The 288358-nt window shown below is 35.9% G+C and overlaps 1 protein-coding gene and 1 long non-coding RNA gene across 2 annotated transcripts; both read left to right on the top strand.

The window, feature by feature from the left end:
- Positions 1-84809: 84809 nt before the first annotated feature.
- LOC122687421 lies at positions 84810-210259 on the top strand. The gene is made up of 3 exons (XR_006339140.1): positions 84810-84890; positions 197239-197334; positions 210178-210259. It is a non-coding gene; the product is annotated as an uncharacterized LOC122687421 (long non-coding RNA).
- A 39367-nt stretch (positions 210260-249626) lies between these two features.
- Positions 249627-250149, top strand: LOC122687436 (60S ribosomal protein L36-like). Its single transcript, XM_043892940.1, has one exon. The coding sequence runs from the start codon at positions 249784-249786 to the stop codon at positions 250099-250101; it is 318 nt and encodes a 105-aa protein (XP_043748875.1). The 5' UTR covers positions 249627-249783; the 3' UTR covers positions 250102-250149.
- The last annotated feature ends 38209 nt before the right edge of the window (positions 250150-288358 follow it).

Raw genomic sequence — 288358 nt, 5'->3', positions numbered from 1 at the left:
GTGTGTGTATCTATTGTAGATTTTTGGTTTGTGGTTCCCATGAGGTTCTGATATAGCACTATATGTATGTACAAGATTGTTTAACTTGCCAATCTCTTAATTTCAAATTCATTCACAATATCCTGTATTTTATTCTCTTCACAATTGCTAGTTTTCATACCATATTTTTGTGCATATAACTTCCGAACTTTATTTTGCTTGCCTGTACCAGTGAGCTTCCATTTCATAATTTCCTTGATTTTAATTGTAGCCGTTTCTTTTCCACATAGAGAAGTTCCTTTAGGAGTTGTTGTAATGCTGGTTTGGTGTTTCTTAAATCTCTTAGTTTTTGCTTATCTGTAAAACTTTTGATTTCTGTTGAGTCTGAATGTGATTCTTACTGGGTAAAGTATTCCTTTTTGTACATGTTTCCCTTTTATCACTTCACCCTTCTGTAAGTCATTCTTGTTTTAAGTAATATTTTCCTTATATGCAAGCCATTTTATAGTCACAAATAAATGCTTTGAACAAACACAGATGATACTAAATAATTTTTATAAGAAAGGAATCAAACCCTGATTCTCATTTTTCTAACTCTAGGGCTCCCACTATGGTCTTTTCTCTTTTATATTTGTCAATTCAAATAAAGGAATTAGTAAAACTTAAAAGAAATTCTATATTATACATCTTTCCTCCCATTGAACAATTTTAACTTGTAATTTGGCATCTTTGAAGTCTTTAAGAAGAAATTATAAAAGCATTAAGTTAAAATTATGTCATCTTTCAAAGCAGAAAGTAAGTCTTTTAATTTCTAGATTGCTTTTATCTCACAATATTATAATGTTTGGGAAAGAAATATTTGTAATTAGAAGAAATGCTAATGTCTTTCAAATATGACAGAATCTAAGTTACTCATAAGAATATAATATAATTGAATTTGGGTGTATTTAATTTATTTAAATTGTATTGTTAATATAATTAAACACAATTAAATCATTATTTCAGTGGACATAACCATTTCTACCTATAAATTTTTCACTGTTTTCTATATAAAACAATATTCTGAGTGAATTATGCCTTCAAGGTGTTCAATAATGCTTATTCCCTAAAATACAGTGTACTTAAATCACCTAATGACCAAAACCAGTTAAAGGTTTTTTAGAAAAATTTAGATGAACAAATTTAAATAAAATCAGAACCTAAGGGTCTCCTTTGGCTCTTTCTGATTCAAAACATGGTAATTTGAATTATCAACTACAACAGCATCAATTAACATACAGAACCATTTTTAATTCAGCATTTAAATGATTTAAATAGAACATGGAACACAAAGTAGAATGTCCTAAAAAGGTTCTAATCAGAGAGTCTCAGTTATACAAGTGATTTACTTTATAAGCACATTAAAATGTGCTTCTCCCTTATAGCACCTTTTTTTTTTTTCATGAGAATGCACATGATTTTACAACTTTCTAAACTGTTTTGGTATATCCCATTTATACACCTGCTTTTCCACATTTGACTCTAGTCTTGACTGTAGCTTCTCCACACTTTTGACTATAGCCTTGAGAACTGTGAGTCAATGGATGGATAATCTTTCTCCTTAAGGAACCAGCTCTGTCTGGTATGAAAAGTATCTGTGGAACTAAACTAAACAATAGCAGAGAAAGAGAGGTTGCTATGGTGGTAGGTGTCGTCATAGTTTCAAGAAAAGATAAATAAGGAAAGAGAGTGGTTTATTGTTACCCTCAAGAAAAAAAATCAAGAGAAAGTCCAAGTGGACTTTGTAAAGTCTTATACCAGTCATTTGAAAAAAATGGAAAAACGCTGAGGCTTTGAGAAAGATTTATCATGTTTATAACTTCCTCATATGTGTTGTTTTTTATCATCTATATGTTTCCCTGCAGTGATTAGGAAAACCCCAAACCTAAAAACCAAACAGGATTTGTGACCACTGAATAGAGGAAAGGAAGGGATTATGAAATTGAAGTTTAGAACAAGCCTCCCCCAAATGTGCCACTTTTGCACAGGGATTATTTTGAGATAAAGCCAATCAAGACCTTGTAGGCTCAAGAGAAACTATTGTCCCTCCCTTAACTAAATAAAGTTTAAATTGGGAGTCTTTCCCCCAATAAGAGTTATTTCCAGAGATAAATTTTATCTGAACGGCTTATAGGTATAGCAGTGCAAACATCTATTTACCTACCATCTGCTCCGTTTCTTACCATCTGGTGAATTAGCTTCCTGTCCTTAGAAGCCCCAGGCTCCTATCCCATTCTTTAGTTCAGGGTGACATATAGACCTGAATTTATCTTCCTGTCTTTGAATCTCTCATGTTTGCGGTGTTTTCATGCTTAGAAAATTGTTTTATTTTTTCCTATTAATCTCTCTCACGTCAATTTAATTCTTAGACCAGACAGAAGAATATCCAAGGGTAGAGAATTTTTTTTTTTCTCATCCTACACAGGACAAAGTTAGTGTGATTCACATCACCGGTTTTCAAATTTGTACCAGAGAATGCCCTTCAGGGTCCATTTAGGAAGTAACTAGGGGTCAAGTATTTTCAACTCTTAAGCTTTTCACCATAACCTGTTTATTATATTTATACTTACTGAACTTCAGAGTAACACTTCACCTGAAGAAGGTATTTCCTGGCTTCAAATTTTGAAAGCCATGAGTCTTAATGAAGACAAGTAATTTTATTTTCTCAGATAAAACAAAACAAAACAACCCTGTTCTTAGTTTGTTTTCTTTTTCTTTCCCTTAAATTATTTCTTCTCCACCAGAATGCAAATTGGGTGACTTATAAAAAAGAGAAAGAAAAAGATTTTAGGAAGTAATGATCTTCAATATGAGTTTCACCAAGGGAAAATTCTAAATTGTTGTAACCTAGTGAATATTTTCTCATAAAAAATGTCTTTGGTTACAAAGAGTGTCTACTAATGTTAAAGGTCACTTGATTCCCTCTTTGTCGAGTTTATGATGTATGTTGTTATTGTTATTATGCTAAAACCCAACTGTTTAACACCAAATTGCATATGCAGTCCCAGAGGTATTGTTTAATTATATTTTATAGGACTATTTTCCTCAGAATTGTCTTACATTGAAATAATGACTCATTTCAATAACACCAAATCACCTAACAACTGTCAAATGGAGCTGTCTTCATTTGTGTACTGCTGTGGGGTATTTAATCAAGGAAAATACACAATTAGACTATATAGATCTCTGTAGACTTTTCTGTACAAAAGTGGTTTTCCTCTTTTGGTAAATTTATATACTTAATCCAAGGGAACAATACAAATAAAATGGTGTATCATTATCAGTACTCTCAGAACCTCATATCAGTTTTTGAAAAACTTTTGCAAATTTGTGAGACTCTGCTAGAGTGATGAATAAATGTTTCTATTCTCCATGTGTACATATTCAATAAACTTATGTTAGAATTCAGAGATTAATATAACTAATTGAAAATTCAAATAGGAGATAAAGCCACTCTACCTAATATAGTATACACATGAAAGCCAATCTTGTCTTTTCCTGTAGTTTCTTATTGTATTAAAACTGAAATAGAAAGTACATTAAGGAATCATTGATCATGCTCTCTTCCTTTTTTTTTTTTAATAAGTTCCTCTCAGTATATTGACTTTTCAAGTTGGTTGTAAATATTAGACAACTACACTAAAGTTTAATAACATTTTATCAGTTTCACATAAATATTGATATTTTTATTAAGATTATTGGTTTGTCATATAACATTACAGCATTGCCAAATTACACAGTCAAACTGTATCCTTCTACAACATGTAACAGCTTTTTAGCAGTCATTTAACGGGCTTTGAAAATATACCTTAATTAAAACTGATACTTATCAGTCAATTTTCGATTAGCCAACACATAAAAGTCATTTTACTTTTTGACATCTTGATTTCTTCAAAGGAGAAATACCATACTTTTATTTTAAAGTAAGCTGAGAAAAATACACTTTAAGATCTTACTATAATCTTTAGTAGCAACCTAAGGGCATGAAATGTGTAGAGTGCAAATTAGATAAATTTATGAATAGTGAGTTACTTTATAACATTAAAATATGTTCTCTATTTGCTGTAATAGATATCTGTAAGAATTCAGTAAATGGATGATATGTGATAAAAAGAAATGCAATAGTTAATAAAGCATTTGCTCTTATATGTTGTCTATTGGGGTTCTTCCCAAAAGGTTTATAATTTATCAAGATTGTCCCCTGCTCCATGACACTTCGTCAGTATCTTCAAATAGATAGATGGCATCTACAAGCACTGATGGAAGATTAACAGATGAAAAAATATACCAAAGTCTTTTTCATTGTTCCTTCCTTTAAACTAAACCTTGAAGATTTTTTCGTATTACATGATCAGATTTTGTCTCAAGTTATTCTTTAAAAGTCAGAATAAAAAGGAGAATAATTGAGAATATAAACACATCATGTAAAAAATAATAGCTGATATATTTCTCAATTTCCTACCTTCCTTAATTTTTTTTACTGAAAATGTAAACATATTTTTAAAATATTTAAACATATTTAAAAAACCTAAAAGGGAGTAAATAAAACAAACCAAAATATGAAAACAAACAAACAAAAAAAAACACCCAGTGTTCCTAGACACACATATTAAATGGAAGCAACTCTTCTCATGTAACGAGTACTTTGGAAAAGACATTTCTGTGATGATGGGAAATTCCTATCTCTTCATGTTGGCTATGAACAGCTGAAACATAGCTGGTGCAATTGAGAAGCTGAGTTTTAGGTTTATTTAATTTTGTGTAATTTTAATTTAAATAGCCATATGTGGCTAATACCTACCATGTCAGACAGTTTGGTGTTCTCCTTGACAGCTAATATCTATCATCTATTTTTTTTTTTTTTTTTGAGGGCAATAAAATCCTGATGACCAAAAACACAAAATAGCTGTGTTTATAGAAATCATGCAAGATATTCCTTGCAACTCATTCCCTTTCCTCTTTTGCCTGGTTCATGGCTCTTAGCTTGTTTTCATGCCATCCATTGCAAGAATCATTTCTATCGAGGATGCGTTAGTGCTTTATAAGATTCAAGCTTGAAATTATCTCTCTGGTTCTCTTTAATTCCATCTAACTTAGACACCTCATGGCACATGATAGAAGCACAATAAATCTATGTTAAATACATGAAAGAATATGAAAGACTGGACATCTCTATTTAACTATTAAAATAGACTGTTTAACTCTATTTTTTTAATGTAAAATATTTTTTCTAAAATTGATTTTTTTTCTGTTTACATATACTATGCACTAAGGATATTACATATAAAGTATTAGACATTCAATGTCCTTATTTCCCAGGAAACAGAAATGTTCTTTCTCTCTCTCCAGTGCACAAACACACACACACACACACACGTTTATGTATGTATGTATATATGCTTATTTGTCTCTGTGAAGATGAGAATAGAACTCTTACAGTTTAAGAAACTCTCTAATATAATGTTTTAATATGCTCCAGAAGTGGAAACACGACACAATCCCATAATGAATAGTAAAGATCTTTCTAATTTCCCGACACACAGACATACAAACATGTAGAAAGTTTATAGTTTCAATTGTGCAACTTAAGCCATGTGTCAATGATACACAAAGAAGCATTAAAAATAAAAATAAGTCACATGTGCTGTTATCAAATAGCTGTTTTATTCCTGGTAGAAATGAAAGCCTTAAGTGATTTGAGCTCAAAAAAGAAAAATACACAAGCAAACAAAGAAGACTAACACCCTGGATTCACTGTGGTCTCTCACCCAACGGAAAATAGACATCTTAAAACAGAGCTCACCATGTGGTCAGACCATAAAACTAAATCTTCCATCATTGCTGCCACCAATGCAAAATAATACGTAAGTTATAAATGAACCAAAACAAGACACAAAATTAAAATTAGAAAAACAGAATCATCAGAATTCTCTTCCTTCTTTGGAAGTGAGGTTGGAAAGGTTTTTGTATCTAAGCTGTCCATGAGATACACAACCACAAACATGAACTTTATATAGTTTTATCAGATCAATGAAGTAGTCATCTTGATGGAACTTCCATAAATACTAAAAGATATATTTCCTGAAGAGAAAAAAAAATGAACAAGGGTCTTAATAGTGCATTATCATAAAACAAAGTATGTTTTAGTTGAAGCTCTAGTCCTAAAAAAGTATAATAGTCATTTTTTCTTTGATATTTCATTTTTTCATTTGTAAAGTAAGGACATTAATCTATGCTCTATGATAAGCACTGGATAAAACATTTAGAAGTTATTCTATCATCATTTGAAATCAGCACAGTTATTATGTGAGAAAGGCATAAACATAAACAGTAAGTAAAATAAAATGCTTACTCAATATACTATAAATGTGTCATGCCAATTTAATTTCATGTTTCTCAAAGCATTACATATAAGAATATTGATCTCTGAAAAACTTGAGCAAAGTTTTAAAAATCATGGCTACTAAGTGACAGAGCTGAAGCCTACAACAAATGTTAAGATTTTCACAAATTTACATTTTCTTCCTTCCTTTCAATATTTTAATATTTGTAAGTCATAAATGCCTACTGGAATCATATTTTTAAACATAAAAGTCAACCATAAGCTACAAAATTATAACACTTCATATTGAAAGTGACATTCTTAGGTAAATATATTTCCTTGAATAAGTACTTTTCTTTTTAACAGTAAATTATAAGTACAGTAATTAGAATTTTGAATTGCTCTGTGGTCATATCACACACTACATATTGAATTCTGAGTATTTGAAACTAATCACTGCATCTGCTTTATGAATTATATAAACTCACCTTATCTTTATTTCAAACCAAATATTTATAGAAATTTGAGTTTTACTGTCATTCTGTTCTTATAATTTCCAAACTTTCAAAATGAAATACTGCATCTTAGTGAACATTATTCATAATATCTACTCTTGCCCCAGTCAATAAAATTGTGGCAAATTCACAATAAAATGTACTTAAAAGCTTGATTAATATTATAACTTAAATATAAAAAGCTAGAGAATTATATAAGAGAAGTAATGAAAAAGGAAAATTTGCATGGAAAGATAAAATTAAGTATATTTTGCTTTATTCATTTTCTTTGTGTTGCCTAACAACTATGGCAAAGGAAATTTAATATATAGATGTTATTATCAATTTTAATGAGTACATTTATTTTTCAGAATAGACAAACATTTTTATTTTGATGCTGAACTCAAAGAGGAATATATTGTATTAATTTTACTCATGCTTTTAAATGATACAGTGAACAATGTGTTTAAACACATATTCATAAAATATTCATAAATATTCTATTAAAAATTTCATATAACTTCTGATAATATGAGAACACACTGAATAATAAATATTTTAAGACATTTTCCTAAGATTATATAGTGTATCTATGCAGCTTTGTTCATGGTACAACTTATTAGAAAGTTAGATTTAATTTAATGTAAGAATTGATGGTTGCCTTGACCACCTGACAATCCTTTTTTGGAATAATTTGTTTCTAGGCACCACTGCAATATGCTTCATGATTCAGGGGTATTTTTATTAATATATTATAGCAAAGATATTTGTTTTAATAGAAAATTACCATTGATTCATAAACATGTATTTCATTATTATTTAGTAAAAATAATATGATAAAAATGAAAAGTTGCCCCTCCACTGAGCCTACTCTGTTATCCCACCAGACAACTAATATTTCTATAGGAACATCTAATTATGTTCTTCCTTTCCTTAATCTGAACATCTAATTCTGTTCTTCCTTAATTATGTCTCAATCAATATAATTATCATTATGGGCCACTATAATGCCACTTATTTTATTATTTCATGATGTTGTCTATTTTTCTTCAATATTTTATTTTCTGACCTTTTCTGTTTATCAGTTCTTTCTTTATATCCATACCCTAGCTCTGCAAATGCTTAGACAAATGACTCTCAATTGCAGTTTTCCAAAAGACATTCTGGGCAAATGAGGTCCCCTTTGCTAGAGGTAAGCCAGAGTCAAAGTACCAACATCCGTTGGATTATAGAAAAAACGAGAGAATTCCAGAAAAAAATCTACTTATGCTTTATTGACTATGCCATAGACTTTGACTGTGCCATCATAGCAAACTGTGGGAAATTCTTAAGGGGATGGGAACACCAGACCACCTTACCCGTCTCCTGAGAAATCCGTATATAGGTCAAGAAGCCATGGTTAGAACTGGACATAGAACAACAAACTAGTTCCAAATTAGGAAAGGAGTACAACAAGGCTGTATACTGTCACCCTGTTTATTTAAAATATAAAATATATGCAGAGTGCTTCGTGTGAAATAATAGGATGGATGAAGCACAAGTTGGATTCAAAATTGCAGGGAGAAATATCAAAAACCTCAGATATGCAGATGACACCACCATTATGGCAGAAAGAAAAGAGCCACTTGAAGATGAAAGAGGAGGGTGAATGGCATCTGGTCCCATCACTTCATGGCAAATACATGGGGAAACACTGGAAACAACAGCAGACTTTATTTTCTTGGACTCCAAAGTGACTGAAGATGGTGACTGCAGCCATGAAATTAAAAAAGGCTTGCTCCCTGGAAGAAAAGCTATGACCAACGTAGACAAGGTATTAAAAAGCAGAGACATTACTTTGCTGACAAAGGTCTGTCTAGTCGAAGCCATGGTTTCTCTAGTGGTCATGGATGGATGTGAGAGTTGGACTATAAAGAAAGCTGACCACCCAAGAATTGATGCTTTTGAACTGTGGTGTTGGAGAAGACTCTTGAGAGTCCCTTGGACTGCAAGAAGATCAAACCAGTTAATCCTAAAGGAAATGAATCATGAATATTCATTGGAATACTGATGCTGAAGCTGAAACTTCAATACTTTGACCACCTGATGTGAAGAATTGACTCCTTGGAAAAGACATTGGGGTATGGAGGCAGGTGGGAGGGGGGGTTGAGGATGGAGAACACATGTACACCCATGGCTGATTCATGTTGATGTATGACAAAAACCACCACAATATAGCAAAATGATTAGCTTACAATTAAAATATTAAATTAAAACAAATAAAAAGACCCTGATGCTGGGAAAGATTGAAGGTGGGAGAAGGGAACGACAGAGTATGAGGTTGTTGGATGGCATCACCGACTCGATGGACATGAGTTTGAATAGGTCCTGGGAGTTGCTGACGGACAGGGAAGCCTGGGTGCTACATTCCGTGTGGTTGCAGAGTCAGAAATGACTGTGCGACTTTCAGTTCAGTCACTCAGCTGTGTCGGGCTCTTTGAGTAGGCTCCCAGAACCTACAGTCTAAGTCCTTGCAGTCTAAGGGACTCTCAAGAGTCTTCTCCAACACCACAGTCCAAAAGCATCAATTCTTGGGTGCTCAGTTTCGTTTATAGTCCAACTCTCATATCCATACATGACTACTGGAAAAACCATAGCTTTGACTAGATGAACCTTTGTTGGCAAAGTAATGTCTGCTTTTTAATATGCTATCTAAGTTGGTCATAACTTTTCCTCCAAGGAATAAGCATCTTAATTTCATGGAAGTTTGTCACTGTTTCCATTGGTTCCCCATCTATTTGCCATGAAGTGATGGGACCAGATGCCATGATCTTAGTTTTCTGAATGCTGAGTTTTAAGCCAACGTTTTCACTCTTCTTTTTCACTTTTTTCAAGAAGCTCTCTAGTTCTTTGTTGTCTGCCATAAGGTTGGTCTGATCTGCATATCAGGTTATTGATATTTCTCCTGGCAATCTTGATTCTAGTTTGTGCTTCATCCAGCCCAGTTTTTTCACGATGTACTCTGCATATAAGTTAAATAAGCAGGGTGACAATACACAGCCTTGATGTAATCCTTTCCTGATTTGGAACCTGTCTGTTGTTCCGTCTCCAGTTCTAACTGTTGCTTCCTGACCTGCATACAGATTTCTCAGGAGGCAGGTCAGGTGGCCTGATATTCTCATGCCTTAAAGAGTTTTCCACAGTTTGTTGTGATCCACACAAAGTCTTTGGCATAGTCAATAAGGCAGAAGTAGATGATTTTCTGGAATTCTCTTGCCTTTTCAGTGATTCAATGGATGTTGGCAATTTGATCTCTGGTTAATCTGCCTTTGAAAATCTCCAGCTTGAACATCTGGAAGTTCACGGTTCACGTACTGTTGAAGCCTGGCTTGGAGAATTTTGAGCATTGCTTTACTAGTGAGTGGGCTTCCCTGGTAGCTCAGACGGTAAAGCGTCTGCCTACAATGCAAGAGGCCCGGGTTCGATCCCTGGATCGGGAAGATACCCTGGAGAAGGAAATGGCAACCCACTCCAGTAGTCTTGCCTGGAAAACCCCATGGACTGATGTTTCTGGTAGGCTACAGTCCATGGGGTCGCAGAGTCGGACACAACTGGGCGACTTCACTTCACTTACTAGTGAGTGAGATGAATGCAACTGTGCAGTAGTTTGAGCATTCTTTGGCATTGCCTTTTGGGGGATTGAAATGAAAACTGACCTTTTCCTGTCCTGTGGCCAGTGCTGAGGTTTCCAAAATGCTGGCATATTGAGTGCAGCACTTTCACAGAATCATCTTTTCAGGCTGAACTTCCTACAGGTGCCTTTTTTTATACCAGCTCCCCTCCATTCCTGATGATCTGTGCTCAGTGACTTACTGGTGTATTGATTGACTGTGGTAAGGTCTACAAATCCTCATTCTATTATCTAAAGGTAGTAGAGACTCTGGGGCTCCCTGTGAATTAACAATAAAGCTGAATTTCACCTGAAATCTGGTACTTAGGGAATTCCTTCTTTTTCTTTATTCAGCTTCCCTACAATCTAACTGTCTCTCCTAAGAAAACTTGCTCAATAAATTCCAAACAATTCCCATTTTAGACTCTGAATATAATGAATCCATTCTAAGGAAATAATGCTCTGTGAGATTTGAGTATATTTCTCTGTTAACATTTTTATCTTATTATGATGCACTTTTTATATATCAGCTAATATTATCTTTCAAAAAATAAACCTTCTAACAGAGCAGTCATTTCTCTGAAAAAACAAAAATACATTACAATAAGAATAGTAGAAATAGTCCTTCCTGTGGTTTATAAACATTGATAAAACCTGGCTCCTAGTTAATTCTTTGCACTAATTTTCTACTTCTATGTTAAATAATAAAACCCTATCTACAAATATCACTGTCTTATTGTTTCTGAAAATTAGGAAGTGTGTTCCTGTCTTGAATCATTTGCATTATACATAGTAAAGTTTTTTCCAGGGTTTTTCCCCTTTACTTCTGAATGTTTATTTCCCAGTATGCCTTCTCATCTTTCCAATTTCTCCTTAGAAGTCACCACTTTACAATGGTGTCCTCAAGAATGGTGAGAAGTATCTAACTTATTGAGGACAGTATCTAACTTATTCCCTCATATCCAATGATATCTTTCTCATATTCCTGCAATTTTATTTCAGTCACCACTATTTAACAATCTAGTTTATATTTTTATTACATCTTTGTTCATTAGAATGTTGGGAATATTGCTTATTTTACATACACTATATTCCCAAATGGAGAAGGAAATTACAATCCACTCCAGTATTCTTGCCTAGAGAATCCAATGGACAGAGGAGCCTGGTGTGCTGCAGTCCATGGGGTCGCAAGAGTCAGACATGACATAGTGACTAAACCATCACCACCAACGTATTCCCAAATCCCAATTAGTGCTCTATGGAACATAAGCAATCAATGCACTTGTGGAATAAATGAATGATTTAGTATTAACTGAGTGACTCAAGTTGATTTTAAATGTTAAAAAAGTGTTCTAATTTAGAGACTTGAAACTGAATAAATTTTTTTGTCAGTATTTACTATCTTCTTTTTCATTATAACCTTCCTTCTTGCTTTTGTATTTACAACTTGTATATATGGGTACACATAGAGAACATAATTTATTCTACTTGTAAGAACAAATGTAATTATACTGGTGATGTAGGTAGTTATTTTTTTATCCATAGAATATATATAGGTAAATAAAGAATGTTAATAATAACTTGTAAAAAACATTTTTTGTTGTTAGATTCAATAATAACATTTTTCCCCTACTACTATATTAAAAATGTCTATTAACAATTCCCTAGTTTATTTAATTTTAAAATATTAGTAGGAGATAAAATCCAATTATTATATTGTCAATTTGTAATATCCCCATACTTGATGAAAAATACCTTTCTATAAGAATACCTGTTCCATTTTAATTCAGTTATTTTCTACATTAATATAGAAACTATCATCATGAGAGATTTATAATGTACCAATTCATTGTTTCTTAGGAATATCTTTTTTTCTTTTAAATTAATTTTTCTGATTTGCTGATTCAAGATGGCAAATTTATCCATATATATCATAATGAATCATTACAAAATTAGTAAAATAACAGAGGGCAAATGAATACTTGAAAATATATAATAATGTCATACACAGTCAAGAGCAATGGAAGAGAACTGACACTTTAGCATAGGATTTGTCTATAAAATTATCTCTTCAGGTTCAAGTAACCTTACCCACCTCATCAACATTTAATACTAGGAGTGGTAATGACTCCAAGATAATTTTTTCCTGGTGTACTATTCTATATTTGTTACTTCTCTTAAATCCTGCCTTCATTTTCATAACTAGTTTCTTTATTAAACTATGTCACAATAATATCATTTGAATGTGCCATTTGTTTTTGCCAGGATTCTGACTGCTATATTTTTATATTTATACTTTTTGAAATAATGGAGAATATATTTCTCATAGACATGCAGTAAAATTAGAACTTAATAACAAATTTATTGAAATGAAACTTTTTACACCTAAGAAAAAATATTTTGGAAAGTGTTTGAATCAAAGAAAAACTTAAAGTGTTAAAATTTAGGATAAGAATGTTAACTAATTGTTGGTTTACTCTATAAAGAAGAGATCCTTGAAGATTAGAAAAATAAGAAGAAATCTATTCAAAAATCTAAGAAGCTCAGGAAATCTCAAAGTCATTGAAAACTACACCAAGATATATTATAATTAAATTGTATCAAGTCATGGAAAAATATAAAATATTAAAAGCAGACTGAAAAATGGATATACTAGTTAGTCAGAAACAAAAATAATGATAATAAGACATTTCTCAAAAAAAATAAAATAAGCAAAGACTGTAGAGCAGCATATTTGAAAAACAAAAAATGAAACAAAGCAAAATAAAACCCTGCCAATTTGTTATTATCTATGCTGAGAAATTAAGTGAGATCATTTAAAATCAAAGAAAAATAAAAACTTTTTCACAAGCTAAATAATTCATGACCAGCAGGGTTACATTATAAGATAATGTAATGCAAATCCTTCAAGTAGAAAAAAACTGTGAATTAGAATCTGGACTTCCATAAAGGAATGAGAGTACCAGATATAGTAACTACATGGATCAACATAAAAACTCTTTTTTGTCATATTTAAATCTTACTAAAAGACAATCAGTGTTTAAGCAAAATAGTAACCACATGTTTCATGGTGTTATTAACTCAAGTAGAATAAAAAATTTATGACAACAGGATCAAGTTCATTTAAGAAGAAATAAACATGTCTCTATCAAAGAAATTAAATTATTAGAAAGACCATAACAAAGAAACAAAACTCTTAGGCTAATGGCTTCTCTGGTGAATTCTGCTACTTTTAAAAAATATATTTGCATTTTAATTAATGGTTTAGTTATAAATACAGGTCCGTGGTGTCTCAGGTCGTAAAGAATCAGCCTGCAATGCAGGAGACCCAGGTCGGATCCCTTGCTCGGGAAGATCCCCTGAAGAATGGATAGGCTATCCACTCCAGTATTCATGGGCTTCCCTGGTGGCTCAGCTGGTAAAGAATCTGCCTGCAATGGTTTGACCCCTGGGTTGGGAAGATTCCCTGGAGGAGGGCATGACAAACCACTCCAGTATTCTTGCCTGGAGAATTCCATGGACAGAAGAGCCAGGTGGATTCCAATCCATGGGGTCTTAAAGAGTCAGAAACAGCTGAGCGCCTGTCATGTTTACTTTCCATATGTGTCTATAGGCCCACCTTTTCTGTGTACTGGGAATTATGCCCTGAGTGTCTTTCACTGCTCTTTATTTTTTTTTTTTAAAGTAATACGCTTTGTTTTTAGAAGTTCTACATTAATAGAAAAGTTGAACAGGTATTAGAAAAAGCTCCCAATCTGTGCCCCTTCCCCTCTATAGTTTTTCCTATTACTACAACTTGCATTAGTGTGCTACCTTTGTCACAGCTGATAAATCAGTTCAGTTCAGTTACTCAGTCATGTCAACTTTGTGACCCCATGGACTGCAACTCGCCAGGCCTCTCTGTCCATCACCAACTCCCGGAGGTTACTCAAACTCATGCCCATTGAGTCGGTGATGCCATCCAACCATCTCATCCTCCGTCATCCCCTTCTCCTCCTGCCTTTATCTTTCCCAGCATCAGGGTCTTTTCAAATGAGTCAGCTCTTTGCATCAGATGGCCAAAGTATTGGCGTTTCAGCTTCAACATCAATCCTTCCAATGAACATTCAGGACTGAGTTCTTTTAGGATGGACTGGGTTGGATCTCCTTGCTGTCCAAGGGACTCTCAAGAGTCTTCTCCAACACCACAGTTCAAAAGCATAAATTCTTTGGCACTCAGCTTTCTTTATAGTCCAACCCTCACATCCATACATGACTACTGGAAAAGAACTGATAAATACTGATATATTATTATTAACTTAGATTCAAAGTCTATACTAAGTTCATTCTTTACATTTCTGTGGGCTTTGTCAAATGCATATTGCCATGTTTCTACCTTTAGAATATCAAATCAAAATAGTTCACTACTCCGATTACCCCCCGTGCTTCATTTCTTTTTATCACTGAATAAATAGTCCATTGATTAGATGTACCACAATTTGCTTATTTATTCATCTATTAAAAGCCATCTCATTTGCTTTCCATTTTTGGCAAATTTAAGTAAAGCTGCTATAAACATTTATGTGTGGGTCTCTGCCTGAACATACATTTTCAGTTCAGTTGAGTGGGTATGGTAAGATATGTTTAGCTTTTTAGGAAACTGCCAAGTTCTCTTCTGAAGTGTATGTATTATTAATACCATTTTGCATTCCCACCTGTGATAAATGAGACTTCTTTGCTCCACCTCCTCAATTGCACTTTGTATTGCCAGTGTTTTGGATTTTCACCACTCTAATACATGTATTGTGATATTTCCTTGATGTTAAATTTACGGTTTCCTAATGTCATAAACTCTTGAACACTTTCTCATATGCTTAATTGCAATCCGTATATCTTTAGTGAAGTGTCTGTTCAGATCTTTCCCCATTTTTATTTAGGATTTTGGTTCTTCATTGTTGAGTTCTAAGGTCTCTGCATCTTTTGAATAAAAGCCCTGTATCAGATATGTACTGTATTAGTCACTCAGTCGTGTCCGACTCTTTACAACCTCAGCCTGTAGCCCGCCAGGCTTCTCTGTCCTTGGGGATTCTTGAGGCAAGAATGCTGGAGAGGGTTGCCATGCCCTCCTCCAGGGGATCTTCCTGACCCAGGGGTTGAACCCATTCTCACACATTGCAAGCAGATTCTTTACCATGGAACCACCAGGGAAGCCCAAGTCAGATATGTTTTTTGCAAATATTTCTAAATATTTCCCTCAGTCAGTAACTGTGTTTTCACTCTCTTAGTAGTGTCAATCACATAGTAGAAGTTTTAATTTGTAGTAAAGTCCAATTTATCATTGTTTTCTTTGGTGTATCAAACAGTTTTTAACTTTCAAAATGGTCCACAATTAACCTCTTGCATTCATTAATTACCATTTAAAAGTTCCTACTGGTTACTGGTTCCATCAGCTTCTTCTCCCAGATCTTCTATCTGACCTTAAAACTATAAAATTTCCAGAAGACAAACCACAGATTGACAGAAACAATTTTCAAAATACACATCTGATGAAGGCCTATATCCAAAGTATATGAAAAACACTTAAATTTCAGACAAAAAAAATTAAAAATTGGGCTAAATAGCATAACAGACACCTCACTAAAGATGATATACAGATGGCAAATAAGCATATGAGATGTTTCAAATGTCATCGAGAAAATGAGGTTAAAAGAACTATGAAATACAACTACACATTTATTTGAATGGCAAAAAAACTGAGCACAGATAACAGGAAATGCTAACAAGGATGTGGAGTGAGAAAACCTCACATTCACTATTGGTGGAAAAGTAAAATGGTACAGACACTTTGGAAGACAGTCGGATGTTTTCTTAAAAAACTCAGGATATTTTTTTTCCCCAAACCAAAAATTGCTTTCCTTGGTATTTACCCAAAAGAATGGAAAACTGTATCCACAAACAAGCCACCAAAAAACCTACACATGGATGTTTCTAGCAGTTTTATTCAAAATGGCCAGAACTTGAAATCAATCATGGTATTTATTCTTCAGGAAGTGAATGGATAAACTGGGATATATTCAGACAATGGAATATTATTCAGTGGTAAAAAGAAGTGAGTGACCAAGCCATGGAAAGACTTGGAGGAAACTTAAATGCCTATTACTTAGTGAGAGAAGCCAATCTGAAAAGGCTGTATAAAAAATTATACAGTATTGTATAATTCCAACTCTATGACTGTTTGGAAAAGGCATAAATTTTGAAGACAATTAAAAAAAAAAATCAGTGGCTGCCAGGCTTAGTAGAGGCAAAGATGGGTTACTAGATAGAGCACAGATTTTTAGAACATTGAGAATATTCTGTATTACACCATACTGACAGATACATGCCATCATGATCTGTTCAAATCCATAAACTCTGCAATACTAAATGAAAAAAAATAAACTTTGGGTAATCATGATGTGTTCATGCAGGTTCAACAGTTGTAATAACTGTACTGCTCTGGTTTGGATTTGACAGTGGAGAAGACTATGCATATGTGGGGGCAGAATTTATAAGGAAAATGTCTATATCTTCCCCTATATTTTATGGTGAACCTAATACTGCTCTAAATGCATAAAATATTTATTAAAAAAATAAATAAATTATTCTCCTACTCTATTTCTCATCTTCAACTGGTAGGTATCTATCCAAGAGAAATGAAAGCATATATTTATAAAAAAAAAAAACAAAAACTGTACACCAAGGTTCATTGTGTCTTTATTTGAAATAGACCTAAAGTGGAAATATTCCAGTATGTTTATAAATTTTGGTGGAGCTATTCCATAGACTAGTACTCAGAAAGCATGGAAAGAAACATGGACATACACAGTAGCATGGATGAATTTCCAAATAATCAAGCCAAGTGAATAAAACCAACCAAAAAGGGGTACAACATCTATTATTCCATTTGTATGAATTTCTATAAGATACAAACTAATCTACGGTGTCATCAAGGGAATCAGTTGTTTTCTTGGGATGTGGGAGTAGGCATAATTGGAAGGATGAATTTTAAAAAGCCACAAGGATATGTTTTGGATTGTTGGCATGTTCATTATCTTGTTTGTGTGGATGTTTAAGTGGTAGATAAGTCAAAACATATGAAACTGTGTACTTTCAACATGTGCAATAAGTGTAGGTCAATTACAACTCTATAAAGAGGTTAAAAATGTGAAAATTTAGGTTTCATCTTGATTATGAAATACATTTATATAAGTATATCTTTTTGATATATATCTAAACTAGAACTTGTTTTGTAAGGCCTCCTTTTACTCCACAAATTAAAATGCAAGTATATTTGAGGGGAATAATGAGGAGTTCAGGCCCTGAGATATTGCTCTCTGAATATAATCCTGACTTTAGAATGAATAATAAATTAGGTTACTCTGGGATGATATGGAAAGCATATAATGGCAAAGACACAATATGAACATTAAGCAGGAAGTGAGTCTTAGTGTGAGAGAAAGAGACTCACAGATGCTGTCCTCACTGCTAGCACCACAGAGTGGATGACTCTGATTGGATGCAGGAAAAGAACCTATTCCAGAAGATTTGAGAGGAATGAGTCTTAAAAATAGAATGCTTCTTTATTTGCTTATTGCTAATATCCTACATACTAAAAGATAATTTGTATATATCAGGTATGTTCTGACAACTTCTTACATCAACATGAAGAACTAAAAATATTTGTGATTCAGATTACATATAACCTCTTAAAAAAAAAAGTGAAAACCCAGTGATGGAATATCACACTTGTACAATCAGAATCCGGAAAATTGGTACTATGTATTTCAATTTGTCACTTGTCAACAGTTATGTCTTTTGGCAAAATGAAATTTAAAAATTGACCTCATCTTTGTGAAAGATGAGTGAAGAGCTCCAAGTTTCGTAAATTTTAAAGCTTTTTGAAATTCTGTAATAAGATTGAGTTATTAAAGACAAATGCGTGCAGAACCACTTTAGTATTTAATATTATCAGATATATTAGTTTATTGAATACTTTAAATGTTTTTTGAGCATACCAAGTGGTTGACTGGAGTTTCCTTAAATTATACAATAGCTTTTTTATAAATTTAGAATTTTCATTCAAAACACATATCACTTATTTTAAAATGTTTTCTTTAAAATCTCTGACAGTCATTTTTTGGGAGAGGTGGGATTGAACTCTATCATCAAATGAAATCCCAGAGGTGGAGAAGTGACTGGCGCTGGGGATGAAAGGAGGAAAGGAGTAGAAGTCTGTAGAATATTAGGAAGGGAAATGTACAGGTTCCGTACTTTTATAAGGAAGAGACTAAAGGGGCTCAAAACAGACAAAATTCTCATCCTAGTTGTACTGGTTACAAGCACGGCTACCTTGGGAGGATGCTGTAGCCCCTCTAATGTTATCTACTACTCAGAGAGATGAGGAAAAGGATCATTGCCTCATGCACAAGTTTAAGTGTCCTTGTGATAGACCCGAAGCATTCTGCATATGCAAGAGATGCTAGCAAAGGCAACTCCTTTTTCAGTTCTAAGTTTTTAGTGTAGAGTTCTTGCTCTTTTAAATTGTTTCCGTTTTTATGTTTTTATAAATACAGTTTTTAAGTATTCCCTAATGTTGAAATGTATAAATTCATTTACTTTTTTTAATATTGATGCTCTGCCCTGTGACCTTGCTAAATTTACTTCATAATTCTGATAATTTGTTTTCCATATCACTTGGATTTTCCCATGTTTATAATCTTGCCATCCCAAAATGGATACTTTTGTTTTTCAATTCTGAACTTATGATTTTTTTTCTTGCCTTATTTTACATGATAAGAATTCTGTTATAAATAGTAGAATAAAATAAATGAGACTGGACATCTTTTCTTACTTTGCAAACTTAAGCAAAAGAGTTTGTTTCACTGTTAAATAGGATGTCGCCTATAGAATTTTCATGTCCAACTTTTTTTTCCCAAGGAAATTAATAAAATAATTTCATGACAGACTTAAAATTACTTTCATACAAACACTCAGAAAAGTTTTAGAGTTGTAAATATGTATGTCAATAATTTATGATTTATTGAAAACTAGAGTAAGGGAAAAATAATATCCTTGACTAATATGTGGTTCTTCTATGGGTGGGAAGTTTTTGTATTTCTTTGAATTTTAAGTTTTTCTAATACTTATTAATACTATTGCTTAATAACTTTATGTAAACATACCTAAAATATATATATTTGTAATGTTAACAAAATATCGACATAAATTATTATTTCTAAAAACTAAAGATAAAACTTCAAAATTTAGAGAATACTCTAGCAGATACCATCATTGCTCTCCCATATCCTCTTCAGTCACCAACCCTTGTGTTTAGACTGGCACACTTTCCTCAGGGTACTGGGGCCTATTTTTCCTATGGACAGCAAAAGTGGAAATTCCTGGACAGTAACACCCTTTGCATCTTTACTTTAGCTCTTAAATAATGACTGGAGGGTGAGGAAGAATTCATGTACTGTTGCTTTTACCCCCTGCTGGAGACCACCCTAAGTATGATCTCTATGGTCCCCAGAGTCCCTAGCTTCTTGCTTCCCTGAAATACTGAGCACAAGTTAACTTCATGGTACTATGGCTTCCTTCCATTTCTGAGGCCTCACTTTCTACCATTTACAAACGTAATTCTTAAATAAATCATTTTCACATGAATCATATCAGTGTCGACTTCTGGAGACTCAATGTGATAGTGTGGCCATTTTTACTTTTTAGCCAATAAGCAGACCATGGACAGAGGAGCCTGTGGGCTAATGTCCACAGAGTGTTGGACATGATTTAGTGCTTGAACAAGACAAAGCAAAGACATATGTACCAACAATAGACTGATGTTTTCCATCAGGGAATATTTTGCTAAGCTCATTGCTGGAATGCTCCATTTTGTGAGTTTGTTAAAAATATTAACTGAAGGTAGTGCTAGAAAAAAAATGATGATCTATTAACATGTATTGATTAGCTAGCCAACTGATGCTCCAATTGTTAATATTATCACAAAAATATTATGTTATTTACAATTCTCAGAATGAACATAGAGGTAAAGATCTCTGTGTTTCCAAATTGCTCTTCAGTAATTTTAAGTTGTTGGTTTATAAAATTGTTTCTTTATATTTCACTATTAAATACTAGGAAACAGGCATAATGTTTCATTTATTTAGAACTCAGTACATATTTTTAAAAAAATTATTATCAAATTTTTTTAATCAATGAAGATGTGAAGGATCAGCCAAGTCAGGATTTGTGACTTATGTAGCCTTGAGAGCCAACAGACAAAATTGAGTCTCAAAGTCATAAATCTAGAATCAAAACAATTCACAGCACTGGAGTGCTTGGTCAGCTCTATGCTTCTACTTCAAGTAGATACTACCAAAAACTACAATAAAACCAGAATAAATGAAACCCTTTTTTCTCTTATTTTAATAATAAGAGTAAACCTCATCTGGATGTATTTTGGCATTAGTGATTTATTTTCATACTTTGAGAGCTTAAAATTGAGATGTTGATTGATGACAAGAGGTTGACATTCCTTAGTTTTGACTAATGTCTATCTAGGAGGTAATAACAGTCAGTGTTCCCCTGGTGCATTTCTGGCTCCAGTGATATCTTCAAAGAATCCTGCTAACAGACTGACAGTAAGCTAATTTTAAGCCTTAAGATAATGTCATTTGAAAGCCAACAGAATGTCAAGCGTGTAGTATATCATGAAACTGAAGTGAGTCATGGGAAAAATTCTTTAAGTGAAAGAAATAGAAATAACTCTGAGAAGAGTATTTTAATTTGTACAAAATATTGGGATGTCTCAATAGTGGAATCAAATATTTCTGACTTTATCTTATAAAGGTTCATATATGTTCACATTATAAATTATATTTAAAGGTCAGTAAACCTCTTCTTTTACGCTGCAGTTACATAATATATTTTTCATACAGCACACCAAAATGCCCCATTATCCACCTCCCTATTTATATTGAAGTGTCACTTTTGTAATATGATTTTTTTCTTAATATGCTTCTTTACTACAGTATGAAATTTCCATAATTGTGTTACCAATTTAACTGTAATCTTTTTTTAATTGAAAGTATATGAACTATAAATAGCAAAATGGAATGTATCTTCAAGAAATTCTCTTTTATCTTTCTGCACATAAAAGAGCCCTCCAACAGTCTAATTAGTAATTGTGTTAACAGCTTTGGAAATGTATTAAAGCACTACAGTTTTTGGTAGGACTTACAAATAGTAGTAGTTATTTTATGAATATGTAGATTTACTGCTTGTTATTAGATTCTAGTGGGTAATTCTAGGTGAAGGAGTAGATAAATAGTACGTGTATATTAAAGAAGTTAAAATTACAGAATTATGCATACTCTCTAATATGTCCTTTAAACTGTTCTAGCTTTATACTTTTATATAAATAGAATACATATAGAAAAGAATAGTTCGCAAAATGTGGTCAACTCTGCAAGTTTTTACCTTCAAAATTTAAAACAATACGCTGCATGTAAGTTCAAATAGTTCAAAAAGCAATCAAATTTAGATATACATACAACCTTGTCCAAAGCAGTACTCAAAAGACCCAATCTTTAATGTACACAGCATGATCTAATTTTTCTCTCTGACTGCATGCCTCCCTTCTCTAGTTCTCTTGCTGGCTTCTGGCCTGCTTAACTGCCTTCCTTTTCTTTTCTAGAAGTTGTGGAACACTAATTTTACCTTAAGGACATTTTCACTAAACTTTCCCCCTGACTGGCAATCTATTTACTAAGTCAAAGCTACATCTCTGTCCTATCTAAATGAAAACTTTCTCAACCTTTACATTTAAAATTACAACCTGCTATTCCTCCTGACATTTCTAAATTATTTTGCCATTCTATTTTTCCATAGCATTTATCTTCCCTTTACATGATGAAAAATTTATGTACAAATTTTGTTCATTGCTTAGTCTGCCTCACTCACTAGAATATAGCTCCTTGAAATTAGGGTTCATTTTAAACAAATATTTCATGAAATGTGAATAAAGTACATAGAACATAGTAGACACGCAAATAAATGTCAAATGAATAACTGGATTGAACAAATAACCAAATAAAAAGAGCAAAGCTTAAATCAAATAATATAAACATGATTATATCTTAGGTTTTCTTATGCTAGGGACTTGATATTATATGAACTGCCTACTTCCATCAGGCTATTCATAAACTAAAGGTAAATAAATTTTCAGACTGAGATTATTCACTTATTTTCCTGCACATTCATTTCCAGTAGCTTCATGATTAATCAAACACGTACTCTTAGAGAATACTTTGAGGAACAAGGCTCCCATTTCATTGTGGTTTGACCTTTAAGTTGAAGAGCTGGAGAAACTATACGAGAGGGTCTCAAATACTTTAATCATGGACTTGCAAGCATTAAATTCTTTCCTGTGAATGTGTTGGTGCTTTCACCTTTTTCTAACTGAAAATATTCCACAGTACATTAGAGATCCCCAATCCTGGTTCAATTTTGTTTCTAGTTAATGAGTGTGTATGATTCACAAAGAGTGAGTTGCAAGGTGACACATAAGTAATTTTTGATATGGATGTGGAAAATAACTTTGAGATATGAGAAAATAGGTAGGCCAGTTGAAAGAAAGTTTTTGAAAAGGTCTGAAGAATTAAAAGAGCATGATGTGTTTAGGAAATGGTGAATACTCCAGAAGAATTCATTCTCAGGGTGTTTGCTAAGAGCAGTGGAAGATTAATCAGGAAGAGTAAAGTAAAAGGAGAATTTTATGCCAAGTTATACTTGTACTGGATTGATTTAAGTGCTCTTAAGCCCAAGAAGGTAAGGACTAATTGGGTAGAACTTGAAACAACTTATTTAATTTTTGACAAGCATGTTTTTATCACATCGCATTTATTTTGTATGAGAGTTTTACTTGTACATCCTTGTTTCATGTTTATGTTGGATATAAAAGTATAAATTAGAAAAAAATTGTAAGGCACATTTAAAGACAAAGTTTGAAAATCCAAAAAATTTGAGATTCATAAATGCAGAAATAAATTAGTAAACTTATTGTTAAAACAGAGACAGATAGTGAGACCTGTCTTCTTTGAATAGTATCACTCTCAAGATTCTTGAAAAATGCCATGAAAGAGGTCTTTAATAATTATTTATTCATTATAGTAACATTCATCAGGGAACACAGATTTGTTAATATTTTGCAGGTGCTTATAAAAATACTCAGTTAATTAAGAATAGAGAATATAATCAAATGTGGTACATGAATAGAGAGATGAAACATCTCTAAATGAAATATAGATAGATGCATAGATATATAACCAGGTAGGTAGGTAGATAGGAGATAGTAAAGAATAGGAGTTTGGAGTCAAACATCAAGTTCAGTACTTGGTTAAATCCTTCAAGAGCTATACATCCTTCTGTATTTCACAGTTTAAATCACTTAGTATCTGATGTGAGAATTCTTCACAGTTTCATTAAATCAGAGAATGTTGTAATAGTATAAATCACTACTATTTGATGACCAAATACTTAATTAAGTAGTCCTGCCAGGGAATTTTTAATAATTTTTACATAAGATGCATTATGTGATTTCAGCATTACTTCATATAAAGAAGGGATTTTTCTTCCTAGTGGGATCAGAATAAAATTATACCATCTAACCAAAATTACCAAAAAAGAACTAAACCAGAAAAGAGAATCAGAACTTTTTCAGTTTTGCTTGTGTTAGAGTGTCAAGGTATGTAAATAAACAAATAAATAAATAAACAAAACCACAGTAATCACAGAAAAAGATATTAATTTTGCAGAAAATATTACACATGTAAAATCATGCATAAGCATCAGCTAGTATAAATAGTATAAAAGAGATTACATTATTGATGAAAAAGACCAGGAAAATATAATATATATTAAATATCTTTAAAGAGAAGTCCTTACAGAGTTCAACATATAAGAGGAAAATATATAGCATCAAATATGATTTATTAGGCAAAATATAAAGCAAACAATATCTTGGGGGAAGTGATTTTAACATGGTCTGTTAGTCCCTCAATCATGTCCAACTCTTTGGGACCCCATGGACTGTAGCCCACCAGGCTCCTCTGTCCATGGAATTCTCCAGGCAAGAATACTGGAGTGGGTGGTCATCTCCTTTTCCAGGGGATCTTCCAAACCCAGGGATTGAACCTATATCTCTTATGTTTCCTGCACTGGCAGGAGGGTTATGTTTTTTCACTGCTAGAACCACCTGGGAGACCATAGGTGTGATCGAATAATGTTACACACATGCACACAGATTTTCCAGTGTGCTGAAAGGTACAGAAACTTATACTCTTCTGTTTTTCACTAGGGTGGAGTAACACATTTATTTCTATAATAAACAACTAAAAAGTTAACCGACTATACAAATAATTGTTCTCAGACATTGGAAAACAGTGATCATTGACAATGATCCCTAATAGAAAAAATTATATATACAAATTATAAGTGAGTCATACTATTTCCCCAGCTTACTGCCGAAAGTTGTCAGGTCAGAGTAAGTACATAGATACTCAAAGAGCCAAGCATTTTCTCTGAATTGAGGAGACAGAGTTGAGTACTCAGGAAGTCATAAATAGCTTGACTTTTTAGTCCAGGGTAGAGAGAATCCATCTGCCAATGCAGGAAACACAGGAGACACGGGTTCGATCCCTGAGTTGGGAAGGTCCCCTGGGGAGTAGGAAATAGCAACCCACTCCAATAATCTTGCCTGAAAAATTCCTTGGACAGAGGAGGAAAAGTCTGGAAGTCTAGAGTCCACCGTGTTGCAACGAATCAGACATGACTGAGCTACTGAGCATGTGAACACAGAGGTGTCTGCAATGCAGTAAGAAGTTTGCGAGAGGCAGAGCCCCAGATCTCTACAGTTTCTCTGCAAGTCTGTAACTGAATACTATAAATAAATGAAAAAAGCATAATCAATCTATGGGAAAAGTTCTGTGAATATAAAGGTAAATAGAGTTTATTTAGGAGGAGAGAGTGGAGATGATAGAAAATATTTCAAAAATAAAGACCGATTTTTTTTAAATTTGATCAACCCACAGACTTAAGATTAACAAACATTAAACACAATAAACATGAGGAAAGCTCCATGTCAGTATGTCATACACACAATGCATAGTGTGAGAAATAAAGAGATGCTCTCAACTGGAGAAAAGCAACTGGAGAAAAGCCACATTATATACAGAAGAAGAAAGACAACAAAGTCAGCAAATTTTTTATGAGAATTATTGCAAATAAGAAGACACTGGAGCAACAGCTTCAAATGTAAAAAGAAAAAGAAAATGTTAAATATAAAGGCATTTTTAAAAATATACATGAAAATAGCCCTTTCATACATAAAAAGAAGCTGAAGAAATTAAGCACCAAGGGATCTGTACTTTAAAAAATTAATAAATAAATGAAGATCTTTAGGTATAAAAAATGTACTAGATGCAATGCTACATCTACAAAAAGAAATCAAAAGCAAAAGAAATGCATGTGTTTACACAAGTGAATGATGATTTGGGAGCTATAGCTCAGAGGGCAAAGAGTCTTCCCGTAATACAGGAGGCCCAGGTTCAATCCTTGGGTGAGGAAGATCCCCTGGAGAAGGAAATGGCAACCCATTCCAGTATTCTTGCTTGGAAAATCCCATGGATTGAGGAGCCTGGTGGGTTACGGTCCATAGGGTGTCAAAGAGTCAGACATGACTGAGCGACTTCACATACAAGTATACAAAATGCCCTATTTTTCCTTAATTTTAAATCACTTCAAAGATGAGTAAAAGCAAATAAAAATGTATTTTGGAATTTATATTACATGTAAATATGTGTAAAATGGAAGTAGAATACAGACTTGGAAAGATGAGATAGAAGGAAGACTTAAATAGTAATTTTGATGAAATAATAGAGGTAATGTATGTATTAAGGTAGGAGTGAAAAACCTCTAGGGACTCCAATTTTAGAGGAGCTCCCCCACCCCAGTTATATCCAGGAATCCCACTAGGTCCTCACATTGAAGAGTCAGAGAAAATTCTTTAGTTTAGAGAGAAAACAACTACTTGGAATAAACCCAGAGTTCAGTTCAGTTCAGTCACCCATTCATGTCCGACTGTTTGTGACCCCATGGAATACAGCATGCCTGGCATCCCTGTCCATCACCAACTCCCAGAGTTTACTCAAAATCATGTCCACTGAGTCAGTGATGCCATCCAACCATCTCATCCTCTGTCATCCCCTTCTCCTCCTGCCTTCATTTTTCACAGCATCAGGGTCTCTTCAAATGAGTCAGCTCTACATGTCAGGTGGCCAAAGTATTGGAGTTTCAGCTTCAACATCAGTCCATCAAGTGAATATTCAGGACTGATTTCCTATAGGATGCACTGGTTGGACCTCCTGTAGTCCAAGGGACTCTCAAGAGTCTTCTCCAACACCACAGTGCAAAAGCACCAATTCTTTGGCGCTCAGCTTTCTTTATACTCCAACTCTCACATCCATACATGACTACTGGAAAACCATAGCCTTGACTAGATGGACCTTTGTTGGCAAAGTAATGTCTCTGCTTTTTAATATGTTATACGAATGCAAGGTAGGAAGTCAAGAAACACCTGAAGAAACAGGCAAATTTGGCCTTGAAATAGAATGAAGTAGGGCAAAGGCTAACAGAGTTCTGCCAAGAGAACGCACTGGTCATCACAAACGTCCTCTTCCAACAACATAAGAGAAGACTCTACACATGGACATCACCAGATGGTTGACAGCAAAATCAGATTTATTATATTCTTTGCAGCCAAAGATGGAGAAGCTCTATACAGTCAGCAAAAACAAGACTGGGAGCTGACTGTGGCTCAGATAATGAAATCCTTATTGCCAAATTCAGACTGAAATCGAAGAAAGTGGAGAAAACCACTAGATCATTCAGGTATGACCGAAATCAACTTCCTTATAACTATACAGTGGAAGTGAGAAATAGATTTAAGAGACTAGATCTGATAGACAGAGTGCCTGAAGAACTATGGATGGAGGATCACAACATTATACAGGAGACAGAAATCAAGACAGTCCTCAAGAAAAATAAATGCAAAAAAGCAAAATGGCTGTCTGAGGAGGCAGCTGAGAAAAGAAGGTAAGCAAAAAGCAAAGGACGAAAGGAAAGAATGCAGAGGTCCCAAGAATAGCAAGAGAGATAAGAAAGCCTTTCTCAGCAATCAAGGCAAAGAAAGAGAGGAACACAATAGAATGGGAAAGACTAGAGAGCTCTTCAAGAAAATTAGAGATACCAAGGGAACATTTCAAGTAAAGATGGGCTCAATAAAGGACAGACATGGTAGGGACCTAAAAGAAGCAGAAGATATTAAGAAGAGGTAGCAAGAATACACAGAAGAACTGTTCAAAAAAGATCTTGACAACCCAGATAATCACGATGGTCTGATCTCTCACCTAGAGCCAGACATCCTGGGATGTGAAGTCAAGTGGGCCTTAAGCAGCATCCCTACGAACAAAGCTAGTGGAGGTGATAGAATTCCAGTTGAGCTATTTCAAATCCTGAAAGATGATGCTGTGAAAGTGCTGCACTCAATATGCCAGCAAATTTGGAAAACTCAGCAGTGGCCACAGGACTGGAAAAGGTCAGCTTTCATGCCAATCCCAAAGAAAGGCAATGCCAAAGAAGGCTCAAAGTACCACACAATTGCAGTCATCTAACACACGCTAGTAAAGTAATGCTTAAAATTCTCCAAGTCAGGCTTTGCAATATGTGAACCATTAACTTCCAGATGTTCAAGCTGGTTTTAGAAAAGGCAGAGGAACCAGATATCCAACTGCCAACATCCGCTGGATCATCCAAAAAGCATGAGAGTTCCAGAGAAACATCTATTTCTGCTTTATTGACTATGCCAAAGCCTTTGACTGTGTGGATCACAATAAACTGTGGGAAATTCTGGAAGAGATGGGGATACCAGACCACCTGACCTGCCTCTTGGGAAACCTGTATGATGGTCAGGAAGCAACAGTTAGAACTGGACATGGAACAACAGACTGGTTCCAAATAGGAAAAGGAGTATGTCAAGGCTTTTTATTGTCACCCAGCTTATTTAACTTATATGCAGAGTACATGGTGAGAAACACTGGGCTGGAAGAAGCACAAGCTGGAATCAAGATTGCCAGGAGAAATATCAATAACTCAGATATGCAGATGGCACCACCCTTCTGGCAGAAAGTGAAGAAGAACTAAAGAGCCTTTTGATGAAAGTGAAAGAGGAGAGTGAAAAAGTTGGCTTAATGTTCAACATTCAGGATAAGAACGTTGTGGTACATATACACAATGGAATATTACTCAGCCTTAAAAAAATACATTTGAATCAGTTCTAATGAGATGGATAAAACTGGAGCCCATTATACAGAGTAAAGTAAGCCATAAAGATCAACAACAATACAGTATAGTAACACATATATATGGAATTTAGAAAGATGGTAATGATAACCCTATATGCAAGACAGAAAAAGAGACACAGATGTATAGAACAGACTTTTGGACTCTATGGGAGAATGCGAGGGTGGGATGATTTGAGAGAACAGCATTGAAGCATGTATACTATCAAGTGTGAAACAGATCGCCAGTCCAGGTTGGATGCATGAGACAAGAGCTCGGGGCTGGTGCGCTGGGATGACCCAGAGGGATGGGATGGGGAGGGAGGTGGGGGGGGGTTCAGGATGGGAAACACATGTAAATCCATGGCAGATTCATGTCAATGTATGGCAAAAACCACTACAATATTGTAAAGTAATTAGCCTCCAACAAATAAAAATAATTGGGAAAATAAAATAAAAATAAAGTTCAATATTCAGAAAACTAAGATCATGGCATCCACCCCATCACTTCATGGCAAATAGATGAGGAAACAGTGGAAACAGTGGAAACAGTGGCTGACTTTATTTTTCTGGGCTCCAAAGTCACTGCAGATGGTGATTGCAGCCATGAAATTAAAAGACGCTTACTCCTTGGAAGAAAAGTTATGACCAACCTAGACAGCATATTAAAAAGCAGAGACATTACTTTGCCAACAAAGGTGGGTCTAGTCAAAGCTATGGTTTTTCCAGTAGTCATGTATGGATGTGAGTTGGACTATAAAGAAAGTTAAGCTAGGAATAATTGATGCTTTTGAACTGTGGTGTTGGAGAAGACTCTTGAGAGTCCCTTGGACTGCAAGGAGAGCCAACCAGTCCATCCTAAAGGAGATCAGTTCTGGGTGTTCATTGGAAGGTCTGATGTTGAAGCTGAAACTCCAGTACTTTGGCTTCCTGATGAGAAGAGCTGACTCATTGGAAAAGACCCTGATGCTGGGAGGGATTGGGGGCAGGTTGAGAAGGGGATGACAGAGGATAAGATGGTTCGATGACATCATCGACTCAATGGACATGGTTTTGAGTGGACTCCGGGACTTGGTGATGGACAGGGAGGCCTGGCATGCTGCAGTTCATGGGGTCGCAAAGAGTCGGACATGACTTAACGAATGAACTGAGTTGAACTAGGTTGGTCATAACTTTTCTTCCAAGGAGTAAGCATCTTTTACTTTTGTGGCTGCAATCACCATCTGCAGTGATTTTGGAGCCCAGAAAAATAAAGTCAGCCACTGTTTCCACTGTTTCCCCATCTATTTGCCATAACGTGATGGGACCAGATGCCATGATCTTAGTTTTCTGAATGTTGAGCTTTAAGCCAACTTTTTCACTCTCCTCCTTCACTTTCATCAAAAGGCTCTTTAGTTCTTCTTTGTTTTCTGCCATAAGGGTGGTGTCATCTGCATATCTGAAGTTATTGATATTTCTCCCATCAATCTTGATTCCAGCTTGTGCTTCTTCCAGCCCAGTGTTTCTCACAATGTACTCTGCATATAAGTTAAATAAGCAGGGTGACAATAAAAAGCCTTGACATACTCCTTTTCCTATTTAGAAACAGTCTGTTGTTCCATGTCTAGTTCTAACTGTTGCTTCCTGACCATCGTACAGGTTTCCCAAGAGGCAGGTCAGGTTGTCCTGTATTCCCATCTCTTTCAGAGTTTTCTACAGTTTATTGTGATCCACACAGTCAAAGGCTTTGGCATAGTCAATAAAGCAGATAGATGTTTTTCTGGAACTCTCTTGCTTTTTGGATGGTCCAGTGGATGTTGGCAATTTGTTCTCAGGTTCCTCTGCTTTTTCTAAAACCAGCTTGAACGTCTGGAAGTTCATGGTTCACGTATTGCTGAAGCCTGGCTTGGAGAATTTTAAGCATTACTTTACCAGCGTGTGAGATGAGCATCTGCAATTGTGCAGTAGCTTAAGCATTCTTTGGCCTTGTCTTTCTTTGAGAATGGAATGAAAACTGACCTTTTCCAGTGCTGTGGCCACTGTTGAGTTCCACAAATTTGCTGACATGTTGAGTGACATATTGACTTTCACAGCATCATCTTTTACTATTTGAAACAACTCAACTGGAATTCCATCACCTGTACTACCTTTGTTCGTAGGGATGCTGTCTAAGGCCCACTTGACTTCACGTTCCAGGATGTCTGGCTCTAGATGAGTGATCACACCATCGTGATTATCTGGGTCATGAAGATCTTTTTTGTACAGTTCTTTTCTGTATTCTTGCCACTTCTTAATATCTTCTGCTTCTATTAGGTCCATACCGTTTCAGTCCTTTATTGAGCCCACCTTTGCATGAAATGTTCCCTTGGTATCTCTAATTTTTTGGAAGAGATCTCTAGTCTTTCCCACTCTATTGTTTTCCTCTATTTCTTTGCACTGATCACTGAGGAAGGCTTTCTTATCTCTTCTTTCTATTCTTTGGAACTCTGAATTCAAATGGGTATATCTTTCATTTTCTCCTTTTCTTTTCACTTCTCTTCATTTCTCAGCTATTTGTAAGGGCTCCTCAGACAGCCATTTTGCTTTTTTGCATCATTTTCTTGGGGATGGTCTTGATCCCTGTCTTGTGTAGAAAGTCAGGAACCTCCATCCATAGTTCATCAGGCACTCTGTCTATCAGATCTAGTCCCTTAAATTGAAGGCATAAGGAGCAGAAGATGTGCTTTGCTGGTGCAACCGTGAAGAGATACCCCACGTCCAATGTAAGAGAAACCCAAGGAAGATGGTAGACACTGAGAGAAGGCATCAGAGGACAGGCAGACTGAAACCATAATCACAGAAAACTAGCCAATCTGATCCCAGGACCACAGTCTTGTCTAACTCAATGAATCTAAGCCATGCCTTGTGGGGCCACCCAAGACAGACGGGTCATCATGGAGAGGTCTGACAGAATGTGGTCCACTGGAAAAGGGAATGTCAAACCACTTCAGTATTCTTGCCTTGAGAACCCCAGAAAAGGCAAAAATATAGGACACTGAAAGATGAACTACCAGGTCAGTAGATGCCCAATATGCTACTGGAGATCAGTGGAGAAATAACTCCAGAAAGAATGAAGGGATGAAGCCAAAGCAAAAACAACACTCAGTTGTGGATGAGACTGGTGATAGAAGCAATATCCGATGCTGTAAAGAGCAATATTGCATAGGAACCTGGAATGTTACATCCATGAATCAAGGCAAATTGGAAGTGGTCAAACAGGAAATGGCAAGAGTGAATGTCAACATTCTAGGAATCAGCAAACTAAGATGGACTGGAATGGGTGAATTTAACTCAGATGACCATTATACCTACTACTGTGGGCAGGAATCCCTTAGAAGAAATGGAGTAGCCATCATAGTCGACAAAAGAGTCTGAAATGCAGTACTTGGATGCAATCTCAAAAACGACAGAATGATCTCTATTTGTTTCCAAGGCAAATCATTCAATATTATGGTAATCCAAGCCTATGCCCTGACCCGTAATGCTGAAGAAGCTGAAGTTGAATGGTTCTATGAAGACCGACAAGACCTTCTAAAACTAACATCCCAAAAAGATGTCCTTTTCATTATAGGGGACTGGAATGCAAAAGTAGGAAGTCAAGAAACACCTGTAGTAACAGGCAAATTTGGCCTTGGATTACAGAATGAAGTATAAAATGAAGCAGGGCAAAGGCTAATAGAGTTTTGCTAAGAGAACACACTGGTCATAGCAAATGCCCTTTTCCAAGACACAAGAGAAGACTCTACACATGGACATCACCAGATGGTCAACACTTAAATCAGATTGATTATATTCTTTGCAGCCAAAGATGGAGAAGCTCTATACAGTCAGCAAATACAAGACTGATAGCTGACTGTGGCTCAAATCATGAGCTACTTATTGCCAAATTCAGACTTAAATTGAAGAAAGTGGGGAAAACCACTAGACCATTCAGGTATGACCTAATTCAAATCCCTTATGACCTGACTTATAAGAAATGTTAAAATAAGCTTTTCAAAAAGAAAATGATATGTCAGAAACTCAGACTGTATCTAAAAAAGCAAGACTGTTGGAATAGGAATAAAGATATAATAAGATTTTTTTTCTTATTCTTTACTGATATAATAGATTTCAGTTCAAAATAGTAATGGCAACAATGTATTTTGTGATTACATAATATGTTAAGTGAAATGAGTATAATGTTAAAACATTATTTTATAACGTACATGGATTATGCATGACGTAGCATAGGACTATTTGAAAGAGAATTCCATTACTACTAAATGTATTGTGAATACTCTAGGGCAACCACTAAACAAACTTTTTAATAAACAATTATAATTGATACTCTAAGAGAAGAGATAAAACGGAATTATATAAAATGTTCAATTAAAATCTGAAAAGGCAGAAAGTAATGGGAGGATAAAATGGGAACAATGAACAAGCTCAGTTCAGTTCAGTCGTTCAGTCGTGTCTGACTCTTTGCGACCCCAAGGACTGCAGGGGTCCTTGCACGGGACAGCATGCCAGGCTTCCCTGTCCATCACCAACTCCCAGAGCTTACTCAAACTCATGTCCACTGAGTCAGTGATGCCTTCTAACCATCTCGTCTTGTTTCATCCCCTTCTCCTCCCACTTTCAATCTTTCCCAATATCATGGTCTTTTCTGGTGAGTCAGGTCTTTACATCAGGTGGCCAAAGTATTAGAGTTTCAGCTTCAGCATCAGCCCTTCCAAAGAATATTCAGGTTTCATTTCTTTAGGATAGACTGGTTTGATCTCCTTGCAGCCCAAGGGACTCTCAAGAGTCTTCTTCAACACGACAGTTCAAAAGCATCAATGCTCCCGTGCTCAGCTATCATTACAGTCCAACTCTCACATCCATACATGACTACTGGAAAACCTATAGCTTTGATTAGGCCGATCTGTGTTGGCTAAGTAATGTCTCTGACTTTTATTATGCTCTCTCGGTTGGTCATAGCTTTTCTTCCAAGGAGCAAGTATGTTTGTTTGTTTGTTTGTTTTTAATTTCATGGCTGCAGCCACATTCTGCAGTGATTTAGGAGCCCACAAAATTAAAGTCTGTCACTGTTTCCATCGTTTCCCCATCTATTTGCCATGAATGATTGGACCAGATGCCATGAGCTTAGTTTTCTGAATGTTGAGTTTTAAGTCAACTTTTTCACTCTCCTATTTCACTTTTAAGAGGCTCTTTAGTTTTTAACTTTCTACCATAAGGGTGGTTGTATCTGCATATCTGAGATTATGGATATTTCTCCCAGCAATCTTGATTCCAGCTTGTGCTTCATCCAGTCCAGCATTTCTCATGATGTACTCTGCATATAAGTTAAATAAGCACAGTGACAATTGTAGCCTTGACACACTCCTTTCCCGATTTGGAACCAGTCTGTTGTTCCATGTCCAGTTCTAACTGTTACTTCTTGACCTGCATACAGACTTAGGAGGCAGGTCAGGTGGTCTGGTATTCTCATCTCTTTCAGAATTTTTCACAGTTTGTTGTGATCCCCACAGTCAAAGGCTTTGGCATAGTCAAAAAAGCAGAAGTAGATATATTTCTGAAACTTTCTTGTTTTTTTGATGATCCAATGGATGTTGGCCATTTGATCTCTGATTCCTCTGCCTTTCTAAATCCAGGTTGAATATCTGGAGTTCTTAGTTCATGTACTGTTGAAGCCTGGCTTGTAGAATTTGACCATTACTTTGTTAGCCCTTCAGATAAGTGCAGTTGTGTGGCAGTTTGAACATGGTTTGGCATTGCCTGTGTTTGGAATTGAAATGAAAACCGACCCTTTCCAGTCCTGTAGCCACTGCTGAGTTTTCCAAATTTGCTGGCATATTCAGTGCAGCACTTTAACAGCATCATGTTTTAGGATTTGAAATAGCTCAGCTGGAATTTCATCACCTCCACTAGCTTTGTTCAGAATAATGCTTCCTATGACCCACTTGACTTCATCTTCCAGGATGGCTGGCTCTAGGTGAGTGATCATACCATTGTGGTTATCTGGGTCGTGAAGATCTTTTTTGTATAGTTCTTCTGTGTATTTTTGCCACCTCTTCTAATATTGTCTTCTTCCCTTAAGTCCATACCATTTCTGTCCTTTATTGTGCCCATCTTTGCTTGAAATATTCCCTTGGTATCTCTAGTTTTCTTGAAGAGATCTCTAGTCTTTCCCATTCTATTCTTTTCTTCTATTTCTTTGTACTGATCACTGAGGAAGGCTTTCTTATCTCTACTTGGTATTCTTTGGAACTCTGCATTCAAATGGATATGTCTTTCCCATGCTCCTTTGCCTTTTGCATCTCCTCTTTTCTCAGCTGTTTGTAGGGCCTCCTCAGACAACCATTTTGCCTTTTGCCCTTTTGTTTTTTGGGGGGGTAGGGGGGGATAGTCTTGATCAGTTGTGAATAAGTAAAACATACTGAAAATAGAAGGTAGATATTAACCCAATTCTGTTAGTAATTACTATAAATGTGAATGTTTTAAACATACCAATTATAAACAGAGCCTTTCAGAGTGGAAAGAAATATATAATCCAGAAGTATCTTAGTTTATATATAAACTATTTAGTTTATATATAAAACACTCATAGATTAAATTTAAGAAAATAGGGAAAGACATTTTATGTAAACACTAAACAAAATAAATCTAGACTAGCTATATTAATTTCAACCAGCAGATCAGAACAAGGGGAACTTTCAGGAAAAAAAGAGCATATTATGTAATGATAGAAGTGTCAATTCTGTAGTAAGACATAACAATCACTCGGATATATACCCCAAAGACCAGCATACTAAAATATATGAGACAAAAACAAAGAGATTCACAAGGAGAAATAAACAAATCCAATATTAGAGTTGCAGGCTTCAACACTTCTCATAATATAACAGATAGATCCTGCACACAGAAAACCAGTGAGACTATATTTGAACTGAACAACACCATTAATCACCTGGACCTAATTGACATTTATAGACTGCTTTATCCAACAACAGGAGGATGCACAATCTTTTCAAGCTCACATGGAACATTTACCAAGATAGACCACAATCTGGGCCATAAAACACACCTAAATCAATTTAAAAGGATAGAAATCTTACAAAGTATGTTCTCAGAGCACAGTAGAATTAAACTAGAAATCAATAACAGAGAAATAGATGAAAAAATCACAAAATACTTGGAGTTAAACAGGATACTTTTAAATAAGCCATGGGCCAAACAAGTCTTAAGAGAAATTAATAACAGACCAAAATGAGTATAGAGCATATGGAAATTGTAATTATTCAGTAAATATGTAACTTAAAAAAATAAGGATATTCTATTAATTAAAATGACTCTAAATAGGGGAAAACAAATAGATTAGACAAATGTAAACCAAATAGATACTAGATTTAAACACAACCATATGAATAATCATATTAAATGTAAATGTTCTAAAGACAAAAGTTTAAAGGCAAAAATTATCAAGTTAGATTATAAAAGAGCGAGATTCAAGTATTTGCTACCTATAGTATCTGAAAGTGGTCCACTGGAGAAGGGAAAGGCAAACCACTTCATTATTCTTGCCTTGAGAACCCCATGAACAGTATGAAAAAGCAAAAATATAGCACACTGAAAGATGAACTACCAGGTCAGTAGATGCCCAATATGCTACTGGAGATCAGTGGAGAAATAACTCCAGAAAGAATGAAGGGATGGAGCCAAAGCAAAAACAACACTCAGTTGTGGATGAGACTGGTGATAGAAGCAATATCCGATGCTGTAAAGAGCAATATTGCATAGGAACCTGGAATGTTACATCCATGAATCAAGGCAAATTGGAAGTGGTCAAACAGGAAATGGCAAGAGTGAATGTCAACATTCTAGGAATCAGCAAACTAAGATGGACTGGAATGGGTGAATTTAACTCAGATGACCATTATACCTACTACTGTGGGCAGGAATCCCTTAGAAGAAATGGAGTAGCCATCATAGTCGACAAAAGAGTCTGAAATGCAGTACTTGGATGCAATCTCAAAAACGACAGAATGATCTCTGTTCATTTCCAAGGCAAATCATTCAATATTATGGTAATCCAAGTCTATGCCCTGACCAGTGATGCTGAAGAAGCTGAAATAGAACAGTTCTATGAAAACCTACACGACCTTCTAGAACTAACACCCCAAAAAGTTGTCCTTTTCATTATAGGGGACTGGAATGCAAAAGTAGGAAGTCAAGAAACACCTGTAGTAACAGGCAAATTTGGCCTTGGAGTACAGAATGAAGCAGGGCAATGGCTAATAGAGTTCTGCCAAGAGAAAGTACTGATCATAGCAATCACCCTCTTCCAGGAACACAAGAGAAGACTCTACACATGGACATCACCAGATGGTCAACACTGAAATCAGATTAATATTATTTTTTGCAGCTAAAGATGGAGGAGTTCTATATAGTCAGCAAAAATAAGACTGTGGCTCAGATCATGAACTCCTTATTGCTGAATTTAGACGTAAATTGAAGAAAGTGGGGAAAACTACTAGACCATTCACGTATCAGCTAAATCAAATCCCTTGTAGATTTAAGGTACTAGATCTGATAGACAGAGTGCCTGATGAACTATGGACGGAGGTTTGTCACATTGTACAGGAGACAGGAATCAAGACCATCACCAAGAAAAAGAAATGCAAAAAAGCAAAATGGCTGACTGAGGAGGCCTTACAAATAGCTGTGAAAAGAAGAGAAGTGAAAAGCAAAGGACGAAAGGAAAGATACACCCATTTGAATGCTGAGTTCCAAAGAATAGCGAGGAGAGATAAAGTCTTCCTCAGCGATCAGTGCAAAGAAATAGAGGAAAACAATAGAATGGGAAAGACTAGAGATCTCTTCAAGAAAATTAGAGATACCAAGGGAATATTTCATGCAAAGATGGGCTCAATAAAAGACCAAAATGGTATGGACCTAACAGAAGCAGAGGATATTAAGAAGAGATGGCAAGAATACACAGAAGAACTGTACAATAAAGATCTTGACAACCCAGATAATCATGATGGTCTGATCACTAATACTCACCTAGAACCAGACATCCTGGGATATGAAGTCAAGTGGGTCTTAGGAAGCATCCCTACGAACAAAGCTAGTGGAGGTGATGGAATTCCAGTTGAGCTATTTCAAATCCTGAGAGATGATGCTGTGAATGTGCTTCACTCAATGCCAGAAAACTTGGAAAACTCAGCAGTGGCCACAGGACTTGAAAAGGTCAATTTTCATTCCAGTCCCAAAGAAAGGCAATCCCAAAGAATGCTCAAACTACCGCACAATTGTACTTATCTCACACGCTAGTAAAGTGATCCTCAATGTTTTCCAAGCCAGGCTTCAACAATACATGAACCGTGAACTTCCTGATGTTCAAGCTAGTTTTAGAAAACATAGAGGAACCAGAGAACAAATTGCCAACATCCGCTGGATCATCAAAAAAGCAAGAGAGTTCCAGAAAAAAATTGACTTCTCCTTTATTGACAATGCCAAAGCCTTGGACTGTGGGGATCACAATAAACTGTGGAAAATTCTGAAGGAGACGGGAATATCAGACCACATGACCTGCCTCTTGAGAACCTGTAGACAGGTCAGGAAGTAACAATTAGAACTGGACATGAAACAACAGACTGGCTCCAAATAGGAAAAGGAGTATGTCAAGGCTGTATATTGTCATCCTGCTTATTTAACTTATATGCAGAGTACATCATGAGAAATGCTGGGCTGGAGGAAGCACAAGCTGGAATCAAGATTGCTGGGAGAAATATCAGTAACCTCAGATATGCAGATGACACCACCCTTATGGCAGAAAGTGAAGAAGAACTAAAAAGCCTCTTGATGAAAGTGAAAGATGAGAGTGAAAAAGTTGTCTTAAAGCTCAACATTCAGAAAACTAAGATCATGGCATCCGGTCCCATCACTTCATGGCTAATAGATGGGGAAACAGTGGAAATAGTGACAGACTCTATTTTGGGGAGCTCCAAAATCACTGCAGATAGTGACTGCAGCCATGAAATTAAAAGACACTTGCTCCTTGGAAGGAAAATTATGACCCACCTATACGGCATATTAAAAAGCAGAGACATTACTTTGTCAACAAAGGTCTGTCTAGTCAAGGCTATGGTTTTTCCAGTAGTCATGTAGGGATATGAGAGTTGGACTCTAAAGAAAACGGAGTGCCAAAGAATTGATGCTTTTGAACTGTGGTTTTGCAGAAGACTCTTGAGAGTCCCTTGGACTGCATGGAGATCCAGCCAGTCCATCTTAAAGCAGCTCAGCCCTGGGTGTTCATTGGAAGGACTGATGTTGAAGCTGAATCTGCAATACTTTGACCACCTGAAGAGTGAAGAGCTGACTCATTTGAAGAGACCCTGATGCTGGGAAAGATTGAAGGCAGAAGAAGAAGGGGACGACAGAGGATAAGATCATTGGATGGCGTCACTGACTCAATGGACCTGAGTTTGTGTAGACTCCTGGAGTTGGTGATGGACAGTTAGACCTCATGTGCTGTGGTTCATGGGGTATCAAAGAGTCAGACATGATGGAGTGACTGAACTGAACTGATAGTATCAGAAGGAAATTAAAGAAAGTGAAATTATTAAAGAAATTAAATTGAAACACAAGTACATCTGAGTGAGTGGGAAATTGGAATGGAAAAAGATATACAATGGGAGTGGGGAAAGATATACAATGTAAAAACTAATCAAAATAAATCAGTTGAAAATGAAATCATTGATGTTAAAAATTAATGGAGAAATATACCATGTTTGCAATGTGTGTCTTTTTCTTGTCATCTGTATTTACTCTTTTGATGCTTTGTCCATAATAGGCAATTCATCAAAAATGGACCTTCCCATTTTTCTCATAATCTATGCTCTGTCTTTTCTAGCCCATCCCCAATTTGAGAAATGAAACATTCTTGAAAAGAAGTATAGCAGTTGGTGGTGTTTTGAGAGATGAACTTGGCAAAATTGTTTCCATACCTTTATGTCATAAAATCTAAGAGAACCATACTTTTGCCACACTTCAGTTCAGTTCAGTTCAGTCACTCAGTCGTGTCTGACTCTTTGCAACCCCATGAATCGCAGCACGCCAGGCCTCACTGTCCATCACCAATTCCTGGAGTTTACTCAACTACTGAAGTTTTATGAATCTGTTTAAAATTGTACATGGTTGAAATTGATTCATCATATGCCAAAGTAGCATAGTGAAAACATCATGTCAGGATAAGGGTGTTCTCTACACTACACTGCATGTAGGACTAGATTCAAGTAGCATAGAGTCCAAATAAAGGAAGATGAACAAATATAGATATATCTGAAGTTTTTTGTGACCCATTTCCCAGTTTAGAGGACAAGTTTTCTATAGGAATGTTTTGATTCTTTTTATCTTTTTAACATCCCAAGCCCTCTGAGCTCTCAGTGACTAGTTTCTTTGTGGACTGACAGTGTGTTTGTGATCTCATCTTATGAAATATAGAATTAGACTATGCTTAGTCATTTCAGTTGTATCTGACTCTTTGTGAGTCAGAGAGTATGGACTGTAGCCTGTCAGGCTCCTCTGTCCATGAGATTCTCCAGGCAAGAATACTGGAGTGGGTTGCCATGCCCTCCTCCAGGGGATCTTCCGGCCCTGGGATCAAACCCAGGCATCTTATGTCTCCTACATTGGCACGCAGGTTCTTTACCACTAGTGCCACCTGGGAAGTCCCTGGATTTATTCTGTTTCCTTTAGTTACACTTATTTTCCTGATGTAACCATAGGAAAATTTGTCTAACCATCCAGTTTCTCATTTTTAAAATTGGAACAATAAAAATAACTTATTCATTGTGTTATAGACTTGATTCTATAAGTAAAAACAAAACAGCATGATGCCTGGCATAGTAAATATGCAATAAATAATAACCATCTCCCTAGTAGATTCCCTCATATTGGGAACATCATAGCCAATAAAAAGTCATTTCTGGTAGTACATGCCTATATTCATGATTGGTCTATCTTTGGTAGTACTAAAGTTCTGCAGTAGTAACCTACAGTGTTGTTTTACCATGAAAAGCCATACCATCTTCAGATAATAAGTGCCTAAAAGTTGTACTTACATCCTGAGACCAAAGAAGTATAAAATTTAGATCTCACTGCATCCTTGCATTAGAAAGGACTGGTTGAAGATAAATTGGCATATTAGCATATTGTGTGACTTGGAAAATTTAATTGTCAAACACAGTTTCTGTGATTATTATTTAGAAATTGAAGTAGCAGAGCAAAATTTGCCACCCCATAATGTTTCTCTTTGATGTGTGGAAAGGAAACCAAAATATAATTTGTATTGCTAAGAGAGCTCTCTAAAATAAATCCAGGATATCACTGAGGAATTGTGACTTGTGCGTGTCGCAGCCTGGATGGAATCTGACCTCTTAATCACTTAATGTTCTCACAAAGGCATCCAGAAACTCAAGATAGTTATTGGACATGTACCCTAAGAAAACTCATGATTCCTTAGGGTCAAATGTTTCCTGACTTGCATCCTAGCCAATCACAGTCAGGCAACTTTAAGAACCCTTGTGACTTTTGTCTCAATACTCCTCTGACTCTTTTCTCTTCCCTGGAACACTCTTTCAGTTATACTAGAATCTGTGTCTTCCAAATTTTAATTCTTAAGATCCCAATAAACTATTTTCTTATAAATATACTTCTGCATTTTGTGGGGAGATCAAGAGGTATGAGTACTAATTTAGTTTGATTGTTTTTAAGAAACAGATGACTTGATAAGCCCTTTTTTTCACCTCCCTTGAGTTTCCTAAAGAATTGAGATAAAGGGCCTGTTCCCAGAATAGAGCTATCCCAGAGATATCTCCAAAGAATATGCTAGATGTGGTGAGGGAAACCCACCAGGGCTTGGAGATCAGAGTCCACTCTGTCCTGTTGCCTCTGGACAGCCCACCCTACATGTGTTTACCAAACATTTGCTTTTTCATCTCTATATGAATTGTCTTCCCCTCCTTTGACATTCCAAACCCCTGTCCCAGCATCCTCTCTTATCCTCCACTGAAGAATGTATGTAATGTGAGCATTTCTGCCATTTTGGCAAGTGACTCAAAATTCCTCAGTCTCTTCCATGTATACACACTGTGAAACTTTTGTATAATTTTTGCCTGTCAGTCTGTCTCATGTGTGCATGTGCGGTCAGTTATTTTTCATGTCTGACTTTGCAAACCCATTGACTGTAGCCCACCAGGCTCCTCTGTCCATGGGATTCTCCAGGCAATAATACTGGAGTGGGTTGCTGTGCCCTCCTCCAGGGCATCTTTCTGACCCAGGGATGGAACCTGAATCTCCTGGGCCTCCTGTATTGCAATTTACCCTTCAGCCACCAGGGAAGCTGCAACTTGTCTCATGTCAATTTAATTCTTAGATCAGTCAGAAGAATCTTGAAAAGTAGAGGGAAATCTCTTCCTCCCTGACATTGGGATATTATCAGGATAGCAAGGGACAATTATTTATAGTCAGGAGCACTGGTTATTGTTTCAAACTATTTGGCGTCAAACTTGTGATGAGATAGATTTTTTCCCCAATAATTTCTTTGTCTGCTGTTTTTATCCCTGGCTTAGAAACAATGCTTCTTTTTCTCAACTTGTTTTTTTTTTTTTTTTTTAACCACAGTGGTATTGCCTACAGAAAGAAAAAAGCTTCTTTTCAGATACATTTTCTTCACTTGAGATCTTTAGTTATAGAATTTATAGAGTTATAGTTATAGAAAGGAATTTTGTTACCTTTTCATGCTCTCTGTCATATATAGATAGAGCAGTAAATATTTAACAACAAATTCCAGAAAGAAAGCCTTGATTTGTGGTGTTTGCTGATGTGTGTGGAGTAAATACTCCCACGAGACCAATTTCAAGTTACCGATGTAATGCTGTAGAGCTCAGAGTTAGGAAGAGATGTCTGCCAAATTGAATCTTGTGAACCACTGAAACTCAACTCTAACACAACACTGTGTGTGTATGTTAAGCTTTGATATGCCAGGATTTGTTTCAAATACTGGGGAGAGGGCAGAATATGACCAAAAAAAAATCCTCCTGTAATATGTTCAATCTATGCAGAGATACAGACATTAAACTCATACATGAATCAGTGCATCATATACTTTTCAAAGCACTAATAAAATAAAGGTAAATATAAACAATTTCAGTTCGTTCAGTTGATCAGTCTTGTCCAACTTTTTGCGACCCGAAGAACTGCAGCATGACAGGCCTCCCTGTCAATCACCAATTCCCAGAGTTTACTCAAACTCATGTCCATTGAGTCGGTGATGCCATTCAATCATCTCATCCTCTGTCATCTGATTCTCCTCATGCCTTCAGTCTTTCCCAGCATCAGGGTCTTTTCAAAGGAGTCAGTTCTTCAGATCAGGTAGCTAAAGTATTGGAGTTTCAGCTTCAGCATCAGTCCTTCCAAAGAATATTCAGGACTGATTTTCTTAGGATGAACTGGTTGGATCTCCTTGAAGTCCAAGGGACTCTCAAGAGTCTTCTCCAACACCACAGTTCAAAAGCATCAATTCTTTGGTACTCAGCTTTCTTTACAGTCCAACTCTCACATCCACACATGACTCCTGGAAAAACCACAGCTTTGACTAGATGGACCTTTGTTGACAAAGTAATGTCTCTGCTTTTTATTTTTTTTTATTTTTTATTTTTTTCATTTATTTTTATTAGTTGGAGGCTAATTACTTTACAATATTGTAGTGGTTTTTGCCATACATTGACATGAATCAGCCATGGATTTACATGTGTTCCCTATCCTGATCCCCCATCCCACCTCCCTCTCCATCCCATCCCTCTGGGTCTTCCCAGTATATGATGTCTAGGTGGGTCATAACTTTCCTTCCAAGGAGCAAGTGTCTTTTAATTTCATGGCTGCAGTCACTATCTGCAGTGATTTTGGAGCTCCCCAAAATAGAGTCTGTCACTATTTCCACTGTTTCCCCATCTATTTGCCATGAAGTGATGGGACCAGATGCCGTGGTCTTAGTTTTCTGAATGTTGAGCTTTAAGCCAACTTTTTCACTCTCCTCTTTCACTTTCATCAAGAGGCTCTTTAGTTCTTCTTTGCTTTCTACCATAAGGGTGGTGTCATCTGCATATATGAGGTTATTGATATTTCTGCCAGCAATCTTGATTCCAGCTTGTGCTGCCTCCAGCCCAGAGTTTCTCATGATGTACTCTGCGTATAAGTTAAATCACCAGGGTGACTTTATACAGCCTTGACGTACTCCTTTTCCTATTTGGAACCAGTCTGTTGTTTCATGTTCAGTTCTAACTATAGCTTCTTGACCTGCATACAGATTTCTCAGGAGGCAGGTAAGGTGGTATGACATTTCTATCTCTTGAATTTTTCACAGTTTTTTGTGATCTACACAGTCAAAGGCTTTGGCATAGTCAATAAAGGAGAAGTAGACTTTTTTCTGGAACTTTCTTGCTTTATTGATGATCCAGTGGATCATATCAAATGTTGGCAATTTGATATCTGGTTCCTCTGCCTTTTCTAAATCCAAATTTAAAATCTGAAAGTTCATGGTTCACATACTAGTGAAGCCTGGACTGGAGGATTTTGAGCATTAATTTTCTAGCATGTGAGATTTGAGCAGTCTTTGGCATTGCCTTTGTTTAGGACTGGCCTTTTCCAGTCCTGTGGCCACTGCTGAGTTTTCCAAATTTGTTGGCATATTGAGTGCAGCACGTTAACAGCATCATCTTTTAGGATTTGAAATAGCTCAGCTGCAATTCCATCACCTCCACTAGCTTTGTTTGTACTGATGCTCCCTAAGGCCCACTTGACTTCACATTCCAGGATGTCTGGCTCTAGGTGAGAGATCACACCATCATGATTATCTGGGTCATGAAGATCTTTTTTGTATAGTTCTTCTGTGTATTCTTGCCACCTATTCTTAATATCTTCTTCTGTCAGGTCCATACCATTTCTGTCCCTTATTACGCTCATCTTTGCATGAAAAATTCCCTTGGTATCTCTAATTTTCTTGAAGTGATCTCTAGTCTTTCCCATTCTATTGTTTTCCTCTATTTCTTTGCATTGATCAGTGAGGAAGGCTTTGTTATCTCTTGTTGCTGTTCTTTGGAACTCTGCATTCAAATGGATATATCTTTGCTTTTCTCCTTTGCCTTGTGCTTCTTTTCTTTTCTCAGCTATTTGGAAGGCCTCCTCAAACAACCATTTTGCCTTTTTCCATTTCTTTTTCTTGGGGATGGTCTTGATCCCTGCTTCCTGTACAATGTCACAAACCTACATCCATAGTTCTTCAGGCACTCTATCAGATATAATCCCTTGAATCTATTGGTCACTTTCACTGTATACATAAATGTAAATATAAATAGAGGAAAAAATAATATAAAAATGTGATAGACAGTGACTTGGGGGTTTTGATGGTCAAGAATTGTCTTCAGATAGTTACAGCAGTAAAGCCCTTTTTGTGAAAGTGACATTCAAACTCAAACTTACCTGAAATCAAGGAACAAACCAAAAAGTGTTGAGAGCAGTATGCTCAAACTAGCCCTGAGGTGAGAACGTGACTCAAACATCAGTGTGTCTGAGGAGCGGAAATAAGCCTGGGGTGACAGTTGAGAAATGAGTGAGGAGAGATGTAAAAGATAAAGTCGAAGATATAGGGCAGAATACATAAGGCCCAGTTGAGTGTGATATGCAATGTGAATTTTAGTGCTGGAAGGCCACAGTATAATAGAGTGGAACATTTACCCCTAGAAGAACAGTTACAAGGACAGACATCAGAAATGTGTAAGGATATCTATATTTGGCATTGAAGGAGACATCAAGTTGACACAGAATTCCTGACTTTCATTAATAATTTCTTACACTATCTAACATTAAGGTAATGAGTTTGAAACACTGCTATGAATGTCTCCAGATTTTGATGAACAAGCCAAAGTTTTATTTCATACACAAGATAAAAAGTTAGGGCTCTTCCAACTGATAAAGGCAAATTATGTTCCCATAGTTCTACATGAAAATGGAGCTCTGTATCTACACATGAACACAGAGACTTGTGTTTGGTCACATGTTGCATTCCCAATATTTTTTATCAAAATTTGTTTTCATTTATTAACATAAATGTCTCATGAGATAGTCAGAATAGCTTATTATTTTAACTTAATCTTTCAAAATCATAATGAAAAAAGTGAGGGTCAAGGAATTATATATAATACCTGGAACTTATAGGATATAATTTCAAATCTTATCTTTTCTACTTCTTACCCATGTTAATTATATAAAACACATGTTTTTATTTTGGACATCTTAATATTTTTTTCAGTGATATTGATCTCAGATATAAAATAATGGAACTTATGGATAAGAAAGATCTGTAACATATATACAATAGAGTATTACTCAGTTATTAAAAAGGAATAAAACTGTGCCATTTTTAGAGACATGGATACACCTAGAGACTTTCATGAGCTTCCCAGGTGGTGCTAGTGGTAAAGAACCCACCTGCCAATGCAGGAAACTTAAAGAGATGTGGGTTTGGTCCCTGGGTTGGGAAGATACCCTGGAGGAGGGCATGGTAACCCACTTTAGTATTCCTACCTGTAGAATTCCATGGACAGAGGAGCCTAATGGGCTAGTCTATAGGGTAGCAGAGAATCAGACACAACTGAAGTGACTTAGCATGCGTGCACAGAGACTGTCATAAAAAGTAAAGTAAGTCAGAAAGAAAAAAAAAAAACAAATATAAATTAAGGCATATATATAGAATCTAGAAAGATTGTACAGATGATATTTGCAAAGCAGAAATTAAGAAACAGAAATAGAGAGCAAATGTATGGATACCAAGAAGGGAAGAGGGGATTGGAATTGACATGTGTACACTACTGTGTATAAAATGGATAACTAATAAGAACCTACTGAATAGCACAGGGAACTCTACTGAATGCTATGTGGTGATCTAAGTGGGAAGGAAATCTAAAAAAGAGGGGATGACTGTATATGTATAGCTGATTCACTTAACTATACAGTGGGAATTAACACAACACTGCAAAGCAACTATACTCCAATAAGAATCAATTTAAAAAAATAAAATAGTGGGATTTAACAAACCAGTTAAAAATGTATTAATTGTTAGGTTTATAACCTGCTAAACCATGGTTGAGAAGTTCTCTTCACAGCACTCTTTATCTATACACTTCTTTTTGTGAATCTTGGCTTTGTGAATATTCATAAATTATTTGAATTAATAAGAACGTTTCAAATATTTAAATTACTCTATAGAGTATTGAGTCATACCCACAGAAGGAGGAATGATTTTCTACCTCAGTGCTCAGCTGTATGTAAAATATGCTAGAAACGTTTTATTTCGGTGCAGAAATAGCCTCACTTAGAAACTTATCAGTGCCATTTGACAGCTGTGCTCCATGCTGCAGTATTTCAATACCATATACTTAAATTGTCTTGATTGTCCTTCAAAAATATGAAGTGCTCAAAAGTTTTACTCATTAATGAGAATAATTGAAAGACATGACTAAGCAACTAAGACTTTCACAGGGGAAAAAAATAGATGTTGTGAATTATTTTGTTTCTTAATCTGTGATATTAGATGTTGTTGTTTAGACACTATCATGTTCGACTCTTTTGCAACTTATGGACTGTATCCTGCCAGGCTCCTCTCTCCATGTGACTTCCCAGGCAAGAATACAGGAGGGGGTTGCCATTTCCTCCTCCACAGGATCTTCCTGACCCAGGCATCAAATCTGCACCTCCTGCATTGTGGGCAGATTGTTTACCACTCAGCCAACAGGAAAGCCATGATATTAGGTAGCAATTGTAAAATAAGTGTTATCTATTTATAAATTACCTATCTCTAGTCTGCACTAAATATAGACACAATGCTTGATTCAATACCATACAAGCATTTTTGATACTAGGAGGAGAACTTTGCACTCTTCATGACTGCCTAGCCAGCTTAAATCCACTACTTCTTACTTCCTCTTAACTTTGAGAAAAAAGAATTTGTAATCTGAATGCTTAGAGTCTAGGTTATCTACCAATCAGGCTATATTTCACAAGCAGAAAAATGTCACTGTTAATTTTCAATGCTAGAAATTAAATGGTACTTTGATTTCCATTCAGAAATTTTCATTTATCTGTGGATTTTCCTTGAGGCCCTCTTGAAAGCTGCAGTATAACTGGCAGACTGCATTCAGGAATTCTGTGACTGACCCCTGACCCAAATGCTATTATAATAGCGTAAAAAGTACCTTAGAACTCTATTTGTGGATTTGTGATATCCTCAGGGGAACAGTTGTCAAAATGGAGGATATTTGGCATGCCTTCAAGATGTTCTTGTTTAATTTGGAAGGCATAGAGTTTCTCTGGTGACTCAGATGGTAAAGAATCTGCCTGCAATGTAGGAGACCCACATTCAATCCCTTGGTCAGGAAGATTCCCTGGAGAAGGGAATAGCTACCCACTCTAGTATTCTTGCATGGAGAATTCCATGAACAGAGGAGCCTGGTGGGCTACAGTCCATGGGGTCACAACGAGTTGGACATGACTCAGCGAATAACACACACATACCTAATATAATATTTCTCTATAGGTAACAAATTATAGAGAAGCATATTTCCTTCTGCTCAGGTATACAGAACAAGAGAAATATTTCAACTGTATATGAAATTTGACTTTGACCCTAAATGGAGAATGAAGTTTTTATGGATGTAGAATAAGAAAAAAAAAGAAGAAGAAATAAAAATAGGATAAAGGAAGCAATTTTTAGCAAATGTTTGAATGTACACAGCTATTTAAAAAATCAGGGGAAGATGAAATAAGGATTGGGACATGAAGTAATGACTCAAGAAATATCCTGGCTATGTAAGAAACAAGTTTAGGTTAATAATAATGTACAGAAATTGAGAGAAAGGAGTAAAGAAAACTCAAGTTTTTCTCTGTGATAGAGATCATGTTGAATGCCAAATTGGAAATTAAAGAAGACAAGCATGTTCAGAAGATGATTTATAAAAAATTTATTTTTGAGTGTTGAAAGAACTTTTTATTCAAGTAGAGTCAATTTACAATATGATAATAGTTTCAGGAATTCAACATAAAGGTTAAATATGTTTATATGTTATACTTCATATAAATTATTACAAAATGATGGCTATATTTCCTTGTACTGTACAGTATATTATTGGTGCTTTTTTATTTTATGCATAAATTATTTCATATCTCTTGATCCAACCCCTCTCTTGCTCCTTCCCCTTTTCTCTCTACCCACTGGCAACCACTAGTTTGTTCTCTATATTTGTGATTCTGTATCTGTTTTGTTTAATAAAATAAAACATATTCATTTGTTTTATTATTTAGATGCCACATTTAAGAAATAGCATAAAGGATTTGCATTTCTCCATCTGACGTCGCATTAAGCATGATACTCCCTAGGTCCACCCATACTGTTATAAAAGGCAGAATTTCATTTGTTTTTATAGCTGAGTAATATTACATTGTACAAATACACCACATCTTGTTTATCCATTCATCTGTTGATGGACACCTAAGTTGCTTCCATATCTTGGCTATTATAAATAAAGCTGCTATGGACATTTATTTTCAGATTAGTTTTTGTTTTCTTGGGATATAAACCCAGGAATGGAATTACTAGATCATATAGTAGTTATATTTGAAGTTTTTTAAGGAACTTTCACTCTGTTTTCCACAATGATTGTACCAATTTGCATGTCCACTAACAGCATACAACAATTCCCTTTGTGCACAGCCTCAACAGCATTTGTTATTTGCGGACTTTTTTTGATGATGGCTCTTCTGACAGGTGTGAGGTGATATTTCATTGTGGTTTTGATTTGAATTTCTCTGATGATAGCAGTATTGAACACTTTTTCATGTGCCTGTGGGCTATCTGCTTATCTTCTTTGAAAAAATGTTTATTCAGATCTTCTCATTTTTATCCAGATAGATTTTTTTTTTTTTGGATATAGACTTGCATGAGTTATTTATATACTTTATATACTAATCTCTTATTCATCATATCCATTTGCAGGTATTTTCTCCAATTCAAAGGTTATCTTTTTATTTTGCTGACGGTTTCCTTTGCTGTGCAAAAGCTTTTAAGTTTAATTTGGTCTCATTTGTTTTTGTTTCTTTTTCCTTAGAAGACAGGTCCAAAAAAATACTATTATGATTTATATCAAAGAGTGTTCTGCCTATGTTTTCTTTTAGGAGTTCATGGTTTTTGGTCAGACATTTAGATGTTTAAACAATTTTAAGTTTTTTTTTTTTTTTTTTGGTACATGGTATGAGAAATTGCTCTAATATCATTCTTTTAATGTAGCTGTCCAGTTTTCCTAGCACCATTTACTGAAGAGACTATCTTTTTTCCACTGTATATTCTTTGCTCCTTTGTTTTAGATTAATTGATCATAAGCATGTGGGCTTATTTCTGGGTTATCTATTCTGTTCCATTGATCTATGAGTCAGTTTTTATGCCAGTACTATACTGTTTCAATTACTGTAGCTTTGCAGTATAGTCTGAAGTCAAGGAGAATGATACTTACAGCTTTGTTCTTTTCAAGATTGCTTTGGTAATTTGAGGTCATTTGTGGTTCAATATAAATTTTAGGATTATTTGTTCTAGTATGGTAAAAAAAAAAATGTCATGGGTCTTTTGATAGGGATTACATTAAATTTGTATTATCTTTGTGTACTATGGACATATTAATGATATTAATTCTCCTAATCCAAGATTAAGGGATATTTTCCATTTATTTATATCATCTTCAATTCCTCCATCAATGTTTATATTTTTCGGAATATAAGAATTTCACCTCCTTGGTTAAGTATATTCTTCAGTATTTTATTCATTTTGATGTGATTCTAAATACATTGGTTTACTTTGCTTTCTCTTTCTAATAGTTCATTTTAGTATATAGGAAATCAACAGACTTTGGTAGTTTAATCTTGTATTTTATGAGCTTACTAGATTCATTTATTAGTTCTAATAGGTTTTTTTGGTGGAGACTTTAGAGTTTACTATATGTGTTATCATGTCATCTGAAAATAGGGACAATTTTACTTATGCTGTCTCCAGTTAGTTTTTAGTGTGGATTGTTACACATGAATATGTATTTTGGATTTGGTCACAGCAGAAGGTGAGTATTGTATCCTCCAATGACACTACATTGATATCTTCTGGTTTATGAAAAACTTTAAAGATTTGTTTGAGGAATTGGTATGAAACTAAGTGAAGAAAGGTAGTAGACAGTTGAAAATGAGTACCTGTTCAATTGAAGATAGGTTTTAAGATATGAATTTAAAAGTCATCATGTTATAGCAAATATATAGTAAGCTGGGAAAGTATATTCTGAAAATGCAACATAAAGCAGATGTTTGGTGAATTATGGCTCAAAGTATTTGCTTTGTTTCTGCAAAACATACTATGAATATTTTGAATTGAAGAGGGAAAAGATGTAAATAAAGCTGTTGTAGACTTACTGGTTCTCCTTTCTAACATTCAAATAACCAGAGCAAGCCACATACACAGGGGTCGGAAATGAACATCAAACAAAATCATCATCTGATAAAAATAAACTGGAGCAGTTGATCTACCCCTCTAATTGATGGGACAATAACAAGATATTTCTGAATCCTTGAGGTGGCAAAATCAGAATCTCCCCATGTAAAATTGTCTCCCCATGTAAATACATCTGAGGAGCTTGAATGTTTTTTAGGAGTACAGACTAGCGTGAATATGGAATCATATCCTGAGCATAAGATTGGGTCATTTGTTACTGCAGAGACATTCTTTGGCCTAAGCATTTGCACATGGGAAAAGTGCAGAAATTTCTTTCCAATGCCCATTTCACACCTGTATCAGCATGGCTGCACATTTTAACCAATAAATAAGTGTACTGTATTGCTCCTAAACTCCAGGAGAGAGTATTTGAACACCATGTCAGAACATCATGCCATCCACTAGTAAACACCTGGATATATAATAGAGATGCTAAAAGAGAAACTAAATTACCCACTAATCAGAGCAGGTGGTATTTTTCTCATTGCACTGTGCAATATTATTGATTGTAGTAGAGTGTTTATTCCTTAAACTCTAAAGTTGGGTTACTCCCTTATTGCATATTGTTAACAGCTGCCAGTATAGGGAGTATTTCTTTGTCATGAAATTAATAGTCTATATGGAAGTTTTCCTAGAGTACTATGCATAAAATAAAAGTGGAATCCTGTTGACATAACTAACTATGGATGCCATAATGAAAAAGATAACAGGAAATAATAACATTAAATATATCCTTTCTTACAATTATTCATTTTACAACTTACAGTTTTTAACAGCAATGAATGAATATAGACTATATGTCATGATATTGCAGAAAACCTTATTGGTTGATTTCCCTCAAACACCAAATGTCATTTTTCAAAAATCTGGCTGGCCCTCAAAGCAGCATAAAGCATTCTCAAGTAGTTAAGCATGTGCTTTGCTAGTTCAGAACCAGAAGATGATAATGTCACAGAAGATCCCAGAATATACTTACTAAGCGATGAGTGATATATTTGTACCTTTATAAGAATTAACAGGATAAAAATGTCTTTGGAGAAATTAGATTATGGATAAAATAGTAAATTAAATATACCCATCCCTTGTTATTGTTGTTTAGTCACTAAGATATGTCCAACCCTTGCAACTCCATAGACTGTAGCCTGTCATGCTCCTCTGTCCATGGAATTTCCCAGGCAAGAATACTGGAGTGTGTTACCATTTCCTTCTTCAGGAGATCTTCCTAAACCAGGGATCTAACCCACATCTCCTGTGTCTCCTGCATTACAGGTGGAATTTTTACCACTGAGCCACCAGGGAAGCCTATCCATTGTTATAAATTAATTTTATTCCCTGGACACTGATATAAAAGTATCTATACCCCTGAAATAAAGGCCTTTCTAGACCAAATATGTTAGAAACAATCTCAATGAAAATACTGGGTATAATTTCTTGAGGAAAACAAAACCTAAATATTCTCAAGAACTATAGCCATTGAGCTATTACATATTGTCACAGGCCATCTGTAGCAAAATATACTGAGGTTTCTGATAAAATGTATGTTCCTTATCTCTAGCCTCATCTATTCTCTCAGAATATTTATGCATACTCTCTCAGAATAAAATATGCATATTTTAACACATTGGTAATATGATTCTTATACATACTAACGCTTGAGAACTTCTGATATGAAAACAGATTGTTGCTATTTCTGGTTGGTCTTCCTTGCTGACTGATTTTTATGACTCAGTAAGCATTGAATATAATAATTTCTGTAAAATGAGAAACGCTATACAAGATCCCCAAGTAAGAGGCAAAGGTCATCATCAAAACAAGCAAGAGAAGTAGCTTAAAAAGAAGTCTAAGTAGAAGGATAGTTGAGGTAACTTTGAACCATGAGAAAGAGTAAGTAAGGCACAGTGAAAACTGGTTTGATTGTGGCTTGCAGGTAGGTTGGATTGGAGTGTTGAGAGTAGGGAAAAAGAAATATAGGAGGGCTGATCAGCTATAAGACTTCTCAAGGAAAATGGGAAAAACAGAATATTTTATCAGTAAAGTTCAATGATATGGGAAAGAAATGTTGAAAAAAATAACTTCAAATGAGAAAATTAAGAATAAAATACCTAGAAAGTAGAAAAGAGTTGCTGAGAAATCTTCTTATAATATATAAGAAAGAACAAATAGGCAATGAAACCCATGCATCATTAAATTGTCATTTATTTGGGGAGCAAGTTCAGAAACCTGAAAAATAGCTCACTATAATGTTGGATGTGAAATGTTGTAAAAGTTATATCACTACAAGAAATATAGCAAGTTAGGCTGTTGAAATGCAGCCTCAATGTGTGAAATATAATAAATGAAATAAAGTTGTGTACCAGCAGTCAACAAATGCACATTACACAGAATAGTCTCCTTCTTATAGAATAGGTGAATACTATTCTGAGGGCTTGCTACCCACAGGAATGACTTATAGGAAACTGACTGATTTGCAATAAATTACTTTGATAGGGAAATGCCCTGGCATTTAGGGGCCAAGCAATTAATCCTCTACAACTGAGAAGGCTATATTTTAGAGAACAGTGAGTAGGAAAATGATAAAGGTTTTTGAACTAATTCCATAATTCCAGAGCCTATCTATTACCACTTAGATCTTGCTTAGGTCCACCCATAAATATTAAAAAATACTTTTCTTTTTCATTAAAATCCAGATCATGAAACTCTATTTAAGTTGAGCAACTAAATAAAGGAAAGTATGGCTGTAGTTCTTAGAGAAGAATTAGAGCTTCAGAGATATGGGCATTGGCTGCCTAGCTATTTGCCTGCTTTCAGTCATTATGCGGCTCCTGTTGTGTGTACCTGATACATAATATGATACGTTAGTTCATGTCATTGTACTTATGAGAAGTGAACCTAATTTACAAAAATTGACATCACATATATGAAATTAGAAGTTGACTTTATTTTGAAAGGATAATGAAGAAATTGTCAAATCTGTCTATTCTGCCTTACTGTCCATGAAGGGGTTTGAACTGATGGGTATATGTAACTGACCATGGTAGGGAATCATTTATGTCATAAGAAGTTTTGAAGTTGTTGCATTATGGTCGCATCCTGTGCATCATCAAAAATCACCCTATTTAACCCATAGCTGTTAAATAATATAAAGAAGTAGAATTTTGGGTATTTTACTTGTTGGGGCTCAGTTGGACTCTCTTGAAAAAGTCATTTTAAAATCATAATGATTTAACTTAATCTTTCAGTTCTCCCCAACACAAACATCCTGGTCTTTACAGGAATAGGAAATTAACCTAATATATATCTTTCCTTATAATCAAGTTAAAACATTTTTTAAAAGGTATGTTCAGATGCAGTCAATAGGAATTTGCAATTAGGGTTATCTGATATTTGCTGTTATGTTTGATTTTTTCAAGGAAATTCCTATGTATCTTAAAATAATTCTCTAGAATTGGAGGCTGAAGAAAATATGTACATCTCTGAAATAAAATTATAAATTTGGGAGAAAAATAAGCCAGCATACCCATTCTTATTTACATAAAATTTTTGCATTTTAAAATCTAAGCATAACATAGGCAGCTTTTCAAATGTAAAATAAACTTTATTATTTAACTTCTATTAACATATAAACCCTTTTAATCATGAAACAAAATCATTTGTATTGTGCTATTATCAGAAAAAAAATTCTGCATGATATTCTTTGAAATTTGTTGAGATTCATCTTATGGATAAGATCATAATTTTCTTTTGTAAATAATCTATATATTCTATAGTTTTGGCTTATTGTATAATCAAAATTACATTTTTAAACTAGGAAGTCTATTGCTTAAGAAAGAAACTTTTCTTCTTAAAGTAAATCTCTTAGTACTTCATCATACCTATTATGGAGATATTTGAAAAATACCTATAAAAAAACACACTGTGTAATATTTACATTTATAATATTACTAAATTATGTATTTCAGTAAACCTATGTTACAAGATATTTTTCATTGTACTTTAGAAAAGAAATAGAAAATATTATTTTTGTTTATAACTATTTCAACAGGGATTATATGCATGCTCATTGCTGCTTATAGAACAATAATTCTTAGAGATACTACATGGAAAAAAAAAAAACAAACACACAACCAAAAATAAAAACTTTAAAGCACACTTTCTATAGAATATTATTTATCAAAAGAAGGCAAAATATTTTTCTCTTTTATTCCACAAGGCATAAACTCCCTAACCTAGATGGTAAAAATTAGATACTTTGTGTTTCTCCAAGGAAAGAGTGATTACAATAAAATCAGCCTAAATCAATCCAATGTCCTTTTAAGAATAATATATAAACAGTATATTCTGCAAATAATTAACCACTTAAAGGGTATTAAAATAAATATTAAAAGTATAAAAATAGAAAGGTGAAAGGATTACAAGCTTGTTTTTACAACATCAGTTTAATATATTTGCTGTGAATGAGATATATTATGTCAAGAAGCTTAATCTTTGAAAAGATAAGTTGATATTTCTCTGTGCAAGACAAAGCAAAAATATTATCGCAAGTATAAATGATTATCATTATGTTTATTTTTGCATTTACATTATATTCAGCAGCACTAAGATTAAGAGATGCTAAATTTATGTAAGCATGCTAGCTCTATCAAGAAATATTTTGTCAAGATGCATTTGCAGGACAATAATTTATATGGAACACAAACTGAAACACATAGTATTTCACACACATTTATCTGGCTTATCTCTTTCCTTATATTTTCTGATATATATGAAAATTGTATATAGTACTGTTTAGTAGTATGAAAAATTGAATTAATTTCTTTCACTCCAATATCCCCTGTCTAGTTCAGTGTTCTTCCTAGTATACAAATATGATAAATCATCTCTCCCTAAAAGCCATTAGAGATGCTCCACTGATGCTTAAGATAAAAACTAGTATTTAGCCAGTCATAGAAGGTCTTTTATTTCTGACCCTTGCCTAAAACTGCTGAGCTAATTTATTGCCACACACATTTAAGTATGCATATATGAAAACATATACATGCTGATATTTACAGTCCACAAAGTACATTGTCCCACTTACTAATCTTTGCATAACCTTCTCTTGATTGTCCATCTAATGTAAGCTTAAAGAATCATCTCAAAGGGCAATTTGTTGGGGGGAAAGTTTAGCCATTCATGACAGTGTAACTGCACTATTTGTTCAGCTAATTCCCTATTCATAGCTTTGTTTAAATACTATCATACTGTCTTGTGATTATTTTGTTTTTCTCCTCATCCTGTGAAAAATAAGAGTGGAGTGTTATATGTCTTACTTAACATTCCAGTGGCAGAAACAGCAGAGATACTCTAAAACATGTGAACATTGTGAATACATATTTATTAAGCACCTCATTTACTCCTCCCAATACCTATATGTGTGGTTATTATCACTGTAATATTACAAATAAAAGAAATACTTAAAGTTACATTAATAATGGGAGGTGTGGCCCCAGTTTTGGATCATTTTGAAGTTCTTTTGATCTTATATCACATTGCTAAATTAAAGTAACTGAATAAAATTTAGCAGTTTATTTCACTCATTATACTGTTTCACTGGATGCTGTGGTAAGTAACTCTCCCATATTACTCTAAAATATATACTGTTTGCAAAATCATGGTACTTCTTAGGTAAGGCAAAACTGTAGTCCTGGTGAGAGGCAGTAAATCAAGGCTGATCCACTTATCTGTCTGTGATTTATGATGGATGAACTCTTTTTCCATGGATGTTTGAGCAAAGTTGTTTCACTCACCCACAGATGATTTATTTTGGGTGATCCACTTGTCCAATGAAGATTTATTACATAGGATCCACTATCCAGTGTGATTAAGTATGTGCAGTTGGCTTGTCCAGAGGTAAGCAAGGAAAACCTAGACACACATGCACATCCTATCTCAACTTGAAATCGCTGAATCTAAGTAAAACCAGCAAAGTAAGGCCTCAACTTGTGAGATTATAGGTGGCCCCTTTGCAATATGTATATTTTCCTTATATTACACCTTTAAAATGGAAATATTCAATTATTAAAAGAATTTTTCAGTATTAATGGGATAAATTACTATTTTAAGTAAAATATTGAATAAGTGATGTTCTGATATTAGTTCAGAAATTCATAAGTGGATTTTATAATGTCTGATTAAGCATTATGTGCATTATGTCTATTCAATATGTGAACAAATGGTTTCAATAAAGCATGAATTTTACCTTAGGAAAGCATTACATTTTAATTGTATCTATTTTTTAAGAGAATCAAGTGACCAATTCTTGTTACTTGTCAGCCTTTTTAAAAAAAATACTATTTTCCCCCCAAAATTCACAGCTGTATCTACGTTTCTATATATTTTTTCTGTGATATACATATCGTCCACATCTCTCTGTAGAGTTTTATCCAGTTGTTGAAGAGATTCTATCACCAAAATTTTAAGCTCATTTAGAATTTGTTTTTGTTCTTTTTAAAGATAATCCCATTCTGAATATTTCTGTCAGATATTTAGGCCCTTAGAGCTGAGGCTGATCCATTGATAGCTACTAGATGAGTTAAGGTAAAAGTCGATTATTATTTGGTCATTCACTATAATGGTGAATGCAATTGGACTTAGCTTGTCAACGATGATTTCATAAGGTGTAGGGTCAAAAATGTAAAGAAATCAATACAAATCATCCCTATCCTTTCCCTTGGCCTACTTGACCTCATTATCTATCAGAAGAGGATACTGACTGAGGTTAGTACCACTTTACTTGGGAACACCGCTGAGACTGATTGCTCCAGTTACTTATGTTTGCCTGTATGATGGCAATTTGATTCACATTGTATTCCAATTTCTTCTCAAGATTCCATGTGATAATAATCTATCTTCAATTTCTATGTCTATGTAAGTATCTATATCTTTATCCACATTTCTTTCTATTTATCTATCTATCTGTCTTTAAATTTTTCTTCTAAAACACAGTATAAATGCTTTCTTTTAGGTTTCAGGAGCTAATTGACTTTCATAGTTTCTCAAAATTGTTGATGATTACAATGATAAGTTGCTGACTCCTTAAAAATCTTAGTATTTGTTCAATTTGTTCTAGTTTTTCTAGAATTTCAATATTATAGTCTTTTAATCTGTGCTTCCTTTCAATATTTCTGTTACAGTTCACTGGAGGTCAGGCAATGTTATTTCCTAATCTTCATAACAACAGAGCCATAATAAAAAGGAAAAACATTAACCTCTGCCTTTACACTTTTCTGCATGGTGTATTTCCTGTTAATTATAGGAATTTGAAAGAACGGCTGCTAGAAAAAAAGAAAGCTTTGCTTCTCTTTGCATATACTAGTTTCAGTTCTTTTCAATTATGCCATTATTCCACTGAATCCATGCCCTCAAGAAATGAATATTCTACAAGCATTTTGTTTTGATCACAGCTTTCAGAAATGCTTTTTATTTACTTATGAGGGTTTCTTTTCTTCTTTTTCTTTTTTTAAAAAAATAACATTTTAATTTTTAGAATGGTTTAAGGTTTGCAGAAAAATCAGTGGCAACCACAGATAGTTCCCTTATACTTCCTGTCTCCACCCACTTACCACCTCCCCAGTATCAGTAGCCTGCATTAGGCTGGTACAGCTGATGAAACTGCTCTGAGACATTATTACCACCCAAAGTTTATAGTTTGCTGCGGCTTTGCTCTTTGTGCTATACATTCTATGAGTTTTGACAAATATGTAAGGACATGTATCCACCATTACAACCTCGCACAAAATAGTTTCCTTGCCTTAAAGATATCATCACTTTACCTATTATCTCCATCCTTGCCTCAAACCCTTGATAACCACCATCTTCTCACTGCCTCCATAGATTGCCTTTTCTAGAATGCCATATGTTGGAATCACACAACATGCAGACTTTTCAAATTAACTTTTTCCAGCTATCAATATTCATTTAATGTTTCTCCATAGCTTCCTAAGTGGTGCTAGTGGTAAAGAACCCGCCTGCTAGGGCAGGAGATATAAGAGACACGGATGGGTTTGATCCCTGGATCAGGAAGATCCCCTGGAGGAGGGCATGGCAACTCACTCCAGTATTCTTGCCTGGAGAATCCCATGGACAGAGGAACCTGGGGGGTTACAGTCCATAGGGTCACAAAGAGTCTAATACAACTGAAGTGACTCAACACACATGTACTCATAGCTTTCCATGACTTGATAACTAATTTCTCTCTCTCTTTATCACCTGTGTGCTTTTTAAACACATTTTAGAGCAGTTTTATACACCAAAAAATTGAGGAGAATGTACAGAGACTTCTAGATACCCCTATCCTGATATTTTGTTACAACTGATGAACCAAATTTGACATATTATAATTATTCTAACTCAAATTCTATTCTCTTCTAGAGACACAGACACACCCCCAAAATAATGTTTTGCTAGCTCTCTGGACATCCCTTGGTTCAGTCAAGTTGACACATAAAATTAACCATTAAAATGTTCCAGAAAAATGGTACTTGATATGAACTTTGGTCCTATGTAAATAACTTCCTATTCTCTATGAGTGTGGCTATGTGAGGAAGTGTTGGCAGGCATAATTGCAATATTTTATGATCATGAGGGGAATTTCAAAATGATGAAGATGCCTAAGCATAGATATGGAAAGTAATCTGGGAATTTGATAAAGTAACAGTGTTTCTGATGAACCCATCTTTAAAAACACACAATCTCCATATGTCTTGTCATGAGAGATGATAATCCTCTTACTGTTTGTTTAAGCAGCATCTAAGAGAATCCAACTGATCTAAATATCCATCTATTAGGTAATGGGGAAAGAAAACATAGTTTATCTTCATGAAAGTTTTTGCTTTGCTAAAAGGATTGAATATAATGCCTGTGTACTAATAAAGATATGTCATTTAGTTGTATGAAGGAAAAATACAAAGTTTATGATATATTTACATAAACATACATACCATACACATCAATAAACACATATCCTAATGAGTACATGTATATAAATACATTTTATATGTATGCAGCCATATAATGTGCATTAGATGGCATAGGATATTATTTGGAGAAATGGAAACTAAATAGACAACAGTGATTGTCAGTAGAACGAGTGGTGGGGGTTGGGATGGGAGTTGTTCAAAGTTGTCACAACATTAACCTATCACTTAGAAAATAAAGTACAGAACATATTAAAGTAAAAGGAATAATTAAAATAATTATAGAAGAATAGACAATTTTGAAATATACTTAATATAAAATATTCAAAAGATGAAACCGCTACAAGACAACTATGTAGAAATTAGAAGATTTCACACCATAGAATGCTTAGGGCTAAGATTAAAGTAGGAAGAGGATCTTCTTTATGTGTCTGTGAAGCAAATGTTTCTAATCAGCTCCACAGAGATTTGACAATACATCTTGTCTGAGTTATTAGGAAATGCGAAGCCTGCCTAACTCTCAGGGACCCATCAACCTCTGCCCACCATTAACTTTTTATTTGATATTTCAACTTAAAATACCCTAGGCTATATTTGTCTTTAACAGTTGAAAAGTTCAGGGTTAAGATAAGAGACAAGATAGTACTGTAATTATTTAGGTGCCATTTAATATGGTAAAACATCAATTTACCAAATGGTATCCTAGAGGCCTAAAAAAATTAATACATTTTCTAGAAGTGTCTAAATTAATCCCAGGGTATACTTAATAAAGTCTAAGTCACTATTTCAATGATTCTATAAATTGTGGAAGGAATTAATTTTTGTTAACATATTTAGTGGAAAGAAGCTTTGTTATGGCTTTGTTAACTGTTAAATCTTTTAAAGCATTAATTGTTAACTTTGTATCAGGACTTTATTTGTTAGCACATTTTTTTTTCAAGTTAATAGCTAATACTATTTAACTTGTGGGCAAAAAATGAACTATTACTGGCCTCATGGTCATCACATTATTTTACAGGCTAGATTGAATCCCTGCAGCTCAATTTTGCTATTTGTTGTTGCTGCTCAGTTGCTCACTCATGTCCAACTCTGTGACCCCAGCTCAATTAACAAACCTGTTTTAAAATTTTCTAATGACATATGAATTCTGCTACAACTATCTGGAAACTGCAAGTATATTGATTGCATGTTGCAACTGGTTGGATCTGTGTTATACAAAGAAGCCAAGTAGTGTTGGAATGAAATAAATATAATTTTTAAAACACATGAAAGAGGTGGGTAAATTACTTTTATAAAATATTGATACAGTCCTAATATTTAATAACCTTTATATGTGTGTGTACTCAGTCATGTCTGACTCATTGTGACCCCATGAACTGTAGGCTTCTAAGCACCTCTCTCCATGGAATTTTCCAGGCAAAAATACTGGAGTGATCTTCCTACTCCAGGAGATCTTCCCGACCCAGGGATCAAACCCACATCTCCTGTGTCTCCTGCATTAGCAGGTGGGTTCTTTACTGTGCCACCTGGCAAGCCCAAACTTTTACATACTTGGTAGTATATAGATACTACTTTGATTATTTTGATTTTATAATTTTCTGTGCATCAAAATTATCCAAATTGAAATTTTTAAAAATGAATTATAGAGGCTCTGTAAAATATAAGTAGCTTGCAATGTAAATTTATATAGTAGCTTCTATTTATATGTTTGGTATTAGTAAACCAGTTACTGAGGTGGATTCAGTTCTCTTTCCACCACACATTCTCTACATCTCTATCATCTCTCCAGTGTAGCAGCCTACCTTGAAGATCTTGAACTTGCCAGGCTTCAGAATTGCATGTCAGCTCCCTGAAATAGAACTTTCCATTTTCCTCTCCCTTTCCCTTTCTCTTTTCCTTTCTTGGTTCCTCTCTCTCTAGCTCTCTCTCAATATATATATATATATATATATATATATATATATATGCATATGAAAGATAGATTTTATACACACAGACACATATAAGTGTGTGTGTGTTTGTGTATATATATATATGTATATATGTGTGTGTGTGTATACATATATATATAAATACATACAACCTCTTATTTGTTCTGTTTCTTCCAAGATACAAAATCTCCTGTTGCAGATTCTTCCCAAGTTTGAGGATATGATTTTTCAAACTCCTTAGCATAAATATTTAACCTCTTATTTTCTTTCTGCTGTATCTACCTTTTGTGCTTATTCTCTCATCATACATGTTTAATAGTACCACGCCAATTAATTCACCATTTCTGGACATCCTATGATCTTGTGTTGCATTGTCAATTCGCTTTATTCACTTGTTACTTTTGTCATTCATTTTTACATACACAACATAGCTTTAAGGAATTGGAATTTGCTAAAAACTGAACTCATTTCAGCACTCAAGGAAGTTAAGCCTCACTTTTGCATGTGAGACAGAAGGAATAAATTCTATCTCCTTCTGGGCAAACCTGTGCGATAAAATGACCATTAGCCTCGTGTGTCTAAGGAGCATTTGGGATGTGTCTAGTCTGGATTGAAATGTGCTGCAATTGTAAAATACATACTGGACTTCAAAACTTAGTAACAAATAGTAGCTAAATTCTATTAATTATTTCTCTATTTTCTTTTACTCTTTTTACTGTGGCCACTAGAAAATACAAAGTTACATACGTGACTTGTATCTTTGACTTTTACTGAGCAGTGCTGTCCTAGACCTTCCTTTCTTCCTCATCCACATTTCCTTTCCTTTCCATTCCCCATCCACATTATGTGAGACTTATTTCATCTATAAACCAATAGTTATTATGTTATATTATAAATTTGGGAAATATATTCTAAATTTCTCTTTGGGAAAAATTATCACTTATATATGCTTAGCAAGTACTATACACCCAGGAAATTTTTGCCAAATTAATCTTGTGAATGAATAAAACCATGCATAATTCACACGGAGTGATAAAGGGATTTTATAGAAATGTTGCAAATTACTTTACTTTTCCTGGTTAAAGAGGTATTTTCTGTATCTGAGTTCTCTTCTTTTGTAATTATCTGACAAGTCCTCATTCCATGTATTCCTCAAATAATAGTATGGGTGTTTGCTTTAATTCCTGGAGAACAACTCATATGAAATTATATTCAATTTCATTGAGTCTGCAATCATGAATTAGGCACCTACTATATGTACGGCTCTATTTTAAGCAGTGGAAGTAAGACAGAGAGAAAATATCCCTGCTCTCCTTGATGTAAATTCTAGCTATAGTACACAGGTAAGAATAAGAAAACAAATAACACAAAGTGTTTCAAAGACAAAATAAGGAAGTAGTATTGGATTTTTTGATTAGGAAAAGCATTTCTGATGAATTGAGATTTGGGCTGTGGACCCTTGTGATAGAAAGAAATAGTCATACGATGATGAGGGTAAAGAGTACTATAGATGGATGAGAGATCAATTTATCGGGGCCCTGAATCATGAATAGGGTTGGGAGTGTGAGGAATAGCAAGGAAACCAATATGGCTGAATTAAAGTGGACGAGAGTGAGTACTCAGGGTGAAAAATGAGGTCAGAGAAGTGGGCAGTTCTAGTTCAAGTGCAGCCTTGTACACAAGGCAAGCAGTTCAGATTATTTTATAAGGACAATGGAAAGGTATTGGAGTGTATGGCGCATGCAGGCAACATGACTGATGTGACATTTAAATATATCATTCTATTGCACAAAACATGGATTTCATGCAGTGGGCATAGCTTGTCAGAATTGGGGAGACACTTTAGCAAGATGGTTTCAGCAAAAACAAGTGAAAAATCATCTGATGTCCTGGAAAATGAAGTTTGCAGAGGAGATGGAAAGCAGAGATTATGGTTTTATACATCATTTTATTGTTTGCTCAAAACATAGTATCTGGGACAAAGTAACCAAAGGTAGCTTCCTTTTGTTTAGTGTATACACAATGTTCCAAGTCCCATTTAAAGCACTTTAAATATATATAATTTATATTCATATTTAATAATTAATAGACAAAGTATTATATATATATATATATTTTTTAATTTCACAAAAGGAAATAATAAATCTAAGAAAGCTTACTGAGTTATTTTCTGACCATCAAGTTGTCAGGTTGTTCAGATGGAATTCCTCAGGAAATTTGAAACTATGTCCCACAACTGTCACCTGCCTTTTGCCAAATACCTTATTGGATGAACACATGTAAGTCTGAGGAGCAGATTTTAAATTTATATGCTGTGATTCACACCTGCAGAAAGGTGCAACTTTACGTGTTTTGGAGGACAGGAGGTGCTACCCAGGCTTTCTCTCACCTGTACCGTGATGTGCGCTATTTCTGCTCTTTTTCCCTCCCTTGTGCTGCTGCAGGGTTCCTGGCGAGTCACTCAGTCCTTCTAGTTAAAGTGAGCCACTAGGCGCAGGCCCCCTCACCTTTCAGATTATTCCTCAAAACGTCTCAAGTTTCTATGTTTTCACAACAGATTTTTTTCTTTTCTTGAGCAAGATTCTACAGGGTGGGGTTCCTTGTTCCCTTCTCTGAATTTAACAATTTTTCATCGTATTCTAAAACTTCTAATTTTTTTCAGAATCACTCATCCCTACACCAAGCAAAAAAATACCTTTCTCCAGACAACAGGAATTTCCTGTGTCACACCCCATGTGACTTCTCAATAAGAAAAGAAGCTTTCTGAATCCTCCATCATTTGGCATGCTGATATATATTACTCTTTTCCTTCACTACTTAAAGCAGTCCCTCCTAAAGGAAATCAGTCCTGAATATTCATTGGAAGGACTGATGCTGAAACTACAATACTTTGGCCACCTGATGCAAGGAACTGACTCATTTGGAAAGACCCTAATGCTGGGAAAGACTGAAGGCAGGAGAAGGCGATGACGGAGGATGAGATGGTTGGATGGTATCACTGACTCAATAGACATGAGTTTGAGTAAACTCCAGGAGTTGGCAATGGACAGGGAGGCCTGGTGTGCTGCAGTCCATGGGGTCACAAAGAGTCGGACAAGACTGAGCAACTGAACTGAACTAAAATCTAAGACAATTTAAAAATTTACTTGCTTTTAAAAAAAATTAATAATTAATTAATCTATTAATTTAAAAATTAAAAACTTCACAGTAACATTTTTTCTCAGCTGAAGTAATATATTTGTTATCTTAATGGCTTAATAGTTTGAGATGTGCAAGGCAAAATAATAACAATAATCAACCAGGTATAATAATAATAATAAATTTTTTATTTTAAAAATCAGTGGATAATTTTTTTAATACCCTCTACACTGTGGATGAGCATTATGCCTCTGTTTCACTGTTTTGCTTTTTCTTTAAATACTAGGGGATCAATGATTAGCTGTGTTCATTTGAATTTAAATTTTTCTCTCAGCTTTTATTTGTTGTAATTACCATTTGCTTGGGGCTTCCTGGTGACTCAGCTGGTAAAGAATCCACCTGCAATGCTGGAGATGCAGGTTAGATTCCTGGGTCAGGGATATCCCCTGGAGAAGGGCATGGCAACCCACTCCAGTATTCTTGCCTGGAGAATCCCATGGACAGAGAAACCTCATAGGCTACAGTCCACAGGGTCGCAAAGAGTTGGACATGACTGAAACGATTGAGCAGGCATGCAAACACCATTTGTTTAAAACAGTCCGCCCCACTACTTTGGAAAAAGTGGTGTGTCGAATGTTTGAAAACACTATTCATTCCCTGAGTCAGTACTTGAGTAGTGGAAATAGTCTGCCTGTCCATGATTTATACCCAATTCACAGCTGTAGGGTCTGAAAGAAGGTACTAATATTTATTGTCTGTTACTTTCAGCAACCAAGGAGTGAGGAGAGAACATTAAGTGGCGTTGATGCTCTTCCTAATGAATAATCCTTAAATGTGATCAAGGACTCTCTCCAGCTTGCCCTGTAGGTTGACCTAAGGTTGGAACATTCTCATCTAATGGTTACTTACAGTCACTTTGTTCTGTAGCTATTTCTAATTATACTTCCATATAAAACTATTCCCGTCAGCACTTATCTTTCAGGACTATAGTTTCCTGGTGACATACTGTCATTTCCCTAGTGGCATAATAGACTCATTCATTTTGAAATACTTTTTTAATCCAACGAAGTTAGGGATTGAGCATGTGCATGTGTGACTGCTCAGTCATGTCCAATTCTTTGTGACCCATGGACTGTAACCTGCCAAGCTCCTCTGTCCATGGCATTTTCCAGGTAAGAATACCAAAGTAGGTTGCTATTACCTACTCCAGGGGATCTTCCTGACCCAGGATCAAACCTGCATCTCTTGTGTTTCCTTTATTGGAGGCAGATACCTGACAACTGTGCCAGAATTTAGAAATAGGACAGAAAAAAAAAGCTATTTGTACCTATTTTTCAACCTTGATCTATTCTCCAGATGATTTTGTTTTTCTTTCCCATATAAAAAATGTGAACTTTTCTCTTAACTGTTTAAAATCTTTTATTATTCCATGGAAATAACCAAAGGCAGAAAACCAGAGATCAAATTGCCAACATTGTATCATAGAAAAAGCAAGAGAATTCCAGAAAAACATCTATTTCTGCTTTATTGACTACACCAAAGTCTTTGACTGTGTAGATCACAACAAACTGTGGAAAATACTTCAAGAAATGGGAATACCAGACCACCTCACCTGCCTCCTGAGAAATCTGTATGTGGATCAAGAAGCAAGAGTTAGAACCAGACATGGAACAACAGACTGGTTCCAAATAGGGAAAAGAGTACATCAAGGCTGTATATTGTCACCCTGATTATTTAACTTATATGCAGAGTACATCATGAGAAATGCCAGGCTGGATTAAGCACAAGCTGGAATCAAGATTCCTGGGAGAAATATCAATAACCTCAGATATGGAGATAATGCTACTGTTACGGCAGAAGGTTAGGAGGAACTAAAGAGCCTTTTGATGAAAGTGAAACAAGAGTGAAAAAGGTGGCTTAAAACTCAACATTCAAAAAATGAAGATCATCCAGTCCCATCACTTTATGGCAAATAGATGGGGAAACAGTGGAAACAGTGACAGACTTTATTTTTTTTAGGGGGGGGGCTCCAAAATCAGTGCAGATGATGACTACAGCCATGAAATTAAAAGAAGCTTGCTCCTTGGAAGAAAAGCTATGACCAACCTAGACAGCATATTAAAAGGCAGAGACATTACTTTGTCAACAAAGGCCCATCTAGTCAAGGCTATGGTTTTTCCAGTGGTCATGTATGGATGTGAGAGTTGGACTATAAAGAAAGCTGAACGCCAAAGAATTGATGCTATTGGACTGTCGTGTTTATAAGGCTCTTGAGAGTCCCTTGGACTGCAAGGAGATCAAACCAGTGAATCCCAAAGGAAATCAGTCCTGAATATTCATTGGAAGGACTGACACTGAAGCTGAAACTCCAATACTTTGGCCACCTGATGCCTGACTCCTTAGAAAAGATCCTGATGCTGGCAAAGATTGAAGGCAGGAGGAGAAAGGGACGACAGAGGATGAGATGGTTGGATGGCATCACAGACTTGATGGACATGAGTTTGAGCAAGCTCCAGGAGTTGTTAATGGACAGGGAAGCCTGGCATGCTGCAGCGCATGAGGTCACAAAAAGTCGGATGTTCCTGAGCAACTGAACTGAACTGAATAACCAAATTTATTAGTACATCATACAAAAGCTCTTCGTGATTTTTCCTACTGCTTTAGCTTAAACTCCTATCAGACTCAACTCTCCCTCTTATGTTAGTTGCAGTGGACTACAAAGTTTATAATATTTTAAATAAATTTTCTGTTTCTCATCTTTCACAGCAGTATTTTTTGCCTGCTATTTGCCTGGCTTAAATTTCCTCAAGTTTTATGACACAACTATAATGTCAATCTGACATTATAGGATGAATTCTTTGACTTTTCTCTCAACCTAATGAGATGCCTTCTCTGTGCAATTTTAACATCTTAGACATATATCTATTTCAAAGCTTGTTATTATATTATGTTGCAATTTTTCACATAAATGTCTCCTTGTTAGATTGTTAGCTCCTTAAACAAAGGCTGTACCTTAGATATCTTCAGAGTTTCAGTGCCTAGAGTCTTAAAATATGTTGGGTAAAACATTATTGAATAATTTAATGAGTCATGACATAGTCATGAAATATTGCATATATTTTAAGAGTATCAGCACAGGAGGATATAAAAACAATATCTCAGTAACAACTGATTTCAGAAATACTAATCATACCAAAATTAGTCATAGGAGCTTCACTTTAGGTCAGGCTCCACGTTGGGTTTTCTTTGTGGAGGCAAAGAATGATTTTTAATGAAAACTAAAAAGGCTAATTAAATAATTCTGAGGAGTTACCATCACTGATTAGACTAGCCTAGACATCCCTCATCTTTGTAAGGAAATTTTCCTAAAATTTAGTCATCTTACACCTTTTTTCTGGAATTTCTTTGAATTTTCTTCCTCTAGACCAATGCTTTATGTATGTCTTGTTAAAATAAAGGAGAGGGAGCGGGGATTGGGATGGGGAATACATGTAAATCCATGGCTGATTCATGTCAATGTATGACAAAAACCACTACAGTATTGTAAAGTAATTAGCCTAGTGGTGCTGGGAAAGCTGGTCAACCACTTGTAAAAGAATGAAACTAGAACACTTTCTAACACCATACACAAAAATAAACTCAAAATGGATTAAAGATCTAAATGTAAGACCAGAAACTATAAAACTCCTAGAGGAGAACATAGGCAAAACACTCTCCGACATAAACCACAGCAAGATCCTCTATGACCCACCTCCCAGAATATTGGAAATAAAAGCAAAAATAGGACCTAATGAAACTTAAAAGCTTTTGCACAACAAAGGACACTATAAGTAAGGTGAAAAGACAGCCCTCAGATTGGGAGAAAATAATAGCAAATGAAGAAACAGACAAAGGATTAATCTCAAAAATATACAAGCAACTCCTGCAGCTCAATTCCAGAAAAATAAATGACCCAATCAAAAAATGGGCCAAAGAACTAAACAGACATTTCTCCAAAGAAGACATACAGAAGGCTAACAAACACATGAAAAGATGCTCAACATCACTCATTATCAGAGAAATGCAAATCAAAACCACAATGAGGTACCATTACACACCAGTCAGGATGGCTGCTATCCAAAAGTCTACAAGCAATAAATGCTGGAGAGGGTGTGGAGAAAAGGGAACCCTCTTACACTGTTGGTGGGAATGCAAACTAGTACAGCCGCTATGAGAACAGTGTGGAGATTTCTTAAAAAACTGGAAATAGAGCTGCCATATGACCCAGCAATCCCACTTCTGGGCATACACACTGAGGAAACCAGATCTGAAAGAGACACGTGCACCCCAATGTTCATCGCAGCACTGTTTATAATAGCCAGGACATGGAAGCAACCTAGATGCCCATCAGCAGATGAATGGATAAGGAAGCTGTGGTACATATACACAATGGAATATTACTCAGCCATTAAAAAGAATTCATTTGAACCAGTTCTAATGAGATGGATGAAACTGGAGCCCATTATACAGAGTGAAGTAAGCCAGAAAGACAAAGAACATTACAGCATACTAACACATATATATGGAATTTAGAAAGATGGTAACGATAACCCTATATGCAAAACAGAAAAAGGGACACAGAAGTACAGAACAGACTTTTGAACTCTGTGGGAGAAGGTGAGGGTGGGATGTTTCAAAAGAACAGCATGTATATTATCTATGGTGAAACAGATCACCAGCCCAGGTTGGATGCATGAGACAAGTGCTCGGGCCTGGTGCACTGGGAAGACCCAGAGGAATCGGGTGGAGAGGGAGGTGGGAGGGGGGATCGGGATGGGGAATACGTGTAAATCTATGGCTGATTCATATCAATGTATGACAAAACCCACTGAAAAAATAAATAAATAAATAAAGGGGAAAAAAATGAAAAAAAAAATAAAATAAAAGATATTTTCAGCTCAAAAAAAAAAAAGGAGAAACAACTGCATTTTATATGGTTTAAAATAGTGCCCAATAACATAAATCATTTTTCATTGATAAAGATCATATTTCTCATTCTCTAAATGGCTAAATTTGATTTTTCATAGTCAACTCCATTTATAACTAAGTTTATCAAAATGTGTCTTTCTACACTTACTAAAGTTATGAATTTCTCATTTGCCAGTAAACTTCTTATCTAAGAAAAAATATCTATATACTTATCTATTAATATAATATCAGTCTCTTATGAAAAGAAGAATTTTTATCAGTGATCACAAATGCTTCAAATGTTAAGAAGTTAAAAGATAAAGTATGCTTTGATATACAGTTTTTATAATACAGATTATTCAGGGATCATGTATTAATGACATATGGGCATTCTACTCCAGATCCATGAATAAAGTTTCAATCTTCAGTATACTAAAATTAATTAAGCAATTCGCATCCTCATGGTCAAAGTGAAACCTGTACATAGGTTTCACAGCATATGTATTTTAGAGTCCACTGTTATTTATCAACATGAATAAACATCTCAATTGTTTCTGTTAATCACTTCCATTACAAATTTGTGGTAGAAGATCAGCTTGTTCCTCTATCAAATTTAAAAGGTCACCTCAAAGAAGTTTCATAACTGGCAACTAGGAACATGATTATATCATCTATCAATGATAAATGATAACTGAGATTATTGGAAATTAGTTTGAGTAGAGAAACTTGTCAAGGTGTAAAAACATATCTAATACTGTATGGTTTTGTGCTGACATTTATTGTCAAGAGATATTTTTTTTTCTTTATATAGTTTTCCAATATTATAGCCTTTCAGCAATTATTATATGCCCATTCTTATCCACGGTTTGATATTGAGTTCACTACGTTGTAACAGAAATCCTGGAGAATAACAAGGAAAGGAAGATATAACACTGACAGTGGAGAAATTCAATGACATTTTGAAGGTATACTTCACTCTGTTAATGCTGAACCTCTGGATTTGGCAAGTAGAATTTTATTCAGAGTGCATATGGCAAGATCTAACAGTTCCTCAATGCTCTTCTTGCCCCCAGTTATGGTCTAAGTGCTTTCAGATGCCAATTCATCATTAAAACTATATTTGCCTTTTAAATAGGAGTAGAAGTAACAATTTTTTCAGAGAAGTCAATTAATTCACACAAGGTTAGACGCATAGAGTGAATGGTTCAGTTCAGTTCAGTCGCTCAGTCATGTCCAACTCTTTGCAACCCCATGGGTTGCAGCACGCCAGGTTTCCATGTCCATCACCAACTCCCAGAGCTTGCTCAAACTCATGTCCATCAAGTCGGTGATGCCCTCCAACCATCTCATCCTCTGTCATTAACTTATCCTGCCTTCAATCTTTCCCAGCACTGTTAGCTTTCAGTGAATGATGCTGGATTCATGATCTCCAAAGAAGAAGATTTAGCTTTGGGACCAGAGAGTAGACTTGATCACTCAAGAGGTTGTGTGTAGCAGAGTTATATTAAAGTAAGAAAAGGGACAGAGAAAGCTTCTGACATAGACATCAGAAGTGGGATGCAGAGTGCTCCCCTTTCTAGTGTTAGCAATGGAGGTATATACTTTTTAAATTAGTTATTACAATAAATCAAAAGAATATCTCAAGGTTGTAAAAATTTTACCAGACCCACTCCCACAATTTACATTTTAGGATAGCAGGATTAGAGTTTAACAATAGAAAGATCCTACCAGACTCACTCCCACAATGTACATTCTAAAATATCAGGACTAGTCAGAAGGTTTTCAGGAAGGAGAAACTGTCCTCAAGCAGGATACATTGTTGTCATATAATCCTTAGTACAGAGTTTAAACAGTTGTTTCTTGTGTAATCATCAGTTCTGGGCTTAAAGAAAAAAATGTTTTATGTGACTAAACCTAAGAAATGTAGAGGGGAAAAAAAACGTTGGTCCTTTCCTCCTCCTCAAGAACCCCAGATCCCTCTCTTCTCGGGGACCACCAGACTTCTTATCAACCTGCCTAGGAATTGACTCTTTGAGCATCAGGGCCTTTTCCAATGAGTCAGTTATTCACATCAGGTAGGCAACATATTGGAACTTCATCTTCAGCATGAGTCCTTCCAATGAGTATTCAGGACTGATTTCCTTCAGGATTGACTGGTTTGAATTAAGAATTTCATAGGGTGAATGGTAGAATTAAGGATTTGAAGAAGGTAGGGCATCCAGCTCCAGAAACTGTGATCCTATATCTGAAGCCACACTCTCCCTCCAATCTACAGATGATACAGCTTATGTCAGTAAAAGGAGAATAATATCTTCACACTATTGATAATTCCATTCAATAGTGTAATTTTTAATGCAAATTTTGAGTAATAAATAAAGGAAAATCAATTTATAACTAATGAAACAACAATAATGAATTATAGTTAACCTCCCTTTCTGAAGGAAATCACTGCTTTGAACTTTGTTAGCAAATTGCAACACATATTCTAAATAGTTCTTGAATATTACATTTAAATATCATTCTAGAGAGCATATTTTATAGATTACTAACATTCAGATAAGTTTCAAATGGAGAAAAATTGACATTGTTTTTAATTTCCTTTTAACTCATAATCTTTTGATTAAAACTCTGCTCTGACTATTAGCCCATTATAGTGCACAGCTGTTCAGTCCAATTCTTGGCAATGCCAAGGACTGTAGCCCACCAGACTACCCTGTCCACAGGATTTTCCAGGGAATAATACTGGAGTGGGTAGCCATTCCCTACTCCAGGGGATCTTCCTGCCCCAGGAATCGAACCAGTGACACTTGAATTTCCTTCTCTGGCAGGCAGATTAGCTCATTATACTTAAAAAATAAATGGAAATAAACAGTGTTTTGACGAGCACTCCTGTTTTGATAATGATGAGATTGCATCATTGACCATATTATTTTGATAATGTTTAATAAAGAATTCAAATCTACAGACAGGCTTACATATAAGGGACTTTCTCTCTTCTTTTACATCCCTCTGTCATTGCAGTTCAAATTCATACACACACACACACACACACACACACACACAGTTTTTCCATAAATTTACCTAGTTTTCCATAGTATCTTATTTTCAAATTGTTAATGTATGTTTGAATAGTTTATTCACAATAATTTGAGAAATTATGTGGAGAATGCATAACGTTTTCCTGTCCTTTTTAAGAAATCTATTGTTATTAACTGAGTAGCATGTAACAATGACTACATATTAATCACTCTGCAAGAAAAACACTATAGGTTTAATAAAGTGCAGGGTAATGTTGTCTCTCTCATTGATCCGTCATCAGTACATTAACTAACATTGACATGTGAAAGTGACAACATTTTTATTCCCACTGAGTCATTGGTCCCAAGATTAACACTGACAATTTTATTACTATCATTATTGACCTAAGCCACTGATATTCTGAAAATTCAAGCTAATCAAAGCCTAATTAAAATCAGCAGATATTTGATTTATGTCAATTGATAATGTTAATATTCACATTTTTAATGCTTCATAAAATTTCTATTAACTTTATATGTTTCATAGATATATAGAATTATTTTCTAGTATATATAAAATCTATTGAAACGAAAAGTAAACAAACATAGAACAAAACTAGAAAAGACAAAGTAGAAAAGCAAATAAAATAAAAGTCTATTTTTTATTTTGACTGGAAAAGACAGAAAATTAGATTTATATAAACATGCAGCAATTTTATAAACTTATCTGATTGTGTTGCATTGTGCTTTTAAGGAAGATCATGTCTTGTTTGACCTCTAGTAAATCTCAAAGCATCCAGTTTTTTCCAATGCCATTATGTTTTCTCTTCCTATGACTTCATGTCTTTTTTCATGTTCTCCATTGTTTATAAGATTTCTAAAATTATCATATAATTGTAAGATATCATTAAGATGATGAAGAATTGGAGTAGATTCTCTCACTTCCCCTTAACAAACACAGACTTAAACTGCATTGTTATTTGGTTTATGTCTTCTCAATCTGTAGTTACTCTCACAGTGTAGATAGATAAATTTTCTCCCCTGAAAATGAGTGAAATTCCTTATGCAGGAAACAGGAATCAAAATGAATTGTTCATATCAAAACAGTGTAAGGAACTCTAAAATATGCTCTGCTATGAAAATACACATGGAAAATTTAATCACTTTGTTCCACATGACATCAGCATGAGGAGGAGGGGGGCAGAGGTGAGCACAGTTTATGTGACCTGTGGAACCAGAAGAGAGAGAAGATTGCATTGGTGAATCAAGAAAGAAATACTCTCTGATGAGTCCTCTGGTCTCTGAAGATATCTTGCCTACCTGATTACCAAGGATGTTTCTGACATATGGTGCTATGGTCTGTATGTCAGGACTCATGGTGGTGCTGCTGGTAAAGAATCCACCTGCCAATGCAGGAAACGCAAGAGATGTAGATTCGATCCCTGGTTAGAAATTGGCAACCACTCCAGCATTCTTGCCTAGACAATCCTATGGACAGAAGAGCCTGGTGGGCAATAGTCCATGGGGTCTCAAAGAGTCTGAAATGACTGAAGTGAGTAAGCACATTAACATATATATATATATATATATATATATATATATATATACACACACACACACACATATATATATATATATGATAGAAACTTGATCACTAAACTCAATTTTCATCTTAATCCTTAGTGGCATAGTGTAATCTTTTGAGAAAAGAATTTCATATCATTTACTTTCTTCTTGTTTGCAAGGCTTTTTCATAAAAAGTAATCTTTATATTTACTGAGAAGCATGTTTTGGTAATCATATTTTTATTTTAAAAGGATCAATTGCATCTGAAACATGCCATGTGTATAAAATCTACAAACTATTTCAAATCATTGTCAATGGAGTTTACTGATATTTTGGAAGGTCAAAAATCACAAAACGAATTAACTGATATATTTAGTAGATTATGTTGTTTCTTAAACATATACCAGTGTTATTAACTAATGGAAGAGAGGGTCACAGTGGTTGAATTGTACAATAAAACCCTCTCAGCATAAAATACACACATGCGTACTACTGACATACATATGTATATATACATACGTATGTTTTAAAATATGGTATTTATTATAATTTGCTATTATTCAGGTATGGTGAGGCCAACATAAGATTATTGCTACTGAAAAGAGAGCTTGCTCCTCTGTTTCTTGGAGAAGGGGGTACACCACAGCGTGCAGGACCACATGAGGAAGCACCAGGATAGAAGAAGAGGCAGAAGGTGCAAGCAGGAAGCAGGGCAAGAGTCTTTGTCATGGCTTCCACAGGAAAAGCAAGGGAAGAGAGGGTAAGCAGATTTATGATAGGCTTCTTCTGAATAAATTTCAGTGTGTTCAGGGATGTAGAGACTGTTTTGAGTTGTCTGGTGTCTGGCCAGTGGGTGATATAAGGGCAAAAGATAAGTGGTTCAACCAGTGAGAGTTCCAGAAAGATGGTAACTGGCTAGTGTGTACCCTGAAGTGGTTGATTGGCAAAAGTCCTTGGCTTCTGTAAATATCTCTCTTAATCAAAATAAGCTTATTAGAATATACATTTTTTAAAATTTATTTCATCATCAATTGCCACAGGGAGGCATTCAAAATAATCAATATTGATTAATCAATAGCATCAGTAACGTAAGCATTTAATTACTGTAACGTGAGCAAAAATGTTGGTAGCCACCTATCTAATTATATCTTTCTCCTAAAGAATTATTACATGACCTCTGAGTATATTAAGGAAAAATGGACACTCATTTGGAAATGAGATTAAAGAAATAATGTGTTTGAAGAAGGAAAATATAAATGTAGGATGAAAATAATTTGTATGTATGTACAAGATTTAAACATATTTGTGTTTTAAAAGCAGGGGTTTATTTTTTAAATTTCTCTAGAAGAGTCATTTAAGAGTTTTAAAAGGTTTCTGAAACTTAAGAGAATTAGCACAAAAACTTCTTAAATCTCAGGAAGTCTGAAGGTCTTTTGATTTTAAACCATTAATAGAGTTTTGGTTGTAAGACTCAATCTTTGTCACCCTTTGGATGCTTCTTGGTTTCCATTCATTAAATTGGCAGAGAAGAGGAGCTTCTTCACTAACCAAAATTGAAACAGCTTTATAGTTCTATTTGAATGCTCAAATACATATCCAAATAAAACACTAAAGTGTCCTTTTGTTTTCTTAATATAGTAAAATATGCTTAAGTTCTAATCAAGAAAACAGTGCTTGAATTAGTGATTCAAAAACCTGATTGTGCTTTCTTTTCTATTTTTAAAAACTGTATTTTAAATTATCTTGAGTGTTTACAAGCTCCAATTTTAATAATATTTATTATGATGTAAATGCAGGGCAAGAAGTGAAAAGTATCATTAGAATAGCTATCACAAACTCATTATTTAAAAATAACAGTTTTCATTTCTCTACTGTAATTTAGACTTTCAAACATTTTTGCCACAAAAAATGACTTAAGTATCACAATAATGGATATTAAAATTTAAAGTGAAATTTGAACTAAAAATAAGCACAAAATTTAATTGAAAATAAGAAAGATAACTTGAATTTATATATTTTGAAATATGCTAAAATTGACTGAAATTATAAGAAACTTTTCAAATTAATTTTGCAAAGTCCAGGAAGTTTAAGTGAGATAGATAAGAGCAGTGCTGTCCTCAAATCTCAAGCCCATTACCTCTTCCCTAGACCAGAGATAACAAATAGATTTCAAATAGTACCAAGTCTAATTCACTGGTAGTTTCTTCCAAGTACACTGAATTTAAAGTATTTCCAGACCTCTGTGATTTGAGGGAAAGCATGCTGTGATAGACAAATGCTTTGCCATGGGTGTGGGCCAAGAATGGCTCTATACCCATCACACAGTCGTCACTCCCGCATTAACGAAAGCGTAATAGAAGAGCCAAGAGAGAAGAGAGACACAACAGCTATAATGCAGAAGCTGCTGAGAAGTGACATTTTTAGAGATTTCTCTTTCATGGGATGGTGATCATTGAAAAGTTAAAGATGAGTAAAATGTTTTCTAACAATCAGGAGTTTACAAGAGGTAGAGACTATCAGTCACTAAACAAATAATCAAAATGATACCAGTGGCTTAGAACAGTATTTGTGCATTTCTTACTCACATTGTTGCTTGAAATCTCCGGGATCTGCAGGGTTTTTTCACAGATCTGCTATGTAATGTCTATATCCTGGAATGAAATCAAAACGATCAACCCCAGGGAGCTGCTGAAACTGCCAAATGACTGTTAAAATTTTTGCTCAGAATTGGCAGACTGTCATTTCTGCTTTCATTTCCTTGGCCAAAACAACAAATCACAGACCCATTCTGATTTTAAGGTAGCAAAGCAACAGACTCCTCCCAAAGAAGGAAATGAAGTCACAGCAAGGATCAGCAATAGATACATATAATGGCAGTACATCATTAGTGAGGCCAATCAGTTCAGTTCAGTCGCTCAGTCATCTCAGACTCTTTGCAACCCCATGGACTGCAGCAAGCCAGTCTTCCTTGTCCATCACCAACTCCCGGAGCTTACTCAAACTCATGTCCATCGAGTCGGTGATGCCATCCAGCCATCTCATCCTGTGCCATCCCCTTCTCCTGCCTTCAATCTTTCCCAGCATTAGGGTCTTTTCCAGTGAGTCAGTTCTTTGCATCAGGTAGCCAAAGTATCAGAGTTTTAGCTTCAGCATCAGTCCTTCCAATGAATATTCAGCACTGAGTTCCTTTAGGATTGATTGGTTGGATCTCGTTGCAGTCCAAGGGACTCTCAAAAGTCTTCTCTAACACCACAGTTCAAAAGCATCAATTCTTCAGTGTTCAGCTATCTTTATGATCCAACTCTCACATCCATACATGCCTACTGGAAAAACCATAGCTTTGACTAGACGGACCTGTTGGCAAAGTAATGTCTCTCCTTTTTAATATGCTGCCTATGTTGGTCATAGCTTTTCTTCCAAGGAGCAAGCCTCTTTTAATTTCATGGCTGCAGTCACCATCTGCAGCAATTTTGAAGCCCAAGAAAATAAAGTCTGTCCCTGTTGTCATTGTTTCCCCATCCATCTGCCATGAAGTGATGGAGCCGGATGCTATGATCTTCCTTTTTTGAATGTTGAGTTTTAAGCCAACTTTTTCACTCTCCTCTTTCACCAAGAAGCTCTTTAGTTCTTCTTCGCTTTCTGCCAGATGGGAAGGGTTGTAGGCCAGACTCGGCGGACCCTGACTGCCTGCAGCCCTCCCCCAGATCGGCACTTTCTAGGCGGCCACCTTCCTGGACTTCTGTGGCACAACATGAAGCTGCCCACCCTCCCTGCGGCCCCCAGGGCCCCCATGGCCCCCTGGAACACACGGAAACACGGACTCTGCCGTCTCGGCTCCCTCTGTCTGTCTGGACTTCGTCTCACCTCCTGGTCCTGGGCCACAGCTGACCAGCCTGAGGGTGGGCCCATCACCCAGCCCCATCCCCCTGCGCAGGATCCCCCAGAAGCTGCCCCTCAGCACAGACACTGGGCTTAGTCAGTCAGGAGACCTTTACCCAGAGCACATGGGAGGCCCCGCCGCCCAGGGAGTCCCACCTCAACTGCTCCTCCCATGGCCCTGAGGCTGAGGTGACTGCCAGCCATTGTCCCCGGGGTCTGGAGCCTCTGGCCTACCATTCCCGCCGTGAGGTGCGCAGCGCAGGCCTCCACGATGGGGCCACGCACTCTCACGGGGCTCCCCACCGCCCGGGTCCTGGCGCAGTGCCTTATGGGTGATGGGCCAGCAGCTGCTCCGAATGGCTCTCAGAGGCAGAGACAATAGCAGAGTATATATATAATAGTGTAATTAATCTATCAGTGTAAGTGTTGATGCTTAATTTTCCCCTCCAAAAGCTAATGTTATAAAGAACATAGCCATATATGTCCTTCATGAGCCTGATTCCAAATTTTATTGGGCTCTATATCTGTAGACAGTCTGAGTTTTATCGTCATCTTATTCCAAAATTTGAAAGATGGGGCAAAATATTCTGGTGCCCGACATCTCTTTTGTTTTGTTTTTTTTTCCCCAACTTTCCTGAATTTGATATTTTAATAATGTGAAGTGGTGTGTCGCATATTTAAACTGCCTGTTCCTAACTTTGTTAGTGTTGCTATTGGTTTTCTTGTCATTTTTCAGTTAATTAGCAGAAGTTTCTGTATATTGTGGATGTTCAGTGCTGCCACTTTCAGACACTCCAGCTTTTCCAAATGTCCCTTGTTACCTCTGTCATCCATAATCTCTTTTACCTCACCCTTACATCCAGTCAGCCACTGAGAATTGTTTATTCTATATACCAAGCCTCTGAAATGTATCTTCTTCCATACATTCCCCTGTCCCTATGTTCTAATTTAGTGGACATGAATTTGAGCAAACTTTAGCAGATAGCAGAAGACTGGGGAGCCTGGCATGCTGCATTTGGTGGGATCACAAAGAGTCAGACATGATTTAGTGACTAAATAACAACAAATCATTTATTGCTGGACTGCTATAATAACTTCTTACATTTTTTTCCTGTCCATTCATACCATACATCTTTGATATATCTCCTACAGTGCAACCAAAGTAATGGTCTTGTACTAAATAATAATAATAATGGTAACAAAATAATCATTTATTTAGTGTTTACTATTTTCAAAACATATTTTAAGTTTTCTATATGTATTTACTAATGGAATCTTCAAAACAGTCCTATGAGGTATGTTACATTAAGACTTTCATTAAGATTTCAGCCAAGTAAACTGAAATTTTGCACTGTAGTGAGCATTAAGACTGTGGACTCCCGCACCATATTGCTAGATACTAGTTTTTGTTTGTACATTGCCTCTCAAACTAAAATTCTAATCATATCATCCTGCAAGTTAAAAATAACTCATATTGTGGCATTGCTTTGGCATTACAGGAGTTTCAAATCTCTCCTCTGCTTATATTCTAGCCTCAACTGTTGTGTTTCTTCTGTTTCTGAAGATCAATATTGAGGGTATTTTCTCTTGATACACGTTTTATGCTTGTTCTTTCTACCTGGAATTCTCCCTTCTCTTCCAACTCCATCTGGTTAAGGTTTCTTTAACATTCAGACAAAACAGAAATCACTTTCTCTGGGGAATCTCCCTTTGTACGCAGTGGGTGCTTGCCTTATGTGTCTTCATAGCACTTTGAATACTGCCTTACAAAGAAGATATTTCAGTATATTTTAATTATCTGACTGCCTTTTGTTCTGATTACTAGACTTTAAACTTTACAAAGATAAAGATCCTATTTTACTTTTCACCTGTGATCCCCAAACTAACACTATGCCCATCACGTAACAGGCACTCTAGAAAATGTCATCATGGAAAAAAAGAAAAGAAAAGGAAGATTATATTTAAATATAAGCAGAGCCAACATCTAAAGTTATATAAGTGATTTGAAGAGTTACATGAAAGTGCTCCATCATGTGAAAGAGGGACTGTAAAACAGTAACACAATCAATAACAAATGCACAAATGAGGAAAATGGGTGGATATCAGGGTAAGGGTAAGAAGGAAGATGGTCTGCTGCTGAAACATGCTTTTTGCTTGAGAGCTCAGGCCAGGGTCTAGTAGAAGCATGGATTGTGTCTTTTATGTTTGTCTTTTATGTGTCTTTTCTGTTTGTCTGACCTGGTGAAAAGACATCTGTCATGTATGAGTTGGCCAAAGGACATCAGCATATGCCTTTTTCAAATTAGGGCGAACTGCCAGGATCAGTCCCATTTGCTTGTCCTTGCAAACATGACGCGAAACACATACATATTCCTCTTTAGACTCACGAGTCTTCAGCCCGCTCTGAGCCAGAGACTGAGCAGAGCCCACCTGGACCTCTGCACTGCCTTGCCATCCATCATATGTCAGGTCTCCTTATTTTCTTTTAACATCTCTACCAACTGCAGCGTGAAAACACAAATAACCCTGGGTATGCTGGTTGTCCTTTAATAATCTGCTTGCTACTTTAAAATAATTATATTCAAAACAGAAAGATTTATCTCCAAGTATGACATAAATCTGGTAATAATTTTAAAAAAGTATTTTTTGTTAACTAGTTAAATAAAGTCAAATTTTGTCTTCTGAGCTGTGGATCTCTCTTGAAAAAAATTTAATGAAAAATAAATCTGCTATAGTAAAGAAAAGAGAGTTGGCAGCTTCACTATTTCCTCCTGGATGACCAGTCCCATATCCAGCTATTACCCTAAATATGCTGCAAATGCCAATGAGAAAGAGAAAGGAAAGAAGTTAAGTCCACCTGGCCATGTGTTCAACAGTCATTGACACCCTAACTAGCCAAGAATCTCCTACTTGGTCAGTAGGAAGGTCAGATGGAAGATAAAATTAGCTGTTCACAAAAGGAAATTTTCATTCACTAAAACCTGTGATTCATACAATTTGACATAATATTACAGGCTATTTTTTTGTTTTTTTTTTCAGTTTTATTTTATTATATAACTGACATAGAACATAGAATAAGTTTAAGAAATATAATATTATGATTTGGTATATGTATATGTTGCTAAATGATTACCACAATATGGTTAGTTGACACAGCCATCAACTTACATAGCTACAGTTTTGTGTGTGTTGTGTGTCTGTGTGTGTGTGTGAGATAAGAACCTTTAACATCTTTCCTCTTAGTAACTTTCAAATATACAATACAGTGTTACTGGCTCTTGTCACCATTCATTCCCGTGTACATTGCATTCCTAATATTTATTCATCTTATAATGGAGGTTTGTACCCTTAAAATATTTTTCTTTGCCATACTCATCTTTCTTTTGGGGGGATGGCAGTGATAATTTTTGGAGCATCATTAGCAGTCTTGCAAGTTTTGTATAGATATTATAGTCACTATAAAAATTAATTTCTAATCAATTTTGAGAAAGTTATGCTTATTCTTATTTTCATGACATATATCAAAACTATCTTCCACTAGAATGAAACCACCCTAAAGCAAATACATTCCAAATAAATAGTTCAATTTAAAGATGAAAAGAACAAGATCTTCTTGATAGATCATTAAAAAAAGATGCTGCCATGGCTGTTTTGGACAACAGCCACGTGGAGACCAGGTGACACATCATTTCAGCCCACATTCTTTTACTTTGAATGCAGTGACCCTCAGACTCATCTTGAGGTTTTTTTCCCTGAATACTTACCTCTCAATTCATTACTGTCTTTACTGTCTTTCAAGAGAATCAAGTCAATCAAGAGAATCAACATACTGGAAAGTTGATTATATTTTACTCTTTCTTTCTTAATGGTGGGCTGAGTGAGAAAGAAGTGTGTTTATGAGTTAGTCACACATTCTGGTAATTGGTTTGCCTTGGTTGTTCACAATGCTTTTGCCAACCACTCTCTGAGGACATAAGATCTTAGGATCATGACACAGCCTCAGACCAATGGAATCACTTTAAACTATGAATGTGTATTATCATGGGGTCAGTTGTTTCTGCCCTTAAAATGCTAACAGGTGAAAGCTAGACTCAACCTCTAATAAAATAAGAAAGATGATGAACAAAAGCTATTCTTATAGCTGTAGCTATTCCCAAGATCATATTTTATAGTCCTCATTTTCCTTCAATACTATCTATTTTAAAATCCTCTTTCTCCTGGCCAGCATTCCAATGACTTAGCTACCTTGATCTGTGAGGCGATTTATGCTTTAATGCCTGAGATATCTCATTTCCTGATTATCTTGTTTTTATTACTCTATGGTTACTTCAATTGTCCATCACCAGTCAGCTGCTGATCTGATGAATTTGAGTTGGTCTTTTAAAGGCTCAGCAAAAGCATTATCTAGATAAGTAAACAATGTGGAGATGGGATACCTCAGAATGTATGCTAAACCAACAACTATTCATATCATTGTTGTTTGTTTCCAGTAACTAGAATACATGAGCCTGGCAACCAAGAAGTAGAAAGAGAAATACCCCTTCCCTCATCATTTCCATTGATCCATTTGGGGAGTGTGGGGTTTTCATCTGGGCAACTTTAGAGTTTATAGGATTAGAGAATCTGGTTCCCAGAGGTAGAACACTTTCACCACAGAATAAAACAAGAACTCAGTACAAGCAACACTGTAACCCCTGCTTTTTTGCTGTGGATTCCTCATACTGATGGGTCAGAATCCAAAAAATAGAAGGATTTCCTATCCTAGAAGAGTTAATAGCACATTCTTAATTTGACATGCTCAGGTTACTGCCATATAATCAGGATAGTGAAACTATTGTCTGGAATTCAAGATTATTGGGGGCATTTACTTGTGATTCCATTTCTTGTGATAACAGTGAATGAACAACTGAAGTAACCATAGAGTAATAAAAACAAGATAAACAGGAAATGAGATACGGATTAAAGCATAAATTGCGCTAAGTCATTGGAATGCTGGCCTGGAGAAAGAGGATTTTTAAATAGTATTGAAGGAAAATGAAGAATATAAAATATGATCTTGGGACTAGCTACTAGCTACAGCTATAAGAATAGCTTTTGTTCATCATCTTTCTTATTTTATTAGAGGTTGATTCTAGCTTTCACCTGTTAGCATGAGTATTAAGTATCTATATCAAGGACTCAATGTAGAATATATGTAGAACAGGAAAAAGAAAAAAAAAATGGATCCCAAGACATATACAAATAAATGATGCTCCACAGTCCACCCTAGTTTATGGGAAACTGTAATAGATTTTGGAGAACGAAATGGCAACTCACTCCAGTATTCTTGCCTGGAGAATCCCAGGGACGGAGGAGCCTGGTGAGCTGCAATCTGTGGGGTCACACAAAGTCGGACAGGACTGATGTGACTTAGCAGCAGCAGTAATAGATTTTCCCCAACACCTAAACAGATTGCCACCTTAAAAGCACATTTATTCTCCTGTTCTTGAGAGCTTTGTTAAACCGAGAGGTTGTTCGACAGCAACTGGGTAGAGGGCAAGGGAGAGTCAGCTTCTCAGGAGGCTTAGGGAATCCTCAGCCCATTTTCCCTCAATACATGGGCCTTCTACCTCTTTCTTTCCTCACACTCTTCATTGGCTCATAAGTGTTTTCCGGGGTCACCTCTCAAATAAATTTTCTGCACCTCCCTCTATATCTCAGGTCTTTCTTTGGGAGAACTCAAAGAGGTGGATAACAATAATCAGCTCTGCTGTCGTGGATGCCTAGGGCCCCTTTAAGAGGCAGAGCGTCCGCTCTCCCACTGCCCTGCAGGTTCATTGCTAAGTATTCACAGCTGCGCTGTCTGGGGAGCCTGACCACTCTTCAACAGACGGAGCGGGAGCTGCCTTGTCCCACCCTGCGCCTCAGCAAATGGACTGGTGTTGAGGTAGGATAAATTCTGTTGTCTGCTTTTCTTCTAGAGCCTCTTTGTGGTGTCAGCCTGAAATCAGTCTCCAGAGGAGACACATGCTGAGGAGAGGCAAGTTTGCTTGTGTGTTAGCGCCATCCCCCCTTCTCCCACCCCATCGGTTTTATCCCTTACACTCTTTTCAGGGCACTCCCAAAAAAAGTCTCTTGAGTAGGTTAAGAAGAAGAAGGAAAAAAAAAAGAAAGAAACACTATCACAGACTTTGTGTCTAGAGAAGCTGACCTAAAACACAGGATATTTCAGCTGAGCCAGGATTTGACGTGTTTGGGCACCCCAGGCCCTAGACAGAGATTTTCTGTGTACAAAGAAGGAGAAGAGCTCAGAAAGAGGCAAGGGCAGGTAGAAAACCTTTGTTCTGTGAGGAGGCTTATGTTTGCTATGCCAGGGTGTTAAACGCTAAGGGGAAGCAGTGGTCTAACCTCCAAGAGCTTTGGAGAATTCAGAAGCAGGGAACTTGTGTGTGTGTTCAGAAAGGTGCAAGGTTCCAGTAAGAAATGGCTTGGGTGTGCTAATACAGGACCTTGGGTAGCCTGGTGGAGTTTCTGAAGTACATTTCCTTTAAAAGTAGAATTCTTTTGCATCCATGGGCAACAAGTAACTGGTGTTGGTTTTAATTAGCCTTGTAGAGTTCTGTGAATCACAGCCTGAATAGGAACTGCAGAACACTCCCTGTGTTTATAAGAGTAAACCAAATATAATATAGAAAGCCACTAGACAGAAAGAGACATGAAGAAAGAGAACAAAGAACATAAACATAGTAAAGTAACCTACATGAAATCAAAACTAAGGGCCAGAAATAGTAATCAAGGTCAGCTCAATAGATGACAGCTGGGAATCTTGCCCTGCTCGCCCCCTGCAAATATAGATTGGAGTATTGAAATACCCACCTCAATTCTGATGAAAATTGGAGAAAAATGGAAATTCCTTAATTTTAACCAAGCTATAAGCAGACCTTTATTTTATTCAAACGTTTGTGATCATGAGATATATTCTTCTAATATCATAATTAGTTCATAATGTAAATAGACACCAAATCGAGATTTAAATGCAAATAAAATCAAACCAAGCTAAAGAAGGCAACATCTATTATTATTAGACTGGTGATGGCAAGGTATAGCAAACACAGAAAGTGAGAGCAAATGATAGTAAACTTTGGACAGTATAATAAATGTTTTCAGATATGTACGCTTTAATGATCAAATAGTTATATGTCTAAAAAGCAAACATTAGAATCTGAATGAACAACATTCAAGGAGAAAAATTTAATATTTTACATTTATGTTGTGATTTGCTATTTAAAATTTATTTTTTCAGTATTAGTTGATTGAATCCTCACTATATTAATAGATGAAATTAGGGCAGTCATTTACTTTTTCAAGCTGAGAAACTGGGTCTTAGTTGAGAATAGGAGAATTATAATTTTTATTTGTCAAATTCATCTTTTTATAGTCAAACTCCATTGGTATTTCCAAAATATTATATCTCTTGCTTTTTTGCCATATTGCTTTGTGTTGATAGTAAATTGTTTGGACAAACTGTACAGTATAGAATGACTGTTCCTCAAATAAATTGTCAGAGTATACTAAAGGAGACTATAATATCTAACACAAATATAGTACATTTTGTTTTCCTTTGTGTTTTAAACTTTTGCTGTTTTGGACATAACTGTGGGAAACTTGGTTTTCAAAATAAAGGCTATTATTAAGTTCTTATAATTAGCTAAAATTATATAAAGACATACAAATCAGAAGCATTTTTAAAAACTTTTTATTGGAAAAAAGATTAAAAAATAAAACTTTTTATTGGAGTATAGTTGATTTACAATATTGTCTTAAGTTTCAGGTGTATAACAAAGTGAATCAGTTGTACATATACATGAATGCACTCTTTTTTATTTTCCCATAAAGGCCTTACAGAGTATTGAGCAGAGTTCCTTGTGCTTTACAGTAGGTCCTTATTAATTTTGTATTTTATGTATAGTAGCATGTATGTCAACCCCATATCTCCCAATTTATTTCTCCCCACCTTGTCACCTGGTAACCATGTTTGTTTTCTACATCTGTATCTTTGTTTCCGCTTTGTAGGTAACTTTATCTGTAACCGTCTCTTAGATACCATGCATGTGTAAGTGATATCCGCTGATATTTGTCTTTGTCTGAGCTACTTCACTCAGTATGACAATCTCTACCTCGATCCATTTTGCTGCCAATGGCATTACATTTTTTTTTATAACTGAGTAATATTTCATCATATATATGTAACCCATCTTCTTTATTCATTCCTCTGTTGATGGACATTTAGGTTGTGTCCCTGTCCTGGCTATTGTAAATAGTTCTACAATGAACACTGGAATTCCTGTATTTTTTTTTTTTTAATTATGATTTTCTCCTGATATATGCCCAGGAGTGAGATTGCTGAATCATATGGTAGATTTATTTTTATATTTTTAAGGAATCTCCATAGTGTTCTCCAAAATGGCTATACCAGTATACATTCCCACCAACAGTGTAGGAGGGGTCCCTTTTAGCCACACTCTCTCCATCATTTACTTTTTGTAGATTTTTTTGATAATGACCATTCTAACTAGTGTGAAGTGGTATCTTCATTGTAGTTTTGATTTACATTTCTCTAATAATTATTGACATTGAGCATCTTTTCCTGTGCATTTAACCATCTGTATTTCCTTTTTGGAAAAATGTCTATTTAGGTCTTCTGTACATTTTTTTTTGATTGGGTTGTTTGTTTGTTTTTTATGTTGAACTACATAAGCAGTTTGTATATTTTAGAAATTAATCCCTTCTTGGTTGCTTCATTTGCAGATATTTTCTTTCATTCCAAAGGTTGTCCTTCCATTTTGTTTATGGTTTCCTTTGCAGTGCAAGAGCTTTTAAGTTTATTTAGGTCCCATTTGTTTACTTTAGTTTTTGTTTTCATTACTCTAGGAGGTGGATTGAAAACGGTCTTGCTGCAGTTGATATCAGAGAGTGTTCTGCCTACCTTTTCCTCTAAGAATTTTATAGTGTCTGGCCTTACCTTTAGGTCTTTAATCTATTTTGAGTTTATTTTTGTACATGGTATTAGGTGTTCTATTGTCATTCTTTTACATGTAGCTGTCCAGTTTTCCAGCACCACTTATTGAAGCAACTGTCTTTTTCCCATTGTATATTCTTGCCTCCTTTATTATACATTAGGTGACCATAGGCAGCAGGTTTTATCTCTGGGCTTTCTATCCTGTTCCACTGATCTATATTTCTGTTTTTGTGCCAATACCATATTGTTTTGAAGACTGTACCTTTGGAATACAATCTGAAGCCAGGGAGCCTGATTCCTCCAGCACTGTTTTTCTTTCTCAAAATTGCTTTGGCTGTTCATATTCTTTTATGTATCCATAAAAATTGCAAAATATTTTGTTCCAATTCTGTGAAAAATATCACTGGTAATTTGATAGGGATTACATTGACTCTGTAGATTGCTTTGGGTAGTACAGTCATTTTCACAATATTGTTCCTTCTAGTCTAAGAACATGGTGTATCTCCATCTGTTTGTGTCATCTTTGATTTCATTTATCAACATCTTGCCGTTTTCAGAGTACAGATTTTTGTCTCCTTAGGTAGGCTTATTGGTATGTATTTTATTCTTTTTGATGCTATGGTAAAAGGGATTATTTCCTAAGTTCATTATTGGTTGAGGGATTTTTGCAGAAAGATGATGTTCATAGGATGCTTTTTGAATTACAGCTCATGTATATTTTACTTATCTAACAGTGTTTAAGGCAGTAATATCTTAATCTTCAAAAATTACCTTATTTATTGTATTTTACCTAATGCTAACATTTAGTTCAATAATAATAACAGAAATAATAGCATATATTATAATCATAGCTAAGTGGAACAAAAAAATAATTACATTTCTATGCTTCACCAAACCTTAGGAAAAGGAGTGTTAAAAGATCAAGGTGATTTTCTACATTGATTGGGAAGTTTTAATGGCTTGTAAATATTAAAGCTTCAGAACTGCAGTTCACGAATTTGCTGTGTAGCAGTTTCCTGTGTGACAGAAACACAGTGTTTGATGGACTGCTTAAATCACTTCACTCACCACTGAACCGAAACTAAGAAGAAACATCTGTATGGTACAAAGTGACACCACTCAAACACTGCAGGAATAGAAATGAAGATGATTCATCATATCCTAACCAAAAAGTGAGTTTGTACAATGTAATTATCTTAATTGGTGTTAGTTAAAAATGAGGCCTAAATTTCCCAATTGTATTAAATTGCTACTAGCTAATTATGGAAAAGTGCAGAGAAATTTTAACCCCAACAAACATGACTGCACCTGCCACTCTCCTTCTATAAATTCACACATTTTAAATATCGACTTGATATTTAAAGGTCTATCCTATAGGACATGAGTTTGGGTAAACTCTGGGAGTTGGTGATGGACAGTGAGGCCTGGCGTGCTGCAGTTCCTGGGGTCGCAGAGTCGGACACGACTGAGGGGCCGAACTAAACTGAACTGGTAGGAAAGAAATGATATAGTAACATTATTATTTGACATGTGAATATGTTAGTGTTTTGAAGCAGATTTTCTTTCTGTATACCACAACTTATTTCTTATATGCTTGTTACATGCACTGGTATCAAAGTGCTTTATATACTTAAAAGTTCCCAAAAGCTATTAGGTTAAGACTATTATACAACTATAGTATTTTAGCCCCAAATCAATAAAACATCTATGTTTAAAGCAAGTTAAATTTGCCCTACTATGATTTCTTCTTTTTCTCATTTCTGTTGCCACTTTAAAACCCTTTGTTTTGAGATAGTTTCAGATTTAAAGGAGAATTTGCAAGAAATATATGAAGAATTTTTATAAAATCTTCATTAAGATTTCTTTAGCATTTTATAGTATTTGCTTTATCATCTTCTCTCAATACATTCATGAATATTATTGTTTGATCAGTTGTTTGAGAATAGGTTGATACCACCTTTTCCAAAATAAATGTTTGCATTTATTTACCAAAAACAAGGACACTTTCTTATATAACCATGATACAATTATCAAAGCCATAAAATTAGTATTGATAAAATACTATTATCTGGTTATTGAGACATTATTCAGATGTTACAAACTGTTCCAATAGTATTCTCCTTTGCAAAATGTTTTTTTTTTTTTTCTCCCAGTCCAGGATTGAATCCAGTGTAACACACTGCATTTAATTGTTATATTTCTTTAGTTTGCTCTAATCTGGCATGTTTTCTCAGATTTTGTCTTTTAAAAACTTGACACCTTTGAAAATTATAGACCCAATTATTTTAAAGAATTGTGGTGATGGTGGTAGTTTGGTCACCTCAAATTAAAGGATTATAGGCCAATTATTTTGTAAAATATCCCTCAATTTGGCCTTGTCTGATGTACACTTATGATTAGGTTCAGGTTATTCAGTTTGGCAGAACTATCACAAAAGTGATGATGCTCTCCTGTTCTTAGTGCAACTTAGCAGGTAATGATAATTTGGCATTTTTAAATAGATTGGCTTAAAGATGATTTTATTTTTGCTATAATTCCCATACCAGTATTATTCTTCACAGGATATAGAGGAGAATCCCATGACAGAGGAGCTTGGCAGGCTACAGTCCATGGGGTCGCAAGAGTCAGACATGACTTAGCGACTAAATCACCACCACTGTGTGATTACATTTGTTACTTATTGGGAATCCAGGACTTTTATGATAGACTTTTACTTCTTTGACAGAGTGGATGCTATATTTACATTTTTTCTTGTAGACACTTTTATCTTTTTTATTATTCCAGATGCTTATTTGAAATCATTATTTATTAGTTGTTATTGTCTCTCTCTCAGACTTTTTTGATTTATGATTGAACTTGGCCTTACCAAGTGCTTCTGTTTTGTCTTCCATCACTAATATGTAGAACTACACTGAAAATAATAAAAAAAAGAAACAAACCTCCTACACAGCTTCACTTACTCTTGACCCCTCCCCCATATGTTTTCTAGATATGATTTCCCTTCTTAAAGATAACAAGACCTAAATCCCTTATTCAGTAGACCAGTTGCTGAGAAACACATAGTATTTATTTATAAAACTTGTGAAATATCAGAATAAATTTCAGATAATCTAAAATCTCAGAAAATGTTTCCCAAGAATCTTTATTTCTTTGGAATGTAGTTGCTTTACATTGCTATGTCAGTTTCTACTGTATAGCAAAGTGAATCAGCCATCTGTATACATATGTCCCCTCTTTTTTTTCTTTCTTTCCTATTTAGGTCACTACAGAGCACTGAGTAAAGTTCCCTCTGTTATATAATAGTTCTCATTAGTTATCTATTTTATACATAGTAGGGTATATATGTCAATCCTAATCTCCCAATTCATTCCACACCCTGCTTCCTCCTTGGTATCTATACATTTGTTCTTTGTGTCTATGTCTCTATCTCTGCTTACAAATAAGATCATCTTTACCATTTTTTTTCTAGATTCCACATATATGTGTTAATAATATACATTACTTTTTTTTCACTTTCTGACTTACTTTACTCTCTATGACAGTCTCTAGGTCCATCCAAGACTCTGCAAAAGACACAAATTCCGTGAGTTTTTATGGCAGAGTAATGTACCACATCTTTATTCATTCCTCTGTTGATGGACATTTAAGTTGCTTCCATATCCTAGTTACTGTAAATAGTGCTCCAGTGAACACTGGGGTGCATGTATCTTTCTGAATTATGGTTTTCTCTGGGTATATACCCAGAAGTGAAATTGCTGGGTAAATTGGTAGTTCTATAGTTGGTGTCTTAAGGAACAACCATACTGTTTTTCATAGTGACTGTACCTAAAAATCTATCTTAAGTGTGTTTTCTCTGAAATCTATGTATGGTAAAATATTGCATCTAATTGAATGATTTATAGGTTGGTAGTAGATTGTGGCATTGAGTCATATACAGATTACTCATTTGATGCCTTAGGAAGCATCACTATGAACAAAGCTAGTGGAGGTGATGCGCTATTTCAAATCCTAAAAGATGATGCTATGAAAGTGCTGCAATAAATATGCCAGCAAATTTGGAAAACTCAGCAGTGGCCACAGGACTGGAAAAGGTCAGTTTTCATTCCAATCCCGAAGAAAGGCAATGCCAAAGAATGCTCAAACTTTACCGCACAATTGCATTCACTTCACATGCTAGTAAAGTCATGGTCAAAATTCTTGAAGCCAGGCTTCAACAGTAGGTGAACTAAGAACTTCCAAATATTCAAGCTAGATTTAGAAAAGGCAGAGTAACAACAGATCAAATTGCCAACATCCATTGGATCATCAAAAAATCATGAGAGTTTCAGAAAAACATCTGCTTTATAGACTACACCAAAACCTTTGATTGTGTGGATCACAACAAACTGGAAAATTCTTAAAGCAATGGCAATACCAGACTGTCTGACATGCCTTCTGAGAAATCTGTATGCAGGTCAGGAAGCAAAAGTTAGAACAGGACATGGAACAACAGATTGGTTCCAAATTGGGAAAGGAGTATGTCAAGGCTGTATATTGTCACCCTGCTTATTTAACTTATATGCAGAGTACATCATGTGAAATGATGGGCCAGATGAAGCACAAGCTGGAATCAAGATTGCTGCGAGAAATATCAATAAGTTCAGATATGCAGATGACATCACCCTTATGGCAGAAAGTGAAGAGGAACTAAAGAGCCTTTTGATGAAAGTGAAAAATGAGAGTGAAAAAGTTGGCTTAAAACTCAACATCCAGAAAACTAAGGTCATGGCATCTGGTCCCATCACTTCATGGCAAATAGATGGGGAAATAATGGAAACAGTGACAGATTTAATTTATTGGGCTCCAAAATCACTGCAGATGGTGAATGCAGCCATGAAATTAAAAGATGCTTGCTCCTTGGAAGAAAAGCTGTGACCAACCTAGACAGCATATCAAAAACCAGAGACATTACTTTGCCAACAAAGGTCTATCTAGTCAAAGCAATGGTTTTTCCAGTAGTCATGTATGGATGTGAGAGTTGGAGTCTAAAGAAAGCTGAGCACTGAAGAATCGATGCTTTTGAACTGTGGTGTTGGAGAAGACTCTTGATAGTCCCTTTGACTGCAAGGAGATCCAACCAGTCCATAATGAGGAGATCAATCCCGAATATTCATTGGAAGGACTGATGCTGAAGCTGAAACTCTAATACTTTGGCCACTTCATGCAAAGAAGCGACTCATTGAAAAAGACCCTGATGCTGGGAAAGATTGACGGCCAGAGGAGAAGGGGATGACAGAGAATGAGATGGTTGAATGTCATCACCGACTTGGTGGACATGAGTTTGAGCAGGTTCTGGGAGCTGGTGATGGACAGGGAAGCCTGGTGTGCTGCAGGCTATGGAGTTGCCAAGAATCGGACATGACTGAGTGACTGAATTAAGTTCAAGAATGTCGTTTCTCTTTCATCTACAACAAATCAAGTCACAGCCCTGCTGCAGTATAGTTGATGTTTGAGATTTCCACCCCCAGTGTTCTTTTAATTACTTCCTTCCTATTGGGTAGCTGCAGGCCATGTTCATTTAAGATGATGACAAATATGTGACTTGTTGAACTTTAGACCTAAGTAACTGACCCAAGACTATCTCTGTGTTTAAGATAGTTCCTTCTGCTCTTTAATCTCATCATTTAAATTCCCTAAGGCAAATGGATGTTAACAAATATTTTTCATTTTAATTGTTCTCCTTAAGAGTCATTTCAGTAACTACCAAATATAAAATAAACAGTGTCAACTTAAGAGTATGTATCTCATGACGTACACTAATTTTCAGGGGGAACTTGGTGACTCACCAAACGGTCTTGAGAATAAAAATGTAGCTCCTATTATGTATAATTTCTAAAAGCCATCATACTCTTCTACTTTGTTAAAAATCAATTCAGCTTTATTGTACATTCCATGGTTTAGGAAATCCCCTTCTTTATTTTTCTTTCTCCTTGGAAATAATTGACCTGTTGTGTATAAGACACACTCTTGTTAATTGTATCAAGGGCTTGAAATAATTGAAAGAGTATCTTTCCTGTAAAAAATGATCTTACATTCTAGTGACTCAGTTGCTTACACTTGGTATTTGATTCCTAATGTGTCCCCCTCAGATCCTCTTAGCCAGCTAGAACACCTGTCTCCCAGATCTTGTGAGGCTTGTGCTTAGCAGACCTGCCCTCTTCTCCAGAAATTTGCTTTCAGACAAATAGCACCCACTTCAACAGGAGTTCTATGCCACCCTACCCTACCCTCATTTTGAGGGCACACGTTGGTCAGTGACTTATTGGAGTAAGGGTTCAATGCAACTTGTTGCAAGGTGACCATTGACTTTTTGATATAGTTTGTGTTCTACAACTTCCATATGGGATCAAACTAAAGGTAATCCATAGCTGAGATGACGTTATTACTTAAACTTTGTCTCCAGACCTTTTATTGTATAAATCCCCTGCCCCTCATCCTAATAAGCCACATGAAAAAAAAAATTCTCTATCTTAGACTTTTCTTCTAGGAAACTTGACCTAAGACAGTGCATACCAGGAGACATCCTAGGAAATAACCCCTGAGAATGTGACTCTGGATGGCAATGAGAATTTCATCACTGCTTGTACGTGAAGCATTCACAATCCTTGGATACTCTAGAAGTATAATTGCTAAAATCTCATCTGTGATGGACTAGAATAGGATAAAGTGAAAAGAGGATGCACTGACAATTCAGGGTCTCAGGTTTTGAGAGATATAACAATTATAAGAATAGTAGAACTGTATGACAATTGCTAAGTACCAATGATTAATCTGAGAGAGTGATGATGTCTCAGCTCCATTAATCAACAATTTAAAGTAATTAATGAATGTCAGAATTCCCCCTTGGCAGTTTTTAAAGAGACACTTATCTCCTGCAGCTAGAGGGTGAACATAGCTTGGTATCAGGAATATTGCATAAAATTATTAAAGTGGTAGAAATTCGGAGATGTCTGTATTCTCAGCCTATATGCACCCCGTATGCCAGAGACAGCACCGTGAGAGGAAAGGAGGATGGTATGAGATTTGGGATGGAAATCCTTAAATGCTTAGGTGCCCATTGGAAGATAATTACAATGTTTTGCTTAAAGATTAGGAAGATGTCTTAACTGGTGTAATTTATTGGCAAAACAATTGTTTCTTTCTTCAGGATCTTCCCCACCTTATCTCCTTGGTAGAAGACCAATAACTATGGTAAATCTTAACATGACCAAAGTGGGGGTCAATATTTTAAGGGTGCTGAATTAGATCTGTGTGCATGTACTTTAAAACTGGATAATTTTTTTTTAAATATCTGAGTACTTTCCTGAACTTGAGATGTAATGCTCTAGAAAGAATCTTTAGAGTCAGTTCTGATACACTGCTAGGATGGCCTCTGGAAGTTAAAAAAATAGAAATGGCCCACGTTAAACAAAAAGAGGCTTGCAGAAGAAGGTGCAGGCAGAAAATGGAGGAAGGGAAACAAAGACTTAGAGAAATAAATGTACTAAAATGTGAGACACAAGAAACCATCTGCTACAGCTGTTCCTATGCACAACTGGTTAAAACTGCATTTGCAATGACTCAGCAAAGACCCAGTTAAGAGGACACCAATATCACAGAGAAGATTAGTAATGGATATTTCCTGTAAAATGATGCTGAAAGTAGGAGATACTGTTGTAGAATTGGGCTCCTATTTATAATTGGGCAGAGTATGGTCTCTGAATAGAAGACTGTTGGAAATACTTCACTTGTAAAGGAAAGTTGGGCATGATTTCTTTTATGAGTGACAAAGCTATAAGGACATGTCTCACCTATAGGACCCTGCATAATGTCACCTTAATCCCTTGGAGCTACTTAATCACAGAAGTGAGGTGGAGAGCACAAGACGGTGGGATCCTCTAATTCTATCATAGACTATATTCTGCAGATGCTGCTTTCCTGGTAATAGCATAGTTAGTGGTGCGACTGGGACTCCAGCATGGAGATGATCCTTTGCAAAGATGGTGAACTGTAGGGAATATATGTGGAAAAGGATGCACTGAACGCTTCAGTATTTTGGCATTTGAGGTATACAGAGGAAATTATAAAGACTGCAATTGGATGTTCATAGTTCAGTGCTTTTGATATATTGAAAGGAGAAAATAACCAGCTCAGGTCAGTCAATTACTGATCCCTTCTTATCATTTTAGACCCTGATTTCATGTCATTTCTCTAAAGAGAACTTCTTTAACCTACAAAATAGCCACGGAGATTCATCTCTCAGATCTGACCTCAAGAGCTCATAGGGAACACAGCTAAATGACATTCTCTAGCTATGGTATATTGTATTTATTGTGTGTTCCTGAGTACATTCTCCTTGTAGGTTACTTCCAACCAATGACTGAGTACAGTAAATGAATTATAGCTCAACTATTCTTGCTTGGGGTAAGAGTCTCTTAATGGCACACATTAAGCTACTTGACTCAAAACTACAAAAACAAGAATATTTATGCAAGGAATATTTTCTATGTATTTGTAACTTTAATTTCTCCATCAGAGAAAAGGAAAAAGATGTATTTTTTATATAAAATGTATTTTTTTTTGGAAATTCACTATTTCTCTTTAACATTATCTGATTCACACTGTATAGCCTATCAAGTAAATTTGTTTAGACAAGCCATTTGATCTCATGACATGTTCAACAATGACATGAGGATAGAAGAGGGGATGAGTTCTACATTTCATCAGTGTGATGTCCTGATGCAAATAGATGAGTGCTCTGTATAAATTGAAAATGACATGGCCAAATGGTTTGAGAGATTGAGAAAAAGAAGTATACTTGGCTATGTTAGATCCAAACTGAGCAGGGAAAGACATCCTGATGATCATATTTGTCCAATCTATTTGGGACGTTAATCAAATTAGTGGAATGGAAAAGATTTGAAATAGACTTTCTAGCATATTGTGAGACGATCCCCTGGAGAAGTGAATGGCTACCCACTCCAGTATTCTCACCTGGAGAATTACCTGGACACCCTTGTGTCCAACTCTTTATGAGTCCATGGACTGTAGCCTGCCAGGTAACCATCTTGGAATTCTCCAGGTGAGAATACTGGAGTGGGTAGCCATTCACTTCTCCAGGGGATTGTCTCAACCCACGGATCAAACCCAGGTGTCCTGCATTGCAGGAAGATTCTTTACCATCTGAGCCACTGAAAGTTATAATAGTATTTATATATCTGCCCAAAAAGATACCAGAAACATTAAGATTTTTTCACAAATGGCCAAAGTCATAATTTTGACAAAAATGTTTTTCTGAAATGTACTAAATGTATAAGGATAACCATATCTTGTATAATAAAAAAATCCTATGTCTGATTCATGTTGACGTTTGACAGAAAACAACAAAATTCTGTAAAGCAGTTATCCTTTAATTAAAAAGTAAATTATGAAATAAAAATTGTAAAATTTTTTAAAAGGGATTGCATATCAGAGTGTACTAGGATAAAAGGAGAAATAATAACTGAAAAGCAGATCCAAAGGACTTATCCAAGGTGCCTCAAGAAGTCAGAGAGACAAAATAGGAGGTAGGAGTTATGGCAGGTAGAATAGGTCGACAGCATGTTTAATCAAAATTTCACAAGGCAATAATGTAACAATTTAAATGTGAAAAAAAAATTCTACTCAATGAGGCTCAAAATTTATAGAACTGTTGAATTCCACATACCAACACCCAAGGACCCCTCACTTACAAGTAAAAAGAAAGTCATATTAGGAAGTATTACAGACAAAGTAAAGGGTAGTGTAAAGAGACAGCAGGGAAGACAAAGAACAGCTGTTGGAATAAAAGCTGATATATGAACCCAAACAAGGTATCTAGAAGACAGTGGAATATTATCTACAAATGTGCTATAAAAAAATTAACAATCCACCTGAGATTCTATATCTGGAATACCTAACCTTCAAGAATAAGAGGAAATTTCTATATCTGGAGTCTCCAATCATCAGGAATATTTGGAAAATAAAGCTATTCCCAGACAAATAAAAACTGAGTTTATCACCCATTTATCTTACCATAGAAAATTCCAGAGTTTATAATTCAGACATGAGGAAATACCATGATTCCAGGTAGAAGGTCTGAAGGCAAAATTTCAAGAGCAAAAAATACTGGGAAATAAGTGTTAGGGAAGATGAAACAGGATATATGGTCAAAGAATATTTATTTTTTGTGGATTATTTTTGTTTTTATTTAAGATAAGAGATACCAAATCATATATGAGTACTAATAAAAAAGATTGAGTGCTGAGGAAGACAACAAAACTGATGAAATATGAACTGAGAGTGTTAAGTGATTATGATCCAAAGACAAAGGAAGTATGTATGTTTTGGAAGTAGAAAGTGTGTCGTCTGATTTAAAAGTGGGAAGATGATCAGCTTTTATAAACTGATGAATTCTCTTTTCTTTTTCCGCCTTTCTTCTTCCTTTCTACCTTTTCTCCTTTCTTTCTTTTCCAGTGTGTGAGGTAAGGTCAGGAGTTCAAAATAAGAGAAAGGGAATCTGTGGTTTGAGTGGAGTGAAGAAAGTGGTATAAGAGGAGAAGTGAGGATTTTCTTGAGAAAAAAGTAAGGCTAGCAAACTGCTGATAATCCTCTTCTTTCCTGTCCTCTCTGTCCATTACTCTCACAGATTTCTTGCAAACGCTCTTCCTTTAATTTACAGATGTTATATCTTCTTGGGGCTTCCCTCATAGCTCAGCTGGTAAAGAATCTGCCTGCAATGCAGGAGACACCGGTTACATTCCTGGCTCGGGAAGATCCTCTGGAGCAGGGATAGGCTACCCACTCCAGTATTCTTGGGCTTCCCTTGTGGCTCAGCTGGTAAACAATCCGCCTGAAATGTGGAAGACCTGGGTTGGGAAGATCCCCTGGAGAAGGTAAAGGCTACCCACTCCAGTATTCTGGCCTGGAGAATTCCAAGGATGTGTATAGTCCTTGGGATCACAAAGAGAAATATCTTCTTGCACTGGTAGTCTTTCCATGTTTATCTCCAGGTCAGGGCTCTGTTGTTGTGACTTTTAGACTAACCTTCAAATTAATACCTTATTGCCTTCCTTGAAACCATTCTGCAGTAATACCACATTATCTAAGCCAAGCTCCTTCCCATAGTGTGTCCCCAAATGCATCAGATGCTACTTTTCTTCTACTTCCCTTTGCTCAAGTTGTTACTTTTGCCTGGGATCTCTAATTCCTCACAACTCCCACTTTCCATTTCTCAGCAGTAACTACCTGGTCAAAGGCCTTAAGCTTTATAGATACATCTCCTGTGCTGTGCTGTTCTCAGTCATGTCTGACTCCTTGCGACCCCATGGACTGTAGCCCACCAGGCTCCTCTGTCCATGGAATTCTCCAGGCAAGAACACTGGAGTGGATTGCCACGCCCTTCTCCAGGGGATCTTCCCAACCCAGGGATCGAACCCAGGTCTCTGGCATTGCAGGCAGATTCTTTAATGTCTGAGCCACCAGGGAAGCCCCAGATACATATCTAGACTCAGAATTTTCCAACTGAAGCAAGTTATATGGCTATCAAGAGTCATGACTCTGTATTGCTTAATATTGGATATAGGAGCATGCTTGGTCACTTAATAATTTGGCCTTGGGAAAAATTTTGAATTTCTTTACTAAATTTGTCACTAATGAAATGTTACTAGCAAGAGTGTTTGCTATGAATATAGTAAAGTTTGTAAAATATAAATTATGTGTCTGGCAGATGGTTCAAGAAATATTGGTTATTTTTATAAAAGTTTTAAATGCATTTATTACAGTTTATATTCTTCAGTATGAACACATTTACAAACATTCCTTCTTCCCTGTTTCTTCACATCCTACTGAATTACCTATTGAAATATACCCCATTAGTTCTGGGATGCAGCACCATAATCAATATTTTTAAAGTGTGAGCTGGCCCCTTTTCTACTCATTGTTGCCTAAAAAAAATTTTACAATGAATTAAATTTGGGAAACTTATTTGAATATTTAAATGATGAATGAGTTGTTGGAATTATTCTCAGACATATTAACCAAGAATGAGAATTGATGTCCTTCTTCTGTCTACTTTGTCTATAGAAATGGGATATAATATTTATTTATATAATATATAGACAATAAGTACAAATGATTTATAGTTTTAGTTTGTATTCATTTCTTGAAAAACATGAAGAATATGGTAGTATATTTGTACCTTTTGCTTAAATGATAATTTGTCTTTTTCAGTAGTAAATTATATCATCAATAAATTCCTCCTTCACATTTGATGTATAAAAATTGCTTTGTACTGCTTTATAGTTAAAATGTTTAAGTGTTCACTAAAACTTCTTACCATATATTATTGCTAAATTATGATTATGTTAAAAATCCTACTGAAGCTATTGTTTCTTTATGACTACTATTGAAATGTTCCCCATTATAATGTACATTATATACTAAAATCAAAGACATTTTTTGGGAAAAATATTTTTCCCTCTAATAACTCCTGCTTATTATGCTACATATTCAGTGATTCCCTTTTCAAAAATACTAAAATTCTAATTTTCATTAAAATCACTAGAATATATTTTCCCAAATATTAAAATCATATTAAAGGATGCACTTAAAAATAAGCACCCAGTTCATTTCTGAAATTAGGTAATGTTATTTCTGTTATAATGTTTTTATATGCTTTTAATAAAAATGTATATATTTAAGATGTACAACATGATTTGATATATATATATACCTAGTACAGTTATTATTCTAGTCAAGCTAATTTACATATCATCCCTTCACATAGGTTTCATTTATGTTTATGATGAATGCAATTAATCTACTCTTAGCATGTTTCCAGTGTTCAGTATTAATGTTTTTAATCTCTTTTTGTCTTATTTTTACTCAATGCTAACATTTAGTTTTCCATTTTTTTTCAAATTTTTATTTATAGTTGATTTACAACATTCTGTTAGTTTCAGATGTACAGCAAAGTGAATCATTCATACATATACGTGCATCCACCCTTTTCTTTTTATATTATTTTCCCATATAGGCTGTTACAGAGTATTGAGTAGAATTCCCTGTACTGTACAGTAGGTTCTTATTTGTTCTCATTTTTATATATATTAGTTTATATATGTCAATCCCAACTTATCAATTTATCCCTCCCCCTTATCCCATGGTAACCATAGTTATTTTTCTGTTTTGTAACTAAGTACATTTGTACCACTATTTTAGGTTCCACATATAGGTGATATGATATGATATTTGGCTTTCTGTGCCTGACTTACTTCACTCAGTGTGACACTCTCTAGGTCTATCCATATTGCTGTAAATGGCATTATTTTGTGCTTTTTTATGGCTGAGTAATATTCTATTGTATACACGTACTACATCTTCTTAATCCATTCCTCTGCTGGTGGCATCTAGGTTGCGTCCATGTCCTGCCTACCATAAAGATAGAAAGTCCAGAGATAAACCCATGCATCCGTGGTTACCTAATTTATGACAAAGAATATTTTCCTCTTTACAAATAATAATTTTGAGCATATATTTTTAATATGACAAGCTAAGGGTATCTTTGGTACATGGACTACCACTCTAATAGGCAGCACCATTATCTGCACTACCTTCTGTTGCCTATAACACATCTCAGACGGTAAAGCGTCTGCCTGCAATGTGGGAGACCTGGGTTCGATCCCTGGGTTGGGAAGATCCCCTGGAGGAGGTAATGGCAACCCACTCCAGTATTCCTGCCGGGAAAACCCCATGGACGGAGGAGCCTGGCAGGGTGCAGTCCATGGGGTCGCAAAGAGCTGGACACGATTGAGTGACTTCACTTTCAGCCTATAGCTCATTTAACCTTTATCTACTGTTTTAATTAAATGGACATTTGTATCTTGCAACCTCAAGTAAGGTCCATGGGTAACACAGAATCCTATCAACACAATTAAACTTTAAAATCCAAACAAGCTTATTAGACCTTATATTAGGCATACATTCCAGCCAATTAAACTCTATGGTAAGAGGAATGAGATAAATTAATATGCCCATGCTTATAATGAAAACATCCTGTATTGTTAAATGTATGTGTGAATAAAATCAGTAATAAGTAATATTAATTTAGTTCTAACAATTTCTAGTTATTTTGTTTTTTTGCTAAAGACCTCGTGGTAAATATTAATCATGTCACTGAGAACTTTTTGTTGAAAACTAGGATAATCATTATGTTGAACAAGTTCTCATCCTCATTGATTTCCTTATTGATTTAGCTTGTTGTCAAATATCTCTTCTTTGTTCATATACCTATTCAAAATCTTTAAGTAACCCTGTTTAAAGCTCAATTTATGGGAAAGTTTCTATTTTCAACATGCTCTATGATTTCTGTCTGTTGTCGAGTTTTGTATGCCTTCCATAAACTCACTTTATATGGATTTATCTTTTTGTTTGTTTGTGTATTGTGTTTCCACTGTAAGATCTGGATACATCAGAAACCTTTAGGACAGAATATTCATTTAGAATTTTTAAGAAAGAAAAGTTAGTATCTGCTTTGAGTGGGGCTAGAAACTGTTCTCTCATTTTCTCCTCACTGGGGAGCTTCTCATAAAACAATATTCAATAGCCATTTTGCATAGTAGTCATGATTTTGATATCTAATTACTTTCAAGTCTAATTTCATGTAATATTGTATATCACTGTTTATTCAGTTTCCATGCTGTTCAGAACACTTGGACAGCACTTTATACTGGAATTGTCCTTAAAATTAATGAAATGTTCTATTTTAGTTTAATAATTCAACCTTGTCATTACAGAAAAAAAGGTAAATTCAGAAGTTATTTTCTACTGTTACCTATTTTCACACCTGTTGTCTAAATATTTTCTTTTTTTTTCTAATCTCTGAATTTATGCATCAAGGCAAAAATTTCTATCAACACAACAGTTAATGCATAGTGTGGTGTCTGAGTAAAAAAGAATAAATTAATAAATAAATCTGTGTTGTAAAATGTTACTCTGACTTTACGCTTTGAAGCATACATTTTCAGTAATGACTACACTCTAAAAGAAAGACTGCACTGTGAAGAAGGAAGACAATCATAATTTCTCAAATGTCAGTTTTATTCTTGTTTAACGATTACTTTCACTGACAGAAAAACTACTTTATAGAACTCTGAAATATAGTCAAACTTTTTCTTTAGCTCTTGGTAGGAAAGGCCTAACAGATATACAGAGCACTTCACTTACAAACAGTACTATTTTAACCACTTTAAGTGCACATTTCAACAGTGTTATGTATATTCATATTCTGGTGTAACAAATATCACCATCCAAAATTCTCATCTTGCAAAGGTGAAATTATGTATCCACTAAACAGCAACTCCCCATCACCCAGCTTCCCTCCCCTCACCTACTGGTAACCACTATTTTTTATTTTTCTATAATTCTATCCTCCCTCCCCCCGACATCCTAGTCTCTGGATAATCATCATCTGGTTCTCTGTTACTATGAATGTGGTTCTATTCTTTTTTTCTGATTCCCCATATAAATGAGATCATACAATATTTGCCTATTCTTATCTGGCTTACTTCACTTAGCATAAAGTCTTGCAACTTTACCCATGTTGTCATTCTTGTTGTATTTCTTTGAGAAAGTGATTCCGTTTCCTTTAGATAAATAGGGAGATTGGTTACTCTTGGTTGAAAGATTTCACAAAGAGATAGTTTATTTAGTACTTGTTCTGAGTACTGATAATATTTTTGTATATATTCACATACATGCACACACATCAGTTTGTATATACATGTATACAAATATTTTGAAAGCATTTCGTTTATTGAAGTATGTAAGAATGCAGTGTGCTAATGTCTATGCAGTTAAATATTTAGATCTATTTTAATATAAAATGCAAAATGTTTCAATATATTGGAATCTTTCCCAAATTACTCATTTTACATTTTGTGGTTTTATATTGAAATCATCAAAATAGCATTTTAAACAATGATAGAATATTCTCATTTATTTAAAAGCAATAGCTATGGTTTAAAGTCTTTGCGATTTTTTCTTTTCGATATTTTTAAATATTTTGATCTTTGATACATATGATATATACAACCAAGGCAAAATTTTAATCAAACAGTAGCTAAAAAATGAAACAGTAGTAAAAAATGAAATATTTTATTTTATCTTTCATTTAAGACATTCTAGTCATGACCGACTAATAGGTTGCTACCTGTAGTTTCTTTTTTTTTTTTTTTTTAAGAAAACATAATTAACATTTGTTGGAAATCTAGATTTTCATGAGGCATTTTAAATATTTTTTAAATTCTAAAGAAAAAAAATGTTTTAGATAAATGTTGATATTTTTTAATTATTCAGTTCAGTCGTTCAGTCATGTCCGAGTCTTTGCGATCCCATGAACTGCAGCATGCCAGGCCTCCCTGTCCATCACCGGCTCCCAGAGTCCAGCCAAACCCATGTTCATTGAGTAGGTGATGCCATCCAACCATCTCATCCTCTGTCATCCCCTTCTCCTGCCCTCAATCTTTCCCAGCATCAGGGTCTTTTCAACTGAGTCAGCTCTTTGCATCAGGTGGCCAAAGTATTGACGTTTCAGCTTCAACATCACAGTTCAAAAGCATCAATTCTTCAGTGCTCAGCTTTCTTTATAGTCCAACTCTCACATCCATACATGACCACTGGAAAAACCATAGCTTTGTCTAGACGGACCCTTCTTGACAATGTAATGTCTCTGCTTTTTAGTATGCTGTCTAAGTTGGTCATAACTTCCCTTCCAAGGAGTAAGTGTCTTTTAATTTCATGGCTGCAATCACCATCTGCAGTGATTTTGGAGCCCAGAAAAATTTTATTTAAATTACAGGTGACTGTTAAACAATGTAGAGGTTTATTTAAACTCCCCCCAACAAAAAGTCCAAGTAAAGTATAACTCTCCCTCAGTATCCATAGGGTGATTGATTTCAGAACCTACTGTGGATATTAAAATCTATGAATGCTCAAATCTTATAGTTGGCCCTGCGTTTCTGAGTTTCCACATCCCAGGCATTCAACCATCCATATATAATTTAGTACCGTGTTTATTTTTTAAAAATTCCTAAGCAGACCTGGGAAGTTTAAACCCTTTATACTCAAGGGTCAACTGCAGCTGAAAATAGTATTTTCTTTTTTATTATGTATTTTATTTTAATTATGTATTTTATTTTTAAGTAATTTGATAATTAATAATTAATGAATTTATTATAAATCAAGTAATTTATTAAGTAATATTATGTGGATCAAGTAATGTTATGATAAGTTAAAACACTAATCAAATGTTAACAATATCACTTGGATGTGCTATACTACCACAAGCCTATAGATTTGAATTTGATCCCAACACACTAACTTCAGTGTTTATCTTTAAACCATTTTGTTATATGGTTTGTTTTAATGTATATCATCAACTTATGCTCTCAACTGCAAAGAACTATTCATAATTAAGGCAATATTAGTTTGAGACTATTTGAAATAATATGATTTGATTGGATGAATTATCTATCAAACGAATTCTGAACAATCATGCCCTACATTCTTTTGGCAACTGCACCAATCAAGAATAGAAGTTGGGATAATGGTGAAAACAAAGCTGCCTTTTTTTCCCCTACATCTCTGGAAATGTAAGAGCTGAAAGTCTATGAGTGAAAGTAAGACATGTTGCAGAACATCGAAAAACAGTTTATAATTTGATCTAAAAATTTCTTAGACCAAACAAAGAGAGAAAATACTAAAAATGTTGATATTCTATGATGTTATAAAAATTGACCTCAAGGGAAATAAAGCATATTAATTTATGCAGAAAATTATGTGGTAAAATGGAAATAAAGATAAAAATTGTAACATGCTTTTAAAATACATCTATATTTCTCTATTATGATTGACTTGAAATGTGGTCAAAGGAGTTGATCCATTGATTTTGGCAATGTGAAGGGAAAACATCATTTGTGTGGTTCTTGTATTTTAAAGCACTTTTAGAAAATTTTTGTATTGGAGTATAGCTGATGATTAACAATGTTGTGATAATTTCAGGTGAACAGCCAAGGGACTCCACCACACAAATACATGTATCTGAAAGCGAAAATGTTAGTCATTCAGGCTGTCCAGCGCTTTGCTACCTCATGGACTGTAGCCTGCCAGGCTCCTCTGTCCATGGGATTCTCCAGGCAAGAATACTGGAGATGGTTGCCATTCCCTTCTCCAGGGGATCTTCCCCATCCAGAGATCAAACCTGGGTCTCCTGCAGATGAATTCCTTACCAATCTGAGCCATCAGGCCCAGATTCTTGTATCTATTCTCCCCCAAACTCCCCTCCCAACCAGGCTGCCACATAACAATGAGCAGAGCTCCATGTACTGTACAGTTACTGGGCATCCATTTTAATATAGCAGTGTGTAAAAAAGCAATTTTTATTTAATCAGATGTGCTAACTAATATTCAGAGAAATAATGAGAGTCAGGCCCATGACAGACATTTATTTGTTTGATTTTATTTTATGCTTACCTGGAACCCCATCCTTTCCTTTGGTGAGAATCTCTGCCAAAATCTGAATGACATGTACTCAAATTACTCTTTCTTTTGATCACAGTGACTGGTTCAGTGTGATTTCAGCTAATCAACTGGAGCTGTCTCTGGGGAGTGGACACATTTCAGAGAGGAGGGGCCTTATATTATGGAGCTATTTCAAGAAAATGTGAACTTCGGACTGCTGGTGGCTTTGATGCTTACTACACAGAATGAGTTAATATGAGAGATGGAGAGAGGGACCCCAGGTAATATTGTTTCAATCCCTAAATCCAACTGTATTGAAAATTATTTTTGCACTTTTATGTTTAAATTATGTGAGAGAACAAATTTCAGCTCTTGCTTAAGATATGTTAAAGTTCTCTCATTGCAACTGAAAGAAGTATCAATTCACGATTTATAGAATAAGCCTGACCTGAAACTTTATTTTGTGTCAAGGAGCATAATACCTCACAGAATAGGGCTTGTAATTTTGGGGTCGCCATATTCTCAGCAAGAATTATAAAGGTCTAAACAAAGTTAGGGTCTAACTAACTTACATTGGTTTTTCTTCTTTTCTTGACAAGATCCTGGCTAATTTTGCCATATTATTTAGTGCTAAAACGATGCTTTCCAAGTATTAGAATCACGGTGAGAATCTGATTTCTCATAGTAATTTCTCAGAATCAATTTCTTGGCAAAACTTTCTTACATGTTTGTATTTTTAATGTCTAATCCTCATAATACATGTTATTTTCATACATGCCCCCTGCTGAATTCCTGCTTCCTGTTATTGGTTATATGAGGGATTGTATTTTTGTGGAATTGTTGCTTTCTCACTCACAAAGATTTTTTAATCTTCTTTCTCTACGTTTGGTTAAAAATATTGTTTTGATGTGAGTAGTAACTTCAAGTTTTACAACAAAAGATATCCCCCATCAAACATAAAACTGTACCATATGCTGCTATTTTATACAAGATAATAAAACTTTGCTATGATTTTATAAGAATTTGATGTCATTAGAAAATTTTTCCATGATGTCATGGGGCTATAATGTTACAAAATTACCACAGTAAATTGACATTATACATCATGTCAAAGAACAATTAGAGTATGCTTGTATACAGGTCTTAGGAGTTCCAATTTGGCTATAAATGGATAATGCTAAAAAGATTCTAGGAAGTAGCTGAATAGGAAAGTAGAGGATTATAAAGTCATCTATTATAAATACTTTCAAAAGAAGCAAAGAAAGTAAATAATAAAAAACAGAGAAAGAAGGCTACAATAAAAATAAAAAAGAACTGAAATCGTTGAAGTTATGGAGACTGAAATATATGTGGAATTATTCAAGCCCACAGTGACTGTAAACAGGGTAAATTTGGGAGATTATGCAAAAGGAGTCATTTGAGGAACTTTAACTGGCTTATTAAAAAATCCCCTTTGAACTTCAATGCTACAGAAAGGAGAGTGTGGCAATAAAAATGATTCTAGTCAATGAAAAATATTTAAGCTAGTCATGAAAAATAGCTCAAAATAAGCACTGAATATTTTTGAGAAAGTTTGAATGAACAATACAATTGATATAAGGATATAGACATTTTTAAAATGAGATACTAAATACTGGCCTAGAAGAAAGGGAAGAAAGAATTGAAATTGACATGGAGAGAAAAACAGGTTATTGTTCAGTTGCTCAATCAAGTCTGACTCTTTGTGAACCCATGGACTGCAGCACACCGGGCTTCCCTGTCCTTCACAATCTTGCTGAGCTTGCTCAAAATTATACCCATTGAGTCAACGATGCCATCTAGACATCTCATCCTCAGTCTCCCCCTTCTCCTCCTGCCCTCAATTTTTCACAGCATCAAGATCTTTTCCAGTGAATCAACTCTTTACATCAGATGGCTAAATTATTGGAGTTTCAGCTTTAGCATGAGTCCTTCCAATGAATATTCAGGATTGATTTCCTTTAGGATTGACTGGTTTGATCTTTTTGCTGTCCAAGGGACTCTCAATATCTTCTCCAGCTCCACATTTTGAAAGCATCAAATCTTTAGTGCTCAGCCTTCTTTATAGTTCAACTCTCACATCCATACATGACTACTGGAAAAATCATAGCTTTGACTATACATACAGACCTTTGTCAGCAAAGTGATGTCTCTGCTTTTTAATATGCTGTCTAGGTTTTTCATATATCTTCTTTCAAGGAGCAATTGTCTTCTGATTCTGTGGCTACAGTCACCAGCCATAGTAATTTTGGAACCCAAGGAAATAAAGTCTGTCACTGTTTCCATTTTTTCCCATCTATTTGCCATGAAGTGATGGGACCAGATGTCATGATCTTAGTTTTTTGAATGTTGAGTTTTAAGCCAGTTTTTTCACTCTCATCTTTAACCTTCATCAACTTGCTCTTTGTCATTCTGTTGTTTTCCTCTATTTCTTAGCATTGTTCACTCAAGAAAGCTTTCTTAGCTTTCCTTGCTATTCTTTGGAACTTCACATTCAGATGGGTATATCTTTCCTTTTCTTCTTTGCCTTTTACTTATCATTTTGGGCTTCCTGAGTGACTCAGCTCGGAGAAGGCAGTGGCACCCCACTCCAGTACTCTTTCCTGGAAAATCCCATGGACAGAGGAGCCTGGTGGGCTGCGGTCCATGGGGTTGCGAAGAGTCAAACATGACTGAGCAACTTCACTTTCACTTTTCCCTTTCCTGCACTGGAGAAGGAAATGGCAACCCACTCCAGTGTTCTTACCTGGAGAATCCCAGGGATGGCGAAGCCTGGTGGGCTGCTGTCTATGGGGTCGCACAGAGTTGGACACGACTGAAGCAACTTAGCAGCAGCAGCAGCAGTGACTCAGCTGGTAAAGAATCCACCTGCAAAGTGGGAAACCTGGGCTTGATCACTGTGTTGGGAAGATCCCCTGGAGATGAGACCGGCTACCCATTCCAGTATTCTGACCTGGAGAATTGCATGGACTATTACATGGGGTCACAAAGAGTCAGACGTGACTGAGTGACTTTCACTTTTCACTTGCTTTCTCTTCTTCCCTCAGCTATTTGTAAGGCCTCCTTAGACAATCATTTTGCCTTTTTGTGTTTTTTTCCTGGGGATGGTTTTGGTTACTGCCTCCTGTACAATGTTATGAACTTCTATCCATAGTTCTTCATATACTGTATCAGATATAATTCCTTGAATCTATTTCTCACTTCCACTGTATAACCATAAGGGGTTTGATTTAGATCATACCTGAATGGTCTAGTGGTTTTCTCTACTTTCTTCAACTTAAGTCTGAATTTTGCAGTAAGGAGCTCATGATCTGAGCCACAGTCAGCTCCCAGTCTTGTTTTTGCTGATTGTATAGAGCTTATCCATTTCTAGCTGCAAAAAAAGAACATAATCAATCTAACATTGGTGTTGACCATCTGGCGATGTCCATGTGTAGTCATCTAACAGAAGAGGGTATTTGCTATGACTTGTGTGTTCTCTTGGCAAAACTCGGTTAGCCTTTGCCCTGCTTCATTTTTACTCCAAGGCCAAACTTGCCTGTTACTCCAAGTATCTCTTGACTTCCTAATTTTGCATTCCATTCCCCTATGATGAAAATGACATTTTTTTCCTCTTGATCTGGAAGGTCTAGGTCTTGTAGATCTTCACAGAATTGTTCAACTTCATCTTCTTTGGCATTAGTGGTTGGGACATAGGTTTGGATTACTGTGATACTGAATGGTTTGTCTTGGAAACAAACTGAGATCATTCTGTCATTTTTGAGATTGCATGCAAGTACTGCATTTCAAACTCTTTTGTTGACTATGAAGACTATTCATTTATCTGAAGGGATTCTTCCCCATAGTAGTAGACATAGTGGTCATCTGAATTAAATTCACCCATTCCAGTCCACTGATTCCTAAAATTTCAATGTTCACGCTTGCCACATCTGTTTGACCACATCCAGTTTACCTTGATTCATGGACCTTGATTCATGGACCAGGTTTCTATGCAGTACTGTTCTTTACAGAATTGAACTTTACTTTCACCACCAGATACATCCATAGCTGGGCAATGTTTCTGCTTTGGGTTAGCCTTTTCATTCCTTCTGGAGCTATTTCTCTGCTTTTATCTAGTAGCCTATTGGACACCTGTTGACCTGGGGGTTTCATCTTTCAGTGTCATATATCTTTGCCTTTTCATCCTGTTTATGGGATTCTCAAGCCAAGAATGCTGATATGGTTTGATATTCCCTTCTCCAGTGGATCACATTTTATCAGAACTCTCCACCGTGACCCGTCCATCTTAGGTGGTCCTGCATGGCATAGTTCATAGTTTCATTGAGTTACACAAGGCTGTGATCCACGTGATCATTTTGGCTAGTTTTCTGTGATTGTGGTTTTCATTCTGTCAGCCCTCTGGTGGATGAGGGTAAGGAGTTTGTGCAAGCTTCCTGATGGGAAAGACTGGCTGTGGGGAAGCTGGGTCTTGCTCCGGTGGGCAGGCCCAGGCCAGTAAATCTTTAGTCCAATTTTCTGCTGATGGGCGGGGCTGTGCTCCCTCCCTGTAGTTTGGCCTGAGGTCAAAGACCTCCAAGATGTCTATGCCAGCCTGCTGTCCCTCCCAGGACACCTGCCCCTGAACCTGCGGCAGGTCAGTGTTGTCTGTGACCCATGCCTCCACCAGAGACTCCCAAACACTCAGGCAGGTCTGTTTCCACGTCTTATCTATGGTTAGTAGTGCTGCGATCAATATTGGGGTATGTCTAGTAGTGGGATTACCGGGTCATATGGTAGTTCTATGTTTAGTTTTTTAAGGAATTTCCATACTATTCTCCACAGTGGCAGTACCAATTTACATTCCCATCAACATAAGAGTTTGTTTTTCTCCATACCCTCTCCAGTATTTCTTGTTTGTAGATTTTTTTGTTGATGGCCATTCTGGCTGGTGTGAAGTGGTATCTATTACATTTCTGTAATAATTACTGATGTTGAGCCTCTTTTTATGTGTATATTGGCCATCAGTATTTCGTCTTTGGAGAAATATCTATTGTTTAATGTTTATTCATTTTCATTCATGTGTATTCATTTATTTCACATTTTTAGATTATACATATAAGTGAAATCATACCCTGGCTGCAGGGTTCTAGGGATCCTGAATGGTGGAAGCCTACTGGTAGGCAGAACTATGGTCCAGGGGGCTCCAGGGCTAATGCCAGTCCAATGTAAATGAGGCTGGTTTCCAGGGCCTCTGTCCGTAGGGTCCTGGTTGTCCTAGAGTTGGTGTTGGCCAATTGTTGGCATGGCCAGATCCCAGGGAGTCCTAGGATTGGTGCCCAGACACTGATGGGTGAGCCCAGGTCTCAGGGCTACTGCTGGCCCACTGGTGGGTAAAACTTGGTCCTGGGATCTCTGGCTATGAGTTCCAGGAATCCCAGAGCTGCTATCAGCCCACAAGCATATAGTGCTGGGTCCTGGATCCTCTAGTGGCTGGAGCTTCTTCCCAGGGAAGCTAGAGGCTCAGGGATCTTATGGCAGCTTCATGCTGGTGGGGATAGCTCCCAGTGCTGACACACTAGAGGGAAAATTCCACAATGATCCCTGCCAGTTCCATTGTCCTTATGCTAAAATAAGTTATCCAAAATTGCTACTGTAGGTGACTATGTCTCCATATTTAATTCCAGTTGTCTCCTGCCTCTCCAAGATGTCATCTAGTATCAGCAAGTGATGCTGACCCAGGATCCTTTTAAACTACTGCTTCTGCCCTGGCTCTCAGAGTATGTAAGGTTTTTGTTGAGCCAAAGAGTAGAGTCTCTCTTTCCTACAGTTCCCTGACTCTCTTAAATGTAAGCCCCACAGGCCTTCAAAGCCAAAAGTTGTGGAGGTTTCTCTTCCAGATATAGGACTCCAGGGTTGCAAAGCCTGAGAGGGAGCTTAGACCCCTTGCCCTTTGTGAAGAAACTCGGTAATTGTAGTTATCTTACTATTTGTGGGTTGCCTATCCCAGTGTTTGTGTCTTGACCCCTCTTGTACCCATCTCATTGTGGTTTCATCTTTATATCTTTAGTTATAGAAGATATATCTTACTAATCTTCAGGTCACTCTCATTGGCACTTGTAATTTTGGTGTGTCTATTGAAAGAGATGAGCTCAGAGTCTTTCTATTCTGCCATCTTGGCCACCCTCCCAAAAGATATTTTCTTAATGAGTTCCAGATATGGGATTTGACTGGAGTAAATTATATGTGCCCTGTTATAATATTCACAATATTACAATCACTTCAACCATCAGCACTTTGTTTTTCTGAGCATTGGATGGACAGGAGATCCTTTTCAGAACTGGTGCCCTTGTAAAGGACTTGCAGGCAAATATTAAATATTTTCAATTCTACTAATAACTATATTCTTTTTAATTTCCACTTTATTTGTTGCTTAAACATGTAAATATAAATAAATTGCCTATATTGGTTTTGTACTGCAGACTTGCTAAGCTTATGTTTTAGTTCTGTAGATTCTGTCAGATTTTCTATATAGATAATAGTGTCCCCTGTGGATAATGATAATTTTACCTATTTCTCTTCAAAAGTAGAAAGTTTTTCTTCTTATTGTGCCAGGTGGAAACTTTAGTACAGTGGAGATAGAAGAGGCAAAATCCTGGTGTTACTTTTTATCTCATGAAAAAAAAATCATTTAACATTTCATCAGTAAGAATGGTAGAGCTTATTTTTTTCATAGGTGATTTTTACTTGGCACAGCTCGGGATGGGGAATAAGTGTAAATCTATGGCTGATTCATATCAATGTATGACAAAACCCACTGAAATGTTGTGAAGTAATTAGCCTCCAACTAATAAAAAAATTTAAAAAAAAATATCAGAATATCTTATTTTCAATTTTTTCTGCATGCATTTAGATAGTCATAATTGTGTTGTAGCTATTGTTAAGGTGGATTATGCAGTTTCATTTTAGAATGTTTCCTGTGTCCTCTTTTTGTTTCACCATTTCTACTGAGAATTTTCTATGATTTAATTGAATTAATTTTCTTCACATATTAGGTATAATTCTTTGCTAGTTTAGGTAGTTATTCTATGAATTACAGCATGCATCTTTAATTTATCATGGTCTACCTTTAAGTAATATTATAGAAACTTACATACAGATTGAAATTACAATAGATTAATTCCTTTTCTACCTTCCTTATCTTTTGTGCTATTGCCATACATTTTAACTTTACATTTTGGGAACTGCACACCATAGTATTTGTTTGTTTGTTTGTTCAAAATTGCCTTGATATATTTAACAAAATGCCTTATATATTTCCTGACCTAGTTTCCATTTTTGTCTTTATTCCTTTGTGAAGCTGCATATTTCCATCTGCTATTTGTTTTTCATTTGTGTGAAAGACATCCCATAAGTTCTCTTGTAGTGTGGTCAGCTGGTGACTAATCCTGAAAAATTATTCATTTTTCCTTTGTATTTGACAGATATTTTTGCTGGTATAGGACAGACAGGCAACAAATTCTTTTTTTCAGTTTCCTTTTGTTTTCTTTCATTCTTTTAAGAATTTTGCAACATCGTCTTCTCACTCGTATTGCTTTCAATAAGGAACTCACTGTCATCTGTATTTCTGTTCCTCTGTACATATTTTTTTTTCTTCTGGCTGCATTAAAATATTTTATTTGCCAATATTTTGCTAAGTTTTATTAGGATTTATCTTGGTGTCATTTTCTCCATGTATTTGTCTTGACCTGATAACTCAATGGTAAAAAAAAAAAAAAAAAAAAAAATCTGCCTGCAATGCAGGAGATCCAGGTTTGATCCCTGGGTCAGGAAGATCCCTTGGAGAAGGGAATGGCAACCCACTCCAATATTCTTACCTGGAAGATCCCACTGACAGAGGAGCCCAGTGGGCTACAGTCCATCGGATTGCATAGAGTCAGACATGACTGAGCAGCTGACACTTTTTCACCTGACCTTCTTAGAATGAGTTGTAATTTTCACCAAATTTGTAAAATGTCCATATTTCTCCAAATATATTTTTTTCTGTTTTGCTGTTCATTCATTGTATAATTCACTGATTACACTTGTATTAAGGCACTTGATGTGATCCCACAATTCACTGATGCTATGTTAATGTTTTCAAATTTTCTCTTCTGTGTTGATTTTGGAAAATTTCTGCTGCTGAAACTTAAGTTCACTAATCTTATTTTTCTGAAAAGTCTAAACTATCCTTGGTCCTATCCGGTGTATTTTTCCACTCACACATTATATTTTCATACCCTGAAGTAAAGTTTGGTTAATAATATACTTTTGATGCTTTTTCTTATTAGACACATGGAAATAAGTTTTAATAATATTTTAATAACTTTGGTAATTCTAACAGCAATGCAAAGTCTAGTTGAGTTTCCATCAATTGGTTTATCTTCATATTATGGGTTGAGTTGACATTTCTTAGATAATTTTGGTGGATGGTAGATATCTTGTGTTTGTCTTTGTTGAGTGTTTTGTTTACTTCTATATATTCTTGAGCTTATTGTCTGTAATGCAGTAAAGTTGTATACAACACGTTTGGCATTTTGGGTCTTGCTTTTAAGATTTGATAGGTACTGATAGAGCAGTGCTCAGCCTAGGGTTTACTATTCCCCACTGCTGAGTCAATGCCCCCATGAATGTTGAGGTTTTCCAATATCTTGTGGTAAAGAGTGCTAGTCCTAACTCTAGTAACAAAAAACAGTCACCATTAATTCTTTCAGGTAGTTCTATCTTCAGCCTAAGGTGTTTCCCTAAACACTGATCAGTAGTCAGTCCGAATGCTTCAGAGGGAACATCTGTAGATCTCCTTAAGACTCATTGTATGTTGATGCCTCTGTACCTTTCAGAATTATTTCCTCAATTCAGGGAGCCTCTCAGCCTCTGCCTGCGCTTTGCTTTGTAATGCTGTATTGTGAAAACACTCTCAAAGGCAATAAAAAGATGTAATTGTTGGGCTCAATTCATTTGTTTCTATATCTCTGGAATCACTTTTTCCTTATCTGGTGAGTATTTTAAAAGCATTTTTTTATGTTTATCATTTTTGTTTTTTCAATCGTCATTTTAACTATATTAGTTGTCTTCACACACAGGTAGAGCACTAGAGCAAAATGAATCAACTAAAATTTATTAAATATAAATTATAAATGTAAATTCATAAGAAACCTAAAAAGTATTCCTAAATTCTCAATATTTGCATATAATATGTATGTATATATTTGCATGGTTGTTGAAACTTCTAATCATAAAGTTATGATCACTTTTGTAGAATTAAAATATTTTATTAATTAGTTGAGTTATACTTTTTACCTATTATAGTCAAAGTGGTTGCAAGGGCATCTCTAAGCAAATGTTCGATATAAGGTTTATTTACATTTTAATAATGCAGACAGTCAAAGTCAGGAGTTCTTGAAAACTGTACAGTTTAATTTGTTTTTGTTCTTTGTGGATATTGCTTTTAATTTAATAAACATAATTTTAAGAATATTATAAATTTAAATTTATAAATTATAAATTTAAGAATATTTCTTTATATTCTTAACCATGTAGCAATTCAAATATGTTTACCTTAGACAGAATTTTCTGATTGTGTATCTAAATCCGAACAAAAGAGGGACGGAAATCAATACAGAGGGACTCTGTATTGAGGTTTTTGATACCAGCATTAGAACAGTATGTGGGCCGTTAGGGATTCTATAGCATATTCCAGTTAGCAAAATCATCCCATGGAGTCGATAAATGACTTTCAAGGAAAGCAGATCCACAAGTCTGATCACGCAGCAGCAGCTGTTGAAGCACTTTGCATGTGTCTGGACAGCGGGTGTTCCTTCTCCCCACGCTCGGGCGTTAATGCTGTGAGGGAGGTGCTGGCAGTAGGGCTGAGAGTTCTGTTCCATTTTCCTGCTTTACTTCCGACACGTCTCTGAGAACCATGATTTATTATGTGAGCTAGACAGAATTCTAAATACCTTGATGACTTTATCTTCCTTCCATCCCACAGATTTAGTAATATATTTATCACTCTGGCTTCTCACAAGGAATCTGACACTGTTCCTTTCTGATGTTGTTTCCTGTTAAGGTGCAGTGAGTCTTTGGTGTCAGCAAAATGTTTGAGGGAAGTTTTAGGCATATATCAGGGGCTTCCCTGACTGCCTAACTTTCTCCTTCCTGGGCTTTCCCCCCCTCAGTTTCTGGCTATGTTAAGATCCCTAACTACGTCCCTAGTCAGTAAAACTGTGAGTTTCTATGTGAGTTTAATGGCATTAAAAGGAAAAGGTGTAAATGTAAATCTCACTCAATGTGGTTCCCTTTTTCAGGGGTTAAATGACCTCCAAGTTTTGCTTGTTTTGTCCCTCTACAATGACCTTAAATTATTTTTGTTTTAATATATCTATTTTTGAATTTGTAATTGCTGCTGGAGTATTAGTCAATTAGAAGCTTCTCCACCATTATCTGAACTAGATTTCCAGGGATTATTCTTTATTTTATTATTTTACATGTGACATTATATTCCTTTTGGTCTGAAATAACATATTGTCTGGAATTTTTGTGAGGTAATTTGTTTTGGAACCTAAAGGTAGGTTGCTTAGTGTTGCTTTGGATATGTATATGATTTAGAGCTGCTCTATGGGCTATTTTTTCATATCCAAAAAAACAGGCAAGCATATAGTGATTAGTTTCAGTCATTACTAAAATTATCTATTTCTTAATAAAACCATTTAGTGCATTGTGATGAAAAAAGGGTGAATTTTAGGATAAAATATAAGGAGGTGTGGTATGTGAAAATTGCTTGAACCCCAAAATTAATACCCTTCTGAATAGCAAGACATATGTGCTCCAACTTCCATTATTTATTAGATGTATGCATTAAATTAGTTCAGTATCACATCTGAGTGAAGGTTCTCAATTATTTACTCCATAATGAATAGTCTTGATGCCCATGGTGGACAGCTGGGTGAAACAGACCTCAGATGTGTTAGTCAGGCAAAATAAAAGGTACATCCTAAAGAGTCATTGTGAACAGGAATGAGCTTACTACTAACTGCCATCCTTGGCTGCAGGAAAAGTCTTGCTTTAGAGAACAAAAACTGAAAGTTGGGAAAGAAAATATTTCCTGAAGGTTCGTACCACAAGCTTGCTGTAAAATACTGCAGATATATTTTCATAAATGATATGATCCACAAGTCCAAAATGATATAATTTCAAGTGATCCCCAAATGATGCTCCTTGTGGCTTTCTAGCATGAAAAGTCAGGGTTCCAGTAATTTAAAAGTAAGGTAACTGGTGAGATACCAGGCAAAGGGAACAGCAGTTATATTCTCCACAATCAACTTCCAGAATGCAGAATGCAAGTATGTCACAGCTGGAGCTGAGCCATCACCTATTAAAAATACCAGTTACCTCTATCCTCAGTCTTATAGCCTGAATTCCCAGATTGGCTTGGCAAGAAGTTTCCAGAATTACATACTAATTCTGTACTACCAAGGGAAATATAATTAATTATAATTAAGAATCATTGATACATTTCTACAATTCACATCTTTATATTTCTTACAAAAACCAATTCAAGAAGCAGTTTTACACAAATGAAACTGAATTTAAGTAGTTAATATTGATAGTTCACCACTGATGTAACTTAGCAAAAGTAAAGGCTATATGGTTTTGTTGGGGGAGTACGTAATTTCCTCGGTTCTGTCTCATCACAACAAAAATTTGAAGCGACAGACCAGGGTTATAGCCCTTGGACAGACCAGCGTTACAATTCTGTGTGACAGCTCAGTTTTATTTAGAAAGTAAAGGAAAATACATCCTCAAGGAGTGAGAGCATGCCAACCCAAAAGATGCTAGAAGAAGAGAGGCCCCCAGCGCAATTTTGACTTATCTTTTTATATGCCTTTCTCCTCCCTTTGGGCCAGCCCTATATAAATTGGGCTAGCCAGGAGTGCTGTTTGTTCTACTTGAGGTCCTCATTCCAGTCCTTGGACCTTCCCATGTTCTATTTTCACAGGCTTTTTTTCTCTTCCTTTTCTTTTAGCCACCCGCCATTCTAGATTCCTTTTTCCTATTCTAACAAGCTAACAGTTTCTATTTAGACTTTATGGATGTTAGTGATTCATAAATACTGTCCAGTTCAATTCAGTCACTCTGTTGTGTCTGACTCTTTTTGACCAATTGGACTGTAGCACACCAGGCCTCCCTGTCCATCACCAACTCCCAGAGCTTACTCAAACTCATGTCCACCGAGTTGGTGATGCCATCCAACCATCTCTTCCTCTCTTATCCCCTTCTCCTCCTGCCTTCAATCTTTCCCAGCATCAAGGTCTTTTCTAATGAGTCAGTTCTTCGCATCAGGTGGCCAAAGTATTGGAGTTTCAGCTTTAGCATCAGTCCTTCCAATGAATATTCAGGACTGATCTCCTTTAGGATGGACTGGTTGGATCTCCTTGCAGTCCAAGGGACTCTCAAGAGTCTTCTACAACACCACAGTTCAAAAGCATCAATTCTTCAGCACTCAGCTTTCTTTATAGTCCAACTCTCACATTCATACATGACTACTGGAAAAACCATAGCCTTGAGTAGACGGACCTTCATTGGCAAAGTATTGTCTCTGCTTTTTAATATGCTATTTAACATATAATATTTAATATATGCTCCTTAATATAGAGTATTTAATAAAAATACTGTCCAGTGTGTCACAATACCACAGTAGATAATTAAGATGGGTTTCTAATTCTCCAGAAATATACATTCTTAACTTATGAAGAATAACTGTCCACTTTTAAGCTTACCTTTTGTGTTTATACTGTAAATAAGTGTTATTTAGATAACTCATTATGGCTGGAGAAATAAAGCAATTTTATGGAAGGATTCCACCTTGCTGTTTACAGTGATACCACCTTGTGTACAGATATTAGAGTAGGATCTCCAAAATCTACTAGAACTGATAAGTGAGTTTAGCAGTTTGCAGGATACAAGGTAAATGTGCAGAATCAACTTTATAAATTCACAAAAAAAGTGGTGAATGATTTTAGTAAACCACTACCAAATACAATAGCATAAATACATTCTGTAATAAATTTAATAAAAATTGTGCAAGTCTTTAAGACAGAACATTAGAACATGGCTGGGAGAAATTAAAGGTGACTTAAGTAAATGTAGAGATATTCTACAGTCATTAGTTATGTAGCATGGAGGAAGCCAATTCTGACTCCCATGTTGGAACTGTTTCTTCGACTTGCTTTTCATTGCTTTTGTTATTATAATCATACTGAATGTTTTGCCTCAGAGAATCCTGCCACTCTGCCTGTTAAGCTGAAGTGTCCGTCTAGTCAAAGCTATTGTTTTTCCAGTAGTCATGTATGGATGTGAGATTTGGACCAAAGACAAAGCTGAGTGCCAAAAAATTGATTCTTTTGAGCTATGGTTTTGGAGAAGACTCTTGAGAATCCCTTGGACTGCAAGGAGATCCAACCAGTCCATCCTAAAGGAAATCAGTCCTGAATATTCATTGGAAGGATTGATGCTGAAGATGAAGCTTCAATACTTTGGCCACAGGATGTGAAGAACTGACTCATTGGAAAAGACCCTGATGCTGGGAAAGATTGAAGGCAGGAGGAGAAGGGGACGACAGAGGATGAGATAGTTGGATGGCATCACAGACTCTGTAGACATGAATTTGAGCAAGTTCCGGGAGTTTTGATGGAGCAGAAAGTCTGGCATGTTGCATGCAGTCTGTGGGGTTGCAAAGAGTTGGACACCACTGAGTGAGTGAACTGAACTGATCAATGCATAAAATATATGTATGAGAATCTATACATATCTGCAAAATCAACATCATAGTTATACCCAGAAATAAATATACACAAATGCAGAAAGCAAGTCACGTTATCATGGGTTATTTTGCACAATAAATAGACTTGACCGTCTTGTAGTTTTTCCCTGTTGCTGAACTTCAGCTCAATTTTTTGTCTGATTTTCATGAAGAAGGCAATTTATTTGGTCCTTCTAATATTGCATGTAGCTCAAGCCCATCACTATATTTTGAATACATAATGAGACATTTGATTATACAATGTTTGACATGTTCTCTGATCCCTCTGGACTCTTCCCTATAGTGGAAAAGGTACTCACCCACCAACTGGACCACCTGCCATGAAGCAGGAAACTTGTTAGGCTCTAGGGGTGTAGTCATAAACAATAAATGTTTCCTTGTTTTTATATATTAAAAAAGAGCAACCAATGCAATATTTAGTATAAAATGAAAGTATTGAAGGTTATAAAAAAAATAACATTGGAAGATTTAGAAAAGGCCATATTAAGGAAAATGTATAAGTGAATAGTGGTTATCTTAAAATACAAAAAAAAGTGAGGGATGAAGATAGAAACAAAAGCACACAGAAAGAGAGAAGAAACAATTTGGAATATTATAAAAATTAGAATTAATTCCATAGAGTTTTAGAGCATTACTCCTTCTGATTGACTGCTAATTTTGACACCAGCCATCCTCTGGGGTTTTGCTTTCAAGAGTATTTTCTGGTGCCTGGGATGGGTTATACAGACACCAGGGTCAGCTGAGATTGAGCCCTGCTTTCTCTTGGTCCTCCTCATTCTCTGACAATTAACTTGTTCATGCTCAGATTCTCATACGATAATATAAAGGGGTTATTGTTAATTATTAAGCATTATGTAAGGGTAAGTATGGCACTTATGCATTTAATCCATTTATATAATTTGCTTTGTTGAAAGATAATGTTAACCAAAAAATATTTCAGGAAATATAAACTTGTACTTTAGAGTTTCAGTATGCAAGCCAAAAAATTACAATAGTAGATAAGTAACATAACATGAAAATCTTAAAGGAGAACCTTGAATGCATTTTGCATTCAAAAATTAGACTGTTTAGAAGACATTCTTACATATTTAATTTCTAACATTTCCCTTTCATGAATAGTTTTTCATATTATTAAAAGTTGGTGAGTATAATATGTTCTTTTTTAAGGTTATTTTATTGACTATTTCCATTACTGTGAAATAGAATGAGCCAAAGCTGGAAACAGCCTTTGCATGATTTACTGTAAAACAGATATCCCACTACTGCTGACACTGTAATGAAAGCTTCTTTGCTCACACATTGACTGGGTAAGCTGAAAACTCACATAAAATAGAGATTTTAGGAGTTTCATGGGGATCAAAGCAAGTGTAAAACTTCTTTTAAATGAATGAATACATTTGAAATGTGTTTCAATCTTCTTAAATATAATTTTTCTTGGTGGGTGAAGTCATAACAGCAAGAAAGGTTCATTGCTATTATTCATTAACATGCACTTATTGGGTACTTACCCTGCCAGAATATAAAGATATGACATAGGCTACAGAAAGAAACTGACTTCAAAATAGACAGTTCACTGTACAACATGTAACTGCAGTGATAGAAGTGCTGTGGAATAAGGAATGGGAGTGCTTAACTTAGATCTTCATGACCAGAAAAAGCATCACAGAAGGAATAAGCATATGGGCATACTCAACAAAAAAATATTTTCAAGATGTGAAAACACCTGTATGAAAATGAAAAGAAAAAAAAAAAACCTGCTATGTTTTGTTTACAGAGCAAGTACAATCTACATAAAACTGATAATTTAATTTTTGAAAAGTATTAATATCTATCATTGGCTCTTTAATTTTTTCTATTTCTTATTCTCCTTTAAAATCTGATAAAAAAATATAAACCCTGATGAACTGAACCTGACTGTCTTTAACCAAAGCAGCTCCACATGTTACCACACCTAGGAGACTCTACCTATGGCACAAGAGGATAATCAACAGTTCACAAACTGTTCCTACTGAGCAGAGAAACCTCAGGCACCCCACAATCTGACTTGTTAAGACTCTTTGTTAGTGGCTTCTATCTATTTTAATTTGTGTAAATATTACTTTTTCATCCTCAATATTTTACTTTGCTAATTTATATTTTTCCTTTAATATGTTATGCAATTTGTCCTTTAATTAACTTGTCTGTAATAGCAATATGCAATATATTATTGTATAATTATTACACACATGTTTGTGTACCTACATGTCAGGAACTCAGCTGAGCTGGGGAGAGTCACAGGGTCAGAAGAGTTTATTAAAGCAAACCAGAAGCCAAAATGAAATGAATGAGCCTGCAGTTACTTACTCTGATAGTAAAAGCAAGAGGTTAAAACTGCAGAAAGGACTACCCCCTTCCTCCCTTTCCCTTTGTGGAACAGGAGACATTAAGGCCAGGGGAAGGGTGAGGAGAGAGAGCTAGGGATGTAAACACACTGAAGAGAAGAGTTTTCAAGATTCTTCCTCCTCCTCCTTCGTAGAGAGGCCTTAAAGCCTGGACAGGGCATGGCCAATGGCGTCAGAGGAGGAGACCCGGAAGTAAAGGAGCCTAGGCTCGGAATGCAAACATGTATAGGAGCATGACTGACTGAGTCTTTGATGGCGGCATCTCTATTCAAGACTGTAGTGCCCTGGCTGTTCACCACGTCTGCCTGAGAGGCGGCTTCCGCCTCCCCACTCCCTCACCTCCCCTGAAGGCCTGCCTGGAAAAGGCTTTGTTAGCGCCAGTGGGCGCGCCTGAAAAATGACGTGCCTAGACGTCCACCTGGAGGAGGGCCCAACTCTATTCTTTGGGGTTTTAAGGCCTGGGCAAGAAATAGGCTGCCTCAGCATGGGCCCAAATGAGTTGGACTTTGAAGTTCTTTCACAAAAACTCAGTAATTTGTCTGAGGTAACAGGGGATCATAATCAAATTATTCTGAGCAGAATAATTGGGCCTGCCTGAAGGACTGAATGTAACCTTGAATCCCCAACCTCTTTCAAGCAAGGAAACAAAAGTCACATATCCCCTCTGGATTAATTTTAGAGTGCAAACATCAAACAAGTGTTTAATTAAGTTCCTATATGAATCGTTTTATATCTGGCCCAGTGCATCGAGTTAGGCAGAGCACCACTCTGGCCAGTAAGTTGAAGCTGACCTGAGCTGGATGTCTCTCAGGGATAAGACTGTCAGGACCATTATGGGATGTACACAAGAAGCATAATCCCAGAGGAAACGCTCGGTGCCCCTGGAAAGAGAGAGTTGCCAGTCCTAGGGCCCTTGAAATAGGACATTCATGAATCAGGTAGTTAGGGTAGCAGGCCTTCAATGTGACCTCCTGTCATGGAGCCTCATGCTCTGGGTTCCCAGTCCATTTCCCATAATTCAATTCAGCTTGGCCCTTGATTTCTGAGGCCATTAGTTTTAAATAGTGTTGTTTGCCCATGATGTCAATGAAGATGCCTCACTAGTACGAATGGTATCTGCAGGTATTTTGTATGGAAAGTGCAGAATTATCTCATAATTAGTTAGCACTGTGAGGTGAGATCAGTAGGCTCAGCATTTAACTTGAATACAAAGTACTCACAGCAGCTTGGGTAGACAGCACTGGGAGGTCTTTTTCAAATGGAGGGAATTTTCAAGAACAAGCCTGAAAAACAAAGATAGTTATTATCCTCCCCTTTCCCCCACTCCTCCTGTTATAGGACTTCAGTTTATTCTGAGTTATTATAGGTGTATCTCATCGAAGAGTCTTTTGCCCTACTCACTTAGCTAGCTGTATGGTGCTGTGTCTTTCCTTTATTAAGCAACATTTTACAACAGAAAATGATCTGGCTTTTTTTCCAGACCTTTTGTCTGGAAGGGTTTTATGCAAGAAAAGGTTGTATGCAGTCACGACATATGACTGAGTTCTTGCCAGCGAAGCGTGGTTTGAAACACTATGCATGCCTACCAGACCTTGTTCATTGAAAGGAAGGAAGGGAAGAAAGGAAGAGAGGAAGGAGAAAGAAGGGAGAGAAGAAGGAAGGAAGGACAGAGGAAAAGAAAGGAAAAAAAAAAAAAAAACCCTTGCAATATGCCTTCCTCATTTACTGCTAGAATGGCAAGGACTCTGAAGACCCAGAGGAAACAGAAAGGAAAGAACTGAGTTATGTTGATCTCTGCTATTAAGAGTCCCTCCTTAGTATCTAACTACAAACCTCCATATTAGATAGCCATTGAAATTTGGATGTCATTAATACAACTATTAGCCTATCTTGAATAATTCCTCCATCCCACCAAAATCTATAAATTAGGTAAGAGTATGAAAAATTTAACAAAAATTTGTATAAAATATGAAAAAAAAAACATTCACATTAAAAATTTGCAATGTCATTTAGAAGTGCAATGGAGATGTCCCTAAAATGTTGAGAAATAACCACACACAGACAAAAAGTCCAGTGAGGTCACAATTGAGATGAATTTGGAAAACCTAGTAATAATAGTTCTTTGATATGAGTTAACTAATGTTGAGATCAGACACTTCTTCGGTGCCAGATATCACTTTAAGGGCTTAAACATCATTGACTCTTACTGTACTGTTTTGCCGAGGAGGAGAGTTGTAAATGGAGGGTTACATACATGGGTAGTAAACTGAGGTTATGAGGCAGATAATCTGACTCAACACTGGCTTCGTACTCACTATGTTTTAATCAGATTGAGCTAGTTAAAAAAGAAAAGGAAGAATATTACTTGTTAGAGGAAACCATATATGCAAATAGTTTATGCTCAATGGGTTAAAATATTCCAGGACAAGAAGCTGCAGTATATTTTAAACATTTTATTTATATTGGAGAATAGCTGACTACCAATGTTGTGATGGTTTCAGGTGGACAGCCAAGGGACTTAGCCATACATACACATATATCCATTCTCCCCCAAATTCCTCTCCCCTCCAGACTGCCTCATAACATTCAGCAGAGTTCCCTGTGCTATATAGTAGGACCTTATAGGTTATCCTTTTTAAATATAGCAATGTGTACATGTGAGTTCCAAACTAGCTAACTATCCTTTTTGCCATTCTGCCTCCTTGGCAACCATAAATTTGTTCTCTAAGTCTGTGAGTCTGTTTCTGTTTTAAATAAGTTCATTTGTATCATTTCTTTCTAGGTTCTGCATATAAAGGATGTTATATGATATTTCTCCTTCTCTGTCTTACTTTTACTTCACTCACTATGATGATATCTAGGTTCATCCATTGTTGCTGTAAATGTCATTACTTTATTCTTTTTAATGACTGAGTAATATCCCATTGTATATATGTACCATATCTTCTTTACCCATTCCTCTATCAATGAATATTTAGGTTGCTTCCATGTTTTGGCTATTGTAGACAGTGTTGCAATGAACACTGGGGTGCGTGTAAGGAAGCTTCAGTATTGCTGGAAAAAATAACATAGCAGGATTATCACTGATGTTTAGAGATAGACAAGTAATAAAAGTCTGAATAAAGAAATTGGAACTTTATTAAGAAGCTATACTTAGCAACCAAAATATTTTAACTGGTTGAGTAATTTAGAAATTCTTCTGATAAGCAACTCAGAGGATGAATTGAAAGTTACCCATTTAAATGAATAAGGAGGAGTTAGGCAGAACACTCTGGCATAAATTACAGCAAGATCCTCTCTGACCTACCTCCTAGGGTAATGGAAAGAAAAATGAAAATAAACAAATGGGACCTAATTAAACTTAAAAGTTTTGCACAGCCAAGGAAACTATAAACAAGGTTAAAAGACAACACTTAGAATGGGAAAAAATAAAAGCAAATGAAACAACTGACAAAGGATTAACCTCCAAAATATACAAGCAGCTCCTGCAACTCAATACTAGGAAAACAACCCAATCAAAACATGGGCAGAAGCCTTAAACAAACGTTTCTCTAAAGAAGGCATATAGGTGGCTAATAAACACATGAAAAGATGCTCAACATCACTCATTGTTAGAGAAATGCAAATCAAAACTACACTGAGGTATCATTTCACACAGATTAGAACAGCCATCATCAAAATGTCTACAAACAATAAATACTAGAGAGGGCGTGGAGAAATGGGAACCTTCTTGCGCTGATGGTGGGAATGCAAACTGATACAACCACTACGGAGAACAGTAAAGAGATTCCTTAGAAAACCAGAAATAAAACTATCATGTGACCCAGCAATCCCATTACTAGGCATATACCCCGAGGAAATCATAATTGAAAAAATACCCCAGTGCTCACTGTAGCACTATTTACAATAGCAAGGACATGGAAGCAACCTAGATGTCCATCAACAGATGAATGGATTAAAAAAAAAATGTGGTAGGTATACACAATGGAGTACTACTTAGCTCTGAAAAGTAATGCATTTGAGTTGGTTCTAATGATGTAAATAAACCTAGAGCCCGTTACACAAAATGAAGTAAGTCAGAAAGAAAAAAGAAAATGTCGTATTAATATACAATTAATATGCTATTAATATAGCATATATTTGGAATTTAGAAAGATAGTACTGATGAACCTATTTGCAGAGCAACCGTGGATGTAGGGAACAGACTTGTGGATGTGAGGGAGAAGGAAAGGGTGGAACGAATGGAGAGAGTACCAAGAATGCGTATGCATTACCATATGTAAAACAGATAGCAAGTGGGAATTTGCTGTATTACTCAGGGAACTCAAACTGCTGCTCTGTTGACAACCTAGAGGGTGGGATGAGGTGGGAGGTTCAAAAGGAAGGAGACATATGTATACTTACGGCTGCTTCATGTTCAGTTCAGTTCAGTTCAGTCGCTCAGTCGTGTCCGACTCTTTGCGACCCCATGAATCGCAGCACGCCAGGCCTCCCTGTCCATCACCAACTCCCAGAGTTTACTCAAACTCATGCCCATCGAGTCAGTGATGCCATCCAGCCATTTCATCCTCTGTCGTCCCCTTTTCCTCCTGCCCCCAACCCCTCCCAGCATCAGGGTCTTTTCCAATGAGTCAACTCTTCGCATGAGGTGGCCAGAGTATTGGAGTTTCAGCTTCAGTTTGATGTATGGCAAAAACCAACATGGTATTGTAAAGAAATAATCCTTCAATTAAAAATAAATAAGCTAAAAAATTAACTAAAAATTATTTACCAATTGTGATAGTGCTATGACAAAAGCAAGCAAGGGGTTAAGACAGCAGTAGAAAGTGGAAACCCTGAGACTGTGAAATTTCATCTCAAATAGATTGTTTAAAAATTTGCTGTATTCTGCAGGTCAAAACCTGTCACCACTAGCAACACAATAAAAAAGAATGCATTAATTCTAAATCTTAACGGGTACATGAGTGTCCAGATTGTTGTAAAAAGCTATTTTAGATCACAGCTTTCATTACTTTGTAGTTGTTTCCTGAAACGGGTGAGGATAATGGGACAAACCCAAATGACTTTATTTTTTAAAAGGTTTCTAAAAGTTTAACTTTTTTATAGAAGACCCGAGTTTTAGAAGAGAAATTCATACCTTGCACGACTTTAAGCCATTTTTCTCATCCAGTAATCTGGCAAAATGATTTAGGCAGCTGTAGGCTAGTCACATTCACATGATCTGAATATCATGGTACTTTAATAAGAGCTTTTTCTTTTTTTCAACCTAATTCACTGTCCTGAAATGAATGAATGAGATTGTGTTAATATATAACCCTCCTGCTAATGAACATTCAAATCCCTCAAGGCCTAGAACCATTTGACAGTCATCTGAATGTTATATACTCTAAGACTTCATTAGCTGATATCATAACTTCTATAAATGTAAATGCTGTTACTAGCAATTTTTCTGCCAAAGTATCACTCATTGGTATTTTGAATTGGGAAGATTGCTTCCCTGGGGAAAATTTCTCAATAGATAGTTGGCCATATTATATGAAAATAATGACTCAAGGTCATTTTTAAATCATAATATAATACTGCTTAAGTCAGCTTTTCCAATGACAAGAGAAAATTCAGATGACTTTTAAATCTGGTAGATTGTGTTTTTCTCAATTACCATTTCTTTGTTCATCTCTAGCCTTAGGAATTTCTTTTATTAAACGTAAAATCCAAACTATTTACTATGTACAACTATCAGTTCAGTTCAGTTGCTCAGTTGTGTTCAACTCTTTGCAACCCCATGGACTCAGCATGCCAGGCCTCCCTGTCCATCACCAACTCTTGGAGTTTACTTAAACTCATGTCCATTGAGTTGGTGATGCCATCCAACCATCTCATCCTCTGTAGTCCCCTTCTCTTCCCACATTCAATTTTTCCCCAGCATCAGGGTCTTTTCAAATGAGTCAGTTCTTTGCATCATGTGGCCAAAGTATTGTAGTTTCAGCTTCAGCATCAGTCCTTCACACAGTCCTCTGAATATATAATAAGTAAAGATGTTGCACTATATTGTAGAAAGAATGAGAGATAAAATTCCCCCTATTGATAGATACAATTTAATTGTCCTTTTAAATCAATTCTTAATTTGACTCTTTTAGAATTTCTTAATGTTTTAGCGATCTTAATCATTCATTAATAACACTATATAATCCTTTAGTTCATTTCATCTGCATCATTTAATTCACTTGACATGACAATAAAATGAAACAAAGTTTAATATTCCTATATATTTCATGTTTATTAAGTATGACAAAAGATTCTTTGCTTGCCTAAACTTTAGTCAGGCTCTTGAATCTTCCCCTAGGCAGAACTCTTCACTTTCATGTAAAATCTAGTTTCAGCACAAACCCTGCTAAGTCAGTTTAATCAGAATCCTCACCCTCCATATCTGATTTTGATATCTGATCATATTACTCATCTATCAGGCAATGTCTAATCACATTAGTCTGTCCCAGACATGAATCCTGGTATTTCAGTTTAGCCAGAATCCCCCTTAGCTCTGCGATTTCTTCTTAATAGTTTTGTTATTTGCTGACCTCCACCTGCAACCTGTTCCTTGGCTGTAAGTTCCCACTAGCTTATGCTGTATTTGGAGTTGAGCCCAATCTCCCTCCCCCACTGTGCAATCCCATTGCAATGCCCCTGTACGGTTGCAGTGGTACTGAAGCAACTCTGCCTTACCACGTTTAACAGGTGTCATTGAATATGTTTTCTTTAACAATTCTATGACATATATATACATATATACATAATTAATAGTTGATATAATATCTATGTAATAGATTTAACATCTATTATACATTATTTCAGCATCAGAGTCTTGTCTAGTGAGTCAGTTCTTCGCATCAGGTGGCCAAAGTATTGGAGTTTCAGCTTCAGCATCAGTCCTTCCAATGAACACCCAGGACTGATCTCCTTTAGGATAGACTGGTTGGATCTCCTTGCAGTCCAAGGGACTCTCAAGAGTCTTCTCCAACACCACAGTGCAAAACCATCAACTCTTCGGCACTCAGCTTTCTTCATAGTCCAACTCTCGCATCCATACATGACTACTGGAAAAACCATAGCCTTGACTAGACGGACATATGTTGGCAAAGTAATGTCTCTGCTTTTTAATATGCTGTCTAGGTTGGTCATAACTTTTCTTCCAAGGAGTAAGTGTCTTTTAATTTCATGGTTGCATGTTCTGTGTACAACTATAGAAACTAACAAAACAAAAATTTTATATACTTACAGCTGAAGTTTAACAAAAGCATTCTACGAAAGCATTTTAAATTGCTCTATTTAAAATATATAGAGAAAAATAAAACAAAATATATTAATATAAATTTAGAATATGTTAGATATGTGTCTATGTGTGTCTATATATACATATTATATATGTGTGCATGTATATGTGTGTGCATATATTTATATATACATATATATATAATAGCTACAGTTTTGTCCAAAAACATATTACCCCTCCTTCCTGAAATACACTGTCCTGAGCTTAGAAATCTTACCACCATGTGTGTTTTTATTTTCATTATATGTATAAATACATATGTGTGTTTATGCACACATTTGCATTTTCATTTTTATGAAGCTTTCATGCATAATAAACACAAAAATAGAATATGTGCATCATGGGTGTGCCTGTGTGTGTGTGTTTAAAATGACGTAGATACTAGGTGTGACAAAATGATTTTGTGTAAAACTCCTCTACCAAAAGTTCATACAAGTCTTTATTGTTTTATATCCTAACCCTTATTTCACACTATATGATGAGTATTTCTGTTTTACTCGCAGTTTCTTTCAGTGATATTGAGATTGAGCATCTATTTTTCTCCAATGATATTCTTTCTGTGTTTTGCATGTTAGGATATCATGCTGAGTTTCCTTTGGAACTTTTACATTTTTACTTATCAGTATTTGTACCAATCAAATTGCTTAGCGTGCTTACATAGCTTGAATTTCACAACTCCGGTGACTCTTTTCTCTCTTGACCTTTCACACATGCTATTGCTATTCCTGCCGTCAGTTCTGTTACATAAAGTAAATAGAAAAGCAGAGGGATGAGAACTGGTGCATTCCTAACTTAGTACTATCACTGTTGGGAGGTTTCCTGTGAACTACACCCATTTTATTAGCCACTTTTCCTCACAGTTGTGCCAAAGAAAGTTCAGAGCAGAAGAGGTATAAGCATTGTGGGTCATGTAACACAGAAGGAACAGGTCTCTGTCATAACAGCATCATCATTGTCAACAATGAATATCTACATGTGCAGAGACATAATACACATACCCAAATAAGCAGTTAAATTATAATTCTCTCCAGTTCTTCTCCAGTATTGTTACAGTTTTGATTATAATAGATAATAGTAATCACACCTAAGACATTATTTTGCTTACTGTTTGGAGTGGCTATGTGCTTTATGTAGCTAAACACGCAAATAATCGTATGTATGTAAACATAAATTTGGATGTTTACACAACAGTCTAAAATTTAAATAAACTTGGATGTTTAAATATAAAATATCATGCTCAAGTTTGCATTCTGCATCCCAATTTTATTTTGCTAAATAGCAGTTTGTCACAGACCATATTGGAGAAGTAGAAGAAAGAATATATACACATCAGTACAACTGACCATTTCTTTAAGTTCGCTACATGTTCCAGAACCGAGATCTCAAACTCCTCCACGTTCGTTGCAGGCATGATTTCTAAGTAAAAATACATAGGATTGCAATTTTCTGACTCTCTCCCCTTACTACTATTCTTACCCCACTAAATTCACCTTCTTAATCTGTATGCGCATGCACACACACCCACACACCCACACAGAGTCCACCCCACTGGAGGAATATGTTTGCAGAAACATGCTTCTTCAATATATTAGGGCTCTCAGTCAGCACAGTCACTCAGTCCTGTCTGACTCTTTGCGAGCCCTTGAACTGCAGCACACCAGGCCTCCCTGTCCATCACCAACACCCAGAGCTTGCTCAAACTCAAGTTCATCGAGTTGGTGATGCCATCCAACCATCTCATCCTCTAATGTCCCCTTCTCCTCCTGCCTTCAATCTTTCCCAGCAACAGAGTCTTTTCCAATGAGTCAGTTCTTTGCATCAGGTGGCCAAAGTATTGGAGTTTCAGCTTCAGCATCAGTCCTTCCAATGAATATTCAGGACTGATTTCCTTTAGGATGGACTGATTGGATCTCCTTGCAGTCCAAGAGACTCTCAAGAGTCTTCTCCAACACCACAGTTCAAAAGCATCAATTCTTTGGCACTCAGCCTTCTTTGTGGTCCAAATCTCACCTCCATACATGACTACTGGAAAAAACATAGCTTTGATTAGACAGACCTTTGTTGGTAAAGTAATATCTGCTTTTTAATATGTTATCTAGGTTGGTCCTTTTCTTCCAAGTAGCAAGCATCTTTTAATTTCATGGCTACAGTCACCATCTGCAGTGATTTTGGAACCCAAGAAAATAAAGTCTGTCATTGTTTCCATTGTTTCCCCATCTATTTGTCATGAAGTGATGGGACCAGATGCCATGATCCTAGTTTTCTGAATGTTGAGTCTTAAGCCAGCTTTTTCACTCTCCTCTTTCACTTTCATCAAGAGGCTCTTTACTTCTTCTTCACTTTCTGCCATAAGGGTGGTGTCATCTGCATATCTGAGGTTATTTGTTATTGATTATTTCTCCCGGCAATCTTGATTCCAGCTTGTGCTTCATCCAGCCTGACATTTCTCATGATATACTCTGCATATAAGTTAAATAATCAGGGTGACAATATGCAGTCTTGATGTACTCCTTTCTCAATTTGGAACCACTCTGTTATTCCATATCTGGTTCTAACTGTTGCTTCTTGACCTGCACACAGATTTCTCTCTACTCAGCCTAAAGTTCATGTCAGGCCATTTTCCTTGGTATGTTGGGTTGGATAATCTTAGAGTGATTCATTGGTGAGGCTCAAAAAATCACAATAGAGAAGATTCTTGCCTCTATTCCTGGAGCACATATGAGTTTGATTTTCAGATTTAAAGTATAAAAGAATCTCTTGTGAAGAGGAGGAATCTAGATGACAGAGTAGGAGGATGTGCAGCTCACCTCCCTGCACAGACACATCAAAAATACATCTGCAGGCAGAACAGTTCTCACAGAATACTAACTAGAAATTGGCAGAAGAACTCCTCTACAGCCAAAGCTGCAAGTAGGATCACCACACAATCAGGTAGGACAGAAAATAAAAAGGCAGAGGTTCTTGCCCCTGAGAGGGATCTGAAAAGATGAGAAGGTCTACGTGAATGGACCTTTGCCTTTGGGAGTGAGCCTGTTGAGCCACAGTCTGGGCGTCCCAGTCCTGGTGTCCTGTGCAGAGGAGAAAAGCTTCCTTGGGTACTGGGGGGAAGCATTGTGAAAGACAGAAAGACTGGAGAAGCCTAGACTGTACCCACAGGTAGAGTGCATGTGCTGACTTACCAGTTCACAGAGCAGAGAGAGTCTGGAACTGACAACTGTTGCCTTGACACATTCCTAGTCCCCAATTCAAACAGAGTGAATACTCAGGCTCCACGTGCTTCATGCAGCAGCTTGGCATGAGATCTGGGCCAACGCTAGGAAAAGAATCAGTCTAGTTAAGCAGGAATAGTCTGGGGAAGGGCATGGGAGCTCTATGCTTGATAACGGCAGCTTACCACTGGACCTGGGACAGACATGTCCTAGGAAAAAAATCCCAAAGAGGCAGCCTGGATCTCTGGAAGCAGAGAAGCCACTTCAGTTCCTACAGCCACATAACCCTGACCCCACACCCCAGCCTAATGAATGCTCTTGCCTTATGCTGTTCCCAAAATACCCCTTTACTATGTCTAGGTGGGACACAGCAGGGGAAAGGACATGACCTGCAAATAAAAGTACAGGCCTGGAGAGCTTCACTGCGAATTCTACCATATAAAGAAGAGCTTCACCTTTTGGATGGATGTAGAGAATGTTATCCTTAGTGAAGTAACTCAGACACAGAAAGACAAATATTGTATGATATCATTTATATGAGGAATCTAAAAAAAAAAAAGATGAATCTGCATAAAACAGAAACATTGAAAACAAACATAATTCCCAAAGGAGAAGGGTTGGGAAGGATAAATTAAGAAGAAGGGATTAACAGATTAAGAACTGTTATATACATAATAGATAAGTGGCAAGGATTTATTATACAGCACAGGGAATTTGGAATTCCATTTGAATGCAGAGTTCCAAAGAATAGCAAAGAGAGATAAGAAAGTCTTCCTCAGTGACTAGTGCAAAGAAATAGAGGAAAACAATAGAATGGGAAAGACTAGGGATCACCTCAAGAAAATTAGAGATACCAAGGGAACATTTCATGCAAAGATGAACACAATAAAGTAAAGAAATGGTATGGACCTAACAGAAGCAGAAGATATTAAGAAGAGATGGCAAGAATACACAGAAAAACTATACAAAAAAGATCTTCATGACCCAGATAATCACAATGGTGGGATCACTCACCTAGAGCCAGACATGCTGGAATGCAAAGTCAAGTGGGCCTTAGGAAGCATAACTATGAACAAAGTTAGTGGAGGTAATGAAATTCCAGTTGAGCTATTTCAAATCCTAAAAGATGATGCTGTGAAAACGCTGCACTCAATATGCCAGCAAATTTGGAAAACTCAGCAGTGGCCACAGGACTGGAAAAGGTCAGTTTTCATTCCAATCCCAAAGAAAGACAATGCCAAAGAATGCTCAAACTACCACACAATTGCACTCATCTCACACACTAGCAAAGTAATGCTCAAAATTCTCCAAGTCAGACTTCAACAGTATGTGAACCCTGAAATTCCAACTGTTCAAGCTATATTTAGAAAAGGCAGAGGAATCAGAGATCAAATTGCCAACATCCACTGGATCATCAAAAAAGCAGAGTTCCAGAAAAACATCTACTTCTTCTTTATTGACTATGTCAAAGCCTTTGACTGTATGGATCACAACAAACTCGGGAAAATTCTGAGAGAGATGGGAATACCAGACCACCTCACCTGCCTCCTGAGAATTCTGTATGCAGGTAAGGAAGCAACAGCTAGAACTGGAAAGGGAACAATAGACTGGTTCAACTTATATGCAGAGCACATGATCAGAAACACTGGTCCGGATGAAGCACAAGCTGGAATCAAGATTGCCAGGAGAAATAACAATAACCTCAGATTTGTAGATGACACCACCCTTATGGAAGAGAGTGAAGAAGTGCTAAGAGCCTCTTGATGAAAGTGAAAGAGGAGAGTGAAAAAGTTGGCTTAAAACTCAACATTCAGAAAACTAAGATCATGGCATCTGGTCCCATCACTTCTTGACAAATAGATGGGGAAACAATGAAAACAGTGACAGACTCTATTTTGGGGGGCTCTAAAATCAGTGCAGATTATTACTGCAGCCATGAAATTAAAAAAACACTTAGTTGGAAGAAAAATTATGACCAACCTAGACAGCATTTTGAAAAACAGAGACATTACTTCGACAACAAATGTCCATCTAGTCAAAGCTGTGGTTTTTCCAGTAGTCATGTATGGATGTGAGAGTTGGACTATAAAGAAAGCTGAGTGCTGAAGAATTGATGCTTTTGAACTGTGGTGTTGGAGAAGACTCTTGAGAGTCCCTTGGACTGCAAGGAGATCCAACCAGTCCATCCTATAGGAAATCAGTCCAGAATATTCATCGGAAGCATTGATGCTGAAGCTGAAACTCCAATACTTTGGCCACCTGATGCAAAGAACTGACTCCTCTGAAAAGACCCTGATGCTGGGAAAGATAGAAGGCGGGAGGAGAAGGGGACGACAGAGGATGAGATGGTTGGATGGCATCGCTGACTCAATGGACATTAGTTTGAATAAACTCTGGGATTTGGTGATCGACAGGGAGGCTTGTTGTGCTGCGGTCCATGTGGCCACACAGAGTCAGACAAGACTGCCCAGTTGAAGAGACTGAGAGGAAATTTTACCCAATGTCTTTTCTACTATACACCTGACACTGACACAGCATCATAACTCAAATACACGTTGATTAAAATATATGAAAAATGATCTTTTGGAGTACTACATAAAATTGCACATTCTGGCATCTCAATACCATCTTTTCTATCCCAGAGATTTCGAATTAATTCTGTAAGAAAGCTAAAGGAAACCTTCCTTTAAAGAGTTTCTCCAGGTAAATATTAATACTAATTTTAGAGAACAATTGATTTAGTGACCCTAAATTGGGGAGGGGGGTCTCATCTTGTAGACAGGTTGCCCCATGCACTATACTCCTGAAAGACAAGAGAAAGTGAAAGTGAGCACATGTTCTAAAAGATAATTTCTAAAGATTCCAAATGAAGAATTTGCCTACAAATAATTTTTATGGTAACTGCCAATCCTCCTGCACACTCAAAATGCCACCACTGAAAACGTGCCGTTATATTTTTACGTGCTATTTTCTTTTACTTTCTCTCTGAAAGCAGTGAGTTCTAATGTTGTGTGGGGAAGGTTGGATGTAGACAGAGGATAGACCTGAACTTAAAATATATATATAATTTATGTGGTAATATCTAGTTCAAAAAATAATCAAATCCTACTGCTTTTACATAGCAGAAGTTTACCTACAGCTAGATTTATATGGAAATGTACTCCAACATATGAAATGTTTATTCTGTAGTAATAGTATTTAATATCAATGCTTACCCATGGAATATGATAAAATTATTTCACAAAAATTTGTAAAATTTCTATATAAATATATCAAAATCTCAAAAGATAGCACATTTATTATTTTTTTTAATTTATTTTTATTTTTTTAACACAAAAAACATTTCATATTGGGGTATAGCCATTGGGGCTTCCCAGGCGGCACTAATGGTAAAAGGCCTGCCTGCCAATACAGGAGACGTAATTCTTTACAGAACCAGTGAGAAACTTCAGTTAGAATAATTAAGAAATATGTTTGTTCGAGACAAAAGCTACACATGTACACACAAATACAATGAAGGTAATCATACAATATATGCACTTTTTACAAATCCTTGGAAAAGTTACCATAGAAATGAGACTAAGATTATATATGCAACCTACATGAGTTAATATGCATTGACGATGCACATCTGAAAAAGTCATCTTCTTTTGTTTTGCCCAGGAGTAGTCCCTGTGATAATTTCATCTTTCCTTAATCATAAAAATTGTCTTCTAGTTTATGGTAAATTATTAAAATTGTATAATTTTATGAAATTTTCCAAGAATTCCTCACAATTTTTCCAAAGATAAAATTTAACATTTATTCAAACCAAGTAAACAATGATAAATAATATTGGAAAGAAAAAAATTGGAAAGAGATTTTATATTACCAATTTATAAAACACATACTTGTCTTTTAGGCAAACCTTTAGAGATTAATGACAATATCTCTCTCTGGTAAATAGCAAATTTTTCTTCTTAATTATGTAACTATTACTTAAAAAGAACTCTAAAGGAAATATCCCAATAGGTTGGATGTAGATGTTCTTGTTTTTTCTTTCCTTTGGAAGTGTACAGACATTTCAAACAATTAAAATATACTTTATATATACAAGTATACCTTATATATACAAGTATATATATATGCTTTATATATACAAGAATACTTTATATATGCAAGTATATATATATGAAAGATAAATAATAGCCTACATTTTATATTTCTGCTAGATTATAAAAATGCAGGACTCAATATTATTTTCCAATTAAAGAAATAATCAAAATTAATCATAATCTTTTGTCTCATTTTCCACTCTTCATTCAATTGGTGTGAGTTTGTTCCAAACATTTTATTTAAAATTTCTTAGAACATACAGAAAAAGTGAAAATATTCAAATAAGAGTCACATATATATCCTCTTCCTTGATACCCAAGTTGTTCTTGTTGTCCACATTAACTTTATTTGTCTTTCTTTCTTTATAAACAAAGCTCTGGTAACAGTATAGATATATACTTGGTTTTGGTTACATCATTTGAAATTAACTTATGAACATTGTGCTATGTCACTTCTAGTTACTTTAACTTTTATTTCTAAAGAAAAAAAGTGCATTTTCCTACTTAATCAAAATACACTCAAGAACTTAAAAGCAATTGTTGTTTAGTTGCTCAGTTGCACCCAACTCTTTGCGATCCATGGACTGCAGCACCCCAGGCTTCCCTGACCTTCACCATATCTCGGAGCTTGTTCAAACTCATGTCCAGTGAGCGATGCCATCCAACCATCTCGTCCTCTGTCATCTCGTCCTCTGTCATCTCATCCTCTGTCATCCGCTTCTTCTGCCCTCAATCTTTCCCAGCATCATGGTCTTTTCTAATGAGTCAGCTCTCCAGGTGGCCAAAGTATTGGAGCTTCAGCATCAGTCCTTCCAATGAATATTCAGGGTTGATTTCCTTTAGGATTGAATGGTTTGATCTACATGCATTGTCAGGGACTCTCAAGAGTCTCATCCAACACGACAGTTCAAAAGTATCAATTCTTCAGCGCTCAGCTTTCTTTATGGTACAACTCTCACATCCATACATAAATACTGGAAAAATCATAGCACTGACTCTACGGACCTTTGTTGGCAAATAATATCTCTGCCTTTTAATGTGCTGTCTACATTTGTCAGGGCTTCCCTGATGGCTCAGTTGGTAAACAATTCACGTGCAATGCAGGAGACCCTGGTTCAATTCCTGAGTCAGAAAGATCTGCTGGAGAAGGGATAGGCTATCCACTCCAGTATTCTGGTCTGGAGGATTCCATGGACTGCATAGTCCATGGGGGTCACAGAGAGTCAGACACCACTGAGCAACTTTCACATTCATTTTCTTTAGGTTTGTCATAGCTTTAAAGCAATAGAACTATCTAATAAGCAGATATATTAAGAGTTTCCAGTTGCCCCAATAATGTCTTTATGCATGGTTTATAATTGCTTATTTTTAAATCCAGAGTCCATCCAAGGATCATGCATTGCATTTAGTTAGTATTTTTCTTTTCTCCTTTAATCTCTTTAATCTCTCCTTTTAGTTTCTATTAATCTCTTTTTTTCTTTGATCTCCTTTGAAATAGAACAGGTCCCTTGATTATTATTATTATTTTTTTCTGTCACTGATATCTTAGCTGAAGTTTTTGTGTGTATATGTCCCAATTTGAATTAATTATTTCCTTGTTTATACTAAACATCTTCTGCCAAGAGTTATGTAAAAATGGTGTGTCATTTTCAACTCATTATGTAAGTAAGACCATAAAGTCATTTTGCAGTATTATTTTAGATATTAAGCTTGATTACTTGATTTAAGGTGGTATCCTCCAGATACCTTCATTGTAAATGTTTATTTTTACAATATTAATTAGTAATTGCATTACTAAATATGTAGTTACTAAAATCATTGATGATGTCTAAATGAGACAACAGATGTCTTAAAGATGCTTTCTGTCATCTAATCTTCCGAATTATTAGCACCAATAAAGCCTCATCATTTACAGTGACATGGCATTTTTAAAAAAAAATTGTGGGCAACTAGACCTATACTCATGTTTTGGGGTGGCATTGTTTCTAGGTTTTGCAGTGGACTGGGCTAGTGAAAGTGAGCTATTGCTTTTAACTCTAATTTTAATCAATATCACCATGCTCTTTTCTTCCTTTTCTCTCCATTTTGTATTTTCCAAAGTAACAGTGAGAACTTCGTTATTCAATAACACCAGCATACTTACTCATTTATTGTAATTTGACCCCAGATATCTGTAAAGAGGCAGTGCCCATTTTGCTGGGGCTGTGTTGGCCAAGCCCAACAGGAAACTCAACAAACATACTCATGCTAAACTTTGAAAGAGATTTCCTGTTTAAAGTTGTTTTAATAGAATCCAAATTGCATTAGCAAGCAATTATTACAAATATCTTTAATAAAATGAAGAAAGAAAATATCAGCAAAGAAATATAAATTATAAAACTCAAAAATAGAGTGGCTGAAAAATAATCTCAATGGATGGACTCAATAGTAGAATGGAGATGGCAGATTTATTCTTTACTCATCATTGAACTTAAATCATTTACTCATTGAACTCATCAATAAAACTTACTCAGTATTGAACAATAAAGAGACTAGACAAAAAATTAACATGTTAGGAACCTGTGGAACTATGACAAAAGAACTAACATTGTCTCATTAGAGTCCAAGTGGAGCAGAAAAGAGAGTGGAGTTGAATAATATTCAAAGAAGTAGTGTCTAAACTTGTCTCAGATTTAGTAAAGGCATAAACAAACAAATTTAAGAGGCTAAGTAAAACTCAAAGGAAAATTAATCCAGAGAAAACCAAAGCACATTATAATTTAAACTTCTAAAGTTTACTTCTACAGCAAAGAAAAATACCTTGAAAGCAGCCAGAGAGAAATGATGCAAATCACCTACTTCATGAATAATTACAGACCTCTCTGGTAGTACAAATTTCTCTAAGTTTCTCTGTAAATGACTAGAAAAAGCTAGTGGAAGAGTCTTTAAGCCATACCATAAATATAGTACTCTTTCATAAGCTAAAGGAAAAAAGAACTTAGTCTTATCTAGTTGAGGAACACCAGAGAAAGGACAGATGGAAGGAAGGAAGGAGGGGAGGAAGGAAGGAAGTCAAAAAAGCAAATACAGAGCATAGATCAGTTACAGGAAACGATTTTTCAGACAAAGGAGCCAAAATGAGAAGGCAGAATAACTGTAGGGTTGGGAGTTGTAGAAAATAATGAAACAATACGTACATTTACTTTTCTAAGATCTTATACAAATCTATATGATAGTTGAAAAATTTTATCAAATGTACATACCTTCTTTACTGGAAGGATGAGAATATTGAAGCTGAGTGCCCTTTAAAAATTACCCCTTCATTTTCTAATTATTTCATAACTAGTTTTATTTACTTTAATTAAACTCCCACTAAAGGACATAGTTTACTTTCCATGGCCATGTAGAAAACATTTTATATCTTAAACCAGTATCATATTCTTTAGGAACAAAAGTGTTGTATATATTTGTTTCAGTTCAGTGTGAGTTCTGTCTGTCTATCTATCTAGTTGATTTATCAGTTCCCCTTGGCCACCATGCTCCTTGATGTAATCTTTTGGACTGCAATTTGTTCCATCAAAGGAGTAGATCTACTGGTTGCAGAATTCCATGCAACTGCTGGGTGCAGAATTCCTTACCTTTGCATGAGGCAAGGAATGTGTTGGGCTATAAACAGAAAACAAGCTTCATAGTACTTTAACAAATTTCTGGGGGATAGGGAAAATACTTCTTTAAATGATTAATATCAGTTGGCAAGGAAAGTGTGTGGATGACCCAAGAGTTCTGGGTACTCAGAGGCCTCATCTTGTTTTGGTCAACCTAAATAAGAAGGCTTGTTTTCACTTGCATTAAGATAGGGAAAATGTAAATTATATGGCATGGTGGTTTCTCTCCGCATACTGGGGAGGAAAAGACCTACTTGCCTCTTTCGGAGTGATTAATGCAACTACTCTTCATCTTTTTGCCTTCATAGAGTGGCACAGGCTTTTACTAAGTTTTACTAATAATCAATTGCTCCTTGATCAAGTATCTTTGTCAAGTCTCATCTTTTCCTATTTCATGGTATAGGGATGATAAGGGACTCATGTAGGAGGAATCTGGGCCAAGCTGTGAAATGGACTCAGGGCTGGGACATGAAATATACAAAGCTCTGTCATCAAAATAGGTGATTCACTACCAGGGAAATAAATCTTGTCCCCCACAACTTTTTTTTTTTTTCAGGGAAATCCACTAATGAGGGGAAACTGTGTACAAAAGGCTATCACCTTCTTTCATGAGTCTACTTAAAGCAAGGAAGGATAAGGTGATCCAGATGCTATGGAGGGACAGTAGAGAAAAGAGAGCCTAAGAAATAGTGCATGTTTGCTCAGCCGTGCCTGACACTTTGCAACTGAATGGCCTATAGCCCACCAGGGTCTTCTGTCCACAGAATTTTCCAGGCAAGAATGCTAGAATGGGTTGCTGTTTTCTTCTCCAGGGGATTTTCCCAACCCACGGATTGAACCCACATCTCTTGCATTAGCAGGTGGATTCTTTACCACCGAACCACCTGAGAAGCCCCCTGAGAAAAAGTGCCTTTAATTTTTACATTTCCTCTTTCATTTTTTAGAGTATTTTATTCTGGCTTTCAAAATCAGTTTTACTTTTTTTCTTACAAAGATATCCCTTAAATATCAATAATTTTTTTCTGCTTGGGATGAGACTGAAGACTCCAGGAAATACATTAATTTATTCAAACCAAAAGAACTGTCCTTAAACCACTGAAAGACCAGATTCTCTTATACCCATTCAAAATATGATAGAAAGATAGTAGATATTTTTTAAAAAAAAAAGACCTATGGGTAACATTTCTGGTTTTTCACATTTTCCAACCATATGATGATTTGATGGCATTTTATTTATTTATTTATTTTTGATGGCATTTTAAAACCTGTATTGTCATACTTATTCAAGAGTAAAATCTTGATTTTGGAGAGTGGTTCATTCTGCTAGTATTCCAAAAAAGCAGAGAGGTAGAAGGGAATGCATTCATATAAACTATATATATATATAGCTTATATATATATATACACACACACACATATGTATATATACATATATATTATATATAATACATTTGTAGAAACTACATATAGCATATATACATAAATAAAGCATATATATATGCTTTCCTTGTGGCTCAGATGGTAAAGAATCCTCCTGCAATACAAGAGACCTGTGTTCGATCCCCAGGTCAAGATCCTTTGTTGAAGAGAATGGCTACCCACTCCAGTATTCTTACCTGGAGAATTCCATGGACAGAGGAACCTGGAAGGCTACAGTCCATGGTGTTGCAAAGAATTGGACATGTCTGAATGACTGTCACTTTTTATTTTCATATGTTTGTGTGTGTTATATAACACACACACACACATATATATATATATATTTTAAAATTTAGGATCTCTTATCTGACTTGAGTGGCCACAGAGCTTCAGCTGATCTGTTAAGATCAGGGACTGCCAGATATCCATCTTTATCACTGTTATTGTTTGTGAAAGACAATAAAGAACAAAGTTTTCTCTCAACCCAGGATACTAACAAAAGGAAATAAAACAATTTCATTATTGCATAAACACCAAGCCGAAATGTGGTATGCATCACAGACAATTCCCTTAGAGGTTGCAAGGATAGATATCTCACCCAGAGTAGCCAGACAGACATAATCCATTACACACATGTTCTCAACATAAATAATACCTGGTCTTCAAGTAAGAGGGGTTGATAGAAACATTTATTACACATAGTTTATCCTAAATTATCCTAAATTCATCCTATAATTGGGATGACCATCTGTGTTAGCTGGTTTTATCAAAAGGAAAAACTATCTTCTTGTTTCCTTATCATAGGTAATAGTTTTGCAACTTGGAGCAAGTTCCCCACAAAAATTAGGGTCCCACCCTCCCAGAGAAACTGGGGGATAAGGGCCCTGTCTTCCTTAGTGAGTAAATTTCAAAGGGATGACTGCCAGGTCCTTGAGAGAGACACTCATGGGTCCTAAAGCTGAGGAGAGACTTATTTAACTTTAAAAATATTTGCATATATTTCAGAGACAGCTAAGAACTTACTACTATAAATTTTCTAAAGTAAATTCTCTAAGAAAATACAATCTCTTCCCTTATTTTCAACAGAGAGAATTAACTCTATTATTTTTAATTTTGTCTTTGCTCATACAAAGGCAGTAAACAAGACATCGTCTTTCTACTTGTTGGGGGAGGGGAGCATATCCTATTTTGTTTTATATATATATATATATACACACACACACACACACACTTTTTATGCACAAATTTTTTTTACAATACTAGACTTTTTAAATCTCAGAAACATGTTGTGGAAAAGAAGCAATATCCAAAAGAGTGCTCACTTTATGGTTTTATTTGTAGAAGGTCCATAACCTGGTAAAAATAATTGATGTGACAGCAATAAAGAGTGATTGTCCATGGGGCATGAAACGGGTGAGAAGGAACTAACTTCAGTGGAGGAAATATTCCATATGTTGTTTTGAATGATGAGTGTACAGGTTATACAATTGTCAGAACTCAAATATCTAATGTTTTCAGATTTTAATACATGTACATTATATCTTAGTTTTAAAACATTTTGCTTTAGAATGAAACTGATGCCAATTTCTCTAGCATTTCTATCATTGCCTTTTACATTTGGCTTTGTATTATTATGTAGAAACCATGTGATCCTGTTAAAGTGATAAGGAATTTAAAGGCAGATACTATGTCTTCCTTACTCCTATTTTTTTTTCTTTTTACACTTAATACATGTTATATGTATCAGGTATTCAATGAACATTTGCTCTGTTTAATTTACGATATTTTTCATTGATAGACATTAAAGTACAAGTTTTCACAAAGTAGGTGGACCTTTTCATTCGTTATTTATTCATCCATCATTCATGTTTTATTTTCTCCTTAAATATTTCCTGAGCATGTATGATATGCCAAAGTCTGTTAATCACAGTTATATGAAGGTGAATCAGACAAACATGTAGACTGTCATGATGAGATTAACTATAGTGATCTGAACACAATTTTTCCCTGGTGTCACATTATCTACCATTGTCCTCTACCAAGAAATTCCCATTTATGTTTGAAAGGTTTTAGCGGTTTTTAATAGATAAGCTCAACCTGCATAGATTATAGAAAATTTTATACACTATCATGTTAAAACATATCTATCTATTTATTTTGAAAGAGATAACTGTTCATAAGGAGTATATATATATTTCCAATTATGCTTACCTGTACATGAAAAATTATAGTAAACAAATCACATGATATGACAGCAGCTTGTGCAATTTGATATGTTTGCAGCTTTATCTGATTAAATTTAGAGCACAAAATTGTTCCCCATAGCAATTTGTGTAACTGCAATTCTAACAAATAATCTGTTGTTGGGAAGTAAAAAATACATGTGACTGCAATATCTCATGTATTTCATTCAGATTTGCAGTGGAAGTTACCCTAAACTGAACAAGCCAACAATATTGGACAGCTGTTATGTTTAGCATATCCTAAAGATATATTAATACAGGGTCTTATTGCAGAAACAAGCATGTGTTAATGATTTTCATTAATCACCCATTAGTTAAGCATTATGATCAATTTGAAGCATTGTGTTTCTGAAGGATAGATCAAGCAACAAAATTCTGGAAATAATAGAAAACTCATTTAACCCTCATTTCAATTCTTAAACAGAGATAGTGTCATCCACGTACTTTATCAATGATAGTTTGCAAATCTCAGATAGTGCCATGGAGTGCAATGATAGAATACCAATTTAGATATATCTTGGCCCTAAATGTGATTCTCTCAAACTGTGTCATGCTATTTATTCATGTCTTTATCAGCAGATATTTAAAAATTAGAAGTAATTTACAACATTGTGGAAGAAACTGGCATGCAAGAAAAATGTTGACATCATATTCAAAAATATTCTGTAAATATGTGAAATAGGAAAAAATGTCTGTTACACAGAATAGATTTAAAAGATGCAACTGAACCAGTATGTATGTATTTGTTATTACATCCAAAGCACTAGTTGACTTAGATGTTCTGTGTGATTTAATATGTTTTTGGAGTATTCAGTTCAGTTGCTGAGTCATGTCCAACTCTCTGCTACTCCATGGTCTTAGCACAACAGGCTTCCCATCACCAACTCCAGGAGCTTGCTCAAACTCAAGTCCATCAAGTCAGTGATGCGATCCAACCATCTTATCTTCTGTTGTTCCCTTCTCCTCCTGCCTTCAGTCTTTCCCAGCATCAGGGTCTCTTCCAATGAGTCATTTCTTCACATCAGGAGTCCAAAGTATTGGAATTTCAGCTTCAGCATCAGTCCTTCCAATGAATATTCAGGACTGATTTCCTTTAGGATTGACTGGTTGGATCTCCTTGCTGTTCAAGGGAGTCTGTCCAGAGTCTTCTCCAACACCACAATTCAAAAGCATACATTCTTCAGCACTCAGCCTTAATTATGGTCCAAATCTCACATCTATAGATGATTACTGGAAAAACAATGGCTTAGACAATACTAACCTTTGTTGGTAAAGTAAAGTCTCTGCTTTTCAGTATGCTGTCTATGTTGGTCATAACTTTTCTTCCAAGGAGCAAGTATCTTTTAATTTCATGGCTGCAGTCACCATCTGCAGTGATTTTGATCCCAAGAAAATAAAGTCTGTCACTGTTTGCATTGTTTCCCCATCTGTTTTCCATGAAGTGATGGGACCAGATGTCATGATCTTATTTTTCTGAATGTTGAGTTTCAAGCCAGCTTTTTGAATCTCCTCTTTGACTTTCATCAAGTGGTTCTTTAGTTATTCTTCGCTTTCTGCCATAAGGGTGGTGTCATCTGCATATCTTTGGTTATTGATATTTCTCCTTGCAGTCTTGATTCCAGCTTATGCTTCATCCAGTCCAGCATTTCACATGATGTGCTCTACATATAAGATAAATAAGCAAGTTGACAATATCCAGCCTTGATGTATTCTTTTCTCAATTTGGAACCAGTTCATTGTTCCATGTCCCATTCTAACTGTTGCTTCTTTGTCTCCATACAGGTTTCTCAAGAGGCAGGTCTGGTATTCCCATCTCTTTCAGAATTTTCCACAGTTTATTGTGATCCACACAGTCAAAGGCTTTGGCACAGTCAATGAAGCAGAAGTAGTTCCCCGCCCACAGCCCGCCCCCCCCGGAATTCTCTTACTTTTTCTATGATCCAACAGGTGTTGGCAACTTGTTCTCTGTGTCCTCTGCCTTTTCTAAATCCAGCTTGAACATCTGGGAATTTATGGTTCACATACTGTTGAAGCCTAGCTTGGAGAATTTTGAGCATTACTTTGCTAACATGTGAGATGAGTGCAATTGTGTGGTAGTTTGAATGTTCTTTGGCATTGCCTTTCTTTGGGATTGGAATGAAAACTGACCTTTTCTAGCCCTGTGGCCACTGCTGAATTTTCCAAATTTTCTGGCATATTGAGTGCAGCACTTTCATAGCATCATCTTTTAGGATTTAAAATAGCTCAGCTAGAATTTCATCACTTCCAAGAGCTTTGTTTGTAGTGATGCTTCCTAAGGCCCAGTTGACTTTGCATTCTAGGATATCTGGTTCTAGGCATTTGATCACACCATTGTGGTTATTTGGATCATTATCATCTTTTTTGTATAGTTCTTCTGTGTATTATCACCTCTTCTTAGTATCTTCTGCTTCTGTTATGTCCATATCGTTTCTGTCCTTAATTGTGCCCATCTTTGCATGATATGGTCCCTTGGTATCTCTATGTTCTTGAATGATCTCTCATCTTTCCCATTCTATTGTTTTCCTCTATTTCTTTTCTTGGAGTATTAAATACATTTAAATAGATTTCAGACAGTCATTTTCCCCACCCAGAAATAATCAACAGTCTTTCTGAATCCTAAGCATATTTCATATTTATAAAAGAAAACCACATGTTCTTGTTGAGATTTTATTCTTATGATGTGAACAAAAAGAACAGGTCTGACTAAATTTCATCCTCTCACAAAGCTCAAAATTATTTTCAGAATTATCAGGGCATTCATTCAGTTTCCTTATTACTTCACAGTTCTAGTACACAGGTATGCCAGCTTGAAGAGAAAACTTCATATAAGCCAAAATAAACTCTAAATGAATAAATATTTAATGATGAATTTATGGGAAAAATTACCTTAATATGCATATTTGGCATTTCCTATGTGTCACATATATTTTATCTATCATATAAAACTGTGTAACTATATTTGAAACAAAAATTTATAGTTCAAATAGGAAACTGTATTTAAAATGCATTACATTTAAAAATTATTTGCCATATTTTGATTTTTAGAATTTATAATAATTTTGTACCCACAATTTGGTCCAGACATTTGAATAGTCAGAGTGGATCACTGTGTACAAAGTTACATTTTGAGGTGGACTTAAAAATTAAAATATACCTGGTGCCAACCCATGTCTTTCTTGGTCTACCTCCTATTCATCATCACCCTCCTTTAAGTTAAGCATCACAGTTGAAAAAGTAAGTGGCCACTCAATCACTATTTGTTCCAGCATTATTTTTCTTCTAGATGCAAATAAAACATTCAGAAGAGAGGATATGGGGCAAGAAACTGTGAATGAAAGGAAGAATAACATGAACAATTACCCGATAGACCTACTTGGAGATAAATTCAAAGTATCTCAGTGAAATTCTGTACTCGTGAGTAGATGAGAGAGCATGATACTACATCTTAACAATAAATTTGTAGAATAGTCCATATAGAAAAATTGCATTTTAAATAATTAAGTCTCCAAAAAGAAGCAAATTAGTTGTCATTTCAGAAACCCCTATACATTGTTGTTTTTAATGGTCCTCCAAAATCTAAGCTTCTTCATGGTAAACGTATTAAAATACATAATATTTAAAATAAATAATTTTTTTCATCAGAAATAAAGATCTGAAATGTGGTGCTCTAAATGTGGTGCCTATATACCCAATAAATAGTGTGATTTCCCTTTAGTTCTTCTTATATTTTCCTAGTTTTTATAACCAGATGTTTGCCTGAATTCTGGGCAATCCAGAGACCCATTAAATTTATCTGGTAAAACTCAGTTAATCTGGCATTTGATTTTCAGATCTTGCTGTAGCTATTCCCCATAAGACCTGTACTTTGTTACTTCAGAACCTGGCTCAAGGCTTATATCTATATTCAAACCTTCCTCCATAAAATAGATTTTTTGTAAATACCTCAAAAACTCAATTATACTTCCCAAATATCTTTTTGCCATGTTATCAACATCCTAGATCATACCTATTGGAAAGCAGCCGTTGTAGATCAGACCTAAGGTGCCAAACAACAGTGTATAGATAATCATATTGGTGAGCAGAACAATGTAGAATTCGTTCCATCTGTTCTTGTCTTTCCTAGACATATGCTTGCAATTATTATAACTACATTTTTCCTAATCCTAAATTTGCCTAAAGGCTAACACAAATACTGATTTATTCACTCTTTATTATATGCCAAAAAAACCTAAATTAAAAAAAAAATTACAGTATTGTGCAGAAAACTCATTTATTTAAAAAAGTATGCATAGGAAAAATAATCATATGAAAAGATGATCAATCATTTGGTAAATTCAAATTAAAATCACTATGAGTTAGTTCTGCATAACTAATGACAAAACAAAGGCAATATTAAGTGTTATTGAACAAGGAGAGTAACTGACATTGTCATGCATTTCTACTGTGATAAAATTGCTCTAGCTTTCTGGGAAAACAATTTGATGTGGACTAATTTCCCAGGCCTGCTGTAACCAAGTGCTGTAAACATGGTCATTTAAAATAATAGAATTTATTCTTATGGTTTGGAGGACCTCCAGGTAGAATTATTTTTTACTGAGAACTCTGTCCCATGCCTCTCTCTTAGCTTCAGCTGATTGCCCACACTCCATGGCATTACTTGGATTAAATATCCATCACTTCTGTCTATGCCTCCATCTTCACATGGCTTTCTCCCATTGTATCTCTGTCCAGCTTTCCACTTTTTATAATGACATCAGTCTTTGGATTAGGGCCTATCCTAATAACCACACAACACAACAAAAAAGAAGACTCTACACATGGAAATCACCATATGGTTAATACCGAAATCAGATTGATTATATTCTTTGCAGCCATAGATGGAGAAGGTCTATACAGTCAGCAAAAACAAGACTGGGAGCTGACTGTGGCTCAGATCATGAACTCCTTATTGCCAAATTCAGACTTAAGTTGAAGAAAGTGGGGGAAACCACTAAACAATTCAGGTATGACCTAAACCAAATCCCTTACAATTATACAGTGGAAGTGACAAATAGATTCAAGGGATTAGATCTGATAAACAGAGTGCCTAAAGAACTATGGATGGGTGTCTGTGACATTGTACAGGAGGCATAGATCAAGACCATCCCCAAGAGAAAGAAATGCAAAAAGGCAAAATGGTTGTCTGAGGAGGTCTTACAAACAGCTGTGAATAGAAGAGAAGTGAAAGGCAAATGAGAAAAGGAAAGATATACCCATTTGAATGCAGAGTTCCAAAGAATAGCAATGAGAGATGAGAAAGCCTTCCTCAGTGATCAATGAAAAGAAATAGAGGAAAACAATTTAATGGGTTCAAGAAAATTAGATACCAAGGGAACATTTCATGCAAAGATGGGCTAAATAAAGGATAGAAATGACGTGGACCTAACAGAAGCAGAAAATTTTAACAAGAGGTGGCAAGAATACACAGAACAACTATACAAAAAAGATCTTCAGACCCAGATAATCATGATGGTGTGATCACCAACCTAGAGCCAGACATTCTGGAATGCAAAGTCAACTGGGCCTTAGAAAGCATCATAATGAACAAAGCTAGTGGAGGTGATGGAATTCCAGTTGAGCTATTTCAAATCCTAAAAGATGATGGTATAAGTGCTGTACTCAATATGCCAGCAAATTTGGAAAATTCAGCAGTGGCCACAGGACTGGAAAAGGTCAGTTTTAATTCCAATCCCAAAGAAAGGGAATGCCAAAGAATGCTCAAACTACCACACAATTGTACTCATCTCACACGCTAGTAAAGAAATGCTCAAAATTCTTAAAGCCGGGTTTCAACAGGAGGTGAACTAAGAACTTCCAGATAGTCAAGCTGGATTTAGAAAAGACAGAGAAACCAGAGATCAAACTGTCAACATCTGGTGGATCATCAAAAAAGCAAGAGAGTTCCAGAAAAATATCTATTTCTGCTTAATTGACTATGCCAAAATCTTTGATTGTGTGGACCACAACAAACTGTGGAAAATTCTGAAGGAGATGTGAATAGCAGACCACCTGATCTGCCTCTTGAGAAATCTGTATGCAGGTCAAGAAGCAGCAGTTAGAACTGGACATGGAACAATAGACTGGTTCCAAATCGGGAAAGGAATACATCAAGGCTGTATATTGTCACCCTGCTTATTTAAATTATATGCAGAGTACATCATGTGAAGTGCCAGTGTGGATGAAGCTCAAGCTGGGATCAAGATTGCCAGAAGAAATATCAATAACCTCAGATATCCAGATGACACCAGCCTTATGGCAGAAAGTGATGAAAAACTAAAGAGCCTCTTGATGAAAGTGAAAGAGGAGAGTGAAGAGGTTGGCTTAAAACTCAACATTCAGAAAACAGTGTTGGTGGCATCTGGTCTCATCACTTCATGGCAAATAGATGGGAAAACAGTGGAAACAGTGAGAGACTTTATTGTCTTGGGCTCCAAAATCACTGCAGATGGTGACTGCAGCCATGAAATTAAAAGACACTTGCTCCTTGGAAGAAAAGTTATGACCAACCTAGACAGCCTATTAAAAAGCAGAGACATTACTTTGCCAACAAAGGTCTATCTGGTCAAAGCTATGGCTTTTCCAAAAGTTATGTATGGATGTGAGAGTTGGACTATAAAGAAAGCTGAGTGCCAAAGAACTGATGCTTTTGAACTGTGGTGTTGGAGAAGACTCTTGAGATTCCTTTGGCCTGCGAGGAAATCCAAGCAGTCCATCCTAAAGGAGATCAGTCCTGATTATTCATGGAAACGACTGATGCTGAAGCTGAAACTCCAATATTTTGGCCACCTGATCCAAAAAACCAACTCATTGGAAAAGACTCCGGTTCTGGGGAAGATTGAAGGTGGGAGGAGAAGGGGACAACAGAGGATGAGATGTTTGGATGGCATCCCAGACTCAATGGACATGAGTTTGATTTAACACTGGGAATTGGTGATGGACAGGGAGGCCTGGTGTGCTGCAGTCCGTGGGGTTGCAAAGAGTCAGACACAATTGAGCAACTGAACTGGAAGAGTGACCATATTTTAACCTCTATAATGACCTTAATTCCAAAAAAATGTTATAACACGCACAGACAGACACACACATATGTGTATATGTGTAGGTATATATATATGCATATATATGTATATATGTATGTATCTGTGTATATGTGTGTGTATATATGTATATGTATGCATGCATGTATGTATGTATGTATATGTATACATATATATGTGTATATATATATATATATAGACACAATTCAACTACTAACAGGCAATTTTAATGTTAAAAGATATAGATATCCTAAAACCTAGTAATTCCTCTCAAAGATATTTAACCAAGATAAATAAAAATCTCACATTCACAAAATATATTCACAAAATATACTCACAAAAATATTTGCATATACATTTATGGCAGAATTTATTGATAATCATTCAAACTGGAAGCAACTCAGCTCTCTATCAACTGGTAAACTCATAGAGCAAGACATGTACACACAATGGAATACTTCTCAGCAATACACTGAAATTTAGTACCCTTTCATAAAACAACCTAAAGGTGCATCTTAAATGCATTTTACTAAGTCAAATTAGCTAGATTCAAAAGTTTATATAATATTCCACTTATATGCCATAAGGAAAAGGTAAAGTTACAGGGATGGGATTATCTCTTTATTGCTTAAGGTTGCTGTTGGTCAAGGGTTTTTCCTACTCATTCACAGCATGAGCATTTGGTGATGGTGGTCCAGTTTCCGTGATGACCATGGTGGTTGGATATGTGGTTTCACATCTTTGTCCAAACCCATAGAACTCCATGCTGCAATGAATGACCTTTAATAGGTACTAATTAAAAAATCAACCAAGTTTTGACAGGGGGAGGGGATGATCTTAACGAATGCTATGAAAAATTAAACATTATTACAGATCAACCCCACAACATTATATGATGAAGGTGAAAAGACTAAGTAATTTTGAAAAGGAATATTTTATACTGTAAGGCAAAAGACAGAAAAAGAGCTAATTATAAAACCAATTATTCTAGATTGTATATATATATATGCTTCTCACAGGGTTTTGAGTTAACAGTCTTAAAATGACGTATGTATATTCTTTTTTTTCCAGTTTCACTGAGAAATAATTGACACATCACTGTGTGAGTTAAGGCATGGAGCACAATGGTTTGATTTACGTATGTTGTGAAGTGATTACGGTAATAGCTAGCATTCATCTTCTCATATAGCTCAGTAAAAAGAAAAGAAAGAGAAAAGAAAAACTTTTTTCTGCTTGTGACGAGAACTCTTAAATTTTACTCTCTTAACAAATTTTCAATATGTCCTACAGCAGTCCTAGCTATATGGATCATGTTGTACATTCTGTCCCTAGGACATATTTATCTTACAGCTGAATATTTGTACCTTTTGACTACTTTCCTTCAGTTCTCCCTACCCCCATTATCTGTTTCTGTTAACCATGGGTCCAATCTCTTTTCCTTTGGGTTTGTTTTAAGTTCCACGTGTGAGATGATACAGTATTTCTCTTTCTCTGTCTTATTTCACTTAGCATAATGTCAAGGTACATCCATGTAGTCACAACTGTACAGTTTCCTAATCTTGTATGGCTGAATGTTATTGCATCACACACACACACACACATATATATATACATACCACAATTTCTGTATGCATCGATTCATTAACAGATATTTAGTTTGCTTCTATGCCTTTGCTGTTGTAAATAATGCAGATATGAACATGGAAGTAGAGATATCTTTTCACCTTATTTTTTATATTTCCTTTAGATATATTCCCAAAAGTAGAATGGCTGAATCATGTGGTATATCTATGTTTTTAGTTTTCTCGACGATCTTCTATATTGTTTTTCCACAGTGGCTGTACCAATTTACATTCTTACCAACAGTGTACGCGAGTTCCCCTTTTTTCAAATCCGTGTGTATGTGTGTGTGTGTGTGTGTGTGTGTGCTGAGTTGCCTCAGTCATGTCTGACTCTTTGACCATTCCTCCCTATGGACTGGTAGCCCACCAGGTTTCTCTGTTCATGGAATTCTCCAGGCAAGAATACCAGAGTGGGTTGCCGCGCCCTCCTCCAGCAGATCTTCCTAACGCAGGGATGCAACCCGCATCTCTTACATCTCCTGAATTGGCAAGCAGGTTCTTTACTACTAGCACCACCTGGGAAACCCTTTCAAATTCACTCCCCTCATTTATTATCTCTTTTAGATGATAGCCATTCTGTCATTCTGACAGACTTGAGGTGATATCTCATTCTGGTTTTAATTTGCATTTTCCTAAATGGCTAGTGATGTCGTTTGGTATCAATATGCTTTGACTTTTTATTATATTCTTTTGTGTAATTAGTACAGATTTTTTTTCCTTTGTGGTTATTGTCAGACTTACATGAACTATCTTATAGCAACCTATTTTAAACTGATAACAGCTTCAATACAACTTGTAAATTTCCACTTTCATTGCTTCTCCCACTCACATTTTGGGTTATTGCTGTTGCCAATTTACATGTTTTTAATATTGTATAACTAATAACAGATTACTGTAACTATGTTTATCTTTAAGTGTTATTTTTAACCTTTTAACTAGAACTATAGGTGAATTATTCACTGCTATTACCAAACTGAAAAATTGAACAATGTCTGTGTATTTACCATTTCTAGTTGAATTTGCCCTACTTTTTTACATTTTTATAATGTTAATTGGCATTCTTTTACTTTCACGGAAAGAATTCCCTTTAGTGGTCTGTTGGTAATGAATTCCCTCAGCTTTTGTTTATGGAGGAAAGTCTTTATCTCTTCTTAGTTTCTGAAGGACAACCTTGATGAGTATAGAATTCTTAGTTAACAGTTATTTTCTTTCAATCTTTTGAATATATTATTCCATTCTCTCCAGGCCTGAAAAGTTTCTTTTGCGAAATTTGCTAATATTAATGTGGGAATCCACCTTGTTTATAACTTCTCTCCTAACTTTTACAGTTTTAAAAATTCTTTCTATTTGCCTTTTGGCAATTTAATTATAATATATCTCAAAGTAGCCCTATTTGAGTTCATCCTATTTTGAATCTTTCGGATCTCATAGATATGAGTCCATTTCTCTCCCAAGATTTGAGGTGTTTTCAGCCAATGTTGCTTTAACTAAGGATTCTGTCCCCTTTTCTTTATCCTATCCTTCTCAAATTCCCATAAGGAAAATATTTTTTCTTTGTGTCCCAGAATTCTCATAAACTTTTCACTCTTTCTGTTCCATTTTTATTTCTGTTCCTCTAACTGGATAATTTCCAGGGTCCCATCCAGGTTTCTGATCCTTTCATTTGTATGGTCAATTCTACTTTTGAAAATTTTGACTGAATTATGCACTTCAGTTAATATATTTTTCAAGTCTAGCATTTGGTTGGTTGTTGTTTTGATGTTTGTTATTTCCTTGCTGAACCTCTTGTTTTGTTTGTGCATTGTCTAATTTCCTAACTTAGTTGTCCACATGTTCTTCTAGTTCACTGAATTTTTTAAAGAGAATCATTCTAAATTCTTTATCTGACATATCTATTTCTTTAGAGTAAGTTATTAGAGCTTTATTAATATCCATTGATGATTCTTATTTACCTTATTTTCATGATCCTTGATTTCTTACTTTAATATCTACACATGTGATTAATCAGTGTTTCTTCCAGATTTTACTAGTTCTCTTTGGCAGAGACAGTTCTTTGACAGTCAGTTCTGTTTGGTTTCCTGGGTGTATCTTATGGTAAGGTCCTTAGGCAGTTGGAGCTTGCTATGATGGTCTATTATAAGGCAAGTCAGCGGCTCAAGTTCTGAAATTGGAGATTGCAGAGTGTGCCACTAGCTGACAACAGTTGTATAAGGCTGCTGGCTTGGTTCCCTTCCACAGTAAGGCTAGGGGATGGGCTTTGTGGGTAGCCTGGATTCTCTGGTCAGACTTACTAGGTGGTGAAAGCTGTGTGCTATATTCCCTGGGAGATGGGGCTGTAGATGAGCTTCCCTGCTCTGTGAGAGCAGCAGTGAAGGACCCAGGCCCTGGGCAGCCAGCTGATTATTTGGGGACTCAATCAGGCCACAGCGTGTGCAATGAATTTTCTGCTCAGGTGAGGTCACCAGTTTTTCTCTGCAGATGTAGAAAGCTACGAGATGTGCTTCCTGTTTATGTGTCACTGTACATAGGACCATGAAATCAGCTGTACAGACTCCCATGTGTTCTGGTTAGGTCCCCTGGTTGAACAGGCAGAAGGCTGTATTCAGCGATGAGGAGGCCTACAGATTAGATTGGCTGCCAAGGAAAAAGAAACTCTAGACCAGTAAAGCTCTTTGTTGTCTTACCTCAAGCTGACCCATGTCCCAAGTTTCCTGAGAGACTGGGGCACTGTCTTTGCTCTGTAAGCAACTTCCTGGCTCTGCATGCCCAACCCTTAGCTTGAGTTAAGAGTTGGCCACACAGATTCCAGGTTTTTCACTAGTTTTTTCTGGTTAGATGGGGCTGGAAATCACAGCAGGTGGGGCTATGTCTTAGCTATCTTACCTGGCCATGAAGGGGAGGGCCCACTCTAGGCCATTCTGTTTTCCAAAAGGCTCTCCTATTGGGAGAAGCTAGACAGGACCCTCAGCCTTGGCTGTGAACTAATCCCCCTGTGTGTGCATAGCAGAGGGACTCTTCATGCCTGGTGATGACTCTGCTCTAGGGGCAGTCCATCCTATCCACCTGCCACTAGATAGAACTGGAGTGTTGCTAGGCTACAGAGATTCCAGGTGTTGCTGCCAGCTTCTGGTCAGCTGTGGTCAGAAAATACCCTCCACAGTAGATGGGGTTGTGACTCAGTTACTTACATGGATGTAGGTGAATCAGGCTCTAGGACTGGCCAAACTCTTCATTTGAGAATCTGAATCTCAGGATGCACTTCTGCATCCTGTTGAGTTCCCCGATCAGAGGGTACCACCAGCTTGGTTCTGCAGATTAGCAAGGCTGCAGATATAAACTTGGTCTGTCAAGACACCTGTACTAGCTTTTGCAAGTCCTGAAGATTCTCCTGCACTCTCAGAAGACTCCCCTGCAATCCCTGTGGAGTGAGATCAGAGTAGGGCCTCCCACAATGACCAGCAAATCTAGGGAACTGGTTGTCTGCCCTAGGTTCTCTTTTCACCCTGGAGGCACCGTGTACTCAGGGGAGACCTCTTCCTGTGGTGCTGCGCTGGCACGGAGAAGCATCAACACGGTTACCATGCATCCAGCTATTTTTCTTACATCCTAATGTAGTCTGTCCTGGTCTCTATGGTCGCTCAGTCAAGTCAGACTCTTTGCAACACCATGGACTGTAGCCCATCAGGCTCTTCTGCCCACGGGAACTCTCCAGGCAAGAATACTGGACTGGTTTTCAAGGCCCTCCTTCAAAAGATCCTCCCAACCCAGAGATCGAACCCAGGTCTCCTGCATTCCAAGTGGACTCTTTACTGTCTGAGCCACCATGGAAGCCCAAGCAAACTGGAGTGGGAACCTAGCCCTTCTCCAGGGGATCTTCCCTCCCCAGGAATAGAATTCTACGGTGAAGGAGGATGCTTAATCCTCACCTCTGTGTTCTGGTATTCTCTCAGTGGTGCCTTGTTTTAGAATATTTCTTAGTTATTGTTCTTCTGAAGAAGAAAATAAAAAACAACTTATGTCACATCCTTAGCGGTGTCATAATTCTATGTATATGCTAAGGTTAAACATTAAATAGATAATGAGTAATAAAATTATTAATAATATATTTCCTAATTTTAATTTATGTGATAAAAATACAAGTTAGATATATTAAATAATTCATTCCTAAATCATGACAAATGAAAATATGGAGCAAAAATTTGTACTCAAAATCCATTTACTTATATTATCCATAACTTTGTGAGAATTAATTGTTCTGGCAATACTAGAATGCGTTGAGAAGTAGGTTATTTTAGTGATCAAACAAGCAGTCAAATGAGTATATATCTATAATGGATTATTAGATGTCTGCTTCTTCTATTGGTTAAAGTTGATGTACATTAAGTTGGGAGTCAGTAGAAATACTGGATTTAATTAGAAAGGTATTTTGTGACTGATTGCTTATTCCTTGGCTGAAACATTCTAAATTTTTACTCTGTTATTTTAACAAAGTAAACAAGGTTTGAAAGACTGAGAAAATTGTTGCCTGACTCTAAAATTAATTATTCTCAGACAATGCTTAGTAAAGGACAGAAAATAAAAGGAAAAGCCTGCTGCCAAGCATCAATAGACACAAAATAAAGTAGATTAATAATGTTCAATTTTCTTCTTAAATACCACACTAGTAAATAAATGAAGTATGAATGTGGTGTATGCTATTATTAGGACTTAAAATATGAATAGTAAAAGAAAAGGAGAGTTTTAAAGATTATAATATGGAAAGCAAGGAGTTCCTAACATTTTTCCCCCTTTTTTTTTAGCCTCCTTTTACTCAGTGTGAGATGAGGAAATATAATATAGCTGCCACTATGTGTGCTGAAATAACAGAATTTTGTTAGTCCTAAAAATTACAGGACAGGCATCTGGATCCACCTAAGATAAAGTAGGCACACTTCATCTAATCTTTCCCAATGATTACAACAATGACTGGGCAGAATATGTAAAGCAACTACCTATAGATCCCAAAAAGTAAATAGTTGCAGGCAAATTTGGGAAATCAAAATTCAAAGAACAACCAGTACAGTGGTCAATTCCTGAATAACCAGTACAGTGGTCAATCTCTTTTTCTAGTTTATTCCGTTTCTCTTATTTCTGTTTTTCAACTCATATCTCATGCCAGACAACCTGAATCCCAGAACTGCATAACTGCATAGCTGACAAAAACCAAACTTCTTCATAAAATAAAAAGAACAAACAAACAAAGTGTTGTCTTCCTATTCTGATAACTAGGAATGGGGGCCCTCTGCTATGGAGGAGTTCCAATCAGCAAGATAATCCCTCACAGAGACTTGTACTAATATCACCTTCAATACCCATAAAATTATACAAATGTGCTGAGTCATTTGCTATGGTGGGAAGCCAAGGAGACAGGAGCAGTTTTGATGGCTAGAGGGAATGTCCATTTGAAGGTGCTCACACAGTCCAGTTTTGGACATTAGAGGATAAAATACACTAAATCTTTAGCCTCCCACTGAGAGCAAATGGCATGAGTGTTATTTGTTGCTTTTCCCTGATCACTCCTGGACCTGCTTCTCTCTCTCCCTTTTTGACTGGGTAGGATAACTTTGGCATCTACAGCCAAAAGAAATATCAAAGTTTACTTCCTTCCATTTCACAGAGATCCCCAGACTTTTTCTCTTAAAATGGCTGAGATAGGATTAGAGGACTGAGGAATCATGGATTGAGAAGTAAAAACTCTCCTAGGAAATGAGACACTGTATTTAATTCTGGTGCTGCCCACTGTCAGTTAAAAACAAACTATCCTTTATCAACCCATGTTCCTCAGTTCAGTTCAGTCAATCAGTCTTGTCCGACTCTTTGTGACCCCATGGACTGCAGCACACCAGGTTTGCCTGTCCTTTACCAGCTCCTGCAGCTTACTCAAACTCATTTCCATCGAGTCAGTGATACCATCCAACCGTCTCATCCTCTATCACCCCCTTCTCTTCCAGCCTTCAATCTTTCCCAGCATCAAACTCTTTTCCAGTGAGTCAGTTCTTTGCATCAGGTAGCCCAAAGTATTGGAGTTTTATCTTCAGCATCAGCCCTTCCAATGAATATTCAGGACTGATTTCCTTTAGGGTTGACTGCTTGGATCTCCTTGCAGTCCAAGAGACTCTCAAGAGTCTTCTCCAACACCACAGTTCAAAAGCATCAATTCTTTGGCACTCAGCTTTCTTTATAGTTCAACTCTCACATCCATACATGACTACTGGAAAAACCATAGCTTTGACTAGACAGACCTTTGTTGGCAAAGTAATGTCTCTGCATTTTAGTATGCTGTCTAAGTTGGCCATAGCTTTTCTTCCAAGGAGCAAGCATCTTTTAATTTCATGGCTGTAGTCACCATCTGTAGTGATTTTGGAGCCCCCCAAAATAGAGTATCTCACTGTTTCCATTATTTCCCCATCTATTTGTCATGAAGTGATGGGACCAGTTGCCATGATCTTAGGTTTCTGAATGTTGAGTTTTAAGCCAACTTTTTCACTCTCCTCTTTCACTTTCATCAAGAGGCTCTTTAGTTCCTCTTTACTTTCTGCCATAAGGGTGGTGTCATCTGCATATCTGAGGTTATTGGTATTTCTCCCAGCAATCTTGATTCCAGCTTGTGCTTCATCCAACCTGGCATTTCATGTGATGTACTCTGCATATAAGTTAAATAAGCAGGGTAACAATATACAGCCTTGATGTACTCCTTTCCCATTTGAAACCAGTCTGTTGTTCCTTGTCCAGTTCTGGCTGTTGCTTCTTGACCTGCATACAGATTTCTCAGGAGGCAGGTCAGGTGGTCTGGTATTCCCATCTCTTTCAGAATTTTCCAGAGTTTGTTGCAATCCACACAGTCAAAGGCTTCTGGCGTAGCAGAGGTTGATGTTTTTCTGGAACTCTTTTGCTTTTTTGATGATCCAATGGATGTTCACAATTTGATCTCTGGTTCCTCTGCCTTTTCTAAATCTAGCATGAACATCTGAAAGTTCATGGTTTGCATACTGTTGAAGCCTGGCTTGGAGAATTTTGAGCATTACTTTGCTAGTATGTGAGATGAGTGCAATTGTGCAGTAGTTTGAATATTCTTTGACATTGCCTTTCTTTGGGATTGGAATGAAAACTGACCTTTTCCATATTCTTATTTATTTCAATTCTGGTGGTACTTCAGCAACCACAGCCATACTGCCCATTTTTTTGGAGCTGTTTGGCTTGCTGTTTTATAGTCATAATAGTATCCCCAATCCTCCATTCTGCAAGAGAGCAACAATTGAAACACAATTCAGGCAGCATATTTAGAACCTACCTCATACTCTCAGCCTCTTTGAAAGGTAGCCTCCACTTATACTAGGAGGCAGTCCCCACTGAGAGGCATCCCTTTAGATTTTGGATTCTGGCTTCTTTGATTGATGATGTGATTGAAAACCTTTTTAATAGTAACTATTAAGAAGGAGATAAGTCCTGGGTGTTCATTGGAAGGACTGATGCTGAAGCTGAAACTACAATACTTTGACCACCTCATGAGAAGAGTTGACCCTGATGCTGGGAGGGATTGGGGGCAGGAGGAGAAGGGGACAACAGAGGATGAGATGGCTGGATGGCATCACCGACTCGATGGGCATGAGTTTGAGTAAACTCCGGGGGTTGGTGATGGACAGGGAGGCCTGGCGTGCTGCGATTCATGGGGTTGCAAAAAGTCAGACACGACTGAGCGACTAAACTGACTGACTGAACTGATTAAGCTGCTACTGAGCTCTTATCAATATTGAATGTGTGATGCATGAAGGTTTTATGAGTCTCTGTCTTGGTATTACTTCTTTGGTGTAGGTCAGCTTGGATTAAGTGAATATCAAGATGGAAAAACCACAAAAAGTTTAGTTTATCAAATAAAAATTTTATATGTGGAAACAGATAGTCTCTCCTTAGAGGTAACTCAGCTTCATATTATAATAAAAAAGTGGCAGCTTTATCTCTAGATACATTTTTTTTATATTGAAGCATAGTTTATTAACAATGTTGTGTTAGTTTTAGGTGCATGGTGAAGTGAATCATATGCATATACATGTAGATATCTTTTTTCAAATTCTTTTCCCATTAAGGTTATTACAGAATATTCGGCACTCCCTGTGCTATACAGTTGGTCTTTGTTGGTTATCTATTTTAAATATAGCAATGTGTACATGTCAATCCCAAACTCCCAATCTATCCCTCCCCCTCACTCTTCACCCCTGGTGACTTTAATTTCCTTCTCTAAATCTGTGAATCTGTTTCTGTTCTTTAAATATGTTTGCTTCTTTTTTTTTTAGATTCCACATATGAGCGTTGTATGATATTTGTTTTGCTTTGACTTACTTCACAGAGTATGATAATCTCAAGGTCCATCCATGTTCCTACAAATGGCATTATCTCATTCTTTAATGGTGGATTAATAATCCATTGTATATCTATGAACTACTTCTTTATCCATTCATTTGTCAAAGAACATTTAGATGGCTTCATGCCTTGGCTATTTCATCTGTCAATGATCATTTAGATTGCTTCATGCCTTGGCTATTGTAAATAGCACTGCAAAGAATACTGAGGTAATTATATAATTTGTAACCATGTTTTTCTCCAGATAAATGCCCAGAAGTGGGATTTCTAAATCATATGTTAGCTCTATTTTTACTTTTTAAGGAACCTCCATACTGTTCTGCATGTGGCTGTAACAATTTACATTCCTGCCAACAGTGTAGAAGGATTTTTAATCATGGCCATTCTGACTGGTGTGAGGTGATATCTTATAGTTTTGATTTGCATTTCTCTAATAATTAGAAATGTTAAGCATTTTTTCATGTGCCTCTTGGCCATCTGTAAGACTTCCTTGGAGAAATGTCTGTTTAGGTCTTCTGCCTATTTTTTATTGGGTGGTTTTTTTTTTTTTCGATATTGAGATTCATGAGTTTTTGTAAATTTTTGGAAACTAATCCCTTGTCAATCACATCTGTTGCAAATATTTTTTTTCTGTTCTATGGGTTGTCTTTTTTTCCTTAGCTATGCAAAAGTCTTGAGTTTAATTAGGTCCAATTCATTTATTTTTGTTTTTATTTCCATTAATCTAAAAGTCAGCTCAGAAAAGATACTGCTACGATTTATGTCAAAGAGTGTTCTCCCTATGTTTTCCACTAAGTTTTGTAGTATCTGGTCTTACATCTAGGGGCTTCTTAAGTGGCTCAGTGGTAGAGAATTTGACTGCCAATGCAGAAGTCACAGGAGATACAGGTTTGATCCTGGGTCAGGAAGATCCCCTGGAGGAGGAAATGGCAACTCACTTCAGAATTTTTACTGGGATAATCCCAAGGACAGAGGAGCCTGGCAGGCTACAGTCCATGGCATCTCAAAGAGTCAGATATGACTGAGAGAGTGAGCACATATACACACTTACATTTAGGCCTTTAATCCATTTTGAGTTTATTCTGGGGTATGATGTAAAGAATGTACAGTTACCTGTAAAAGAATTTCATTTTTGTACATGTAACTGTACAGTTTTCTCAACACCATTTTTTGAAGTGATGGTCTTTCCTCCTTTGTATAGTCTTGTCTCTTTTGTCATAGATTAATTGACCATTGGTATGTGCATTTATTTATGGGCTTTCTGCCCTGTTCCATTGATCTATATTTCTTTTTTTGTGCCAACACAATTCTATTTTGATGACTGTAGCTTTCTAGAATATTCTAAAGTCAGGGAGCTGATTCCTCCAGCTCCCTTTCTGTTTCACCAGATTGCTTGATTATTTGTGGTCTTTTCTATCTCCACATAAATTTTAAGATTTCTTGTCTTCTATTTCTTTGAAAAACACCATTGGTAATTTTCTAGGGATTGCCTAAAATCTCTAGATTGCCTTGGTTACTATAGTCATTTGGACAATATTGACTCTTTCAGTCCAAGAACATAGTATATCTTTCCATCTCTTTGTGTCATCTTCAGTTTCTTTCATCAGTATCTTATACTTTACAGTATATAGGTATTTTGTCTCCTTATGTTTATCCCTATGTATTTTATTCTTTAGATGTAATAGTAAATGAAATTATTTTGTAATTTCTCTTTCCAATCATCCATTGTTGATATATAGAAATGTAACAGATTTCTGTATATTAATTTGTATCCTGCAACTTTATCAAATTCCTTGATTAACACCAGTAATTTTCTGGTAGCCTCTTCAGGATTTTCTACATATAGTATCATGTCATCTGCAAACATTTTAGTTCTTTTTCTTTAATGTCTTCTCTGCTATGGCTAGGACTTCCAAATTGTAACTGAATAAAAATGGCAAGTTATATGCAGAGTACATCATGAGAAACGCTGGGCTGAAAGAAGCACAAGCTGGAATCAAGATTGCTGGGAGAAATAGCAATAACCTCAGATATGCAGATGACACCACCCTTATGGCAGAAAGTGAAGAGGAACTAAAAAACCTCTTGATGAAAATGAAAGAGGAGAGTGAAAAAGTTGGCTTAAAGCTCAACATTCAGAAAACTAATATCATGGCATCTGGTCCCATCACTTCATGGAAAATAGATGGGGAAACAGTGGAAACAGTGTCAGACTTTATTTTTCTGGGGCTCCAAAATCACTGCAGATGGTGATGCAGCCATGAAATTAAAAGACGCTTACTCCTTGGAAGGAAAGTTATGACCAACCTAGACAGCATATTTAAAAGCAGAGACATTACTTTGCCAACAAAGGTCCATCTAGTCAAGGCTATGGTTTTTCCAGAGTCATGTATGGATGTGAGAGTTGGACTCTGAAGAAAGCTGAGAGCCAAAAAATTGATGCTTTTGAACTGTGGTGTTGGAGAAGATTCTTGAGAGTTGCTTGAACTGCAAGGAGATCCAACCAGTCCATCTTAAAGGAGATCAGTCCTGGGTGTTCATTGGAAGGACTGATGCTGAAGCTGAAACTCCAATACTTTGGCCATCTCATGCAAAGAGTTGACTCATTGGAAAAGACCCTGATGCTGGGAGGGATTGGGGGCAGGAGGAGAAGGGGACAACAGAGGATGAGATGGCTGGATGGCATCACCGACTCAATGGACATGAGTTTGAGTAAACTCCAGGAGTTGGTGATGGACAGGGAGGCCTGGCATGCTGCAATTCATGGGGTTGCAAAGAGTTGGACACGACTGAGCGACTGAACTGAACTGAACTGAAAAATGGCAAGAGTGGATATTCTTTTCATGTATGTTATCTTAGAGGAAATGCTTTTGTGTTTTCACTGCTGAATATGATGTTAGCTGTAGGTTTGTCATATTTGGCCTTTATTGTGTTGAGGAATGTTCATTCTAAGTCCACTTTCTGGAGAGTTTTATTGTAAATGGGTGTTGAATTTTTTCAAAAGCTTTTTCTGTGTCTATTAAGATGATCATATGGTTTTTATTCTTCAATTTGTTGATGTGGTGTATCACACAGATTGATTTGTGAATGTTGAAAAACTCTTGTATCCTGGGATAAAAACCACTTGATCATGTTGTATGATCACGATCCCTTTAACATATTATTGGATTCAGGTCGTTGGCAATTTCCTGAGGATTTTTGTGTCTATTTTTCATCAGTGATATTGGTCTATAACTATTTTTTTTTTTTTTTGTAGTATCTTTGTCTGGTTTTGCTATCAGTGCCATGGTGGCCTTATAGAATGAGTTTGGGAGCATTCCTCCCTCTGCAATTTTTTGAGTAGTTTCAGAAAGTTATGTGTCAATTCTTGGAATTCTATTTTGGGGAGTTTTTAAATTACAGTTTCAATTTCAGTACTTGTGATTGGTCTCTTCATATTTTCTATTCGTTCTTGGTTCAGTCTTTGGAGATTTTACCTTTGTAAAGAATCTGTTGTTTTCTTCCAGGCAGTTCATTCCATTGGCATTGTAGTTGTTTGCAGTTGTCTCTTATGATCCTTTGTATTTCTATGGTGTCCATTTTAACATTTCCTTTTTCATACCTATTCTTATTGATTTAAGTTCTTTTCCTTTTTTTTTTTTTTCCTTGATGAGTCTGGGTAAAGAGTTATTAATTTTATCTTTTCAAAGAACCAGCTTTTAGTTTCATTGATCCTTTCTATTGTTTTCTTAACTTCTATTTCATTTATTCATGCTCTAGCTGTCATGATTTTTTTCCTTCTACTTATTTTGGGTTTTGTTTGTCCTTCTTTCTCTAGTTGCTTTAGCTGTAAAGCTATTTTGTTTTGTTTGTAAGCTCTTATTTCCTAAGATAAGATTATATTGCTATAAACTTCCTTCTGAGAAGTGTTTTTGCCCTATCCCATAGGTTTTGGATCATTATGCATTTGTTTCATTTGTCTCTAGGTTCTTTTTGATTTCCTCTTTGATTTCTTCACTGATCCACTGGGTGTCTAATACTGTTTTGCCTCAGTGTGTGTTTTTTTACAGCGTTTTTTCTTATAGTTGATTTCTAATCTCATAGTGCTGTGGTCAGCAAAGATGCTTGATATGATATCAATTTTTTTTTTAAGTGTACTGAGGCTGATTTTGTGACATAGCATGTGATTAGTCCTGGAGAATGTTCTACATGCACTTGAGACAAATATGTATTTTGATGCTTTTGGATGGGATTCTCAATAAGTATCAATTAATTCCATCTGGTCCAATGTGTAATTTAAAGCCTGTGTTTCCATATTGATCTTCTGTCTGAATGATATGTCCATAGATGAAAGTGGGCTGCTAAAGTCCCTCACCATTAGTGTGTCACTGTCAATTTCTCCTTTTATGGTTGTTAGTATTGGCCTTATATATTGAGTTTCTCTTATGTTTGTATTTATTTTTATTTTATTTGTCTTTAATTTTTGTCAGTTTGACTACTATATGTCTCAGTGTGTCTCTCCTTGGGTTTATCCTGGCTGGGACTCTTTGTACTTCCCAAACTTTTATTCTTCTGGCACCTCTATAATGCAAATGTTGGTGTTTTTACTGTTGTGTAGATTTGTGTATATAAGTTCTTAAGTTTCCATTTGCTTCTCCTTTATTTCTTCTGTTTCTATATTGAGATGTTGTGTTTCTTAAGATTTTTGTTTCATGTGTATTCATAATTGATCACTGGAGCATTTTCATGATGACTGATTTGAAATATATGTTGGATAATACTGACATCTCTGCAGTATTAGTGTTGGCATCAGTTTAGTGTCTTTGTTTTTTAGATTGATATTTTCCTGGCTCTCAGTATTAAGAGTAATTTTCCATGGGAACTTGAATATTTTTATATTGTGTTATGAGAGTCTAGGTCTTAAATCTTCATTTAAGTAATTTTTTATGACTTTTTTTCTGGCAGAGTAAGGGGACCATCCCATTTCTGCTAGGTAACCTCAGATGATACTATAGACAGTGTTCCTCATTACTGCTAAGCTGGAGTTGAAGTTTCAGCTTTTCACATGGTACTTACTGACACTGTGGTTGGAGTGGTCTTGTTTGTACTTGTTACCAGATGATTTTAAAAGTCCTATTTATTAAGCTTGTCTGACATCAACCCAGAATAGAGATGAAGGAAACACTTATTACTGTCAGTGGAGGTAGATGTCTAGGCTACTCATGTGTTCTCCAATTACACTGTGGCAATGGGGAGTGTCTTATGTTCCATGGGTGGTGATGGAAGACCTGGCTTTATGCGTCACCTTTTCTGACACCACCCAAACTGTGGCATTGTGAGCCTCAGTGTACCTCATTTAGCTCTTTTTGGTGTGTCTGGAACCAGGGACACTTTTTTCCTTTGTTGTTTTGTTAAAGTCGTTATTGTTTAAATTTTTTATGTCCTATTAGGGTCTCCCTTTAATCATTATTTGACTAGAGAGAGTAGGCTTTTGTTTTTCCAATGTATGTGGGGATATTTCTGATGAAGTTCAAATATACTTCATATTGAAAGAAAAGAAGGGCAGTCTTTTAATGGAATGATAGTAAAACAACTACATATTTTTGCAAAACTGTATAAAAATACATACTTAAACATGAACTATAAAATTTTTATTGAAAGATGGAATAAAAGTATAAACTTGGGTTATGTAATAGATTATTTTTTTTAGTTTAATTTAGTTTTATATTGAAGTATGGGCTTTCCTTGTAGCTCAGCTGGTAAAGAGTCCACCTGCAATGTGGGAAACCTGGGTTTGATCCCTAGTTTGGGAAGGTCCCCAGGAGAGGGGAAAGACTACCCATTCCAGTATTCTGGCCTGGAGAATTGCATGGACTGTATAGTCCATGGGGTTGGAGAGTGGGACACGACTGAACCACTTTCACTTTTTATTGTTGATTTACAATGTTGTGTTAGTTTCAGGTACACAGCTAAGTGGTTCAGCTATATATCTGAAAAAGATTTTATATATATATATATATAAAGATTTTATATATATATATAAATTTTATAAATTTATATATATAATTATATATTTTATATATTTATAAAATTTATAAATATAAAATTTATAAATTTATAAAATTCATAAAATATATATTATATATATAAATTATATATATATAAATTTATAAAATATAAATTTATATATATATAAAATCATATGTATATATATATACATATATATGTCTCTATGTACATAAAAACATATATATATATATACACACACACACACACACATAAAATGGTTTTCAGATTTTTCCCATGTAGGTTATTACATAATATTGAGTAGAGTGTCTTGTGCTCTACAGTAATCCCACTGATTATCTATTTTATATTTAATAGTATGTATACATTAATCCCAAGTTACAAATGTATCCCTCCTCCCCATGTTTTCCTCACCCTCAGCAACCACAAGTCTACTTTTGAAGTCTGTGAGTATATTCAGTTCAGTCGCTCAGTCATGTCTGACTCTGAGACCCCATGAACCGCAGCATGCCAGGCCTCACTGTCCATCACCAGCTCCCAGAGTCCATCCAAACCCATGTCCATCAAGTCGGTGATGCCATCCAGTCATCCTATCCTCTGTCATCCCCTTCTCCTCCTGCCCTCAATCTTTCCCAGCATCAGGGTCTTTTCGAATGAGTCAGCTCTTCACATCAGGTGGCCAAAGCATTAGAGTTTCAGCTTCAACATCAGTCCTTCCAATGAACACTCAGAACTGCTCTTCTTTAGGATGGACTGGCTGGATCTCCTTGCAGTGCAAGGGACTCTCAAGAGTCTTCTCCAACACCACAGTTCAAAAGCATCAATTCTTCAGTGCTCAGCTTTCTTTATAGTCCAACTCTCACATCCATACATGACTATTTCAGTTTGGCAAATAAGTTCATTTGGATATTTTTTTTAAGATTCAACATATAAAAGATATCATGTATTTGTCTTTCTCTGACTTACCCCATTTAGTATGGCAATCTCAAGGTTTATCCATATTGCTGCAAATGACATTATTTCATTCTTTTTTATGTCTAAACATTCCATAGTTTATATGTATCATGTCTTCTTTATCCATTCATCTATCAATGGACATTTAGGTTGCTTCCATGTCTTGATTGTTGTACACAGTGCTGCAGTGAACATTGGGGTACATGGATCTTTTCAAATTATGGTTTTTCTCTGAATATATGCTTGGGAGTGGAATTGATAGACTGTGTAGTAGCTCTATTTTTAGTTTTTTATGGAACTTCCATACTGTTCTCCATTGTGGTTGTACCAATTTATATTCCACCAACTGTGGAAGGTTTGTTTTTCTCCACACCCTCCCAGAATTTATTGTTTGTAAGATTGTTGATGATGGCCATTTTGACTTGTGATATCTCATTGTAGTTTGATTTGCGTTTCTCTAATAATTAGCAGTTTTGAGCTCTTCATGTGCCTGTTGGCTATTTGTATGTCTTCTTTGGAGAAATGTCTGTTTAAATCTTCTGCCCATTTTTTGATTGGGTTGCTTGCTTTTTTGATATTGAGCTACATGAGCTGATTTTATACTTTGGAGATTAATCCCGTAGGAGTTGCTTCATTTGGAGCTATAAAGTACTCTATATATGCATCTTCAAGTTGCAAACATGCATTCACATGTCCAATCATGTAAGTTGCTCATGTGTCTGGTACTATACATTGTCACGTGTGTGCATGTTCTACAAGCAGTTCTACTTTTTGTATACTTTACTCTAAGTACTGTATAGAATACAGTAGTATAGTGTATATCAATCCCAAGATTTCCCAAATCAAGAGTGAAAGCAGTCGTGATGAATCTGGTACTACTGTAATTTTTAAGCTGCTGAACTATAAGGTTAAAAATGTTTATTTTTGTGTGTTTTCAGTGTATTATTTGTGTGAAAAGTATTATAAACCTAGTACAGTACTATTTAGCTGATTGTGTTAGTTGGGTACCTATGCTAATTTTGTTGGACTTACAAGCATGCTCTTAGAATTGAACTTGTTTGTATATAAGGAAGGTACTATATTCTCCTATTCTGTAGTTTGTCTTTTTGTCATTTTGTTTAGTTTCTTTTGCTGTGCTTCTGCACAGCAAACTTAAACTTTTAAGTTTAAATAGGTCCAATTGTTTTTGTTTATACCTTCACTACTGTAGGAGGTGGGTCTAGAAAAATATTGCTGTGATTTCTATCAGTGTTCTGCCTATGTATTCCTCTAAGAGTTTGGTAGTATCTGGATTTACATTTAGGTCTTTAACCCACTTCTAGTTTATTTTTGTGTATGGTGTTAAAGAAATGTTCTGCTTCTTTCACATGTAGCTATCTAGTTTTCCCAGCACTACTCATTGAAGAGATTGTCTTTTTGCCATTGTATATTTTGCATTCTTTGCCATAGATTAATTGAGCATAAGTCTATGGGTTTATTTCTGTGATTTCTGTCCTATTCCATTGATCTATATTTCTGGTTTTGTACCAATACCATACTGTTTTGATGACTATATTTTGTAATATAGTCTGAAGTCAGGGAGCCTGATTCCTCCAGCTCCATTTTTCTTAAGATTGCTTTGGCTATTTGGGATCTTTTGTGTATCCATACAAATTATAATATATTTTGTTCTAGTTTTGTGAAAAGTGACATTGATAATTTGAAGGGATTGTATTGAATCTGTAGATTGCTTTAGATAGTGTAGTATTTTGATAATACTGATTTTTCCAGTCAATGAACATTGTATATCTTTGCCTCTGTCATCTTTGATTGCTTTCATCAGCACCTTTTAGTATTTGAGATACAGGTCTTTTGTCTCCTTTAAATGAAAGTGTTAGCTTCTCAGTCACGTCCAACTCTGTGTGACCCCATGGACTGTAACATGCCAGGCTCCTCTGTCCAGGGAATTCTCCAGGCAAGAACACTGGAGTGGGTAGCCATTCCCTTCTACAGGAGATCTTCTTGACCCAGGGATGGAAACAGGTGTCTTGCATTTCAGGCAGATTCCTTACCATCTGGGCCACCAGGGAAGCCTGTTTTTATCTCTTTAGTTAGGTTTATTCCTAGGCATTTTATTCTTTTTGATGCAATGTGAAATGGAATTATTTCCTTAATCACACTTTCTGATCTTTTGTTGCTAATGTATAGAGAAATACAACAGATTTCTCTATTAACTTTGTATACTGCAACTCTACTAAACTCATCAATGAATTCTGATAGTTTTCTGGTCACATCTTCAGGCTCTTCTATGTACAGTATCAAGTCATCTGCAAACAGTGACAGTTTTACTTCTTTTTTACTTTGGATTTGTTCTCTTCTGGTTTTCATGGCTAGGACTTTCAAAACTATGTTGAATAAAAGTGGTGAGAGTGAACAAGAGAAGCTGGCAGATACAGAATTTGATTATATTGTGAAAGTCCTCCTCCTACTGTTGTGACTTCTTTTATTTGGATGTAAAATCTTTTTTTGGTAGGTTTCCATCTTTGGTGTCGACGGTTATTCAGTAGTTAATTGTGATTTTTGTGCCTTCATGAGAGGAGGTGAGGTCAATTCTTTATACTCTGCCATCTGACTAAGAATCAGAAAATAGATTCTTAGATACAAAAATAAATGCACAATCCATATGAGAAAAAATACAAAAGTTAAACTTCATGCAAACTTAAAACTTACTGTTTTCTAGCATTATTAAGGAAATGAAAAAACAAGCCACATATTAGAATATATTTGCAATCACTTGCACACAAATGACTTATATAAAGTATATTTAACATTTCAGAACTAAGCAATAATAATGGAGAAGGAAATGGCAACATATTTCCATATTCTTGCCTGAAGAATTCCATAGACAGAGAAGCCTGGTGGGCTATAGTCCATGGGGTCACAAAGAGTTGGACATGACTGAGCGGCTTTCACTTACTCACTCAAGCAACAATAAAGCAAAAAGGAAGCAACAAAAATGAGCCAATGATTTGAATAAATAGTTCATTAAAATTTTAAGCAGTTGATAGGATGCTCAAAATTATTAGTCATTCAGTTCGGTTCAGTCGCTCAGTCGTGTTTGATTCTTTGCGACCCCATGAATCGCAGCATGCCAGGCCTCCCTGTCCATCACAAACTCCCAGAGTTTACTCAGACTCATGCCCATCGAGTCGGTGATGCCATCCAGCCATCTCATCCTCTGTCATCCCCTTCTCCTCCTGCCCTCAATCCCTCCCAGCATCAGGGTCTTTTCCAATGAGTCAACTCTTTGCATGAGATGGTCAAAGTATTGGAGTTTCAGCTTCAGCATCAGTCCTTCCAATGAACACCCAAACTTATCTCCTTTAGGATGGACTGGTTGGATCTCCTTGCAGTCCACGGGACTCTCAAGAGTCTTCTCCAACCCCACAGTTCAAAAGCATCAATTTTTTGGCTCTCAGCTTTCTTCAGAGTCCAACTCTCACATCCATACATGACCACTGTAAAACCATAGCCTTGACCAGACGGACGTTTGTTGGCAAAGTAATGTCTCTGCTTTTTAATATGCTATCTAGGTTGGTCATAACTTTCCTTCCAAGGAGTAAGTGTCTTTTAATTTCATGGCTACAGTCACCATCTTCAGTGATTTTGTCATTAGGAGCATGCAAATTAAAGCCCTGACAATACACCTATTAGATTGGCTGAGATGAAAAGTCGATAAAACTGACAAGTACTACCTAAAATGCAGAGTAACTTGAAACTTCACATATTGCTGATAACAATGAAAGATGGTAGAAAACAGTTTAGCAGTTTCAAAAAATGTTATACATTCACTTACATATGACTCAGCAATCCTACTTCCAAGTGTTGTTTAAAAAAATTGCCTACAAAAATTCTTGTTCATAAAAAAAATAACAAACCTGTGCATGAATGACTATAGCACCATTATTCTTTATTAAGAGCATGGAGACATCTAAATGCTCTTCTGTAAGTGAAGTGAGAAACCAGTAATGAAACATCCAGACAGTGGGATACTACTCAGCAATGTAACAAATGATGCAACACAATGTGGGTAAATTTCAAACATATGCTGTGTGAAAGAAGCAAGGCTCAAAAGGGTACACACTAGATTGTTCTAGTTGTATGACATTCACCAAAATTCAAGAATAAGGAGATTGTTTTCATATTTAGAGGGAGTGAACAAGGGAAAGGCTATTGCTTACATTGTAATGTATCTTCAATGCTGAGAGCAGCTGAAAGTCTCTGTGATATCCCTTATTGAGGAACACCTGCTTCAGAAATTTAATTCAACAAACCCATTTAGATTCAGTGTAGATGCAAAGCTGTTATTCCTCTCATAGATATCCTAGATTGATAATGTGATACTGAAGTAAACATTTAAATAATGAATAGTGGTTGTTAATATGATTTGCAGTTTTAGGATTATTGATGGATGATAGGATTTGTGGGAAACTATATCACTGTAAGATAATTTTAAAGACAGGTGGCTCAGTGGTAAAGAATCTGCCTGCCAATGCAGGAGATGCAGGTTTGATCTTAGGTTGGGAAGACCCCCTGAAGAAGGAAAGGGCAGCCCACTCCAAAATCCTGGCCTGGAAAATCCCATGGACTTGGATCACATAGACTGTAGCCCACCAGAGGAGACTGGCTGGGTGTAGTCTATGGGGTTGCGGAAAGAGTTGGACATGATTTAGTGACTAAACAACCACAAAGATAGCCAAGTGCAATTTTGGTTTAAAAGCATAAGCATTTAAGAATTTCACAGATGTCCCACCTGATTTGCCTACTTCTTAAAGTACTTTAGATTTTTGTAAGAGAATAGAAGTTATTTACTGTGTTGTGTTATTCAAGATAAGATAAGCAGAGTCAGTGATTTACTGATTCACAAAGACGTAAGTATATATTGTATGTCTACAGACCTGCTGATTTAGTGTTATTATAACATAGTTATAGCATGCATGATCTGCCAAGTAAAAAAGGAATAATGCAATAGAATGTAAGAATTTAAATTACCAAATTGAAGTAAAAGGAGAACAAAGTAATTTATAGCTGAATATTTCTACTCATAAGCAGGTAGTCTTTCACAGTTTAGCAGGGTTTACAATGTATAAAAGTGACTCATAAAGCAGAAATTGGTCTTTCTATGAAAATAGGCACTATTGCTGATAAAACACTACAGGAATAGTGAATTGAAAAGGAAGTTTAGCTATTTTTGTGAAAATTCATGGTGTGCTTTGCAAAAGTCAAATTGAGACTTACAAACTTGAAAACAACTCCCTTTTGACAACATCCTCACCTTGGATATTACAAAAACACTGAAATGAATGGAATGTGTCTTCATATGTGTTAATTAGATTTGTCACTGCACACTGTTCATCTTTATAGGGGTCCAGTGGCTACTAGGAATATCAACTTTCAACATTTGACATAGTCATGTTGTTCTTTAATCTCTCACCTTACCTCTACTATTCTGTAGCATGATATTTTTCTCTTACTATATTTTTATTGTGAATTCTGAAATACAGATAGAAATGATCCTAGAAATTAAATATTGGGCAGATGTTTTTATCTTATTTTTTACCACTTCCTTCGAAAAGGAAATTAAAAGCAAAATAATTTATTAGAAAATTTCCTAGTCACCTGTTAGCATTGGATCGTATTGGAAATTCTCTTAGTGTTTTTATAAATCAAGTGCCTAAGAATTGATTATTGCCACAGTAAAGAAGTTAATGTGTTTATATATACACACCCATATATATTTTAAGTAGATGGATAGAAAGATGCAGGTAAAATACCTTTCACTCACCTTTATTAAGTATAAATAATTTTTTTCTGAGAGAAGAAGATTTAAAATAAGTGACCCAACACTGGAAAACTGCATGTAAACAACGAGATAACATTTTTTCATGCCATATACAAAAATAAACCCCAAATTGTTTAAAGACCTGGAACCATAAAACTCGCAGAAGATTAGACAGAAAACTCTTTGACATAAATAGTAATGATGGTTTTTTGGACCTATCTCCTAAGGCAAAAAGAAATAAAAACAAAAAATTAGATGTAATTAAACTTAAACACAACTTTTGCATAGCAAAGGACACCAACAGCAAAATGAAAATTTGTGGAATGGGAGAAAATATTTGCAAATGATGTGACTGATAGAGGTTACTATCCAAAACATATATAAATAGCTTGTAAAACTCAATATCAAAAAAAGAGCCCAATCAAAACTCAACAGAAGACATCATAGGCATTTCTTTACAGAAGACATGTAGATGTCTAACAGGCACATGAAAAGATGTTCAACATTTCTAGAGGTGTTCAACATTTATTAGAGAAATGCAAATCAAATCAATATTTAGGTGTCACCTCGGACCTGTCAGAATGGCTATCATCAAAAAGTGTACAAGTAACAAATGTTAGATATGATGGGATTTTATAGGAAATAATTCTATAGATGTTTACAAGACTATCCAAATGCCAGCTCTTATCCTTGTTGGCTGTTTTGTCTCAACCATTTTATTGTACTCCTCTAATTTTTGACTTCATTGTTTATAACAGAAAATATAATGTTGATTATTACATTTATATAATAACTCAAAGATATACTAAATTATATATATATATATATATATATATATATATGCACACATATATCACTTAGCAAATAATCTGACCTATAGGAAATGGTCAATGTTAGAAGATATTTTTATAGTTGTCCTATCAGTTGTAGTTAAAGCACTCTGAACTTTTTTTATGTCAGTAATATCCAGAAAGTCCTAGAGTAACTTTATGTTAGCATTTAGATTAACATGACTATGTTTAACAAAGATTTTACTGAAAAATAAGCTGTAAAGATATTAAAAGTGTTCAACCTAAAAATAAAAAGATATTAAAAGGATATAAAGTATAACTAAATAAGATTAAGAGGTTTTTGATGGTAATAATAATCATGATATTTCTATTTCTAGGTTCATGTTTTTATATTTTATTTAAATAATATGCATTAATTAATATTATAATAATATATAGCAAAACATAAATAGAAATTACCTATAAAATCATACTATTGTTTTCTGTAATAATGGGCTTAGGAAAAATCCTTTTACTCCAGCACACAAATATGTTCTTAAAAAAACTATTACTTGTTAAAGGACATAATACTAATGTGCCATTTGTACATAATAATAACCTATAAAATCATTATACTTTGAAGGGGTAGCTAAAGCGTTCTTTAATGACATAGCAAGGTTAACTGTTTGAGCCATCTAAAACCATCTCCTTCTTGCTGACTGCACAATATTTATCTTGACAGATGTCAGCTTCATAACGCTTGTGAGAAGTTTGTGGCTTTCATTACCTGGATTTACAATAGTGTGCAACAGAGGCTTAAATTGCATTATGAGCCATGACAGCTGGCAAAAACACGCCAGAGGACAACTTTTTCAGACCTAGAGAGCTCAGCAGAAGCTTAGTGGAGTCAATGAAAAATATAAAACTTGGAAAGCCTGGAGAAAAAAGAAACAATAAGCAGAAAGAAAAAGCAGAAGAGGAGGACTATACCTCCAGATTCCTGTATTGACATCATATGGGAAGATGGATAGAGAGGATTAGTGTTAGTAGAATATGAACAAAATTGATTCCAAATATGTGCAGAGTATGTAAATATCAATTGAATGTTTCAATGGATTTATATTTTATTATCGCACAGGTTTATAAATTGATTGCTTATCTGCCAATAAATAAGAAACTGCATCCAAGTCTCAAAAAATTCGCATGAAAGCAGGTAAATGCAACTTTCCAGGTAGTCTTGGCATATTTAAACTTAAAGAAAGAGAATCATGATTTACATCATTATAGGAAACAGAGGTTCTAAGAAATAAAAGATATTCTACTAGGTAACAAGGTAGAAATAAATTATGAAGTAGAGTTTATTAATCCTATTTGAAAACAATCAGAATATGCTACTCTGGGTGTCACTGAAATATTCTCATTTCTTTTAAAAATGGCAGTAAAAGTAAACCTTCCTTTCTTCAATTTGGGGCTCATTATGAGCAACACCATACTTAAAATAGGTTTGACATTATCTATCTTTAAACTTCATTTAAAACATTCTGCAATATTATGACATGGTACTAATCATGATAATCAGAGCTATAATATATTTTTTAAGCACACTCATGCACAGCATCTCATTTAACCTTTGGTTCCTTTGAGAGTCATTAGAAACAACTACTATATTAGTACTACTTCTTTCCTCTTTCTCAACTCACACAGTAACACACTTTTTGAGGTTTACTGATGTATCAGATGCTTCATATTTATTTACAAAAGGCAGTAAAATACACAACAAAAGGATTTAAAGTTTTTAAAAGTGTATTTGCATCCTACCTATGTAGTTTAAAAATGGAGTAAATACAGATATAAAAGTGGTACTACATAATGTCCCTATTGTAGAGGATTTTATACTTTAATTCATGCTGGAAACTATACGAATAAACCAACTGAAGAGTATTATAAATAACATATAGCGGTTTCCTTGGTGGCTCAGCTGTAAAGAATCTTCCTGCAATTCAGGAGACCTGGGAGATGTGGATTCAATCCATGGGTAGGGAAGATCCCCTGAAAGAGGAAATGGCAACCCACTCCAGTATTCTTGTCTGGAGAATCCCATGGACAGAGGAGCCTGGTGGGCTACAGTCCATGGGGTTGCAGAGAGTCAGACATACCTGAGGTGACTGAATCACATGAGGACGTACATAGAATAAGGTAAGATTTACTAACAAAGGAGCTGAGGCATGCACGCGTGCACATGACTGAGGAAAATAAAGATGGCCCTTGAATTAGTCGGGGTTCTCCAGAGAAAAGGAACCATAGGATGAGTGTATATACAGAAGGAGAAGGAGCCGTCAAGGGAACTGGCTCGCAAAGCTGAAAACTGGTGGTGTTAGAGCCGCTCAGTCGTGCCCCACTCTGGGACCCCATGGACTGTAGCCCACCAGGCTCCTCTGTCCATGGAATTTCCCAGGCAAGAATACTGGAGTGGGTTGCCATTTCCTTCTCCAGGGGATCTTCCCAACCCAGGGATTGAACCCTGGAACTGAAAACTAGAAAGTGCCAAATCTGCCTGGAAGGTCCAGAGACTTAGAAAGATGAGACTGCAGCTTGAGTCTGAAAAGAATCTGAAAGCAGTATTAGTCACTCAGTCATGTCTGACTCTTTGTGACCCAATGGACTGTAGCCATCAGGCTCCTCTGTCTATTGAATTCTCCAGGCAAGAATACTGGAGCGGGTTGCCATTTCCTTCTCCAGGGGGTCTTCCTGACCCAGGGATTGAACTCAGGTCTCCTGCATTGCAGGCAGATTCTTTACCATCTGAGCCACTAGGGAAGCAGAATTTCCACCCCCCCCCCCCCCCCCTTTCAGGGACTTTACTTCTGCTGCTAAATTGCTTCAGTCATGTCTGTCTCTGAGGGCCTATGGACTGTAGCTCGCCAAGCTCCTCTGTCCATGGAATTCTCCAGGCAAGAATACTGAAGGTGATTGCCATCGCCTTCTCCAGGGGATTTTCCTGACTCAGGGATTGAAACCCCAGGGATCAGGGGTGCCACCTACTGGGCAGTTGAATATATGACTATAACTTTAGAGTCAGACCTTCATACATGCAGTCCTGCACCCACGTTCAGCCAACCGCAGATCATGTAGTGCTACACTATATATTTATCGGAAAAAATCCACATATAGTGAACTCACACAGTTAAGTTCTGTTGTTCGAGGGAAAACTGTAGTCTTTTGTTGTTGTTGTTAGCGCCTTCAGTTGATGAATGAGGCCTGCCCATCCTATGGAGAATCACTTGCTTTACTCAAAATCTAGGAAATCAAATGTTTTAGTATTGTCTAGCAAATATCTTAACAGCAACATCTGACTGGTGTTTGACCAAATATCTGGGTCCCTGGACTCTCTCACCATTTAAACTAACCATCACAATCTTTCTATAGATAGCTTTTGCTTGGTTGGTTTTGTTTGTTTTTAATTAGTTCATGAAATGTGAGCATAGAAATTGGGTATACAGCTTTTGGATTTAGGCAGCTATTTACTATTTCTTACCTGTATATGAATATATTCAATAACTTATTTTGTAAAGTTTAGCTGTTTATACCTCCAAACATAACTAACCAGATGAAGGACAGGGCACTCATTTTCAGCAATATACATAGTTTGAAAACTCCAGTAATTATTGTGATTACTGGAATTCTACATTAATAAGAAATAACAAACAATATTCTGAACATTTTCTTTTCCTTTTTTTTTTCAGTAATGACATCATACCATAAACCCTAATTATATTGTTAGGATAAATCAATGGCAAGAAATACATTTTTTTCCCTATTGGATAGTGTCATTGATTATAAAGGGTATTTTTCAAGAATGCCCATATATTTTAAAAAAATACTGTTCAAAAACTAAGAAAACTTGTGTATTTTGTCATAATAATTAGTTGAAAAGCTCACTTTAAAAACAGGGACATCCATATCTGATTAAAATGGCAAAACCATTAGGAGTTAGCCCCTCCCAACAAACAACCATAATGACTATTTTGCACGATAGGCAACATAGCATTACTCTCATTGAGAGAAGGAAAAGCTGTCAAATAGCTCTGTAACTTCAGTTTTATGCCAAGGGATACTTTCTAGAGTATAGCTAGCCCAAATAAACCAGGAAATCACACTGAGTTGAAGCCGCAGAGATCAATGTTCAGTGATCTGAACACTGAGGCATCTGAACTTTATGAGGCAAAGAATTGTAGAAGAATTATAAAAAGAAGATGCTCTAAGGATTTGCATAGAATTCATCCTCTGTCTAGCTAAATGCTAAGATGAGAAGTTATAGGAGGAGCCTCTGTAAAGCCAACTACTTCAAAACCAAAGGGGGGGGGGATAAATAAATGGAGGAGAAAAGGAAAGGTAAGAAAAGGAAAGAACAGGGGGGAAAAGAGGAAACTACTTTAGAAAGAAAGACTATCTGAGACCTGTTGAGCTACATAATTGCTTAGGTTTAGACAGACTTTTCCTGGAGGAGGGCATGGCAACCCGCTGCAGTATGCTTGCCTGCAGAGTCCCATGGACAGAGGAGCCTGGTGGGTTACAGCCCATAGGGTCGCAGAGAGTTAGCATGACTAAGGTGACTTAGCATAGAAGACAGAACTATTCAAATTTCCATGAGCTAAAGATCATATATGTTATTATCTCATCAAACACTCATTGCTGAGTATATCCTCCAGCCTACCTGACCAGGAAGTGTAACCAGAACACACAAGAAGTCGTGTGTCCTGACCAGCCGTCCTGCTTACAGGAGCATTTGCACAGAAAGCATGCCCCATGGCTTCCCCCATCTGCGGAGCAAAATCAGTGGAATGTATTGCATGCTCCTGCCTGATTTGAGTCCCCACACAAGGATCCATATAGACCCTCGGTCATATCCTGCTGCCCTACCAGTTCAGTAAAGCTAATTCACAGCCCTATCTACCAGTGAATATAGCACCTAGTTTCAACCATCAAACCTGACCGGAGGATACAGGCAACTCTGGAGCCCATCCTGCAACCCCGCTCGTGTAAGAAGCCAGGCCAGCAGGCCCATCCAGCTGTCCGCAGTGCGGCACATCCTTCCCGCCCCAACCTAAAGTTCAAACAGTTGCCTCACCCAAAAGAGATCATGATAGTAGGCTCTACCTGCCTAAGGCCATGACCTGCAGGCACCCCAAAATCCAAACTAAGCAGACTGGTACGGAGTTGTCTCTATAAAAGCAAACCTATAAAGACTGAAAGAGAAGCCTGATGACACAAATGCCCAAATAAAAATGTAAGGAATCAAGGATCATAAGAACCAAACAAAACTAATAAAAATCTAACAACCAATTTCAAGAAATAGAGACATATAAACTGTCAAAGAATTCAGAAAATCCTCTTAAAGAAGTTGAGTGAACTATAAGAACAAACAGAGAGAAAACTAAATGAAAATAGGAAAGCAATATATGAATGAAGTGAGATGTTTGACAAAGAGATTGTTGCTGTTGTTTACTTAGTAAGTCATGTCTGACTCTTTGTGTCTCTGTGGACTATAGCTCACCAGGCTCCTCTGTCCTTGGGATTTCCCAGGCAAGAATACTGGAGTGGATTGCCATTTATTTCATTCAAGGGATATTCCCCATCCAGGGATCAAACCCACATCTTCTGCATTGGCAGGCAGAGTCTTTACTGCTGAGCCACCATGGAAGCCCTGACAAAGTGATTGTTGTTGTTCAGTTGCCAAGTTGTGTCTGACCCTTTGTGACCCCATGAAGTGCAGCATGTGAGGTTACCCTGTCCTTTACTATCACTATCAACGTGATAGAAATCATCAAACAACAAAAAGAAATAAACCTAGAAATTCTAGGGTTGAAAAATACAATAACTGAACTAAAGAATTCAGTAGGTTTCCAAAGCAAATTTGACCAGGCATTAGAAAGTATCAGCAACCAGGAAGAACATATATTAGAAATTATCTATTCAGAAGAGCAAAAATAAAAAGAAATAATAATTTTAAAAGAGTAAAGAAAGCCTACAAGATTAACAGGACAAAATGAAAAGAAACAATAGTGAATTATGGACATTCCAGGAGAAGAGAGAGATTGAAAGTACATTTAAAACAATGATGGCTGAAATCTTTCTGAATCTTGGAAGAGAAATAGACATCCAGACTGATGGAAGTGCAAAGGACACTGAACAGTTAAATATAAATAGAGTTACACCAGGACAAAATAGAGCTGGCCCTCAATATCTTGCAGGGTCCACATCCAAGGATATGTAAGACTGTGTTTATGTCATTTTATATATGGGACTTGAGCATCAGAAAATTTTGGTATCTGCAAGGGGTCTTTGAACAAACTTCCTGCCAAGATACCAAGGGATTACTGCTTGATTAAACTGTCAAAAGTCATAGATAGAATAGCCAATTCAATCTTGAGAATGAAGAAACAACCTTCCAAATGGACAAAACATATTTGCAATCAAAGCAACTGACAAGAGATTAATCTGCAAAATTATTTTAAACTTAAATTAATAAAATGCAGAAGTATTCCATTTGGATTCAAAAGTAAGGGTGACTTATCTGCTTATAGTAAATACATGCATCTTAAATAATAAAACCAGATAATGATAAAGTAAAAGAATAAGAAATCATAAACTAGCCAATAGTAATAGAAGGTTACTAGAATTGTGTAATTGATTACATTATCAGACAAAAGAGACTGGGTAACATTATGGACAATTACAACAGGCAGATATATTTCTTAGGGCATGATAAAGTTATCAAGAAGACATAGCAATCCTTTAAAACCTAATAATAGAACTTTAAGATGAAGAAGTAAAAACTGACAAATCTAATCTGGAAATAGCCAATGTTAATGTTATTATTGAAGATTCTAACATATCATTTGTAGCATATCTGAAAACTTTTCACCAAACACCCCAAAACAGAATATATTTCAACATGAAATATTCTCCATCGACAGTGTACAAAGTGGTAATTATAGATACCTATATAGATCAGTTGGAGAAGGAAATGGCAACCCACTCCAGTAATCTCGCCTGGAGAATTCCATGAACAGAGGAGCCTGGCAGGCTACAGTCCATGGGGTTGCAAAGAGTCAGGCATGGCTGAGCAACTATCACATATAGATCAGTAATAGAGGATAGAGAGGGAAAAACACAAACTTACAGAGTGGATTTATTCTCTACAAAGTGTCAAGTTAGTTCAGTGAAGAAAAGATAGTCTTTTTAATAAATGATGCTGAATCAATTGAATATCACTATGGAAAAAATAAAAACACCTCCAAAAATAATGGGCAATTTTGAATAGACCATTCACAAAGGAAGTTTGATACATGCCAACCAACATATGAAAATGTGCTCAATGTTAGTCACTCAGAAAATGCAAATTATTGCTATTATGAGATAACACTACATAATTACTAGATTTGCTAAAAATCAAAATACTTGACAATAGCTCAGTATTGGCAAGGGTGTGGAGCAATTGGAACTCTCAGAGGTTTCTGATTGAAATGCATAATGATACATTATTACCAACTCATTAATTAGTAAGCAAATTGTGATAATCCACTATCACAGAATACTACTCAGGTATAAAAGGAAACAGTATGTTTATACATCAAAAAACATGGAAGAATTTCAAAGGCATGTTATGTATAAAAAGCTAAACACAAACGTGGTGGGAGAGGGAAGCCAGAGGAGGCATGGACTGCAAAAAAGCCCAACAATACAATTCAGTTGGTTGGAAATGTTCTGTATCATGATCAATGGGCTAATAAACCTATAAACTTAAAAGGGCAAATTTTTTCTAGTTTAATCTGTTATAATTGACATTTGCTTTTCAGCTAATCAAGTCCATACAATTCAGAACTTGAGATAATTGAAGCTCAGTCTGGTTCAAGCGTATCTCTTCTGATTCCTTTACCATTCAATGCACATTAGCTATTGGCATGCTTCCACTCCTAACAAGACTGCATCTTCTTATCAAATATCCTGCCCTTAAGGCTGCCAGACTGTTCTACCAGGAACAAGTTTACTTGTTCTACCAGGAAAAGCCACCATCCCTAACCCTTTTGTGACCCAGTGGTTGACTGATGTTTGTGATAATGAATGTAAGTGCTCCATCTCCTCTCTCTCATTAGAGACACTCTGAATTGGTACATACTTAGACCATCTCCAGAGATCCCCTGCAAGGTAGAACTAAAGATGCTTACAAAGGACTTTACCTATTATTGAGTCTTGTCCCAATTTTCTTACTTGCCTTCTGAGTTTATTTTTTTTTTTTACCAGAAGTCTTCTTAATAAATTATTTATACATGAATGCTCATCTTGGGATCCCCACTGGTAGGATCTAATAAAGAAGACATTCTTTGGTGCTATTCATGAGCCTCCCAGTTAAAAGTAAGAAAATTCCAATTAGAACTAGACAAGGTTTACAACAAAATGGAACTATATTGGCAGAAGAGCCTCTGGACTGTCAAGGCTGACATAATGCCTTATGTCTCTGCTTTGTATCAACCCAAATTATCTCTTGTCCAATAGAGTTAATGCCACACAGTGCTTGGGGGTGAGGTGGGAAAGGCAAGTGTCTACATCACCAGCAAAGAATATCTGAAGCCAACTGTTTATGAGATAGAAAATAACAGTGAAGTCCTTGATTATTAAACTTCTGAGGGAGGGGAAGTATTTTCTGTGTTTATTTAATACTCTTTTCTCTTCCCAATATACCTCTATAGAAAAATACATATTGAGATATACTTTAGATACTGGTTTATTGAAGGACTTAGAACAGACTTCATTGTGCATGACAGGCACTTACTAAATACTTGTTGATTCATTTTTCCTGTTGAATAGTAGTAAAATGTGCTTAAAAATAAAAAGAAATGAGATGACTAAAAGCATCTGGTAGACATCTGTTAAGCAAGTAGATATTCATATAATTTGCTACTTGAAAGAAATTAATGTTTTACATGATATTTAGGTAACAGAATCAACAAAGCTCCTCTAGCCAAATTGTAGGAACTGATATTTAGAAAATGAGAAGGCAGTACTAAGAAAGCAATAGGTTGAGTTTTATGTGGTTGCTTGATTTTACTTTGGATTGAAAGCTTTTTTGATTGCTTTTACTTAAACCTATTATGAGGCAGACTATCAACATAAAGTATATGCAGAGATTTTGGGGAGTCAATAAACAAAATATCTGCATTTTACAGAATATATATTTTTGAAAATTTTATCTATCATAGTCATGTTTTTTTTTTACCAGTAAATATCCCACAAGGTGTTCAATTAATTATTTTCTATTAATACAAAAATCAACTGGATAAGAAAATAAAGAATACCGCTCCTAGAGGAAATTACAACCAGTATTGATCTTAAATCAATACTAAATATAAATTTGCCTTCTCTAGTCCTGGGACTATAACTAAGATATATACAACATCAATAACCACAAATATAATAAATAATATTGTGAAATGACCCCTGAGTGCCATAACATGTTGTTCAGTGTCTTGAAGGTAAAATATTATGAAGGTGACAGTGATGATGATGACGGTAGGCACAGAGAGAGAAGGTGGGGAAGAAAGAGCATTGGAGAAGGGTGGAGGAGGAAGAGAAAACAGACGGGGACAAAGAGAAAATGTAAGAAACCTGGACAAAGGGGAGGTAGGGGAATAAGTAGGGGAGAAGCAAAGAGAAAAAGAAATATTTCATGTGATTTTAGTTGAACCCTTCAGAAATTACTTTACTGGTCATTAAGAGTTTAGAAACTTGTATTTAATTTCACTCAGCATACACACGATGGTTTTTTAAAGTGAGAAACAGAAAATATATAGTTAAGATAGCTTAATAATGTCAGAGTCAGAAGATAAACACCAACATATATCAATACAGATCCATATATCTATATGTATATATTCATATAGACATACCCTTACATTTTATTCATATGTATAAGTATATAGACACAGGATTATATGGATTCTTCTGTAATAAACCATGTTTTTCCTTCACTATCATTCAGAAGACTCACACAATTTTGCACCCAGATTTTGAAAGGATCACTTATTTTACCTGTCATGAAAACTAGATTCAGTAACTCTCTTCTCATTTTTTCTCGTATGTAAATGGAGTGTGACTTCACCCATAGCAGTTGCTGTGGAATGTTTTTAATGTTTTGGCATCAACAGTTGGTAGGGAAATTTCTTGGGAGTGTGGACAATATGTGACATAACACCCAAAGGGTAAATGTCTCCTGGGGTGGCCTTTTAGCCATAGTGCTGGTAAATTAAGCCAAACCTGGAATAAGTGGTATGAGAGCAAATGTAAACTGAAAAGTGATTAAAAAAAAAAAAAAAAACACTAGTAAATGGCTATTTTTCAAGATAAATATACAAAGTTAGAGATAGAAATATGTAAAATTTCTCCTGAAATATGCAAAAATCCTATTTTTTTTTTTAGGTTGGCTTCCACAAAGTTAATTTATCTTCAGAAAAAATAATTCTATTTTCCTGCAAGGTTCAATAATATAAACTCTATTGAATACAAAGGTCAAGGAATGCTGGGTGTGGGAGACAATGATAAAAGAAGATATGCTATCAGTGTTTAATACTCTAAATTTCCAAGCTAGATACAAAGTTCAGAGATTCTCAGAACTTAAGCATTCTTCCTCAGCAAAAATCTGATTGGGCACCATTGAGATGTTGGTTAAGGTATCTGCTTGTCCAAAGATCTAGCTGCACTTGGCCTGACCCCGAGGATTCTTTTCATGTTTTACAAAGTAAGTTTATAGTGTCTTGTTGAGTGTCATGGTATCTGAATATGCAAGATGCACGTTCCTTTTTCTGAGGTTTGGGCCCTCTTTTAGTCTGCATCTTCCAAGTCCTTTCAAATTCAGGTTATATGTGAGCTTCCTTGGTGGCTCAGTGGTAAGGTATCCACCTGCCAACACAGGAGACAGGGGTTCGATCCCTGATCCAGGAAGATCCCACATGCCACGGGGCTTCACACCTACTGAGCCTGTGCCCTAGTGTCCAGAGTCACAACTGCTGAGCCCATGAGCCACAGCTACTGAATGCCCTGCACGCCCTAGAGCCTACGCTCTGAAGCAAGAGACGCCACCGCAGAGAGGCCCATGGGCCGCAACTAGACAGTAGCCCCGCTTGCTGAATCTAGAGAAGGGCCTGCACAGTCGCAACGAAGATTCAGCACAACCAAAGGCAAATAAATACATTTTTTAAAAGTTCAGGTTATAGTTTCATCAATCTGTTTAATCCCCAATCAGTTTATATGAAAGCTATTTCATTGAACAGATGTAGTACTATTAGAAATTAAAGCATGTATTAAATTAATTATTAAGTAAAATTTAACTTAATCACACCCTTTAAGACAATTCATTTTTGTTCTACAAATATTACATATTAATATAGGTTTCCTTTTTGCTAAGGATGATATTGGGACTTATATGCAACTCTTTTCCTTTTTACATATAAAACCAAAATATGTCCAGTGTCCAATTCTAAATTTTTATCATAATGAATTAAGAGCCTATCAATTATTTATTTTCTTCTAGAAGCTAAAAGTAGGTTCTAGAAAAAATTTGTGCCATTTTAAGTTCAATTCCAAGAGTGAAAAAGAAGTACAGGGATTCTAAAAGAAGCAAGGTATCCTAAATTGAAATTTTAAACTATAAGAGTAATAGTCAAGATTTTTGAATGTCCTGCTTGTATAATTAAATCCAATTGCCCACGAGACTAAAGCAGAAAAAAATGAAAACCTTGAATATGACTTGTTTTAATAATAAAGCATTCTAGATGATTAAAATGTTTAATGTGGAAGAAGACACATAGCAACATTCATATAGCATTCACAAATACATACATAATATATGTGAAGCAGAAAAACAACTTCAGTAATTTTTCTGCACAGTAAATTGAATACTAGGTTGTTCAATAAAAGGAAAAAAGTATGCTGGGCTGGATGAAGCACAAGTTAGATTCAAGATTGCTGGGAGAAATATCAATACATTCAGATATGCAGGTGACACCCCCAATATGGCAAAAAGCAAAGAAGAACTAAAGAGCCTCTTGACGAAAGTGAAAAATGAGAGTGAGAAAATTGGCTTAAAGCTCAACATTCAGAAAACTAAGATCATGGCATCTGATCCCATCACTTCATAGATAGAGAAACAGTTGCAGATTTTATTTTTGGGGGCTCCAAAATCACTGCAGATGGTGAGTTCAGCCATGAAATTAAAAGACACTTACTTCTTGGAAGGAAAGTCATGACCAACCTAGACAGCATACTAAAAAGCAGAGACATTACTTTGCCAACAAAGGTCCGTCTAATCAAGGCTATGGTTTTTCCAGTAGCCATGTATGGATGTGAGAATTGGACTATAAAGAAACCTGAGCACCGAAGAATTGATGCTTTTGAACTGTGGTGTTGGAAAAGACTCTTGAGAGTCCCTTGGACTGCAGGGAGATCCAATCAGTCCATCCTAAAGGAGATCAGTCCTAAATATTCATTGGAAGGACTGATGCTGAAGCTGAAACTCCAATACTTTGGCCACCCTATGCGAACAGCTGATTCATTTGAAAAGACCCTGATGCTGGGAAAGATTGAAGGCAGGAGAAGAAGGGGATGACAGAGAATGAGATGGTTGGATGGCAAAACGGACTCAATGGACATAAGTTTGAGTAAACTCTGGGAGCTGGTGATGGACAGGGAGGCCTGGCGTGCTGCAGTCCATAGGGTCACAAAGAATTGGACATGACTGAACTGTACTGAGAACATCTATATTTCTTTAAATCTACATTAATGAAAAAAAAATACTGTCTTTCAAACTTACTCAACTTGACTACTTTCTCAATTCCATTTTATACTGTCTATTTTAAAAGTATGCACAATTCACCCTCAAAGATAAAATGCTCTTAGTTTATTATCAGTGTGTAATTTATTAATTTATTATTTTATAAGGCAGATAAATTGTGCTTATTATTTATATTTATATAGCTAGTGTTAAGTTGCCAGAGTTGTGTGATAGCAACAGGGCTATTAAATGTGTTGATACACAAAATATTCATTAAATTTCCTAATATTTATGTAAATGAAATCCATATTATGAGTTACCCAAAACACACAATACCATCTAAGTTACTTTACCAATCACATTTCTGGGAGTGGGATTGCAAAGTAATTTCTGTGCTAAGAAAATTGCATATAAATATTCTCCTTCAGAACTTTTTTAATCAAAATAACATAGTAGCAAATAGGTGAAAGACTGAGTCTAAATATATTTTCTAGAAGTAATAAAAATAAGTGCAAGACTCACAATGATATGGACACTTATTCCATATGGTACATTTTTGTGCTTGTGTTGTTTATTACAAGTGCTATTTTTATGAAATATAAAACTTTTACCTGCTCTGGAATGTGTGGTCCCATTAAATCCTTTTAGGCAAAATATTCTATAAAATAATGATTGTTCCTACATTTTGCCAAACATGTGGATACAAGAAAAAGAAATACAGTTAATCATGCAACTGTTTTTAAGCAGGTGGCAATTTGGCATCATGCAGAGAAACCATCTGGTTGATTGACTGAAATTTCACTTTTCATAGATTTCCCCATAGCATATAAATGTCAAAGATTCCCAACATTTCTGAGACACTATCTGTGCTATCATTTTAAAATACAGTGATGTACCAAGTATATTTTATGACCCTAAATAAGCTATTTTAAATATTTCCCAGGTCTAAATTGAGATTTTCTCTTTCTATTTTGCAGGTATGATACCTTGGAAAATAAATAGTTTTCTATTTTCTTTAATTGTATTCTATCCATGTTTAATTCTTCACTTTTTGCCTTTAATCTGACCTGTAGGCATCAGTGACTATTTTTATACTGATATTATTATATAGTTTCAATAACTGCTACTCCCACTCAACAGAGTGATTTAAACTTATTTAATATATCTTTACATGTCTGTCCTTCTACATTCAGGAAAATACCCTATATTTCTAACATCTAATTGGAATACTTGAAAACTAATAAACAGTTGACCCTGGAACAGCACTGGGTTTTTTAAGCATGCCAACATCTGTACCTATGGCAGATTGCTTCCAGAATCAGTTGTGAATACCAAAATCTCCATGCTCTCATGTCCCATAGTCAGCCCTCCTTCTACAACCAGATTTATCCAACAGTGAATTTTCTAATACTAAATTTATTGAAAAAAAATTTGTGTATAGTGGACCCACACAGTTCAAATCAGTGATTTTCATGGTTAAACTATGTATTCCTTACACTTATTTTATATATATATATATACATGTATATATATACATGTGTACATATATACATATTTATAATATATAATAAAATATGTTATAAATGTCACATTTATATAAAATATAGTTTACATTACATACATGTAAAATCACTACTAAAAGTCAGAGAATGTAAGAGAGTATCAGAGAATATAAACCAACAGTAGCGCATTTGAAAAACAACCATAATTATGGAAAACACACTCAAATAAGGGTTTATTTCTACATGTGCACACACACACATTTTAGTTTTGAACAAAATAAGGCTCATATATTAAATACTGTTTCAGAATGTACTTTTTTCCCATAAAATATTTTGAGATAATTTTGCAACAGTAATTCCTTTGTGAATATTTTTTTCTACCCTTAAAGGGAAAAATACAAGTTACTGTGTGTGTTTTTTTTTAAATACATTGCATATTCTGTTACAGGGAGATAGGAAGAAGAGTTTTTAATATTGAAGTAAAATGGACTTTCCATATAGCACATGCTTTTTTTTTTTTTTTTTTTAATTTTCCAGTCGGTTTTGTCATACATTGATATGAATCAGCCATGGATTTACACGTATTCCCAATCCCGATCTCCCCTCCCACCTCCCTCTCCACCCGATTCCTCTGGGTCTTCCCAGTGCACCAGGCCGGAGCACTTGTCTCATGCATCCCTTCCTGGGCTGGTGATCTGTTTCACCATAGATAGTATACATGCTGTTCTTTTGAAATATCCCACCCTCACATTCTCCCACAGAGTTCAAAAGTCTGTTCTGTATTTCTGTGTCTCTTTTTTAATTTAGAAAGTATCTTCTCCCTTTACTATTTATCTACGTACTTGAAGGATGTGCCATTCTCCTACAATAAAGTATATGTTCCTTTGCATGAGAAATGGTTCTATATCTCATTTATCTTTGCATTTCCTAGTAAGGCATAGAGTAGCTGATGCAGTTTTTTATTAAAAACTACATTTTATTAAAAATACCACCCTGTTCTAGTTGTTGAATTCATATATTCATATGAAAATTAGATATTTTCTTTCATTATTCCAAGTGTAATCCAGGGTACCTGATTTTTGGCAACATACTTGTTTGTATTCATTGTGGAGCTAGCAAACTATTTACACTGCTTTGCTAATATGACTGTGTTTGTTTTTAAACAGTTAGATCATTGCTACTTTTAATTATTACTGTTTTTAAACAGTGGATATTTATTATTCTCAATAACTATTATTAAAAATCAAAGGACACTATGATACAAATGAAAACAATATAGATCTTAAGATGTCTATGAATAATTATAAGCAAACAAATTGGACAATCCAGAAGAAATAGAAAAATATCTAAAAACATACAAATTTCCAAGATTGAAACATGAAGAAATGGAAAATCTGGAGAGACTGGTTACTAGTAACAAGATTGAAAATAAGTCAAGCAGAGTAAAATAAGTCAAACAAATACAAATACCATGTGATTTCACTTATATGTGGAATTTTAAAAAATCGAACCCAAATGAATAAACCCTAAACCCTGCAAAACCATACTTATAGACAGAGCATATACTTGTTGCTGCCAGAGGAGAGGAGGTTGGGGGTAGGAAAAATGAATTGGGGGTGGTGTCAGGACATATAAACTTCCAATTATAAAGTACATACTTCATGGGTATATGATCTACACCATGGGGAATATAGTTAATAATATTTTCTTAACTTTGTATGATTACAGATAATAACTAGACTTATGGTGGTAATCCTTTCTTAATATATATAGGCATAGAATTGCTATGGTGTAAACATGAATGTAGTGAAATATTGTATGTCACATACTTGAATAAAAATTAAATATGGCATTTTTCACATGTTGCATACACTAAATACTTAATAATCCTTTCCCTATCTTTGAATGATGATAAACATTTGAAGTTAATTTTCATTTTAAATATATATATATAATATGCTATAAAATATTTTCTTCTTCAATGTGATTTAATCATATAATAATGGGTCACCTAAATGATTTCTCTTACAGGATTTATCTTTTAGAATTTTATAAAATGTATATTCTATGCCATGTTTCTCAGAATCAAATGAGTTGATATTGTACGATTAAATATATGAAGTAGGTAGATTGGAGTGGAATAAAAATATTTTGCAATCAGCAAAATGAACAAGTGGATAAGAAGGCCAAACTATGTTCACATGAAAAATCAATTCAAAAGAGAGGCTATGTTCAATATCTTTAAACTTTGTACGTAGCTTGGAAATTTAAAATATTAAGCACTGATGGTGTCTCTTCTTTAGATAATCCTAATAGTGAAGTAGTGAAATCTTGCTATTTTAATTTGCTGTTCCCTGAAGACTTATTATGTGAAGCATCTTTTCATACATGTATTTGTCATTTCTACATCTTTATTGGTGAAGCACTTGTCAAGATTTTGGCTCATTTTCTTAATGGGGTTGTTTGTTTTCTTATTGTTGAATTTTAAGAGATTTCTGTATATTTTGGATAATAGTTCTTTATCAGATGTGTCTTCTACAAATATTTTTTCCTGGGTGTAGCCCATCTTCTAATTTTCTTGACATAGTCTAGCTAGTACAGAAAGTTTTAATTTTAATGAAGTCCAATTCAAAAATTATTTTTTTCATGGATCACGCCTTTGTCATTGTTATCTAAATAGTTATCACCATACCCAAGGTCATCTACCCAAGGTTTTCCCCTATGTTATCTCCTAGGGGTTTTATAACTTTGAGTTTCAATAATACATTTGGGTTTGTGATCGACTTAAATTAATTTTTATGAAGGGTATAAAATCTGTATCTAGATTTATTTTTTTTAATATGGATGTCCAGTTGTTTGTTGAAAAGACTCTCTTTACTCCATTGTAATGCTTTTGCTCCTTTGTCAAAGATCAGTTGACTACATTTCAAGACTCTGTTTCTGGACTCTCTTTTCTGTTCCATTGACCTATTTGTTCTTTCACCAATACCACACAGTTTTGTAACTGTAAGTCTTAAAGTCAAGTATTGTCAGTTCTTCAATTTTGTTCTTCTCTTTCAGTTATTGTGTTGGCTATTCTGTCTTTTATTTCTGTAATCAGCTTGTGCATTTGATAACTTGCCAGGAGTTTTACTCAGATTTCAAAGAATGTATAGATGATGTTAGTTATAGGTTTTATGTAAATATTATTTAACAAGTTGAAGGAGTTCCCTTTTATTCCTAGTTTGCTGAGTGTTTTTATCATGAATAGGTGTTGGATTTTGCCAAATGCTTTACTGCATATGTAATCATGTAATTTTTCTTTTAATACTGTTGATTTACTTTGAAATATTGAATAAACTTTGCATACCTATGATAAATCCTGGCATAATAAACTTTTGAATAAGTATTTACTACAAATTTTAGTAATAATTATTTGGAATATAAGTGGAATAAGAAATGGAGCCTTTATTTGTACATTTACAATGACCAAGAGTATACTGCAGAAGGGAATAGCCACCCACTCCAGCATTCTTGCATGGAGAATTCCATGGACAGAAGAGCCTGGTGGGCTACAGTCCATGCAGTCACAAAGAGCTGGACATGTTGAGCAACCAACACTTTTCTCAGGATATACTAAGAATGATTCACTCATTATTTAATTATTTCTTACTATTGGCCCATTATCAGTCTTCTCAATTTTATATAGGATAATAATGAAACTGAAAAAGGTTTGTTACTTGAAAAAGGTTAAGAAAATTAAAAGAATGTGATGATATTCAGAATCAAGATGCATCTTAGCAAAATACTTTTTATCCTGTTAGATTGAAAATATTAAGATAAAACTGATCTGATATTATATTTACACTTAAATAACTGGCATATCTTTTAATTTAAATATGTTAAATCACATAAACATGTGTGTGCATATATATAAGCATATTTATATATAAATGTATGTATATAAATTAGATTCCCTATGGAAAAGATATTAAATATGATTTGTATATACACTAAATTGAACATGTTTAAGCAAACATTTCCTGCTGCTGCTATTATTGCTATTGTTGTGTTAATATTATTGAACCCTATAGATGCAATGAAAAGAAATCCTGATTCCATTTGTGGTTTAAACTAATGGTCTTTAAAGTCTTTCCTCCCATTCTGATTTTCTCCTGTTCAATAAAAAGCATGTGAATAATGTTACACTGCAGAGGTGAACATCTCCTTGCTAAAAAAAGGTAATGTACAGTTTTGCCACCCCAAAATGATATGTACTGCAAGGTTCATCTATTTTACCTTTAGAAATTAGGATATTTATTTCAGTGAAAAGAAATTCTTTCTTCATACTCTATATAATATAATAGAATTGTTTCAATCAAAAAGCAATTTAAGTCAACAACCTATTGAACTGTAATTAAAGATTTATGATTCCATTAAAAGGTAATATTATAGTTAATCCCTAATAATAAAGCACTTCATAAAAGTTCAGTGATATACTCAAGCAGGAATACAAACAAGTTTTTTCAAATATTTACTGGGCTAGTGATTTTATTGAAATATTAACACTTGAATTTCAGTAGTATATGAGACTGATTTTATTTTTTTTTCCTTTTTTTTTTCCATTTATTTTTATTAGTTGGAGGCTAATTACTTCACAACATTTGTGGAATTATTATTATCTTTCCCTGCATATATGTGCAGAATATATTTATTGGATAACTGGATATCCTTTGAAAAATATTGTGATGCTTTCTTTTCAATATATTTCAATCTACACATGGACATCACCAGATGGTCAACACCAAAATCAGACTGATTATATTTGCAGCCAAAGATGGAGAAGCTCTATACAGTCAGCAAAAACAAGACCAGGAGCTGACTGTGGCTCAAATTATGAACCCCTTATTGCCAAATTCAGACTTAAACTGAAGAAAGTGGGGAAAACCACTAGACCATTCAGGTATGACCTAAATCAAATCCCTTATGACTATAGAGTGGAAGTCAGAAATAGACTGAAGGGATTAGATCTGATATACAGAGTGCCTGATGAACTATGGACAGAGTTTCATGACATTGTACAGGAGACAGGGATCAAGACCATCCCCAAGAAAAAGAAATGCAAAAATGCAAAACGGCTGTCTGAGGAGGCCTTACAAATAGCTGTGAAAAGAAGAGAAGGGAAAAACAAAGGAGAAAAGAAAAGATATACCCATTTGAATGCAGAGTTTCAAAGAATAGCAAGGAGAGATAAGAGAGCCTTCCTCAGCGATCAATGCAAAGAAATAGAGGAAAACAATAGATTTGGAAAGACTAGAGATTTTGTCAAGAAAATTAGAGCTACCAAGGGAACATTTCATGCAAAGATGGGCTCATAAAGAACAGAAATGGTATGGACCTAACCGAAGCAGAAGATATTAAGAGGTGGCAAGAATACACAGAAGAACTGTACAAAAAAGATCTTCACAACCCAGATAATCATGATGGTGTGATCACTCACACTCACCTAGGGCCAGACATCCTAGGATGTGAAGTCAAGTGGGCCTTAGGAAGCATCATTATGAACAAAGCTAGTGGAGGTGATGGAATTCTAGCTGAGCTATTTAAAATCATTAAAAAATAATGCTGTTAAAATGCTGCACTCAATATGTTGGCAAATTTGGAAAACTCCAAATTTGGAAAACAGAAGTGGCCACAGGACTGGAAAAGGTCAGTTTTCATTCCAATCCCAAAAAAGGGAAGTGCCAAAGAATGTTCAAAGTACTGCACAATTGCACTTATTTTGCATGCTGACAAGGTTATGGTCAAAATCTTTGAAGCTAGTACATGGAACAAAAACTTCCAGATGAACAAGCTGGATTTAGGAAAGGCAGAGGAACCAGAGATCAAGTTGCCAACATTCATCATATCATAGAGAAAGCAAGGGAATTCCAGAAAAACTGCTTCTTTGACCATGCCTAAGCCTTTGACTGTGTGGATCACAACAAACTGTGGAAAATTCTTAAAGAGATGGGAATACCAGACTGCCTTATATGCCTCTTGAGAAACCTGTATGCAGGTCAAGAAGCAACAGTTAGAACTGGACATGGAACAACAGAACAGGTTCAAAATTGGGAAAAGAGTATATCAAGGCTGTATACTGTCACTCTGCTTATTTAACTTATATGCAGAATACATCACGTGAAATGCCAGGCTGGATGAATCACAAGCTGGAATCAAGATTCTGGGAGAAATATCAACAACCTCAATTATGCACATGATACCACTCTAATGGAAGAAATGAAGAGAAACTAAAGAGCCTCTTAATGAGTGTATAAGAGGAGAGTAGATTCGCTTGCTTCAAATTCAACATTCAGAAACCTAAGATCATGGCATCTGGGCCCATCACTTCATGACCAGTGGGGGGGATGGAAACAGTGATAGCCTTTATTTTCTTGGGCTCAAAATTCACAGCAGATGGTGACTGCAGCCTTGTAATTAAAAGATGCTTGATCCTTGGAAGGAAAGCTATGACAAATGTAGATAGCGTATTTTAAAAAGCAGAGACATCACTGCACCAACAAAAGTCTGTATAGTCAAAAGTATGGCTTTTCCAGCAGTTATGTACAGATGTAAGAGGTGGACCATAAAGAAGGCTGCGCTTCAAAGATTTGATTCTTTCAAATTGTGGTGATGTAGAAGTCTCTTGAGAGTCCCTTGGACTGCAAGGAGATCAAATCAGTCAGCCCTAAAGAAAATCAACACTGAATATTCATTGGAAGGACTGATGCAGAAACTCCAATACTTTGGCCACCTGATGTGAAGAGCCAACTCATTGGGAAAGACTGATGCTGGGAAAAATTGAGTGCAGGAGAAGGGCCCAGCAAAGAATGGCTGGATAGTATCACTGACTCAACAGGCATGAGTCTGAGCAAACTCTGGAGATACTGAAGGACAGAGAAGACTGGCGTGCTGCAGTCATGAGGTTGCAAGGAGCTGGGGATAACTTAGCTGATAAACAGCAACAAATGGATTTTTTTTTTAACCAGTTGCAAAGAATATCTGAAGCAATGCTCAAAAAATAGCTTAAACCTTGGATAATAGCTAACTAAACTTTAACTCAAAACTGAGAAAAAAATCAAGATTTCATTTTGAGCTCTATAATGACTAAGCTATCTAACTATCAATAAATACAAAATAAGACTAGTAAAAAGGATCTTCTTTAGCAAGACTAGAGAACCTTAGGAGTACTGACTAGATTAAGACAATATCCTAGGTAGGCCTGGAATTCTAGAGTGGCTCATGCTTATGCTCAGTCACTCTGTTCTGTCTGACTTTTTGCAACCCTATGAACTGTAGCCCACCAGGCTCCTTTGTTCATGGAATTTTTTAGGTGAGAATATTGGAGTAGGTTGCCATGCCCTCCTTCAGGGTATCTTCTCTACTCAGGGATCAAGCCCATGTCTCCTGTATCTCCTATATTGCAGGCAGATTCTTTACCACTGAACCACAGGGCCAGTCCCAAGTAGAGGTATAACGTTTAAAATTTCATGGGGTATGTGGCCTTTTCATTGTCTTTTCCTTCATTTCTTTCAGAAATCTCCTAAAATCAAGAAGGACAAAAATATGAAATGCAATGTATATTTGGAACAATAACAGGAAGAGTTGTATATTCTGACACTATTATATGGGGTAAGTCTGTTAAATGGAGGTCAATTTATTCATAGGTAATGGTTTGGAAAGATGTCAACAAAAGGTACCCATGGCTGAAAACTTCAGACTAGTATGATTGAGGCATTTCTCCGAATTAAGTGAGACAGTTTGAGATTCAAAACCAAAATTGCTTATTTGAAACAGGGGACATATATTATGGCTGTGACAGTGTTTCCTCTTTCCAACCTCATTTGGCATGAAAAAGCTTCAGGAAGTTGTCTATGTATGAGCAATTCCAAAGAGAAGTCATTAAAGAAAGTATGTTCTGCAGGGAGGCTGACTGGTGGGGAAGAACCATATTGCATTATAAGCAGTAGCCTATAAGCAGCTGACTATTGGCAGAAATTAAGATTAAGAGACTATACTTAAATAGTTGCTTTCATTTCACAAACAAATCTTTCCTTTACTATTATATCACCCTAGTTGTCCTGATCAATGTTGGTTAGGAACTAATTACATTATTTGAATACAAGTAAAATGAAAAATATCAACCATAGAATCAATAAGATGTATGGACAAAATAAAATAATGAACATCCAAATGGTTGTACTCACTGGAAAGAAAAAAAAAAAAAACCTACTACAGAGAAATGTAAGCACTGTGACCAAAAATTTCATCATTACACTTTTAGAAAATATATAATAAGTCAATGTCATTTTACTTTTGTGAAAAATTTTAAGGGACAATATATCAAACTAGAGAAACTAATGGAACTCTGAGAAAAACCATAACAGAAAAATCTATCTTAGAGGAAAAAAATTACCTGAGGTAGCATAAAGGATGCAATATGGGGGATGAAAGAGACAAGTGAAAAAATTCACAAAATAAAAAAAAAAATTAAAAGAGTCAAAACTACATGAAAGTCAAGAACACTTTTGATGAGAAAGTATTGAAATCAGGAATTGAAAATACATACTTAATCTTCGGGAAAAAAATCAAGTAACCAACTTAAAGCTATCTAATAAAGCTATTTAATTTCAAAACTTATCAAGAATTAAAGGGAAAAGTGAGGAAGCTTCACAGATATAATTACATTCTGCAATCAGTTGACTTTAGGTTAATAAAAGGAAGTTTATCTTGTGTGAGCATGATCAAATCAGTTGATCCTCTGAAAGAAGGCTTAGTGGTAAAGGACAGACTCTCTTTCCTGAGGCAAGCTTTATCCAGCTGCAAGAAAACCAATCTTTCCAACAATGCATTAAGTTGAAGAGGATCCCAAATCCTTTGGTTAACACTGCAAAGATAATCTAATTGTGCGTGTTTGCTGTAAGTCAGAATTATTAAGCAAAAGTATGATGTGGTCATCATCAACTCAATGGACATGAGTTTGAGACAGTGAAGGATGCCTGATGTTCTGCAGTTTCATGGGGTTGCAGAGAGTCAGACACAACTGAGCAAATGAACAAAATGATGTGGTCATAATGAATCCAACCAACACAGAGAACTGTACTGAATTGAGTAGAAAGCTGAAAACTGTTTTCTATCATATTTACCTTCTAGCATAAAGGAGTTTAGTGTTCATCAACTTATATTGCTCAATAGTTGTTATCTCTCTTTTCCTTCTGTTGTCTGAATTTTTATCAAGCTATTTAATCTATGAGTTATATTTTTGCAAAATTGAATTGATATGATATTTGTGGCATTGAATAGCCATATAAAATGTTAATGAGTTACAAAAAATTTTTTTTCCATAAGCCTGAAATTCATCAAATTGCCAACATACTTTGGATTATAGAAAAAGCAAGAGAACTCCAGAGAAATATCTACTTCTGCTTCATGGACTATGCTAAAGCCTTTGACTGTGTGGATCACAACAAACTGAAAATTTCTTCAAGAGATGGGAATACCAGACCACCATACCTGCCTCCTGATAAATGTGTATGCAGGCCAAGAAGCAACAATTAGAACCGGACATGGAACAATGGATTGGTTCCAAATTGGAAAGGAGAACATCAAGGCTGTATACTGTCATCCTACTTACTTATATGCAGAGAACATCATGCAAAATGCCGGACTGGATGAAGCACAAGCTGGAATCAAGATTGCCAGGAGAAATATCAATAACCTTAGATAGGCACATGACACCAAGTTTATGGCAGGAAGCAGAGGAACTAAAGAGCCTCTTGATGAGAGTGAAAGAGGAGAGTGAAAAAGCTGGCTTAAAACTCAACATTCAAAAAAAGAAAAGATTATTGCATCCGGTCCCATTACTTCATGGCAAATAGATGTGGAAGCAATGGAAACAGTGAGAGACTTTATTTTCTTGGTCTCCAAGATCACTGCAGATGATGACTGCAACCATGAAATTAAAAGATGCTTGCTCCTTGGAAGAAAAGCTATGACAATACTAGACAGCATGTTAAAAAGCAGACACGTTACTTTCCCGAGAAAGGTCCAGCTAGTCAAAGCTATGGATTTTCCAGCAGTAATGTATGGATGTGAAAGTTGGACCATAAAGCTGAGCACTGAAGAGTTGATGCTTTTGAACTGTGGTGTTGGAGAAAACTCGAGAATTCCTTGGGCTGCAAGGAGATCAAACCAGTCAGTCCTAAAGGATCAGTCCTGAATATTCATTGGAAGGCCTGATGCTGAAGCTAAAGCTCCAATACTTTGCCAGCTGATGTGAAGAACTAACTCATTGGAAAAGACCCTGATGCTGGGAAAGATAGAAGGCAGTAGGAGAAGGGGACTACAGAGGATGAGATAGAAGGATGGCATCATCAACTCAATGGACGAGTTTGAGCAAGCTCTGGGAGTTGGTGATGGGCAGAGAAGCCTGGCATACTCCTGTACATGGGGTCGCAAAGAGTCAGACACAACTGAGTAACTGAACTTAACTGAAGTCTGAAATTCATAATTTAGATTCTCATGTTTTCTATCATTTTATAACAGTGTTTTATGTCAGAAACACTGGTGCATGGAGAATTGAAATGATACATGGAAATGGAAAAACATGCTCTATATTTCTTAATATATGCTCAAAGTTCACATGTTTTTGAATGTATGTAGAGAACACATGATGTCTTTGATGTTCCCAAAAAGTTTAAAGACAATAATAAATGTGTGATGTACAGAAATGGGCACTCTTTGCTGATGCACTGATGTTATCATGTAAACGTCTTTATACAGTATCTCATTAAGATCTCCAATGTTTCAATAGTCATAGTCATTATTTGTTATCCTTTTGAGGAATATGGGATTTTAAATTGTTTCAGAGCAGCTGTTCAAAGAAGCCACTTGAGTAGTGAGGGTTATTACTGACAGTCTCAGCATGATGATTGCATTACCGTGTGCTGGAATATGATTTTGAAAAATGAGAAGTACTCTATCTAGGAAGAGAGGAATGACTTGCTGTTTGTTTCTGAATAACTCAGTCTGCCACATGTTAGGTTGGAATAGATACAAAAACCCAGTTTATTGAAACCCCAGTAAAAAGTGTCAATAAAGTAAACTACAGGAAATCTGAGGTTTGATATGCATTTGGCGAATAATTGACAGAATTTTTAAAAGTGAAAAAAAATCAGTGGAATAAGATCCTCACATGTGATTGTTACCAAAGATATTTTATTATTATTATCACAACTTATTTCCTTCATTTCTAGAATGAATACAGTTCAGGTTCTTCTTCCTGTCTCTTGGTTGTTTTTCAGAAGTTGTCTGATAATTTTTATTCTAACAGTTCAACTTTTATTTTAAATATCTTAGGAAGATACAGAACATACCCTACTGCTATAAATTATTGTGAAAGCCAATTTCTCCTTTTAATAAGTATTGCTTGATGTAATAATATTATGTGCATGCATGTATGCTAAGTCGCTTCAGTCATGTTCGACTCTTTGTGACCCCATGGACTGTAGTCTGCTAAGCTCTTCTGTCTATGAGATTCTCCAGGCAGGAATACTGGAGTGGGTTGCCCTCCTCCAGGGGATCTTCCTACCCAGGGATCGAACCTGGATCTCTTCTGTGTCCTGCATTAGTAGGCAGGTTCTTTACCACTAACACCACCTGGAGAGCCCAATCATATTATACATCTATAGTTATATTTATAATGGTATTATATATCTATACTTTTCTGCAAGAAAGCTCCATCAAAATGGTCAAGCAATTAAGTTTACTAAATGGTTTAACTTTATGATGTATATACTATTGTAGTCTAATTTTACAATCATTCAAACTAGTTTAGATATTCCTTCCAGATTCTATATTTTGGCATAGCCAAGAAAGATAAATGTTACCTATATCTTTTATATATATAAATGATTTACATATAAAGAAACCATATGTATTTTTTCCAAGATAAGAAATACATAATACCACCTCAGGGGGAAAATGTAGAATGACACTAAAGGATGAATACATTCCTCTCTTTTCCTCTCTCCAATCTTCCACCTTGCACACTGAGCCCAGAGCTCCCTGTAGGACCAGTTGAAGTAGTTTTTGCAACTACATTTCAGTTCAAAATTGTTTCTTTCTGCAATCTTAAGACATTCCCTGTTCAGTTTCTTACACAAATATCCTTTTCCTGGAGTCTGCACCAGCAAATCTAGTCAGTGACTCAAAAACATATAAACATGCTCACATATATGGACACACCCACTTCTTAAACACACAGACATAGAAATATGACACGTCTATGTTTTGTTGCTTATCTTCCCCCTACAGGTATTTTCATGTAATCTGAGTGTGTCTTGGGGAATGGGGAATAGTGCTGCTCACCCTAGAGTCTTCCTCTGGCAAATACAATGTTTTCATGATTGAATACTCTCTAATTAGTGCAATTCTGGAAAATAATGAGTTTACCATAAAGGAGTTGGTTTTTTGAATCAGGTGGCCAAATTATTGGAGCTTTGTGCTACAGTCTAAGGTATCACAAAGAATTGGACATGACTTAGTGACTCAACAACAATACCATAAATAGTAATGTTGAATGGCAGGTCAGATAAAGGAATAAAGCATAAATAAAGCTGGCTTTTTTGTTCTCTGACTTGGAAAAAACTTTTTATTTAGTTTTAGAGTAGACTGTTTTTACCATATGGTTGCCACAAGCCATGTGCAGCTACACATATTTAAATTTACATTAGTTAAATTTGGGCTTTGGACCCCATGGACTGTAGCCCACCAGGTTCCTCTGTCTATGGAATTTTTCAGGCAAGAATACTGGAGTGGGTTGCCATTTCTTTCTCCAGGGATCTTCCCAACCCTGTGATTGAGCCCAGGTCTCCTGCATTGCACGCAGATTCTTTACCAACTGAGCTACCAGGGAATTCCCTTATATTTAAATTTGTATTAATTAAATTTAAGTGAAATTTAAAACAGTTTAATTTGAAATTTAAAATTTTAAACCTCCCTAGTCATATTTGAAATGCACAGAAAACACACAAACTACCACACTGAGTTTTCAGATTACAGAACACCTTACTATCAAAGAAAATCCTATTGAAAAGTATTAAGAGGTAAAATGCCAGGCAAATGCTGTCCTTTAGACATGTCAATCTTTATCGAATTTTGCCATATCTGAATGATTGTTCAGAAGTTGTAATCTCAAGGAAAGGTGCTCAGCAGAAGGATGGTTGGTGATGGTGTTTAAAACACATTGAGTACCTAAAATTATTTTGATTCTAAAAAGAAAGGCAACCATTGGAGCATCCTGAAAAAAAGTCAAACTACATGAACAGATATTTGTAAAAAAAAATTTAAATTTTGTGGTAAATTGCCTTTGTTTAAAAATATATTAGTTGAAATTAATAAATAAGTACAAAGAACATCTGTAAATCATTCAACTGTTCCCAAGATACTTCTATTAAATCCCAATTACTAGGTAGAAAAGCACAGCTCTTACATGCTCAATAGTCCCCCTGCAGCTCTGTGCACACAAAAAGGATTACTGCTGAACTATGTATGTGTGTATGTAACTATATATATATATACATAAAACATATATATACACTACATATATAAATCTTGGGTAGCAAGAAAGTTAGGGCTATATATAGGCATGGACATGTTACATAAAAATATAGCAGATATGTATCAGTGCACATTTGCAATAGGACCTACACTTGTTAACCTCAGTTCTGACAAAACGTGGTCCACTGGAGAAGGGAATGGCAAACCACTTCATTATTCTTGCCTTGAGAACCCCATGAACAGTATGAAAAGGCAAAAATATATCACAATGAAAGCTGAACTCCCAAGGTTGGTAGGTACCCAGTATACTACTGCAGAAGAGTGGAGAAATAACTCCAGAGAATGAAGCGAAGGAGCCAAAGTGAAAACAATGCCCAGTTGTGGATGTGACTGGTGATGGAAGTAAAGTCCAACGCTGTAAAGAACAATATTGCATAGGAATCTGGAATGTTAGGTCCATGAATCAAGGTCAATTGAAAGTGGTCAAACAGGAGATGGTAAGAGTGGAAATCAACATTTTAGGAATCAGTGAACTAAAATGGACTGGAATGGGTGAGTTTTAATTCAGATGACCATTATATCTACTACTGTGGGCAAGAATCCCTTAGAAGAAATGGAGTTGCCCTCATAGTCAACAAGAGTTTGAAATGCAGTCCTTGGGAACTATCTCAAAAACTACAGAATGATCTCTGTTCATTTCCAAGCCAAATCATTCAATATCACTGTAATCCAAGTCTATCTTCCAACAACTAATGCCAAAGAAGCTGAAGTTGGAATGTAAAAGTTGGGAGTCAGGAGATCCCTGGTATAACAGGCCAGTTTGGCCTTGGAATACAAAAATGAAGCAGGGCAAAGTCTAAGAGTTTTGCCTAGAGAACATACTGGTCAGAGCAAATACCCTCTTCCAACAACACAAAAGATGATTCTACACATGGACATCACAAGATGGTCAATACAACTCAGATTGACTATATTATTTGCAGCCAAAGATGGAGAAGCTCTATATAGTCAGCATAAATGAAACCATCAACTGAATGTGGCTCAGATCACGATTTCCTTATTGCAAAATTCAGATTTAACTTGAAGAAAGTAGGGAAAACCACTAGATCATTCAGGTATGACCTAAATCAAATCCCTTATGATTATACAGTGGAAGTGGTAAATAGAGTCAAGAGATTAGATTTGATAGAGTGCCTGAAGAAATACTGAAAGAGGTTCATGACATTGCACAGGAGGCAGTGATCAAGACCATCCCCAAGAAAAAGAAATGAAAAAAGGCAAAATGGTTGTCTGAGGAAGCCTTACAATTAGCTGAGAAAAGAAGAGAAGCTAAAGGCAAAGGAGAAAAGGAAAGATATACCCATTTGAATACATAGTTCCAAAGAATAGCAAAGAGAGATAAGAAAGCCTTCCCCAGTGAGCAATGCAAAGAAATACAGGAAAATAGAATGGGAAAGACTAGAGAACTCTTCAAGAAAATTGGAGATACCAAGGGAACATTTCATGCAAAATTGGCACAATAAAGGACAGAAACAGTAGGGACCTAACAGAAACAGAAGATATTAAGAGGAGGTGGCATCAATACACAGAAGAACTATATAAGAAAGATCTTAGTGACCCAGATAACCATGAAGGTATGATCATTCACCTAGAGCCAGACAGCCTGGAATGCAAAGTGAAGTGGGCCTTAGGAAGCATCACTACAAACAAAGTTAGTGGAGGTGATGGAATTCCAGTTGAGCTATTTCAAATCCTAAAAAATGATGCTGTGAAAGTGCTGCGCTCAATATGTCAGCAAACTTGAAAACCTCAGCAGTGGCCACAGGACTGGAAAAGGTCAGTTTTCATTCTAATCCCATTCTAATCCCAAAGAAAAGCAATGTCAAAGAATGTTCAAAGTAATACTCAAAATTCTTGAAGCCAGGCTTCAACGGTATGAGAACCAAGAACTTCCAGATGTTCAAGCTGGATTTAGAAAAGGCAGAGGAAACAGAGATGAAATTGCCAACATCCGTTGGATCATAGAAAAAGTAAGAGAGTTCAAGAAAAATATCTACTTCTGCTTTATTGACTTTGCCAAAGACTTTGTGTGGATCACAGCAAATTACTGAAAATTCTTCAAGAGATGGGAATACCAGCCCACCTGACCCGCCTCTTGAGAAATCTGTATGTAGGTCAATATGCAGCAGTTAGAACCGAACATGGAACAATAGAATGGTTTCAAATTTGGAAAGGAATCAGTCAAGGCTGTATATTGTCACCCTGTTTATTTAACTTATATGCAGAATACATCATGCAAAATGCTAGGTTGGATGAAGCACAAGCTGGAATCAAGATTCCCAGGAGAAATATCAATAACCTCAGATTTGCAGATGACACCCCCTTTATGACAGAAAGGGAAGAGGAACTAAAGAGCCTCTTGATGAAAGTGAAGAGGAGACTGAAAAAGTTGGCTTAAAACTCAACATTCAGAAAACTAAGATCATAATATCTGACCCTATCACTTCATGAAAAATAGATGGGGAAACAATGGGAACTGTGACAGACATTATTTTCTTGGGATCCAAAATCACTGCACATGGTGACAGCAGCCATGAAATTAAAATATGCTTGCTCTTTGGAAAAAAAGCTATTACCAGCCTAGACAGCACATTAAAAAGCAGAGACATTACATTGCAGACAAAGGTCCAACTAGTCAAAGCTATGGATTTTCCAGTAGTCATGTATGGATGTGAGAGTTGGCTCATAAAGAAAGCTGAGCGCCAGAATTGACACTTTTGAACTGTGGTGTTGGAGAAGACTCTTGAGAGTCCCTTGGACTGTAAGGAGATCCAACCAGTCAATCCTAAAGGAAATCAGTCCTGAATGTTCATTGGAAGTTCTGATGCTGAAGCTGAAGCTCCAATACTTTTGCCACCTGAAATGAAGAACTGACTGATTCGAAAATACCCTGAGGCTGGGAAAGATTGAAAGCTAAAGGAGAAGGTTACAACAGAGGATGAGATGTTTGGATGGCATCACCAGCTCAATGGACATGAGTTTGAGCAATCTCCAGAAGCTGGTGATGGATAGGGAAGCTAGTGTGCTGCAGTCCATGGGGTTTTAAAGAGTCAGACATGACTGAACAACTGAACTGAACTCTTCACCATTAAATTATGTCTTTGTTTTAAAGTATGCACTATAGTTTGTTTTTTTAATAACACTTATATCCAAAAGGTAAAGCGATTCTATATTATTGAAGTATTCTATATACATAAATATCACAATATTTTTTTTACTCTCATACTTAAACAAAATATGCATAATCTTACAAATTTTTTCATTCCTCTTCTTGACCTTAGACCTAGTGGGGCTTGATTTAAAACCGACCATACATTCATTCTTTTATGACTGTTCCTTCTAGATCTTAAAGATATTTCTACCCCATCATTTAAACTTCTCAGTTTTTGTTCCTTATTAGTCCTTATTTTGCAAAATAACCAGCAATTTTAATCTCTTGTCACCTGCTTTTTGGTTTTCTGTCTACCAATTTTCATTTGCAAATTGCAAATTGATAAAGCTATGTAAGATTCATGAGTGATAAATAGCTGGATGCTACATGAATGATGTATATAACTGCTGGGTTCACATTATGATTCATATACATGCACATATATGCATGTGTGTATATTTATAAGCATATATATGTATGTATATGTTAAATATGTATAGAGAGAATATAAAAATGTGATCTTTCTTCCCTCTTTAACCTCAACTTGATGCCAGATATCAGTAATCATTTTCCTTGAATCAAAATGTAGGTTTGAAAAAATTATACTAACCTATTTTCTACTGAGCATAGTTTAACATATTTTAACATAGCATAAGAGCACAAAATCAGGTGGTCAAATGGAAGAGGAAAGATTTTTAAAATGTAAGTTAAGATAATCCTTTTATTTCCCCTAACTCTTCGTGTTATTTTCATCTCCTACACTAATATTCTGGTCTTCTATCCTGATTTCATGAAGAATGGGGCTGACCCTGGATAGAGGAGTCTCAAGATAATGCCCTCAAGCTAGTGATGAGTTTGTTTCCTCCCATGCGTTTTACACTTCTCTTCTGGCTTAGGGGAAGACTACTCCTATAATTTCCTCACAATAAAGATATTCTTAATCTTTATCACACAACTGTGATGTTATCACATGATTAAAGAAGGATCAGAAGGAAAGTATAACATATTGATGATATTTTCAAAAAAAAAACATGACACGTTGACATCAGGAGTGGAAGCAGGCAGGTTGGGAGAGCATATGTGAAAACCCTAATGGAGGAAGAAAATTAGAACCGAGGAAAAGCTAGAGAATAGCTGCAAATATGGTGATAACCATTTGGGCCTTGTTGCACTAAGAGCTAAGGGAAACTACTTGTATTAGCCAGGCTTTCCGAAGAAACTGAACCAATACAAGGTAGGTAGGAACATAGGTAGGTAGGTAGATAGATAATTTATAATGAGGGATTGGCTCACACATTTATGAAACCTAAGCCCTATGATCTGGTGTTTGCACTCTGGAAGGCAATGAAAGACAATGGTAAAGCTCCGGTCCAAACTTAAAGTTCTGAGAACTTGGGGAGTCAATGATGTGAGTCCCAATCCATATCTGAGAGCCAGAGGACCAGGAGAACCGATATGCAAGGGCAGGAGAAGACAGATGTCTCAGCTCAAGCTGAGAACAAATCCACCCTTTGTCTGACTTTCTGTTCTATTTGGGCCCTCAGCAGTTTGGATGAAGCTCACCCCCAGTGAGGTTGATCTCCCCAAGTTAGTCTAATGATAAAACACTAATCTCTTCTGGAAATGCCCTCACAGACACACTTAGAAGCTACTGAGGCATCACTTAGTCAAACTGACACATAAAATTAATCAGACTACTGAATGCTTTTCTAAGTAAAGTAACAGGCTCAGATTTTTATTTGAACACTGTGGGATTAATTGGAAAATATCTTTAGTCTCTTATGTTTCCAAGTGGAGATAGTTTAACAAATTTAGTTGAGTAGAGTTTACTTTCTAATCTCTAGAATAGTGAGGGTATCAATGATTTAAATAATACATAGCTCTATCATAAAAATTCCTACTCAGATACTCATCATGATTTCACCAAGTTTTAATCAGAATCATAAGTTTGGCTTTAGCCAACCAATAATATGATAGCTGAAGGTACCAGAAATTGTGATTGGACTTCATAAATTCATATAAGTATGCATGCTTGCTTGCTCATTATTCTCTTAGTCATGTCCAACTCTGCGATCCCACCAGGCTCCTCTGTTGCTGGGATTTCCTAGGCAAGAATACTGGAATGGATTGCCATTGCCTTCTCCATCATACATGCATATACAAGATTAAATGGTTTTCTCATCAATATATACTGTGTTGGTATGATAATTAGAGCATTATGTTTAAGTGCTGGGGGAAAAAATAAGGAAAGAGTGCATGTCTGTTAGAACATCACAGTCTACTGGCTAAGAAATTTCAGAATAAGGACTATTATAAAACAACAGAAAGGGATCAATGCAGAGGCTGCAGGACACTATGAAAAGTGAAAGTCAGTCATGTATGACTCTTTGCAACTCCACGGATGTAGTCTGCCAAGCTCCTCTGTCCATGGACTTCTCCAGGCTAGAATAATGGAGTGGGTACCCGTTCCCTTTTCCAGGGGATCTTCCCAACCCAGGGATCGAACCCAGGTCTCCCACATTGCAGGCAGATGCTCTAGACTGTCTGCGCCACCAGGGAAGGACACTATGAGAAGGGAACAAACCCCAGATTATTGGGATAGTAAAAGTTCTTTAGAGGAAGTAATTTTTGAATCAATTTATTTGGCTAGCAAAGAATATTGTAGGTGAAAGTAGAGGAGAAAATTGAGACACTAGGAACAATATGTTTAAAAGTAAAAACCATGGCATATTTTGAGAAAAGCAGGTAATTTCACATCAGTGGACTACAAGTGAAAAGAGGAACAATGTTATCTCTCTGTTGAGTAATTAGGAAGAGCAGTCTATCTTGACAAGTCAAGCAACATGATATACTATTTCATATAGATTGCAAGCCCTTATAAAACTGATTTGTCTGAAAACAAAGGCTATATTTAGAAGAATGACCATAGAATACATAGTCAAACTGGTTATTTTTTTAATTTCATAAGAGCAGTCTGTTTTGCTTTATATCAAAATTATACAAATTTAGTTATCTATGAATAATTGTATGAACTTACTATAATGATTTTTGAAATGATTTTAAAACTGCTTGCTCTATGAAAAGTTCAAAATAGTAGGTAGTTAGAACATTAGCTGTGTTTTTCCATATTATATATAATTCATTTGTCTCATAATATGCATTTCAGCCTCCTGTGAGCTCTAGGAATGTAAAATGGCTCATTTAACATAGTTAAAGTTGAAACATATTTATAGAACTGTTATATTTATGGCCATTTTTAAATAAATTCAGTATTAAACACTTGTTAACAGAATCATGAGTAGAAATTTGGCTTGTCTTTTCTGTGAAAAGATGGAAAAGAAGCAACACATGGCAAACATTTTCTAATGTACACACAAACAGAAATTTTATCTATCTGGAGGGATTTCCCTTAGAAATCACGATAATTCTATTTAATGTTCTGGAAACAAATTTTGAATGAGATTCTCTGTGCTCTTGGATGCAAAAAACTATTATCCCCACAATCTCAGTGCTTTTATGCTTTATCACCAATGCCCAAATCTCATTTTCTCCTCCACTATAGTAGTAAAATACTGACTTTCCAAGCCTTTCTGATTGATAGGATTGGGCCATGTGGCACAATTCTGGATAGTAAGGTATAAGCAAAAGCTTTCTGGGGAATGTCTTACACAAATTTTATTTATTTATTTGTTTTTCCTAACCAGGAAAAGAGACATGTATGGCTTGTCCTATTGATTTTCCCCTTGTTGCCTTCAACACCAATGTGATGCAACATCATGCTTAAGGACAAAGGTATGGTAAATAGGTATTTAATGTTATTAGAAACTGCCCAACTATTTCCCAAAGGGACTGACTACACCATTTCATATCCCACTAATAATGTATGAGAATTACAGTTGCTCACCATTCTTACAAACACTTGGCATTTTCAGTATTTTCAAAAATTCCTATTTTAGTTATTCTGTTGGGTATTTGAAAGTACCGCATAGTGGTTTTAATTTGTAATTTCCTAATGACTAATGGTTTAGAGCATCTTTACATGGGCTTATGGATAAAGTGTATGTTGTTTGAATCTTTTGCCCACTTTTTAATTGAGTTGCTTGAATTATTACTGAGTGGTATATGTTACTTACATATTTTGCTATTGACATTCTTGTGCAAGTCTTTTTGTTAATATATATTTATTTCTCCTTGATAAAATACTTGGATCTGGGGTTGCTGGTCATAGAGTACATGTACCTTTAGACTGAAGAAACTGCTATAATTATTTTTCAAAGTGGTGTTCCAGATAATTCGCCATGGGTTTCTCATATTTCTGCATTTTTTCCCAGCAAAGACAATGACAGCCTTTGTTAAGATTATCTTTATATCTTTATGTATATAAAGATATATGTATATATATGTGTGTGTGTGTGTGTGTGTGTGTGTGCGCATGTGTCTGTGTGTATATAGACACACATACTCTCCCTCCAGATTTATTAATTATGTGAAGTGAAAGTCACTCAGTTGTGTCCAACTCTTTGCGATCCCATGGACTATGCAGTCCATGGAATTCTCCAGGCCAGAATACTGGTGTGGGTAGCCTTTCCCTTCTCCAGGAGATCTTCCAAACCCAGGGATCAAACCCAGGTCTCCCGCATTGCAGGAGGATTCTTTACCAGCTGAGTCACAAGGAAAGCCCTTCATTAATTATACAGTATGAAAATATGACTTCCTTAGGGTCAGGGGTCAGTCAGGTTTAGTGTTCATTATAAAATAAGTAAGTTCTCTAAATCTGTAAATTCCTTAGTTGTGAAACAACCCACTGGGCCCATCCATTTGGTTTTCTCTGCATTGCTTTAAAGGCACTCTGTAGTCAGAATAAACTTATGAAAACATAATTATTATGCTGCTTGCTGTACCATGAGTAATAGAGTAATTTATATATGACCCAAGTATCTCATATTTTCTGCTAGCATTCTAGAAACAGTAAAATTCTAAAATGTTAAATTGCAAGTTATGGTAAATCTCAGACTATTCATAGTTCTTTGTAACTGACTGCACTGTTTTACACTCTTACACATAAACAATGGTACTGAATATATTCTTTCCCAAGTTTGATGTTTACTGTAATTTTAAATACTTATATTAGATAAAAATCCTAAGTTGATATATTTATTATTAAAGCCTTAAAATTTTCATTGTCATGTTTCTGACATGAAGACCAGTCATTTCATCATTGTTTTCCTTATATGTAACATCCAAATACAGGAGGTAAGTTTCTTAACGTTGGTCTTGTCAATGATTATTTTAGATTTGACACCAAAAGCTAAGGCAAACAAGAAGTTGGAATAAATCAATCTAAAAAAATGCTTCTGCGTAGCATTTATTGATGGCTACATCAACAAAATGAAAAGGCAATCTATGGAATAAGGGACAGTATTTGTAACACATCTTATAAGTGGTTAGTATCCAAAATATGTAAGAAACTTATACAATTTGGTAGCAAAAAACCTCAATTAACTCCCCTGAAATGGGCTTAGGATGAATAGATACTTTTCTCAAAAAGACATGCAAATGGCCAGTGAGTATATAAAAAGATTCTCAACATCACCAATCAGCCAGGAAATGTAAATCAATACCATGATGAAATATTATCTCATATCATTAGGATGCTGTTATCAAAAAGACAACAGAGAAAAAATGATGGTGAAGATGTAGAGAAAACGGCACCCTTGTGCGCTGCTATTGGGGATATAAATTGGTACAGGCCCTATGGAGAACAATATGAAGGCTTCTAAATAAATTAATAATAGAGCTACCATATGGTCTAGCAACTTTACTTTTGAGTATATTTTCAAAAGAAAAAATCATTACCTGGAAGAAATATCTGTACTCCATGTTCACTGCCTAATGTCCATCAATAGATGAATGCATTAAGAATGTGAAACAGAACTTCCCTTGTGGTCCAGTGGTTAAGAATCAGCCTGTCAATGCAGGGGATAGAGGTCCCTGGTCCAGGAAGATTCCACATGCAATGGGGCAACTAACCCCATGAGCCACAACTACTGAGCCCACAGTCTAGAGACCGTGAACCGCAGCTGCTGAAGCCCATGCACCCAGAGCCCATGTTCTGCAACAAGTGAAGCTGCCACCTGGGTACTGCCGGGAAGAGCAGCTGCCACTCACTGCAACTAGAGGAAGCCTGCATGCAGCAGTGAAGACCCAGGGCAGCCAAAAATAAATAAACAATTTTTAAAAGAATGTGATATGTACACAGAGAGGAATATAATTCAGTCTTCGAAAAGAAGGAAATCATGTCATTTTCAATAACATGGATGATCGTGGGGAGCACTGTGCTAATTGAAATATATCAGAAAGATAAAGTCAAATGCTGCAAGGTATCACTTCTTCAAGGGATGAGAAAAAGAAAAGTTCATCTCATGGAAACAGAGGTAGAAAAGAGATTACCAGAGGCTAGGGAGAGGTGTAAACTTTTGCTTACAAGATAAATAAGGTCCGAATATCTAATATATACCCTGGTGATTATCATTGATAATGCTAAATTATATAATTATAATTTGCTAAGAAAGTAGATCTTAAATGTTCTCAAAAATGTTTTAATTAAATATGTTTAATGATATATGTGCTAATTAACCCAGTGGGGGAATTGAAAAAAAAATGTATTTATGACATAAGCTTTTAGTATTTAGGTGGATATCTTTGAATGTATAAATTGTCTGTTTCTCTCCTGTATTATAAACTATAACCAAAGAATCAAACTCTTAAGAAATCTTTTAATATCTATCATGGGAATGTTCCCAAGAGTATATCCTAAGTGTTATTTTGAAAGCTAAAAGAAAATACAACTTCAATTTTCACTTTGTCAAAAATAATTATGATGAAGAGGATAAAGGAAGAGAAAATATTACACAAATTAAAAGTTGGAAATGAGGGTTTTAGGAGAACAAAATCTGTTTAACGTGTATAACATCAAAAATGATTGAGTAATAGAAAGTGAGAATGTAAAGAATTTCAGGGACAAAAATCATCAAACTGGTTATAATATTGTAAAATGAGTCTATGACAGAACAAAAAGTAAAATGCATCTCTAGTTTTTCTTAACTTTTTAAAATATTTGTTTTGAAATATCTCACTACCAGTTAATAACCTACATAAAAACATGAGCTGTATCTTAAGCTTTTTTTTTCCCTCTGGTACCTAGCATAGTCCCAGAATTCAGCTTAATACTCACTTACTGTAAGAATAAATTAACAAATGAATAGATAAATGAATGAATATTATTTGGCTGGACTTCCTTGGTGGCACAGTGGTAAAGAATTCACCTGCTAATGCAGGAGACGTGGGTTTGATCCCTGAGTCAGGAAGATCCCCTGGAAAAGGAGATGACAACTCACTCCAGTATTCTTGCCTGAGAAATCTGATGGACAGAGGAGGCTGCTGGGCTACACTCCATGGGGTCGCAAGTGAGTTGGACACGAGTTAGTGACTAAACAACAGCAATTATTTGGTTAGAAGGATTTTGAAATATGACACTGGTTGTTATATACAACTTCAAGGTAAATATACCAATAAAAGTAATCTAGATAGAATACACATTGCCTTTCTTTGGGATTTTTACTTACTCTACCCCCATCATTCACTCCTCATCCCTAGATCTCAGGAAACAACTCTTGAATTGCTTAGGCTCTACTCTGAAAATGAAACAGAACCATTAAATTCTTCTAGCTACAACATTCTGAGTTCTGTACTTTTATTCCCAAGAAAAACAGCATTTCAAAACCAAATGCTGGGCTTCCTTGGTGGCTCAGTGGTAAAGAATCCACCTGCCAATCAAGACACACAGGTTTTAATCCCTGGTCCAGGAAGATTACACTTGCCGTGGCGCTGCTAAGGCCACGTGCCACAACTACTGAGCCTGTGATCTAGAGCCCGTGTGCCGCAACTACTGAAGTCTGAGTACCCTAGGTCCCAGTGCAGTGAGAAGCCCGTGCATAGCAATGAAGAACAACTCTGGCTCGCTGCAAGTAGAGAAAAGCCCATGCAGCAATAAAGACCCAACACATCCAAAAATAAGTAAATAATAAATACACAACAATCATTAAAAAACAAAACAAATGTTAATTAAAATAATTCAGAATGTGTTGCTTGAATCCTTCAAATCATTAGCCTGCTTGGACAGAGGGATAGGCCAAGCACTTGCACTAATTAAATCTGATTAGAGCCTCAAACTTTCTACATATAAAAGGAAATTTGAGTGCCTGAGAGCTGTGACATTTATGAGACTTGGGAAAACAAAATTAAGGACACAGGAGAATCTTCTCAAATATATGAACTTGCTCAGAAAGGATGAAGTATATTGTCCCATTTCCCATTAGTATTTGCCTGCTGAAATTTGACATTTAAAAAAAATTAACGAGTTTAAGATGTTCTGACTTACATTACCATTAGTTAATCTTCCATGGACCCTGGAAAAGAGTCACTTGAAAATGTCACATATCCAGACAAAAAATTACTCAAGCTGCATAGATGTTATACAGTATAAAGGGGAAAGTTGAAAGAGGTAAGCATGCAAATATCTGCCTTGAGGACAAAATGTTAATAATGAAAATTTTCTTTCCCTCTTAATATGCCCCCTTGAAAAGCCATAGAAATTGTGTTTGCAAGAAATACAGGTTTTCTAGCAGAACATTCACAACAAAAACAACAAGCAGCTATTTTGCAACCTAAGGCTTGCTTCCTTATTTTAAAATGTCATTTGACTTTCTTTTTCACCACTTTTCTTGGTTTTTAAAAAATTGCATTGTAAAAATATTCTGAAATGCACATTTTCATTTCCCAGAAACTTAGAGATATGATGCCTGTGATAGTTCTTTGCCTTTATGGAGATTTATGAGTACCTGGATACTTAGAATCGTTTTTCAATCAACTTTAGAATTCCTTTCACAGAAGAGGTACCTCAATGAGGTTTTCTCTCCTGAAGTATTCATCATGAATTTGTTGTGACCATCAGTTAAGCCAGCCTCTTCATAAAACTGTCTGCAAATGCAAGCCTACTTAGGGGTGATACAGCTTATGCTTCCAAAGACCCTAATCAAAAACTTTAATATAAGTAAAAATGAAATTAAATGATGCCCCAACCATACAGTATCACCTCATATATATCACACTAACTCTATAACTGTACTTTTTATATTTCTTTTATAAGGTAATCCTCATAGTGAACCAATTTTCAAGATACCTTGGTCTTGGCAGCTTTCTTTAATATAAAGGTCACTTTGAGTGCATCCTTACAACTAAATCTTGACATCATGGATGCCATTAAAAACTAGGAAACAAATCTGTATCCTGGGAGTCATAAAACTGAAAGGATATATCAAATACATATTTTTTTTACCCTTTCTCTTAAGTACTATATTCTCCCCATAATTAAGCCTTCAAAACTCAGAATTCTGTGGTATATTTAAACATTAGTCCAATATTGCTTTGGTTACTCACAATAGCAGATTATGTAACAATCCTACAGGGACATAAAGAAAGAATCATAATGAAAACTCCTGGGAAGTTGAGGGCTATAGGGCATCTATCAAAGTCTTTTCTTTTCTGTTTTATTCCTTTCCTGAAACTCAGAGCTACAGGTACTTTTATGTCACAAATAACTTACACTTAACTTTTACATCTTTGTGTTTCAGGCAATTTCAGTCAGTACACAGCATTTTTTTCCCACTGGATTTTGTTTTTAAATTGAGATTTCTAAAGTACCTCAGATTAGATGGACTTCCTTGACTTCGCTATGCTTCAAGTGAGACAAAAAATTGGTTCCTTGAATCCATTTATGGCTTCCTTTTTGACAAACACTAAACATCAGTCAAATCTATTCAGAAAACACCATTTAAAATAAAAATTTGGAAAAAAAAAGCTGCCATTGGTTGACTGTGACAGTAAAAATGTCACATAAGCATTAATTTAAAAAATAAATTAAAAAAATAAAGCATTAATTACTATATCACATAAAATTATACAGTGCTTCTAACAAATGTATTTATTAACTTACTCATATTTAAGAAAATAATTATAATTATTTAAATTAATTTAACATTTCTAAATTCAGAGTATTCCTCATAATGATAGTTATTTTTCTCATGTAACTATTTTTAAACTTAAAAAAAATTAATTCTTCAACGTGTCTTTTCTAACCCTGGACACAAAAACTTTTATCTCATTACTTGAGCTTTCTATTTGCCAATTCACTCCTATTGCTCTTTCCTGAAAATGCTTGATACCTCTTCATCACCCCCAAATTAAAGATCAAACATGCTGCCGTGGTATAGAAAGCTTTTCACTATTTGCTCTCACATCCCGCCACGTGGTCAGTTTACCTGTGTTTCTATGCCATTAACTGCATGAAATCACTTACTCTTCCTTCAAAAAATATGTCAATTGTGCCATCCCACCCACCTCTATCAGGCAGTTAGGGCTGCCATAACAAATACGACAGATTGGGTGACTGAAACACCAGAAATTTACTTTCTCACAGGTCTAACCCTAACCCTAACAAAGCCCAGTATAAAAGTGTCAATATGTCTGGTTTCTCCTGAGGATTCCTTCTTTGGCTTGCAGAAGCCATCTTCTCACTCTTTCATAACTTTTTCTCTGTTGTCTCTTTACTGTATCCTAATGTCCTCTTCTTATAAATGCAGCAGTCAGATTGGATTTAGGCTCATCCATATGATCTCTTGAACTTAACTACATCTGAACAGGTCACATTATGAGATACTAGGGGTTAAGGCTTCAACAAAATGGGTATTTTTATTTTTTTCCACATGGATGTTTTTATTTTTTCCCCATGGCTTGGGGTGGGGGGCTTGGGGCACAGAAGTCAACCTATAACAAAATGCTTCTGTAACTATACATTTTTCTTTTTCCACATTAGAAAATAAGTTTTTTCATAAAACTATCAAGTTCCAAAGAGATAAGTCACAAAAAGACTAACTAAACCAAACAATTTCTTCCTGGTTTAACAATTGGAGGAAAATAATTCTTTTCTAAATGATATCTCATTAGAGTTGGACGCATAAGAGTAAAACCTATTGGTGTATTTTAATAATAATCTAATAAAAATTGTATCAAGTTCATCTAAAAAGGTACTTAGGCTTTCTGAACTCTTTTGTAAGTGAGTGCTCAGCTGCAAAGTCATGTCCAACTCTTTGCCACCCCATGGACTGTAAGCGCTCTAGGCTTTTCTGTCCATGGGATTTCTCAGGCAAGACTACTGTTGCCATTTCCTTTTCCAGGGGATTTCCCGACCCAGGGATCGAACCCACGTCTCCTCCATTGGCAGGTGTATCTTTCATCATTGAGCCACCAGGGAAGCCCTGATTTGTTAGCAAACTAGCAAAAATAAGCAAAGCAAATATTGCTCTCTATACTAGATCAAAGTGTGACAATCCATAAGAATACAATATAGGTTATTTATAGCAGACCTTATAGCATATTCCTTGAGAATATTTACAATATGACAGCACATTCCTAGAACTCTGAGGGAAAAAAAAATCAAAATTAACAGTAAAAATGCTGACAGTGATTTCAGTTGGCCAGGGTCTTAGCTTCAGTCTTTACTCATTCTTAATATTTTCATCACAGTCTACTTGCTCTATTAAATAATTTGTTATAGCACCCTATTATGAGCCTTAAGTAAATAAATGCTTAATTCAATATTCGATCAGTGTATTTTTTGCTCACATTACTATATGTGCAGTATTTTCCTTCTAAGACTCACTGACAGTAATATCTAATTATGACTGATTTTTCATGATTGCTAAAATGCATACAGTTAAGACAAACAGGCAGATCTATTTCCCCAATACTCTCTAATTGTATATACCCTAGAAGACTATGGATCATATCAATTAATAGAATAACAATATAAGGGAAAATAAAACAATATAAGGAAAACAAACAAAAAAAAACCCTTAATTACTTACATGCTAATTTTTGTTACTTTTATAGTCAGAGATCTCTGTGTGACTAAGCCCTGTATTGGAGATTCACTGATTACAAGGAAAACAATTCTGCTAATAAGGAAAGTATTCCTTCCTCAGTAAAGAATTAACTGAAGCTTTCTTTAGGGGGAGAAAAAAAAATAAAATCATTGAGTGTTATACAGAGGTGTGCTTATCAAATGGATTATCTAGTAATGCCAAATTTCTCGCTGATATGTATATTGACCTAAAATTCAATAACCACCTGCACACCTCCTCATAGTCCAATACTACATCCAGGAGACAGAATGAAGATGGACATTCATGATTATCACACTCAAGCTTCAGGCTGGCTGAGAGGGATACAAAAAAGAATGGTTTTCCTCCAGTGAGCTTTTCTTTAAGCATTGTATAACAGGGCTTCCCAGGCAGCTCAATGGTAAAAATCCAGCTGCTAGTTCAGGAGATGTGGGTTTGATCCCCGGGTCAGGAAGATCCCCTGGAGAAGGAAATGGCAACCCACTCCAGTATTCTTGCCTGGGAAATCCCATGGACAGAGGAGCCTGGTGGGATACAGTCCACAGGGTCACAAAAGAGACTAACAAGACTTAGTGAATAAAACAACAATAAGAAATAGGTGTAAAACCTATTATATTTCTATTGAGGCAATCTATCAAACTATAAAAATATTACAATTAACTAATCAGCCAAGTTTTTCCTCCTTGTCCTAGGTACAGACTGAAAAAAAAAAATCGAATTACATTTCTAAATGATATTTTATTAGAGTTGGAAGCAGCAGAGTATAACACATTGGTATATTTTAAAAATAATATGATAAAAAGTGTATCAGTTCAGTTCAATTCAGTTGCTCAGTCACATCTGACTCTTTGCAACCCCATAAACCACAGCACGCCAGGCCTCTCTGTCCATCACCAACTCCTGGAGTCCACCCAAACCCATCGAGTCAGTGATGCCATCCAACCCTCTCATCCTCTTTCATCCCCTTCTCCTCCTGCCCTCAATCTTTCCCAGCATCAGGGTATTTTCCAATGAGCAGCTCTTTGCATGAGGTGGCCAAAGTACTGGAGTTTCAGCTTCAGCATCAGTCCTTCCAATGAACACCCAGGACTGATCTCCTTCAGGAAGGACTTGTTGGATCTCCTTGCAGTCCAAGGGACTCCCAAGAGTCTTCTCCAACACCACAGTTCAAAAGCATCAATTCTTCGGCGCTCAGCTTTCTTCATAGTCCAACTCTCACATCCATACATGACCACTGGAAAAACCATAGCCTTAACTAGATGGACCTTTGTTGACAAAGTAATGTCTCTGCTTTTTAATATGCTGTCTAGGTTGGTCATAACTTTACTGTCAAGGAGTAAGTGTCTTTTAATTTCACAGCTGCAATAGCCATCTGCAGTGGTTTTGGAACCCCAGAAAAATAAAGTCAGCCACTGTTTCCACTGTTTCCCCATCTGTTTGTCATGAAGTGATGGGACCGGATGCCATGATCTTAGTTTTCTGAATGTTGAGCTTTAAGCCAACTTTTTCACTCTCCTCTTTCACTTTCATCAAGAGGCTCTTAAGTTTTTTTTCACTTTCTGCCATAAGGGTGGTGACATCTGCATATCTGAGGTTACTGATATTTCTCCCAGCAATCTTGATTCCAGCTTGTGCTTCCTCCAGCCCAGCGTTTCTCATGATGTACTCTGCATATGAGTTAAATAAGCAGGGTGAAAATATACAGCCTTGACGTACTCCTTTTCCTATTTAGAACCAGTCTGTTGTTCCATGTACACTTCTAACTGTTGTTTCCTGACCTGCATATAGGTTTCTCAGGAGGCAGGTCAGGTGATCTGGTAGTCCCATCTCTTTCAGAATTTTCCACAGTTTATTGTGATCCACACAGACAAAGGCTTTGGCATAGTCAATAAAGCAGAAATAGATGTTTTTCTGGAACTCTCTTGCTTTTTCGATGATCCAGCGGATGTTGGACATTTGATATCTGGTTCCTCTGCCTTTTCTAAAACCAGCTTGAACATCTGGAAGTTCATGGTTCATGTATTGCTGAAGCCTGGCTTGGAAAATTTTAAGCATCACTTTACTAGCGTGTGAGATGAGTGCAATTGTGCAGTGGTTTGAGCATTCTGTGGTATTGCCTTTCTTTGGGATTGGAATGAAAATTGACCTTTTCCAGTCCTGTGGCCACTGCTCAGTTTTCCAAATTTGCTGGCATATTGAGTGCAGCACTTTCACAGCATCATCTTTCAGCATTTGAAATAGCTCAACTGGAATTCCATCACCTCCATTAGCTTTGTTCATAGTGATGCTTCCTAAGGCCCACTTGACTTCACATTCCAGGATGTCTGGCTCTAGGTGAGTGGTAAAATCCATCTAAAAAGGTATTTTGGCTGTATTCTTCCTACATATCCCTTCCCATGTGCATTTCCTTAGTCATACCTGAAGATACAGATTTCCCTTGCTATCCAAAAGTGGAGTGTTCCTTTGAAATCTTTTTTAAGCTGAAATGGCCTAAAGTAAAGAAGCAAGTACCTTAGAACACATCTTGCTAATGAATGCACAAAATAAATCAAGATAAAGCACAGCTGCTCACAGACACAAATCAAAGCCGAGATGCTGAGTGTACTTTCTAGAGAAGCGCAGGGGAAGGGGTTCATGGTGGCCCTCACTGCTGGGAGTCCATGCTGTTGCTTTAACAGCTCCTGACAAGATAAATGTTTAGCACTGTTTTCACTTTTTGGGTTTGTGTGTGTGTGTGCATGAAAGTGAAAATCCTCTTCTGATTTCTTTCCATTAGCAAAAACTAGTACTAATCAGATGTTTCGTAAAGTAAAGTGGCATAAATCAAGCTTTCAAAGAGGGGGCTTGTATTCCCAGCCATTTTACTGACTTCTAGCTTTTTACTTTTCCCAGTCACCAAACTGAGGTTGCTTAGATCTCACAAAATGTCCCTTAAGTTATAGTGGTAAGCATATGCTAATGCTGCAACATTGCCAATTGAAAGTGACAGTGCAACTCTACCTGTGTTCTTTATTCAAAAATTTTCACATTCATTTTAGTATCTCCTCAACATGGGAATTGTCTTAAGTATCAGCATTTTACTGAGTGACATCTCTTATCTTGAACTGACATGGAATTTTCTGTATTCTACACCCACAGATTTTTACATAGCCATAATTATCAATTGTCTCTTTGAACATCTTTGATATTTTCATGTTTATTTATAAATTGTTCATCTCAAGAAAATTATATCTGTAAATAATATCCCTTTCTTATCATCACCAATAATCAGCTTATGCTAATAATAATTCTATGTTCTACTTCTCACAGTTTTATCTCCTTTTCAACAAAGATATTTGGGTGAGATAGCTTGCAGTGGTGCAAGTAGACAATATGGTAAATATAAAAGTTATACTGCTACTAAAATTTTTTATTAACCTACCTTCTGCTTTCTCTCTAGAGCAGTGAAATTATTATTTTGAACAAAAATATATTTTTGCAAAGTTATATGAAAATACTTTTCTTTAAGATATCTCCAAGATATCTGATGCAGCTAATAGTAACCGAGCACTAATATGAAGAAATGAGAACATGATTTTGAATAATTACTTTCAATTAAAATTAATATCAAATGACAGTGACCCCATGCAGTCCATGGAATTCTCCAGGCCAGAATACTGGAGTGGGTAAGCTTTCCCTTCTCCAGGGGATCTTACCAACCCAGGGATCAAACCCAGGTCTCTTGCATTGCAGGCACAGCTAAGCCACAAGGGAAACCCAATATCATATGAATATGACTTAAATACTGGAATTCAATAGAATCTTTGATTTGATTTTCTTTATTTGAAATTAAGGCAAATAAGCCATTTTAGTAAATAATAGAAGCATAGTATGCATAGCTGAACAAATTTAATTAAAATACTGAAATTCTTTAAGAATTAGAAATGCCATTTAAACTTTTATACTGGGGAAATTTTCACTCCCAAGAAAGAAATGAGTGTGACATTGGAGGAAGGGGTTAAAACTATAAGTTTATAATTCCATGTGCTTTATTGAAGCTTCTTTTAAAGAATATTGCTAGGATAGAGGTTTACTGAGATAATTTTAAACTTAAAAATAATTTAAAATGGTAATTTTTACAGAAGAAATTAACAGCATTGTAATTCAACTTTATTTCAATAATTTTATTTAAAAAAGGGGGATAAAGGGCAATTTTTGCTCTCATGTCTTAACAGCTAGAAGTCCTTATTGGCATGTTCATTCCTACTACAGCCCATCACAGAAAACAAAAGCCATGTCACATTAACAGTGAAGTCTAACAAAACATCACTGAATTCCCACTGCTGAAAATGTCAACCATGTAATAATAAAGTGAACAGGAAAAAAAAATTTTTTTTAAACCGCTATATTAAAAAAAAAATGAGGTACTTAGCAAACCCTTCACATTTCTTGCTTTTTTGTCAGCAAAGAATCATCACTGGTACCCATTTATGGAGTGTTTTATACAAGAAAATACTTCAGAAAAGATGTCTACTTGAAACACCTGTATTTTTCTCCTAAAAAAGTCAACATTATTCTAAATGTACGTTTTTAGACTGAACATACGCTGGAAAACAGGGCTAATTACTCTCTTAGTAAACAAATCTTCTATTGAAAATGCTGTCAAATATAAACATTATGATGAAAGTAGTTTTAAAATCCTTCAAATAAGATATTTTGCTTTTGTTAATACTTTCAAATAGGTATCCTTGTTTGATCATTATAATAATTGTTAGGAATGACTGGATAATTAATTAATTGCTGAAAACCATGTGTTGTGCTATGTCGCTTCGCAGTCCAACTCTTTGCGAACTATCGACTGTTACCCATCAGGCTCCTCTGTCCATGGAATTCTCCAGATAAGAATACTGGAGTGGGTTGCCATTTCCTTCTCCAGGTGATCTTCCCCACCCAGGGATCAAACTTCTGTCTCTTACGTCTCCTGCATTTGCAAGGGGATTCTTTACCACTAGCGCTGCCTGGGAAACCCAAAACCATAGTCTAGCTTAAAATAGAAGGAAAATATGATCTCTGTGTCAATTCTATGTTCATGGACTATATTTTTTCCCCTGAGAAAAGTGAAGCCAAGAAACTCTCTGAATAGATGAAAGTTACAGCTAAAATCTGAGATATTTTGGAGCAAGGAGTGATGTAGGTGGAATCTTTCAGCCTACACCCTCGCTCCTGAATAGTTCAAGGGTTCTTTCAAATATATGCATAGACAGAAATACAAATGCAAGCTATGAATATATGAGATGCGGTTAAATTAGCTATATGCTTTAGAAGAAAAAGGATTTTGAGTTTAGTGTTCTAGAAAGGAGAAAAACATAATGAACAGAGGTCTAATCTCTATTCAAATAGTTCCTGGAATGCTTTACATTTTAATAGAGCAATGATGCAAAGAGATATACAGAATTTGTTTTGTCATTCAAATTTTATAATTTTAGGTTATTGTAAGTGAAAAGATGAAGAAATAGGTCAAATTCTAGTACTTCATTCTGTTAGATATTCCTTCAGAGAGTGGTTATCAGAGTGATACATATGTATCTCAAAATACACTACTGATAATTGATCAAATGCATTCTGACTAGCCCATGATGCTGGTGTAGGGCAAATAGTCATTCCTTCTACCTGTAATGCCATTGCTTATCTTCCATCCTTTGTCCCACTACTGCTGAGCTATTGCCACAATAACCATTTTGAGTGTGCCTGAAACATCTGTCATGATGCCATTATTTTTTACTCCAACTTCCCTATCTGTTTTCTTTATTTTTGTATTAAGTTCTCAAAAATTGCTTGGGTAGAGAAAATGTTTCTTGAAATGAAAGCACCACAATTTTTTATCTCTTCATGTCATAATGTTATGTGTGTGTGTGTGTGCGTTTGCCGTTACAGCCCTCTTGGCAGTTTCCAGCACTGGTACTTGGACCATTTGTCCTTTCCTGTTCTTATTCTATTGCCACATTTGCAGGGAATGGAAAATGTTCTCCGTTCCAATGCTCTAGTCTAATATCTTCAGAGTAATTTTAAAGGAACACATCTGGAAAAGTGAATGCATGGCCCTTCCTTTGTAAAATCAAGTGTTTCAGCCATCTTCCTGCTACCTACTATAATGATCTGCCATCCATTTGCATGGATAAAATATGACCCTGGTTGGATTAAAGTCAACTTGATATTTATTAACTTGTATTTCACATATAAAGACATAGTTCACTAATTAATATTTCAGGAAGGATTATGGTACACTGACCAGTCTTTCTGTTATTGTAAGTTATATTGTAATGGATTTCCCTGGTAGCTCAGATGGTAAAGAATCATCTGCAATGCAGGAAACCTGGGTTCAGTCCTTGGGTCTGGAAGATCCCCTGGAGAAGGGAATGGCCACTTATTCCAGAATTCTTGCCTGAAGAATGCCATGGACAGAGGAGCCTGGCGAGCTACAGTCCATGGGGTCCCAAAGAGAGGGACACAACGGAAGCAATGTAACATGCAAAACCAGCCTTCCTTATATTATAAGTAGTTATTATGTTGTAGCAATGTATTTATTAAAGGAGATCTTATAAGTGCAAAAATAAGCTGACAAAGAGCACAGAATAATTAGTTTGAAGACTGTGTGAAGCTTGGAACCAGGGAAGGTAAGTTGAGCATTAAACCCAGCTTTGCATTTGCCATATCATGTATATTTAAACTTTGTTGACTATCTCAGGACCTATAATACAAAACTTGGCATAGAAGAAGGAGGCTTTAGAAATACTACTGTTTTATATCTGAATCTGGGTATTAGTTACACTACTGTTTGTTATTTTTCTTCTTTATACCGTACCCACACGTTCTTTAGGGTTTGCTGTTTCACAATTGACCATTTTAAATTCTTTAAACATAGTGTCTGCAATAAGCAACCTGAGGTATTCTGTCAGTATACAATACAACTTTAATACTATGCAAACCAAAATGCTATGCACCTTCCACCTATAACAATTTCATTAGCATACCAAAATAATTACATCTGTGACTCAACTGAAAGTCCATATTATCCCTGTTCCTTCCATCTGATTTGAAGCAAATATGTATACAGTGTAAACCCTTTCATCTTAAAAATTCTGCCTCTTTTTTCAATTTTATTCCTGTATCCCCTTTATCAACACTGTCTTATAGTTTCATCTTAGCTCTCTAGCTACATAGGCAAAAATGGTTCTTTATTTATGCCTTTGCCATCAGCTCAAAATAATATAAAAATTATAGTAGAAATTCTATAGGTCAGCTGTTGTAGTTTTCATTTTAGTATTTTTGCTGTAACAGAATAATAATAAATTACTTGCGATAAATACCCCCTTTAACACTGGATTTAAGATTATATAAGTCAAGGTATCTTAACACAGCCCATTCTACTATGAATGCACAAAAGCCAGAAGATTCCCTATAAAATTCTTTGGAAATAGACATGAAGCCTGCAGCAATTTTCTTGAAAACTATTTCCCTCATGAAAAATAGCCAATAATGTGGGCATGCCATAGCTGATCTTACCCAAACATGCCTGCTACTGAAGTTATGATTTCAAAATCCTAAAGACCCATTTGCTTCTCCCTGGTAATTCTCACTCAGTAGATAAATGACTCCATTTCCCCTCTACAAACCCAGCTATGTTTGTTCTTCTGAAAGAAATCTTGTTAAATCTGAGTCTGATTTATCCTCTCATTTGCCTCAATTCCAGGGTTTTTTTGTTTCAGCAATAATAAATATTTTGCTGGCCTCCACTGTCCCGGACATATTCTTGTTAATAGTTCTTCTTCAGGTTTTACAAAGAAACATGTTTAATTAGGATTATGATCTACTTATAGACTCAGGATAATGTAATAACCTGGTACATGTAGTAAAATTGCTTTATTCATAACGTTTTATTACACTTGACAATTAAAATACATTTTATTTTGAGGTGGGTGTTTGCTTAGATTTCTTACTCATTGCTATAATTGGCGAAAGCAGGTACTGAAAAGAGCAAAAAGTAATATGTGTGTGGGGGCAGTGGTGAATAGAGCAGTAGCTATGTTCTTATAATAAGATAAATATCATTCAGTTCAGTTCAGCTCAGCGGCTCAGTCATGTCTGACTCTTTGCGACCCCATGAACCGCAGCATGCCAAGCCTCCCAGTCCATCACCAGCTCCCAGAGTTTATTCAAATCCATGTCCATCAAGTCGGTGATGCCATCCAGCCATCTCATCCTCTGTTGTCCCCTTCTCCTCCTGCCCTCAATCCCTCCCAGCATCAGGGTCTTTTCAAATGAGTTACCTCTTCGCATCACGTGGCCAAAGTATTGGAGTTTCAGTTTCAGCATCAGTCCTTCCAATGAACACCCAGGACTGATCTGCTTTAGGATGGACTGGTTGGATCTCCTTGCAGTCCAAGGGACTCTCAAGAGTCTTCTCCAACACCACAGTTCAAAAGCATCAATTCTTCGGCACTCAGCTTTCTTCACAGTCCAACTCCCACATCCATACATGACTACTGGAAAAACTATAGCCTTAACTAGACAGACCTTTGTTGACAAAGTAATGTCTCTGCTCTTTAATATGCTATCTAGTTTAGTCATAACTTTCCTTCCAAGGAGTAAGTGTCTTTTAATTTCATGGCTGCAATCACCATCTGCAGTGATTTTGGAGCCCAGAAAAATAAAGTCAGACACTGTTTCCACTGTTTCCCCATCTGTTTGCCATGAAGTGATGGGACCGGATGCCATGATCTTCGTTTTCTGAATGTTGAGCTTTAAGCCAACTTTTTCACTCTCCTCTTTCACTTTCATCAAGAGGCCCTTTAGTTCTTCACTTTCTGTCATAAGGGTGGTGTCATCTGCATATCTGAGGTTATTGATATTCCTCCCGGCAATCTTGATCCCAGCTTGTGCTTTATCCAGCCCAGCATTTCTCATGATGTACTCTGCATATAAGTTAAGTAAGCAGGGTGACACAAGATAAAAATTATGTGACCCAGTCTTTAATTAAAAAAAAATATTTGGGGACAGCTAGCTATATTTTCACTCTTCAGAATCCCTCAATATACCTAATGGTCAATAGATTTAATATAATACTCTGCATTAGATTTCTCAGGAAAGCCTTCCTCCATTCCTATGGCTAAATTCTATTCAGAGATAATCCAATATATTCTGTCCCAATCAGTGGTTTCCCATTTCAAGTGCATCTTAGAAATTCCTACAGAAGGGAACCTCTAAGTATGATCCCTAGACCAGCAGTTTTAGCATCAGCTAAGAATTTGTTAAACATGCAAGTTCTTCAGACCTGCCATGCAATTCATCTGCTTCATGGTAAATAGATGAGGAAAAAGTAGAAACAGTGACTGATTTTATTTTCTTTGTTTCAAAATCACTCTGGACACTTATTGCAGCCATGAAATTAAAAGACACTTGCTCTTTGGAAGGAAATCTATGACAAAAAGCGACACCATGTTAAAAAGCAGACATGACTTTGCTGACATAAGTCCATATGGTCAAAGCTATGGTTTTTCCAGTAGTCAAGTATGGCTGTGAGAGTTGGACCATAACCAAGGCTGAGTGCCAAAGAGTTGGTGCTTTTGAATTGTGGTACTGGAGAAGACTCTTGAGAATCCCCTGGACTGCAAGAAGATCAAATTAGTCAATCCCAAAGGAAATGAGTCCTGAGTATTTATTGGAAGGACTTATGCTGAGGCTGAAGCTTCAGTACTTTGGCCACCTGATGCAAGGAGCCAACTTATTGGAAAATACCCTAATACTGGGAAAGATTGAGGGCAAGAAGAGAAGCGGATAACAGAGGATGAGATGGTTGGATGGCATCACCAACTCAGTGGACATGAGTTTGAGCAAATTCTAAGAAATAGTGAAGGACAGACTCAGGAAAGGGCCCAGTAATTTGTGTTTTTAAAACTCTGCAGATGATTCTGATCCACGTTGATGTGTGAAATAATGGAAATAATTAGATTGTTCTAAATATGATCTGCCATGCCTACTCCAGGCTAAAACTTTTAGGGATAAGACCTTCCCTGTAAATCTCATCAACATCTATAGTCATATAGTGTAGTTATTAGCAGAATAGTCTTTGGATTCTATCTGCTATGTTCTAGAATTGTTCAAATGTTTTAATTTCTCTTACTGCATTTTCTGCATCAGTACAAAGAGGATATTAATATTTTTCTCCTAGAGTTATCTTAAAGAGCAAGAAATAAGGATTAAAGAGCTATTCCTAAACTCTTCAAAGAATGATCCACACAAAGAAAATCAAAATACTTATTGTATTACAGATAAATGTATTTTTATTGTTAACAATCATATTCACAATTATTCTTACTGAACAAGATATGAATATCTTATTCTTGCATTAGATATTCCTAGTTTATAAAGTAATATTCACTATTGAATTTGTCTTTGTGTCAGGGGAGGAATTGTTGTTTAATCGCTAAGTCATGTCTGATTCTTTTGTGACCCTATAGACTGTAGCCTGCCAGGCTCCTCTGTCCATAGGATTTCCCAGGCAAGAATACTGGAGTGAGTTGCCATTTCTTTCTCCAGGGGATCTTCCTAACCCAGGGGTCAAACCCACATGTCCTGAATTGGCAGGCAGATTTTTACCACTGAGCCACTAGGGAAATCCATGAGGAAAGAATATTGACATCTAATTTACTATAGTTTTCTTTTCCCATTTTAGAAGTTGTTAGATATTCTAAAAAAAGTTTTTAAAGTTTTAAAATAATAATACTATAAAATATATTCACTCAACTAACTGAAATGTCACAAATAATACTATATATACTTTATTCTATTGTATATCCTATATACATAGTCTACATATTTTTTTCACATCTAGGTACAATACTCTGCTACAATCCCCTATATAATTAATATAGGGAGCATGAAGAAATCTCTTTAAGCCAAATATAATTCAGTAAGAACATTTAACAACTGCCAGTTTATACCACATTAGATATCATAAAGATATTGTCTAATATGATAATTGATTTTTCATTTCTCCACAGCTCTTTATAATTATGTTATCACATTACATTATAACTATATTTCTATTCTTCCCACTCTGACAAAAAATTGAGTTATTGTAGAACACAAACCATTTATACTCCCTAGCATAAAATACACATTGATTGCAAGCATGGTTAGATATAAGAAATGACTTTTTCTGTTTTTATATTACTGCTCAACTTATAACTACATTGTTTCTGGTTTAAATGGTTACCAATTAGCACTATTAATATGAATGCATAATATATAAAAATGGGGTTTAATTTTTTATTGTTTTTATATTTAAAAGTGTTTTCTCCTATAGGCATATAGTTAAAATGTGTACTAAAAAGAGCAAATTTTCAACACAGTGAAGCAAAGAATTTTGAACTTTAAGTACTGTATGTTAGGTTTTTTTGTTATGATTTATATATTCATATAATTGTCAAAGAGTTGTTGAGGTAATATTGATTCGATCAGACAGATCCTTTATTGTAATTAACACAAAACTATTGATTCCAAGCTTTTCTTTTGTGGTCCTACATATTTTTATTTCTCTTAATACATTCAAAAATGTGCCAAAAGATTTTCCAAGCATTTGTGTGTTAAAATATATGTCAGTTTCCATAAGTGCATCTTGAAATATCTATTTTTCTCTGTTAATCATTTGCAAGTACAGATTCACTTGCTTGTCAATGCCTGTTACATTTTGGCTTATCAACCTAATAAAAATATACTTAATAGAATATTAAGAGGCTATCTTCTTAGAGAAAACACAAACTTTTTAAAAATAATCATGATTCTCATATATATTTCCTTCATGATTACTGATAAAATGGGAAAAAATGACCTTTTCTGGCTGACTGCCCAGTGAATTCTGCACTCAGACACTGAAGGCAGCTTTGATTGTGTTTTGATGTTTTCACCAACCTATTACTGTATTGACTTGATGGCAGCCAAAACATACATTTGTGATCCCATTTTTCTCTAGCAGTTTTTTCCACTCAATCAGACATGTACACAAATATCCATAGGACAGAAGAATGCTTTTACCTGAAGCAAATCTCTTAAGAATAGTGTCATGCAAGAACCTCTTTTTGAAAGACTATAGTCTTCAGTTTGTGCCAAATATTTTTCTCTCCTCAGTGAATAACACTGAAATTAATGTCAGAAAGAAAATGTGCATTATGAATAAATGAGTCTACTATGCCAAATGTCCCCATAGTGCCAAAGCACTGAGTAGTCATTGTATCTCTTTTGATAAAGACCACAAGATTTTTACCATCTATTTACTTTATTAATATGTTTCAATTGTCCCTTAATTAGCATTAAGAAATATTTCTAGCTAATATCATGGAAGGGCAAAACTATGTCTCTTTCAGAGAAACAACACCCAAATCAGAGTTGTATTTCCTTGATTCTCCTCTATAGTCCACTATTATTTTAGAATCAGAAGCAAAGGAGTATTACAATTAAATATAGCAAAGATCTAGATGTTGTTATTACTAAAAATGGAAAGATTTTAAAATAGAACTGGAGCAGTCATTACAGAGGAAATGCTGTGCATGTCCTATTCTCTATACCTCTGAACAGGACTAATTTCCAACAGTCTGCAAAGTAAGCAAAGGTACTAAAATATCCTGTTGAAAAGACTGATAAATGAACCACTTCACTGATCTACCAATGAAGTACAAATCTAGCTTTACCTCATCTTTTGCCGTTTAACATTTCATCTGGCTGATTATCTTATTATGCACCAATGAACTCTTCTCAAAAAGCGAGTTACCTCATCTTTCTCTCTTTTTTTCCCCCATAAAAATCCTGAGTTTCTCTCTTGTAATTAGGATACCATGTGGACTTCTACCTAAATCTGTGTACCCAAATTGCAATTATTTATTCCAAATAAACATGTTGCCTCTAGAAGCGTACTTTTGTTCTTTAAGCTGACAAAACATTTTGGAAATCCTCTTTCTGATAACCACACAACACCCACAACATGCTGTTAAAAAAATTACTTATTAATGCTATTTTATTTTTATTGTTGATTTCATGAAAATTCAAATCCTTTAAAAGCATTAAAGTTTGATGTGCATTTATCAAAGGCTTATTCTTCATTATTACAAAAGACCTCACCTTTAATTTGTACAGTTGTTCAAATTATATCTTTCTGAAAGTGTTTCCTTTATTTCTAAACACATTTTACCAATGCTAATTTTAATTTGCTCTTATTATGCATTCATGGATAGGAGTCTTTCTTTAAATAATCATCATGAAATTTTTAAAACACGTTCAATTTAATCACTTTCAGCATTTTCTTATATCAATACAATTATGCATGTCTTCTCTCCTCTGTACTGTGTCTATTCCACTCTATGTAAAGAAATATGAATAATATTGTTTTGAATTGAATATTAATGGATGTTTAATTAACAAAATGTTTCTGTTAAGTATCTTTTTGATTATGCCAAAAACTGTGAGAGTTATAAGCTTCAAAAAGATGCATTCTCACTTCTGTGGGGATAAAATAAACTTCTAGGATGTTATCATACATGGAAGAATGTGATCCTCCGTGTATCACATTCAACTGGAGAGCAGGGAAGAGGAAGACCCTTTAGTACAGAGGGATAGTCAGTGAGATACTTGTAGAGGCTAACTTTAAAGCATCATTGGAATTTTAATTTATCACTAGAGAAAAAAACGAAGAAAGATATGGCATTGCAGTTTGATGGACTGATATAAAACTATGGATGTAGAAAGTTATAGAACAATATCACTCAAAGTAGTCCAGGTGGTTAGAATACATGATATGGAATTTTATGCTATCCTCTATGCATATCACCTTTTCCATATTAAAACCCTATTCAGTAATATTCAGCTATCATATACTGCTTTTCCCATGCCTCATTCCTGTGCTTACCTTTCATACACATGCTAACTTATGCATGTCCTCCTTAAGTGTGATTCTGAAACAGGACACAATATATAATGTGCTTAGATTAGATTTCACTGAAGTCAGGCTGTTCCCTTTCTTGCTCTGGATGCCATGATCAATTAGCCCTAATACATATTTTAACCATTTTATTAGCTGTATTATCTGAGTATATCAGTAAAAATTCCAGGATAATTTTTTTTTTCTTATCCCTTCCCCTGCCTGCTGTTAAACTCAGTCTCAACCACTTATAGAGTATTTTTTACATTTATTTGATTTTTTTTATTTGATTTCTTATTGCTCAATCTGACTTTGTATAATTTGGTCCTCTATAGCAGCAGGCTTACCAACTTTTTTCTGATTTTCTTTTTAGGTATTCTTATGCAAGTTATTTTTAAAAAGTATTTGGCTCAACTATTAATAGTTATTTAAAGGAAATAATCAAAGAGCTCAGTAGGGAACATCCACAAAGTTGTCTCAATCTTTCAATAAAGCTAGAGTATATATAATTTTTAAATAATGACAAATCCACTGAGTTGTAAGTGTTCCTTTAAACTTTAACATGATTTCTATATTAAAAATAGACTTTTTTTCCTATGGAATTAACCTGCGATATTAATCTTAAAATTTCATGTTTAAATGTCATCTCTATAAACTGAATTATAAATCACCATTTAATGATAGTTTCAATAAATATGAAATATACATTATCTTCTATAGATAAATACTGGTACCACGTGGAGATTAAATTTCAGTGAAAGAGTTTTCAAATGTTTCTGTTCCTTGAAATGATTTTTTTTTTTTCTCCTCTTCTTGTTTGGTATACAGGAAAACAATAAAGGAGAATACTACTACTTTCATTGCATGCTCTGTATATCACATTGCAAAGATTAGGCCTTTTTTTTCCAGATATTCTTCTTCTAATGGTATCACAAAAGTATTTCCTCCATAAGCCATTTATTTGTCAAAATGTGGTTCTGACTAGCAAACTGTTATTTTTAACACAGACTTTTTTTTTTTTTTTTTTTTGCTCTATTCAGAAAGCTATATCTAACTTTCTGTTAGAAAACTTCTCTTAACATATTTGAGGCCATACAGTCACAATTTAGTGGATGACTGTCTTCCTCAGTCTATTCTTCCTTCTAAAGGCAACATTCGGCATTCAACTATAATACCTTTTTTTTTCCTGTTTCTGTTGTCAAATTGCTGAACAATAATCTTTAGAGCTCTGACAGAATAGCAAACTTCTCTCATTTCTTCCCACTACTGAAGAAATAGACATATCCTCACATTCTAAGTTAACCGCAAGGCATTTCACAAAAATCATTAGCAGAAAATCTAATTTCCAGTTAGTGGGTTTGAGAAATTAAGTGAAAAGGTATATGTGGAGCTATGCTGCATCTTTAATGACTTACAAGTATAAACTAATAGGATATAATCTGCTTGTATTATTTGGGTTTAAGAGTCACCCAGTCTTTGCTCCAAGAACCTGATGCCATCAAGTTTTTTTTTTTTTTTTTTTTAATTTTATTTTTATTTTTTATTTTTTTTTTCCAGTGGGTTTTGTCATACATTGATATGAATCAGCCATAGGTTTACACTTATTCCCCAACCCGATCCCCCCTCCCATCTCCCTCTCCACCCGATTCCTCTGGGTCTTCCCAGTGCACCAGGCCGGAGAACTTGTCTCATGCATCCCACCTGGGTTGGTGATCTGTTTCACCATAGATAGTATACATGCTGTTCTTTTGAAACATCCCACCCTCACCTTCTCCCACAGAGTTCAAAAGTCTGTTCTGTATTTCTGTGTCTCTTTTTCTGTTTTGCATATAGGGTTATCGTTACCATCTTTCTAAATTCCATATATATGTGTTAGTATGCTGTAATGTTCTTTATCTTTCTGGCTTACTTCACTCTGTATAAGGGGCTCCAGTTTCATCCATCTCATTAGGACTGGTTCAAATGAATTCTTTTTGACAGCTGAGTAATATTCCATGGTGTATATGTACCACAGCTTCCTTATCCATTCATCTGCTGATGGGCATCTAGGTTGCTTCCATGTCCTGGCTATTATAAACAGTGCTGCAATGAACATTGGGGTGCACGTGTCTCTTTCAGATCTGGTTTCCTCAGTGTGTATGCCCAGAAGTGGGATTGCTGGGTCATATGGCAGTTCTATTTCCAGTTTTTTAAGGAATCTCCACACTGTTTTCCATAGTGGCTGTACTAGTTTGCATTCCCACCAACAGTGTAAGAGGGTTCCCTTTTCTCCACACCCTCTCCAGCATTTATTGCTTGTAGACTTTTGAATAGCAGCCATCCTGACTGGTGTGTAATGGTACCTCATTGTGGTTTTGATTTGCATTTCTCTAATAATGAGTGATGTTGAGCACCTTTTCATGTGTTTGTTAGCCATCTGTATGTCTTCTTTGGAGAAATGTCTGTTTAGTTCTCTGGCCCATTTTTTGATTGGGTCATTTATTTTTCTGGAATTGAGCTGCAGGAGTTGCTTGTATATTTTTGAGATTAATCCTTTGTCTGTTTCTTCATTTGCTATTATTTTCTCCCAATCTGACGGCTGTCTTTTCACCTTACTTATAGTTTCTTTTGTAGTGCAAAAGCTTTTAAGTTTCATTAGATCCCATTTGTTTAGTTTTGCTTTTATTTCCAATATTCTGGGAGGTGGGTCATAGAGGATCTTGCTGTGATTTATGTCGGAGAGTGTTTTGCCTATGTTCTCCTCTAGGAGTTTTATAGTTTCTGGTCTTACATTTAGATCTTTAATCCATTTTGAGTTTATTTTTGTGTATGGTGTTAGAAAGTGTTCTAGTTTCATTCTTTTGCAAGTGGTTGACCAGTTTTCCCAGCACCACTTGTTAAAGAGGTTGTCTTTTTTCCATTGTATATCCTTGCCTTCTTTGTCAAAGATAAGGTGTCCATAGGTTCGTGGATTTATCTCTGGGCTTTCTATTCTGTTCCATTGGTCTATATTTCTGTCTTTGTGCCAGTACCACACTGTCTTGATGACTGTGGCTTTGTAGTAGAGTCTGAAGTCAGGCAGGTTGATTCCTCCAGTTCCATTCTTCTTTTTCAAGATTACTTTGGCTATTCGAGGTTTTTTGTATTTCCATACAAATTGTGAAATTCTTTGGTCTAGTTCTGTGAAAAATACCGTTGGTAGCTTGATAGGGATTGCATTGAATCTATAGATTGCTTTGGGTAGAATAGCCATTTTGACAATATTGATTCTTCCAATCCATGAACACGGTATGTTTCTCCATCTGTTTGTGTCCTCTTTGATTTCTTTCATCAGTGTTTTATAGTTTTCTATGTATAGGTCTTTTGTTTCTTTAGGTAGATATACTCCTAAGTATTTTATTCTTTTTGTTGCAATGGTGAATGGTATTGTTTCTTTAATTTCTCTTTCTGTTTTTTCATTGTTAGTATATAGGAATGCAAGGGATTTCTGTGTGTTAATTTTATATCCTGCAACTTTACTATATTCATTGATTAGTTCTAGTAATTTTCTGGTAGAGTCTTTAGGGTTTTCTATATAGAGGATCATGTCATCTGCAAACAGTGAGAGTTTCACTTCTTCTTTTCCTATCTGGATTCCTTTTACTTCTTTTTCTGCTCTGATTGCTGTGGCCAAAACTTCCAACACTATGTTGAACAGTAGTGGTGAGAGTGGGCACCCTTGTCTTGTTCCTGATTTCAGGGGAAATGCTTTCAATTTTTCACCATTGAGGGTGATACTTGCTGTGGGTTTGTCATATATAGCTTTTATTATGTTGAGGTATGTTCCTTCTATTCCTGCTTTTTGGAGAGTTTTAATCATAAATGAGTGTTGAATTTTGTCAAAGGCTTTCTCTGCATCTATTGAGATAATCATATGGTTTTTATCTTTCAATTTGTTAATGTGGTGTATTACATTGATTGATTTGCGGATATTGAAGAATCCTTGCATTCCTGGGATAAAGCCCACTTGGTCGTGGTGTATGATTTTTTTAATATGTTGTTGGATTCTGTTTGCTAGAATTTTGTTAAGGATTTTTGCATCTATGTTCATCAGTGATATTGGCCTGTAGTTTTCTTTTTTTGTGGCATCTTTGTCAGGTTTTGGAATTAGGGTGATGGTGGCCTCATAGAATGAGTTTGGAAGTTTACCTTCTTCTGCAATTTTCTGGAAGAGTTTGAGTAAGGTAGGTGTTAGCTCTTCTCTAAATTTTTGGTAGAATTCAGCTGTGAAGCCATCTGGTCCTGGGCTTTTGTTTGCTGGAAGATTTTTGATTACAGTTTCGATTTCCTTGCCTGTGATGGGTCTGTTAAGATCTTCTATTTCTTCCTGGTTCAGTTTTGGAAAGTTATACTTTTCTAAGAATTTGTCCATTTCATCCAAGTTGTCCATTTTATTGGCATAGAGCTGCTGGTAGTAGTCTCTTATGATCCTTTGTATTTCAGTGTTGTCTGTTGTGATCTCTCCATTTTCATTTCTAATTTTGTTAATTTGGTTCTTCTCTCTTTGTTTCTTAATGAGTCTTGCTAATGGTTTGTCAATTTTGTTTATTTTTTCAAAAAACCAGCTTTTAGCTTTGTTGATTTTTGCTATGGTCTCTTTAGTTTCTATTGCATTTATTTCTGCCTTAATTTTTAAGATTTCTTTCCTTCTGCTAACCCTGGGGTTCTTCATTTCTTCCTTCTCTAATTGCTTTAGGTGTAGAGTTAGGTTATTTATTTGGCTTTTTTCTTGTTTCTTGATGTAAGCCTGTAATGCTATGAACCTTCCCCTTAGCACTGCTTTTACAGTGTCCCATAGGTTTTGGGTTGTTGTGTTTTCATTTTCATTCATTTCTATACATATTTTGATTTCTTTTTTGATTTCTTCTATGATTTGTTGGTTATTCAGAAGCGTGTTATTTAGCCTCCAGGTGTTTGAATTTTTAACAATTTTTTTCCTGTAATTGAGATCTAATCTTACTGCACTGTGGTCAGAAAAGATGACTGGAATGATTTCAATTTTTTTGAATTTTCCAAGACTAGATTTATGGCCCAGGATGTGATCTATTCTGGAGAAGGTTCCGTGTGCACTTGAGAAAAAGGTGAAGTTGCTTGTTTTGGGGTGAAATGTCCTATAGATATCAATTAGGTCTAGCTGGTCCATTGTGTCATTTAAAGTTTGTGTTTCCTTGTTAATTTTCTGTTTAGTTGATCTATCCATAGTTGTGAGTGGGGTATTAAAGTCTCCCACTATTATTGTGTTACTATTAATTTCCTCTTTCATACTCGTTAGTGTTTGCCGTACATATTGCGGTGCTCCTATGTTGGGTGCATATATATTTATAATTGTTATATCTTCTTCTTGGATTGATCCTTTGATCATTATGTAGTGTCCTTCTTTGTCTCTTTTCACAGCTTTTATTTGAAAGTCTATTTTATCTGATATGAGTATTGCGACTCCTGCTTTCTTTTGGTCTCCATTTGCATGAAATATTTTTTTTCCAGCCCTTCACTTTTAGTCTGTATGTGTCTCTTGTTTTGAGGTGGGTCTCTTGTAGACAGCATATATGGGGGTCTTGTTTTTGTATCCATTCAGCCAATCTTTGTCTTTTGGTTGGGGCATTCAACCCATTTACATTTAAGGTAATTATTGATAGGTGTGGTCCCGTTGCCATTTACTTTGTTGTTTTGGGTTCACGTTTATACAACCTTTCTGCATTTCCTGTCTAGAGAAGATCCTTTAGCATTTGTTGAAGAGCTGGTTTGGTGGTGCTGAATTCTCTCAGCTTTTGCTTATCTGTAAAGCTTTTGAGTTCTCCTTCATATCTGAATGAGATCCTTGCTGGATACAGTAATCTAGGTTGTAGGTTATTCTCTTTCATTACTTTCAGTACGTCCTGCCATTCCCTTCTGGCCTGGAGGGTTTCTATTGATAGGTCAGCTGTTATCCTTATGGGAATCCCTTTGTGTGTTATTTGTTGTTTTTCCCTTGCTGCTTTTAATATTTGTTCTTTGTGTTTGATCTTTGTTAATTTGATTAATATGTGTCTTGGGGTGTTTCGCCTTGGGTTTATCCTGTTTGGGACTCTCTGGGTTTCTTGGACTTGAGTGGCTATTTCCTTCCCCATTTTAGGGAAGTTTTCAGCTATTATCTCCTTGAGTATTTTCTCATGGCCTTTCTTTTTGTCTTCTTCTTCTGGGACTCCTATGATTCGAATGTTGGGGCGTTTCACAGTGTCCCAGAGGTCCCTGAGGTTGTCCTCATTTCTTTTGATCCTTTTTTCTTTTTTCCTCTCTGCTTCATTTATTTCCACCATTTTATCTTCTACCTCACTTATCCTATCTTCTGCCTCCATTATTCTACTCTTGGTTCCCTCCAAAGTGTTTTTGATCTCATTCATTGCATTGTTCATTTTTAATTGACTCTTTTTTATTTCTTCTAGGTCTTTATTAAACAATTCTTGTATCTTTTCAATCTTTGTCTCCAGGCTATTTATCTGTAACTCCATTTTGTTTTCAAGATTTTGGATCATTTTTATTATCATTATTCTAAATTCTTTTTCAGGTAGATTCCCTATCTCCTCCTCTTTTGTTTGACTTGGTGGGCATTTTTCATGTTCCTTTACCTGTTGGGTATTTCTTTGCCTTTTCATCTTGTTTAGCTTGCTGTGTCTGGAGTGGACTTTCTGTATTCTGGAGGTCTGTGGTTCCTTTTTATTGTGGAGGATTTACCCAGTGGGTGGGGTTAGACGATTGGCTTGTCAAGGTTTCCCGGTTAGGGAAGCTTGCGTCAGTGTACTGGCGCGTGGAACTTGATTTCTTCTTTTTGGAGAGCAATGGAGTGCCCAGTAATGAGTTTTGAGATGGGTCTATGTGTTAGGTGTCACCTTGGGCAGCCTGTATGTTGACATTCGGGGCTATGTTCCTGTGTTGCTGGAGAATTTGCGTGGTATGTCTTGCTCTAAAACTTACTGGCTCTTGGGTGGTGGTTGGTTTCAGTGTAGGTATGGAGGCGCTATCTGAAACTGAGCCGAACCCACACTGACCGCAGCAGCTCCAGAGAAACTCCTAGATATATTTTTACTTTTTTATTTTTTAAGTAAGGAAAAAAAAAAAAATTTTTTTTTCTTTTTATATTTTTTCTTTTTTATTTTCCTTTAAAATTCCCTATTACTCCCCCATTACTCCTTAACTTTCATTTACATAGATTTTTATGATTTTTTTAATTAGGGGAAAAAAAATTTTTTTTTTTCTTTCTTTCTTTTTTTTTTTTTTGTTTTTTTTGTTTTTTTTCTTTTTCCTTTTTTTTCTTTTTTCTTCTTTTTTTTCTTTCCGTTTTCTCTTTTATTTTCTATTTTTCTTTTTCTCTTATTTCTTTTAAAGTCCTCTAGTACTCCTCTACTACTCTTCATTTTCATTTTCACTACACTATAACCTTACCAAAAAAAAAAAAAAAAAAGAAGCCCTATCTTTAAACCGAAGATTATTCTCTCCCAATCTTGACTCTCTGTTTTCTACCTCAGAACACCTCTATTTCCTCCTTTCCCCTTCTCTTCCCAATCCAATTCTGTGAATCCTTGTAGGTGTCTGAGATACGGAGAACACTCCGGGAACAGACAGCTGCGTAGATCTGTCTCTCTCGAGTCCCCCTTTTTCTCCTCCTGCTCATCTCTATCTCCCTCCTCCCTTTTCTCCTGTTCATGTAACTCTGTGAACCTCTCTGGGTGTCCCTAACAGGGGAGAATCTTTTCGCCATTAACCTAGAAGTTTTATTATCAGTGCTGTATAGTTGGAGAAGTCCTGAGACTACAGGAAGAATAAAACTGAAATCCAGAGGCAGGAAACTTAAGCCCAAAACCTGAGAACACCAGAAAACTCCTGACTACATGGAACTTTATGCCATCACGTTTTAAAGCCAAAGTTTCTTTGTTATGTCAGGTAAGGTCTTAACACTTTGCTTCTTTGAAAAACTATCACTTCCAGTTTTCTCTCAACATTTAGTCACAGCACCGTCTCTTCACAGAATAATTTAGAGCACCAATATGAGCCAATTTTTTTTCCATGAAGCAGTTAAAACAACAGAAACATACAGAAGGATAAGTGAACTACTTCTTATCTTTACTGATATCATAAAAAGGCATGAAGAAACAAGGGGAAATCTCTAGTTAAATTATTATAGCACTAAGGTCCTTAACTCTAATTCTCTTTATTTTTCGTACACAAAGGGGTTGCAACTATATCTAAATGAAATCAACACACTGTTCTCATGTAAAAACAAAACCAGTCAATTTGTTCACTTAACAGCATATAATAAACAACCCAAAATACAACTGAATTGACTGAATTCTGAGTATGACATTTGGAAAACTCCAGAAATTTTTTGTTGAAAATATTTAGTATGCACTTCCATTTAATTAAATAATGCTGTTAAGAGTTTTCTAAAATTTTAACGGAATCTAGGTAGTTAAGATTCAAATGTAATACCATTGGCAAATTTTGCTTATTCCACCATGATTAGAAAACTGTGTAGTAAGCTCCTTCTGTCAACAAGTAGCTTTAGCACGTGAAGTCCTAGGAGTGACAATTCTAGCAACACCATATGCTTTTCCATCTGGATGATAGTGTGTGGCCCATGTAGTGGTACTCACTTTTACTTAATTTCTAAACAGAAACTCTCAGATTTTGTGAAGTAATTACCATTAATACAAACCAAAATTACTGACAAATTGGTGGGAAGAATTATACAATGTGATTTGATGCTTGCCTTTATAAAGTAACAACAACAACAACAACAAAAAAAGGTAACAAAGCAGTTTCATGTCCTAAATTTAGTATATAACATATTACAATGTGTACTTCACCACTCCATTTTCATGTAATTCATTTGGTAATTAAATTTTTTTTTTTTTTAATTTTTTTATTAGTTGGAGGCTAATTACTTCACAACATTTCAGTGGGTTTTGTCATACATTGATATGAATCAGCCTATGTTTAAGGACTTGCTAGGTTTTGATGAAGTCATTAAAATAGTGTAAAACTATTATATATGGTAGAATATTGGGTACTTTTTTTTTTTTTTTTTGCTGCTCTGGGTGGCTTGCAGAATCTTAGTTCCCCAACCAGGGTTTGAACTAGGGCCCTGGGCAGTGAATTCACAGAATGCTAACCACTGGGATGCCGGGAAACTCCCTTGAGCACAAAAGTTCATAATTAAATTGTTAATATTTTTCAAACATTTATTTTGAATGCTTCATTTTCACTTGCACATCCTCACTTATTTTTTGAAATGATAGTGTTTTTCATGGTTCTGAAGAATAATGCTATAAATTCAAAACATGTTTATAGGAGGAGGGAAAGCATTCTAGTATGGAGTAAGCTACATGAATCCATGCGCCAGTGCTGTAACATCTAAGGGAGTTTCCAAGAAATGTTTAAAATGAATGTTTTATTTAAAACCATGGATCTTGTCACATAATAGAAACATTTCCAGTCAAATCGATTAATTAGTGTCTCTTACTCAATTAAAGTTCTGTCATCCCTGTAGTTCCTGTATGCCTTCTGGTACATATCTAATATGAATTTGATTGACTGAAAGATACTACCTGTCAAATGAATCTGGTGGAAACAGAATTAAGAAAAGTAAAATAAAGTCCTACATTAACAAAGTGGCTCAGATCTTGACCAGGCTAAACTGGCAAGCATCCATTTGAAGCAACTAATTTAATTTCAACTCAAAGAGGAGAGAATTATATTTTATAAATGGCAAATGTCTAAAACAAAAATGTTTTAAGATATAAAATAATATATAACTTTATATTATATATATATAAAGATATAAAATAGCAAACAGAATTCAGCAACACATTAAAAAGCTTATACCCGATGAAAAGTTTGGTTTATTCCAGAAATGCAAAGATTCTTCAATATACAAAAGTCAATCAATGTGTTATACCATATCAACAAATTGAAATATAAAAACCATATGATCTTTTCAAGATCTCTTCAAGAAAATCAGAGATACCAAGGGAACTTTTCATTCAGATGGACACAATAAAGGAAAGAAATGCTATGGACCTAACAGAAGCACAAGATATTGAGAAGAGAGTGCAAGAATACAGAGAACTACTATACAAAAAAGACCTTCATGACCCAGATAACCAGGACAGTGTGATCACTCACTGAGAGCCAGACATCCTGGAATGTCAAGTCAAGTGGGCATCAGGAAGAATCACTAAGAACAAAGTTACTGGAGGTGATGGAATTCCAGTTGAGCTATTTCAAATCCTGAGAGGTGATGCTGTGAAAGTGCTGCACTATTACGCCAGCAGATCAGGAAACCTCAGCAGCTGGCCACAGGACTGGAAAATGTCAGTTTTCATTTCAGTCCCAAAGAGAGGCATTGTCAAAGAATTTCAAACTACTGAACAGTTGCACTCATCTCAGGTTGGAAAAGTAATGCTCAAAATCCTCCAAGCCAGGCTTCAACAGTACATGAACCATGAACTTCCAGATGTTCAATTTGGATTTAGAAAAGGCAGAAGAACCAGTGATCAAATTGCCAACATTGTATCATTGAAAAAGCAAGAGAGTTCCAGAAAAACATCTACTTTTGCTTTCTTGACACGCCAAAGCCTTTTACTGTGTATCACAACAAACTGTGAAAAATTTTGAAAGAGATGGGAATACCAGATCACCTCACCTGCTTCCTGAGAAATCTGCAGGTAAAGAAGCAACAGTTAGAACTGGGCATGGAAAAACAGACTGATCCCAAATCAGGAAAGGAGTACATCAAGGCTGCTAATTTAACTTATATGCAGAGTACATCATGCAAAATTCCAGGCTGGATGAAGCACAAGCTGGAATCAAGATTGCCATGAGAAATATCAATAACCTCAGATATGCAGATGACACCACCATTATGGCAGAAAGTGAAAAAGAACTAAAGAGCCTCTTGATGAAAGTGAAAGAGGAGAGTGAAAAAGTTGGCTTAAAACTCAACATTCAGAAAATTGAGAAGATGGCATCTGGTCCGATCACTTCACAGCAAATAGATGGGCAAACAATGGTAACAGCAAGAGACTTTACTTTTTCGGGCTCCAAAATCATGCAGATGGTAACTGCAGCTATGAAATTAAAAGAAACAACAACAACAACAACAACTTCCTTCTTGGAAGAAAAGCTATGACCAACCTAGACAGCATATTAAAAAGCAGAGACATTACTTTGCTAACAAAGGTCCATTTAGTCAAAGCTATTGTTTTTCCAGTAGTCATGTATGGATGTGAGTTTGGACTATAAAGAAAGCTGAGCGACAAAGAATTGATGATTTTGAGCTGTGGTGTTGAGCTTATTGATACTTCTCCTAGCAGTCTTGATTCCAGCTTGTGCTTCATCCAACCTGGCAGTTTGCATGATATACTCTGCCTATAAGTTAAACAAGCAGGATGACAAAATACAGTCTTGATGTACTCCTTTCCCAATTTGGAACCAGTTCACTGTTCCATGTCTGTTTCTAACTGTTGCTTCTTGACCTACATACAGATTTCTCAGGAAGCAGGTGAGATGGTCTGTTATTCCCATCTCCTTAAGAACTTTCTACAGTTTGTTGTGATCAAATAGTCTCTTGGACTACAGGGTGATCAAACCAGTCAATCCTAATGTTAATCAGTCCTGAATACTCCTTGGAAGGACTAATGCTGAAGCTGAAGCTCCAATACTTTGGCTACCTGATGTGAAGAACTGACTCATGGAAAAGACCCTGATGCTGGGAAAGATTGAAGGTGGGAGAAGGGGATGACAGAGGCTGAGATGATTGGATGGCATCACCAACTTAATGGACATGAGTTTGAGTAAGCTGCAGGAGTTGGGGATGAGTTGGGAATCCTGGCGTACTGCAGTCCATGGGGCCACAAAGAGTCGGACACTACTGAGTGACTAACCTTATTATTATTATTATTAATCTCAACAGATGTGGGAAAAGTCTTTGACTAAATTCAGCACCCTTTTATGATTAAAACTCTTCAAAAAATGGGCATAGAAGCAACCTTCCCCAACATAGTAAAGGCCATACATGATAAGCCTACAGCAAGCATTATTCTCAATGTTGAAAATATGAAAGCATCCCCCCTAAGATCAGGAACAAGACAAGGGTGTCCTCTTTACCATTTTTATTCAACATAATTCTAGAAGTCTTAGCTATAGCAATCAGAGAAGATAAAGAAATAAAAGGAATCCAGATTGGAAAAGAAGAAGTACAGCTCTCACTGTTGACAGATGCCATGATACTGTACATTGAAAAAAAAAAAAAACCTTAAAGGTAGTATCAGAAAATTACTAGAGTTAACCAGTAAATTTAGCAAAGTTTCAGGTTACAAAATCAATACACAGAAATCACTTGCATCTCTATATACCAACAATGAAAAATTAGAAAGAGAAATTAAGGAATCAACCCCATTCACCATTGCAGCCAAAAGAATTAAATATCTAGGAATAAACTTACCTAAGGAGAGAAAAGAACTATACTCAGAAAATTATAAGACACTGATGAAAGAAATCAAAGATGACATAAACAGATGGAGAGATATTCTATTTTCCTGGGTAGGAAGAATCAATATTGTGAAAATGACTATACCACCAAATGCAATCTAAAGTTTCAATGCAATCCCTATCAAATTACCAATGGCATTTTTCACAGAACTAGAACAAAAAATTTCACAATTCATATGGAAACAAGAAAGACCCCTAGTATACAAAGCAGTCTTGAGAAAGAAGAATGGAGCTGGGGGAATCAACCTTCCTGACTTCAGATTATACTACAAATCTACAGTCATCAAGACAGTATGGTACTGGCACAAAAACAGCAATATAGACCAATGGAACAAGATATAAAGTCCAGAAATAAATGCATGCACCTATGGGTACCTTATTTTTGACAAAGGAGGCAAGAATATACAATGGGGCAAAGACAGCCTCTTCAATAAATTGTGCTGGGAAAACTGGACAGCTGCATGTAAAAGAATGAAATTTGAACACTTCCTAACACCATACACAAAGATAAACTCCACATGGATTAAAGACCTAAATGTTAAGAATAGAAACTATAAAACTCTTAGAGGAAAACCTAGGCAGAACACTTGATGACATAAATCAAAGCAAGATCCTCTATGTCCTATTTCCTAGAGTAACAGAAATAAAAACAAAAATAAACAAGTGGGTCCTGTTTAAACTTAAAAGCTTTTGCACAGTAAAGGAAATGATAAGCAAGGTGAAAAGACAACCCTCAGAATGGGAGAAAATAATAGCAAATGAAACAGCTGATAAAGGATTAATTTCCAAAATATACAAGCAGCTCATATGACTCAATGCCAGAAAAATAACTAACCCAATCAAAAAGTGGGGGAAAGACCCATACAGACATTTCTCCAGAGAAGATCTACAGATGGCTAACAAACACATGAAAAGATGCTCAATATTGCTCATTATTGGAGAAATGCAAATCAAAACTACAATGAGATATCACCTCACACCAGTCAGAATGGCCATCATGATGGCCATCATCAAAAAGTCTACAAACAATAAATGCTGGAGAGGGTGTGGAGAAAAGGGAGCACTCTTGCACTGTTGGTGGGAATGTAAATTGATATAGCCACTATGGAAGACAGTACGGAGATTCCTTACAAAATCTAGGAATAAAACCACCAAATGACCCAGCAAACCCACTCCTAGGCATACACCCTGAGGAAACCAAAATTGAAAAAGACTCATGTATCTGATTGTTCGTCACAGCACTATTCACAATAGCTAGAACTTGAAAGCAACCTAGATGTCCATTGGCAGATGAATGGATAAAGAAGATATGGCACATATACACAATGGAATATTACTCAGACATAAAAAGGGACACATTTGAGTCAGTTTTAATGAGATGCATGAACCTAGAACCAATTACACAGAGTGAGGAGAGTCATAAAGAGAAAGATAAATATCATATTCTAACACATATATGTGGAATCTAGAAAAATGGTACTGAAGAATTTATTTACAGGGCAGCAATGAAGAAACAGACATAGAGAATAGACTTATGGAGATTGGGAGAGGGGAGGAGAGGGTGAGATGTATGGAAAGAGTAACAAGGAAACTTACATTACCATGTGTAAAATAGATAGCCAATGGGAATTTGCTGTATGGCTCAGGAAACACAAACAGGGCAGTGTATCAACCTAGAGGGGTGGTGTGGGGAGGGTGACGGGAGGGTGGTTCAAAAGGGAGGGGTTATATGTATACCTATGGCTTACTCATGTTGCATTTTGACAGAAAACAATGAAATTCTATAAAGCAATTATCCTTTGATAAAAATTTTTTAAAAATTAATTAAAATTATTGTGTGTATATATATTAATTAAAAATATATAAAATAATTAACATAGAGAAAGGATTGGAGACATAAATAGTACATAATATAGGGGTTTAAAGTAATTTAATTGGACTGTGATCATCCTAACATATTAAACCACAGGTTGTGCAGTGACAAGTATCTGTAGAAAATGAGGAGAGAATTAACACACACATATGAGTACAATATTTGCAAAGGCAAAGCAAATCTTTACAGTTGTATTAGATAACTTAAGGGCATTCTTTAAAGCTGACCTCCGCCCCCCCCCAATATCTGATTCTTGATGTTGTGTTAATTTTACATTTTCTCTCTTTACAGACATTGCTAATTTGAACACAGGAATATCACTGCTCCTAGCATAGTCAAGCAGATCATTTCTATTGCACAGTGAAATGGTGATAGTAAGATAGCCTGACAGTATCTATGTGTGGCATAAATTAAAATAAGTGAAGCTGTTTCCACAGTGGAGGACATATTTTATATCATATGTATGTCAAAAATGCAATGTCAATATTGTAGTATGTCACCTATCTATCATCCTTCACATTTCTGTGCAGGGTGAGATAATTATGAATAATCTCATAGACGTGAATATTTTGGACAAGCTCCAACAGATCTGGTCTCAACCTAATTTTCATCTCAAGCTCTCCTTTCTCTTCAATCTTCTTAACTAGAAAAACTGCCTGGCTGCTGCTTTAGCAACCATAAATTCATACTAATGTCCATATCATATTACTGTCCTACATAGTTTAGAATGGTTGATGAAATTCAAGGCCAGCTAGTTAATTTGCAGGAACTAGTAAAAATAAAAATGTGAGATTCCTTGTTAGAAAAGCAGAGGGAGAGTGCTGTTAAAGGTAATAAATGTTTTTCTCATTCCTCCATGATGTGCATCTCAAATTGTTATTGCATTTTTTATTTACTATATAATGTCATTATATTTAAAAATGAAAAGTTAAATAATTAGCATGAGTTTTATCATTATCTTTATATTGTGTAATGTTGTTTAGTTGCTAATTCATGTCCACCTCTTTATGACCACATGGCCTGCCAGGCTCCTCTGTCCATGTGATTTCCCAGGCAAGAATACTCGAGTGGGTTGGGTTGCCATTTCCTTCTCCAGGGGAATCTTCCTGACCCAGGGATCAAACCCATATCTCCTGCATTGCAGGCAGATTCTGTACCACTGAGCCACTGTGGAAGCCCCATATTGTGTAATGTAAACTTTAAATCCCTGAAATCACACAATTTGTATATTACATCTCACAAAAGCATATGCATTTTGTATGAGCAGGGGAAACACTGCAGAAATCTAACTCCACTGCTTTATTTTACCTCTCTATCTCTGGCTCACTGATGAGTAAGAAGGGACTGAAAGGTAAAGGACACTGTGGATTGTTTTTTCCTTTTTCTTCCATGTCATCATTTTCAGCATAAACGGTTAGCTAGTACAGGGAAGTGACATGAGTAAGAAAGAATATGTGTGCTGTGTGCACTTAGTCGCTCAGTTGTGTCCGACTCTTGCAACCCCATAGACTGTAGCTTGCCAGGCTCCTCTGTCCATGGGATTCTCAAGGCAAGACTACTGGAGTGGGTTGCCATTTCCTTCTCCAAAGAAAGAATATATTGACCCTTTAATTGTTTATGTGTCTTAGAACACCAAGAGCTTCAAGTCTTCAAAACTAGTTCTGGTCCAAGTGAAAAGTCTGACTCTCAAGGCTATCATTGCCCTTGCTTACTTGGCTATAGATGAGAGACAATTACATCAATTTATTTTGAGTCACACAGAATTTCTGTGCACCTTGGGTCCTCTGGAATTCTCTGCTCATGGGGCACTGTGAATTATGTAAGTGAATGGAATGAGCAGGAATGGTGGATACGCAAACTGCATGCATATCTTCTGCTCACATAGATGATTCTTTGTCCCAGCACTCTTCACTTACAGAGCACAAATTTAAAGATAAAATTATTAAGAATTTTAAATATGACGACTGCGGAGTATTAAAGCAAGTGCGGCACCCTTCTAAGTGCAAGGCTCCGTGTGATGATACAGGTCTCATACACATGAAGCTGGCCCTGGTTAAAAGCCAAACACTTTTTGGAAGTCCCAATAGGCATATTTGTCCCCAGATTTTTGTGTTTTTTACCATAATATATTCATGATTATCAATTAACTTTTGAAGTCAGAATAATTCAGTACATATAGACATTCCAAAAGTTGTTCATGGAGCTGTCTGATAGACAGCTCATACTTCTTTATGTGAGAAATCATAAATCATATTTCTTTATGTGAGAATTTCATAGGTACTTTTAAAAATATCTATATAATACATGTTATTTAAAATATCTATGTCATACATGTTATTTAGACTTCTTTTGTAGAACTGAAATACATTTGACTCTTGAACAAAGCAGGGGGGTGAGGGGTGCTGAACTCCCACATTGTCAAAAATCTGAATATAATTTTGGACCCCACCAAAACTTGACTTCTAATAGCCCACTGTAGACCAGAAGCCTTACCAATAGCATAAAGTCAGTTAAAACTTATTCTGTACATTATATGTATTATATATACTGTTATCTTATAATAAAATAAACAAAATAAAATGTTATGAAAATCATAAGAGAAAATACAATAACACTATTCTACTGAATCATTGATACTATAAACTTACATCATCTGTTTGTAAGATGAAATGTCAGCCATTACTTACATCAATATTGCCTTATATGACACAAAACAGGTATAGGTTATACACATTACTAACACTAGGTATCAAAAATGAAAAGGTGAGTAGCATCCGTTGCCATCCGGACCCTGGGTGTCCCAGGCAACTCGAGGGATGGCTGAGTGCAGCGAGCAAACCCGTGGGAGCCAAAGCGCGGGGTTCCAGGCAGTTGGCATCCAGCCGGAGCTCACCCACATCCCTTCTCCCCTTTTCTGTCCGCAGCCATGGCTCTGCGCTACCCCATGGCCGTGGGCCTCAACAAGGGTCACAAGGTGACCAAGAACGTGGGCAAGCCGAGGCACAGCCGCCGCCGCGGGCGTCTCACCAAACAGACCAAGTTCGTGCGGGACATGATCCGGGAGGTGTGTGGCTCCGCCCCTTACGAGCGTCGCGCCATGGAGCTGCTCAAGGTCTCCAAGGACAAGCGGGCCCTCAAGTTCATCAAGAAAAGGGTGGGAACACACATCCGCGCGAAGAGGAAGAGAGAGGAGCTGAGCAACGTCTTGGCCGCCATGAGGAAAGCGGCAGCCAAGAAGGACTGAGCCCTTCCCCTCTGTTCACAATAAATCTTGCCAAAAAAAAAAAAAAAATGAAAAGGTAATGTGAAAAAGAAATCCTCATTTACAGGTATAACAATTCATGCACTGATAAGGAAAAAGCAGAAAGAGGATTGTTTTATGTAGCCTAGTGTAATCAATGATTGCTTCACGGTAATCTAACCTATGCACCAATGAATGCATTATTATAAAATTTTATGGCATACAGTATTACAGTTATAAGTATTAGAAATATTTTTACCTTTTTTTGTAAACATATATTAGTGATAATACATTTTATTTTCCAGCTATGAGAGAAGCATATTGAACATGAATGTCAGTTTTTGAAAGCAAAGTTATAAGACCAAGCAGGTATATGCACGTGTGTGTGCGTGTGTGTGTATAAACTAATACATTATTTACTTTATATTAAATACAACTCACCTTACACATACATAAGACTAGACTGCTATCTACATATATATTATACATTCATGATGTAACTTTAAAAAAAATGTTTTCAATATTTCTAGGCTACCTGATTCATCTATGAGGTTTTCAAATTGGCAAAAATCTCCAAAATGTTTTTAAAATATCTTTTTTGCTAAAGATCCACATACTAGTGGACCCACATAATTCAAACCCATGTTGTTGAAGGGTCAATAGTATTGTGTTTCTTCATATATACATTCACATATACAGATTTAAAATTATTTTTAAGGAAAATTATTTATAGTGAATATTATTGTTTAAAATTTTTAAAACTGTTTAACACTTAAAAAATGAAAATCACCAGAATTTAACTGAAAACAGTCCTTAATAAGTAAAAACAAATAAATGCAAGAGAATGTAACTTCATTTGAATAGAATAAGTAGAACAAACAATGCCAACATTAACTCATCATTTGTCCCATACAACACCAGGACATATGAGAGAGCTTTAAATCTTTAAGGTTAGTTAAAGAAGAATCCTAGCTGTTCTGCAAGGATCAACTGAATGAAGAATGTGCAGATTTCTATTTGCAGCCACATCTCAAATGCTGATGTATGTCAACAAACAAGTAAAACAGATGTTATCCAAGTTGGCTATGGAGTCAAGAACAGATGGGCTGGATGTGTTGCATGAGAACAAAAAAATATACCTGAGCTGTGACCTCACAGAGTGGATTCCCATTGGCCAAATCTATTTTATAATAGGATAAAAATTATTGGGCATAAAAAAAGAATAATAGAAAGTTTGGAGCTGACAAAGCTGTTTAGCTGTGGTCAAAAAGAACTGATTTACTGTACAAAATCTACAGTGATGAAAGGGTAAAAACATACAAGGGACTGTATATGAAATCAATATTAAGAATGTATAAGCTATTGAATAAGTGACACTCTATTCATCATAAAAAATACTTTGCTAATAAACATGGGTACAATTAGGGTAATTAGAATAACTAAAACTCCTGTCTATTCCAAATCTATCTCAAACTATGTAATGCCTACAAAGCATTAGCTTTGTACACTTTTATAAAAACCTATGACATGTCATATCTTCTCAGAAATCTGAAAGGTTTAAAAATCATGCATATGCCCACAGATACACAAATATTTCTCAGAAACAAAGCCAAAAGAATACAGTTAAAGCTCATGGTATCGGGCCTTCCCTGGTAGTTCAGGGGCTAGGACTTTGTACTTGCAATGCAGAGGCCCCAGATTGGCTCTCTAAACAGGGAACTAGATCCCATGTGCTGCAACTAAGAGATCACCTGCAGCAACTAGAAGATTCCACGGCACCGCAACAAAGAAGGAAGATCCTGTGTGCTGCACTAATCCGGTGCAGACAAATAAATACTAAAAATCACATAGTATTATTCATTTAAAGCATTTCCATACATTAATACAAATAAATTAGGATCAAAGGAAGAAAATAATATTCTTCAATCTATGCTGCTTTTCTTCGACATCATCAATTGTTCTCGGTCAGAGTCTCCCATTTCATCTACTATTTCAAGTGTCCCCCTTCCTTCAGTCTGCCACCATCTCTAAGCTCTCTATCAGATTGCCAGTAAGTCACACTCTAATACCCTCTACCTCAAGCTGGCACAAGTCAAGGAGTTCTCTTTAGAGTCCTCAGTAGGCCATCTCACAACACAGGTGCTTCTTATTTATCTGGAGCTGCAGGACTCCAGGGGCTTCCCTGGTGGCTCAGATAATAAAGAGTCTGCCTGCAACGCGGGAGACTTGGGTTCGACCCCTGGGTCAGGAACATCCCCTTGAGGAGGGAATGGCAACTCACTCCAATATTCTCCTCTCAAGAACCCCCATGGACAGAGGAGTCTGGTGGGCTACAGCCCATGGGATAGCAAAGAGTCAGACATGTCTAAGAGACTAAGCATAGCCCAAAGCACAGGACTAAAGAACTGTTCTCCAGCTAGATAATCTGGGCACTATCCACCTTGATTCTATAATGAGCCTAAAAAAGAACAGCCAACCATTTTTTACATATACTCCACCCCCCTGCTCCAAAGGCATCAAGCCTCCAATGTCGCCATCAGTTCAGTTCAGTTGCTTACTTGTGTCTGACACTTTGTGACCCCATGGACTGCAGCACGCCAGGCTTCCCTGTCCATCACCAACTCCCCAAAGCTTACTCAAACCCATGTCCATTGAGTCAGTGATGCCATCCAACGATCTCATCCTGTTTTCCCCCTCTCCTCCCACCTTCCATCTTTCCCAGCATCAGGGTCTTTTCATGTGAGTCAGTTCTTCACATCAGGTAGCCAAAGTATTGGAACTTCAGCATCAGTCCTTCCAATGAATATTCAGGACTGATTTTCTTTAGGATGGACTGGTTGGATCCCCTGTCTGTCCAAGGGACTCTCAAGAGTCTTCCCCAACACCACAGGTCATCATCAGCCATACCTATTTCCATAACGCCTTAAATTGCCCTGAAATAATATATCTGATACCGTTTCCTCTCCTCACAATCTCAAATACAGTTTTCTCTGGAGAATAAGACCTGGGGCCAACAAACTCTCTATCTCCTTCCTCTGCCTTCTTAGTATTATAGTCACTTTCTTGCTCTAGAGGAGACCTGAGGGCCTGCTTCTAGTCTGAACAAGTCAGATCCTACTCAACTTTCAACACCTGCCTTTCCAAAGATAAAAACTTAAAATTTCAGGCAAATACAAGAAAATCACTCATCTGAATGCACTAAAGACAACAAAAAACAAAGAGGAAAATTCTGGAAGAGAATGGAAATTGGAGAGAAAGGAATGATACAGAGTGAGTTACTCATTTTTAAGGCTTTGACCTGAAGATTAGATGAGATCAGAATCACTAGTGAACATAAATCTGATAGAAAAACTAAGGTCAAATGACGTAGCAGACTAACTTGGAAATAAACATAGCCCCTAAAATGTCAGGAGGGAATCGGAAGGAGAATTGCAAGAGTAGGGAGCCCCAGATTCTACCTGCAAACTCTTCCTGATTCTCTAGCTGATCTTGAAACCATGCATTCAAAAGCCAGACTGGGATTTGACGAATTAAAATGAACTGCTGAGTAAAAAGGATAAAATATATTCAGCTACAAATGATTTTGAGATTGAGAAATATATGACTAAATGACTCAAGTCCAGTTTTTTTTTGGTCACTGTACAGGCAATTTAGAATGTGCACATTATCTGTTCTTCATATATGAATCTAATGCTACTTATTGATAGATTTTGAGTTTTGTTTTTTGTGATTGATAAGTGTACATGGTACATTTGCAAATAACTTTTATAATTTAACCCCTAAATCATAGACCTAATATGTTCAAAATATAGTTCTATATATTTAGAGATCACAGAAAACACTAAATTTCCACAAGATGCAAACATCTGTGGGAAAAAAAAAGTAATTAACAGCTAGATAAACAGCCCAAGAAGGAAAAAGATACAGAGATTTTAAATGTCATGTTCACATTTGTAAAAATAAATAGAATTGAAAACATCTCAAATTTAGAGGGATAAAGGAGAAACATATAAATGTATAATTGAGATCAGTACAGTTAATTTTATATCAATGATCTGTATTGTGCTTCTAAACTATCTTATATAATATTAGTCAAGCTAACACTGTAAAGCAAATTCAATACTTCCATAGGTAAATCCATAATTATATAACAGGGAGATATAGGATGCATATATCAGCTACATCCATGTATAAATTATGCATATGTGCTGCACTTAGTCACTCAGTTGTGTCCAACTCCTTGCTACCCATAGACTGTAGCCAGCTAGGCTCATCTGTCCATTGGGGATTCTCCACATAAGAATACTAGAGTGGGTTGCCATGCCCTCCTCCAGGGGATCTTCCCAAACCAAGGATCAAACCCAGGTCTCCCACATTGCAGGCGAATTCATTACCAGCTGAGCTACCAGGGAAGCCCCAATTATGAATATATACACCTATATATTTTCATATTTCTGTTTCTTCAAAAAAAACATTAAAAACTAAGACAAGTATTAATTTATATTTCTTGTTTCTAAGTTTCTTGTTTCTTAGTCTATATTATAGGCTTTGTAAACAATATATTTTCTTAAGATAAAGTCATCTGGCACATGTTATGGAAGTTATTGCCTATTCAGTTCAGTTCAGTCATGTCTGACTCTTTGTGACCCCATGGACTGCAGCACGCCAGGCCACCCTGTCCATCACCAACTTCCAGAGACTACTGAAACTCATGTCCATTGAGTCAGTGATGCCATCTCATCCTCTGTTGTTCCCTTCTCCTCTCGCCTTCAATCTTTCCCAGCATCAGGGGCTTTTCCATTGAGTCAGTTCTTCACATCAGGTGGCCAAAGTATTGGAATTTCAGCTTCAGCATCAGTCCTTCCAATGAATATTCAGGACTGATTTCCTTTAGGATGGACTGGTTAGATCTCCTTGCAGTCCAAGGGACTCTCAAGAGTCTCCTCCAACACCACAGTTCAAAAGCATCAATTATTCCATGCTAAGCTTTCTTTATAGTTCAACTCTCACATCCATACATGACTACTGGAAAAACCATAGCTTTGACTAGATGGACCTTTGTTATCAAAGTAATGTCTCTGCTTTTTAATATGCTGTCTAGGTTGGTCATAAGTTTTCTTCCAAGGAGCAAGCATCTTTTAATTTCATGGCTGTAGTCACCATCTGCAGCCAAAATAAAATAAAGTCTCTCACTGTTTCCATTGTTTCCCCATCTATTTGTCATGAAGTGATGGGACCAGATGCCATTGTCTTAGATTTCTGAATGTTGAGCTTTAAGCCAACTTTTTCACTCTCCTCTTTCACTTTCATCATGAGGCTCTTTGGTTCTTCTTTGCTTTCTGCTATAAGGGTGTTGTCATCTGCATATCTGAGTTTATTGATATTTTCCCCAACAATCTTGATCCCAGCTTGTGCTTCATCCGGCCCCAGACTATACAGTTCATGGAATTATCTGGGACAGAATACTGGAGTGGAGCCTTTCCCTTCTCCAGGAGGATCTTCCCAACCCAGGGATCAAACCCAGGTCTCCTGCATTGCAGGCGGATTCTTTAACAGCTGAGCCACAAGGGAAGCCCAATTGCCTATTAGAGAAGAAGAAATAAAAGAAGAAGAAAATAAAGAAGGATAAAAAGAAGAAAGGCAAGCAAAGAGAGAGGAAGGGAAGGAGGAAGAGGGAAGGAATAAGGCTGAACATTGGTACTTGTGTGTGTGTTCACATTATACTTTTTGAAATGGAACTATGCTTACACATAATTTATCTCTCTTTGATTTAAGTTAGGGATTCCCTGGTATCTCAGCTGGTTAAGAATCCGCCTGCAATGCAGGTGACCCTGGTTCAATTCCTGGGTCAGGAAGATACCCTGGAAAAGGGACAGGTTACCCGCTCCAGTATTCTTTCCCTGGTGGCCCGGATGGTAAAGAATCTGCCTGCAAAGTGGGAGATGTGGGTTTGATCCCTGGGTTGGGAAGATCCCCTGGAGATGGGAACAGCTACTAACTCTAGTATTCTTGCTTGGAGACTTCTGTGGACAGAGGAGCCTGGCAGCTACAGTCCATGAGGTTGCAAGGAGTTGGACATTTCTGGGTGACTTTCACTTTCACTTCTTCAAGTGAAAAGATTAGCCCTCACTTTCAAGGCTAATCTACTTGCCAAAAATAATATCCTATAAGTTAAAAAATCATTTTATCTTTTCAAATTTTAAACTAGAATTATATTAGATACAGACTAAAGCTAGGAATGTCACTCAAGTGGCAAGCCAATCAATCATTATTTGTTTCTTTTGGTTTCACAATTAATTTGAATGACTAAGAAAGGAATCAGTTGCTTTTGTCAGCCAGATTTGAGCTGGAAAGAGACTGTACAGTTTCCCTATCTTCTGAAACAGCATTAAATTTGGTTTCCTAAGGTTTACAATGAGCTGAATATAAGTTACACTGAAGTTGAATACAATTTAAATGACAGTTGAAAGTGTGGGCTACACACAGCATGTTGTCTAAATAAATCAGTAACCTTATAATCAGGCACTACTTGCACTTTTCAAAGGCCAAATATCATTACTTCACAATTGGTATGATTTCCCTCTCCAGTAAAATTTACAATTTTTTTCAAGTGCAGATTTGTAAGAGCACTTAGAAAGACAATGTTCAAGGCAACTTTTTCCCATATAATCTTCTTGATTGAGGGTTACCTTTAGCTCTCTCAAACTCTTTATCTTGAGACATTTAGTCATCAGGAAGGTGTTGACAACTTTTAAAATTTAATTTGTCGAGACAACATACTGATGACATTTCATCTTACAATTCCCACCTTAATTTTAGGAATTTGACAGAAAATTGACCCTCAATATAGGCAATCTGAGTTTATCCTGGGCTTAGAAGCCTACTGGTTTAGACCATTCTGCTTCCACCTATAAAACAGAGCTATGCGCAAGGTGGGAGAAAATTGATAACTGAGCATGTACAATCTGTCAGCTATTTTGCTGAGAATTAGTCATATAGTATTTTATTTAATTTTTTTCATAACATGTCATTACCCACCCATCTTCATTGCCTTATTAGCAGAGATTAGGGTTTTTAAACTGACATCTACCCTATTTCAAAGTACAAATAATTTTTACCAAACCAAGCTACCTCCAAAGGAAGGATTGTTAGAATTTCTTTTGTTTTTCTGTTTATATTGGCATAAACTCCTTTTCTATATGTTGAAAATACTATATTTCAACACATGAATCATACAAACTTAATACCTCTTAAACGAGACACACAGAATCTATTAGGAAAAAATGTGAAAGAATAGTGATCAAGTCTTGTGGCTCAGACAGTAAAGAATCTGCCTGCAATATAGGGGACATGGGTTCGATCCCTGGATAAGGAAGATCCCCTGGTGGAGGAAATGACACCCCAATCCAGTATTCTTGCCTGGAGAATTCCATGGACAGAGAAGCCTGGCAGGCTACAGTCCATGGGGCTGCAAAGAGTCAAACATGACTGAGCAACTAACAGTGATCAACCATATGCCCTTGCATAGAATTTACTATCAATATATATTACAAAAGCAAAACTTTTATAACAGAAAATGAAGCAAGCCATTTAGATTTTAACATCACCTTAAAGATTTCAAAGCAGTAACTTATCTTCCTATTCTGTTATTTAATTTGGCATATTCCAGTTAAAATTCTTACCACTGTAAATTGTAGATAGGTAAAGGTTTTAAATAGTGTTAACAAAGAAGAATTTCTAATCATTAGAGGTCTAAATGCTAACTAAACTTATTAGAAGCATAAGAAAATCATTATTAAAAGTGATAGACAGCAGAGACTACCACAACACAGTAAAGAAGTTATCCTCCAATTAAAAAAAAAATTGATGGACAGATTAAGGTATGACTTTACTTTTCTTATTTAAAGTATTTTGCTAGGTTAAATTAGATACTGTGCCATAAATGAGTCTGTCATAGATCAATACCACTATAAATTAAAGTTACTAAATGGCATTAATGTTTGCTATTTTATCATTCATTTTAAACATTATGGTAGTAGAACAAAAGTTCTAAATGTATTTCTCAGCTGTACTTAAACTTCCAGTTAAAGATTATTCCTTAATTCTTTCACTTATTCAGCCAATTCAGGGCAGACACTGTTGTAAGCACTGAATAGTCAATAGATTCAAGAGGTTATAGTAAGTGGGAAACAATGCAATTAATGAAGAAAAACAAATTAAGCACCATAAGCTGTGAAGATTTCAATGGGAAAAAAATAGCTTGGGTGTATTTCAGAATAAACTTGAGAGAAGTTTAAGTTTACATGTTAACTATCTTTTAAAATGCTCTCATTTATTTAGTTTGATATTTTGTAATATCATGTGTTTTGTTTTTTGTTTGATAGCACTTTTGACATCTTCTTTCAATGATTGTCAGAAAATCTACTAGATTGTGAAGTTAAGAATTAAAAGCAAACAGGGGATAATCAGGTTTTTATTTATCCACTATGGAAACACTTGATTATTTTTGTTGGGAATGTGCTATCCAATACTTCTAAGATAAATACTGAAAATATTTGGAATTAATAAGGGCAAAAAAAAAAAAAAAACCCTCAAAAAACAAAACTACTGTATTTTAAGATTCAACAAGTCATTAAATATCTACAACAATATTGGTTACCATTTATTGTATATATGACATGGTGCCTGTGTGTCAGGCACTTTGCTAGGATATTTATTACAAGCACATATACACACACACTAAGGTTATATAAACACACACACATGAAAAATACCTATCATTGAAATACCAGAAGTTAGATGTTATTATCTCTATTTAAGTGATGACAATGTTAATCTTTAGAAAGATTAAGTTATCTGCCTAAGATAACATAACTCTAAAGTGGTTGAGCTAAATTTGAATTCAAGTTGTGAGGGGGAAAAATGCATATTTTTATAACCTACAATATGCCAATGTTCCTCTTTATTTTAACATTCTAAATTATGCCATAAACAGAATTTGAATTTAAATTTTGTCTCCTCATCTATATTTTCATCTCTAACCTATTCGTTTGTCTCTGATTTCATCTACTCCACAAAATGTCCATCTGTTAGCTAATACACAGTATGCCCAAATCCAATATCACTGTAAGTCTCTTCTGTCTCCACCCTACATTTACCCTTTGTCCCAGTCTTCACTATCTAAATGCCAGCTATATTCTTCTAGTTGCTCATGCCAAAATTCTTGAAAGCACCCTTGAACTCTTTCTCTTACACCTCATATCAATTCTAGAATCCCACACTTTCAGATTTCTCTTAAAAGTATGACTTGAAAAAAAAAAAATGTATGACTTGAATCTGACAGCTACCTGTTATCTCTGTCCTTGAATTAAACTAAGCCACTATAATCTTCACCCAGGATATTGAAAAAGCCCTTGATTTATCTCTCTACTATGCTACCCTCAGTCAGGTCTCCACTTAATATCTTAGCTCTGGCCACATAGCACACCGTCTGCTGCTAATGTCCCTATCATTCATTCTGCTCCATCCTCACTGGTCAGCTGACTTCCACTGTTAACACCAAGCATTCTCATACTTCATGACCCTTATATTTTATCTTCTTTGAGCACACTTCTCCCTAAAATATACATGACAGGCTTATTTATTTCTGAACTTTTTTGAAAAAAATCACTCTATTACAGAGGCCTCATTTATAAAGTGGTGACATTCTATATAAAACATATTTTGAATGCATGAATTATTTGAAACAAAGGATCATAATTATCATTTGACTTCCACTACTCTGGAAGATTGGGCCAGTTTTCCTTGCAAGATTTCATTTCACTTTATTTATTTATTTATTTTTTTATTAGTTGGAGGCTAATTACTTCACATTTCAGTGGGTTTTGTCATACATTGATATGAATCAGCCATAGAGTTACACGTATTCCCCATCCCGATCCCCCCTCCCACCTCCCTCTCCACCCGATTCCTCTGGGTCTTCCCAGTGCACCAGGCCCGAGCACTTGTCTCATGCATCCCACCTGGGCTGGTGATCTGTTTCACCATAGATAGTATACATGCTGTTCTTTCGAAACATCCCACCCTCACCTTCTCCCACAGAGTTCAAAAGTCTGTTCTGTACTTCTGTGTCTCTTTTTCTGTTTTGCATATAGGGTTATCATTACTGTCTTTCTAAATTCCATATATATGTGTTAGTATGCTGTAATGTTCTTTATCTTTCTGGCTTACTTCACTCTGTATAATGGGCTCCAGTTTCATCCATCTCATTAGGACTGATTCAAATGAATTCTTTTTAACGGCTGAGTAAAATTCCATGGTGTATATGTACCACTGCTTCCTTATCCATTCATCTGCTGATGGGCATCTAGGTTGCTTCCATGTCCTGGCTATTATAAACAGTGCTGCGATGAACATTGGGGTGCACGTGTCTCTTTCAGATCTGGTTTCCTCAGTGTGTATGCCCAGAAGTGGTATTGCTGGGTCATATGGCAGTTCTATTTCCAGTTTTTTAAGAAATCTCCACTTTTCACTTTAGAGACACTTCCTGTAACAAACACTGCTTTGACTGACGAAGTATATGAGATAGCTGGTAGACAGATCCCATGTCACTAGAGAAGTTGAAAGGATCTCAGAGTTTTCAATTTATTGGGATTATTCTTGAATAATAAGATGTAGCAGAGGTAGCCATTCCCCCAGCACTGCCCCACATTCCCACTCCCTCTGCATTGGCAGCGCCCACCACCCAAGCAAACCCAGATGAGGTAAAGACACCCATTATACTGGAGCTGCAGGCAGTGATGCGAGCAACAGCACAGGCGGTAGCAGTGACCCTGGAGGCATGCCAAGTCACTTCAGTCGTGTCCGACTCTGTGTGACCCCATCCCTGGGATTCTCCAGGCAAGAACACTGGAGTGGGTTGCCATTTCCTTCTCCAATGCATTAAAGTGAAAAGTAAAAGTGAAGTTGCTCAGTCGTGTCCAACTCTTCGCGACCCCATGGACTGCAGCCTACCAGGCTCCTCCGTCCATGGGATTTTCCAGGCAAGAGTACTGGAGTAGGGTGCCATGAGGCATGAGCAGTAACAATTAGGGCAATAGGCAATACCTCTAGCAAAAATGGTGGGAGTAGAAACTGTCAAGTCTCAAATAAAGTCAGAGACAGCCTAGGCAAGAGAAATAAAGGAGAAAGAAAAGCTTATGCTATAAAATAATTTGCTCAAAAACAAAGACTTCTTATTACTAATCTTTAAATTATTAGAATCAAGTTAAAAATAAAAAGTCTTTACCAAAAGAAGATAGCTAATTACTATTTCAAAAGTGCCAGCAGAGGAACAACTTACCAAACACCATGAAAAACTGTAATGTGGTATCACCAAAAGGACAATTCTCCAGAAACCAAACTTAAAGTCATAGCATGTTGTAATCTAACTGATAGAAAATTCAAAAAGCTGTCAAAAAGAAAAACAATGAACTACATGAAAATTAACAGAGGTAGTTAAATGAACTCAGAAATAAAATTAACAGAAGAAATGCTTTGAAAAGAAAAAAAATAATTGAAACATTCAGGGAGAAAAGACACAAAAATAAATTCTGTAGCTGAAAAACTCAATGACTGACATGAAGAACACATTAGCATTGAAAAGAGAGCAGACCATCTGGAAGAGAGAATTAGTGATCCTGAGGATAGCAATCTGGAAATGAAACAGGTAAAAGAAAAACAAAATCTGAAACATATAAGGAAATTCTATAAGAAAATTCTTTAAGAACTATCTAAATTTATTAGGAAGGGCAACATAAGAATAATAGATCATTTCAAAGGAAGAAAAAAGTGGAAGGGATCAGTAAGTTTATTTTTAAGAAGATAGCTGAGAACTTCCAAACCTGGGGAAGGAGTTGGATTTGCAAATCCATAAAGCGAAGAAAACATCTAATTACCACAACATAAACAAAGTCCTTCTCCAAGACATATTACAACTATCAAAAGTCAGTTACTCTCAAAAATATACAAGCAACACCTGCAGCTGAATTCCAGAAAAATAAATGACCCAATCAAAAAATGGGCTAAAGAACTAAACAGACATTTCTCCAAAGAAGACATACAGATGGCTAACAAACACATGAAAAGATGCTCAACATCACTCATTATTAGAGAAATGCAAATCAAAACCACAATGAGGTACCATTACACGCCAGTCAGGATGGCTGCTATCTAAAAGTCTACAAGCAATAAATGCTGGAGGGGTGTGGAGAAAAGGGAACCCTCTTACACTGTTGGTGGGAATGCAAACTAGTACAGCCACCATGGAGAACAGTGTGGAGATTTCTTAAAAAACTGGAAATAGAACTGCCATATGACCCAGCAATCCCACTTCTGGGCATACACACTGAGGAAACCAGATCTGAAAGAGACACGTGCACCCCAATGTTCATCGCAGCACTGTTTATAATAGCCAGGACATGGAAGCAACCTAGATGCCCATCAGCAGATGAATGGATAAGGAAGCTGTGGTACATATACACCATGGAATATTACTCAGCTGTTAAAAAGAATTCATTTGAATCAGTCCTAATGAGATGGATGAAACTGGAGCCCCTTATACAGAGTGAAGTAAACCAGAAAGATAAAGAACATTACAGCATACTAACACATATATATGGAATTTAGAAAGATGGTAACGATAACCCTATATGCAAAACAGAAAAAGAGACACAGAAATACAGAACAGACTTTTGAACTCTGTGGGAGAATGTGAGGGTGGGATATTTCAAAAGAACAGCATGTATACTATCTATGGTGAAACAGATCACCAGCCCAGGTGGGATGCATGAGACAAGTGCTCGGGCCTGGTGCACTGGGAAGACCCAGAGGAATCGGGTGGAGAGGGAGGTGGGAGGGGGGATCGGGATGGGGAATACGTGTAAATCTATGGCTGATTCATATCAATGTATGACAAAACCCACTGAAATGTTGTGAAGTAATTAGCCTCCAACTAAAAAAAAAAAAAAAAAAGTCAGTTACAAATAAAGGGTTTTAAAGGCATGGGGGGATTACAGTAACCTACAAAGGAACTCCTACTAGGCTATCAGCATATTTCTCAGCAAAAACTCTACAGATCAGGAGACAGTAGAAAGACATACTCAAAATAGTGAAAGATAAACTCTGTCAGCCAAGAAAACTCTATACAGCAAAGTTATCTTTTAGATACGCAAAAAAAAAAAAAAAAAGATAACAATGAAGGCTTTCCCAGACAAACAAGATCTGAGGGAGTTCATCACCACTCTACCTGCCTTACAAGAAATGTTTGAATGAGCTCTTTTACCTGAAATGAAAAAGCAAAAGTACATAAAACTTTGAAAAATAAATTTGCTCTATGTAAGAAAATTGAAACTATAACAGAATAGGTTGCTAAACATAAATATAGGTTGTTAAACATAAACATAAAGGGTAAGGGGGGAAGCAACAAAAATAAAGTGCTGTACTCAATATGCCAGCAAATTTGGAAAACTCAGTAGTGGCACAGGGCTGGAAGAGATCAGTTTTTATTCCATTCCCAAAGAAGGGCAATGCCAAAGAATGTTCACGCTACTGCACAATTGCACTCATTTCAAATGCTATCGAAATAATGCTCAAAATTCTCCAAGTTTATCTTCAACAGTACATGAACTGAAGACATCCACATATTCAAGCTGGATTTAGAAAAGGCATAAGAACCAGAGATCAAATTGCCAACATCTGTTGGATCATAGAAAAAGCAAGGGAATTCCAGCAACACATCTACTTCTGCTTTATTGACTATGCTAAAGCCTTTGACTGTATGAATCACAACAAACTGTGGAAAATTCTTAAAGAGATGGAAATGCCACACCATGGACCTACCTCCTGAAAAACTTGAATGCAGGTCAAAAAGCAACAGTTAGAACTGGACATGGAATAATGGACTGGTTCCAAATTGGGAAAGGAGTACGTCAAGGCTGTATATTGTCACCCTGCTTACTTAACTTATATGCAGAGTACATCATGTGAAATGCTGGGCTGAATGAAGCACAAACTGGAATCAAGATTGCCAGGAGAAATATCAATAACCCCAGATATGCAGATGACACCACCCTTATGGCTGAAAGCGAAGAGGAACTATAGAGTCTCTTGATGGTGAAAGAGAAGGGTAAAAAATCTGGCTTAAAACTCAACATTAAGAAAACTAAGGTCGCGGCACTTGGTTCCATCACTTCATGGCAAATATAGGGAAACAATTGAAACAGTGACAGACTTTATTTTCCTTGGTCCCAGAATTAATGCAGATGGTGACTGTAGCCACGAAATTAAAAGACGCTTGTCCCTTGGAAGAAAAGCTATGACCATCCTAGATAGCATATTTAAAAGTAGAGACATTACCTTGCCAACGAAGGTCCATATAGTCAAAGCTATGGTTTTTCCAGTAGTCATGGATGAGTGTGAGATTTGGACCATAAAGAAGGCTGAATGCTGAATAACTGATGTTTTTGAACTATGGTGTTGGAGAAGACTCCTGAGAGTCTCTTGGACTGCAAGCAGATCCAACCAGTCAATCCTAAAGGAAATCAACTCTGAATATTCATTGGAAGGACTGATGCTGAAGGACATTAGCCACATGATGCAAAGAACTTACTCATTAAAAAAGACTCTGATGCTGGGAAAGATTGAAAGCAGGAGGAGAAGTGGACAACTTAGAGTGAGATATTTGGATGGCATCACTGACTCAGTGGACATGATTTTGAGCAAACTCAGGGAGATGGTGATGGACAGGGAAGCCTGGCATGCTGCAGTGCATGAGGTTACAAAGTGTTAGATGCTTCTTAGTGACTAAACAACACTACTTTAAATTGGTAATGAACTCACAACAATAACAGAAATAATTTGAGACGAGAAAAACATTAAAGAGGAACAGGACAGGACCTATATAGATTAAGATAAGATATAATCATTTTAAAAAAGGACAGTTTTTTCTATGAGATCTTTTATACAAACATGATATTAATTAATGTGTGCTAAAATGCTGTAATCAGTCTGACTTTTTGTGACACTATGGACTGTAACCGACCAGGCTCCAGGCAAGAATACTGGAGTGAGTTGTCATTTCCTCCTCCAGAGGATCTGCCTGACACAGGGATTGAACCTATGGTTCCTATGTCTCCTGCATTGGGAAGCGGGCTCTTTGCCACTAGTACTACCTGGGAAGCTCTATTATTAGTAACTGCCAAACATAAATCTAAAGCAGAGACTCAAAGCATAAAAAAGCATTTTTTTTTTTTTGGAGTGTGATCAAGATGGCAGAGTAAGAGGAGGTAGAGTTCAACTAATTCCACAAATGCAACAAAAATATATCTACATGTGTAGCAACAGTCATAGAAAACTGAATGGAAACCCACAGGGGAGTTCTTATACAACTAAGGCTATGAGAAAGATATAAATGTGATTAGGTAGGATGAGAAGAAAAGTATTACATCAGGGTATCTGTTCCCCGTAGGAGACCACAACGAAAAGGGAGATAACAAGGGTGATCACTTGCCTTGGGGAGGGAGAAGGCCAAGCCAGAGACTGAGTGTCCCAGTCATGGAGCCCTCCCTATGGGAAACAGGCCTCCTTGGCTGTTTGGAGAAAGGCTGGGAGAGAATGAAAGTATGAAGAAAGCTAGACTCCACTTGCAAGGAGTGTGCAGGTACTAGCTGGCCTCCAGATAGGGTGAAGAAATGTGTGCCCTAGTGGCTGCCAGCTTGCTGGGTGCCACACTGCGCCAATCATATGTCCAGGCTTCATTCACTCCATGCCATGCCTTGGTATTGGATCTGGGGCAAGTCAGGGCCTAGGAAAATACTCAATCTAGGAACACAGAGGTGGCCCAGGGACCTGGAGTATAGCCTGGGTATGGTGGCCGTGACTGTTGTTAGCACTTATTCAAATAGCGCCCCAGGAGCAGCTCAGACTTCTGGTTGCAGCATGGCTGCTAAATTCCCACACCGCCATGTCGTCTTTCCCAGGTTGAGCCAATCATATGGTCCAGCCTTGCCCACCCCACCCCACAGCCTAACACTATATCCAGGGCCTCTATGACAGGGGAAAAGACAGGGCCATGGGCTGTGGGTGAGCACAGCTGACACAGGCATGCACACACACACGCACACACACACACCCCCACACACACCTCCCTACACAGGCAGCACATCAGGCCCCTATAAGTGAATTAGCCCACTTACCTCTGAGCAAATAAGTACTATCCTCTGAGACAAAGTCCTCAGTACAAGGAAAAGGAAAAATGCATACTTAAGAGAACAGGGCCAGCCTGACTGGAAACTTTAGGACCTTCACTACAGAAACTTGGAAGCAAACCATGCCCTTGACAGAGTGATGATGACTACCTCACATTCTGCATAAGCTCTAGCTCCTCCATCACCAGCCACATCTGCTGACAAGGTGAAAGTAGGCAGCAGACCCTAAGCACAGCCATGACTGGCATCTAAATACCAAAGGCATTGTGAAAATACAGTCCACATAGAGACACTCTCACATAAGAATGCCCATTTAAGCTAACAATGGATAACTGTTTCCCTTAAATTTGTAGTGACAGTGAAAGACTACTGAAAGAGCAAGAGAAAGTCCTTGAAAAATTATGAAGATAATGAATGATGAAACAGAGATAAGCAGTCTACCAGAAAAAGTATTCAAAATGTTGATAATAAAAATGCTAACTGAATTAGGAAAAAGAATTAATCTCAGTACAGATTGTTTTAATAAGGAAATAGAAAATATAAAGAACTGATTGAAAAAGAGGATTAAATATCTGAGATAAAAAGCACTATAAAAGCAACAAATAGCAGATGAAATGACACAGAAGGACATATAAGTGATTTGGAAGATAAAAGAATGAAATTCACCCAATCAAAATGGCAGAAAAATAAAATTTAGAAAAAGCAACATATGAGATCACATTAAACATATCAACATTTGCAGTATAGAGGTTTAAGAAGGAGAAAGAGGAGGTTATAAAAATATATTTGAAGAAATTATGGCTAAAAATGTTCCGAGCTTAAGAAGGAAACAAATACCCAGGAAGCACAGAGGATCCCAAACAATATGAACTCGAAAGATTCACAAGACATATCATAATTAATGGCAAGCATTAAAAATAGAATTCTAAAGGCATCAAGAGAAAAACAAAGAGTCCTACAAGGGACCCTCCGTAAGCCAATCAGCTGATTTCTCTCCAAAAACTTTGCATGCCAGAAGGAAGTGGCATAATAAATTCAAAGTGCCAAAAAAGGAAAAATTTGCAACCTAGGAAATTTTACCTAGCAAGATTATCATTTAGAATAGAAAAATAAAACTGTTCTCAGATGAGCAAAAACTAAAAGAAATACTTAGTTCAGTTCAGTTCAGTCACTCAGTCATGTCCAACTCTTTGTGACCCCAATGAATAGCAGCACCCAGGCCTCCCTGTCCATCACCAACAAAAAGCCTCTTGATGAAAGTGAAAGAGGAGAGTGAAAAAGTTGGCTTTAAGCTCAACATTCAGAAAGAAATACTAAGCCTATATAAAAGAAAATGTTGAAGGGTCTTTGAATGGAAAAGATAGTCTATAGAAAAAGGGAAAATTCCTGTAGGAAAGCCAATGCATATTAAGAATGCTGAAACAATGGCTGTAACAAATACAAAGAAGGGCACTACATAATGAAAAAGATAACAATGCAAGAAGAGGATATTACACTCATTAACTTATACAAATCCAATACAGGAACACCTAGATATATAAAGCAAGTAACACACAAAATGAGAGAAACTGATAATAATACAATAAAAGTAGGGGAATTTAATGCCCCACTGACATCATTAGAGAGTTCAGACAGAAAATCAATATGGTAACAGAGGTCCTAAATGACACAATAGACTTTCTGGATTTAATCAATATCTACAGGATACTACATTCAAAAAAATGCAGAATACACATTCTTTTCAAGTATGCATGGAATATTCTCCAATGTAGATTACATATGAAGTTACAAAACAAGCCTCAGCAAATTTAAGAGAATAGAAATTAGATCAAGCGTTTTTTTTTTTTTTTTTTGACCACAACAATTTGAAACTAGAAATCAACTACAGAAAGAAATGGGAAAAGCAAAAAAATACATGGAGACTAAACGGCATGCTACTAGAAAATGAATGAGTCAATGACAGAATCAAAAAGGGAACAAGAAAATACTTCTAGACAAATCAAATGGAAACAAAAATAGTCCAAAGGCTATAGGATGCAGCAAAAGCAGCTCTATGGAGAAAGTTCAAAGTAATACAGTCCTTCCTCAAGAGAAAAGAAAAATCTCAAACTAACCTATCACCTACAAAAATTAGAAAAAGAAGAACCAGCAAAGCCCAAAGTCAGCAGAAGTAAGGAAATAAAGATCAGATAGGAAATAAATAAAACAGAGATCTTAAAAAAATACAAAGTATTAAGGAAACCAAGAACAATTTTGGGGTTTTATTTTTAGAGATAATCAATAAATTTTTAGCGAGGTTCACTAAGCATAGAGGACCCAAATAAACAAAACAAGAAGTAAAAGAGGAGAAATAACCAACACAATCGAATTACAAAAATTTATGAAAACACTATGAATATGTCAACAGATTGACATATCTGTATGTCAATAGATTGTCACTGACAATCTATATGTCAACAGATTGCACAACACAAAAGAAATGAATAAACTTCCACAAATATTTACCTCCCAATACTAAGTGAACACAGAACAGACAATTTCAGTAGACAATTGTAAGTGAAATTAAATTTTTTTTTTATCGTCCATTTGCATTTATTTATTTTTTTTTTTTAATTTTTTTTTTAATTTTTTTTTTTTTTTGTCATGCATTGATATGAATCAGCCATAGATTTACACGTATTCCCCATCCCGATCCCCCCTCCCACCTCCCTCTCCACCCGATTCCTCTGGGTCTTCCTAGTGCACCAGGCCCGAGCACTTGTCTCATGCATCCCACCTGGGCTGGTGATCTGTTTCACCATAGATAGTATACATGTTGTTCTTTTGAAATATCCCACCCTCACATTCTCCCACAGAGTTCAAAAGTCTGTTCTGTATTTCTGTGTCTCTTTTTCTGTTTTGCATATAGGGTTATCGTTACCATCTTTCTAAATTCCATATATATGTGTTAGTATGCTGTAATGTTCTTTATCTTTCTGGCTTACTTCACTCTGTATAAGGGGCTCCAGTTTCATCCATCTCATTAGGACTGGTTCAAATGAATTCTTTTTGACAGCTGAGTAATATTCCATGGTGTATATGTACCACAGCTTCCTTATCCATTCATCTGCTGATGGGCATCTAGGTTGCTTCCATGTCCTGGCTATTATAAACAGTGCTGCAATGAACATTGGGGTGCACGTGTCTCTTTCAGATCTGGTTTCCTCAGTGTGTATGCCCAGAAGTGGGATTGCTGGGTCATATGGCAGGTCTATTTCCAGTTTTTTAAGAAATCTCCACACTGTTTTCCATAGCGGCTGTACTAGTTTGCATTCCCACCAACAGTGTAAGAGGGTTCCCTTTTCTCCACACCCTCTCCAGCATTTATTGCTTGTAGACTTTTGGATAGCAGCCATCCTGACTGGCGAGTAATGGTACCTCATTGTGGTTTTGATTTGCATTTCTCTAATAATGAGTGATGTTGAGCATCTTTTCATGTGTTTGTTAGACATCTGTATGTCTTCTTTGGAGAAATGTCTGTTTAGTTCTTTAGCCCATTTTTTGATTGGGTCATTTATTTTTCTGGAATTGAGCTGCAGGAGTTGCTTCTATATTTTTAAGATTAATCCTTTGTCTGTTTCTTCATTTGCTATTATTTTCTCCCAATCTGAGGGCTGTCTTTTCACCTTGCTTATAGTTTCCTTTGTAGTGCAAAAGCTTTTAAGTTTCATTAGGTCCCATTTGTTTAGTTTTGCTTTTATTTCCAATATTCTGGGAGGTGGGTCATAGAGGATCTTGCTGTGATTTATGTCGGAGAGTGTTTTGCCTATGTTCTCCTCTAGGAGTTTTATAGTTTCTGGTCTGACATTTAGATCTTTAATCCATTTTGAGTTTATTTTTGTGTACGGTGTTAGAAAGTGTTCTAGTTTCATTCTTTTACAAGTGGTTGACCAGTTATCCCAGCACCACTTGTTAAAGAGGTTGTCTTTTTTCCATTGTATATCCTTGCCTCCTTTATCAAAGATAAGGTGTCCATAGGTCCGTGGATTCATCTCTGGGCTTTCTATTCTGTTCCATTGATCTATATTTCTGTCTTTGTGCCAGTACCATACTGTCTTGATGACTGTGGCTTTGTAGTAGAGTCTGAAGTCAGGCAGGTTGACCGCCTGTGTCAGGGCGGAAATGAGGCTCTGAAGAGACCGGCAAACAGAAGCCAAATAAACAAAGGGAACCGCCTCAGAAGGGACTGGTGCAACAGATTAAAATCCCTCTAGAAAACACTGACTACACCGGAAGGGGCCTGTAGATATCGAGAAGTGTAAGCTGGAACGAGGAGCTATCTGAAACTGAGCCGAACCCACACTGACCGCAACAGCTCCAGAGAAACTCCTAGATATAATTTTACTTTTTTCTCTTTTTTTTTTTCTTTTTTTTTTCTTTTTTATTATTTTTTCTTTCTTTATTTTTTCTTTTTTATTTTTTCTCTTTTATTTTCCTTTAAATTTGTAATTTAAAAAGCACCCAGCAAAAAAATTTCAGGGCCAGATGGCTTCAAGGGGAATTCTATCAAAAATATAAAAAAGAATTAGTACCTATCCTTCTCACACTAGACCAAAAAACTGAAGAAGAGTTAACACTCCCAAATTCATTATATGAAGACACTGTTACCCTGATGCCAAAACCAGACAAAGACACTACAAATAAAGAAAAGCACAGGCCAATATTTTTGATGGATATATACACAAAAATCCTCAGCAAAATATCAGCACACTGATTTCTTTGATATATAAAAAGGATCATATGTTATGATCAAGGGAGGTATACTCCAGGAATGCAAGAATGGTTCAATATCCACAGTTAATAAACCACAGTAATGAAAGGATAGAAATTCCATGATCATCTCAATAGACACAGAAAAATCATTTGATAAAATTAAGCATCCATACAAGATTCAAAGTGCATAAAGGGGGAACATATCTTAATATAATAGAGGTCATTTACACTAATTCCACAGTCAATAATCAACAATGGAAAGCTGAGAGACTTCCTACTAAATTAAGTAAGATGGAGAAGTTTAACGTTTTTCCTATATCTATTAATGGAATACTGGAAGTCCTACCTAGACAAGGAAAATAAATGAAACATAAAAAAATTGGAAGGAAACTAGTATAAAACAGTCACCAGTTGTAGATTACACAATACTATACAGACAGTAATCACAAGTCTCCACTCAAAAACTATAAGCCTAAAAAATTATTTTAGCAAGGCTGAAGGATAAAAGATTAATACACAGAAATCTGTTTCACATCTATAACTGATAATTAAATGAGAAAGAGAATGCAAAAGAAAATATAATACCATCGATACTTTCATCAAAATAATAAATGCCTAGGAATAAACTTAACCAAGGAGATGAAAGACCTACACTGTGAAAACTATAAATCATTGATGAAGGAAATTAAGGATGATTCAAAAAAATGTAACTATACCCCCATGCTCTTGGTTGGAAGAATTAACATTTTTAAGATTGCCTTACTACCAAAAGAAATCTACAGGTTTGATATAATTCCTATAAAAATATCCATGACATTTTTCAAAGAATTAAAAAAAAAACCTTAAAATTTATACAGAACAATAAAAGGCCAAAATTGTCAAAGAAATTCTGAAGAAAAGAACAAAGCTGGAGGTATAATGCTCTTGGAATTCAGGCTATACTACAAAGCCACAGTAATCAAAACAGTATAGCACTGGCACAACAACAGACATATATACCAATGAAACAGAATAGAGAGTCCAGAAATAAACCTATACACCTATGGTAAATTAGTGTATGACAAAGGCTGCAGGAATTATACAAAGGAGAAAATCCAGTCTTTTCAACAAGTGGTTTTGGGAAAAGGGACAGCTCAATGTAAATCAGTGAAGTTAAAACATTCCCTCACAACATATACAAACATAACCTTGAAGTGGTTTAAGAACCTAAATTTAAGACCTCAAACCAGGAAACTCCTAGAAGAGAACATAGGCAAAGCTCTCTTTGATATAACTTGTAGCAATACTTTCCTTGCATATGTGTCCCAAAGCAAAAGAAATGAAAAAAAAAAAAATTAACAGATGGTTCCCAATTAAATTTAAAAGCTTTTGCTCAGGGAAGGAAACCATCAACAAAACAAAAACCCTAAAGAATAGGAGAAAAATATTTCTAAATGATGTGACAGACAAGCTATTAATTAATATCCAAAATATACAATCAGCTTACATAATGACATCAACAGAATAAACAATGCAGTCCAAAAAATGGTCAGAAGACCAAAACAGGTATTTCTCCAAGGAATATATATGAGCATATATAATAATATGCTCAATTAGTAGAGAAATGAAAATCAAATCCACAATGAGAAACCAATTCACACCTGACATAATGGCTCTCATTAAAATGTCTAAAAACACTAATTTGAAAAGATACACATACTCCTGTATTCTTAGCAGCACTATTTATGACAACCAAGACATGGAAGAAGCCCAAGAGCTCTAACATGACTGTTTTTAGAATATGTGGCATATATTACAATGCAATATCATTCACCCCTTATATCACCCAGATGATAATTTAGCAGTATTTAATATTTATAAAACATCATCCCTCTTTCCTATCTTCAGTTAAGATCTGGTAGCTCAGATGGTAAAAATTCTGCCTGCAATGCAGGAGACCCAGGTTCAATCCCTGAGTTGGGAAGATCCCCTGGAGAAGGCAGTGGCAACCTACTTAAGTATTCTTGCCTGAAGAATCCCATAGACAGAAGAGCCTGGTGGGCTACGGTCCATGGGGTCGCAAAGAGTCAGACATGACTGAGTGTCTAACTATTTCACTTTCTTTATTTTCCTATCTTTGTGTTTGTCTTCTACACTTCAGTGAAATTCTTGAGTATAATTTCTGTTCTTTTTACCTTTGAATTCTGAGAATCTAGCTCAGTACCTCACAGAAGATAATCATTAGGCAATTTTTTCACCAAATACAAGAAGTTAGATAATATGTTGAAAGATTATTTTTATCTAATAAAGGAAGTCTAGTTTATAAAAAGAAAAGGGTAAAACTTTACTTTAAATTTGTTCCAGGAAGAACAGATAACATTTAGTAAATCATTTCTGGGTTTTCTGATTTCATATAAGTGGGAGTTTTTTGATAAATAGTGGAGAGAAGAGAAAAATAAATTTGAATACATAGCTAATATACTCAAGGAAACCACTGTGACAAAACAAACGTTAATAAAACAAAATGTGAGGTAGATGACATGAGTTATGCATTTGAATTAAATATTATTGCATTTTGAAATCCATGGCAACAATGTAGAAGCTAATTTGGATAACATGGGTTAAGTTCAATAATAACTGAGGAAAAGAACAAATTTTCTCTTATGTAAAAATGTTATACTCTCAAAAATAACCCAGAATATGCAAATATGAACATAGCAACATATAAATCTAAGGAGACACAGTAATATCATTTATCAACTTTCCAGTGGTTAAATAATAGTTACTGGGCACCACCAGCTCTTATAGCTCTGTATATTTGAATGTTGTTATCAGATCACTAGAGTGCATATTAATGTTTCAATGAAATTAAATTTCTATACTGGAGAAACAAATGTTTACAGAAAATGTAATATTGTGAAAAGAAAAGTAAGTTTTTCCACTCTTACAGATAATTCCAGGTGGTAAAATAATTGTATTAAGCATTCTGAAGAAAAGAAATTGCTATTAAATATAATGTACAACAATGTTATAGACTAAATTGAGTTTCCCCTAAATTCACATGTTGAAATCCAAATGCATCATGTGACTATATTTTGGGGAAGGGCCTCTAACTGTGTAGTAAAGCTTAAATGAGGTCATTAAGAGTGTGGCCTTAATCCAATATGACCCATATCCCTACACAAAGAGGAAGAGATATGAGGCACTTCTTTCTCCACAGAGTGCACAGAAGAAAGCTCATATAAAGACACGGGGAGCAGTAGCAAACTGCAAGCAGAGAAGAGAGGGCTTTCCAAAAGCCAGATCTTCTGGTACCTTAATCTGGGACTTTTAGAATTCAGAAATGTGAAGGAAAATATGTTTCTATTCTTTAATGAGCCACCCAGTCTATGGCATTGTTACAGAAGCCTGTGCTGATGAAACCAAACAATCACTTCTTTTCTCTCTAGAGAAAAATCATCATATATTTATGAGGGCATCTCATTAGAGAATGCCGTGACATAGGTGGAAAATAACATTTACGGACCTCATCACCCATCCCAAAATCAGAGAGGAGAGAACAGTTTCTCAAACAAGCAGTTATTTCAAGGAAAAGGTCAAGATGGCTGGGTTAAGACAGCAGGATTTCTTTTCTGAGGGTAACTACAAGCTAAAACAAGCAAAGGGCAACTGTGAAATGTTTACAAAAATAAAATGAGCAAAGGAGAAAGCTAAAAAATCCATGAAAATATAGTGGATGAAAGAAAATGCTTCTCTCTTTAAAAAAATACTATAAGAATCCTATGGCTGATTCATGTTGAGGTTTGAAAGAAAACAGCAAACTATAAAGCAAGTATCCTTCAATAAAAAATAAATTAATTTAAAAAATACTATAAGAATCCACAAATATTTAGACAATATTTAACTCAGGTTTTTAACAGTCAAGGAGATATTCTATCTATAAAACTAAGAGCAATTAAAACAAAGTGACTTGAGTTTTAGGTAAAACTACATAAGCTGGAATTAATATTGCCAGGAGACATACCAATAACCACAGATGGGCAGATGACCACCACCCTTACGGCAGAAAGAGAAGAGGAACTAAAGAGCCTCTTGATTAAGGTGAAAGAAGAGAGTGAAAAAACTGACTTAAAACTCAACAGTCAAAAACTAAGATCATGGCAGCTGGTCCTAACACTTCATGTCAAATATATGGGCAAACAGTGGAAACTGGGACAGATGTTATTTTCTTGGGTTCCAAAATCACTACAGATAGTGACTTCAGCCATGAAATTGAAATTGCTCCTTGGAAGAAAAGCTTTGATAAACTAGACAGCATATTAGAAAGCAGAGACATTACTTTACCAGCAAAAGTCTGTAAAATCAAAGCTATGGTTTTATCAGTCATCATGTATGGATGTGAGAGTTGGACCATAAAGAAGTCTGAGCACCAAAGAATTGATGCTTTTGAACTGTGGTGTTGGAGAAGACTCCTGAGAGTCTCTTTGATTACATGGAGATCAAACCTGTCAATCCTAAAGGAAATCAATACTGAATATTCATTGGAAGGACTGATGCTGAAGCTGAAGCTCCGATATTTTGGCCATCTATGCAAAAAGCCAACACATTGGAAAACACCATGATGCTGGGCAAGACTGAAGGCAGGAGGAGAAGAGGACGACTGAGGATGTGATGGTTGGATGGCGTCAACGACTCAGTGGACATGATTTTGAGTTAGCTCCAGGAGATGGTGAAGGACGGGGAAGCCTGGCATACTGCAGTCCATGGGTCACAAAGAGTCGGACATGACTGGGCGATTGAAAAACAACACTTGGAGATTAAAAAAAAAAATTGTCTTTTATAAATTATAATGAAACCAAGGAAAAAACTGCATGTGCAGAAAAATGAATGTAAAATGATGAAGAATTTGAAACATTCTTCAGAACTAAAATAATATAAAGCAAAGACACTAATTAAATTTTTTAAATAAAGTTTAAGAAAACCTGGGAACACAATCAAAAATCACATTTATTTACTATAGAACTAGCTAGATTCAAGGAAGAAATAGTAAGTTTAATGGAAAGGAAATATTATGAGACTTGGATGCTAAGAAAAATCAACTTTTGAAAGGCAAAAATTAATATTCATGCTTTGATATCTAAACATATTATTTTTATTTAATTAAATTATGAAGTAAGTTTCTAAAAGCTTTCAGTCAGAAAAAAAGATAAAACTAAAAATGAAGCAAAAATCACCTCGACCTATATAATTATTTGCAATACAAAACACCACAATTAAAAAAAAGAATGTGGCCTATAGTAATATAATTATTCAGATAGTCATGAAAATCTGAGAGATACAGAAAATCATTTTTAAAATATTGGTAAACAGAGACAATTCTTTCTGAATAAAAGTTAAGTAATGTGGTATTATGTTAAACTGGATGTGAAACAAAACCAAAACACACACACACACACACAAATAATTAGGGAATATTCAAATCATGGGATAAAAGAAAGGCAGTGTCTAATGTAGCCAGTTTAAATGATCAACTAACATCACCATCACCACCACCACTCAGATTATATTAACAAAATGCCAAGTGAAATATAGTCATGAAAATATGCTACAGTTTAATTCATGAAGTTAGATTGATGGTATCACATTTGTTTTACTTCAACTTTGACAGCAAATAGGAAAAAAAATTAAGTTTATTAAAGATAACCACTAGCAGGTTAGTAGGATGTATGCTTTCAAGAAATCTACAAATCTACATCATCAAAAGAAGAGATGGAAAATAAAGAGAAAAGAGTGAAAAGTGAGGAGTCAGATGGTATAACACAAACCTAAGAAAAAGAATACCAACTAATTTATAGTCTCTCATAGGATAAAATATATAATTATTAAGGTATTTGTGAGTTGTAATCCAAGATAAAAAGAGTCACATGTTTATAAATAATTAAAGCAAATAATAAATCTTTATATTCAATCTAATTGTTTTAAAAAGACATCATAGTTGATAACAATAACTATTATTGTTGATTATAGAATGAATGACTATAGAATGAAAGTAATCATGATTTATGGAATTATGTAATTAACTTTTCATTAATTTTCCCTGGTGGCTCAGTGGTAAAGAATCCAGGAGAGCGGTAAAGAATGCAAGAGACGTGACTACAATCCCTGACTTGAGAAGATCCCCCGTAGGAGGAAATGGCAACCTGCTCCAGTATTCTTGCCAGAAAAATCTGATGGACAGAGGAGCCTGGCAGGCTACAGTCCAAGATGTCACAAAGAGCTGAACGTGACTGAGCAACTAAGTGCACACACATATAATTAATTTTCCAAATGCTACTAGGAGATAGGAACGATTAGATCTGTGATGAAGGTGTGATAAATCAACACAAGAGAGTTTCTGAAATTTGGCAATGTTCACACACCTAGAAAGTTTTAGAGTACAATTGTAAATTATGACTGCTTTTCTAAACAGTCTAGCAGTTTCAACTCTAGCAGTTAGGAAGACTGTTAGTAACTGCTAGGTTGCCTCTACTCAAAAGCAATTAGAGCAGAAAATGGAGCCAAGTTGAAAACATTCCCAGTAAACAGAGTGGCAGTCTCAATGGCACTAGGAGTTTAATCAAAACCTCTGCCAACCACAGGGTGAACAATAAGCTACTATGACCCAGAGCAACTCATAGGAAGCAAGGAATAAAATAAAATACGCAAGTATGTATCTGCATCTAAGGTTGCACACTCTCAAGAGTGATCAATGTGATTCAAGAGGAAAAATCTAATCTGTTAGTTCTAGGGTGAAAGTGGGACAAAATAACAACTTACTCTGAATATATATATATATATATACACACATGCACACACACACATACAATTGCACAGGGTAAAATATAACTTGTTAAAGGCTTTGCTAGGATTAAGTACAACCTTAGACTTGTAAGGGACATACATTAATCTGGGGAACTTCTTAAAGAACCAGGCTGAAAGATTAAAATAAACAAACAAGGGGGAGGAGCCAAGATGGCGGAGGAGTAGGACGGGGAGACCACTTTCTCTCCTACAAATTCATCAAAAGAATAACTGAATGCAGAGCAAACCTCACAAAACAACTTCTGATCGCTAGCTGAGGTCATCAGGCGCCCAGAAAAGCAGACCATTGTCTTCGAAAGGAGGTAGGACAAAATATAAAAGATAAAAAGTGAGACAAAAGAGCTGGGGACGGAGACCCGTCCCGGGAAGGGCGTCTTGGGCGGCCTTGCTTGGGCTGGAGTCCGGGCCTGAGTGCCCTGGGGACAGTCGGAGGGAGCTTCTGTGAGGTGCCAACTTGAACTGTGGGAGACCAAAAGAGAGAAAATTAACCGGCCGGAACACACTGCCGGCCGTTCGCAGAACAAAGGGACGGAGAAAGTCCCAAGAGGAGGTCGCAGGCTGCTGACCCGCCCAGCCCCGCCGGAGGCAGGAGGCAGGGGGGAGGGGAAGGTCGCGGCGAGACACAGGGCGCAGGCACCCGACCGGCGCGGGCGGGGACTGGGGCTGGGGACGCAGAGGGCGGAAGGCCCGCGCACCCGACTGGCGTCAGCGGAAACTGAGACTGGGTCCGCGGAAGGGAGTGAGTGCGCCACACCTGGGGATAGCGCGCCCATCAAGCCCCTCGCTGCCTGGACCGCTCTGACGGGGAAGGCACAGAGAGCAGGCGCAGCTTTTCCTTCCGCGCTTTTGTGTAACACCCGAGGGCTGGAACCTAGCGCAGCGCGGGGCGCGCTCCATATAGAACAGCCGGGAGCCTGAGCAGCGGCAGACGGAGAAAGCAGCGTCAGCCCCTCCTGGCAGCGCCAGCCCGCCCCCGCAGGGCCAGCCCCTCCCCGCAGCGGCAGCCCCGCCCCGCAGCGTCAGCCCCTCCCAGCAGCGCAACGGAACTAGCTACCTGAATAAGAGTCCACCTCCGCCCGCCTGTGTCAGGGCGGAAATGAGGCTCTGAAGAGACAGGCAAACAGAAGCCAAATAAACAAAGGGAACCGCTTCAGAAGGGACTGGTGCAACAGATTAAAATCCCTGTAGAAAACACCGACTTCACCGGAAGGGCCCTGTAGATATCGAGAAGTGTAAGCTGGAACGAGGAGCTATCTGAAACTGAGCCGAACCCACACTGACCGCAGCAGCTCCAGAGAAACTCCTAGATATATTTTTACTTTTTTTTTTCTAAGTAAGGAAAAAAAAAAAAAAAATTTTTTTTTCTTTTTATATTTTTTCTTTTTTATTTTTTCTCTTTTATTTTCCTTTAAAATTCCCTATTACTCCCCCATTACTCCTTAACTTTCATTTACATAGATTTTGACGATTTTTTTAATTAGGGGAAAAAAAAATTTTTTTTTTTTCTTTCTTTCTTTTTTTGTTTTTTTTTGTTTTTTTTTTCTTTTTTTTCTTTTTTCTTCTTTTTTTTCCTTTCCGTTTTCTCTTTTATTTTCTATTTTTCTTTTTCTCTTATTTCTTTTAAAGTCCTCTAGTACTCCTCTACTACTCTTCATTTTCATTTTCACTACACTATAACCTTACCAAAAAAAAAAAAAAAAAAGAGAAGCCCTATCTTTAAACCGAAGATTATTCTCTCCCAATCTTGACTCTCTGTTTTCTACCTCAGAACACCTCTATTTCCTCCTTTCCCCTTCTCTTCCCAATCCAATTCTGTGAATCCTTGTAGGTGTCTGAGATACGGAGAACACTCTGGGAACAGACAGCTGCGTAGATCTGTCTCTCTCCTCTTGAGTCCCCCTTTTTCTCCTCCTGCTCATCTCTATCTCCCTCCTCCCTTTTCTCCTGTTCATGTAACTCTGTGAACCTCTCTGGGTGTCCCTAACAGGGGAGAATCTTTTCGCCATTAACCTAGAAGTTTTATTATCAGTGCTGTATAGTTGGAGAAGTCCTGAGACTACAGGAAGAATAAAACTGAAATCCAGAGGCAGGAAACTTAAGCCCAAAACCTGAGAACACCAGAAAACTCCTGACTACATGGAACTTTAAGCAATAAGTGACCGTCCAAAAGCCTCCATACCTACACTGAAACCAACCACCACCCAAGAGCCAGTAAGTTTTAGAGCAAGACATACCACGCAAATTCTCCAGCAACACAGGAACATAGCCCCGAATGTCAACATACAGGCTGCCCAAGGTGACACCTAACACATAGACCCATCTCAAAACTCATTACTGGGCACTCCATTGCTCTCCAAAAAGAAGAAATCAAGTTCCACGCACCAGTACACTGACGCAAGCTTCCCTAACCGGGAAACCTTGACAAGCCAATCGTCTAACCCCACCCACTGGGTAAATCCTCCACAATAAAAAGGAACCACAGACCTCCAGAACACAGAAAGCCCACTCCAGACACAGCAATCTAAACAAGATGAAAAGGCAAAGAAATACCCAACAGGTAAAGGAACATGAAAAATGCCCACCAAGTCAAACAAAAGAGGAGGAGATAGGGAATCTACCTGAAAAAGAATTTAGAATAATGATAATAAAAATGATCCAAAATCTTGAAAACAAAATGGAGTTACAGATAAATAGCCTGGAGACAAAGATTGAAAAGATACAAGAATTGTTTAATAAAGACCTAGAAGAAATAAAAAAGAGTCAATTAAAAATGAACAATGCAATGAATGAGATCAAAAACACTTTGGAGGGAACCAAGAGTAGAATAACGGACGCAGAAGATAGGATAAGTGAGGTAGAAGATAAAATGGTGGAAATAAATGAAGCAGAGAGGAAAAAAGAAAAAAGGATCAAAAGAAATGAGGACAACCTCAGGGACCTCTGGGACACTGTGAAACGCCCCAACATTCGAATCATAGGAGTTCCAGAAGAAGAAGACAAAAAGAAAGGCCATGAGAAAATACTCGAGGAGATAATAGCTGAAAACTTCCCTAAAATGGGGAAGGAAATAGCCACTCAAGTCCAAGAAACCCAGAGAGTCCCAAACAGGATAAACCCAAGGCGAAACACCCCAAGACACATATTAATCAAACTAACAAAGATCAAACACAAAGAACAAATATTAAAAGCAGCAAGGGAAAAACAACAAATAACACACAAAGGGATTCCCATAAGGATAACAGCTGACCTATCAATAGAAACCCTCCAGGCCAGAAGGGAATGGCAGGACGTCCTGAAAGTAATGAAAGAGAATAACCTACAACCTAGATTACTGTATCCAGCAAGGATCTCATTCAGATATGAAGGAGAACTCAAAAGCTTTACAGATAAGCAAAAGCTGAGAGAATTCAGCACCACCAAACCAGCTCTTCAACAAATGCTAAAGGATCTTCTCTAGACAGGAAATGCAGAAAGGTTGTATAAACATGAACCCAAAACAACAAAGTAAATGGCAACGGGACCACACCTATCAATAATTACCTTAAATGTAAATGGGTTGAATGCCCCAACCAAAAGACAAAGATTGGCTGAATGGATACAAAAACAAGACCCCCATATATGCTGTCTACAAGAGACCCACCTCAAAACAAGAGACACATACAGACTAAAAGTGAAGGGCTGGAAAAAAATATTTCATGCAAATGGAGACCAAAAGAAAGCAGGAGTCGCAATACTCATATCAGATAAAATAGACTTTCAAATAAAAGCTGTGAAAAGAGACAAAGAAGGACACTACATAATGATCAAAGGATCAATCCAAGAAGAAGATATAACAATTATAAATATATATGCACCCAACATAGGAGCACCGCAATATGTACGGCAAACACTAACGAGTATGAAAGAGGAAATTAATAGTAACACAATAATAGTGGGAGACTTTAATACCCCACTCACAACTATGGATATATCAACTAAACAGAAAATTAACAAGGAAACACAAACTTTAAATGACACAATGGACCAGCTAGACCTAATTGATATCTATAGGACATTTCACCCCAAAACAAGCAACTTCACCTTTTTCTCAAGTGCACACGGAACCTTCTCCAGAATAGATCACATCCTGGGCCATAAATCTAGTCTTGGAAAATCCAAAAAAATTGAAATCATTCCAGTCATCTTTTCTGACCACAGTGCAGTAAGATTAGATCTCAATTACAGGAAAAAAATTTTTAAAAATTCAAATATATGGAGGCTAAATAACACGCTTCTGAATAACCAACAAATCATAGAAGAAATCAAAAAAGAAATCAAAATATGTATAGAAATGAATGAAAATGAAAACACAACAACCCAAAACCTATGGGACACTGTAAAAGCAGTGCTAAGGGGAAGGTTCATAGCATTACAGGCTTACATCAAGAAACAAGAAAAAAGCCAAATAAATAACCTAACTCTACACCTAAAGCAATTAGAGAAGGAAGAAATGAAGAACCCCAGGGTTAGCAGAAGGAAAGAAATCTTAAAAATTAAGGCAGAAATAAATGCAATAGAAACTAAAGAGACCATAGCAAAAATCCACAAAGCTAAAAGCTGGTTTTTTGAAAAAATAAACAAAATTGACAAACCATTAGCAAGACTCATTAAGAAACAAAGAGAGAAGAACCAAATTAACAAAATTAGAAATGAAAATGGAGAGATCACAACAGACAACACTGAAATACAAAGGATCATAAGAGACTACTACCAGCAGCTCTATGCCAATAAAATGGACAACTTGGATGAAACGGACAAATTCTTAGAAAAGTATAACTTTCCAAAACTGAACCAGGAAGAAATAGAAGATCTTAACAGACCCATCACAGGCAAGGAAATCGAAACTGTAATCAAAAATCTTCCAGCAAACAAAAGCCCAGGACCAGATGGCTTCACAGCTGAATTCTACCAAAAATTTAGAGAAGAGCTAACACCTACCTTACTCAAACTCTTCCAGAAAATTGCAGAAGAAGGTAAACTTCCAAATTCATTCTATGAGGCCACCATCACCCTAATTCCAAAACCTGACAAAGATGCCACAAAAAAAGAAAACTACAGGCCAATATCACTGATGAACATAGATGCAAAAATCCTTAACAAAATTCTAGCAAACAGAATCCAACAACATATTAAAAAAATCATACACCACGACCAAGTGGGCTTTATCCCAGGAATGCAAGGATTCTTCAATATCCGCAAATCAATCAATGTAATACACCACATTAACAAATTGAAAGATAAAAACCATATGATTATCTCAATAGATGCAGAGAAAGCCTTTGACAAAATTCAACACTCATTTATGATTAAAACTCTCCAAAAAGCAGGAATAGAAGGAACATACCTCAACATAATAAAAGCTATATATGACAAACCCACAGCAAGCATCACCCTCAATGGTGAAAAATTGAAAGCATTTCCCCTGAAATCAGGAACAAGACAAGGGTGCCCACTCTCACCACTACTATTCAACATAGTGTTGGAAGTTTTGGCCACAGCAATCAGAGCAGAAAAAGAAGTAAAAGGAATCCAGATAGGAAAAGAAGAAGTGAAACTCGCACTGTTTGCAGATGACATGATCCTCTATATAGAAAACCCTAAAGACTCTACCAGAAAATTACTAGAACTAATTAATGAATATAGTAAAGTTGCAGGATATAAAATTAACACACAGAAATCCCTTGCATTCCTATATACTAACAATGAAAAAACAGAAAGAGAAATTAAGGAAACAATACCATTCACCATTGCAACAAAAAGAATAAAATACTTAGGAGTATATCTACCTAAAGAAACAAAGGACCTATACATAGAAAACTATAAAACACTGATGAAAGAAATCAAAGAGGACACAAACAGATGGAGAAACATACCGTGTTCATGGATTGGAAGAATCAATATTGTCAAAATGGCTATTCTACCCAAAGCAGTCTATAGATTCAATGCAATCCCTATCAAGCTACCAACGGTATTTTTCACAGAACTAGACCAAAGAATTTCACAATTTGTATGGAAATACAAAAAACCTCGAATAGCCAAAGCAATCTTGAAAAAGAAGAATGGAACTGGAGGAATCAACCTGCCTGACTTCAGACTCTACTACAAAGCCACAGTCATCAAGACAGTGTGGTACTGGCACAAAGACAGAAATATAGACCAATGGAACAGAATAGAAAGCCCAGAGATAAATCCACGAACCTATGGACACCTTATCTTTGACAAAGGAGGCAAGGATATACAATGGAAAAAAGACAACCTCTTTAACAAGTGGTGCTGTGAAAACTGGTCAACCACTTGCAAAAGAATGAAACTAGGACACTTTCTAACACCATACACAAAAATAAACTCAAAATGGATTAAATATCTAAATGTAAGACCAGAAACTATAAAACTCCTAGAGGAGAACATAGGCAAAACACTCTCCGACATAAATCACAGCAAGATCCTCTATGACCCACCTCCCAGAATATTGGAAATAAAAGCAAAACTAAACAAATGGGACCTAATGAAACTTAAAAGCTTTTGCACTACAAAAGAAACTATAAGTAAGGTGAAAAGACAGCCGTCAGATTGGGAGAAAATAATAGCAAATGAAGCAACAGACAAAGGATTAATCTCAAAAATATAGAAGCAACTCCTGCAGCTCAATTCCAGAAAAATAAATGACCCAATCAAAAAATGGGCCAGAGAACTAAACAGACATTTCTCCAAAGAAGACATACAGATGGCTAACAAACACATGAAAAGGTGCTCAACGTCACTCATTATTAGAGAAATGCAAATCAAAACCACAATGAGGTACCATTACACACCAGTCAGGATGGCTGCTATCCAAAAGTCTACAAGCAATAAATGCTGGAGAGGGTGTGGAGACAAGGGAACCCTCTTACACTGTTGGTGGGAATGCAAACTAGTACAGCCACTATGGAAAACAGTGTGGAGATTCCTTAAAAAACTGGAAATAGAACTGCCATATGACCCAGCAATACCACTTCTGGGCATACACACTGAGGAAACCAGATCTGAAAGAGACACATGCACCCCAATGTTCATCGCAGCACTGTTTATAATAGCCAGGACATGGAAGCAACCTAGATGCCCATCAGCAGATGAATGGATAAGGAAGCTGTGGTACATATACACCATGGAATTTTACTCAGCCGTTAAAAAGAATTCATTTGAATCAGTCCTAATGAGATGGATGAAACTGGAGCCCCTTATACAGAGTGAAGTAAGCCAGAAAGATAAAGAACATTACAGCATACTAACACATATATATGGAATTTAGAAAGATGGTAACGATAACCCTATATGCAAAACAGAAAAAGAGACACAGAAATACAGAACAGACTTTTGAACTCTGTGGGAGAAGGTGAGGGTGGGATGTTTCAAAAGAACAGCATGTATACTATCTATGGTGAAACAGATCACCAGCCCAGGTGGGATGCATGAGACAAGTGCTCCGGCCTGGTGCACTGGGAAGACCCAGAGGAATCGGGTGGAGAGGGAGATGGGAGGGGGGATCGGGATGGGGAATAAGTGTTAATCTATGGCTGATTCATATCAATGTATGACAAAACCCACTGAAATGTTGTGAAGTAATTAGCCTCCAACTAATAAAAAAATTAAAAAATAAATTTAAAAATAAAAAAAATAAAATAAACAAACAAAAATTAGAGGTTATGTACTGCAGGGAAAGGGAGTTCATGTAGAAAGTTTAGCCAAGACATAATACAAACAAACAAAACAACCATGAAAAGATCACCGTCAGGGGTGAGTGTCCAGGCTAGCCATATTATCAAAAATATCCAAAATTTCAACAGCACATGGAAGACATATAATATAATAGGAAGGTGTGGCTCTTATACAGGGAAAATATCAGGTAATAAAATTTATTTTTGAAGAAGCCCTGTTAAAAACTTGACTAAAGACTTCAAATCAGCTATTATAAACATGTTCAAATAACTAAAGGAGACTTTGCTCAAAAAATATAAGATATGATGACAGCATGGCATTAAGTAAGGTATGTCAAAAGAGTACAAATTTATAAAAAAGAATTTAATGAAAATCCTGAGGTTGAAAATGACAATTTAAATGAAAATTTAAAAATTCATTAGAGGACTTCACAGTAATTTAAGCTGTTAGAAAAGTAGCAACCTTGAGAAAATAAATATATAGAAATGATACAGTCTGAAGAACAAAGAAATTTAAAGAATAAAGAAAATCTAAAAGAACCTCAGAAAATTTTGAATGCCATATTTCATCAACATACATGCAATGAGAGTATCAGATGGAAAGGAGAGAGAGAAAGAACATAAAGATATTCAAAGAAATAATAGCTGAAAGCTTTCCAAATTTGATTAAAAAAATAGTAATGTATACATCCAAGATTTTCAATGAATTCCAGTAGGATCAACACAAAAGATCCATTCCCAGAAATATCATAATAAAATATATTGACAAAAAAAACCATAAAAGGAACTTTAATAAGATTAAACCTGACTGTTAATCAAAATGGGAGAGGGGGAAGCACTTTAACTATATATTGTAAGTAGTGAAAGTGAAAAAAAAACTTAAAAATATTAGATTTCACTAAACTGTATTTTAGAAATATAGGTGTAATAAAGACATTCCAAGATTGGCAAAAGCTGAAAAACTTTGTCACTAATATTCTACTAGTCAAGAAATACTGTAAATCTATGGCTGATTCATATCAATGTATGACAAAAAAAATAAAAGAAAAAAAAATACTAAAGAGAGTTCTTCATGCTAAAATTGACTACAATACTGAGTGAAATAAGTCATAAACAGAAAGACAAACATCATATGATATCAATTATATGTGGAATCTAAAAAAAAAAAAAAAAACAATGGTACAAATCAGCTTATTTACACAGCAGAAGTAGACTCACAGATGCAGAAAGCAAACGTGGTTACCAGGACAAAAGGAGGTAGAGAGATAAACAAGGAGACTGAGGATAAACAAGACACTACTATATATAAATTAGGTAACTAATAGAACCTACTTAAAATTGTTAAGATGACTATACTCTTCAAATTCGTCTACAAATTCAATAAAATCAGAAATACAAGGCTGACAAATCACAGCTATCATTTTTTGCATAAACTGGCACGCTGGAAGGGATATTAGTTTAAAACTGTTTCTGCCAAGTGGTGTAACAGTTGGTCACTAATGATAAAAAGCAAGTGAATAATTTAAGAATAAACACTTCTTCACTGACATTCTTCCTATCTCAGTTTTTTTCTTTTATTTGAGAAAGTAATCTTACAATTTCTGAGTTACTTTAATTTTGTTTTCTTGGTTTTATTTTATTTAGAACAACTCTACCTCCACCTTTTTTTTTTCACCATATCTTATTATTTAATTTTAGAAATAAGAAAGATAGAATGAACACAACCTGCTGGGCATGTTTACTGCAGATAAATAGAATTAAAATAAGTGTCACATCTCCACTGAACCATCTATGAGTGAGTAGGAGGTACATTTGCTGTAAGCCACAATAAGCACAGTTCAGAAATGAATATCAATGTGGTTATAATTTTAGTGAACATATTCATAACTAAGTCACACACAGCTACGAAAAAATGTTCAATTTGAGTCATATAACTGAAAAATTATTTTAAAAATTTGGTTACAGTTCATTAATCCTGAAGCAGTGTACTTTAAATTACCCTCAAGGAAATAACAGATTTATATTAACTTACATAGAAAGAATAAATAATGAAAGGAAAGTATACCTTGGATTACATTTTTACATACATGACCACATGAATTGTTAATTTGAAAATGAATAATCCATGAGCAAAATAGAAGACTAAGCCTTATAGAGAGTTTGAATGAATTTAGAGCTTTCAACTACTAATCAAAAAGTGAAACAGTCTTAAAATCTGTATGTACTATTAAAGCCACAAAAACATTTACCTGATAAAGGCACATAATATCATAATATCAGGAAGTAATATCCTGAATTTTTTATTAGCGCTATAGGAATTGACTGATTGACAGTTAATGACAACCAAGTTGACTTCAGCTTGCCCTTATACAGATTAAGGCCCTAATTATTCTCCCCTGTCAGTTCTGAGATTACTTCTCAATTTCCATTACAAAGTGGGTACATACAATCTGATCATATGTTGAGTTTCCTATTCTCTATCAAGAAAATAACCAAATATATACTCTTACCTGACCTTTTTTTGCTGACCATCATGTGCATGTGTATCAGAAAACTTCTGACTTTCCAGTGCTTCTGATCTAAGGCCTCACAGGTTTTTACTGATATTGCACCTTGCCCCTGAAGGAGACACAGATATAATACATAAGAAGAAACATGGTAAAAATTCAGCAGTAGGATAAATTAAAACTA

Source organism: Cervus elaphus, chromosome 31, assembly GCF_910594005.1.
Source record: "Cervus elaphus chromosome 31, mCerEla1.1, whole genome shotgun sequence".
Lineage (NCBI taxonomy): Eukaryota > Metazoa > Chordata > Mammalia > Artiodactyla > Cervidae > Cervus > Cervus elaphus.
Note: the sequence above shows the minus strand (reverse complement) of the source record. Positions and strands in the feature narration are given on the sequence as shown.

Coding starts and splice junctions, on each gene's coding strand:
- LOC122687436 (XM_043892940.1), top strand. CDS start 249,784: ATGGCTCTGCGCTACCCCATGGCCGTGGGCCTCAACAAGGGTCACAAG.